The following is a 253,230-nucleotide window of genomic DNA, read 5'->3' as shown; positions in this document are numbered from 1 at the left end:
CTGCCAGATTCACCAACATCCGGAATGCATTGGCCCCTGCGGCTACCGCCGCCTAGAGATCGTCTCAGTTACGGCGGCGGCCATTCTGTACGACCATAGGGGTAATCAGAAGTGTGATAATCGACATATCTGCGTCAAATGTTGCCTCTTTATACACATTTGCTTGGATTTGCGAAGCCGCCGGTGGGCGTCTCAGTACAAATCCCGCGTCTGCGGCATTTGCATGTTTTCGCACATCCACTGCGTACAAATTGGCAATAGCGGTGGCCTTAGCGTCCAGCTCTACACCAGGCCCTGACAGTGTTAGTGAGGACAGTGGCCCTGATTCAGAGCCGCTCATAAGCGGCCGCTCGTTCGTTCTGACCGATGTTCGCACATCTGCGCATGCGTACGGATTTTAATACGCATGCGCGAACCAGTCAGTGCGGCCGAAAATCGTTTGTTCGCTATATAGCGAATGCCTGCTATTTTGAGTGACAGGAGGAGGCATATGTGGGTGGTAACAAGGGAAGGTGCTTGAAAACGGGGAGTGGAGATCAGAACGCAGGCGTGCTTAAAGGTCAAAACGGGCGTTTTACGGGTGTGCATAATTAATCCACCAGCGTCATTGACCACGTCACTTGGTTTTTTTTTACTCAGAACTGCTCGCAAAATAGCGGTTGAAAAAACCAGCCACAAGAATAGCGAGCAGTTCATACGCTGTTCGATGTACTCGATTAATCTAATAAATAGCGGACATGACGTATGATGCGAGCGGCCAGGGGGCGTATTTTTCAAAATTACAACCGCAAGTTTGGCTCGCTCGTTCAGACTTAGAGGCGTGAACAGACCGCAATTAGCGAACGGTTCATTTGAACAGCCACCCCTTGTTTTAGAATGAACGACCGCAAATAGCGAGCGGCTCTGAATGAGGGCCAGTGAGAGGTCGTGGCAGAGTGGGAGATAGGAGCAGGGTATGCGGTGAGCAGTAAGGAAGGAGGTTCAGGAGAGGGGAGAATAGACGGGGGGGGAGGATGTGGTAACACGTTAGAGTTACATCACAGTCACTTGCATCAGCCTAAAACCTCACAGCAGCTATAATTGTATCTCTATGGTTTGTAAGCTCTACTAGGACCCTGCTCTGACTGTCTAGATCCCTGGTGTATGGGAACCGTCCTGGCTTCCTCAGCAATGTCCTTAAGGTGCCTACACACTTGGCGATTTTTTTACACTATTTGCCCGATTCCGACTCATCGTGACGACAAATCGTGTAAAATATGCCCAAATCGTGAGTTTCCACTCACGATCACGATGCCGATGCGCGTCCCCGCAGGTCGCACCACGCATCTTCAGATCTGCCGTGCTGTAGGGCAGATCTGACAATCTCAGTCACGATGCACTGGAATAGTTAGGAGGCACGATGCACTGGAATAGTTAGGAGGCACGATGCACTGGAATAGTTAGGAGGCACGATGCACTGGAATAGTTAGGAGGCACGATGCACTGGAATAGTTAGGAGGCACGATAGATCGTTTGTCACATTGGACAGTTTTTTAACACAAAATCGTGCCCACGACTGCCGGGGAGCTGCTGGGGAGCATTCAAGGGGAAATCGGACACATCATCGGATCGTGAGCACATCGCCAAGTGTGTAGGCACCTTTAGTTTAAACTGATCCGCAACACCTCTCAGTGCTACCAGTCAGCAGCAGATTACCGGCCTGATTCTGAGTGTGACGCTATTCCGATATTCGCCCAATGTATCTTCGTCTGCGCATGCGTCTGAATCGCACCGAGCGGAAATTTATAGGCCCTAGAGCGTTCCTGGGCGGTGACTGGGAGGTAGCAGAGGAGTGGCTAAAAAGTTGCACGGAGATGTTGCGCCTTATGGGAGAGGGTCGGCGGTGTGTCGCTTGTAGGGGTGACGCAGGCATAGGAGGCCATACTCAGACAGAGAATCTGCTCCTACCATGGGTCAGTGCAAGTTTCGATGGAGCAGCCAGTGGTGTCTTGAAAAGACGCACCAGGCGCTAAATGCAGCGTCAGCGGGCATCTCAGTCCTTGCACATTCGGACGCTTTATAGCGGCATTAGCATAAAGTCGCAGACACGACTGCGGTAAAAGACAGAAGGACAGCCACACCTGCGTCCAACTCAGATCCAGGCCCAATATTGTGAGATGGAGACTGATCCGCCGGACAGAACTCTCCGCATAAAACGGGACAGGCATAGAAGCTTTGGGAGGAGGGTTAGCATGCACCCCTATAATAAAGGATCTCCCATCCGTCTTCTGCGGTCGGGTCCGGAGTACACTGATCTCCTAAGCATGTTGTTACATTTGCAATATTTCTCACACTTCTAAACTAAAGGAATGTTACTGTAAATAATTGTTTACAGGAACTTTGGTCCTGATTCAGACCCGCTCACTAAGATGCATACTCTCGCTGCTGCCCATGGTATGCAGTGTGTGTGCATTGTGCGTATACCTTAGCGAAAGTTCACAATGCGCATAGACAGCCCAGCAGAGTGAGTGACAGGAGAAGCCGTTTGTAGGTGGTAACAGGGGCTGGCCATTATAAACGGGGGAGTGGAGGTGCAAACGCAGATGTGCCTGAGCATCTCAATGGCGTTTTGAAGGTGTGAATAATTGTAAGACAGCGTCATAGTACACGGCACCTGGCTTGTTTTTACACTGCAGTGCTTGCGGCAGGGTATGGTCAACCTCAAGCGCTGCGATAGCATCCGATGTACCGATAGTTGCATACACTTCCTGGACATGACGTGCACAAGTGGGCGTCTTAAAACAGGCTGGTGGGTGTCTACATACACTATGTGATCGCGCTCTAAGAAATACTGGGCGTGCTAATGCATTGCTGTGCGGTAGCACTGACTATGCAATTTGCATACACATCGTGCGAGCGATCGCATCTAGCGAGCGGCTCTGAATCAGGCCCTTTGTTCCTGTCTATCCTTCTTTAATAGCCCTCTGCTGCTAACATGATAAGAGCCTATAATATAAGTTACTTTTAGTTTTATTGTATTAATGACCAAGCTCTCAGCCTTGTGTCTTTGTTACTGGGCTGGAAACACTCGTGCTGTGGTTACATGGATTGTGCAAACCATGGATACAAACATTCTGTCTCTGAGTTATTTCTTGTCAAAACTGGAATCACCCAGTGATCTCATGTGACCCTGCGGCAGCTGAGTGTAGGTGTTCTCAGCCAGGCAGCCGCACCTCAGGACTGTTATACTGTATACAGGAAAGGAGCCACGCCCCAGGACTGTTATACTGTATACAGGAAATGAGCCACGCCCCGAGACTGTTATACTGTATACAGGAAAGGAGCCACGCCCTAGTACTGTTATACTGTATACAGGAAAGGAGCCACGCTCCAGGACTGTTATACTGTATACAGGAAAGGAGCCACGCCCCAGGACTGTTATACTGTATACAGGAAAGGAGCCACGCCCCAAGGACTTCTATACTGTACACAGGAAAAGAGCCACGCCCCAAGGACTTCTATACTGTATACAGGAAAGGAGCCACGCTCCAGGACTGTTATACTGTATACAGGAAATGAGCCACGCCCCAAGGACTTCTATACTGTATACAGGAAAAGAGCCGCACCTCAGGACTGTTATACTGTATACAGGAAAGGAGCCACGCCCCAGGACTGTTATACTGTATACTGGAAAGGAGCCACGCCCCAAGGACTTCTATACTGTATACAGGAAAAGAGCCGTACCTCAGGACTGTTATACTGTATACAGGAAAGGAGCCACGCCCCAGGACTGTTATACTGTATACAGGAAATGAGCCACGCCCCAAGGACTTCTATACTGTATACAGGAAAAGAGCCGCACCTCAGGACTGTTATACTGTATACAGGAAAAGAGCCGCACCTCAGGACTGTTATACTGTATACAGGAAATGAGCCACGCCCCAAGGACTTCTATACTGTATACAGGAAAAGAGCCGCACCTCAGGACTGTTATACTGTATACAGGAAAGGAGCCACGCCCCAGGACTGTTATACTGTATACAGGAAAGGAGCCACGCCCCAGGACTGTTATACTGTATACAGGAAAATAGCCACGCCCCAAGGACTTTTATACTGTATACAGGAAAACAGCTGCACCTGAGGACTGTTATACTGTATACAGGAACGGAGCCATGTCCCAGGACTGTTATACTGTATACAGGAAAGGAGCCACTCCCAGGACTGTTATACTGTATACAGGAAAGGAGCCATGCTCCAGGACTGTTATACTGCATACAGGAAAGGAGCCACGCCCCAGGACTGTTATACTATATACAGGAAAGAAGCCACTCCCAGGACTGTTATACTGTATACAGGAAAGGGGCCACACATCAGGACTGTTATACTGTATACAGGAAAGGAGCCACGCCCCAAGGACTTCTATACTGTATACAGGAAAAGAGCCACACCTCAGGACTGTTATACTGTATACAGGAAAGGAGCCACACCGCAGGACTGTTATACTGTATACAGGAAATGAGCCACGCTTCAGGACTGTTATACTGTATACAGGAAAGGAGCCACGCTTCAGGACTGTTATACTGTATACAGGAAAGAAGCCACGCTCCAGGACTTATACTGTTTACAGGAAAGGAGCCTCGCCCCAGGACTGTTATACTGTATACAGGAAATGAGCCGCATCGCAGGACTGTTATAATGTATACAGGAAATGAGCCGCACTGCAGGACTGTTATACTGCATACAGGAAAGGAGCCGCACCTCAGGACTGTTATACTGTATACAGGAAAGGAGCCACACCCAAGGACTGTTATACTGTATACAGGAAAGGAGCCACACCCAAGGACTGTTATACTGTATACAGGAAAGGAGCCACGCCCCAAGGACTTCTATACTGTATACAGGAAAAGAGCCGCACCTCAGGACTGTTATACTGTATACAGGAAAGGAGCCACACCGCAGGACTGTTATACTGTATACAGGAATAGAGCCACGCTTCAGGACTGTTATACTGTATACAGGAAAGGAGCCACGCTTCAGGACTGTTATACTGTATACAGGAAAGAAGCCACGCTCCAGGACTTATACTGTTTACAGGAAAGGAGCCTCGCCCCAGGACTGTTATACTGTATACAGGAAATGAGCCGCATCGCAGGACTGTTATAATGTATACAGGAAATGAGCCGCACTGCAGGACTGTTATACTGTATACAGGAAAGGAGCCGCACCTCAGGACTGTTATACTGTATACAGGAAAGGAGCCACACCCAAGGACTGTTATACTGTATACAGGAAAGGAGCCACACCCAAGGACTGTTATACTGTATACAGGAAAGGAGCCACGCCCAAGGATTGTTATACTGTGAGACTGCCACCAATAAAGCACTCAGTGCAGCAATAGTGAACCACTCTCATCGCCCCTAAAACGTCCCACAGGCACATCACTTTGGGATGCACAATGGGTGTATTTTCTCTCTGGTGTATATACACATTTTGGGATTACTGGATGATGAGACACCATGTTGAGGTCCATCCCTGTTGAATGTGGACTTTTGTCAATCATTGGATGGGAAGACATCATGTTGGGGTCTAACCCTGGTTTATGTAGAGGTTTGGTGATCATTGGATGGTGACATATCATGTTGAGGGACTATCACTGGTGTATATAGACATTTTGGGATCACTGGATTGTGAGACACCATGGTAAGGTCCATTCCTGGTTTATGTTGAGTTTTGGTGAAAATTGGATGGTGACATATCATACTTGTGGTCCATACTTAGTGTATGTGGCATTTTGGTGGTCACTGAATGGTGAGATATAATGTTGGGAGTCCATATATGATTTATATAGACTTGTGTAAATAACTGGATTCTGAGATCCTATGTTGGAATGGTTGGATGGTGAGAGCCTATGTTCCAATCTATTCTATTTTATAAAGACTTTTGGGGATCAGTGTATGACATCATGAATAGATCCATCTTTTGTGTATGTAGACATGTTGGTGTTATTAAATAGTGAGACATAATGTGGGGGACCATACCTGGTGTATGTAATCTTTTTAGGGATCACTGGATGGTGAGACATAATGTTGGGACTTCACCCCTGGTGTATATGACATCGGGGTCCCGTGGTGGAAACATAATGCTGGGGGCCCATCCCTGGTATATATGACATTTGGGGGTTCCTGGGTGGAGACATAATGCTGGGGGCTCATCCCTGGTGTATATGACATTTGGGGGTCCCTGGGTGGTGAGACATAATATTGGGGACCCATTCTTGGTGTATGTGACATATGGGGGTCCCTGGGTGGTGAGACATGTTACAGGCCCATTCATGGTGTATATGACATTTGGGGGGCCCTGGGTGGAGACATAATGTTGGGGGCCCATCCCTGGTGTATATGACATTTTGGGGTCCCTGGGTGGAGACATAATGTTAGGGGACCATTCCTGGTGTTTGACATTTGAGGGTCCCTGGGTGGAGACATATGTTGGGGGTCCATCTCTGGTGTATATAACATTTCGGGGTACCTGGATGGAGACATAATGTTGGGGGCCCATCCCTGGTGTATATGATATTTCGGGGGCCCCTGGGTTGACATAATGTTGGGGGCCCATCCCTGCTGTACATGGCATTTGGGGGTTCCTGGGTGGTGAGACATAAAATTGGGGGCCCATCCATGGTATATATGACATTTGGGGGTCTCTGGGTGGAGACATGATGGTGGGGGCCCATCTATGGTATATATGACATTTGGGGGTCTCTGGGTGGAGACAATGTTGGGGGCCCATCCCTGGTATATATAACATTTGGGGGTCCCTGGGTGGTGAGACATAAAGTTGGGGGCCCATCCATGGTATATATGACATTTGGGGGTCTCTGGGTGGAGACATGATGGTGGGGGCCCATCCCTGGTATATATGACATTTGGGGGTCTCTGGGTGGAGACATGATGGTGGGGGCCCATCTCTGGTATGTATGACATTTGGGGGTCTCTGGGTGGACACATGATGGTGTGGGCCCATCTCTGGTATATATGACATTTGGAGGTCTCTGGGTGGAGACATGATGGTGGGGGCCCATCCCTGGTATATATGACATTTGGGGGTCTCTGGGTGGAGACATGATGGTGGGGGCCCATCCCTGGTATATATGACATTTGGGGGTCTCTGGGTGGAGACATGATGGTGGGGGCCCATCCCTGGTATATATGACATTTGGGGGTCTCTGGGTGGAGACATGATGGTGGGGGCCCATCCCTGGTATATATGACATTTGGGGGTCTCTGGGTGGAGACATGATGGTGGGGGCCCATCCCTGGTATATATGACATTTGGGGGTCTCTGGGTGGAGACATGATGGTGGGGGCCCATCTCTGGTATGTATGACATTTGGGGGTCTCTGGGTGGACACATGATGGTGTGGGCCCATCTCTGGTATATATGACATTTGGAGGTCTCTGGGTGGAGACATGATGGTGGGGGCCCATCCCTGGTATATATGACATTTGGGGGTCTCTGGGTGGAGACATGATGGTGGGGGCCCATCCCTGGTATATATGACATTTGGGGGTCTCTGGGTGGAGACATGATGGTGGGGGCCCATCCCTGGTATATATGACATTTGGGGGTCTCTGGGTGGAGACATGATGGTGGGGGCCCATCCCTGGTATATATGACATTTGGGGGTCTCTGGGTGGAGACATGATGGTGGGGGCCCATCCCTGGTATATATGACATTTGGGGGTCTCTGGGTGGAGACATGATGGTGGGGGCCCATCCCTGGTATATATGACATTTGGGGGTCTCTGGGTGGAGACATGATGGTGGGGGCCCATCCCTGGTGTATGTGACATTTGGGGGTCTCTGGGTGGAGACAATGTTGGGGGCCCATCCCTGGTATATATAACATTTGGGGGTCCCTGGGTGGTGAGACATAAAATTGGGGGCCCATCCATGGTATATATGACATTTGGGGGTCTCTGGGTGGAGACATGATGGTGGGGGCCCATCTATGGTATATATGACATTTGGGGGTCTCTGGGTGGAGACAATGTTGGGGGCCCATCCCTGGTATATATAACATTTGGGGGTCCCTGGGTGGTGAGACATAAAGTTGGGGGCCCATCCATGGTATATATGACATTTGGGGGTCTCTGGGTGGAGACATGATGGTGGGGGCCCATCCCTGGTATATATGACATTTGGGGGTCTCTGGGTGGAGACATGATGGTGGGGGCCCATCTCTGGTATGTATGACATTTGGGGGTCTCTGGGTGGACACATGATGGTGTGGGCCCATCTCTGGTATATATGACATTTGGAGGTCTCTGGGTGGAGACATGATGGTGGGGGCCCATCCCTGGTATATATGACATTTGGGGGTCTCTGGGTGGAGACATGATGGTGGGGGCCCATCCCTGGTATATATGACATTTGGGGGTCTCTGGGTGGAGACATGATGGTGGGGGCCCATCCCTGGTATATATGACATTTGGGGGTCTCTGGGTGGAGACATGATGGTGGGGGCCCATCCCTGGTATATATGACATTTGGGGGTCTCTGTGTGGAGACATGATGGTGGGGGCCCATCTCTGGTATATATGACATTTGGGGGTCTCTGGGTGGAGACATGATGGTGGGGGCCCATCCCTGGTATATATGACATTTGGGGGTCTCTGGGTGGAGACATGATGGTGGGGGCCCATCTCTGGTATATATGACATTTGGGGGTCTCTGGGTGGAGACATGATGGTGGGGGCCCATCCCTGGTGTATGTGACATTTGGGGGTCTCTGGGTGGAGACAATGTTGGGGGCCCATCCCTGGTATATATAACATTTGGGGGTCCCTGGGTGGTGAGACATAAAATTGGGGGCCCATCCATGGTATATATGACATTTGGGGGTCTCTGGGTGGAGACATGATGGTGGGGGCCCATCTATGGTATATATGACATTTGGGGGTCTCTGGGTGGAGACAATGTTGGGGGCCCATCCCTGGTATATATAACATTTGGGGGTCCCTGGGTGGTGAGACATAAAGTTGGGGGCCCATCCATGGTATATATGACATTTGGGGGTCTCTGGGTGGAGACATGATGGTGGGGGCCCATCCCTGGTATATATGACATTTGGGGGTCTCTGGGTGGAGACATGATGGTGGGGGCCCATCTCTGGTATGTATGACATTTGGGGGTCTCTGGGTGGACACATGATGGTGTGGGCCCATCTCTGGTATATATGACATTTGGAGGTCTCTGGGTGGAGACATGATGGTGGGGGCCCATCCCTGGTATATATGACATTTGGGGGTCTCTGGGTGGAGACATGATGGTGGGGGCCCATCCCTGGTATATATGACATTTGGGGGTCTCTGGGTGGAGACATGATGGTGGGGGCCCATCCCTGGTATATATGACATTTGGGGGTCTCTGGGTGGAGACATGATGGTGGGGGCCCATCTCTGGTATATATGACATTTGGGGGTCTCTGGGTGGAGACATGATGGTGGGGGCCCATCCCTGGTATATATGACATTTGGGGGTCTCTGGGTGGAGACATGATGGTGGGGGCCCATCTCTGGTATATATGACATTTGGGGGTCTCTGGGTGGAGACATGATGGTGGGGGCCCATCCCTGGTGTATGTGACATTTGGGGGTCTCTGGGTGGAGACAATGTTGGGGGCCCATCCCTGGTATATATAACATTTGGGGGTCCCTGGGTGGTGAGACATAAAATTGGGGGCCCATCCATGGTATATATGACATTTGGGGGTCTCTGGGTGGAGACATGATGGTGGGGGCCCATCTATGGTATATATGACATTTGGGGGTCTCTGGGTGGAGACAATGTTGGGGGCCCATCCCTGGTATATATAACATTTGGGGGTCCCTGGGTGGTGAGACATAAAGTTGGGGGCCCATCCATGGTATATATGACATTTGGGGGTCTCTGGGTGGAGACATGATGGTGGGGGCCCATCCCTGGTATATATGACATTTGGGGGTCTCTGGGTGGAGACATGATGGTGGGGGCCCATCTCTGGTATGTATGACATTTGGGGGTCTCTGGGTGGACACATGATGGTGTGGGCCCATCTCTGGTATATATGACATTTGGAGGTCTCTGGGTGGAGACATGATGGTGGGGGCCCATCCCTGGTATATATGACATTTGGGGGTCTCTGGGTGGAGACATGATGGTGGGGGCCCATCCCTGGTATATATGACATTTGGGGGTCTCTGGGTGGAGACATGATGGTGGGGGCCCATCCCTGGTATATATGACATTTGGGGGTCTCTGGGTGGAGACATGATGGTGGGGGCCCATCCCTGGTATATATGACATTTGGGGGTCTCTGGGTGGAGACATGATGGTGGGGGCCCATCTCTGGTATATATGACATTTGGGGGTCTCTGGGTGGAGACATGATGGTGGGGGCCCATCCCTGGTATATATGACATTTGGGGGTCTCTGGGTGGAGACATGATGGTGGGGGCCCATCTCTGGTATATATGACATTTGGGGGTCTCTGGGTGGAGACATGATGGTGGGGGCCCATCCCTGGTGTATGTGACATTTGGGGGTCTCTGGGTGGAGACAATGTTGGGGGCCCATCCCTGGTATATATAACATTTGGGGGTCCCTGGGTGGTGAGACATAAAATTGGGGGCCCATCCATGGTATATATGACATTTGGGGGTCTCTGGGTGGAGACATGATGGTGGGGGCCCATCTATGGTATATATGACATTTGGGGGTCTCTGGGTGGAGACAATGTTGGGGGCCCATCCCTGGTATATATAACATTTGGGGGTCCCTGGGTGGTGAGACATAAAGTTGGGGGCCCATCCATGGTATATATGACATTTGGGGGTCTCTGGGTGGAGACATGATGGTGGGGGCCCATCCCTGGTATATATGACATTTGGGGGTCTCTGGGTGGAGACATGATGGTGGGGGCCCATCTCTGGTATGTATGACATTTGGGGGTCTCTGGGTGGACACATGATGGTGTGGGCCCATCTCTGGTATATATGACATTTGGAGGTCTCTGGGTGGAGACATGATGGTGGGGGCCCATCCCTGGTATATATGACATTTGGGGGTCTCTGGGTGGAGACATGATGGTGGGGGCCCATCCCTGGTATATATGACATTTGGGGGTCTCTGGGTGGAGACATGATGGTGGGGGCCCATCCCTGGTATATATGACATTTGGGGGTCTCTGGGTGGAGACATGATGGTGGGGGCCCATCCCTGGTATATATGACATTTGGGGGTCTCTGGGTGGAGACATGATGGTGGGGGCCCATCTCTGGTATATATGACATTTGGGGGTCTCTGGGTGGAGACATGATGGTGGGGGCCCATCCCTGGTATATATGACATTTGGGGGTCTCTGGGTGGAGACATGATGGTGGGGGCCCATCTCTGGTATATATGACATTTGGGGGTCTCTGGGTGGAGACATGATGGTGGGGGCCCATCTCTGGTATATATGACATTTGGGGGTCTCTGGGTGGAGACATGATGGTGGGGGCCCATCCCTGGTATATATGACATTTGGGGGTCTCTGGGTGGAGACATGATGGTGGGGGCCCATCTCTGGTATATATGACATTTGGGGGTCTCTGGGTGGAGACATGATGGTGGGGGCCCATCCCTGGTATATATGACATTTGGGGGTCTCTGGGTGGAGACATGATGGTGGGGGCCCATCCCTGGTATATATGACATTTGGGGGTCTCTGGGTGGAGACATGATGGTGGGGGCCCATCCCTGGTATATATGACATTTGGGGGTCTCTGGGTGGAGACATGATGGTGGGGGCCCATCCCTGGTGTATGTGAAGTCTGTGATATGAATATTTGAAGATAAAAACACAGGACACACCCCGCACTCTGATTGGACACGTAACGCTGAGTCCCGCCTTCAAAACAATTCAGCCAATGAGAGGTCAGCGGGTAGAATTGTCACCTGACAGATAGCCGGGCAGTGGCAGCAGGAGCAGCGGGCACAGGGCGCAGCATTAGCCGGGCACAGCACAATCCGGGCACAGCAACGGGGACAGCGCGCAGCATCTCCCAGTCACAGCTGCGGGCACAGGGGGCAGCACCATCCGGGCACAGGGCACCGCAGCAGCACACCGCGGGCACACATACGGGCACAGTGCCAGCACCACCCGACCACAGCACAGACATACACCTGGCATAGGGCGCAGCAGCGGGTACATAGACTCGGGCACAGCACACACCCTAGCACAAGCACCCGGGACAGTCCCTGGCAATGTCGCCGCTCAGGGTGAGCATTATTGGCTCCGGCAACTGGTGAGTGACCCCAATATACACTGTATAGTAATTATATAGTATATATCCCAGTGTACTGTACTGCACCTACACATCTCTGTGCATTATACCCCAGTATACACTGACTGTATAGTACATTATATATATATATATATATCCCAATGTAATGTACTGCACCTACACATCTCTGTGCATTATACCCCAGTATACACTGACTGTATAGTACATTATATATATATATATATATATATATATATATATATCCCAATGTAATGTACTGCACCTACACATCTCTGTGCATTATACCCCAGTATACACTGACTGTATACTACATTATATATATATATATATATATATATATATATATATATATATATCCCAATGTAATGTACTGCACCTACACATCTCTGTGCATTATACCCCAGTATACACTGACTGCATAGTACATTATATATATATATATATATATATCTATATCCCAGTGTAATGTACTGCACCTACATATCTCTGGGCATTATACCCCAGTATACACTGACTGTATAGTACAATGTGTGTGTGTGTGTGTGTGTGTATGTGTATATATATATATATATATATATATATATATATATATATATATATATATATACACACCAGTGTAATATACTGCACCTTTCACTGTGCATTATACCCCAGTCATATTATATGGAATAGGTATGATTTACTGCCGTGCCCCTGGCCGGCGGTTCAAATCCCGACAGCGGCAGCCCGACAAGGATGAAAATCCCAATCGTCCCTAGGTAAGTATTCACTAACCTAATTCTACCCCCTAACCCTCCCTTAGGGGTGCCTAACCCTAAGTCCCCCCCGGGAGCCCTAAACCTAACCCTCCCCCCATCCCCACGGCTGTCCGCGCTCGGCGCCCGGCATCACTTCGATCGGGATGTCGGGCGCCGGTCTCCCGGCGTCGGTAAAATGACATGCGTCTAGATTTAGACGCCTGTCATTTAACCCTCGCCGGGATTAAGCAGTCGGGAAGCCGGCTGTTGGGATTAGGTCCGCCAGCTTCCTGACTGCATACCTATTATATATATTATATCCCTGTCCTGTCTAATGACTCGTTAGTGGTAGATTACCATTATATTATATCTCATTACTAGAGAAGTAATGTGATGATAGAGAAAAGAGCTGTGGGCTCGATTCAGACCCGTTTGCTAGATGCGTCGCACACAGCCGTCAGCTGCTAAAGTATGCAAATCCCGCGATCGCACGGCAAGACATTAGTACGCCCACTATGTCTTAGCGTGTGATCGTGGTATGTAGTTAAGACGCCCACCAGCCAGTCATAAGACGCCCACTATCCCTTAGTAACACACGTCGTCTCCAGGAAGTGTATGTAACAATCGTTAACATCGAGTGCCATCGGAAGCATAGGCAATTCTTGTGGTTGACCATTCCCTACCGCAAGCCCTGCGTGTGCTGCAGTGTGTAACACAGCCAGGTGACGTGTAGTAGGATGCTGCGTCTTAATTATTTACGCCCTTGAAACACCGTTTTGAACACCACACCCCCGTTTTCATCGATCTTCCCCTGTCACCACCCACAAACGGCTCGTCCTGTCACTTATTCTAGCGAGGAGTCTATGTCCGGCGAGTGAACGCTTTCCGATCGCAAGGACTAGACATGCGCAGATAGCGAAAATCGGCCAGCAGAGGGCGAACGCACCCTAGCGAACGGGTCTGAATCGGGCCCTGTGTTCCTACTTCTCTAGCAATGAGCTATAATATAAAGAGTTAAACCACTTCCCTGACAATTTTTATTTTTATTTTTTTACAAAAAACACTGAGAAATTGTTGTTTTTCTTTTTCATTGCATTTAATAAAGTTTTATATGTATCTTAAATAATAATAATAATAATTATAAAATAATAAAATAAAAATAAATACATTAATCACTTCCCACCTGCATAGCTAACCCAGTGAAAAAAACATCATAACTTTCCACCCCCCCAGTGGTAATAGATTCCTGCGGCAGAGCCTCCACCCTTACACCGCGTGACAATGGGCCTCCGCTGCTTGAGGATAAACGAGTTTGTCGATGGTGATGTAGGTGGCTTTTTTCGGATGATTTTAAAACAAGCTTGAGTGAGTTATCTCACCTGAGATTGCAGTGATTTCTTTCTGCACAACTCTCCCTAGCAAGCAGCCTTCGCATATCAGTGAGATATGTGTAAGCTGCTTGTGTTGTACATGTAAAAAACAGGTTAATGTTATTAAAAAAAAATGACGTGAGGGCCCCCCCCAAAAGGCTAACCAGCCCCAGACTTGCCAGCCAGTCCTGGTTCTTAATATTACAGGGGAAAAAATGTGTAGGGTTCCACTGTAATTTAAGAACCAGCACCAGGCGTCCGGGGCCCTATTTGGAATACTGCTGAGAACATCGTGGGACAAAAGGTGAGTATTGGATCTTTTTTTACAGGTACTTCCATTGGATACTTTACTTTGAGAAGGGGACGTGAACATCTGGCAGCAGGTAAGTATGTGTGAGTGTGTATGGATGTAATAAATCTTTATTTTCACGGTGTGTGTGTCTTTTGACACATTTCTTTACAGGTGAACTACACGTACCAGCGGAGGCTTAATGCCCCGCATGCTGGTACTTGTGGTTCTCTAAGTACCAGTATGCGGGGGAGGCTTGCTGAGACCTGCAGTTGTACTGTAAATACAATGTGGTTAATTCTATTCTTAACACTACACCTACACTATCAACCCGCCACCCACCGCCCAGGGGTGGTGGGGATAGCCCCGGGCTATTAACCGAGGCCAGGGGTGCTCTGGAGAGGGGGACCCCTTTATTGGGGGGGGGGGTCCCAACTCCCCAGGGATCCCTGGCCTGAGCTAAATAGCGGTCAGGACTGATGCTGTGACTGGTGGGCCCGATGAAAGGGCTCCCCTGGCTGTGGCATCAGCCCCCCGCTAGAAAGGGTCAGGAGCTGGTTTTAAATATAGGGGGTACCTCACGCAATTCCCCCCCCCCTATATTTAAAACCAGGTCTGGCCCTGCTGCCTGGTGCTGGTTCTTAAATTACGGTGGAACCCTACTCGTTTTGTTCCCTATAATTTTATGTACCAGGACAGGCTGGCATGTCCGGGGCTGGTTAGTCTTTTAGGGGGGACCTCACGTCATTTTTTTAAACCATTAACCTGTTTTTAACCATTTACAGAAAGAAACATACACAAATCACAATGCTTTGAGTATGTTTCTGACCATCTCTCAGCTCAGGGGTTGAGAGTATGAAAAGTGATTTGGACAGAGAGTTTGCTCCTATCTCACCCGAGGTTGTCATCCCGATTCTTGGTAAATTTGAGAGATGTATGTTTTAGGTGAAAAGTACTTCCGATTTGGCCCGATGGTGATTTAATTTGAGATTACCATCTCACCCGAGTTTTACAAGTGAGATGAGAGAAATCTCTCTCTAATTCACCCAACTTTTGCCTTTAGTAAATTTGCAAGCAGGAAAAAAATGATTAAATTACCCGAGATGGTCATCTCGACCTATCTCGAATCTTAGTAAATTTACCCCCTGGATGGAAGGTTGCTGTGTGCAGGAGTGAATAGTGTCATATGTCCAAACCCTTCGTTTACAGCACTTTCATTGAAATGCGGGCTAGGAAGGCTCCGCTGTGTCTCTAGCTACAATAGTAAGCAAATTTGCGTGTAAGAAGCGATTGGATTGAGCTTCCTAAGAAATGTAGGTGTTACAGACTGGGAAAGCCAAACTGGTTTTATGCATTGTTCCTGGTATGTGAAAGAATGAATGTAATTTATCAGTTCCTGTGAAATGTTATATTTACCGTCTGAGAGACAGTCTATGCTAAGTTTGTGTGTTATAGGAATGTGTTTATTTATGTTTTGTGAGATAGCATGATTGGCTCAGAGGAACCCAGGGCGGACTTACCCCCTGTGGTAATGTGTATTGGAGTAGCATAAAAGAAGTTCGGGCCTGGTAACATTTGTACAACCCTGTAAATTCTTTGTGGAGAAGAACTGCTGATTGATAAGATATCTGTATGCTGATGTACCCCTTCATCCAGAAGGACGGGTCTTTTTGAAGACCATTGAGCAATAAACATCTTGCCTTTACTACGATTGTATCTAAATCCTGCGACCAACAGAATTGCGCCAAACGCTATTCTGTTCTCTGGCTGTTCTGGGTGGAGCTCCGTGTCTCCAAGTTCAAGCCCTCTCCCAAGTTACCATACAGAGCCTGGTCCATTGCGAGGGTTCAGGAGGAATCAGCTGACACCAATCAGGGGGTGTGGCCGCAGCTAGTCAATGCATACGTCAGCAGAAGCGGTTCCAGGTGCCGAGGTAGGAGCCTGGGTGTTCGTAAGCAGATCCGAGTGCCGACAGGAGGAGCTCGGTGGTGGCAGCATGGTTATACGCCCACGGCACAGTGGATAGAGTCAGTGACAGGCGGTCACTGACGGTAAACGGGAATCCCTGATACCATAAGGTCAAGTGGGGATCGAAACCCCAACCTGTGATCGGGAGTCCGGGCTGGAAGCCATCCGGTCACATGGGGCATAACCCACTGCCTAAAGATGACCACCCGTATTACCCCCCCCCTCGGGCACAGTGGAGCGTGGGGCAAGTGGGACTGATTATCAGCCCCCCCTGCTGCAGCTGATCTCTGTACATGCATGGCATTCCAGGGTGCGATTTTGGGAGTGGTGTTGGCAGTCACAGACTGAGGAGGAGGAGGAGGAGGAGGAGGAAATCCTTCTACACACGTGCAGAATGAATTTCCTTCATTACACAACAGGGATCCGGAGAAACAGCACTAACGCATGAGATGCAACCTGATCAGGTAACGCACTTCTGGCTGCGACATCTCATGCGTTTTGCATGCCCCTCACCACCGGCCACTGCCCGAGTGAAGTGGGCAGTCCACCATGCAACGCAGAACTTTACAGTTCTGGGAATAGCTGCTTTGTATAGTGGGAGATGGAGGCATAATGATGCAATCACTGTGCCAAGCCCCCCACACCTCCCACCTGGCTTCACTGCACCTCCCACCTGGAGGACGGGATGCGGTCATAATGCTGATTGTCGGGATGTCATTGCTTAGAATGCTGGTGCAGGAATCCTGACACCTGTCAGAATCCCGGCATCCCGACAGTGAGTACTGGGTTTAGGGGGAGGGTTAGGGGTTAAGGTTAGGCACTAGGGGAAGGGTTTGTTATTAAGGGGGGAGGGTTTGGTTTAGGGTGTGGGGGGTTAGGTTAAGGCACTAAGGGGGAGGTTAGGTTTAGGCAGTGGGGAGGGAGGGTTAGGGGTAGGGAGAGGGGGAGAGTTAGGAGACTAACTGACCGGTGTGGTATCCTAACCCTGTCGGGATGCCGGTACATTTGGACTGCAGGTAGTAGAATTACATTTTAGTACATGTCGGCTCTATAACCAATGATAGCTGGACAGAAGTATTTAATGTGCCCCTCCAGATTTTGCTGCAATGTAGAGCTCCGTCCATGCCTTATTTAATATAATAATGGGTGAATTAAATAAACTGGCAGAAAGCGGTGTAGAAAAACGGATTCAGTTCCTGAATTGAATTCCGTGGCCTATCTATGTGTATGACATGAAAGGGAAGACCTTTCATTCTAAAGGCGCGTACACACGGTGCGATGTGTACCCACCGATGCGACGGACCACCCGATGGCCGACATATCAGGCAAGCCCCACACAGGGAGCGATCCGGGGTCCCCAACCGCCCGATATGCCGCCCCCCCCAGCATAGACCCGCATGGGATCGTCCGCTGCTTCTCCTAATCTTTTGAACAAACAGAAAGATCAGGAGAAGTGAAGGACGACCCCACGGGAGTACGCAGTGCACAATAGTGTGCGTACACACAGAACAATATAGCTGCTATATCGCTCCAATTCGTCGGATCGGCAGCTCTATCGCACCGTGTGTGTATGCACCTTGGGTACACACTACACAGATATATCTGTAGATGATGGTCATTCATACACACTGAACAACCATCATCTTCCAGGCAGCAACGCGTCCCGCTGGCCGGGGGTACGGGTCTGTCCCCCTCTCCGCAGCTGCCGCTGTATGTGTACGGGCGGCCACACTTGCCAATAGACAGATATACAGATATATCTGTCCCATCGGCTGTGCAGCACAGCCAATGCGAAATAGGCGCCGTTCAGACATATCGCTCGCACACACTGGCTGACAGGCAGCAGATATATTGGCTGATCAATTGAACGGCCAATATATCTGAGTGTGTACCCAGCATAAGAGACAATTTCAAATACATTTTGAACAAGGTACGTTAGATATTCTTCCTCAATGAATCTCTGGGATTGCTGCATAAAAGTACAATGGCCCTCATTCAGACCCACTCGCGAGCCGCTGTCCGCTCGCAAGTGGGTCGATGGTCCGCACTGCGCATGCGCGAGACCCGACGAGCGAAGGACTTTCCTTCGCTCGGAGTGTCTCATCAAAGGGGGCGTGCTGTCGATGTTGACTGACAGCACGCGCCCTTTGGTGGGCGTGCCGGGGGCGTGCCTGCCAGACGGAGGCGTTCCCAAGGGAACACCTACCGTCTGAAGCCGGCCCCACTGACATCACTAGTGATGTCAGTGGGAGTGATTTTGGCTCTGATAGAGCCAAAATCACTCCTGGCCTTGCGGTTGAAAAACTCAACCGCAGGCTTTTGCTCGCAGTTTCGATGGTCGCGATGGTCAAGACCATCGCGACCATCATCCTGCACGCTCGTATATGCTGTGGGTGGTGACCCACAGCTATACGAGCATCCAGGAGGACGCTCCATATTAATGGAGGTGGGCCCTGATTCAGAGCGAGCGCTCTGGTCAGAGCGTCCGGCTCTGAATCAGGGCCATTGTTCCTTATAAAGCAGACAAAGTGAGAATAAGGGGCATACTTTAATATCTTAATAGGTGGCTGCTAGACCACTATATAAAGTTATTGGAAGATGCCTGATTATTTTTATATATATATATATATATATATATATATATATATTATACAGCAAAAATGTATAAACCACAAATACTGCTGCAGCTCCTCACAGCGGAACCCCTGTTAGTGGGAACCCCTCACATAACATACAATAACAAACCAGAGGGCACTGAACACTTTGTGGAAACACTTTGAACGTTTTAAACGTTAAGAGTCCATGGCCCTCATTCAGAGGCGGTCGCTCGAAGCAGCCGCTCGTTCTGAATGAGGGCGGCCGCTTCATTATACAAGTGCGGCCTCCTGGTCGTAAGCTAAGCTGTGGATTACCACCTAAATAGGATTAATCACCTAAAGCAGACGGCCAAATCCCCACATATTAGTATAATAAAGAATATTATAATTCTTTAAAATTAAACACAAATTAAAAAAAATGCTTATATCATATAAAATTGAACGTCAAACATCGACACCAATGAAGGATACAGCCTCCCCCGTCATACTCCTGAGATTTGATATAAAACTAATTAGAATAATACAAAGAAGATAATTATAACTTATAAACTTATTTTATTGTAATCATTTTTAAAGTTAACAATCACCAGCATTGTGGAGCACCCTGGGACTGCAGGGAGATGGAGATGAGACCGCAAGCTCAGTATAGTATAGTCAGACACTGCTTGCAGAGCTGGGGTGTGGGGCCACAGCATGGGCAGTAAGCTGCACAGAAAGAGTGCTAATAGAGGCATGCCTCTGAGTATGGGGGGGCGTGCCTTGAGCACTGATGAACACCTTGTATGTGTCATGTGACCTGGAAGTGCCCAGCAGTGTTTAGAGATCGGAGCTTAGTCAGCAGCAGCAGCAAGAGCAGACAGTGATACAGGTAGGAGAATAAAATGGACTCTGAACAGTGGCATAAGTTCATCCCAGACGCCTGGAGGCAAGTTATAATTTGGTGCCCCCCCCCCCCCCCCGTCACAGCCGCTGACACTGTAATGTAGCAATTTGCATGCAGACAGCCTATAGATAGACGAAGGCAGCAGCTGATGGTCTGACATGGAGCTCTCCACTAGTGTATGGTGGCTTCTCAGGTGCCGGGAAGGGGTGCCATGTATTGGGCGGCCGTGACGGTATACTCCGGGTATATAGTTACAGCCCTAAGTGGGGTGACTATGTTGTGGACAATGGAGGAGGTGCCCCTTCAGAGCTGGAGCCTGGCGGCAGGTGCCTCCATTGTCTCCCATAGTTCTGCCCCTGCCACTTCATCTCCCACTGTGAAATGTCACCCCTGGCATGTTACAGATGGAAGAGGTGCACCCCTATCCCTGCCTTCTCTAAATCCTCGGAGTCCTTCTCCTTTTGGTTTGAATGAGCTCCCACAGGCGGCACCAAAATACTTCTTTATTATTTATGGTTTTAAGTTTTTGTCTAATGTCTATGGATGTACTGTAACCCCACCCCCACTTTATAATGTTTTATATGTTTGCTTTCCCTTTTCTATTTTTTTTAACCCCAAAAATATTTTGCAATATATTCAATAATGTATTGATGGAAAAAAAAGAACAGAAACAAGTGCAGAGACATAACAATCACATTTACTCACACAATGCACTTACAGTATAAAGACGTTTTGTACAGTATAAAATACTCCTTAGTGGTAACACAGGAGCATGTCAGTCCCCATCTTACAGTCCCGCAGCTAATAATAGGGAATGGTGGTAACACAGGAGCATGTCAGTCCCCATCTTACAGTCCCGCAGCTGATAATAGGGAATGGTGGTAACACAGGAGCACGTCAGTCCCCATCTTGCAGTCCCGCAGCTGATAATAGGGAATGGTGGTAATACAGGAGCACGTCAGTCCCCATCTTACAGTCCCGCAGCTGATAATAGGGAATGGTGGTAACACAGGAGCACGTCAGTCCCCATCTTACAGTCCCGCAGCTGATAATAGGGAATGGTGGTGAGGGTGCAGTTCCGGACTCTGTCCCTGCCATTTGCGATGATGAGCGGTACCAGCAATAAGCCAGGTTTAAGGCGTTTCAGACCACACCGGATCCTTTGTCAGACGGATTGTTGGAGGAGTGGGGCCCCAAATCGGTGTGTTGCTTAGGGCCTCATGATGTCTAAATCCACCTCTGCTCGCCAGTGTGGTCCTCTATGCGCAGCGGCAGCCTCCACTCCATCTCCTCTGTGGCACCTCGGCAAGGCGGACGCTGGCAGCTGGGCTTCCCTCTGCTCTCACAGGGGGTGGTCCTGTGACAGTATTCCTGGGGACCTCAGCTGCCATTTGGCGGGCAGGTATGGCGTTACGGGGCAGATAGTGCCTTATGGCCCCTCCTAGGTGGACATTTCTCTCTCTTCTCCACGCCCAGTGATCGTCCCCTCTCATCACCTAGTTAAAAACATAAAAAAATTAAAATATAGTTCAACTTGTCAGGGACATAGGGGTTTAGTCATCATTACATAATTATCAATGGTGATAATATCGGGAAATTGAGGCTGAGATTTTCGTTCTTGACCGACAGATCGGATAATGGAAGAAATGCGTTTCTGGATGTTCTCTAACCGATTTATCTGTAAAACGCTAAAACGATCATTCATACACACTATAACATAAATCAGGCCGATCACCCGATTATTGACAAATCGCCCCAATAATTATATAGTATGTAGGTAACATTACTCCCAGTGTGGTCCATGACATTCTCACCCATGAACTTAATCTACTCACCTCTTCCAGCTCTTCTGGAGACACGTATGTGCGGCGCTGGATCCTGGCCCAAAATGCATCTTTTTTCTTCCGGAAGAACCATAATGGATACACCCAAGAAATGTCATCGTACATTCTTATATAGAACAGTTCATCTTCTTCCATTTGATTGGCCAGAAAGCTACAGAAACAGAAGAACACAGTAATAATAAGCATCACATCTGCAAACATGTCTAAATTACCAGTATTACAGAGGACCTACCATGTTTTCCACAGCTCCTTGTATGCCAAGAACAAGGCTATGGATAGACTGTGGTGTGGAAGGGTACAGCCCTTCTCTGGGCATAATGGTGTAATGGGCCTCTCTTTACTGAACACAATTTAGTAATGAGATTTCCATAGATCATTTCCTCTCCAGCTATTGTATCATTTATCAACTATTCAAAACGATTCCTATTTTGTTAGCGCCATCTCAGGATGGCAGTAACAGAAAGAATCACCTTGATATTTTTAAAAGAATGGGCGTATCGTTCCTCCCCCAGAAATAAATAGTATTTTGGGGGATAATGTTGTATTATTATATTATACTGTCAGGTATACTGATGACCTGGCCACGTACATACTCAGAGGAGAACGGAGGTCTCTAGAGTGATAACTAACTTTTATAGCTCTGGATTTTTGTCTCCATGGCAGCTGGGTATTGGTGCTCACCTGCCATGGTGATAAATCACTGTTGAATCACTGTGATACGTACACTTATATTGCCATTATAATCAGTGATAAAAGATTAGACTGGCCAGTACATTGCTGTGTCCTGATGTTACACAGCTACGGTATAATTTGTGAAGTTTAGTTTGAACTCAGGAAACTTTATTGTCTGGAAGTGCAGTAAATTATATTTAGATGAGTAAATAACCCCTGACTTGGTTAGTTAGTTCTTCTGGAACATTTTGCATTCTGGTCTCATCTGATGAGTCAATGAGGTAAAATACTTACAGTGCGCAGTAAAAGTTGCCAACGGTGTATTCATCCTCAGTGAGACCGGCCCTCTTGAAATAGATGAGAGCCATCGCCAGTAAGTACTAGAATAGAAATACCAGATACATTATTAGATGGAGAAATGTGTGTATACATACACCAGCAGTACTATTGTCCAATGTTGGGAATAAAATTGGTAACATGGTTATGAGATTTGGGAGCGTAGTTTTGGAGGATATACATGTGGTCTAGTAGTGTCCACTATTGGATTTGTTTGGCAGGGTGCTGACCACCGAGGAGGGAACATTATAATTTTGAAGGGCAAAATTTTGGGCACGATGCATTGCTAAATCTGAAACATAGTTATTGAGATGCATTTAAATATGTACATAGAACCACTGCTTATTATATAAACCCTTTTGAATTCAATTCAGTAATTCATAATATGCCACACAATAGTGCCCCCACCAATTCATAATATGCCACACAATAGTGCCCCCACCAATTCATAATATGTCACACAATAGTGCCCCCACCAATTCACAATATGCCACACAATATTGCCCCACACCAATTCATAATATGCCACACAATAGTACCCTCACCAATTCATAATATGCCACACAATAGTACCCTCACCAATTCATAATATGCCACACAATAGTGCCCCCACCAATTCATAATATGGGGCATTTTTATCACAATCCGCATTTATTAATGCTCACAAGTAATGTAGATAAGTAAGTGTATGAGTACGATGCAGATAAATCGGTAGCGGTTCTATAATGGTTCTATCTTTCCGGCAAGGTATTGGGAAAGATGGAGCCTCCACAACAGATAGCAAAGACTCGGTCACTGTGCCAGATACATTGCTGGAAAGATGGCCGTACAGCCGGGAGCAAGTATGGGGAGGGGCATTACATGGGCACAACCACAGTCAGCACTGGTATGGGGGGTGTTTTACTATGAGAGCCCCCTCATCTCTTAGCATGCCTCTGAGATAACCTTACACACAATGATCCTTATGTCAGAAGAGACAGTCATTGGTATATGTTGGGAAGTACATTACTGGGAGCGACATGGGGAACTTCCATAATGAGAGATGCAGCAAACACTAAAACATATGAAGTTGGAATCCCCTATAAAGTGCTGTATAGTGAGAGAAGTACTGGCTAATAATAATAAGGAAATACCTTGTCAGACATCCTCATTTTCTTATCCCTCCTGAGAAAACGCTGGATTGTAGGTAATTCTGAAATGAAAAGCATGAAATGTAATAATGTTACAGGATATAGTGGGGAAAATGACAGAATTTCATTGGTTGATAGGTAACTGCCTCTCTACATAGCTACACTGGCGTCAGAAGGGTGGTGCGGGCCGCACTGGGTGACACCATCCGAAGGGGGTGATACCAAAATAGCAGAGCTGCTCTGCTATTTTGGTGTCACCCCGTCGGATGGTGTCACCGTGACGCCAGGACGCGGAGAGAGGCAGGGAGAGACTGGGCTGCCCCAGCAGCTGCAGGAGCACTGGGGAAGCCCACTGTGTGCCTAGAACGGGAGGCGGTAATGCCCCCTAGATCAGCACACATAAGGGGTGTGGCTTCATGGGTGAGAGCACGCACCCTTTCGGGAGTGCGCGCCTACGGTGCGCAGAAGGACACAGACCGCCCGCACCAGGTGTCACCAAGGTAAGTGACGCCTCTGCATAGCTACCCATATACAGGTTGAGTCTCCCATATCCAAAATGCTTGGGACCAGGGGTATTTTGGTTAACGGAATATTCCGTAGTTTGGAAAATTTGCATATCATAATGAGATATTTTAGGAATGGGACCCCAATATACACACAGAATGCATTTATGTGTTATATGCACCTTATACACTGAGCCTGAAGGTCATTTTATACAATATTTTTAATAATTTGTGCTTTAGACTAAATTTGTTTACATTGAACCATCAAAAAGCAAAGGTTTCATTTTCTCAGTCATGATAAAATAATTCCGTATTTCGGAATATTCCGTAATTCGTAATATTTGGATATGGGAGACTCAACCTGTAATAGTATTCATTATGCTATACATGTCATACATAAAGTAATGTAGCATATAAACAAAACTTTGCAAGTGAATCTTCTCTTATTACAGTTAAAATCTTCTTGTGCTGGGAGGAGCTTACTCTGCCACCATGCTTTATAGGGGTTTTACCGAATGCTTTGTACCCATTGTGCTGGGAGGAGCTTACTCTGCCACCATGCTTTATAGGGGTTTGCTGAATGCTTTATACCCATTGTGCTGGGATGAGATTACTCTGCCACCATGCTTTATAGGGGTTTGCTGAATGCTTTATACCCATTGTGCTGGGAGGAGCTTACTCTGCCACCATGCTTTATAGGGGTTTGCTGAATGCTTTGTGCCCATTGTGCTGGGATGAGATTACTCTGCCACCATGCTTTATAGGGGTTTGCTGAATGCTTTGTACCCATTGTGCTAGGAGGAGCTTACTCTGCCACCATGCTTTATAGGGGTTTGCTGAATGCTTTATACCCATTGTGCTGGGAGGAGCTTACTCTGCCACCATGCTTTATAGGGGTTTGCTGAATGCTTTGTGCCCATTGTGCTGGGATGAGATTACTCTGCCACCATGCTTTATAGGGGTTTGCTGAATGCTTTGTACCCATTGTGCTGAGAGGAGCTTACTCTGCCACCATGCTTTATAGGGGTTTGCTGAATGCTTTGTGCCCATTGTGCTGGGATGAGATTACTCTGCCACCATGCTTTATAGGGGTTTGCTGAATGCTTTGTGCCCATTGTGCTGGGATGAGATTACTCTGCCACCATGCTTTATAGGGGTTTGCTGAATGCTTTGTACCCATTGTGCTGGGAGGAGCTTACTCTGCCACCATGCTTTATAGGGGTTTGCTGAATGCTTTGTACCCATTGTGCTGGGATGAGATTACTCTGCCACCATGCTTTATAGGGGTTTGCTGAATGCTTTGTACCCATTGTGCTGGGAGGAGCTTACTCTGCCACCATGCTTTATAGGGGTTTGCTGAATGCTTTGTACCCATTGTGCTGGGATGAGATTACTCTGCCACCATGCTTTATAGGGGTTTGCTGAATGCTTTGTGCCCATTGTGCTGGGATGAGATTACTCTGCCACCATGCTTTATAGGGGTTTGCTGAATGCTTTGTACCCATTGTGCTGAGAGGAGCTTACTCTGCCACCATGCTTTATAGGGGTTTGCTGAATGCTTTGTGCCCATTGTGCTGGGATGAGATTACTCTGCCACCATGCTTTATAGGGGTTTGCTGAATGCTTTGTGCCCATTGTGCTGGGATGAGATTACTCTGCCACCATGCTTTATAGGGGTTTGCTGAATGCTTTGTACCCATTGTGCTGGGATGAGATTACTCTGCCACCATGCTTTATAGGGGTTTGCTGAATGCTTTGTACCCATTGTGCTGGGAGGAGATTACTCTGCCACCATGCTTTATAGGGGTTTGCTGAATGCTTTGTACCCATTGTGCTGGGAGGAGCTTACTCTGCCACCATGCTTTATAGGGGTTTGCTGAATGCTTTGTACCCATTGTGCTGGGATGAGATTACTCTGCCACCATGCTTTATAGGGGTTTGCTGAATGCTTTGTGCCCATTGTGCTGGGATGAGCTTACTCTGCCACCATGCTTTATAGGGGTTTGCTGAATGCTTTGCACCCATTGTGATGGGATGAGGTTACTCTGCCACCATGCTTTATAGGGGTTTTACCGAATGCTTTGTACCCATTGTGCTGGGAGGAGCTTACTCTGCCACCATGCTTTATAGGGGTTTGCTGAATGCTTTGTACCCATTGTGCTGGGATGAGCTTACTCTGCCACCTTGCTTTATAGGGGTTTTACCGAATGCTTTGTATCCATTGTGCTGGGAGGAGCTTACTCTGCCACCATGCTTTATAGGGGTTTGCTGAATGCTTTGTATCCATTGTGCTGGGAGGAGCTTACTCTGCCACCATGCTTTATAGGGGTTTTACTGAATGCTTTGTACCCATTGTGCTGGGAGGAGCTTACTCTGCCACCATGCTTTATAGGGGTTTGCTGAATGCTTTGTACCCATTGTGCTGGGATGAGCTTACTCTGCCACCATGCTTTATAGGGGTTTGCTGAATGCTTTGTACCCATTGAGCTGGGAGGAGCTTACTCTGCCACCATGCTTTATAGGGGTTTGCTGAATGCTTTGTACCCATTGTGCTGGGATGAGATTACTCTGCCACCATGCTTTATAGGGGTTTGCTGAATGCTTTGTGCCCATTGTGCTGGGATGAGCTTACTCTGCCACCATGCTTTATAGGGGTTTGCTGAATGCTTTGCACCCATTGTGATGGGATGAGGTTACTCTGCCACCATGCTTTATAGGGGTTTTACCGAATGCTTTGTACCCATTGTGCTGGGAGGAGCTTACTCTGCCACCATGCTTTATAGGGGTTTGCTGAATGCTTTGTACCCATTGTGCTGGGATGAGCTTACTCTGCCACCTTGCTTTATAGGGGTTTTACCGAATGCTTTGTATCCATTGTGCTGGGAGGAGCTTACTCTGCCACCATGCTTTATAGGGGTTTGCTGAATGCTTTGTATCCATTGTGCTGGGAGGAGCTTACTCTGCCACCATGCTTTATAGGGGTTTTACTGAATGCTTTGTACCCATTGTGCTGGGAGGAGCTTACTCTGCCACCATGCTTTATAGGGGTTTGCTGAATGCTTTGTACCCATTGTGCTGGGATGAGCTTACTCTGCCACCATGCTTTATAGGGGTTTGCTGAATGCTTTGTACCCATTGAGCTGGGAGGAGCTTACTCTGCCACCATGCTTTATAGGGGTTTGCTGAATGCTTTGTACCCATTGTGCTGGGATGAGATTACTCTGCCACCATGCTTTATAGGGGTTTGCTGAATGCTTTATACCCATTGTGCTGGGAGGAGCTTACTCTGCCACCATGCTTTATAGGGGTTTGCTGAATGCTTTGTGCCCATTGTGCTGGGATGAGATTACTCTGCCACCATGCTTTATAGGGGTTTGCTGAATGCTTTGTACCCATTGTGCTAGGAGGAGCTTACTCTGCCACCATGCTTTATAGGGGTTTGCTGAATGCTTTATACCCATTGTGCTGGGAGGAGCTTACTCTGCCACCATGCTTTATAGGGGTTTGCTGAATGCTTTGTGCCCATTGTGCTGGGATGAGATTACTCTGCCACCATGCTTTATAGGGGTTTGCTGAATGCTTTGTACCCATTGTGCTGAGAGGAGCTTACTCTGCCACCATGCTTTATAGGGGTTTGCTGAATGCTTTGTGCCCATTGTGCTGGGATGAGATTACTCTGCCACCATGCTTTATAGGGGTTTGCTGAATGCTTTGTGCCCATTGTGCTGGGATGAGATTACTCTGCCACCATGCTTTATAGGGGTTTGCTGAATGCTTTGTACCCATTGTGCTGGGAGGAGCTTACTCTGCCACCATGCTTTATAGGGGTTTGCTGAATGCTTTGTACCCATTGTGCTGGGATGAGATTACTCTGCCACCATGCTTTATAGGGGTTTGCTGAATGCTTTGTACCCATTGTGCTGGGAGGAGCTTACTCTGCCACCATGCTTTATAGGGGTTTGCTGAATGCTTTGTACCCATTGTGCTGGGATGAGATTACTCTGCCACCATGCTTTATAGGGGTTTGCTGAATGCTTTGTGCCCATTGTGCTGGGATGAGATTACTCTGCCACCATGCTTTATAGGGGTTTGCTGAATGCTTTGTACCCATTGTGCTGAGAGGAGCTTACTCTGCCACCATGCTTTATAGGGGTTTGCTGAATGCTTTGTGCCCATTGTGCTGGGATGAGATTACTCTGCCACCATGCTTTATAGGGGTTTGCTGAATGCTTTGTGCCCATTGTGCTGGGATGAGATTACTCTGCCACCATGCTTTATAGGGGTTTGCTGAATGCTTTGTACCCATTGTGCTGGGATGAGATTACTCTGCCACCATGCTTTATAGGGGTTTGCTGAATGCTTTGTACCCATTGTGCTGGGAGGAGATTACTCTGCCACCATGCTTTATAGGGGTTTGCTGAATGCTTTGTGCCCATTGTGCTGGGATGAGATTACTCTTCCACCATGCTTTATAGGGGTTTGCTGAATGCTTTGTACCCATTGTGCTGGGAGGAGCTTACTCTGCCACCATGCTTTATAGGGGTTTGCTGAATGCTTTGTACCCATTGTGCTGGGATGAGATTACTCTGCCACCATGCTTTATAGGGGTTTGCTGAATGCTTTGTGCCCATTGTGCTGGGATGAGCTTACTCTGCCACCATGCTTTATAGGGGTTTGCTGAATGCTTTGCACCCATTGTGATGGGATGAGGTTACTCTGCCACCATGCTTTATAGGGGATTGCTGAATGCTTTGCGCCCATTGTGCTGGGATGAGCTTACTCTGCCACCATGCTTTATAGGGGTTTGCTGAATGCTTTATACCCATTGTGCTGGGAGGAGCTTACTCTGCCACCATGCTTTATAGGGGTTTGCTGAATGCTTTGTGCCCATTGTGCTGGGATGAGCTTACTCTGCCACCATGCTTTATAGGGGTTTGCTGAATGCTTTGTGCCCATTGTGCTGGGATGAGATTACTCTGCCACCATGCTTTATAGGGGTTTGCTGAATGCTTTGTGCCCATTGTGCTGGGATGAGATTACTCTGCCACCATGCTTTATAGGGGTTTGCTGAATGCTTTGTACCCATTGTGCTGGGATGAGATTACTCTGCCACCATGCTTTATAGGGGTTTGCTGAATGCTTTGTACCCATTGTGCTGGGAGGAGCTTACTCTGCCACCATGCTTTATAGGGGTTTGCTGAATGCTTTGTACCCATTGTGCTGGGATGAGATTACTCTGCCACCATGCTTTATAGGGGTTTGCTGAATGCTTTGTGCCCATTGTGCTGGGATGAGCTTACTCTGCCACCATGCTTTATAGGGGTTTGCTGAATGCTTTGCACCCATTGTGCTGGGAGGAACTTACTCTGCCACCATGCTTTATAGGGGTTTGCTGAATGCTTTGTACCCATTGTGCTGGGAGGTACTTACTCTGCCACCATGCTTTATAGGGGTTTGCTGAATGCTTTGTACCCATTGTGCTGGGAGGTACTTACTCTGCCACCATGCTTTATAGGGGTTTGCTGAATGCTTTGTACCCATTGTGATGGGATGAGGTTACTCTGCCACCATGCTTTATAGGGGATTGCTGAATGCTTTGCGCCCATTGTGCTGGGATGAGCTTACTCTGCCACCATGCTTTATAGGGGTTTGCTGAATGCTTTATACCCATTGTGCTGGGAGGAGCTTACTCTGCCACCATGCTTTATAGGGGTTTGCTGAATGCTTTATACCCATTGTGCTGGGATGAGATTACTCTGCCACCATGCTTTATAGGGGTTTGCTGAATGCTTTGTGCCCATTGTGCTGGGAGGAGCTTACTCTGCCACCATGCTTTATAGGGGTTTGCTGAATGCTTTGCGCCCATTGTGCTCGGATCGCAGATGCAGCCAGGAGGTGCCTGATACATGTATCAGAGATGGAGGGATGAGCACAGCCGCTTGTGTCCCGCTCTGTACATCTGTCCTTCCCTGTATCAGGCCCAGTAATCACTGATAAACTCCACTTGGAAGAACCAATAGTTGGTAAAATTCATCCATCACCAGAAAATGGGAAGAGAGGATTCTACAAACTATTGGTTCTTCTAAGTAGAGTCTCTCAGTAAATACTGATTATTAAGCATTAATATTGAAGTGCACCCTGAGACATTATGTGTAAGTGATAATAAATAATAAGAGAATAAGCCTTACCCAGCAATTCACAGAAAGCCTCTCTCTCCTTCTGTCCGAGGAAAGTAGACAGGGAATCTTGGCTGCTGTCTACTCTCCTCCTCTTAGCAGGATGTAACTCGGCTGGCGTCCTGTGATTAGAAAGTTTTCTCTATTATATATGATAATAATGATCAGTTACAGTATTTTCAAATGAAAGATAATGGATACTATGTAGCATCCTTACATGCCCCTCTGCAATTCATTGGTTGCTGTATTATGTGTGCGTCCAGCACAGGAGGGTAACATACCGCTTTTGGGAAATGCCATCATAAAATGGGGGTGCAGCTACTTTTGCAGGATTGTAGTTCTGGCTAATATGCTCATAGTGATAACAGTTATAATGTGAGGTTATAATGTCATCCTACTGAGAGCATAACAGCAATCCCCAATTAGTGGCCTCTCCTAAGTGCTAATAGTAATACAAATAGTTTTGCAGGTAGAAACTCTGCAGCCACCCACAGATCAGGTCATTCCTCTGTAAATGTGCTTTAATCTTATTTATATACTTTGTCCCAGAAAATGACGATTTGCATGTGGAATCATTGTGAGGGTCATATTGGCTCTATGACTTAATACATTCTGTTATATTTATTTTTTCAAAGAGAATATTAGATCTAAAACTATAACACAGTTAGGGTGTATTTACTAAGCCTTGGATGGAGATAAAGTGGACGAAGATAAAGTACCAGCAATCAGCTCCTAACTGCCATGCCACAAAAAATGACAGGAGCTGGTTGGCTGGTACTTTATCTCCATACACTTTATCTCCATCCAAGGCTTAGTAAGCAGACCCTTAGTTACAAATCTGTACCCTCTATACTGGCCGGCAGAAATCAGTGGTATTGTATGTCCGCATAATATCTGACTCTACTATGTGCACAGTCACCTATACACTATTTATATCCCATTACCAGCGTGACCTCCATTACTACTCACCCTATAGCTTACTATTGTAGTGACTGACTTATGGTACTTACCCACTGTCCATAGCTCTGATGTCACTCACAGCCAGCAAAGACTGAGGAGTATAAGTCCTAAATAAACTAAATAAAACTAAAATCTATCTAAAAAGTAAAAAAATATAGAAAATATAATAAAATACTAACTAATTCTAAGTAGAAAATAATAATATAAATAGAAAAATATAAAATATAACAAACTATAAATAAAACTTATCCTACTGCCTATATCTAATTCTAAGTATAATATAATAAAATAAATGAAATATAAATATAAAAAACTTATAAAATATAACTTATCCTACTGCCTATATCTAATTCTAAGTATAATATAATAAATGAAATGAAATATATATAAATATAAAGAAATATAAAATATAAGTACAACTTATCCTAATGCCTATATCTAATGCTAAGTATAATATAATAAAATAAATGAAATAAATATATAACTATCTAACTAATTAAATCAATAAAGAAGAAATGCAACTAAAGTCTTATGCTCGTCAGTGGTCTGGCTGTTATGTCATAAGACTCCAGAGCTCTCAGCCAGGTTGAACAATCACAAGTGATGTCACAATGACAACCTTTGATGACTAATGTTTTAGTGCTGTTGTCATGGATACAACATGACTTAAAGGGCCACTGAGGCTAAAATGCTGCATTACATAAAGGAACTAATAGTAACATTTACAATTACATATTACGTCAATCTCAGTAACCTGTCAGCAATGAATATATGTGACATGAGGCAGTAATTGTGGTGGAAGACTTAGTCATATGCATATCGGCTTTCCAGTTTTTAGGTCTACTGAGAAAACTTGCAGTTATCCTGTCTTAGGCCTCTGACACATCAGCTAATGGTTTGGCTGCTATGGGGCCCAGAGGTGAGAGGCCCAGGCAATGCTAAAGGAGTAGAGCAATGGGTCCAATGCATTCCCAGTGATGTCCCAATTGGCATCTATAGGGAAGGAGGTATAAGCGAATACTGTCTACAGATGTTGTTATAGGCACAATGATACAATGTTACACAGAGGTGTATTAGTGATAGTGACCCGGATCTCTGTGATTACATTGTCTGCTATATTATGGAAAGATAAAGGGGCTTATTTATCAATGAGTTTTATCATTCACAACGAGTGACAAACCTCGCTGCGTATGATAATGGTGCCACTGGGGAGGCAGCGAGGAGGTGGCAGAGGGATCCGCTGGGATCCCTCTTTGCATCCCTGGATCTCCTCCCCATATGAAGATGGCGCTTTTTCCTACAAGCAAACTCTGGTACCTGGCCCAGTAACCTAAATATGCGGAATAATAGTATTTCCTCATGGTTACCGGCCATTTATTGTGTGATGAATAGGCCCCATAGTCCTCATGCATTTATGAATAGTCTAATTGCACATACCTGAATTTGTGGTTACTTATATCAGCTACTGACTATTGGGCCTGATCCAGCATGGAGCGCAAATGTAACCGCGTACGCATATCGGTCTATGGTGTGTACTTTGTATGTGTATACACCACAGTGCGCATGATAGTATTACGGTCACATTGCGATCACGCACACAGAAAGAACGCCATCGCAGAGTGAGTGACTGGATGTCAGCATTTCAGGGTGGTGATGGGGGAGTGGTCGGAGAAACGCAGGCGCGCCAGTCTGTATGAACGCCGTTACATGGCCGTGCATAAATTATCCACTGCGACGGCATACGCAGTTTGTGTACTTACCGAGACTTGTAATTTCTTGGTCAGAGCTGCTGTAATTGTGAGTGAGGGGCCGATGTTACGCGATGTTACTGATGTGTGCGCAGGACTGCGAGGTATTCTAGATGTGAGAAAGCGGTAGTGGGAGTCTCTATGCCGGCTGTGTGATTACAAACATTAGCATATTATTGCAGCAGCTCTGCGTGTGATTACGGAGCTGCGATCGCAACAGCAATTCGTACTGAATCTATGTTACACATACACTTTTTCTCTTTTGACCTGGGGCAAACCCCCCCCCCTCCTTTCCTCACCCCTTCCCTTCCTTATTTACTTTAGCATTTTTCATCTATATCTTTGTATTAATTTTCTGTTATTTCTATGCTTATGTACTGCTACATTTAAAAAGGCAAATAAAATTAAAATTAAAAAAAAAAAAAAGCATCAAGATAGAATGTCACTGAGCCAGTGGTGTAAGCTCATCCCAGACGCCCGGAGACCAGTTATAATTTGGTGACCCCTCCTAAAAAAGGGAAAATAAATATGGTATCTATCTATCATATAGTATGTGGATGGAGACGCACTTGCACATCCGCGATCGCGGGACTGCGTCTCCATAGGATTGAATGGAGACGCTATTGCACATTCCCAATCGCGTGAGGGCGTCTCACGCCATGCATGGCGCAAGACGCTGCGATACAAACAACAAACCAGCTGGGCACATCTGTATACATTACTCACAGATAAGATAGTGACCTGTATAGTGCAATTAGTATGAGGCTCATAGTCCTCCTGATAGAGTCGAGAGCCACCTGGTACCACTGATGGAGGGGAAAGCCACCTGGTACCACTGATGGAGGGGAAAGCCACCTGGTACCACTGATGGAGGGGAAAGCCACCTGATACCACTGATGGAGGGGAAAGCCACCTGATACCACTGATGGAGGGGAAAACCACCTGATACCACTGATGGAGGGGAAAACCACCTGATACCACTGATGGAGGGGAAAACCACCTGATACCACTGATGGAGGGGAAACCACCTGAGTATATGGTATACCTCCACTAGTATATGGTTATGGTGGCTTCTCAGGTGCCGGGAAGAGGTGCCATGTATTGGGCGGCAGTTACGGTACACTCCGGGTACATATTTACAGCCCTAAGTGGGCAGAATATATTGTGGGCAATGGAGAAGGTGCCCCTTCAGTGCTGGCGTCCGGCGCCTCCATTGTCTCCCATAGTTCTGCCCCTGACTCTGAAGGTTAGTGTAGTGAGGGGAGATTTGCAGTGAGTAGGGGGTGAGGCTCTCGGCACTCAGACCCATCTCAATGTGTGCCTTGCCAGCCATATATATGTTACTTTGAGACTCCCACAAAACTATTGGCATACACAGGTTCAAATGTAGTGCCCATCGCCATGCCACAATTTTCAAGATTACATTTATTAACAAATATAAAATAATTGTGTTTTAATATAAAATTGATCCCATCTAGTAAAAATTCTAAATCAGAATGAAGTGTGTATATGTGTGTACATGTGGTAGGGAATATAGAGTGTAAGCTCCACTGGGGCAGGGACTGATGGGAATGGACAAATATTCTCTGTAATGCGCTGCGCTGTATATATAAATGAATGAAGAAATAGTTATTATTAAAGAGTTTACATTTACAAATGTCTGTTACTATTGGAGGCGAATTTGGGTACAGGTTGGACATCGCCGGGATCATGTTGTAAATCACGGATTACAAAAGTTGGTTTTCTAGGACATATTGCTATAAACTGACTGTGGCTGGCATCACAGATGGTGCTGCCAGCTTCTTGCAGCCCACATGTAACGCCCGCCCACATACACAGCCGGAAGCTCCAGCATTGGACCAGGAATAATGTAATGTTGGGAGGGGAGTTATATAAAGACTCGGGCGGCCAAGTGATGTTGTGGGGTTCATCTTTCCTCACCCAGAACGCTGATGATATAACAGACTGGGATACATATAAATGTAATGCTGACCACTGGTTATTGGCAGAGAGAAATGCAGAAAGTGTCTATGGTGTAGTTCTGACAAATACAGGGGAGTTGTACAGGGACATAATACATAGAATATAAATATTTTCCTACAAATGCAGAAATGATATATACGCTGAAGCAGCTGAATTCATCTTATTTTCAGGAAACGGCAGACATTCAACTACAATATCATTCATATTAAACCGACCACATGTGCCTGAGCTCCCCAGGGGCCTGATCCAGAGGTGGCCGCAGTAGTGCCCGCAGCAGCGTCCATTGGCGGTGGTCTATCTCGCGGAATTTATGCAAATGCCGCTGCAAAGCGTCCGGATGTGCAAGGACTGCGACGCCCTCTGTCAGCAGCCGTACACGCAGTAATATCGATTGGTGCGTCTTTATACGCCGGCATCGAAACTTGTACCAGCCTTATGGCAGTTTCTCTGTCAGACCACGGCCTCCTATACCTGCGTCTGTGTGTCTGAGAACGCAGCCGCTTGCACTGACACGCCGGCGACACTCCAATAACACGCCCACTGAACGGCCCATTCTTGCAATCACTATTAGCCACCTCCCATCACTTTCCACAAGATTTCTGCTTCCGTGCGCCTGGATCGCCACAGCGCCCTTTTTTCTCTCACACTGTGTGTAACGCCTGCGCAGCTTTTAGGGATTTTTGCATATGCGCAGTTGCAAAAAAAAACCTCTCAGATACGTGAACATAAGCATTGCGCGCGGCTCTGCGTCACGTCCAAAGTGTCATAGCACAGGGTACCCATAATGCACTGCTGTTACTGGTTTTGTTTACTTTATGGGTCCAGCAGTCAGGGGTGAAGGGGTTAATCGTTAATTAAAAATAGATGACGACTTCTGCACATTAATGTGTTACAGGGGATCCGCCATCTCTAAAATCATTGGTAATAACACCAAAAGGTCCAACCGCTTTCACCCGATGGTGAACATGTGGGTGTACGAGGAGATGGTCCAGGGCCGGAAGCTGACGGAAATTATCAATCAGGATCACGAGAACGTCAAGTACCTACCGGGTCACCGATTGCCCCGCAACGTGGTAAGTGCTCCTTCATTATACTCTGTGTAATTCCGCACTGCACCGGGCTGCGGAAATTGTGGTGTTCTAATTATTAATAATAATACCTAATTATATTGTATTATTATTAGTATTATTGTGGACGCCAATGCTATCATAGCTGCGATCCGTTACGCAGGTACTGTGCGAAAATACGTTAATGCATGTAGTCGCCTGGAAATGTACTGTAGACACCCACCGGCGGCTTCGCAGATCCTAGGAAGTGTCGCACAAACACGCAGCAGTGGTCATGCAGAGCCGAGACGCTGGCACCATATTTCCTGCGTACGGGATCGCAGATATAGGCAGATACGCGCCCCAAAAAACGGTCACAACAAGCCCGCGTTTTTGCCGCCATTCCCTGTAACGGTCCCTGAATGTAAAGAAAGCGGCATCGCTAAGGTATCTTGGCACGTGCGCAGTGCGACCGTGACGCATGTGCAGCGGGCCATTAATCGCTTAGCTGCATAAATATCAGCATTGCGGCCACATCTGAATCAGTCCTATAGGGCGTAGCGCGCTCGGGGGAGATGCCTATAAGCTGCCTATACAAGAGAAGATCATTACAGATTGCGCAGATCCAGAAATTTGGTGCTGAGCCTATTTAAGACACCGGTCACCCCCACAACGATATCCAGCATGAACCCCCCCCAGCTGAATACAGATGCCCCCCCCCCCCAGCTGAATACAGATGACCCCCTCCCCCCCAGCTGAGTACAGATGACACCCCCCCCCAGCAGGATTAGATTTTTCCCTGCTGGTTTTGTTCGGCTCCTGTATGCAGTCGGCTTATAAAGAGAAGGAACATTTTATCTAACTTATCTTTTTATTATTGAATAAAAAAATCATTGTGTATAATATGAGGGTCATAGTAATTTAAGAGCATTTAACTTATTTCATGTTTTTCCTCTTTAAATTACCTTATTACGTTCAATTTATATCCCTTACTATACAGCTCTGCAGCATAGGCGCTCTGGCCCTGATTCAGAGCCAGACGCTCTGACCATAGCGCTCGCTCTGAATCAGGGCCGTCCTTCCTAATATTGGAGCGGCCTCCCGGCTGCTCGCATAGCTGTGGGTGACCACCCACAGCTTATGCGAGCAGCCAAAAGATGGTCGCGATGGTCAAGACCATCGCGACCATCGGGCTTGCGACGAGACCCTTGCGGTAGGGTCTCGTGGTCGCAAGCCCTGGAGTGCTTTTGGCTCTATCAGAGCCGAGAGCACTCCCACTGACATCGCTAGTGATGTCAGTGGGGCCGGCCCCAGACGGTAGGCGTTCCCATGTGACTCACCATCGACAGCACGCCCCCTTTGGTGCGAGACCCATAGCGACAGCTTGGCCGTCGCTATTCGGGTCTCGCGCATGCGCACTGGGCTAACATCGACTCGCTTGCGAGCGCTCAGCGCTCGCGAGCGGGTATGAATTAGGCCCTCTGTACGTAATGTGTAATAGCAGTGTAAAGTAGAGTGTAAGCTCCTATGGGCAGGACTATGTTTGCATCTGCACACGTGTGATTTTCAGGCTAGCAGCATGAACCGGCATACACATATGCAGCACATCGCTAGCGCTGCAGATTGCACTGACATATTGGTAATCAATGGAGAAAATGGTTGAGAATGCGTTTTGCTCTGTATAATATATAATGTAGAAGGTGATTAAATTGCGCTGTGTAGACAGTGGCGGTTCTAGGCGCGGGCTAGCATGGCCGTCGCCCGGACAAGAGCAGCTCTCCCTGAACTCCCCATCGCACGGCCGGTGGAAAATTCCGTCACCCATCCTCCCGCTGGCGTAATAGGGTAAACGCTCAGGGGGCGGGAAGAGGCACGGCAGCGCAGCACAGGACGGCACTGGGCGCAGGGAAGCCTAGCACCGGCCCTATGTGTAGAGGCAAAGGCTCCGGGGTTACTAAATAAAATAAACACCTCCCACACACATGACATCACAAAAGAGCATTTTCCATGGAGGGGCCGCGATGTTGCATCTCATGTCTTATGTTCTACTAATGACTATTATTTTTAAACATAATTCTATATTTTCTTTCTTTCCTGCATTACGGTATCAGGTGGCCGTGCCGGAACTGGTGGATGCCGTAGCCGGCACAGATATCCTGATTTTTGTGGTGCCCCATCAGTTTATCACTAGGATCTGCGACCAGCTGGTTGGCCACCTGAAGTGTGGAGCATTCGGGATCTCTCTGATCAAGGTGAGGGTGATGATGGTGGGTTTATGGGTGATGAACAGATACAAATCAGAGTCCATTCTACAGCCATGGCCAAAAGATGTTGAGAATGACACAAGTATTGGTAATCACAAAGTTTGCTGCTTCAGTGTTTTTAGACCTGTTTGTCAGATGTTACTATGGTATACTGAGGTAACATTACAGCATTACATAAGTGTCAGATGTTACTATGGTATACTGAGGCAACATTACAGCATTACATAAGTGTCAGATGTTACTATGGTATACTGAGGTAACATTACAGCATTACGTAAGTGTCAGATGTTACTATGGTATACTGAGGTAACATTACAGCATTACATAAGTGTCAGATGTTACTATGATATAGTGAGGTAACATTACAGCATTACATAAGCGTCAGATGTTACTATGGTATACTGAGGTAACATTACAGCATTACATAAGTGTCACAGGCTTTTATTGACAATTACATTAAGTTTATGCAGAGAGTCAATATTTGCAGTGCTGACCCTTCTTTTTAAAGTCCTCTGCAATCCGCCCTGGCATGCTGTCACTCAACTTCTGGGCCACATACTGACTGATGGCTGCCCATTCTTGCCTAATCAGTGCCTGGAGTTTGTCAGAGTTTGTGGGTGTTTGTTTGTGCACCCGCCTCTGGGGATTGACCACAAGTTCTCAATGGGATTAAGGTCTGGGGAGTTTCCTGGCCATATACTCAACATTTCAATGTTTTGTTCCCTGAATCACTTAGTTATCACTTTTGCCTTATGGCAAGGTGCTCCATCATGCTGGAAAAGGCATTGTTCATCACCAAACTGTTCTTGGATGGTTGGGAGAAGTTGCTCTTGGAGGATGTTTGGTACCATTCTTTATTCATGGCTGTGTTCTTAGGCAAAATTGTGAGTTAGCCCACTCCCTTGGCTGAGAAGCAACTACACACATGAATGGGCTCAGGATGCTTTACTGCCCCTCCAGCAAGCCCGGGCCCGGGTAATAAGTACCCGCTCCCCGCCCCCCTCTCGGCACCCCTGGGCATGACAGCTGACATATCACTTTCTTGGCCAATTCTAATAGGATTCAGAAACAGTTATTTACTAACATTGGCTAATGGTATAATTCTGCACTAAAACCACAGCAGCCAATCAGACATTTGCTTTATTTGTCTAACAAGTACCAGAAATATAAACGCTAATCGCTGATGTTTTGTGTTATCGCACATTTGCAACTGTGAGCAAAGGGGGAGATTCAGACTAAGGGCCGTATGCAATTAGGTGCTGAGAGCACTTTTCGCCATCATCGCTGGTTTTACCTGCGGAAAAGTTTTGCATGTGTCACCGCTTATCCCTGTATTCAACTCCAAAGGACGCGAAAACGGCACACTGTGAAACGCAAACAAGCGAAAAGTGTTGTCAGATTTGGGGGAATCAGCCTGACACCCCCCAAAAGATGCACTAACATTGGGGATCATGGTAGATGCCCCCGAGTGGCTCTGCCGAAGGTATTTGGGGTACTTGAATGCTCTCAGTAGCTGTGAATTAGCGTCTTTGCACAAGTGGTGAAGAATAACATTTAGCAGTATTTTTGATGAAAATAACTAGTCCCAGCAAATTTGGGGTACACAAAAATGGGGGCTAGCATGGTTTAAAATCGCAAAAGTGTGTTTTTTAAAAAACTTGAAAAACGCACCCAACCAAAGTCTATTTCGCTACTTTTTAAGTTTGAACCCCAACTTTGAACTTTTTTGCCCCTTTTTTCAAACTCAGTTTTAGGGGTGTTATTTAAAAAATGTATGATTTTTTTTTTACTCAGTTTACCTTTGGGGACCTGTCCTAATAGTGCAGGGTGGTTTCCCCACCTTTGCACCCCAAAAACCCCAATTCTGCACTTTTTTACGCCTGCTTTCATAGGCGAATCTTTTTTGCCTATACCAATGCATTGACTTTCCGCACCAGCGAAAAGTCGTTGGAATTGAATACGGGGATACGTTTTTGCCGGCCGAAATGATGTCACCGGCGAGACTTTTCCGCAGAAACCGACTATTCGCACCTAATTGAATACGGGCCTAAGACGGAGATGCTATGACAGCTGGTAACATGGTAGCACATATTATGGCGATGCAGCAGGAGGCACCACGCCTCCTGCATACATTATTAATCCGAGCTGTGGCCATGGACGCAGCGTCGGATCATCTGCGGGATCCTCGGGCCGGCTGAGTGACCATAGGCTCACTCTAGCTGACCAACGCAGATGCACAAAAGAGGGCAGGAAATCTCTGTCAGCTCTGGCCTCTTCCCTCCCCCCATAGGCGGTTACACGCCCCCGTTTGGGAAAACAAAGGCTGTCGTCGCTCCCTCCCCACCCAGAAACGGCAGCAGACTGTCAATCACTGAGAGGCTGCTGCCGGGCTCTGTGCGGGATCCCAGACCCGTACTCTACATGCGCAGAGGAGGCACAATCGGAGATGTGCACTAACCATCGGGTTAGCGCGCATCTCTGAATCATCCCCATTGTTATTAAACAGTCCTCATAGAGGGGACCTGACAGGAGAATCTACGTCTAATTTTCTGACCGCCAAATCTATTTAAAGCAAATGTAGCTATAAATCATCAATTTACAATGGTGGAAATCACTCGGAGGGGCCTATTTATCAGTTAATATTAACAGGCTTTTTCCAGGGGTACCTGCAAATATTTAGTATCCCCCAAATGTACCTACGAGGGACCACATTTTCAAACACAAAAGCAGCGTTATTAATACACGCCGGCAACCTTTAATTTGCTGTCTCCGTGAATGAGAAATGACAATTGTCGGGTCTGGAGCCGGAACATTTATAATTTGCCCCAAAATGTTTTGGCTACTCTGAGACGCTGAGGTTGCTTTCAAATGTGTAGAATAAATGCAACGGGGAAGGGGAGGGGGGACCTTTGTGCATAAACAGAGTATCCCCATTATTTCCAGAGGGGTTTCTAAATTTTTTTTGGGGGGGGGTCTAATTGTGATCACTTTAAGAAAGGTGGAAATATTGATTATTCCGTTTTTTTCCCATTAATCACGTTGTGAATGCAATCTGTGTGCGATATTAGCGCCCATGAACACATTGCAGGATGCAATAATAGCGCCCAAATGTATTAAATAGTACACGCAGAGACAGGCGCTGCGATAGGAACCCGTCCCTGCAATGTGCTCGGAGTGAGTGACCACATCAGTGACCTCTTAACTCCTCTCACTGGACTATGGCGGAAGCGCCGTCTACTGACCACACATGTGCAGTGACTGACGCGGCTAGCCAGCCACCGGAGTATTAGTAGACTCCGGGCACTAGAGTGTGCCCAGAGTCTACTGCGCATGCGCACAACACCGGAAAATGGCAGCGGCAGCCATTTCCAGTGTTCTGAGCAGCGCTGACATCCGACGCAGGACCACGGACAGGTGAGTTTAAAATAATATGGGTGCAGGGTGTGTGGTGCAGGGCCCCCCTGGACCCGGGGGCCCGTGTGTCCCGCACACACTGCACCCATTATAATACGCCCCTGGCGGCGACCATTGCCGGGGAGGGTGCTGGCGGAATCCTCTCCCGCAGCTAATGACATCTTCAGACTGCAGCAGATATCTCTAAGATAGTCCCTCTTCATACATTGGGGTGATACTATACTGTATATTTGCGGCTGTTTTCGGAGAATATACAGCAAAAGTTTAATGATACATAGGCCCCATAGACGTAAATAGAATAGCACCCCCTGGTGGCCAAATAAATGGTTGAAACGTGTGAAAGTTGTTAGTGGACCTTTCGATGTGCAGAATAAATAATGTTTGAGCTTCAGATCTCTTCACATATAACGCAAGCCAGGCTGACCAGCAGGTGTAATCCTCCAGCTATTCTGAGAACCTCTAGGACTGTTGTGTGGCATCATTATTCTAATGTGGTCTTCGATGACCATGCGTTAGGCTGTAGAGAATTAGTACTGGGAGCAGGGTGACAGCGCCACCTCCTGGGGACTTGCCAGTATACAATATTTCCAGTCACCTAATCTTATTTGATTGACAAGATGGCCTTGTTCTGTGCAGGGAGTGGACGAAGGGCCAGACGGACTCAAGCTGATCTCAGACATTGTACGGGAGAAACTGGGCATAGAAGTCAGCGTCCTGATGGGTGCAAACATCGCCAGCGAGGTGGCCGATGAGAAATTCTGTGAGACCACCATTGGTAATAATAATATGACTATATCATTTATACAGATGTCATTGTACGCGGCGGGTACTTCAGTCTCCTCCTACTGCGGACAGTAATATTGACCAGATAAAGTTCTATTTTCTTCTTTGTACAGTGGCAGATTTAACATGTATCAACATTTCACACCTGAGCCTAGAACGTGGACACAGGTCCTTAAATAGACACATAATAATATTGTATAACTTTAGGGTAGACAAAGAGATACAAATAGGAGGAAACAGAGTTCAGGGATGAAATTATTTACAGGAAGGGAGTTATCTTAAGAACAGATGTTTGACAAGAAAGGAGTCCTTGGCCTAGATTTACTAAGCAGCGGCTTCTGCCAGCCGCATATTCTCTGTAACACGCTGTAATGTAAATGGCAATATTACATTCAAATAACTGACGCGTTTCGCATTCATGGACATTTTACATTTTGTGTCCAACTTGTTGAGAATCGCAAAACCCGCCGCTTAGTAAACCTACTCCCAGGTGTCTAAGTTTAAGGTGCTCTGCAGAATATGACACCACGCACTGGTTGTTTAGTTTGCAATGCTCTGCAGATCTCTAGTGCGCTCTGTAAGATAATGATCTGCCAAATATTCATACAAAAACATATATACCATGATGCTCTACTAGCCAAAAGGATCATGGGAGTTGCAGAGCTGAAAGCTGCCTATCTCTGACATATAGTACCTGCCATTCTTCTTACACAGGCTAACTAGTAGAGAACACAGTGTAACATGGGATCAGCGGAACCTGGTTATTGTAATACAGATTTACCATTGTTAAATCTCAGTCCCTGGGGGCTTATTACATATGCCGGTACAGCGTGTTCTCTCCCAGGTACTCAGGACAGAACAGGTATCACAAGGACAGAGCTCAGTACTAACGTTCTGCTAAACTCTCCGCACTGGCAGCTCCATTTTCCAGCCGTGTCCTGAATAAAGTGGAATAATGTTTCGTTTTTGCTGACTCGCTGATAAACAGGTAGAAACAGCGACGGATGTATTTCTGATGGCGGCGGCGACGCCACGCTGACTGCTCCTGTCTCTCTACAGGATGTAAAAACCTGCGGCACGGGCAAATCTTTAAAGAGCTGATGCAGACACCAAACTTTCGGATCACGGTGGTGGAGGACTGCGACACGGTGGAAATCTGCGGGGCCCTGAAGGTAAATTCTGCCCCCCTCGGAGGCGTGATAAGTGACCCAGCGCAGAGATAAGCTGGAGGACGCGCAGCAGCACATTGGAATGAAATATCAGGCGGAGGTGACCAATGTGGTCTGTGCAATGCAGCTGACAATGTGATTGTACAATGTGATGTCATCCTCAGACACTGTTCTCATCCCGTATATATGGATAGCTACACATTGTATATGGCATCGTTGTTGTTGTTAGTCTTTGGTGACGTAGGATGGTGCAAAGGTGGCGTGGTATGGTGAGGGGGAGGCGTGGTATGGTGAGGGGGAGGCGTGGTATGGGGAAGAGGGGGCGTGGTATGGGGAAGAGGGGGCGGGGCTTGAAACGTTGCAAGAGGCTACCAAATTAAAAAAGCCTGGAAGGAAAATATTTCCCAAGTACTCGCCAATAAGGGCGAATGTGTCAGACGATGGATGCTTCCGTCATATCGTGGCTGTCCCGCTGACATCGGGATGGTTGGGAGGCATGGGTAGAGAAAGTGAATGTTACTAGGGTATATTTACTAAAGTACAGGTTTTTTAGAAGTGGAGATGTTGCCCATAGCAACCAATCAGATTCTACTTAACATTTATCTAGCACCTTCTAGAAGATAACAGCTAGAATCTGATTGGTTACTATGGGCAACATCTCCACTTCTAAAAACCTGCACTTTAGTAAATATACCCCTAAGTTTCCCCATCTCCAGTGCACCAGCATGGCATCAGTGTGCCCCGGGCCGACCCCACTGCCCCTAGCACATCACGGAAGAGGGGCCTGGGACCAGGAAGCGGAGCAATACGTATGTACAGGGTACAGGCAGCTCTCCGTGCTGCACGGTGCCATTCCAGGTGCCCCTGTGGCAGCAACAGTGCCACACCCCTTGCGCCAGCTGTACAGGTCTAGTTGCGGCCCTGCTTATATCTCCCAACATTCGGAGATTAGTAATCGGGACACACTCTGGTGTTGCCACATCATGACGGGGTTGTGCTTGGCGCTTTTAAAGTGCAAGGCCAGCCCTAGCCCCCTCTCCTAAAATGGTGAGCAGGAAACAGCTCCCTACAACGATGACAGTCCCTTAGAATCGTGACGGTTTAGTATTATTACTCAGTGGTGTAACCAGGGGAGGTGGAACGGGGCTCGTGCCGCCGGCCGCCTTCCAGCATAGTGTGATCCAGAGTAGCACAGTGCACTGTATTTTATCCATTGTACCGCGGTACACTGGTAGTTATCAAGTGTGCCGCCAGAGATGTCCGCAGATCGACGCAATATCGGACTTGGGCGGCTCTGGGAATTTCTAGGGTGGCCCAGACGCGACCTGACCCATGAATCATAGATCACGCACGCCAAGTCGCCTTCCCACCCGCCCAGTGCTGCGCCCTGTTCAGTGACAGAGAGAGAAAGGCTCTGGTACTCCATCTACATAAACTCACACCGCTGAGGGAGGGAGAGGAAAACTGAGGCTCTGAATCAGGGCCGGGCTATTTTTTTTTTTGGAGCGGCCTCTTGACCGCTCGCATAGCTGTGGGTGACCCACAGCTATAGCGAGCAGCCAGGAAGATGGTCGCGATGGTCAAGACCATCGCGACCATTGGGCTTGCGACGAGACCCTTGTGGTAGGGTCTCGTTGCCGCAAGCCCCAGAGAGATTTCGGCTCTCACAGAGCCGAAATCTCTCCCACTGACATCACTCGTGAACGCCTCCGTTTGGGCAGCCACTCCCCCGGCCCGCTCACCAAAGGGGACGTGCTGTCACTCAACATCGACAGCACGCCCCCTTTGGTACGAGACCCGGAGCGACGGATTGCCCGTCGCTATCCGGGTCATGCGCATGCGCTCTGGGCCACCATCGACCCGGTTGCGAGCGGTCAACGCTTGCGACCTGGTCTGAATCAGGCCCTGAGCTCCTTCACAGTGGGGGGCCAGTGTATTTTTGTTTATTTATTACTCTGGGGGCCAATTTTTTATTACGGTGGGGGCCATTTTTATATTTTTTGCTGTTGGGGGGGGGGGGGGGGGATTTTGTGTGTTTTTTTTTTTTCTGTGGGAGCCAATGTCTGATTTTTTATTTTGTTTCATGTTGACAATCCCCCATATTTCAGCGGCTGCGCCTGTTTTTTTTTTTTTTTTCTAAACGCTTGGAATCTTTCGTTTTGCTCTGGGCGCCAAAGACCCTAGTTACACCACTATACTCAGTACCAGGACATGCCAGATATAGGGCACGGAAATGTGGTTTCATCAGCAAAGTGCGTTTCAGTTTTGCAAATATTTGCAAATATTTGGTAAAATATAGGACTATATACAGTCAGGTGCATAAATATTGGGACATTGACAGAATTTTCATATTTTGGCCTCTATTCACCACCACAATGGCTTTGAAATGAAACAAACAACATGTGCTTTAGCTGCAGACTTTCAGATTTAATTTGAGGGTAATTACATCCAAATCAGGTGAACGGTGTAGGAATTACAACGGTTTCTATATGTGCAACGGTTTTAAGGGGCCAAAAGTAATGGGACAAACTAAACAATCCTAAATCTAACTTTCACTTTTTAATACTTTGTTGCAAATCCTTTGCAGGCAATTACAGCCTGAAGTCTGGAACGCATAGACATCACCAGACGCTGGGTTTCATCCCTGGTGATGCTCTGCCAGGCCTCTACTGCAAATGTCTTCAGTTACTGCTTGTTCTTAGGGCATTTTCCCTTCAGTTTTGTCTTCATCAAGTGAAATGCATGCTCAATCAGATTCAGGTCAGGGGATTGACTTGGCCATTGCATAACATTCCACTTTTTAGCCTTAAAAAACTCTTTGGTTGCTTTTGCAGTATGCTTCGGGTCATTGTCCATCTGCACTGTGAAGCGCCGTCCAATGAGTTTTGAAGCATTTGACTGAATATGAGCATATAATATTGCCAGAAACACTTCAGAATTCATTCTGCTGCTTTTGTCAGCAGTCACATCTTCAATAAATACAAGGGAACCAGTTCCATTGGCAGCCATACATGCCCACGCCATGACACTACCACCACCATGCTTCACTGATGAGGTAGTATGTTTTGGATCATGAGCAGTTCCTTTCCTTCTCCATACTCTTCTCTTCCCATCACTCTGGTACAAGTTGATCTGTTTCATCTGTCCATAGGATGTTGTTCCAGAATGTAATGGCTTTTTTAGATGTTGTTTGGCAAACTAATCTGGTCATCCTATTTTTGTGGCTCACCAATGGTTTACATCTTGTGGTGAACCCTCTATATTCACTCTTGTGAAGTCTTCTCTTGATTGTTGACTTTGACACATATACACCTACCTCCTGGAGAGTGTTCTTGATTTGACCAACTGTTGTGAAGGGGTTTTTCTTCACAAGGGAAATAATTCTTCTGTCATCCACCACAGTTGTTTTCCTTGGTCTTCCGGGTCTTTTGGTGTTGCTGAGCTCTCCGGTGCGTTCTTTCTTTTTAAGAATGTTCCAAACAGTTGATTTGGCCACACCTAATGTTTTTGCTATCTCTCTGATGGGTTTGTTTTGATTTTTCAGCCTAATGATGGCTTGCTTCATTGATAGTGACAGCTCTTTGGATCTCATATTGAGAGTCGACAGCAACTGATTCCAAATGCAAATTTCACACCTAGAATCAACTCCAGACCTTTACCTGCTTAATTGATAATGAAATAATGAGGGAATAGCCCACACCTGTCCATGAAATAGCTTTTGAGTTGATAGTCCCATTACTTTTGGCCCCTTAAAAAGTGGGAGGCACATATAGAAACCGTTGTAATTCCTACACCGTTCACCTGATTTGGATGCAATTACCCTCAAATTAAATCTGAAAGTCTGCAGTTAAAGCACATCTTGTTTGTTTCATTTCAAAGCCATAGTGGTGGTGAATAGAGGCCAAAATATGAAAATTTTGTCAATGTCCCAATATTTATGCATCTGACTGTATGTACTATATATGACTCACGTTTTATCACATGTACTGTTTATGATCCATGTCTTTATTACACGTGCTTTGTACGACCCACGCATTTATTACATGTAATTAATCCCCCTTTACCAGAACATCGTGGCTGTGGGAGCCGGCTTCTGCGATGGTCTAGACTTCGGCGATAACACGAAGGCCGCGGTGATCCGGCTGGGGCTCATGGAGATGATCGCTTTTGCCCGGCTCTTCTGTAAAGGCTCCGTTGCCACCAGCACCTTCCTGGAGAGCTGTGGCGTTGCTGACCTCATCACCACCTGCTACGGGGGCCGGAACCGCAAGGTGGCAGAAGCCTTTGTCAAGTCCGGGAAAGTGAGTGTCAGCAAGAGGGCAGCTACCCCTTGTAGTATTAGGGAGGTTGAGCTAGATCCGGGTCATTACACCCAATCCCATACTGACCTGTGTGATAAGTGTCCCATGATATTCCAGCTGTGACCCTGAAACCACTTCTCATCTGTGGGTAATGTGCATGCTGGAAAATACATTTACTTCTGCAATATTATTCCAGTCCATCGAGGAGCTGGAGAAAGAGATGCTGAATGGGCAGAAGCTGCAGGGGCCCCAGGCCTCAGCCGAGGTCTACAAGATCCTCAAACAAAAGGACATGATTGACAAGTAAGATCACCCTCATCCGCTGTAACCATGATCTATTGCTCTGTAATCTAAGCTCCCCCCTCTTCCAATTTCTTTTCTTGCCTTTCAGTTACACAGCACAGTTTACTCATCATACACGGAGAACAGATTTTACTAGAAACATTTCACAAAAAGCCCAAGGTGTTAGGGGTATTTTCTTAAAACACAATATAACCCCCAAATAAGATACTACATATACTGTAGCTATGCCTAGATCATATCATGCTGCATTTGCTTGTATGCTAGAATAGCTCTGGTTAAAATATTGTGCAAGAGTTTCTCACTGATGGCTACCATATTTCAGGGAAAGTCCTCTTCACAGTCATGGCCACTGACTTTAATCAACAAATAAGTTGTCTGTTAGCAGAAGTCTATCCTGCAGGAGTCCTTTACCGGATTACACAGAGAATAGTAACTTATCAGAGAACACTATGTACATTCTCTTACTCTTTCTTTGCACTCAGTGTATATCCTATTATTATATATATTATTTTATATATAATCACAGCTCAAGCCCCATTCAGGGATTATTTTTGTGGCTAGATCCTTTGTTTTACCATCTAGTTACCGGTAATTTCTGCCATTGAGAATAATGTGAAAGCACTGTGTATACTGGTTCATCAATGATTACAATTACCTTAACCCATTTTTTTTTACTGGGAATACAATAAACCTATTACAAATGTTATTATATATATATATATATATATATATATATATATATATATATATATATATATATATAATATGTCGTTGAATGAGCTAATTATTATTGTTAGCACTATGGAGACAAATGGTCCACTCTCTGTTTGCAGATTCCCCCTGTTCGTGGCTGTGTATAGGATCTGCTACGAGGGTCGCCCAGTCCAGGAATTTATCTCCTGTCTGCAGAACCACCCCGAGCATTATTAGCACAGAGGGAACCGTATCCTCCATTGTCTGACGCTTAGCTACCAGAAAACGCGCCTATATACTGCAGCGCCGCCAGGAGGGGCCGCTTCTTCCAGCTTATGATTTGCTGCCTGGAAACTGCTCTTCTTTTTTTCACTTTATTCTGCTGCAGCTGAGGACGACTGTACGAGATATTATATGATCTATATTCACTCTGTAATAACAGGCTGTGCTTTACCTCATCCATAATGAGGAAGGGGATTGTTATTGCTACCAGCAACAGATTGTTTGGTTCAGGGCAGGGGCAGAACACTACATCATTGGATCTATAGCGGAATTTGGGGGGGGGGTGGGGGGGTACGGGTACGGTCATGCGGTCTGCTTTCCCAATGCCCCTGCTTTGTCCTTCAGAGCATTTGCTGGGAACTGTGCGGGCCGTGATGCCTGTATGGCTGTAACAGGAGATGGCCGGAGATTGCAGAGATTGGCGAGTGCAGGGAGTACCGCCCCCCTGCCATGGCTGTAGCCCTGACACTGGCTCAGGGGTCTGAAACTTCTTAATGGCTCAGTAACTGGAAACTAAAGTCCAGTAATAGATCGCACATTCCCAGTTTGTGTTATCGGCCCAGTTACCTCTGAGGTGACCAGGCTCTTATAATACACATAGGGCCTGATTAGGAGATGCAACTGCGATCGCTCACAGGTGGAAATTGCAAAAATATACTAATGAATCACCTGCCGCTTAGTGCTTAGAGACACCCAGCGAAAGCATCTCGCATCTGTCGCTCACGCACAAAACTGGAAACACCGAATGCAGATCCATCAGCCAGTTAAGGGGCCTATCCATTAGGCGACCTGAAAGTCTGAACGTCTAGCGTTCAGACCTTCAGGTCACCGAGGTGCAGTGCCCGCACTGAACGCCGTTCACGGAAATGTCATTCAGTGCAGGAGCCCGACCTCCTATCTCTAAACATGCCAAACCAGACTAGCGTCGTCAGTTTGACGGGCATGTTCAGTAGATAGTCGGAGACGGCAAGGACCCAGGGTGCACGCGCTTCGCTGGTCCTTGCCGGCTATCCATTACCCGACTTTGTGAACAATGCGACCAAAACCTCCCCGTTTTGGTCGGATTGTTCACAAAGTCGGGTAATGGATAGGCCCCTTTAGTCTAAGATGCCGCAGACACAGCGGTCTCCAGCCACACAGAGGGCTCTCCCGCTGCCACAGTCACAGCCGGTCCCAGGCCACACAGAGGCCTCTCCTGCTGCCACAGTCACAGCCGATCCCCAGACACACAGAGGCCTCTCCTGTTGCCACAGTCACAGCCGGTCCCCAGACACACAGAGGACTCTCCCGCTGCCGCAGTCACAGCTGGCCCCCAGACACACAGAGGACTCTCCCGCTGCCGCAGTCACAGCTGGTCCCCAGACACACAGAGGCCTCTCCTGCTGCCACAGTCGGTCCCCAGAAACACAGAGGCCTCTCCTGCAGACATAGCGCTCTCCAGCCACACAGAGGCCTCTCCTGCTGCCGCATTCACAGCCGGTCCCCAGACACACAGAGGCCTCTCCTGCTGCCGCAGTCACAGCCGGTCCCCAGACACACAGAGGCCTCTCCTGCTGCCGCATTCACAGCTGGTCTCCAGACACACAGAGGCCTCTCCTGCTGCCACAGTCACAGCCGGTCCCCAGACACACAGAGGCCTCTCCCGCTGCCGCATTCACAGCTGGTCTCCAGACACAGAGGCCTCTCCCGCTGCCACAGTCACAGCCGATCCCCAGACACACAGAGGACTCTCCCGCTGCCGCAGTCACAGCCGGTCCCCAGACACACAGAGGACTCTCCCGCTGCCGCAGTCACAGCTGGTCCCCAGACACACAGAGGCCTCTCCTGCTGCCACAGTCACAGCCGGTCCCCAGACACACAGAGGCCTCTCCTGCAGACATAGCGCTCTCCAGCCACACAGAGGCCTCTCCTGCTGCCGCATTCACAGCCGGTCCCCAGACACACAGAGGCCTCTCCTGCTGCCGCAGTCACAGCCGGTCCCCAGACACACAGAGGCCTCTCCTGCTGCCGCATTCACAGCCGGTCTCCAGACACACAGAGGCCTCTCCTGCTGCCGCAGTCACAGCCGGTCCCCAGACACACAGAGGCCTCTCCTGCTGCCACAGTCACAGCCGGTCCCCAGACACACAGAGGCCTCTCCTGCTGCCACAGTCACAGCCGGTCCCCAGACACACAGAGGCCTCTCCTGCAGACATAGCGCTCTCCCGCTGCCGCAGTCACAGCCGGTCCCAGGCCACACAGAGGCCTCTCCTGCAGACATAGTGGGTCTCCAGCCACACAGAGGGCTCTCCTGCTGCCACAGTCACAGCCGGTCCCAGGCCACACAGAGGGCTCTCCTGCTGCCACAGTCACAGCCAGTCCCCAGACACACAGAGGCCTCTCCTGCAGACACAGCCGGTCCCAGACACACAGAGGCCTCTCCTGCTGCCACAGTCACAGCCGGTCCCCAGACACACAGAGGCCTCTCCTGAAGACATAGCGCTCTCCCGCTGCCGCAGTCACAGCCGGTCTCCAGACACACAGAGGCCTCTCCTGCAGTCACAGCGGTCTCCAGACACACAGAGGCCTCTCCTGCTGCCAGCAAGAAGGCAGCGGCTAATTTATGCACACCCAGAAATCAGTGTTTAAACGCAACTGAAACGTCTGTGTTTCTCTAGCCATCCCCCATTACCTCCCCCCCCTCCCTACATACCCCCCCTCCAAACGCTGACTACCTGTCACTCACTTTGCAAGTGAATCCTCTGTGCAAATGTAGTCGCAATTCAATGGCTGCACCTTGGCAGTGCGGCTTACACACATGCGTAACGGCAAACAACCGCGCAAAGTACGTAACTAGCGATATTGCATCCGTCTCAGGCCCATAGTCCAGGAACAGATCGTACATTGCCGGTTTGTATTAACGGTCCAGTTACCAGTGACCAAAGTCTAATAATACACAGAGGGACCCATTTATCATTAAATATTGTCTGGTTTATTCCCCAAAAACACCCATTTTTGGGGGTAGCTGCAAATATTTAGTATTCCCCGAATGTATGGAGAAGCCACAGCAGATATCTCCGATACTTGCTGCGATCCCTCCTATAGGTCTCTATGGGGGATGCGATGCTGTCAGATTTACCAACATCCGCCATGCAATGCATTCCTGATATAGGCCCCCCGCAGCGAACGCCATCTGAAGATGGGCTATACAGCGCAAAACCATAGGAACCCTCCCCCGGCAATGGTCGTCGCGCAAGTGCAGTCAGCGGTAGCCCCGACAGCACTCGCGGCACATCGCAGGGGCGGGCTCCTTTCAAAGCCCCTGGTAATACCATGCCCAGATCACATTGCGATCATTAATAATTGGGCCTCATAGTCTAGTGACAGATCGCACATCCTCAGTCTCTATTCTCTGCTTCCGTATCTCTGGGGTGACCAGATTCTAATAATGTTCTTCTACTGGAATTCTCCTGGCAAGTGTTTGTTATTCCAAAGCGGTTACTGCTTAAAGACAAAGATTACACTGGAGTATAATTATATATATATCCTCAATGCTGAGAGTGTATGAATGAAATGCTGGCACACGCACATTAGGTTATACGCCATTCCCTTGCCGGTAATCCGGACACTGCGCACAGTATGACCGTGGGGCCTTACAGCAGGTGTATAACCACATAAAACCAGTTACTGAAGCTTTTCTGCTGTGATAAGCTGCAGGTATTATGGCCAATCCATGTCACATGGAGAGATTGCTGGCTAATTGCTGCTAATTCTCCCTGACAAAGGGCTTTGTTGTATTTGGTGGATTAACCAATGATTTATCAAAGGGAATATATCGAACAATGATCCGCCGCAAATTTTTTTTTTTAAAAAAACACCTGCAAATTTTAGCCATATTTAAAAAAACAAATGATCGGAAAAAAAAATTAGAGAAACGGTTGTATTTTTGGTCATACAAAGGTATTACATGACTTAGGCAGATGGGCAAACAATGAGGACTTCCCCAAAGAATGTATTCTCAATATATCAGTCTAGATGCTTTGATGCAGAGGGAAGTGGTGGAGTTTATATTTATATCTTATATTAGTATCGCACTCTTTTTTTTTTCCTTTTATAAAATTTTATTTGCCAGTTCAAAACATGTCTGAGTTATTATTTATCTGGGTGTGTTTGATCATCTGTATTGCGTAGGGTATTTCATGTAAAATGGAGATTTTTCTCCTTCCCGTTAAATCCCTTTTCGCTGTCGGCCTAGGCAGTCACGGTGTAATACCTGGGTCTACCAGTTGGTGTCCACAGTAGGGAGGGAGGGACTGAAGAACTGAAGCTCCTCCCTCTATAAATAATGACCCATCTCCAGCCTGTGGATTTCCTTATCAGAGCGGTACAGGAGGGATATAGATGGAATATAGAGGAAATCACAAGAGGACGTCATTATAATGTGCTGGAGAATCAGGAAGGGACAACGTGCACCAACAGCACAAGCTGAAATTAAAATGCTTTAATAAGAGGAATACATTCCCACTTACTGACCTCACCAGTCAGTGCAACGTGTGGGAATATACTGAGGCCTAAACTGCAAATCAATGGGAGTCAGTCAGAGCGTCCGCCTCTGAATCAGGGACTAAGTTATTATTTCAAAGGAGAGGCGGGGGGATGCTATATGTCCCGGATTTACTGGGAACCCCCTGGAATCCGGACGTGCACACCAGCTTCCTAAACATTGGAGCCCATGACCCCCCGGTAATTCTGACTGGTAATACCCGCACTAAGTGTGGGGAAAATTAAGGAAACTCGGCGCTTTGCCACGTGGTGAATGGAGTCTGCCCTTTTGTCATCCGACGTAGGTCTGGCCACAGACTGCCTTCATGATCTTAGTAACGTTACTTATAACCACTATACCCACCAATTGTACGTCACCCATTCTATTGCCACCTGCTCACCAGCATGGCGCTGGCTGATGGTATGGAGGAACGGGTCCCTGCAGCTGGAGTGTAAGGAGAGAACCGATACAAGAGACCACACACAGATTCATTGCAGTCACCCATAAGTCTTTATTGACATATTGGTACCAATTATAAAAATCTCTGAATATCTTCAGGTCTTAATGGAATAATCACACTGATAAACATTCTGTGAATAACAATAGTCCTCGATGCCCGCTGTCACCTATAGGACGTTACATGGCAGAGAGATCAGCACGTGTGTGGTTGTAGTTTGCAGGATCAGCAGTAGGGACACGCGTGTACAGATCTGCACTAATTCTCATTACATGGCAGAGAGATCACCACGTGTGTGGTTGTAGCTTGCAGGATCAGCAGTAGGGACACGCGTGTACAGATCTGCTCTAATTCTCATTACATGGCAGAGAGATCACCACGTGTGTGGTTGTAGTTTGCAGGATCAGCAGTAGGGACACGCGTGTACAGATCTGCTCTAATTCTCATTACATGGCAGAGAGATCACCACGTGTGTGGTTGGTGGTTGTAGCTTGCAGGATCAGCAGTAGGGACACGCGTGTACAGATCTGCACTAATTCTCATTACACGGCAGAGAGATCAGCACGTGTGTGGTTGTAGCTTGCAGGATCAGCAGTAGGGACACGCGTGTACAGATCTGCTCTAATTCTCATTACATGGCAGAGAGATCACCACGTGTGTGGTTGTAGTTTGCAGGATCAGCAGTAGGGACACGCGTGTACAGATCTGCTCTAATTCTCATTACATGGCAGAGAGATCACCACGTGTGTGGTTGGTGGTTGTAGCTTGCAGGATCAGCAGTAGGGACACGCGTGTACAGATCTGCACTAATTCTCATTACACGGCAGAGAGATCAGCACGTGTGTGGTTGTAGTTTGCAGGACCAGCAGTAGGGACACGAGTGTACAGATCTGCACTAATTCTCATTACACGGCAGAGAGATCAGCACGTGTGTGGTTGTAGCTTGCAGGATCAGCAGTAGGGACACGCGTGTACAGATCTGCACTAATTCTCATTACATGGCAGAGAGATCACCACGTGTGTGGTTGTAGCTTGCAGGATCAGCGGTAGGTACACGCGTGTACAGATCTGCACTAATTCTCATTACATGGCAGAGAGATCACCACGTGTGTGGTTGTAGTATGCAGGATCAGCAGTAGGGACACACGTGTACAGATCTGCACTAATTCTCATTACATGGCAGAGAGATCACTACGTGTGTGGTTGTAGCTTGCAGGATCAGCAGTAGGGACACGCGTGTACAGATCTGCTCTAATTCTCATTACATGGCAGAGAGATCACCACGTGTGTGGTTGGTGGTTGTAGCTTGCAGGATCAGCAGTAGGGACACGCGTGTACAGATCTGCACTAATTCTCATTACACGGCAGAGAGATCAGCACGTGTGTGGTTGTAGTTTGCAGGACCAGCAGTAGGGACACGCGTGTACAGATCTGCACTAATTCTCATTACATGGCAGAGAGATCACCACGTGTGTGGTTGTAGTTTGCAGGATCAGCAGTAGGGACACGCGTGTACAGATCTGCTCTAATTCTCATTACACGGCAGAGAGATCACCACGTGTGTGGTTGTAGCTTGCAGGATCAGCAGTAGGGACACGCGTGTACAGATCTGCACTAATTCTCACTACAAAATACAATTTTTATTATCCAAAACTGGCAGAATAAGAGCATTTCCCGCGCCAATTCCGAACTGCGGAACCAGCGCAGGGAGAGAGACGTCTGGGTGATCTGTGTTGTTGAAGAACAAAGGAGGAGGAGGAGGACGGACCCTAACACCACTACAAGATATCCGGACTCTGCTACACTTTAAATGTAACTCCCATCAGAACAAGCACTTTGGCACATCACGGCTTCCCCATATTTTATGGGTCAAAAACAAGACCGGTTACGTTTCATTTGCAAAAATTAATCAGAGCCCTCTCACAGGTGCACATACAGAAGGAAATCCAATGACATGTACAGAGGAACAGGTCAGCAATCTCACGTGATAATGTGCATCTGTTACTCCAATGTAAAACGCGTGGTCTTCCATACAGACCTCTGTAAGATTGACATCTGAGACTTGGCATTTTGGGGGTTAAAAAACAGAGCATATGACTTTCCATATGAGGGTTATCATCATCCTGGACATGTGACAGCGCTCTAATTTTCCTCATCACAGGGTAAATAAAAGAGTTACAGTACAAAAAAAAGAAACAAGTCAATCCTTAACACTGGGACCTCACACCACAAAATCCCCCAGAAACTAGACCCGTATCCCAGTCTCGCCCAGTACACAGGACTCTGCGGCCTCTACAGCGTCTGTATGCAGCCAATCCGCAGCCCCGTCCTTGTGCTTAAGGGACCGGTCATTACAATAAATAAATCTTTCTACCTTCATTGGGAACACCTGCTTGTTAATGCAAATATCTAATCATGCAGCATGGCAAGAGGTTCAGTTGTTGTTAAGCATGGGGAACAAATCTGAGCCGAGTGCCTCTGACCATGAAATGATTGTTGGTGCCAGGCACATTATTTCAGTATCTAAGATGATGCTGATCGCCTAGGATTGTCACTCACAACAGTCTCTAGGGTTTACAGAGAAAGTTGCAGAAAACAAAAAAAAATCCAGTAAGCGTCAGCTCTGTGGGCAAAAATGCCTTTTAATGAGAGGTCAGAGGAGAATGGCCAGACTGGTCTAAGTTTGCAGGAATTCAACAGTAACTGAAATAATAGTGTGTTGAAGTGTATGGCTACAGCAGCAGGAGACAGAGGGGGAGATGTACGAATGCCCGATATAGGGGAAGGAGTGGTATCAGCGCACGTTATGTGCGCTGATACCGCTTCCACCCCATGTATTATTGCGGGGTTGAGTGAGAAATTATCAGCACTGCTATCTACAAGATATCACCGCCGACCGTTCCAAAAGCTGCGGTTCTCACATCTCATCTGTAGTGCTTCCTGCTTGGCCTCGGTAATGAGAATACTTTATCGGCACACATTAGTCTCCCAAGTATTGTTCCTGACCATCTTCTAATGCAGGGGTTCCCAACCACGGTCCCTCAAGGCACACTAACAGTCCAGGTTTTAAGGATAGCCATACTTGAGCACAGGCAACTTAATTAGTACCTCAGTTATTTTGATTAAACCATCTGCGCTTTAGCACGGACATCACCAAAACCAGGACGGTTAGTGTGCCTTGAGGACAGAGGTTGGGTATCACGGCTCTAATGGATGCGCCTAACCGCATAAGGCGCCAAGACACACAGCACGTGTCACCTCAAGCTGGTTCCCTGACCAATGAGTTCTGGCTACTCCAATACCCTGACAGTCCCCAGATCTTCGTACAATACAGCAACTTTGTGATGGAACGGGAGACTCATAGATTAAATGTGCAGCAGCTGCGTAACGCTACGATGTCACCGGGGACTAGAAACTCTAAGGAAGGTTTCCGGAACTTTGTGAGAATCATGCGGCAAAGAATCAGGCTGTTTGGGTTGGTCCTTCCCAGTAGTACAGAGACGCACCCAGTAAGCGGCCAGTGAATGTATATTATACCAGTGCTCTACAGATTTAGCACGTGTTCTAGGAGTTTGAAAAATGTCTGTTGTCTGAGCTGTTGATGGAGGGGAAAAAATATATATCTGCTTGTAGAACACAGCCAGCAGCACAGACGTACTAAGTCTTGTGGAGAGATAAAGTACCAACCAACCAGCTCCTATCATTTTTCCAACACAGCTTGTAACATGACAGAAGCCAATGGGTTGGTACTTTCTCTCTCTCCACGGCTTTAGTACATCTCCTTCAAAACCTGATGTTAGGAATTGGTTTGTATGAGGAGGAGACATTGCAGAGAACTTGGAACGTGATTAGCACCGCAGACTTCAGCATTCTGCTAAACGTATAACATTGTGCATCATCTAAAACATAAATTAATGAAGTAAAAACATAATTAGCTTCAAGTTTCACCTGTGAACTTTAAATCAATCTAAAACATTCTGGGGAAGATGTATTATTGTATAACATTGAGCTGTATTAACATCTCGGGCGCTGGAGCACAGGAGAGAACCCCCCCCCCCCGGCGATCCCTGCAAGTCCCGCTGTGCATCAACCTACTGCTGATGTACTGTGTCTTGCCTCCTGGCCGGCCCTAAAGAACATATGAGAGATCTCGCAAGTAAAGGTGAGATCTTAGGCACAATTTGCACAGACGGACGCAGCCGCCCGTTAGTACACATAGCGGCAGACAATAACGCAGATAGATATATATATATATATATACAAAAAACGAAGAACCACAATAATGAGCTTTTCTTCCTCTCCCTTCCATAGGGGACACAGGGACTACACTGGGGCATAGGCTGGCAGATGAAGTCTGGGCACCAAACAGTTATTGTTTTGTGCAGGCAGTGCCGGGCGTCCCAATCAGTGCAGGGTTTAGCACAGGTGTCCACTTCCTTTCAGCAGATACTGTATAAGGACTGTACTTCTGAATGCAGACCGTCCAGGCATGATAGCTCTTGTCCCTTAAACAGCTGAGGTTTTGGATTTGGAAATCTCCTCAGACCAGGAGGAGGATTTCTCCAGTGCCTCTGAGGATGAGACCTCGTCTGTTCAGGAGAAGACTCTCCCTCAAGTGGACGTCGTTGCCTTAGGGCAGTTAGATCAGTCCTTTCTGTTGAGGACACGGCTCCTTGACCTAAAGCGCCGGTTTTCAAGCGTCAGAAGAAGGTTTCAGTGGAGTTTCCCCAAGTCTGAACAACTTGAGGAAATACCAGCAGCGGCTTGGGCCGCTCCTAACAGGCGGTTTCAGGTCCCCAAGCGCATTGTGTCCTTTTACGCGCTCCCTGCCGAGGAGCAAAGCAAATGGGAGTCTCCTCATCCTGTTGACTTGCATATTGACAGTCTTATAAAAAAGTCTACCCTTCCTATATTGAATACGGCGTCCCTTAAGGAACTGACGGATAGGAAGTTGGAAAATTTCCTTAAGGTAATCTATGCTCATGCAGGTGCTATTGCCTGTCCGGCCCTCGCATCTGCCTGGGTGGCAAAGGCGATTGGCGCTTGGGAGGATGCTCTAGAGGAGATGACTACCAGCTATTATCTCTGGTGGCGCATATTATGCATGCCACTTCTTATCTTGATAAAGCGGCTCTTGACGCCGGTATCTTAACCTCCAAGGTGTCAACTTCTTCTGTGTCGGCCAGAAAGGCTCTTTGGCTGCGCTACAGGCGCGCGGATTCGGACTCTAAGAAGGCCCTTCCTTATTCAGCGATGTTCTCTTTGGGCCAGAATTAGATAAAATAGTAGGAACTATGGCGGCTTCCAAGAAAACGTCTGCCTTCGGCAGCAGCCCCTCGGGCTCGGGAGTCTTCCTTTCGCCCCTCAGGGGAAGGCAAAGGGACAGTCCTTTTCTAGGTCCCAAAATTCTTCTGCTAAGACCTCCAAGCCAAGAAGCAAGCAGTCCTGGCCTGCCAAAGGCCGGCTGCCAAACCTGCCGACAAGCCTACCGATTGACGGCGTCCACGTCGGCCGCCTGGGTTTGCAGCGTAGTCTCAAAGGGCTACGCTCTGACTTTCAGGAGGCGTCCGTCGGCACGTTTTTTTTTTTTTTTACCACTGACCTTCCGGGGAATCCGGGAAAAGCAAAAGCTCCGCGGGAGTAAATTCACGCTCTACTAGAGTTCAAGGTAATAGTTCCTGTCTCACCGGCTCAAAGGGGCTCTGGCTTCTACACCAATCACTTCTTGGTTCAGAAGCCAAACAGTTCCTTCCGCCCAATCCTCAACCTCAAGGTCACTCAACAAGTAAGTGCGGGTTCCCAAGTTCCGTATGGAGTCTTTGCTCTCCGAGATTTCATGGCCTCCTTGGACATCCAGGATGCTTAATTACATGTGCCTATCCGACTCACCAGCGCTTCCCCGGTTTGCAGTCAGGGAGGAGTACTACCAGTTTCAGGCCTTGCCCTTTGCTCTTTCCACGGCTCCTCGTGTGTTCACGTAGGTCATGGCAGCTCACTTGCAACGCAAGGGTATCAGAATTCTCCCTTACCTGAATGATCTACTTATCCTGGCCAGATCTCCGGACATGCTCAAGGAACACCTTCGTCTGACAATAGATCTTCTTCAAGCACACGGATTGGTCTTCAATTGGAAGAAGTCCTCTCTGACTCCGTACCAGGAGATGTTCCATCTGGGGACCCTGATGGATTCAAGGGTTCAGAGAGTGTTCCTCCCAGCAGACAAGATTTGGGATCTGCAGGACAGAGTTAGAAGATTCTTACTCCATCGCCGGATGTCAATTCACGCCTGCATGCGGATACTGGGATCTCTGGTCTCGTCCTTCGACATGGTGGAGTACGCCCAGTTGCACTCCCGAATTCTCCAGGCGGAGATTCTGGCTCGCTGGAAAAGGATCCCATCTCCAGATCAAGCTGCAGACAATCGTCCTCGCTCGGGAAGTTAGTCTCCCCTTTGCGTGGTGGCTCCATAGTTCCCATTTGGACAAGGGTCGCCCCTTCTGGATTCACAGATGCCACTCTTCGCGGTTGGGGAGCGGTGACCTGCCAGCGGTCCTTCCAGGTTCGATGGACTGCTCAGGAGAGTCGCCTCCCGATCAATGTCCTGGAACTTCGAGCTGTTTTCAGGGCTCCCTGTCAGGCTCAGCAATTCCTTCAGCATCGCCCAGTCCAGATACTGTCAGACAACACAATGGCAGTCGATTAGATAAATCATTAGAGCGGCACTCACGGTGCCATGAAAGAGGTGAGTCGCATTCTCAGTTGGGCAGATCTTTATGTTCCGGCTCGGTCGGTGGTTTTCATTCCGGGGTCCAAAATTGGCAAGCGGACTTTCCAAGTCACCAGGACATCCACTCAGGTGAGTGGGCCCTGCATCCGCACTTCTTTCAGCTTCTAGTTCATCGTTGGGGCCTGCTGGACGTGGACTTGATGGCGTCTCGGTACAACCACAAGGTGCCAAAGTACGGATCTCGCACGAGAGAGCCGGGGGGTTCTTCTGATGGACGCCTTGGCATTCCGATGGACTTTCAATCTCATGTACATATTTCCTCCGATCTCTCTACTGTCGAGGGTTCTCCGCAAGTTTAAGTTAGAAGGCGGCACAGTGATTCTGGTAGCTCCTGATTGGCCATGGAGGGCGTGGTGCGCAGATCTTGTGACTCCACTGCCGGATCTTCTGTCTCTGGGCCCGTGCTTCCACCCAGACCTGACTCGCATCGTTTTGACAGGGGGGGGGGGGGGGGGCTCTCGAGACATCCGTCTTGAGAGCTAAGAGATTTTCGCGGTCTGTCCTTCGCACCATGCTGAATGCACGGAAGCACTCATCCGCTAGAGATTATCAATCGGATATGGCATGCATATTTCTCCTGGTGTTCTTCCAGAAGTCTTAATCCCAGATCCTTCCGGCTTTCCCCGAGTCCTCTTGTTTCTACAGGTGGGGGTCTGGATTTGGGTCTTCGTCTGTCTTCCTTAAAAGGTGCAGGTCTCGGCACTTTCGGTTGATGCCAGATGTTCATACTTTCTTTTAGGGAGTTCTCCACGTGCAGTCTCCGTTTGTTCCTCCAGTGGTTTCATGGGACTTGTCCCTGGTGCTTCGGGCTCTTCAGTCATCTCCCTTCGAGCCTTTGGACTCTGTGGGCCTTCGTTGGCTCACGTGGAAGAATATTTTCCTTCTGGTGATTGCTTCGGCTCGGAGTGTGTCAGACTTGAGTGCACTTTTGTGTAGCGCGCCTTTTCTGGTCTTTCATTCAGACCGGGCCGTTCTCAGGACTCGGCTAGGCTACCTTCCCAAGGTCTCCAGATTCAACCTGAATCAGGAGATTGTGGCCCCAGTTTTTTCGTCTCCAGAGGATTCGGTTGTGAGGGCCCTTTGCATCTATGTAGAACGTACCAGGGATATCCGGGAGTCAGATTCCCTTTTCGTCCTCTATGGTTACAAGTGCAGCTGGTCGGCTACAAAACAGACCTTGGCCAGATGGCTCCATTTAACCATCCGCCACGCGTAAGTGGCGGCTGACCTTTCTGCCTCGCACATGGTGGCTGTTCATTCCACCAGGTCAATTGGTACCTCATGGGCGTGTCGTTGTGGCGTCACTGCGGAGCAGCTTTGTAGGGCAGCCACGTGGTCTTCTGCTTTTATGCTTTTGTTACCTTCGTCTCTGCGGATGCAGCCATTGGGTGACGGGTACTCAGTGCAGCTCGGGAGTGTACCCTCCCTTAAAGGAATTGCTTTGGGACGTCCCCAGCGTAGTTCCTGTGTCCCCTATGGAAGGGGGAAGAAAAGGAAGCTTCTGTCTTACCTGGTTATGTCCATTCTTCGAACTCCATAGGGGACACAGGGCACCCACCCTGACGCACCTGACTGGGGGACATTTTTTCCTTGTTTTCTGGTATTCCTGTCACTTCGTGTGTTTGTGTCTGTGTGTGCGCGGTCTTCTTTCGCCTCCTTCCCGCTCCTGCCTTGGGCTTGCTAATTTGACTGGCCTGTGTGGGCTGGGGGCGGGGAGGAGCCTGGGCTGCACAACTCTGAAGAAGTTAACTCTTTTGTGCCCAGACGCCATCTGCCAGCGTAGTCCTTGTGTCCCCCTATGGAGTTCAAAGAAAAGGACTTAACAGGTAAGACATAAGTCTCCTTCTCGTTTTTCTGACAATAGCTGCAGCAATACCGTCGCCATACAAATGTATGTCCACGCTGACATTCACAGAAATGCGCAGAGACCGTAGCGGTAAGTGACTCTCTCTAGGATTCCTGCATTAATACATCTTGGAGAGCGATACCAGTGCTATATTGTGCTAGATTTAGCGCATTTGACACATCAACCAATAATACATTTACACCTCTGTCATTTTGACACATTCATTAATATTTTATATTTTGTAGAACATAAAGGAGCAAGATCACCAAATTAAATTATCACTATTCACATATAGAAAACACTTTACTAAATCTATGCTGTAGCCCTTCTGTTATAATCAGAATCTACAGCAGCAAAAAATATCTACAATTAATTTAATTGAAGGTAGAGAAGATTTACAGTAATAAATAAAACCTGTGTAACATTGTTTCCGGCAATCGGCCGCCTTTCGTGCGTCAGATTCGGTTCCCCATACGACATATTATACAGCAGTTTCTGCGCACACAAAAAATAAATACCGCATACAAAACAAAAGACGTCCGTCCACGTCGCAATACAGAGGAATGCGGTTTAACCACACATGGTACAGTAAGTTATTCATCGGAAACCGGTCTTCTGCCTTCCTCGTCAGCGGGCAAGAAATATACCTCAAAAGTGTTGGCCCTTGGGTGAGCTAGTTACTAAGCTCAGCTTGTGCTATGTGGAACGGAGAAGAGCAGCACGTCTACGGAAGGGGAACACTGAGCGGCTGGCACTGCCGCCCGCGGCCTCTGGGCGCCCTCAGTCGTGTAAACCGCCTGCTAGATTCCAGAAGGCAGAAATTCAAGTAAACCAGGGCAGTGCGTACAGCATCGGGATCCATGATTACCTGTACTGTCATCTCCGGTCAGACCGGCAACGCCTGAGCCTACGTCATGTGTGCGCGCACGGTCTGTACACATAAAGTGCAGGTTGGGTCACCGGGACACGGTGAGGCACTCTGATCCAGAGCGAGTGGGACTGCAGCAGCGTTACGTAGCGTCTACGTCATTTATACACGCAGAGAAAGAACCCGGCCAGCAGGGGGAGTAAGTTCAGCATTAGAAGCCATAGAGTGACTACCAGGTTTGAAGACCGAGAACAGACATCTGAAATAAAGGTGGACACATGAAGTTACATGACGGGGGGATTACAGACTGAAGTCTTCAATGCAGCAGTCCCAACTAATCCCCTTTAAAAATGAATGGATCCCACCTTCTGTACCCAGGCAAACTGCATTTCAGTCTTGAGCTATCCCATAAATACTCTCTCTCTTCTTACAGGTCTTCCAGCATTCCCACTAAGCCGTTTTAGCGGGGCGCCATGCCCTGCCTGATTTCTAAAGAGCAGAATACGCCCTGCCCCTCTTGGCGGCGCCCTGCTAAAAGACCCTGCGGGTGTCGTCCCCAGCCAAGGGCCGCAGTGTCCAGCAGGTGGGGAAAATAGCGGTGCGAAGGTCACTAAGACAGGAGTGCCTGGGGGCAGCCTGAAATGTCCGTAAGTGCCGGGCACGCCCCAAGAATGACAAAAAAGGGGGCGCATCTTAAAGACATGCCCCCCTTAACTCGTGGTCTCGCACCGTTTTCGGGCGCGCGCAGGAGTGCCCCTTTCTATCTTGTATTGCAGAATAAGTGTAACCATTTATCATACAGGCCTGTTGTTATAATAAAGGGCATACGGAATATGCTGGCACTATAGAATTATATGTTAAGAATATAAATATAAAAAAACTAAGTGGTGTACAAACAGCCTGTATATTCCGTATGCCCTTTATTATAACAACAGGCCTGTATATTCCGTATGCCCTTTATTATAACAACAGGCCTGTATATTCACCTGCTAACATTTGCCACATATACACACACAGAACAGCTCACCTAAAGGGGTAGATCTGGTCCTGTTGTCTACAGGTGGCTCTCGCTCTGGTGGGCAGAATTCACAGAAGTCCGTGCATGATGGGCATATTAGGTTCCCCTCATAAACCCACCCATTGATCTGGGCGCTGACTGTAAGTACCTGCCCTGCCCGGGTGCACAGGTAGGGGTACTCTTCCACCCAGACCTGCAAGCCGTCCTGGATACAGCTGACCTGTAGGAGGGAACATGGAGCGAATAACGTAATTAGTGACAGCACCACTAACACACTGCTCCTGTCTCTCACTGTATATGGGGGGTGTAGTGTCCCTGATACACAGAGAGGATAATGTAATTACTGACAGCACCGCTCACATCACACACTGTATATGGGAGGTGTAGTGTCCCTGATACACAGAGAGGATAATGTAATTAGTGACAGCACCGCTCACATCACACACTGCTCCTGTCTCTCACTGTATATGGGGGGTGTAGTGTCCCTGATACACAGAGAGGATAATGTAATTACTGACAGCACCGCTCACATCACACACTGCTCCTGTCTCTCACTGTATATGGGGGGTGTAGTGTCCCTGATACACAGAGAGGATAATGTAATTACTGACAGCACCGCTCACATCACACACTGTATATGGGGTGGGGGGGGGTAGTGTCCCTGATACACAGAGAGGATAATGTAATTACTGACAGCACCGCTCACATCACACACTGTATATGGGGGTGTAGTGTTCCTGATACACAGAGAGGATAAAGTAATTAGTGACAGCACCACTCACATCACACATACTGCTCCTGTCTCTCACTGTATATGGAGGTGTAGTGTCCCTGATACACAGAGAGGATAATGTAATTACTGACAGCACCGCACACATCACACACTGCTCCTGTCTCTCACTGTATATGGGGGGTGTAATGTCCCTGATACACAGAGAGGATAATGTAATTACTGACAGCACCGCTCACATCACACACTGTATATGGAGGTGTAGTGTCCCTGATACACAGAGAGGATAATGTAATTACTGACAGCACCGCTCACATCACACACTTCCTGTCTCTCACTGTATATGGGGGGTGTAGTGTCCCTGATACACAGAGAGGATAATGTAATTACTGACCGCACCGCTCACATCAAACACTGCTCCTGTCTCTCACTGTATATGGGGGGTGTAGTGTCCCTGATACACAGAGAGGATAATGTAATTACTGACAGCACTGCTCACATCAAACACTGCTCCTGTCTCTCACTGTATATGGGGGTGTAGTGTCCCTGATACATAGAGAGGATAATGTAATTACTGACAGCACCGCTCACATCACACACTGCTCCAGTCTCTCACTGTATATGGGGGGTGTAGTGTCCCTGATACACAGAGAGGATAATGTAATTACTGACCGCACCGCTCACATCAAACACTGCTCCTGTCTCTCACTGTATATGGGGGTGTAGTGTCCCTGATACATAGAGAGGATAATGTAATTACTGACAGCACCGCTCACATCACACACACTGCTCCTGTCTCTCACTGTATATGGGGGTGTAGTGTCCCTGCTACACAGAGAGGATAATGTAATTACTGACAGCACCACTCACATCACACACACTGCTCCTGTCTCTCACTGTATATGGGGGTGTAGTGTCCCTGATACACAGAGAGGATAATGTAATTACTGACAGCACCGCACACATCACACACACTGCTCCTGTCTCTCACTGTATATGGGGGGTGTAGTGTCCCTGATACACAGAGAGGATAATGTAATTACTGACAGCACCGCTCACATCACACACTGCTCCTGTCTCTCACTGTATATGGGGGGTGTAGTGTCCCTGATACACAGAGAGGATAATGTAATTACTGACAGCACCGCTCACATCACACACACTGCTCCTGTCTCTCACTGTATATGGGGGTGTAGTGTCCCTGATACATAGAGAGGATAATGTAATTACTGACAGCACCGCTCACATCACACACTGTATATGGAGGTGTAGTGTCCCTGATACACAGAGAGGATAATGTAATTACTGACAGCACCGCTCACATCACACACTGTATATGGGGGTGTAGTGTCCCTGATACATAGAGAGGATAATGTAATTACTGACAGCACCGCTCACATCACACACTGTTCCTGTCTCTCAATGTATATGGGGGTGTAGTGTCCCTGATACACAGAGAGGATAATGTAATTACTGACAGCACCGCTCACATCACACACTGCTCCCGTCTCTCACTGTATATGGGGGTGTAGTGTCCCTGATACATAGAGAGGATAATGTAATTAGTGACAGCACCGCTCACATCACACAGACTGCTCCCGTCTCTCACTGTATATGGGGGGGTGTAGTGTCCCTGATACACAGAGAGGATAATGTAATTACTGACAGCACCGCTCACATCACACACTGCTCCCGTCTCTCACTGTATATGGGGGGTGTAGTTTCCCTGATACACAGAGAGGATAATGTAATTACTGACAGCACCGCTCACATCGCACACTGTATATGGGGGGGAGGGGGGGGGAGTGTCCCTGATACACAGAGAGGATAATGTAATTACTGACAGCACCGCTCACATCACACACTGTATATGGGGGTGTAGTGTTCCTGATACACAGAGAGGAAAAAGTAATTAGTGACAGCACCACTCACATCACACATACTGCTCCTGTCTCTCACTGTATATGGAGGTGTAGTGTCCCTGATACACAGAGGATAATGTAATTACTGACAGCACCGCACACATCACACATCACACACTGCTCCTGTCTCTCACTGTATATGGGGGGTGTAGTGTCCCTGATACACAGAGAGGATAATGTAATTACTGACAGCACCGCTCACATCACACACTGCTCCTGTCTCTGACTGTATATGGGGGGTGTAGTGTCCCTGATACACAGAGAGGATAATGTAATTACTGACAGCACCGCTCACATCACACACTGTATATGGGAGGTGTAGTGTCCCTGATACACAGAGAGGATAATGTAATTACTGACAGCACCGCTCACATCACACACTGCTCCTGTCTCTCACTGTATATGGGGGTGTAGTGTCCCTGATACACAGAGAGGATAATGTAATTACTGACAGCACCGCTCACATCACACACTGTATATGGGAGGTGTAGTGTCCCTGATACACAGAGAGGATAATGTAATTACTGACAGCACCGCTCACATCACACACTGTTCCTGTCTCTCACTGTATATGGGGGTGTAGTGTCCCTGATACACAGAGAGGATAATGTAATTACTGACAGCACCGCTCACATCACACACTGCTCCTGTCTCACTGTATATGGGGGTGTAGTGTCCCTGATACACAGAGAGGATAATGTAATTAGTGACAGCACCGCTCACATCACACACACTGCTCCCGTCTCTCACTGTATATGGGGGGGTGTAGTGTCCCTGATACACAGAGAGGATAATGTAATTACTGACAGCACCGCTCACATCACACACACACTGCTCCTGTCTATCACTGTATATGGGGGTGTAGTGTCCCTGATACACAGAGAGGATAATGTAATTACTGACAGCACCGCACACATCACACACTGCTCCTGTCTCTCACTGTATATGGGGGTGTAGTGTCCCTGATACACAGAGAGGATAATGTAATTACTGACAGCACCGCTCACATCACACACTGTATATGGGGTGGGGGGGGTAGTGTCCCTGATACACAGAGAGGATAATGTAATTACTGACAGCACCGCTCACATCACACACTGCTCCTGTCTCTCACTGTATATGGGGGGTGTAGTGTCCCTGATACACAGAGAGGATAATGTAATTACTGACCGCACCGCTCACATCAAACACTGCTCCTGTCTCTCACTGTATATGGGGGTGTAGTGTCCCTGATACATAGAGAGGATAATGTAATTACTGACAGCACCGCTCACATCACACACTGCTCCAGTCTCTCACTGTATATGGGGGGTGTAGTGTCCCTGATACACAGAGAGGATAATGTAATTACTGACAGCACCGCTCACATATCACACTGCTCCTGTCTCTCACTGTATATAGGGGTGTAGTGTCCCTGCTACACAGAGAGGATAATGTAATTACTGACAGCACCACTCACATCACACACACTGCTCCTGTCTCTCACTGTATATGGGGGTGTAGTGTCCCTGATACACAGAGAGGATAATGTAATTACTGACAGCACCGCACACATCACACACTGCTCCTGTCTCTCACTGTATATGGGGGGTGTAGTGTCCCTGATACACAGAGAGGATAATGTAATTACTGACAGCACCGCTCACATCACACACTGCTCCTGTCTCTCACTGTATATGGGGGGTGTAGTGTCCCTGATACACAGAGAGGATAATGTAATTACTGACAGCACCGCTCACATCACACACACTGCTCCTGTCTCTCACTGTATATGGGGGGGTGTAGTGTCCCTGATACATAGAGAGGATAATGTAATTACTGACAGCACCGCTCACATCACACACTGTATATGGAGGTGTAGTGTCCCTGATACACAGAGAGGATAATGTAATTACTGACAGCACCGCTCACATCACACACTATATATGGGGGTGTAGTGTCCCTGATACATAGAGAGGATAATGTAATTACTGACAGCACCGCTCACATCACACACTGTTCCTGTCTCTCAATGTATATGGGGGTGTAGTGTCCCTGATACACAGAGAGGATAATTTAATTACTGACAGCACCGCTCACATCACACACTGCTCCCGTCTCTCACTGTATATGGGGGTGTAGTGTCCCTGATACATAGAGAGGATAATGTAATTAGTGACAGCACCGCTCACATCACACAGACTGCTCCCGTCTCTCACTGTATATGGGGGGGTGTAGTGTCCCTGATACACAGAGAGGATAATGTAATTACTGACAGCACCGCTCACATCACACACTGCTCCCGTCTCTCACTGTATATGGGGGGTGTAGTGTCCCTGATACACAGAGAGGATAATGTAATTACTGACAGCACCGCTCACATCGCACACTGTATATGGGGGGGGGGGGGGGTAGTGTCCCTGATACACAGAGAGGATAATGTAATTACTGACAGCACCGCTCACATCACACACTGTATATGGGGGTGTAGTGTTCCTGATACACAGAGAGGATAAAGTAATTAGTGACAGCACCACTCACATCACACATACTGCTCCTGTCTCTCACTGTATATGGAGGTGTAGTGTCCCTGATACACAGAGGATAATGTAATTACTGACAGCACCGCACACATCACACACTGCTCCTGTCTCTCACTGTATATGGGGGGTGTAGTGTCCCTGATACACAGAGAGGATAATGTAATTACTGACAGCACCGCTCACATCACACACTGTATATGGGAGGTGTAGTGTCCCTGATACACAGAGAGGATAATGTAATTACTGACAGCACCGCTCACATCACACACTGTATATGGGAGGTGTAGTGTCCCTGATACACAGAGAGGATAATGTAATTACTGACAGCACCGCTCACATCACACACTGCTCCTGTCTCTCACTGTATATGGGGGTGTAGTGTCCCTGATACACAGAGAGGATAATGTAATTACTGACAGCACCGCTCACATCACACACTGTATATGGGAGGTGTAGTGTCCCTGATACACAGAGAGGATAATGTAATTACTGACAGCACCGCTCACATCACACACTGTTCCTGTCTCTCACTGTATATGGGGGGGTGTAGTGTCCCTGATACACAGAGAGGATAATGTAATTACTGACAGCACCGCTCACATCACACACTGCTCCTGTCTCTCACTGTATATGGGGGGTGTAGTGTCCCTGATACACAGAGAGGATAATGTAATTACTGACAGCACCGCTCACATCACACACACTGCTCCTGTCTCTCACTGTATATGGGGGTGTAGTGTCCCTGCTACACAGAGAGGATAATGTAATTACTGACAGCACCGCTCACATTACACACACTGCTCCTGTCTCTCACTGTATATGGGGGGTGTAGTGTCCCTGATACACAGAGAGGATAATGTAATTACTGACAGCACCGCTCACATTACATACTGCTCCTGTCTCTCACTGTATATGGGGGGTGTAGTGTCCCTGATACACAGAGAGGATAATGTAATTACTGACAGCACCGCTCACATCACACACACTGCTCCTGTCTCTCACTGTATATGGGGGGTGTAGTGTCCCTGATACACAGAGAGGATAATGTAATTACTGACAGCACCGCTCACATCACACACTGTATATGGGGGGTGTAGTGTCCCTGATACACAGAGAGGATAATGTAATTACCGTGTGCTCTGTAATCTACGGGCGTCAGAATGACTTGATAGAAATTAAACCTATACTTGTTACACATATATACTAGATACAGTAACAAGTATGTAAACATGTAAATATTAATGGGAAAAGGACACTTTCAGTCTACGAGTTCTGTCATTTCTGCGGATACACAGACTAGTCTAAAATATACACAATAAGATTACGCGCAACATTTACCCATTAACTGATGCCCCAGAATAAAAATTAAACCCGTCCATTTCTGTCTGCTCATCCCGTTTCCATTCATCGCCCCCAGCGCTTTGTACTGCGGTTTGTTGGACATTGCCGGCTTCATTTCAACTCATTTAAAGCCCTGTCCTTGTATGTGATAGAGTCCATTCACCACTATGGGATTGCATTGTGTAGATACCAACAAGGGGTTAACATGCGCGCTTATATAAGGGCTATTCTGTATTTTCCCATTCATGTCAATGGTCCATTCATTCCAATAGAGGCGTGCATCACATATAGCACTGGGTAACTTCCTTTCCCCTCCACTTATTAATCCCAATAAATTGGACGGGCTACTGAAATGAATGGGGAAGTCTCCATGCCATCTGTTCTTATCTTTTCGTAAAAATTTTGGGGTATAATGTAGTACCTCTAGGACACCCCTCTAATGAATAATAAAAAGGTGCTTAAATAGTAAAATGTCAAATAAAGACAATTTCATGTAATTTTCACTTAAAAGCAGAGAAGTCCGTGTAAATGATGTGGGACAGGTCTGTAGTCATGTTGATGTGTAAATGATGTGGGACAGGTCTGTAGTTATGTTGATGTGTAAATGACATGTAAATGATGTGGGACAGGTCTGTAGTTATGTTGATGTGTAAATGACATGTAAATGATGTGGGACAGGTCTGTAGTTATGTTGATGTGTAAATGATGTGGGACAGGTCTGTAGTTATGTTGATGTGTAAATGATGTGGGACAGGTCTGTAGTTATGTTGATGTGTAAATGATGTGGGACAGGTCTGTAGTTATGTTGATGTGTAAATGATGTGGGACAGGTCTGTAGTTATGTTGATGTGTAAATGATGTGGGACAGGTCTGTAGTTATGTTGATGTGTAAATGATGTGGGACAGGTCTGTAGTTATGTTGATGTGTAAGTGATGTGTAAATGATGTGTAAATGATGTGGGACAGGTCTGTAGTTATGTTGATGTGTAAATAATGTGTAAATGATGTGGGACAGGTCTGTAGTTATGTTGATGTGTAAGTGATGTGTAAATGATGTGTAAATGATGTGTGAAAGGTCTGTAGTTATGTTGATGTGTAAATAATGTGTAAATGATGTGGGACAGGTCTGTAGTTATGTTGATGTGTAAATGATGTGTAAATGATGTGGGACAGGTCTGTAGTTATGTTGATGTGTAAATAATGTGTAAATGATGTGGGACACGTCTGTAGTTATGTTGATGTGTAAATGACATGTAAATGATGTGGGACAGGTCTGTAGTTATGTTGATGTGTAAATGACATGTAAATGATGTGGGACAGGTCTGTAGTTATGTTGATGTGTAAATAATGTGTAAATGATGTGGGACAGGTCTGTAGTTATGTTGATGTGTAAATGACATGTAAATGATGTGGGACAGGTCTGTAGTTATGTTGATGTGTAAATGATGTGGGACAGGTCTGTAGTCATGTTGATGTGTAAATGATGTGGGACAGGTCTGTAGTTATGTTGATGTGTAAATGATGTGGGACAGGTCTGTAGTTATGTTGATGTGTAAATGATGTGGGACAGGTCTGTAGTTATGTTGATGTGTAAATGATGTGGGACAGGTCTGTAGTTATGTTGATGTGTAAATGATGTGGGACAGGTCTGTAGTCATGTTGATGTGTAAGTGATGTGTAAATGATGTGGGACAGGTCTGTAGTTATGTTGATGTGTAAATGATGTGGGACAGGTCTGTAGTTATGTTGATGTGTAAATGATGTGGGACAGGTCTGTAGTTATGTTGATGTGTAAATGATGTGGGACAGGTCTGTAGTTATGTTGATGTGCAAATGATGTGGGACAGGTCTGTAGTTATGTTGATGTGTAAATAATGTGTAAATTATGTGTAAATTATGTGGGACACGTCTGTAGTTATGTTGATGTGTAAATAATGTGTCAATTATGTGTAAATGATGTGGGACAGGTCTGTAGTTATGTTGATGTGTAAATAATGTGTAAATTATGTGTAAGTGATGTGGGACAGGTCTGTAGTTATGTTGATGTGTAAATAATGTGTAAATTATGTGTAAATGATGTGTAAATGATGTGGGACACGTCTGTAGTTATGTTGATGTGTAAATAATGTGTAAATTATGTGTAAATGATGTGGGACACGTCTGTAGTTATGTTGATGTGTAAATAATGTGTAAATTATGTGTAAGTGATGTGGGACAGGTCTGTAGTTATGTTGATGTGTAAATAATGTGTAAATTATGTGTAAGTGATGTGGGACAGGTCTGTAGTTATGTTGATGTGTAAATAATGTGTAAATTATGTGTAAATGATGTGGGACAGGTCTGTAGTTATGTTGATGTGTAAATGTGGGACAGATCTGTAGTTATGTTAATGTGTAAATGATATGGGACAGGCCTGTAGTTATGTTGATGTGTAAATAATGTGTAAATGATGTGGGACCGGTCTGTAGTTATGTTGATGTGTAAATAATGTGTAAATTATGTGTAAGTGATGTGGGACAGGTCTGTAGTTATGTTGATGTGTAAATGATGTGGGACAGGTCTGTAGTCATGTTGATGTGTAAGTGATGTGTAAATGATGTGGGACAGGTCTGTAGTTATGTTGATGTGTAAATGATGTGGGACAGGTCTGTAGTTATGTTGATGTGTAAATGATGTGGGACAGGTCTGTAGTTATGTTGATGTGTAAATGATGTGGGACAGGTCTGTAGTCATGTTGATGTGTAAGTGATGTGTAAATGATGTGGGACAGGTCTGTAGTTATGTTGATATGTAAATGATGTGGGACAGGTCTGTAGTTATGTTGATGTGTAAATGTGGGACAGATCTGTAGTTATGTTAATGTGTAAATGATATGGGACAGGCCTGTAGTTATGTTGATGTGTAAATAATGTGTAAATGATGTGGGACAGGTCTGTAGTTATGTTGATGTGTAAATAATGTGTAAATTATGTGTAAATTATGTGTAAGTGATGTGGGACAGGTCTGTAGTTATGTTGATGTGTAAATGACATGTAAATGATGTGGGACAGGTCTGTAGTTATGTTGATGTGTAAATGATGTGGGACAGGTCTGTAGTCATGTTGATGTGTAAGTGATGTGTAAATGATGTGGGACAGGTCTGTAGTTATGTTGATATGTAAATGATGTGGGACAGGTCTGTAGTTATGTTGATGTGTAAATGTGGGACAGATCTGTAGTTATGTTAATGTGTAAATGATATGGGACAGGCCTGTAGTTATGTTGATGTGTAAATAATGTGTAAATGATGTGGGACAGGTCTGTAGTTATGTTGATGTGTAAATGATGTGGGACAGGTCTGTAGTTATGTTGATGTGTAAATGACATGTAAATGATGTGGGACAGGTCTGTAGTTATGTTGATGTGTAAATGATGTGGGACAGGTCTGTAGTTATGTTGATGTGTAAATGATGTGGGACAGGTCTGTAGTTATGTTGATGTGTAAATGATGTGGGACAGGTCTGTAGTTATGTTGATGTGTAAATAATGTGTAAATTATGTGTAAATGATGTGGGACACGTCTGTAGTTATGTTGATGTGTAAATAATGTGTAAATTATGTGTAAATGATGTGGGACAGGTCTGTAGTTATGTTGATGTGTAAATAATGTGTAAATTATGTGGGACAGGTCTGTAGTCATGTTGATGTGTAGTTGGGATGGATTTTTTGTAAGTGGCAGATGGGAGCTGCAAGTAGTTTTCCCAAACTTTGTATATAAACACTCATTAAAATGTACCACAAGTACTCTGAAATACATTTATTTACTGAAATAGATTTGCATGTGTCATTCCTAAATAAAAGTTGCAATATTCAAGCCAGTGAGACCTTGCAAAGGCCTATGGCCACCAACAGAATCCTACATTGTCCTTATGGCCACCAACAGAATCCTACATTGTCCTTATGGCCACCAACAGAATCCTACATTGTCCTTATGGCCACTAACACAATCCTACATTGTCCTTATGGCCACTAAAAGAATCCTACATTGTCCTTATGGCCACCAACAGAATCCTACATTGTCCTTATGGCCACCAACAGAATCCTACATTGTCCTTATGGCCACTAACACAATCCTACATTGTCCTTATGGCCACTAACACAATCCTACATTGTCCTTATGGACACTAACAGAATCCTACACTGTCCTTATGGCCACTAACAGCCTCGCACACTAACCTTATGGCCACTAACAGCCTCCTACACTGTCCTTATGGCCTCTAACAGCCTTATGCACTGTCCTTATGGCCACTAACAGCCTCGCACACTAACTTATGGCAACTAACAGCGTCGCACACTAACCTTATGGCCACTCACAGTCTCGCACACTAACCTTATGGCCACTAACAGCCTCGCACACTAACCTTATGGCCACTAACAGCCTCCTACGCTGTCCTTATGGCCACTAACAGCCTCCTACGCTAACTTATGGCAACTAACAGCCTCACACACTAACCTTATGGCCACTAACAGCCTCGCACACTAATGGTGCATACACACTGTCAGATTTTCTGTCAGATCTGAACGATAACGATTTAAAAAATCGATCAATCGTTCATATCTGATAGAAAATCTGACATGTGAGCCTGCAACGATATCTGACATCTGATGTGTTTGCAGTCAGATTTGGACAATTCCATTCATTTTAATACAGTCTAAAATCGTTCATCTGACATATCTGACTGTGTGTATGCACCATAACCTTATGGCCACTAACAGCCTCCTACACTGTCCTTATGACCACTAACAGCCCCATACACTGTCCTTATGGCCACTAACAGCCTCCTACACTGTCCTTATGGCCACTAACAGCCTCCTACACTGTCCTTATGGCCACTAACAGCCCCATACACTGTCCTTATGGCCACTAACAGCCTCCTACACTGTCCTTATGGCCACTAACAGCCTCCTACACTGTCCTTATGGCCACTAACAGCCCCATACACTGTCCTTATGGCCACTAACAGCCTCCTACACTGTCCTTATGGCCACTAACAGCCTCCTACACTGTCCTTATGGCCACTAACAGCCCCATACACTGTCCTTATGGCCACTAACAGCCTCCTACACTGTCCTTATGGCCACTAACAGCCTCCTACACTGTCCTTATGGCCACTAACAGCCTCCTACACTGTCCTTATGGCCACTAACAGCCTCCTACACTGTCTATATAACACAGACTCTCTTAGTAACTACTTTCTGGGGGTTCAGGATGGTTTCTCCACTCTCTCATGCACTTTGCATGAATGCAGAATTAATGCACCACACCCCCGAGATGGCAGAGACTTGTTTGATATTTTCGGTAAAGTTAAAATGCGGCTTAATAACGCAGCAGCGCACATCATGGAATCTGCGGCTACTGAATCCGGCCCTAAGAAACAACAATAGAACCTAAGCCTGGACAACGACAGTAAAATACCTGGTAACAGCCGCTGCCCCAGTCAGGATAACTCATTCGCTTCGTACACTTGTCCATAACAAACGGCGACTGCTGCGTCAGGCAGGCAGAGTCCGGCCCGTATTTCTCTGCACCATAGTTCTTAGAAGATGCTGAAAAATACAATTCTGGCGTCTCAGGGATCCAAACTAAGAGAACTGCATTTTATTTGCAATAGATAAAGAACATTTCATTATAGTATATTTATGGAAAAAGTGACCTTTGCAATTAATAACTGTACAAGTTATTTTTATCCTGCGCAGGACTATTCACTTATTGGTGTAATAGGTAAGGCCAACCGACATAAATTAATGTAGAGCTCAAAAACATGCGCTGGGTTTATTATAATTGGCTGGTGGTGCTTCTCTGGGCTGAGGAGTTTACGCAATACCAAAGAAAAAGAAGAAAAACCCTTTTTGGGGGCAGACAGACACACATACGTTCTCGCTTAGAGATATACACTATTATAACATGTGTATGTGCCACTCTGTGTAACTGCTTTGGGGCTCGTTTACATTTGGATGTAAGTCAGTATTATGACACGCCTCTCAGCTGTAGCAGTACACGCCCATCACATGTATGACACGCCTCTCAGCTGTAGCAGTACACGCCCATCACATGTATGACACGCCTCTCAGCTGTAGCAGTACACGCCCATCACATGTATAACATGCCTCTCAGCTGTAGCAGTACACGCCCATCACATGTATGACACGCCTCTCAGCTGTAGCAGTACACGCCCATCACAGGTATGACACGCCTCTCAGCTGTAGCAGTACACGCCCATCACAGGTATAACACGCCTCTCAGATGTAGCAGTACACGCCCATCACATGTATGACACGCCTCTCAGATGTAACAGTACAAGCCCATCAGAGGTATAACACGCCTCTCATGTGTAGCAGTACACGCCCATCACAGGTATAACACGCCTCTCAGATGTAGCAGTACACGCCCATCACAGGTATAACACGCCTCTCAGATGTAGCAGTACATGCCCACTTTACCGCCGCGCTCATAGGTGATGCTATCACAGTCTCCGTGAAATGCCGTTTCAAAAGTAGGCAATTATGGCCATTAACAACATAGCATCCAAATGAACATAGTATGGGACACAAGTTTACAATATGTCCTAGTGTGAGAGAGACGTCTTTGTTCTCTCGTGAGATATAATGACAAATGAAATATAAGTAAGAAGTAAAATAGGTAAAGCAAGTCAATTCTGAGAACCTCCTCTGTATCACTGCTGTGCGCCCGTGCAGTGATCGGCCTGTGCAGTGATCGGCCTGTGCAGTGATCGGCCTGTGCAGTGATCGGCCTGTGCGCCTCTGCAGTGATCGGCCTGTGCGCCTCTGCAGTGATCGGCCTGTGCGCCTCTGCAGTGATCGGCCTGTGCAGTGGTCGGCCTGTGCGCCTGTGCAGTGGTCGGCCTGTGCGCCTGTGCAGTGGTCGGCCTGTGCGCCTGTGCAGTGGTCGGCCTGTGCGCCTATGCAGTGGTCGGCCTGTGCGCCTGTGCAGTGGTCGGCCTGTGCGCCTGTGCAGTGGTCGGCCTGTGCGCCTGTGCAGTGGTCGGCCTGTGCGCCTGTGCAGTGGTCGGCCTGTGCAGTGGTCGGCCTGTGCGCCTGTGCAGTGGTCGGCCTGTGCGCCTGTGCAGTGGTCGGCTGTGTGGATCAGAGCTAGGTCCAGGAGATGCAGAAAGCAGACCACCTCTGCTGTTCGCTGGTGTGATAACCGGGTGTTCCCTGTTGCTCATTACATAGCAGGGATACAGCAGTGCAGTAGGGAACATATAAAAACAAGCTGCCCCCAGGAAAAAAAAACGAGCATTAAAAAGAATAAAGTTAATAATTAAAAAGAGCACAATACATCTGCATTGTCTGTTCCCTATAATGGTGACAAAGGTTTCCCTTCACACATTGGTTTATATATTATTTACAACAGAAGGTCACATGTCCTCCTGCCCCACCCTATACCCATGGTCTCTGCCTGTGTCCCCTATGGAACGTGAAGAAGAAATTATGAATTGTGCCCATGTGCCCGGATCCCCACATTAATGCAAAGTGTAATAACTTAGGCATAAACACACCGTATTGTTATTTGCAGTCACTTCATCACTAACATGTATTTATGGGCACAGATGATTAGTTTTTGTAGTTTGTTAGAAGTTGTATTTTATAGCATTATCTCACTTGAATACACATGGTGTTTTCTTGCCAATTGTTACCGTATGATGTATTTTGTATGGTTTTAATATGTTGCTGAATTAGTGTAAATGGAAACGTGTTTGCGCCTAATCTCATGTAGCCATCCCCTATTCCCCCGTAGACTGTTAGCTGGTGAGTAGCGCCCTGTCTCTCTATGCTAGTACCCAGCCTTCTCTTAATAGAGCGCTCGTTTCTAATGTTAGAGTGCTATGTTTTATGCTGCCGCCAAGGGCCGGTGGGACAGACCTGGCTGGTTCTGGGACATGGTGCAGTCCGAGCTTCTCTGGTACTCGCCACTCAGATACCAACTGAACTCCTGCGTGAAAGGACAAAAGTCAGCGATCTCCACTGCGCCGCCGTAGTAAGGAAGGTCCTCCGCCGGGACCCCGGGGATGTCATCAAAATACTGGAAGATACGCAGAACAAAAACACGACATTATGCAGAACAAAAGCACACACACAAAAGTGATACACAACAGTCACAGCAACTAATATAAAACGCTGTCATAGGGCGGAATTCAATTCTTTCCTGCCCCCATCGCGCCCGACGGAGCTATTCAATTCTTGCTCCTGTTGGGCACGATGAGCTGCCAGCGCTACATTTCAGCTCGCAGCCCCTGGGGGATGAGAGCTGAAATGTGCGAAAAGTGACGTTTGGGCGCCCAAATATCACTTTTCGCGATCGCGCCCAGCACTTTGGTCGGGTTTAGCTGCTTTACGCGGCTAAACCGGACCTCTATTGGCGCGATCAGCATGAAAATCTTGAACAATTGCATAGCGGCCCGCGATCTCGTGTCACTTTAGACGGGAGATGCGGGCCGCAAAAACAATTGAATTCCACCCATAGAGCTCATTTGTCTGCACATTTTTGTCATTTCATATTGCAGCTGTTGCCGTACCTCTGTCTGTAAAAAGTATTTAGGGAGTCACCTTGGAACCTGTTGCATTACCCCCCCCCCTACCCCCCAAGAGTGAAGAGATCATCAAGATATTGGAAATACTGTCTTTTGATGTTTATATAAGTGTGTGCTGTAGGCACCAAAGTTATGGACGCTTACACTTTGTTACATACAGAGAGATGCCACTGATACCCCGGATCTTCCCGCATCTGTGCGACAGAATCCCGACTTTATAACCCTGTGCTGTCGGTAACTTCCGACATTCTGATTGGCTGCATCATGGCCTAGCCCCTCCCACACGTGGTTGCCAGGAGTTGGCTGAATCTAATCTGCTCTGCTGGCAACATCCTAATGCAGTGATTGGTTAGAAGCTTGTTCTAACCCCAACCACTTCATGTCTATCACTTACAGGTCTCCACTTTTATGGAAAGAAACCTAAAATGACTTATTCAGTAAAAGCAGCAGCACAGTACCTGATACTCCGGAGGAAGGCTCTTGGGGAACTTCTGTAAGTTACATATAGCCACCGCCCGCTGGTCCTGCCGGCAGGTCAGTTTTAAAGGGCTGCTCTTCAGCGTGGCACAGAACGGGCTGACACTCTGGTTCCTACAAACAAGAGGACGATTCACACCTTGTCTTAAACACACGGCAATGGCACAAAACACGCGTGTGCGCCCCGTTGCAGTCTTACACCGTGGTCTGCTGCTTAATCCAGGACTTGCAGCTTTTCATCACAAAGTCGCAGCCCTGTCCCCGGCCCCAGTCCAGTCTCTGGGCCATGCTGTAGTTGGCTCTGTACCAGCTGGAAAAACAAATCCAATGTCAGTTCCCATCGCACCCCTGTCACTGTAATAGTGCAAATATAATACAACAATCATCGGTATTACCCATCAAATATTCCAAAGACAACATAACTGGTTACGTCATGGATGTTTGGGAGTGATCCTATATTATATGCACCTAGTATAAAGTGTATTGGATATTGAGGACTATTGAATGCATCCAATTACACAGATAATCTCAGGTAATACATACAAGCCTGAGGGGGTTGTGGGTCCTGATGTCACCAATGAGTATGCCGGGATGCTGATACGGGAGTAATGCTACTTAGAGCACTATACCCGTGCGGGGGTTATAACTTTAAACATGTCTGTAAGCGCCAGCAAGTTACTGGCACAGGTAATTTGCACTAAGTAGCATTACACCAGATCATGGTGGCGGCATAGTGAGGGCAGCATTCTACCTGGTGACATTGGGAGCACCCACCTTCCTGACCGCATAACGTATGAGGTCCAGGCTTATTTGAAAATTTTTGAGCAGTTTTCTAAAGTATTTACTGTTGTACTTTTATTAGGTCATATATTTTAAATGGTTGAAGTTATAGGAAATCTTTCAGTATCAGTAAGCATGCGTGCAGCGTCTATTTCCTGTATTCCCCATAGGGTCCAGTTGCCTTATAATACCAACTGCAGACCCTCACTTTTTCTTAGCAGGGATAGAGAGCGCCCCCTGGTGTGTGTCGCATCAAATGCAGAGCTGTAAGCATAAAAATACCAACCTCAGGATCCCACCAAAATAAAGCCTGGTTTATTCTGACTAATCCACTTATGGGCAGGGAATATGGTATCATCACGAAGCCTGAGTTAGGGCCGGGTATAGATAGACCTTCCTCTAGCAGATCTATCGGTCAGTACTCACCCTGTATCCTCCATCAGCGCCAAAGTGATCCTGGAGAAGACTCTGTTCTGTGTGTGCGAGCCGGTCATCGCTTCATTCTGCGGAGATGGGAACACTGAGTATAGGAAGGGACAGACCACGTGGCCGGGAAATGAGACCACAGCCAGATGATGAGCAATAACAGACCTCCAGCAGCCTCTTCTCCCAGTGGTTCAGCTCCGTTCCCATCCCACCCTGGTTCTCTAGCTCCATCCCCTCCAGAATTGGGCAGTTGAAATGTTTCCGCACCTCCGCCTGAGCCCGGCATGTAAAATAAAGACAAGGATGTATTACACTACTAAGGTGACCTGTGTGCGTGGAAGGAGGATGGGGGGGCTGCCACACTATGAAAGGGACTCCCAGAAACGGAACAAGATATTACTATACAGATGCGTCCTCATACATCTATCCTCAAGACAACACGCAGCGCGACATGCCTGGCGAGAGTGAGCCGCCGGGCCCTGCGCTACTCTGCTAGCGTTGGCCTTTTTTTTTTAATTCCAAAAATGCTTCTAATTCGCAATGCGATGCAACTCAGACGCACCAGCAGACTGCGCTAATTTGCTATACGACACTTGTATATCTGTGTGTGACAGAGTTTAAACAGAACTTGGCGTGGAAAAAATCTGCGGCCGCTTAATCGTAGCCTTTTCGGATGCTGATTCAGAGAATTAGTCAGACACAGACACACAAGTGTTGCATAACAAATCTCCTGGTGTGTCTGAGTTGTGGTGCATTGTGACTTGGAAGCATTTTCAGTAAACAGAGATGCGAAAAAGATGCCCGGCCCTGGCAGTATCTCATGGTACCTGGCACGCAGAGAGGGGCTGTTTGGCGCGACTGCAGCAAAGATGTGCGAGGACAAATCTGTAAGTCTATAGAACACAAGTAAGTCCTCAGAGGTACACACAAGTCCTGAGCGCAGTTACAATGTAAGGTTGTCACTTACTGCACCTCAGGACATTGTTATATTAGACGTATACTGTCAGTTATACTACACGGTGCTACTTGCATGTATACTGTCAGTCATATTACACAGTGTAATACTGCATGTATACTGTCATACACTGTGTAATACTGCATGTATACTGTCAGTCATACTACACAGTGTAATACTGCATGTATACTGTCATACATTGTGTAATATTACATGTATACCGTTAGTCATACATTGTGTAATATTACATGTATACTGTCAGTCATACTACACTGTGTAATACTGCATGTATACTGTCATACATTGTGTAATATTACATGTATACTGTCAGTCATACTACACTGTGTAATACTGCACATGTATACCATTAGTCATACATTGTGTAATATTACATGTATACTGTCAGTCATACTACACTGTGTAATACTGCATGTATACTGTCAAACATTGCGTAATATCCAATATACTACGTAGTATTATCATGCATATATACAGCCCTTCATAGTAAACTGTGTTCTAGTAGACATATACTACCCATTACTGTGTTATATTACATTACAGGTATTCTGTGCGATATTCCTGACTGTATTATATGTACCCTGTCCGTGGTGCTATGGAAACTCACTGTGACTCTGGGAGTAACCAGCAGGAAAACGTTATGTTGGACCATTCTGGGGCCTCTGACATCCCAGCTCCTGGATACAGTGCGAACAACTCTATCGCTCCACTGATAGACGCCGAGGCTGTAATGAGAGAGATCGTAATGCGGTGTCTTGTGTCGCTCTGTGATGCATTAACGGGAACAAGGTGGAAACTCACCTCTCATTGAAGACTGGGAGACCGTTCATGTACCGTGGTGTAAGGGGCTCGCCATTATCATCATAATATAATGCAAAAAGACCAGCAGAAAATCCCTAGAACGGCAAACAATAAAATTCCTCAACAAAATACAATAAACTGTCAAACCACAATAAATGTTCATTAAACAGCAAGAAATCGCAACCAAAGCCTTACGGTATCTTATACAATGTTATAACGCTCCCATTCTCATACATTATAGGGCAGATTCAATTACCGCAAGGTTTACTCGCTATTCGAGTGCTGACAGCCCACGCATTAGGCCCCAGAGAGAACCTAACAAGGATTTTTCCTCAGAGCCTCAGGAGCTGCGAGGTAAAATCCGTGTTAAATACGCCCTCTGGGGCTTAATGTGCGAGGTGACCCATGGGGCCCAGCACTTAACGTAGAATTTATAGGTTAACGCGCTTTAGCTGCGGCATTACAGCGCAGGGAAATGCATAATAATTGAACAGCACCAGGCGTTAAACCTGGAGCTTTATCTGTGTGATAATAACCGCAGCTAATTTAATCTGCCCCTATATCTTGTGCCATATATCTATCCTGTGTCCTCCTCTATCATATACAATGTTATAGATCACTCACATTCTCATACATTGTATCCTGTGTCCTCCTCTATCATATACAATGTTATAGATCACTCCCATTCTCATACATTGTATCCTGTGTCCTCCTGTATCATATACAATGTTATAGATCACTCCCATTCTCACCCATTCTCATACATTGTATCCTGTGTCCTCCTGTATCATATACAATGTTATAGATCACTCCTATTCTCATACATTATATCCTGTGTCCTCCTGTATCATATACAATGTTATAGATCACTCCCATTCTCATACATTGTATCCTGTGTCCTCCTGTATTATATACAATGTTATACATCACTCCCATTCTCATACATTGTATCCTGTGTCCTCCTGTATTATATACAATGTTATAGATCACTCTTATTCTCATACATTGTATCCTGTGTCCTCCTGTATCATATACAAGGTTATAGATCACTCTTATTCTCATACATTATATCCTGTGTCCTCCTGCATCATATGTTATAGATCACTCCCATTCTCATACATTGTATCTTGTGTCCTCCTGTATCATATACAATGTTATAGATCACTCCTATTCTCATACATTATATCCTGTGTCCTCCTGTATTATATACAATGTTATAGATCACTCCCATTCTCATACATTGTATCCTGTGTCCTCCTCTATCATATACAATGTTATACATCACTCCCATTCTCATACATTGTATCCTGTGTCCTCCTCTATCATATACAATGTTATAGATCACTCCCATTCTCATATATTGTATCCTGTGTCCTCCTGCATCATATACAATGTTATAGATCACTCTTATTCTCATACATTGTATCTTGTGTCCTCCTGTATCATTATATGTTATAGATCACTCTTATTCTCATACATTGTATCTTGTGTCCTCCTGTATCATATACAATGTTATAGATCACTCCCATTCTCATACATTGTATCTTGTGTCCTCCTGTATCATATACAATGTTATAGATCACTCCTATTCTCATACATTATATCCAGTGTCCTCCTGTATCATTATATAATGTTATAGATCACTCCCATTCTCATACATTATATCCTGTGTCCTCCTGCATCATATACAATGTTATAGATCACTCCCATTCTCATACATTATATCTTGTGTCCTCCTGTATCATATACAATGTTATAGATCACTCCCATTCTCATACATTATATCTTGTGTCCTCCTGTATCATTATACAATGTTATAGATCACTCCCATTCTCATACATTATATCTTGTGTCCTCCTGTATCATATACAATGTTATAGATCACTCCCATTCTCATACATTATATCCTGTGTCCTCCTGTATCATTATATGTTATAGATCACTCCCATTCTCATACATTATATCTTGTGTCCTCCTGTATCATTATATGTTATAGATCACTCTTATTCTCATACATTGTATCCTGTGTCCTCCTGCATCATATACAATGTTATAGATCACTCTTATTCTCATACATTGTATCCTGTGTCCTCCTGTATCATTATACAATGTTATACATCACTCCCATTCTCATACATTGTATCTTGTGTCCTCCTGTATTATATACAATGTTATAGATCACTCTTATTCTCATGCATTGTATCTTGTGTCCTCCTGTATTATATACAATGTTATAGATCACTCCTATTCTCATACATTATATCCTGTGTCCTCCTGTATCATATACAATGTTATACATCACTCCCATTCTCATACATTATATCCTGTGTCCACCTGCATCATATACAATGTTATAGATCACTCCCATTCTCATACATTATATCTTGTGTCCTCCTGTATCATTATATGTTATAGATCACTCTTATTCTCATACATTATATCTTGTGTCCTCCTGTATCATTATATGTTATAGATCACTCTTATTCTCATACATTGTATCCTGTGTCCTCCTGTATTATATACAATGTTATAGATCACTCTTATTCTCATACATTGTATCTTGTGTCTTCCTGTATCATTATATGTTATAGATCACTCTTATTCTCATACATTGTATCCTGTGTCCTCCTGTATTATATACAATGTTATAGATCACTCTTATTCTCATACATTGTATCCTGTGTCCTCCTGATTTATATACAATGTTATACATCACTCCTATTCTCATACATTGTATCCTGTGTCCTCCTGTATCATTATACAATGTTATAGATCATTCTCATACATTGTATATAATACAGGAGGACACAAGATATAATGTATGAGAATGATCTATAACATTGTATAATGATACAGGAGGACACAGGATACAATGTATGAGAATAGGAGTGATGTATAACATTGTATATAATACAGGAGGACACAAGATATAATGTTATACATCACTCCTATTCTCATACATTGTATCCTGTGTCCTCCTGTATCATTATACAATGTTATAGATCATTCTCATACATTATATCTTGTGTCCTCCTGTATTATATACAATGTTATACATCACTCCCATTCTCATACATTATATCTTGTGTCCTCCTGTATTATATACAATGTTATAGATCACTCCCATTCTCATACATTATATCCTGTGTCCTCCTGTATTATATACAATGTTATAGATCACTCCCATTCTCATACATTATATCCTGTGTCCTCCTGCATCATATACAATGTTATAGATCACTCACATTCTCATACATTGTATATAATACAGGAGGACACAGGATATAATATATGAGAATGGGAGTGATGTATAACATTGTATATAATACAGGAGGACACAGGATACAATGTTATAGATCACTCCCATTCTCATACATTATATCCTGTGTCCTCCTGTATAATATACAATGTTATAGATCACTCCCATTCTCATACATTATATCCTGTGTCCTCCTGTATTATATATAATGTTATAGATCACTCACATTCTCATACATTGTATCCTGTGTCCTCCTGTATCATATACAATGTTATAGATCACTCACATTCTCATACATTATATCTTACGTCCTCCTGTATCATACACAATGTTATAGATCACTCCTATTCATTGTATCTTGTGTCCTCCTGTATCATTATATAGGGGGGTATTCAATTAGGCTGCGAAAAGTCGAAATCGGCGATAACTTATCGCCGATGACGTCATTTTCGCATGTTTCAATTATCTCCATATTCAATTTCAGAGACTTTTCGCAGGTTCGAAAAAAACGGGGAAAAGTTTTCACCATGTTTTACATGGCGAAAAAAAGTGCAGAATTGAAAAAAAAAGAGCCTGCACCCCTGGGAATGTCATTAAAAAATTAACTGTGCCAGAAAAAGTAAAAAAAAAAAAAAAAATAGGGACACCCCAAAAAAAATACATGGTGTTTCCTAGAATAGGCTATTAGCGGCAGGTGCATTTTTGCAGAATAAAAAAACAAATGACTTTGGGGACTTAAAAATATGCTAGCACCCATTTTCATGTACCCCAAATTTGATGGGGATAAAGCGGGCACGCACCCTATACTTTATTCCAGGAAAATCTCCGATGTGGAGCGAAAAGTCCAGCACGGACTTTTCGCTCCCAAATTGAATACGGGCCATAATGTTATAGATCACTCCCATTCTCATACATTGTATCTTGTGTCCTCCTGTATCATACACAATGTTATAGATCACTCCCATTCGCATACATTGTATCCTGTGTCCTCCTGTATCATACAATGTTCTAGATCACTCCCATTCGCATACATTGTATCTTGTGTCCTCCTGTATTATATACAATGTTATAGATCACTCCTATTCTCATACATTGTATCCTGTGTCCTCCTGTATCATACAATGTTCTAGATCACTCCCATTCTCATACATTGTGTCTTGTGTCCTCCTGTATCATTATATAATGTTATAGATCACTCCTATTCTCATACATTATATCCTGTGTCCTCCTGTATCATATACAATGTTATAGATCACTCCCATTCTCATACATTGTATATGATACAGGAGGACACAGGATATAATGTTATAGATCACTCCCATTCTCATACATTATATCTTGTGTCCTCCTGTATCATTATATGTTATAGATCACTCTTATTCTCATACATTGTATCCTGTGTCCTCCTGTACTGTATATACAATGTTATAGATCACTCACATTCTCATACATTATATCCTGTGTCCTCCTGTATCATATACAATGTTATACATCACTCCCATTCTCATACATTGTATCCTGTGTCCTCCTGTATTATATACAATGTTATAGATCACTCACATTCTCATACATTGTATCCTGTGTCCTCCTGTATCATATACAATGTTATAGATCACTCACATTCTCATACATTGTATCCTGTGTCCTCCTGTACTGTATATAGCGCAATTTATAACTCCCAAAATCATATAATGTATAACGTGTCCTCCTGTATTATATACAATGTTATAGATCACTCCCATTCTCATACACTGTATCTCGTATCCTCCTGTACTATATACAGTGGGATATATAACTCCCAATATCATATAATGTATAACGTGTCCACCTGAATGGTACACAAGGTGGTACATTGCATCATACACAGCTCGGCTGACAGAAACTTTTATGTTTATGTAACTAATTGTTAGTCAATCGCCCTCTGACTGAGCAAACCGTAAAATATCTACCAAAGTAACAGGCTAAAAGATTACACGAAAATAACCTTATCACAGGAACAAGCCAGTGGCACCTGGTTACTGACACGCGGTTACTGACATGCGGTTAGTGCGTGGCTGATTTCCACAGTACTTACTGCTGAGTAACGCCAAACATTCCAGCATTGTTGGAGCTACAGATACAGACAATGCTGTGTACATGACCCACTTACCAAGGCATGAATGATCTCATGTTCCACGGTGGATAACATGCCAGCAAACTCCTGAGGTTGTGTAGAAATCATGTTTGGACACAAGTTGGCATATCCGGCTATTGGTCTAACAGAAGAAATAAGGTTGGTCATAAAGAAACTGTAAGTGAAGTACACAGGCAACATGTATGTACATTATTCATGCAACATGTATGTACATTATTCATGCAACATGTATGTACATTATTCATGCAACATGTATGTACATTATTCCTACACAAGAGAATCCTGCAATTCTACATCATTAGTGGCTGCAGATTTACTGTCAGTTGTGTAGTCTTACTGGTGAGATTCTGACAAAGCTTTGTGTGTGTGTGTGTGTGCGCGCATATGTGGGTGTGTAATTGTTTGTGTGTGTATATGTACGTGTGTGTGTGTGTGTGTAAAAATCACCAAAACAGTCTACTATAAGAAACCGTGTAGCAAGTTTATATTGTAATGTATTTAAATAACAAAGACATACAGAATGAAACAAACAGCAAATAGTATGTAATGTAATAACCAGAAGTGACTTTCCCAATGCACTGAGATACAGCTACAAAGGCAATATATAGTTGATAATTGGTCACCTATGTTCTAATTGAGAGAGTAAAAAAAACCCAGGAGTTAAATTGGTATAAAGATAACAGCTTTTACTCTAAAGTCATAATCAAAGCAAAAATAGAGATAAAGCAAAATATATTGTGGATTACCAAACTCTGTTTTATACCAGCTTCAGAAGGACAGTATTCAAAGAGATTGTAAGTTTCCATTAACAGTTGGAGGGGCACATTTGGGTTAATTAACCCCTGCAGAGACATATATTTAGCTTCCTCTTTGCTTGATTTTGACTTTAGAGCTAAAGCATTTATCTATACAGATTTATATCCTAGATTTTGTCCTCATATGTGAAAAACATTTTATCAACTTTATATGGTCTTTCCCCGTGCATCGGGAAGGGTATTTGTGGTTATTACATTACATACTATTTGCGTTTTGTTTCATACTATATGTCTACGTTTATTTTAATGCTTTATAAAATTAACTTACTACAAGTTTTCTTACATTAGTTACTGTTTTCATCATATTTACACAAACACACACTTCGGCCACTTTCATAGCGCTTTAGGACTAATCTACATGTGGTTTCCATTTATTTATAGGTTAGGATTTCCTCTTTGTATATCCCTTACAGCTGCTACATTTTACACAGTGTCGGGGGGAAACGTTTTAAAAAACAAAACAAAACGTTTAAAAAAAAAACCCAGTTTTTTTTTTTTGCATTAATGTTTAAATGAAAAAAATAAAAAATAAAAAATTGTTAATCTTGCTTGTTATATTAATAGTGAAACATTGTAACATTGAAACATTGTAGGTATTGGAAACCTTGATCGATCATGTTTTAATGTTTTCTAACATTAACAATCCAAAGTTATTAGGGTTTGATCCGATTTATTTGACAACTTTCCATAAAATCAATTTTAGACTAAAACCTGTAAAATCACTTCTCAGAGAAACACACAAACACAATAAAGGAGTTATGTATTAGAACTGGAAAGGTCACTGGCATTAAACATTTTGAATACAAACACTAGTTTAGAGGCCGTTTCAGTTCCCAGTCTGTTTCAAAGTGGGCCATATTCAATAAGGCAGCGAAAAGCCGTTTTTCGCCGATAACATCATTTTTGCCGATTCCACTTATTAGTGCAGAATTGGGGTTTTGGGGTGAAAACTTGCGGTAACCATTCTAAACCCTTTTTACATCCCCCTTGACGCTAACTGCGTCAAAAAACGTTTGAAAAAAAAAAAAAAAAGAAGGTCACCCCAAAAAAGCACTTTGAAAAAGTGGGCGTAAAAGTTCAAAGTGGAGGTACAAATTCAAAAACTAGCGAAATAACCTTTGGGGGGTGTCTGGCAGTATGGGGGAGGTGTTTTTTGGATTGCGGATGTTTGCTGAAGGTGCGTTTTTTGCGCTTTTTAATGCTAGACTTTAGCAACTTTAAAATATGCTTGCACCCATTTTCATGTACCCCAAAATTTGATGGGACTACTTATTTTCCCCCAAAAAATTTGCTAAATGCTATTCTTCACCACTGTCCCAAAGACGCTAAATAGCGCCTATTGAGACCATTCAAAGACCCCAAATAGCTTTTGCAGGGCTATTCGGGGGTACCCATAGTGAACCCCCCATGTCAGAGCATCTTTTGGGGGGTGTCAGGCTGATTTCCCCAAAAATGACAGGACTTTGACGATTTCGTTGATTTGGAATTGAATACAGGGGTAAGCGGGGACGCGCACATTAAGTTTTCGCCGGCAAAACCTCCTATGATGCCGAAAAGTCCGGCCTCTGACTTTTAGCTCCAAATTGAATACGGGCCTTACTTAGAATGAACTAAACCGAAAGAAGAAAAAAAATTCTTTCTACACCAGATGCTGAGCGGTCAGAAGTTGTTCAATAATGGGAAATACAATAGGGTTAACTTTTTCAATTGCGCTCTTTTGGGTCGTCCACCATTCATAAGAGGACACTTGTGACATCACAGGTCCTATGGGATGTTGGGGGAGGAGTCTTGGCTTGATGCTAGGCGGATATAACACCTCTCTTATCTTGTTCATACTCCCTATATCTTTGTAGTATGTGATTTGCTGCATTGATTAATCTTACACAGATAATGACCACAAGCAACAAGAATGTGGAATAATACAAGTTACGATGTTGTATCTGTAGTCACAGCGTAATAAAAAATCATTGGTTTAAACCAGCCAACCCTGATTTTCCATATTAATCTAGTAGGCGCGCAGGTGTCCCCGTTTTCCTTTCTAAGAGAACCTCCTAAAACAATACTTGTGTTTAAACAACTAGGAGGTAACCTATAGCAGTAACATAATGCAATGATCGGTGGTGAGTTTAGCGCGTTTTCCGTAGCAGTTGGGAACAGGACAATATTTATTGCCCGGCTAGGAATCTCCGCGGCAGCTGTTGTATCAGTGATAAAATATGGCGTATTCCATGCGGCTTTTGCTTACCTGTCCATTTCCGCCTCCAGCTGACAATAGGCTGCGTAAGCGACAATATTCTCCTGGCTGCATCTCTCCGTGGTGATGGCGCTGACATAGAGAACAAAGTCCGCATCACGTATCCCTCCGCTGTCCGGGGGCCCCGTAGGGCCACAATACTTCTCTGTGTCGCTGCACATCATGCATTGCTGAGTATGGAGAAGGAAAATACAGATATACACCCGCTTCAGCCAGAAGATATATACGCAGCAATAAATATGAGCTTCATATCCGGACGGAACGTTTTATGCCATTCCCATAAATTATACAGAAAGTCTGACAGGGTACACAGGGTACACAGTAATTTAGGAGCAGACATTTCCATAATAGTTAGTTATATATGGACTTTATATGGAATGCATGATGAGGCATATGATCCGATGGAGTCAGTATGGATATAGAGGATACATCGGTGAGACTCACAATGACTGGTCAGTACAAATGATAAGAGAATACATAGGGTAATCGGAGGTGATGCAGGAAGAGCAGGGTGTAGTGGAAAGTGAAGAGTAATGATACAGAACCATAGTTTGGGGAGAAGGTACCATGATGCAATATTTAGAAAACAAGATTTATGTATTTCTTATAGCAGACTGTGTGACTGCAAGACCACGGGCGGCAAAGGTCTCACGAGAACGTGGACGTTAAGAAGAGAAACTCTAACCATCAATTTACCCCCCCCCCCCCCACCACCCCCCCTGCTCGGGAGACAAAGTGGTGAGGGCGGAGGATAGACAGCAGGTGAACCAAAGAGGACAGAGAACCCGGCCATGATATTAGCGCCATGTAACAAGGAAGAAGGAGAGGACGGGGTAACAGAAGCTCAAACAACCGTCCAGTTACATTACAGCCAGACCCCAGGTCTGCCAGGGGAGCATTAGACAGCTAGGACAACGACTACAGAGGCAGCCAAATAAACCATAATGCAGAAGCCAAATTATATGCGAGTCGAATAATCCTAAGGTAGAACAAGTAAGATTTAATAGGTAGAGACAAACAAATGTAATCACCAATAGCAACCACGATCCCTGCTCTAACAAGAGACTAGAAGAGTAGGACTCCATGATTGGTGGGACAGGACTCCATGATTGGTGGGACAGGACTCCATGATTGGTGGGACAGGACTCCATGATTGGTGGGACAGAGCGTGTGAACGGTGACACAGGACTGCTTGATCGGAGGGACAACTCCAGGGAATGGACAAGAAGGTAGAATTGCATAATATACTAATGGATGAAGTGGTACAAGCCTATAAGACTAAATAAATGTGATAAATCAGAACAGGGGACAAATAAGAAACATCTAAACAGCAGAAGAGCAGATACCGTTAGAGGCCTGGAGACCAGTACATACATGCAGAGAGCGGAGTCAGACACTATTGGGCTGAAGAAAGGTCAGGTACCTGTAGGTGCTCCTCCGGGACTATGACAGGACCACATCTGGTGTGCGCAGCGCAGGATCTGTGGCAGTATCTGTGCAGGTCTAACTTCCTCCTCAGATACTGATTGTTTGCACATTGTCTTCACAACACAGAAAGAGAAGCACAACATGAAATTATTGGTGTGGAATATAAAGGCAAACGCCTTTAGCAGTCTGTAAGAAGTTACTACAATACAGCGATGTAGGTGCTAGGCCAGCGGGAGGAATAAGGATGAACGAGCGGCACTTACCTGCTCAGTAAAATAGAGCTACTAGGTTTGCGCACTTGAAAGGTCTTTTGTAAATAGGAGATTGCTTGTGGGAAAAGCTTGTCCTGTTAGGCAGAAAGCACACGGGGCAATGTGGTCATTTGTCAGGAGGGTTACATGGCTGTAACACACTTTACTCTCCTGTGAATTACAAGTAAGAGAAGCAATTCATCTGTATAATATGGAGTTACCCGTCAGTACCTATTCTTCCGTGACTGACTGCTTTCCTAATGACCCGGGCTTCCCCGTCACTTGGTGCTTTGACCTTGTGGGACCCTACATGTAAATATCCCATCACAGCCCAGAACGAACACAGAAGAGCAGTCACAGCTAGAATACAGACTGGACAACGGTAACACCAAATAAGTCCTAGTTAGTGTGGGGCTTTACTGTACATCAGTAGGGACTTATCATTCACATCTTCAGTAAAGTGGTCTTATCACTGAAAGCCCAAACCACTGCCCAACAAGCCTGTATTGCTGTAACGCCCCAACGCACCCTGTTCAGCCTGCGTCTCTCCAGATCTCTGTGTGGAGCCCCAGAAGCCTCCTGAAAGCATCAGACTCCTATAAACCCTGCAGGTGAACCCCTAAATCCACAACTCCCGCCCTGCAGCCCGCACCAAATGATATCACTTACTTGGACAAGTCTCCTCTTCGCCGGTACCAGGCTATAAAATAAAAGTACAGAGTCCTGTTACATCGCCATCAATCATTACATATATTTTCATCGTAGCCGACAACTGCAGATTAACTGTGGTCATTAAACTACAATTGCCGACATAATAAGCCGGCAGATAGCAATATGCCCACAAGGTAATATTTGTGCCGCACCCCTGCAGGTCCTATGACAATTGCTTCATCGGTTTATCTCCTGTGTATCCTGCGCTAAAACACAGCGGAGGCAGCCAAACGCCGAACACAGCTTATCAATTCATTAGGAGTTACTGACAACACTTTGTGCCTCATGCCTCACCGATGTCACTACTTCCTACTGAATAACTGGTAAGAAATGAATTCAGTAGGAATTCATAGGGCAGCACAGTCGGTGTAGTGGTTAGCGTTACTGCCTCGCAGCACTGAGGTCATGGGTTCGATTCCCACTACGGCCCTAACTGTGTGGAGTTTGTATATTCTCCCTGTGCTTGCGTGGGTTTCCTCTGGGTACTCCAGTTACCTCCCACACTCCAAAAATATACTGGTAGGTTAATTGGCTCCAAACAAAAATTAACGTACGAGTGTGTGTGTGTATATTCTCTCTGTAAAGCGCTGCGGAATATGTGTGCGCTATATAAATAACTGGTAAGAAAAAGAAGAAAATAAGAAAGTAGTGACATTGGTAAGGCATGAGGCACAAAGTGCCTCAGATGTCAGAAACGCCTAATGAATTGATAGGCCGAATATTGGTTTGGCTCACATAAATCGACCTATAGTATATACCCCTATGTCATTGACTTAGGGGGAGATATATCAGGCCTCCTTGCCCATAGCAACCAATCAGCTTTGAGGTAGTATTTATATACTGTATGATAGGCAGAAGCTTATTGGTTGCTGGGTAACTTCTCTACACTTTAGAAGTCTTGATACATTTCCTCTCACCATAAAGTGACTGTAAGACCTATGCTTGTCAGAAACCCAGAATTGTCCCTCAAACAACCCCCTGTATAGCAGCAGACGCCCCAAGTCAGACATCTGTGAATATTATTAGCAATTATAAACTGATAAATTGCTGGAAAACCTATATAATAACGCCCAAGTCAGACATAACCAGTGGGAGCCTGTCTGAATTAGGAAGGACTCAGGCCCTTAAATGTAACGGTTATGTAGTAGGATTGTTACATCTGACAATTGCCCAGCAAGCATGTACATACAATATATCCGATAGCTACACTATCACTAGAGGAATTAGTTTGAGGGCATATAGGGAACTATGGACAAAATGATTAGCGGAGACCTCACACGTGTCACGACCAGGGTTTCTCGGCATGGCGGTCGGCGGGTGATACCTGTGAGGACGCTATGGCAAGGGGCGTCTGGCGGGGTGCATTGGCTGTGCGTAGCCCTGTGCGGGCCTACTGTCACTCTGATCTGGTTAGGCCTGGTGGTGCTTCCCTTCCGCTCTGGCATGGGCGCCGCCATCTTGCCTCCGGTCATGTGACCTAGTCGCCCTATCCTGGTGTGTCACATGCTCCTCTCTGACCAGTCACGGCTGTGACCTGGGGATTTTAGAGAGTTCAGAGCTCCCTTACATTACCAGTGCAACGTGTTTCTCAGCGCGAGCTGAGAGAGAGTTCCTGAGCTTGTCCACCTGTCTGTTTAATCTCTGCCTAAGCCTGCTTCACCTGACCTGCTCCATACCCTGCTGGATTCCCCTGCCTCCTCCTATTACCTCTCCCATTGCCTGAGTACCTGTGTCAGCTGTTACCCTGCACCTTGCCTCCACTTGCATTTCCTCGGACATTATTTCTTCAGCCTGCAATTCATTTCAGCCTCACAAAACCTGCATACTGGACTGTTCCTGCCTGTCACTATCTGTACATTCTCCCATTAGCCTCACTACAGTTCCCAAGTGCACGTGAGTGCCTATGCCTGGACTTTTTCTTTTGCCATTTCCATGTCTACTAAGCCACTCATTAAAAGTTCCACATTTTCATTTAAATCTGCTTCTGTGTCTGCTCCTATCACCACCCAGGGTCCACAACAAAACCAGAACCTGACAACACGTAGCAGCCATTTCCCTCTGTGACAGAGAAGGGAGAACAGATCTATGGATGATGTAACATTAATGTACATTGTGCTGCTGAAGGAGACAGACGTCGCTTATTCAGCTCCCAGAAAGGCTAAAATAAACTACACAACGTGACCGAAGTCAATGAAAGAGACATCAGCCAGACTAGCAGTATAACTGGGCTTTATGCAGAGACCAGGAAGGAAATGACAGCGTCCAATGTTAGACTAAAGCCTGACTCTAATGAAAAGGACTCGACTGACGTGCTGCCGGCATCTGGCACAGAGGGGGAGGTTAGGGTTAGGCACACCTAAGGGAGGGTTAGGGTTAGGGGTAGAATTAGGTTAGCGATACTTACCTTTTGACGATCAGGATTTTCACCCTTGCCGGGCCAGCGGTAATAACTACTACACCCCTCAAGCACGCGGTCTTTAGGGTAAATGAGGGACTGCATTGTATTTGAGGCCGTATGTCCTGACAATCTGAATAGCCAATAGTAAAATGTATATAGAAACTCTTCCACACTGGTATGTGGATCTGTGTATGAGCAGGTATGGCTGCAGCATCTGGTGGATGTGTGGTCAATCCTCAAGAGGCAGGTGGACAAACAAAAACCCACAAATTCTGACAAACTCCAAGCATTGATTAGGCAAGAATGGGCGGCCATCAGTCAGTATGTGGCCCAGAAGGTGAGTGACAGCATGCCAGGGCGAATTGCAGAGGACTTTAAAAAGAAGGGTCAACACTGCAAATATTGACTCTTTGCATAAACTTAATGTAATTGTCAATAAACATCCTGTGACACTTATGAAATGCTGTAATATTACCTCAGTATACCATAGTAACATCTGACAAAAGGTCTAAAAACACTGAAGAAGCAAACTTTGTGAAAACCAATACTTGTGTCATTCTCAAAACTTATGGCCACAGCTGTAAATGACAGGCAGTCACAATGATCACATGACCACACCTACCACACAGATTGGTTCATGGTTGCTGCTATTTCCTATGTGGCTAAAGGACCTCTGTGACGTATCCACCACGTGACCGCTGCAGGAGGCTGGACCGCTCCTGCGTTACCATCCACTAGGGCATAGAGGGGGAATAAATATCTGTGGCGAGCTCAGCGAGCCACCGTGCCCGAAGCATGGCGAGCCCGCGAGGGGACACTTTTGGTCCCCCGTTAGTATCCCCGCACCTCCCCCTTTTAGGCCGAGTCACGTGGGTGTGACGTCACAGGTCCATCAGCCCTCTATAGTCTAGACCTAACCATTGGTTCATGTCTAATGCGATCTAATAGCAGCACGTTCACAAACACTGACAGTGTCACATTAATTTATAATAGTAGCCCCCTCAATGCAGATGAATGTACTATGGCTACTCCTGAGAACCCACAAAATATAACGATTTTGCTTTATTTCACAAACGCACAATATAAAGGGCAATAATATAAAATACTCACTCGTCAATGCTACCGTCATCCACAATCTTCACCCGAAGGTGCTGATCTGTTTGTCTTTTCAAAACATGGTTTGTTCGTTGGTGAACTTTGTAAATAACCTGACAAAACAGAAAGACAATCACGTGGGAAGGGGTACTGGGCATCACTGAGAAAAAAGGGTACCGGGCGCCCCTGAGGTCAATGAGCGTGTGTGGGTGAGTAATGGGTATCACTGAGTATGTGTGTGGGTATCACTGAGTATGTGTGTGGGTGAGTAATGGGTATCACTGAGTATGTGTGTGGGTGAGTAATGGGTATCACTGAGTATGTGTGTGGGTATCACTGAGTATGTGTGTGGGTATCACTGAGTATGTGTGTGGGTGAGTAATGGGTATCACTGAGTATGTGTGTGGGTATCACTGAGTATGTGTGTGGGTGAGTAATGGGTATCACTGAGTATGTGTGTGGGTATCACTGAGTATGTGTGTGGGTGAGTAATGGGTATCACTGAGTATGTGTGTGGGTATCACTGAGTATGTGTGTGGGTGAGTAATGGGTATCACTGAGTATGTGTGTGGGTATCACTGAGTATGTGTGTGGGTGAGTAATGGGTATCACTGAGTATGTGTGTGGGTATCACTGAGTATGTGTGTGGGTGAGTAATGGGTATCACTGAGTATGTGTGTGGGTATCACTGAGTATGTGTGTGGGTGAGTAATGGGTATCACTGAGTATGTGTGTGGGTATCACTGAGTATGTGTGTGGGTGAGTAATGGGTATCACTGAGTATGTGTGTGGGTATCACTGAGTATGTGTGTGGGTGAGTAATGGGTATCACTGAGTATGTGTGTGGGTATCACTGAGTATGTGTGTGGGTGAGTAATGGGTATCACTGAGTATGTGTGTGGGTATCACTGAGCGTGTGTGGGTGAGTAATGAGTATCACTGAGTAGAGTTCATTCTAGCACCCTGCACCTGTCACAGCCCGTACAGTTCCTCTTTCTTGCCTGGGATGTCGCTCTCTGCTCTGGTGCTTCTAGCACACTCTGGTCTGTATCTCAGTAGTTTAGTTTCATGCATTAGCTGAGTGTGCTAGAAGCACCAGAGCAGAGCGCAACACCCCATACAGGAGAGAGGAACTGCATGGGCTGTGCCAGGTGCAGGTTGCTAGATTGAACTCCAGTTGTGTGTGTGGGTGAGTGTAGTGGGTATCACTGAGCGTATGTGGGGGAGGGTACTAACTACTAAGTATTACTGGGGGAGGGGTGTATACTATGGGTCATTGGAGGGTGGCTGTGTGTCCCTGTCTGACAGGTGTGCCCCCCCCCCACACACACCCCCTTAATCCCCTGCGTCGCAGCCCTCTTACCTCCTCTGGCCCCGGAGCTCGGTGTCTGCATGTGCTAGAAGGATGAGAGCGACAAGACAGGATAAACAGGGCCCCCAGGGTGAGCAGGGAAGCCGAGACGCCCCAGGTCACCCCAGACCGGGCCCCTCTGGGTTTTGCAGCCATAATTACCCCATCCAATCAGTGATGTTACCGGGGTGACGTGACGTCACGCACACTAGAGGGCGCTTCCGGGATCACATGACCGGTTACCATCGGAGCCTGCCCGGCGCCGTCACTAGGCTATACCTCATGTATGCAGATGATATTCCTGAAGTGTCTCCTATCGGCCATTTTCTCGGAGTCCAGTTACAGACACATCTTCATCTGTGTGAGTTCTCTATGGGTTTCTTCCTGGAAAGGTGTTCTTTCTTTACACATAGGGCTGTTGTATAATGAGGTTTTAGTGTTTGGCCCCTGGGATATTCCTGTGTTTCAGTATTAGCCGTCTGCAAAGTAAAATTCAGCCTGTGACTGATATATAATGACAATTCCCAGCATCTGCTCTCTGGACCCTGATCAGAGCTGTATGTCTGTACAGGTAAGAGGAGCTAGCACTCTAAGCCACAGGTTCTCAAACTAGGTCCTCAGGACCCCAAACAGTGCATGTTTTCCAGGTCTCCTCATAGAATCACAGGTGAAATAATTAGCTCCATCTGTGGATCTTTTAAAATGTGTCAGTGAGTAATGACTACACCTGTGCTCCTGCTGGGTGACCTGGAAAATGTGACCTGTGTGGGGTTCCTGAGGACCGAGTTTGAGAACCACTGCTCTAAGCCCTGTCCTGGCTGCAGCTCTCCCAACCAGCGAAAGCGGTTCTCAGGTGCCATATTACATAAAGCATATTGGCTAGCTAACTCTCCCTCATTGTCAGGGAGTCTCCCTGACAGTAGCAATCTCCCTGAAGAGGCTGCCAATCTCCCTGATTGCTATATATATATATTAAAAAAAAAATCAGAGATATATATATATATATATACATTCAAATGGGACCATTAGTATCATTTCCCTGCATTGGTCATCAGGCACAATGGGCTTGATTCAATGCAACACAAATTGAATAGCGCCGTGAAGGAGCTGCCGGAGCTATTCAATTCAGCGTGCTGTTAAGCACGACTGAAGGATTTCTTCTCACACCCCTCCTGGGGTGTGAACAGAAATCAGACAAGACTACAGGCGCAATGCTGTTTTCTGCCCTTAGCGCCGCGGAAACATCATCGTGCTGGGCAGTTTAGTCGTGGGAATGCCGGTTCTCAGGACTAAACACCATGTTTAAAGCGTGAGAACGGGCATTCTCTGACATAAGAGCGCGCTGAAATGAATAGCTCCGGGAGCTCCTTCTCGGCGCTATTCAATTCGCATTGAATTGAATCGTCCCAATGATCCCTATGGCTACATGCATTTTCTGAAAAGTATCAGTGTGTTTTTTTTATCAACAAATAGATATTACTGACTGCTTTTGGGCTCATTTACATTTTCAAGTCAAAAATATGACACGCCTCTCAGATGTCGCAGTACACACCCATCACATGTATGACACACCTCTCAGATGTCGCAGTACACGTCCACTTTACATAGGTGCTGCTTTCACCATCTCCCTGAAATGCTTTTTCAAAAGTAGGCAAGTATGACATAACCACTAGTAGTCACATGGTACTGACACCTACCTGGCCAGGGGAGACGTGCACACTTCAGCCTCTTCCCGGCACTTGATGGCCTAAATGTCAGAATTAAGTGGTGGAAGATTTCTTTCAAAGTCACAGTCCCTGTAAATTATTATTAATTATAAAGTGCCGGCATATATGGTAATTAATTATAAAGTGCTGGCATATATGGTAATTAATTATAAAGTGCTGGCATATATGGTAATTAATTATAAAGTGCCGGCATATATGGTAATTAATTATAAAGTGCCGGCATATATGGTAATTAATTATAAAGTGCTGGCATATATGGTAATTAATTATAAAGTGCCGGCATATATGGTAATTAATTATAAAGTGCTGGCATATATGGTAATTAATTATAAAGTGCTGGCATATATGGTAATTAATTATAAAGTGCCGGCATATATGGTAATTATAAAGTGCCGGCATATATGGTAATTAATTATAAAGTGCCGGCATATATGGTAATTAATTATAAAGTGCCGGCATATATGGTAATTAATTATAAAGTGCTGGCATATATGGTAATTAATTATAAAGTGCTGGCATATTTGGTAGCACTTTGATGGGTTGAATTGCATCCCCCATATTTCATAATAACTGGCATAGCAAGTTTGCCTGCGCGCCTCTATGGGGATCTCTTCTATTGTGACATGGTAGGACGCAATGTTCAGGAACGGCACATCGCATCCATCATGTTGCATTGAATCCCCTCCCTATTTTCTCCCCCATTCTGTGCAGTATTATGCGGAGTAGCGTGGGGTACTTCTGTATATTTTATTATATTTGCATTGTAGCAGGTTTTCTGTGGAGATTTTAGTTTTGCGTTGCTGGTAGTTATTGTTGTCGACGTAACGTCTTGTTATATGATTTTGACGAGATTTGAAAAGTGAATTTCCTCAGCGTGGTTACTTTTGTCTTACTTAATATCTTTGTGCTATCTCTCCAGGGCTGTGGAGCAAATACGCCAAACCGTCGCCTCGGACTATTTTAGCACTTTTTGCTAACCTAGTAATCTGCAGAGATTGGGGATCCCCTGAAGGTGTATGTGTTTTGGTCAAAATGTGAACAAAATCCGACGGCAACAATTTGTTTTTCTGATTTTTATAAATTTTTGATATGAATATTGTCACACAGCTGGTACTGTGTATAATATGGGTAAAACCAAGCACAGGCATATTTCTTCCTCTATTTTACTACTGTCCGATTCCTACACCTTCATAAATGACAAAACCATATTTTACATTCATTCTGTCTAGACTGCAATTTGAACCTTAGGGTAATTAAAGGGGTTGGGTATGATATCCCGGCTGTCAGGATGCCGCTGTTCAGAATACCGACAGCAGCATCCTGACAGCCAGAATCCTGACACCCATAGGAATGGCTGGTAAGTATTTTCCCAACCCCTACCCTAACCCTCCCTCTCTGGTGCCTAAACCTAACCCCCCTCCTTCCTAGTACCTAACCCTAACTCCCCCCTCCCATTACCCTAAACCTAACACACCCCCCCTAGTGCCTAAACCTAACCTTCCCCTCCCCGCACCCTAATCCTAACACTCAGGCAGGGTTGCATAAAAATCATATTTTTTTTATAAAAATAAAAAAAAATCGTATTTATTTGATTTAAATCAGATTTTTTTGGATTTAAATAGAATTTTTTTTATTAAGTTTTTTTAAGTAAACTGTTTAATTTTAGATGTTTCAACCATGTTTTAGTAATAAATGAACAATTTTTGAAGTGAGAACAGTAACAAAAAGAACACAGTAATAGAATAAAGACACACTAAACAGTTGCATCAAGAAGTACAATTCTGCTCTGAATTTCACTCAATCAGTTGTTTGAGTCTGAGTCAAACATGTACATGTCTTTGTCCACGTCCTCACGTTTGTCCTCAACAGAAAAGGCTGTGTAGCATGCAACCAACTTAGATGGTTTTTCATTTCCCAGTCTGTTGCGTGATTTGGATTGTACAAAACCGTACGTTGAAAAAATCATTTCAATTCCTGCACTTGATGAAACTGCGGTGAACATCTGCTTCAGAAGATTCACTACAGAAGTGTCTAACTGACGTTGATCTGCGTAGGACATCCACCAGGCTGGAGGAGATACTTAGCGTAAAGTGTCCACTTCAAACATGTAAGGTGCAAATGGTTTCATGGATGCACGAAAGTTGATGATGACCGGCATAATTTGACGATTATTGGCATGAGCAAACTCTATAGCAGTCTCAATTTACGCAGGACTAAGCTTTTTTCCCCTGTACCGAGGATCAAGTAGATTAGCCAGCAAGTGGGCATCTGTGAGTGCAATTTTAGCTATTGCCTTTGCCATCTTTACTACATTGCTGTGGTGTCCAATCTCTTCAAGATCATCTAACAGCTTCTTCCACACTTGCACGACATCACTGATTGTGCAGTTGCGTCTTTGTGCACGATCCAGAGCTACAGCTACATCTTTTGATTTAAATCGTGCAACCTTGCACTCAGGCTCCCCGGTGCTTAACCCTCACCCTAATGCCTAACCCCACTAGCTAGCCTCCCCCTAACACCCCAATACTTACCTTCGGTATGCCAACGGTCAGGATACTGGTGCTGAATCCTGACCAGTTAGAATTTCGGCGCCGGAATTTTAGACCGTCGGCATCCCGCACGCCGGGATGCCGACTACATCCCAATTAAATCTGTGCAATAAATACATTTATTAAGGTTGAAAGCGTAGTTTAGGTCATGAGGTACAGTATGGGTTATATTGCAGCGTTATATGTGATGGCTTCATGTAGTAATTATTGCATTGTAATTGATGAAGGAAGCATGGCGAACTTATTGTAGTCTACCCGTGGGTGACGGCAGAGCATGAGGTAATTATAATGACATAATACATTATTTATATTCTTTGGACAGAAATAGTGCTTAAAATTATTTAATTTCTCCAAAATAATGTATAAATAAAAAAAAAAAAAGTGACCAAACTTGGTCCTCAAGGCGCCCTAAAGCCGCATACACACTAGACGATATGAACGGTAAAGATATTGTCCATCGCGTTCAATATCATCCAGTGTATATGCAAGACATCGTTAACGATGTGCGCTCCCGCGGATCGTTAATGTCTTTCATTACCCGTACTGGCAGAGCAACCTGACGATATAGTCAGGTTCTGCAAGTACGGGAATGAGTGAGGGTGCCGTCACTGGGGATTGGTGTGAATGACCGCCGGACCTATGCCCGGCGGTTCAAATCCCGACACCAGAAGACTGGCAGGCATCAAGATCCCGATTGGTAAGTAACCCTCCCTTAGGGGTGCCTAACCCTAACCTCCCCCCCCCCAAGTGCCTAACCCTAACCTCCCCGTAAGTGCCTAAACCTAACCCCCCCTTCCCCGCAGCCTAAACCTAACCCTCCCGGGGAGGGGGGGAGTGCCTAACCCTAAGTCCCCCCGGGACCCTTTAAACTTAACCCTCCCCCCCTGTGGCTGTCCTCACCCGCCGCCCGGCTTACCTTAGTTCGGCATGCCGGGCGTTGGGCTCCCGGCGTAGGGATAATGATAGGCGTTGGGATTTCGACACCTATCTTTAGTCCCCTGTCGAGATTACACAGTCGGGAAGTCGGCGGTCGGCATTTCGACTGTCGGCTTCCTGACTGCATCCCCGTCACTGAACGTCATAGGTGGCGATTCTTTACAACCGGCAGGATTTTAGCGAGATTGATGCTAAATTTAAAGCGAAAGTCAGTTAAAAGACTTATTCAGCCTTATAATTATTGCCTCTTTAAATTCAGCGAGAACCTTACACCAGGATTCTACGCCTATTACATAACCCCCTCAGTGTGTACTCTCAAGAGCAATGGCGTAACCTTTAATAACACAAATAGCCGGCTACACCATAGATGTTAGAGTTTATTCACGGCATTGCCAATATTTTTCATCATTTCAAGTTACTTTGTGTAAAACAGCATTTAGTTTGAAAATATAAAAACAGCATTTTGCAACATTTAGGATAGCTGAAGTAAGGATTCAACACAAGGTTTAAATTGGTGAATATATATATGAAATGTAAATAAAAAACATAACCAAGAAGGTAGATGATGATTCCTGCTAGTTACAGTAAATATAAAGAGAATGAATTATGCCCAGCGAGACTAGTTTATAACTTTTGGATAATTTGACCCATGATGGCGGCAGTGATTTAGTAAATCTCACAGGAGTAGAGTTGTCGGACTTGCACCATCCGTCGCCACGCTCAAATCAGCGTTCTATGGCCTGATTCATTTGGTCAGATATAATATAAAGGGAAGTTTTGTTTAAAGACGAATAAAAGGGGTTTGGACACAGAGCAAGTTCTATTTTATAAGTTCTCTGTGAGGTTTCTCATTTATCCGGAGGGAACAGGATTAGGGATTCCAGGGGCCATTTAGCACATTTTCTGAGGTTGGGTTAGATATGGTTTGCAGTACTCGGTGGAGAGAACAGATGTTTTGGTAGAAAGGGACTTGTCTCATTAATGTGTACAGTGATCAGTGATGGTCCCCCTGATCAGACACTGATTATATATACTTGTACATTGTTCCATTGTGCCTGGGTACGCAATTAGCGCAGAATGCTATACGGTACTTTCATCTTTAACTAATTTTGAGACAGAATGTTGGTTTATATTTAAATATTTTACATTCTTGACTAAATAAACTAGACTGTGGCCTTTCCACCATGAAAGCGGCCTGGTCTCTTCTCTGTGGGCCTATTTAGTATAATCAAGGGATGTACCCGGTCATCCTTATGGCAACAACACACTAAGGGCCTAATTCAGACTTGGGAATAGAGAGAGATCTCTCTCAACTGATCATCTTGGTGACACCATGCTGCACTGCATGTGGGGCAGATGTAAAATGTGCAGAGAAATTTAGATTTGGGAGGGAGGTGTCCAAACTGACATCTAAATTGTAGAGTAATAATAAAGCTGTGCAGTATTTGTGAGCTACATGAAAAATCAGCCAGTATTTACCCTACATGTAATTTTTTTTTATGTATTTACACCCCTTGCATTGCAATATGCAGGGCCGTAGAGAGCCGCGGCGGGCCCAGGTACAGAGGGGGCGTGACCTAATTGCAGGAGGCGTGGCCATGCCCCCTCGAGCCAAGAAAAAAAAAGTTTTGCAGCACCTTGGAGGGGGCGCTGTAAGCCCCTCAGCCCGGTGCAAAGCCAGGGGGGCGCGATCAGTGTGATCGCTCCCCCCCCCACAGGCAAAGGAGACTGCTGGGGCTGCTGCTCAGCATCCACGAGCAGTCTCCCATTGTATTAGGATCATGTCATTATGTGGGACTAGACCATCAATTAACCCACCAGTGATGTTATAGCATGTGTGACCAGGTGTAAGGATCAGGTCATTATGTAGGACTAGACCAGACTGTCAATGAAACCACCAGCGATGCTATAGTATGTGTGACCAGGTGTAAGGATCATGGCATTATGGGGGACTAGACCAGACTGTCAATGAAACCACCAGCGATGTTATAGTATGTATGACCAGGTGTAAGGATCATGGCATTATGTGGGACTAGACCATCAATTAACCCACCAGCGATGTTCTAGCATGTGTGACCAGGTGTAAGGATCAGGTCATTATGTAGGACTAGACCAGACTGTCAATGAAACCACCAGCGATGTTATAGTATGTATGACCAGGTGTAAGGATCATGGCATTATGGGGGACTAGACCAGCTGTCAATGAAACCACCAGCGATGTTATAGTATGTATGACCAGGTGTAAGGATCATGTCATTATGTGGGACTAGACCATCAATTAACCCACCAGCGATGTTATAGCATGTGTGACCAGGTGTAAGGATCAGGTCATTATGTGGGACTAGATTAGACCATCGATGAAACCACCAGCGATGTTATAGTATGTGTGACCAGGTGTAAGGATCATGGCATTATGTGGGACTAGACCAGCTGTCAATGAAACCACCAGCGATGTTATAGTATGTGTGACCAGGTGTAAGGATCATGGCATTATGGGGGACTAGACCAGTGGTCAATGAAACCACCAGCGATGTTATAGTATGTGTGACCAGGTGTAAGGATCATGTCATTATGTGGGACTAGACCATCAATTAACCCACCAGTGATGTTATAGCATGTGTGACCAGGTGTAAGGATCATGTCCTTGTCTGGGACTAGATTAGACCATCGATGAAACCACCAGCGCTGTTACAGCATGTGTGACCACGTGTAAGGATCATGGTATTATGTGGGACTAGACCATCAATGAACCCACCAGCGATGTTATAGTTTGTGTGACCAGGTGTAAGGATCAGGTCATTATGTGGGACTAGATTAGACCATCGATAAACCCACCAGCGATGTTATAGTATGTGTGACCAGGTGTAAGGATCATGGCATTATGTAGGACTAGACCAGCTGTCAATGAAACCACCAGCGATGCTATAGTATGTGTGACCAGGTGTAAGGATCATGGCATTATGGGGGACTAGACCAGCTGTCAATGAAACCACCAGCGATGTTATAGTATGTGTGACCAGGTGTAAGGATCATGGCATTATGGGGGACTAGACCAGCTGTCAATGAAACCACCAGCGATGCTATAGTATGTGTGACCAGGTGTAAGGATCATGGCATTATGGGGGACTAGACCAGCTGTCAATGAAACCACCAGCGATGTTATAGTATGTGTGACCAGGTGTAAGGATCATGGCATTATGGGGGACTAGACCAGCTGTCAATGAAACCACCAGCGATGTTATAGTATGTGTGACCAGGTGTAAGGATCATGGCATTATGGGGGACTAGACCAGACTGTCGATTAAACCACCTGCGATATCATGGTTCTTCAGATTGCTGTGGTCTAATGTCACTATATAGGACTGGGCTGTCGATGAGACCAGATATCATAATCGGGTCTGTTTCTTTTTTTTTATTCTTCTATATCTGAATGTTCAGCCTTCTCTTACACATGACATTGTGACCACTTTAATGTAAAGTCTCTGCTGCTTACGGAAAGGAAAATGTGTTTAACTATAGATGTAAAAACATGTATCAGACTCTTTACCATCAGGTGACAGGAATGTATCAGGAGAAGACTGGAGCATTATTTACTGAAGGTGATGAGATATTCGGGATAAGCCTGGATGTCATGGAATATCACATACATGGTAGGATTTGCTGGGTTATTATCAGTTACACTATCGTACAGGTCAGTGGGGTTCGCCGTATTTTTGGCGGGAGGCGCCACCATTCCACGTTGTCCAGCACATGACATCCCCGTGAGTACACGAGCCAGGTACATGTATTTTTGTTTATTGGCGTCTGGTTTGGAATATTGATCGTCTGCAGAATAAATGGCTTCTACTGCAAAGTAAGTTCCATTTCCATACACCGCCGCTGTATATTTACAGAGAGAAAGAGAAAATACACAATTACATATACTACAGTGTTTTTATATAGTCACAGCTGCTAGAAACTTTGATACTTCTCCAAACAATATATAAAATGGTAAATCATTTATTACACTAGTGTCTTCCTCCCTAATTATGAGACTGTGCACTCAGGGCCTGATTCAGACCCGCTCGCGAGCACTGAGCGCTCGCAAGCGGGTCGATGTTGCCCAAATGCGCATGCGCACGACGGAGGCGCCACCGTCGTGCGCATGCGCGAGACCCGAATAACGACGGGGAAGCCGTCGTTATGGGTCTCGCACCAAAGGGGGCGTGCTGTCGATGTTGAGTGACAGCACGCCCCCTTTGGTGGGCGTGCCGGGGGCGAGCCAAAATCACTCCAGGGCTTGCGGTTAACGAGACCCTACCGCCAGGGTCTAGTCGCAAGCCCGATGGTTGCGATGGTCTTGACCATCGCAACCATCATCATGGACGCTCGCATAAGCTGTGGGTGGTAACCCACAGCTATGCGAGCGTCCAAGAGGCCGCTTCGCAATAAAAAAAAAACGCCCTGATTCAGAGCGTCCGGCTCTGAATCAGGCCCTCAGTACTGATGTTTTCCTCCCTGACACTGGTGCTTCCCTCCCTGGTTACAGGACACTGGACCCCTGACACTGGTGCTTCCCTCCCTGGTTACAGGACACCGGCCCCTGACACTGGTGCTTCCCTCCCTGGTTACAGGACACCGAGCCCCTGACACTGGTCTTCCCTCCCTGGTTACAGGACACTGGACCCCTGACACTGGTGCTTCCCTCCCTGGTTACAGGACTCTGGGTCCCTGGTACTGGTCTTCCCTCCCTGGTTACAGGACACTGGGCCCCTGACACTGGTGCTTCCCTCCCTGGTTACAGGACACTTGGCACCTGACACTGGTGCTTCCCTCCCTGGTTACAGGACACTGGACCCCTGACACTGGTGCTTCCCTCCCTGGTTACAGGACACTTGGCCCCTGACACTGGTGCTTCCCTCCCTGGTTACAGGACACTGGACCCCTGACACTGGTCTTCCCTCCCTGGTTACAGGACAATGGGCCCCTGACACTGGTGCTCCCCCCCTGGTTACAGGACAATGGGCCCCTGACACTGGTCTTCCATCCCTGGTAACAGGACACTGGGCCCCTGACACTGGTCTTCCCTCCCTGGTTACAGGACACTGGACCGCTGCCACTGGTGCTTCCCTCCCTGGTTACAGGACACCGAGCCCCTGACACTGGTCTTCCCTCCCTGGTTACAGGACACCGGGCCCCTGACACTGGTCTTCCCTCCCTGGTTACAGGACACTGGACCCCTGACACTGGTCTTCCCTCCCTGGTTACAGGACACTGGACCCCTGACACTGGTGCTTCCCTCCCTGGTTACAGGACTCTGGGTCCCTGGTACTGGTCTTCCCTCCCTGGTTACAGGACACTTGGCCCCTGACACTGGTCTTCCCTCCCTGGTTACAGGACTCTGAGCCCCTGACACTGGTCTTCCATCCCTGGTTACAGGACAATGGGCCCCTGACACTGGTCTTCCCTCCCTGGTTACAGGACAATGGGCCCCTGACACTGGACTTCCCTCCCTGGTTACAGGACTCTGGACCCCTGACACTGGTGCTTCCCTCACTGGTTACAGGACACTGGGCCCCTGACACTGATGCTCTTCCCCCTGGTTACAGGACACCGAGCCCCTGACACTGGTGCTTTCCTCCCTGGTTACAGGACACCGGGCCCCTGACACTGGTGCTTTCCTCCCTGGTTACAGGACACCGGGCCCCTGACACTGGTGCTTTCCTCCCTGGTTACAGGACACTGGACCCCTGACACTGGTCTTCCCTTCCTGGTTACAGGACACTGGGCCCCTGACACTGGTGCTTCCCTCCCTGGTTACAGGACACCGAGCCCTTGACACTGGTGCTTCCCTCCCTGGTTACAGGACACCGGGCCCCTGACACTGGTGCCTTCCTTCCTGGTTACAGGACACTGGACCCCTGATACTGGTGCTCTTTCCCCTGGTTACAGGACTCTGGGCCCCTGACACTGGTCTTCCCTCCCTGGTTACAAGACTCTGGGCCCCTGACAGTGGTGCTTCCCTCCCTGGTTACAGGACACCGAGCCCCTGACACTGGTGCTTCCCTCCCTGGTTACAGGACACCGGGCCCCTGACACTGGTGCTTCCCTCCCTGGTTACAGGACACTGGACCCCTGACACTGGTGCTTCCCTCCCTGGTTACAGGACACCGGGCCCCTGACACTGGTGCTTCCCTCCCTGGTTACAGGACACTGGGTCCCTGGCACTGGTCTTCCCTCCCTGGTTACAGGACAATTGGCCCCTGACACTGGTCTTCCCTCCCTGGTTACAGGACTCTGAGCCCCTGACACTGGTGTTATCCTCCCTGGTTACAGGACACTGGGCCCCTGACACTGATGCTCTTTCCCCTGGTTACAGGACACTGGGCCCCTGACACTGGTGCTTCCCCCCTGGTTACAGGACACTGGGCCCCTGACACTGGTCTTCCCTCCATGGTTACAGGACACTGGGCCCCTGACACTGGTCTTCCCTCCCTGGTTACAGGACTCTGGGCCCCTGACATTGGTGCTTCTTTCCCCTGGTTACAGGACAATGGGACCCTGACAGTGGTGCTTCCCCCCTGGTTACAGGACTCTGGGCCCCTGACACTGGTGCTCTTCCCCCTGGTTACAGGACACTGGGCCCCTGACACTGATGCTCTTTCCCCTGGTTACAGGACAATGGGACCCTGACAGTGGTGCTTCCACCCTGGTTACAGGACTCTGGGCCCCTGACACTGGTGCTTCCCTCCCTGGTTACAGGACTCTGGGTCCCTGACAATGATGCTTCCCTCCCTGGTTACAGGACACTAGGCCCCTTACACTGGTCCTTCCCTCCCTGGTTACAGGGGACTGGGCCCCTGACACTGGTGCTTCCCTCGCTGGTTACAGGACACTGGGCCCCTGACACTGGTGCTTCCCTCCCTGGTTACAGGACACTGGACCCCTGACACTGGTCTTCCCTCCCTGGTTACAGGACACTGGGTCCCTGGCACTGGTCTTCCCTCCCTGGTTACAGGACACTGGACCCCTGACACTGGTGCTTCCCTCCCTGGTTACAGGACTCTGGGTCCCTGGTACTGGTCTTCCCTCCCTGGTTACAGGACAAGGATCAGGTCATTATGTAGGACTAGACCAGACTGTCAATGAAACCACCAGCGATGTTATAGTATGTATGACCAGGTGTAAGGATCATGGCATTATGGGGGACTAGACCAGCTGTCAATGAAACCACCAGCGATGTTATAGTATGTATGACCAGGTGTAAGGATCATGTCATTATGTGGGACTAGACCATCAATTAACCCACCAGCGATGTTATAGCATGTGTGACCAGGTGTAAGGATCAGGTCATTATGTGGGACTAGATTAGACCATCGATGAAACCACCAGCGATGTTATAGTATGTGTGACCAGGTGTAAGGATCATGGCATTATGTGGGACTAGAACAGCTGTCAATGAAACCACCAGCGATGTTATAGTATGTGTGACCAGGTGTAAGGATCATGGCATTATGGGGGACTAGACCAGCTGTCAATGAAACCACCAGCGATGTTATAGTATGTGTGACCAGGTGTAAGGATCATGTCATTATGTGGGACTAGACCATCAATTAACCCACCAGTGATGTTATAGCATGTGTGACCAGGTGTAAGGATCATGTCCTTGTCTGGGACTAGATTAGACCATCGATGAAACCACCAGCGCTGTTACAGCATGTGTGACCAGGTGTAAGGATCATGGTATTATGTGGGACTAGACCATCAATGAACCCACCAGCGATGTTATAGTTTGTGTGACCAGGTGTAAGGATCAGGTCATTATGTGGGACTAGATTAGACCATCGATAAACCCACCAGCGATGTTATAGTATGTGTGACCAGGTGTAAGGATCATGGCATTATGTAGGACTAGACCAGCTGTCAATGAAACCACCAGCGATGCTATAGTATGTGTGACCAGGTGTAAGGATCATGGCATTATGGGGGACTAGACCAGCTGTCAATGAAACCACCAGCGATGTTATAGTATGTGTGACCAGGTGTAAGGATCATGGCATTATGGGGGACTAGACCAGCTGTCAATGAAACCACCAGCGATGCTATAGTATGTGTGACCAGGTGTAAGGATCATGGCATTATGGGGGACTAGACCAGCTGTCAATGAAACCACCAGCGATGTTATAGTATGTGTGACCAGGTGTAAGGATCATGGCATTATGGGGGACTAGACCAGCTGTCAATGAAACCACCAGCGATGTTATAGTATGTGTGACCAGGTGTAAGGATCATGGCATTATGGGGGACTAGACCAGACTGTCGATTAAACCACCTGCGATATCATGGTTCTTCAGATTGCTGTGGTCTAATGTCACTATATAGGACTGGGCTGTCGATGAGACCAGATATCATAATCGGGTCTGTTTCTTTTTTTTTTTATTCTTCTATATCTGAATGTTCAGCCTTCTCTTACACATGACATTGTGACCACTTTAATGTAAAGTCTCTGCTGCTTACGGAAAGGAAAATGTGTTTAACTATAGATGTAAAAACATGTATCAGACTCTTTACCATCAGGTGACAGGAATGTATCAGGAGAAGACTGGAGCATTATTTACTGAAGGTGATGAGATATTCGGGATAAGCCTGGATGGAATATCACATACATGGTAGGATTTGCTGGGTTATTATCAGTTACACTATCGTACAGGTCAGTGGGGTTCGCCTTTATTTTTGGCGGGAGGCGCCACCATTCCACGTTGTCCAGCACATGACATCCCCGTGAGTACACGAGCCAGGTACATGTATTTTTGTTTATTGGCGTCTGGTTTGGAATATTGATCGTCTGCAGAATAAATGGCTTCTACTGCAAAGTAAGTTCCATTTCCATACAACCAGGTCTTCCCTCCCTGGTTACAGGACAATGGGCCCCTGACACTGGTCTTCCCTCCCTGGTTACAGGACAATGGGCCCCTGACACTGGTGCTTCCCTCACTGGTTACAGGACACTGGGCCCCTGACACTGATGCTCTTCCCCCTGGTTACAGGACACCGAGCCCCTGACACTGGTGCTTTCCTCCCTGGTTACAGGACACCGGGCCCCTGACACTGGTGCTTTCCTCCCTGGTTACAGGACACCGGGCCCCTGACACTGGTGCTTTCCTCCCTGGTTACAGGACACTGGACCCCTGACACTGGTCTTCCCTTCCTGGTTACAGGACACTGGGCCCCTGACACTGGTGCTTCCCTCCCTGGTTACAGGACACCGGGCCCCTGACACTGGTGATTCCCTCCCTGGTTACAGGACACCGGGACCCTGGTACTGGTCTTCCCTCCCTGGTTACAGGACACTGGACCCCTGACACTGGTGCTTCCCTCCATGGTTACAGGACTCTGGGTCCCTGGTACTGGTCTTCCCTCCCTGGTTACAGGACAATGGGCCCCTGACACTGGTCTTCCCTCCCTGGTTACAGGACACTGGGCCCCTGACACTGGTGCTTCCCTCCCTGGTTACAGGACACTTGGCCCCTGACACTGGTGCTTCCCTCCCTGGTTACAGGACACTGGACCCCTGACACTGGTGCTTCCCTCCCTGGTTACAGGACACTTGGCCCCTGACACTGGTGCTTCCCTCCCTGGTTACAGGACACTGGACCCCTGACACTGGTCTTCCCTCCCTGGTTACAGGACAATGGGCCCCTGACACTGGTGCTCCCCCCCTGGTTACAGGACACTGGGCCCCTGACACTGGTCTTCCATCCCTGGTAACAGGACACTGGGCCCCTGACACTGGTCTTCTCTCCCTGGTTACAGGACACTGGTTCCCTGGCACTGGTCTTCCCTCCCTGGTTACAGGACACTGGACCCCTTGACACTGGTGCTTCCCTCCCTGGTTACAGGACTCTGGGTCCCTGGTACTGGTCTTCCCTCCCTGGTTACAGGACAATGGGCCCCTGACACTGGTCTTCCCTCCCTGGTTACAGGACAATGGGCCCCTGACACTGGTGCTTCCCTCACTGGTTACAGGACACTGGGCCCCTGACACTGATGCTCTTCCCCCTGGTTACAGGACACCGAGCCCCTGACACTGGTGCTTTCCTCCCTGGTTACAGGACACCGGGCCCCTGACACTGGTGCTTTCCTCCCTGGTTACAGGACACCGGGCCCCTGACACTGGTGCTTTCCTCCCTGGTTACAGGACACTGAACCCCTGACACTGGTCTTCCCTTCCTGGTTACAGGACACTGGGCCCCTGACACTGGTGCTTCCCTCCCTGGTTACAGGACACCGAGCCCCTGACACTGGTGCTTTCCTCCCTGTTTACAGGACACCGGGCCCCTGACACTGGTGCTTTCCTCCCTGGTTACAGGACACCGGGCCCCTGACACTGGTGCTTTCCTCCCTGGTTACAGGACACTGGACCCCTGACACTGGTCTTCCCTTCCTGGTTACAGGACAATGGGCCCCTGACACTTATGCTTCCCTCCCTGGTTACAGGACACTGGGCCCCTGATACTGGTGCTTCCCTCCCTGGTTACAGGACACTGGGCCCCTGATACTGGTGCTTCACTCCCTGGTTACAGGACACTGGGCCCCTGATACTGGTGCTTCCCTCCCTGGTTACAGGACACTGGGCCCCTGATACTGGTGCTTCCCTCCCTGGTTACAGGACACTGGGCCGCTGACACTGGTGCTTCGCCCCTGGTTACAGGACACTGGGCCCCTGACACTGGTGCTTTCCTCCCTGGTTACAGGACACTGGGCCCCTGACAGTAGTACTTCCCTCCCTGGTTACAGGACACTGGGTCCCTGGCACTGGTCTTCCCTCCCTGGTTACAGGACACTGGGCCCCTGACACTGGTCTTCCCTCCCTGGTTACAGGACAATTGGCCCCTGACACTGGTCTTCCCTCCCTGGTTACAGGACTCTGAGCCCCTGACACTGGTGCTATCCTCCCTGGTTACAGGACACTGGGCCCCTGACACTGATGCTCTTTCCCCTGGTTACAGGACACTGGGCCCCTGACACTGGTGCTTCCCCCCTGGTTACAGGACACTGGGCCCCTGACACTGGTCTTCCCTCCATGGTTACAGGACACCGGGCCCCTGACACTGGTCTTCCCTCCCTGGTTACAGGACTCTGGGCCCCTGACAGTGGTGCTTCCCTCCCTGGTTACAGGACACTGGACCCCTGACACTGGTGCTTCCCTCCCTGGTTACAGGACTCTGGGTCCCTGGTACTGGTCTTCCCTCCCTGGTTACAGGACAATGGGCCCCTGACACTGGTCTTCCCTTCCTGGTTACAGGACAATGGGCCCCTGACACTGATGCTCTTCCCCCTGGTTACAGGACACCGAGCCCCTGACACTGGTGCTTTCCTCCCTGGTTACAGGACACCGGGCCCCTGACACTGGTGCTTTCCTCCCTGGTTACAGGACACCGGGCCCCTGACACTGGTGCTTTCCTCCCTGGTTACAGGACACCGGGCCCCTGACACTGGTGCTTCCCTCCCTGGTTACAGGACACCGAGCCCCTGACACTGGTGCTTCCCTCCCTGGTTACAGGATAACGGGCCCCTGGCACTGGTCTTCCCTCCCTGGTTACAGGACACTGGGTCCCTGACACTGGTCTTCCCTCCCTGGTTACAGGACACTGGACCCCTGACACTGGTGCTTCCCTCCCTGGTTACAGGACTCTGGGTCCCTGGTACTGGTCTTCCCTCCCTGGTTACAGGACACTGGACCCCTGACACTGGTGCTTCCCTCCCTGGTTACAGGACTCTGGGTCCCTGGTACTGGTCTTCCCTCCCTGGTTACAGGACACTGGACCCCTGACACTGGTCTTCCCTCCCTGGTTACAGGACTCTGGGCCCCTGACAGTGGTGCTTCCCTCCCTGGTTACAGGACACTGGGCCCCTGACACTGGTGCTCTTTCCCCTGGTTACAGAACAATGGGACCCTGACAGTGGTGCTTCCCCCCTGGTTACAGGACTCTGGGTCCCTGACAATGATGCTTCCCTCCCTGGTTACAGGACACTTGGCCCCTGACACTGGTCCTTCCCTCCCTGGTTACAGGGGACTGGGCCCCTGACACTGGTGCTTCCCTCCCTGGTTACAGGACACTGGGCCCCTGACACTGGTGCTTCCCTCCCTGGTTACAGGACACTGGACCCCTGACACTGGTCTTCCCTCCCTGGTTACAGGACACTGGGTCCCTGGCACTGGTCTTCCCTCCCTGGTTACAGGACACTGGGTCCCTGGCACTGGTCTTCCCTCCCTGGTTACAGGACACTGGGTCCCTGGCACTGGTCTTCCCTCCCTGGTTACAGGACACTGGACCCCTGACACTGGTGCTTCCCTCCCTGGTTACAGGACAATGGGCCCCTGACACTGGTCTTCCCTCCCTGGTTACAGGACAATGGGCCCCTGACACTGGTGCTTCCCTCACTGGTTACAGGACACTGGGCCCCTGACACTGATGCCCTTCCCCCTGGTTACAGGACACCGAGCCCCTGACACTGGTGCTTTCCTCCCTGGTTACAGGACACTGGGCCCCTGACACCCTGACACTGGTGCTTTCCTCCCTGGTTACAGGACACTGGACCCCTGACACTGGTCTTCCCTTCCTGGTTACAGGACACTGGGCCCCTGACACTGGTGCTTCCCTCCCTGGTTACAGGACACCGGGCCCCTGACACTGGTGCTTTCCTCCCTGGTTACAGGACACTGGACCCCTGACACTGGTCTTCCCTTCCTGGTTACAGGACAATGGGCCCCTGACACTGGTGCTTCCCTCCCTGGTTACAGGACACTTGGCTCCTGATACTGGTGCTTCCCTCCCTGGTTACAGGACCCTGGGCCCCTGACAGTAGTGCTTCCCTCCCTGGTTACAGGAAACCGGGTCCCTGACCCGTGTATTCTAACCATATCCACTTACCGTTCTTTCCAGCGTAGCTCCTGTTGAATCCATTGTGGTTTACAGTGTTTATAGTGATGGGATCGGTCCCGTGGAACAGTTGCTTCTCGTTGCTTGTGGAACCATTTTTGGAGTCAATACTCTCCTTCTTTATCTGGTAGTTTTTCCAGAGATGCTGGTTCTGTATCCTCTCAATCTGTAAAGAAAGCAAACATGCTCATTATGTGTGTGATATTCATACAATGTGTACCACAATAAATATAGCTACCGTATAATACAAAATTATAATTTTCTTCTTCAGGGTCCATAGGGTCCACAGGGAGACAATGGGGTGTAGGTGGGACTTGGAGGACCGGACACCAATAGCAAAGCTTTTTCCTGTCCCCGGATGCTCAGGTCCTTCCCCCTATACCCCGCCCACAGCCTGAGGGCAACTCTGTTTCGTTGGTGTCCAGCAGGAGCTGGCCCACCGTTATAACAGTGGGGCTGCTATTGAGCAGCCCAAGCTTATTTTAATGATTTACTTTCATTTTCATTTATTTTACTACAGAGCTGCAGTGCTAGGCAGTCCTTTGGACGTCTGCACTGCTGCTCCATCACCCCTCCGGCTAGGTACTCCTGGCAGGGCTCTGAGGGGGATCTAGCTAGCAAAGCTCCCCCGACCCCAGACTGCACCCGGGACTCAAGGGGACCGCTAAGGCGGATCCCCGCTTGCGGGGACCCGCGTCTATGCACAGTCTTGCCTCCGGTCTCAGGAGACAGACCGGAGGCGCTGATGTGGACACCGGTTCGTCCGGTGTCCACCAGGGCCAGGTTATACAGCGCTATATTCTACCAGCCACTGCGGTCTGTGTAGTTGATTTTAGGGCCCACTGCAGCTATACTGTATGCTCTGCATTGTATGTGACTTGTGCTAACGCTGCTGTCGGTTTCCTTTTTTTCTATTACTGTCAGCTTATAAAACTTTCCCTTTATTTCAATATAACCCTGGCATAATAAGGTATAGGGGGTTCATTGTACCTCACATCTCCCTATATTTGTGAGGGCTAATACATACTATATAGCGGTGTTGCGCACTACATTGTGCCATATTGCACATGCATCTGGTTTGCTCACTGCACTGTGCCAGATCGTGTGTTACTTTTATTCTTGCAGCTGGCAAGGGCAAGGATAACAAGCAGCCTGCTGCTCCCACTCTGGTGTCTTGTAAGTCCTGCTTAGCTTCAGAGGACCCCATTCAGGATGGTCTTTGTGCATCTTGTTATACTGCCCCTGGCCCATCAGCCCCCGGGTCCTCCCCTCAGGACTCCCCCCGGCTACTTTTTCACAGGTGTTTGCCTGGGTGGCAAAAAACATTGAGAGGTGGGCAGAAGCCCTGGAAGATACATTTCCCTCTGATGCTTCGAGGGAACAGCTGCCCTGCATATTTCACATTAGAGATGCAGCCTCCTATTTAGGTGAAGCAGCTCTGGATGCTGATCTAGCTTCCAAGGCATCTGCTACTTCTGTGGTAGCCCGCTGTATTGTTTGGCTTCGCTCATGGAAGGCAGATTTGGACTCAAAAAAGGCATTGGAGTCTCTGCCTTATTCTGGTGAGCTCCTCTTTGGCCCAGAATTGGGCAACATTGTGACTACATAGCAGCTTCCAAGATGGCGTTCCTGCCCTCTGCATATACTGCGAAGCCTCAGATGTCATCCTTTTGCTTCTTTCGTCCTCAAGGAAAAGCTAAAAGGCAGTCCTTTCCAAGGCAATCGACATCCACTAAGACCTCCAAGCCTAGGACCAAATAGACCTGAGCTACTAGACGTCCACCTACCAAATCTGATGACAAGCCTTCAGCCTGACAGGGGCTCCAGGGTGGGAGGGCGACTTCTTCAATTCACCCAGTTCTGGCGTCAGACCACTACAGATGCCTGGGTAAGAGCAGTGGTCTCCCACGGGTATGCCCTCTCATTCCTGAGGCGGCCCCCCCAGCAGTGCTTTTGCATAGGACCTCCATCAGACCCAAGCAAAACCCTGCTGCTACTGAAGGCCATTCAGTCCTTACTGCTCTCAGGAGTAATAATTCTGGTCCCCTCCTCACAGCGAGGGAAGGGCTATTATTCTACCCTTTTCTTAGTTCAGAAGCCCTCAACCTCAAGTCTCTGAACAAGTTTATCAGAGTACCCAGGTTTCGTATGGAAACCCTACGCTCTATTGTCCTGGTTATGAAGCCTGGGGGACTTTATGGTGTCTCTGGACATTCAAGACACGTACCTATAGTGCCTTCTCATCAGCAGTATTTCCGTTTTGCTATACTACAGCAACATTACCAATTTCAGGCTCTGCCTTTTGGCTTTTCTATGGCTTTTCGGGTCTTTACCAAGATCATGGCAGTTATGGCGGCCTATCTTCATTGTCAAGGGATCAGACTGCTCCCATTCTTGGACGATCTCCTGCTGCTGGCCAGCTCCCCAGAAATTCTTCACCGACATCTACAGGTAACAATTGCCTTTCTACAATCGCACGGTTGGTTGATCAACTAGAAGAAGTCTTCCTTGACACCTTCTCAAAGAATGGTTCATCTTGAAGCCCTCCTGGACCGCCCTCCTGGACCCTAACAGCAGACAAAGGGGTAAATTTACTAAGTGAGAGATTTTAGAAGTGAGTTTTAAAAGTGATGTTGCCCATAGCAACCAATCAGATTGTCCTTAGCATTTAACTAGCACCTTCTAGAAGATAATAGCTAGAATCTGATTGGTTGCTATGGGCAACATCACTTTTAAAACTCACTTCTAAAAACTCTAACTTTAGTAAATTTACCCCAAATCTCTGTATTACAGGAACAGGTGTGCAGACTACTCCACAGTCGCCGAGTGTCAATTCACTCTGCAATGCAGACCCTGGAATCCATGGTGTCCACCTTTGACATGGTGGACTTCATTCGGGTTCACTCAAGGCTCCTACAACACCTGATCCTCTCCAGGTGGAATGGGCTGCACCACCTGCTCAGATCCCAGACGATGGGTCTCTCTTCGGAGGTTTGTCTGTCCCTAGCCTGGTGGCTACAGACGTCCCACTTAAATAAGGGATGCCCCTTTTGGGTCCTGGACTGGGTACTCCTCACCACGGAGGCAAGCCTCCGCGGGTGGGGCGCAGTGGCCGGCCACCACTCCTTCAAAGGACTCTGGACTCCAGCCGAGGCAATCTTGCCAATCAATGTCCTGGAACTCCGAGCCATCTACAGAGCTTTCGCGCTGGCTCAGGATAGTCTTCAAGGCAGGCCAGTATAAGTACAGTCCATCAACGCCACAGCAGTGGCTTACCTCAATCACAAGGAGGCACTCTAAGTCAGACAGCAATGGCAGAAGTGTCCCGCATTCTCACATGGGCCGAACGCCACCTCCCAGTCATCTCTGCAGTGTTCATACCAGGGATTCTCAATTGGGAAGCAGATTTTCTCAGCCATCACAACGTGCATGCAGGGGAGTGGTCTCTACATCCAGAAGTCTTTCAGCTCCTGGTGGACAAATGGGGTCTATTAGATGTGGACCTCATGGCCTCACGACAAAACCACAAACTTTGAGTGTATGGAGCCAGAACAAAGGACACACCTTTGAGGATGCATTATCTGTGAGGTGGACCTTCCATTTGCCCTACCTCTTCCCTCCAATCTCCCTTCTTCCTCGGGTTCTTCGAAAGTTCAAACAGGAAGGGGGCACAGTCCTGTTGGTAGCTCCGGCATGGCTCAGATGCCATTGGAACTGGTAATTTGGGGTTGAGCACCTGTATTTATTCTTTTTGCCATTGGTACTCCTATCTTCAAAGTCTCTCCATAGATGTTCCTCTTCAACTTCCTCTGTGACAAGACTTGTTGTCTCAGGGTCCCTGTCTACATCCGGACCTGACCCGCCTCTCTTTAACAGCTTGGCACTTGAGACATCCCTCTTAAGGTCTCAGGGATTTTCTAGCTCTGTGGTCCAGACCATGCTCAGAGCACATCAACCTGCCTCTGCCAGAATTTTTCACAGGAGATGGCATACATATTTCCAGTGGTGTGCTCCTAGAAACTATGACCCTCAAGTTTTTAAGGTTTCTAGAACACTTGCCTTTCTGCAGGCTGGATTGGATCTTGGACTCCACCTAGCATCTCTGAAAGTGCACGTCTCTGCTCTATCCATCTGGTTCAAGTGCAGAATTGCTCCTCTACCGGATGTTTACACCTTCCTGCAAGGTGTTCTATGTATACAACCTCCCTTTGTCTCTCCCATGGGTCTGTGGAATTTGTCAGTAGTTCTCCACGCACTTCAGGAACCTCCATTCGAACCCCTGGAATCAGTGGATGTCAAGTGGTTCACTGCGAAGACTGTTTCTTCTGGCTATAGCGTCTGCCCGTAGGGTATCGGATTTAGGGGCGCTTTCATGTCGATCCCCCTTTTTGATCTTTCATCAGGGCAGGGCTGTTCTTCGAAAGCGCCCTGACTTCCTTCCCAAGGTAGTTTCTCATTTCCACCTTAATGAGGAAAGTGTGGTTCAATCACCCGACCTCTCTTCAGGTGAGGCCTCTTTGGATGTGGTCCGTGCTCTGAAGATCTACGTGGACTGTACTAATTCCATCAGGAAATGAAGATGAACTAAAGTGTTTATTTTTTGGGGTTTAGTTGCTCTATAACTACTTCCTGGCCACAACTCGGTTATTTAAATTGTTTAGTGGGCATACAGCTGCTATTCTGCCTGCCCTGGATCCAGGATATTACTTCTGTGACCAGGGACCATTATTAATTCCTGGCTCTAAATCAGTCAGTCAAACGCACTGTGGTGTCGAGTTCCCCTTTCACATTGGATCAGAATGGCAAATGACTAGAGCCAAATCAAGGCTCGAGCTAAAGTAGTGTGTTGAGCAAAGCAAGTCATGAAGACCTTTAATTCCTTTTGTTTGTTTGTTTTGTATACATTTTTTATTTTTAGAACAAGTTCTGGAATCAGAAAGAAATCAGCGACATAATTTCAGTACAATAACCTTCTGCAGACCGGAGTGTGGAAGTCTTGTATCACGTTGTAACTTACAGTAAGTACTGGCAGCTTATTTTCTGCATTCTGGTTCCTTTATTACCATAGAAAACAAAAAGCACTGTAGGTCTGCGATACCGTACAAGTAAAATGTAAATGCAGCAGGAGGTGTCTGTAGGAAATAAAGACCCCCTGCATGCACCTGCGTTCCGAGTTCAGGGTCCGTAGGCGCTGCTTCAGTTCACCATCGGCGGCAATGGTCGCTGCCCTCGGACAGTCTGCGTAAGCTGCTGTTTACTCAGCCTGGCCGGTCGGAAACCCCTCTGCCAGGTCCAGGAAGTCTGCATCCGCTGACGCAGACCCTGGGGACTGCATACCTACAAAACTTGTTTTGCAAAAGCGGTCCTGGTCGCCGGTCCCCCAAAACACAGCTGCATGTCAATCATTCTGCGGCTAAGGGGGGGACTGCAAGCCTGCGCAGACCCGGAACCATCTGATTTGTACGTCAACCTCCGGGTTTGGGCACAAATCAGGATCAGGCCCTATGCACTGTAAGGCAGAGTAAAACCTGTTCTATAGGGGATGCGGTCAGAATGGCGACGCTGGAATTCCAACACTTGTCAGAATACTGGCGCCAGCATCCTGACCGCCGGAATCCTGGGGTTAGGGGGAAGAATACAGTAAGGGGTTAGGCACTAGGAGAGGAGGTTTAGGGTTAGGCTGCGGGAGGGGGGAGGTTAGGTTTTGGCTGCTTGGAGGAAGGGTCAGGGGGTTAGGTTAGGAGTACTTACCTGGGGGCGTCGGCATTCTAACCTGGTCAGGATGCTGGCATCAGGATTCTGACCGCCGAGATCCCGACCGCCGGCATCCCGTACTATAGCACTGTACCTAAATATTATTAAGAAATGACCACAGCCAGTCTACCAGTAAAGAAACAAGTCACATCTATCCAGCTAGCACAGACACCAGGCGATCACACTGACTCATCCACCGTCTACATGCTAGATAATGGGCCGTTACCAAATGCAGCAGAGAGACTCCTGTTCTGGCGCTAGGGAAGAACCACTTTAGCATGTACATTCATCGTCAAATCACAGAGGAAGCAGTAACACCGCTGAGGTATGAGGCACAAAGGCCCTGGATTCAGAGATTGATATTAGTGACAACTCTGTACGCAGCGGCTCTGCTAAAATATACAAAAAGCCTCAGGAGGCGTCTTATAAATATATATATATATATATATATATATATATATATATATATATGTGTATAAAGACACCTACTGCCGGCTTCTGTCATCCAATGGCTGCGTCGAAAGACGCAGCATCGGATCCCCTGTGTGAACATCGAACATCTGTGTAAACCCTCAGGTTGCTCAGGATGTCTGGTGAAATTACGCTGCCCGGGGCCAGTGACGCTGCATCCAAGGATGCAGCCAGTGTCTTTGGCACGCTGAGAAAACGTTTCCGACACGCCCCCATTTCGCCCCCCCCCAGATCCCAGTAGCAATGTTGGTTCATGCTGCGGCTTTTGAGGCTACTGCGCATATCATTAAACATTGGAGATTTGCGTAAGTATCCGGTTTACGAAAATCTCTGAAACAGCGCCCAAAGACACTGCTTCCTACTGTACCGATGTATTCTCATAACGGCTTATTCAAAATGGAACAGAGAGTCTGATTCAGAGATGGATTCGGTAGCACAGCCTCGGCGTGTCTTTGTGCGCAGCGACTGAGCTACAATATGCAAAAGCCGCAGAAGGCGTCTTAAGTGATGATACCCCCACTGCCGGCTTCTCTGCACCGATGCACCGTCCTAAGGCACAGCCATCGGTTCAACTGCGTGACCAGCATGTCAATGCGCAAATCTCAAAACATTGGAGATGGGCAACCATTGGGTTTGCGTACATTTCTGAATGAGGCCCAGACCTCATTACACTAAAGCTACGGATTATTAGTGATGACCATCGTTCAGTTCTGCCATTGATGAGTTTTTCACCATTGGTAATTAGCTATTTATGATTAAGCTGTGTACATGCACAATGCGGGGTCAGCGCTCAGCCAACAATGTTTTACCATCGGTGGCCTCCTATCGATGGTAAAATCACTCATCATCTCTGTCAGACCATAGATGGTTGCTAACCAACCATGGCCATCCCAACAGATAATCATTGGTCAGATAAAAGAGAGATTACCTTGATTATTCTCATCTGACACGTCTTTTGGAACAATGCCTCAACCTCCGTGTAATGCTTACTCCCAGGGTTTAAGGGAACCACTTTTACATTGTCAGTGTTCATCGGGTCCCAATCTCCTGGGATTGTAATTTTTTCTGTAATACAAAAAAAGTTACTCAGGATTGTTCCAGCAGTACAACACAATAAGGGCCCATGGCGACAGTGACCGTTACCATTTATCCTATTATTACCCCCCTTTATCTTTTATATAGCTCCACCATATCATGTAGCTCTGTACAGAGTATATTTAATCATTCACATCAGTGTCAGCCCCATTGGATATTGAAGACCTATTTATCAAACTTTCTAATCTTAAAAAAATGTGTAAATAGCTGTTTCTGCATGGTCAGGGTAACATTATGTAACGCGGGTAATTAGGAACACCGTAACTCAGGAGATAACTGCATTCAGAGAAAACCGATGCCATAAATCTCTACAGAGATGACGAGCGACTTAACAAATTTAGAAAATGTAGGTTTTCTGCGCTTGTCTCCAATAGCCAATGTCCTCTGAGAATAGCGTTAGCACATATAACCTACAGGCTGCAGCTTCGCTGGTAGGCTGACCGATACTCGCACATGCGCACTAAAGACACCGCGTCAAAACCCGGAAGTTTGTTCTTTTACTGCTGGTTTAAGCAAGCTGCGAAAGAGATACAGATGTACATCTTGCTCAAATAGCCCCGTTTGGCACGTCACGGATTTCCCAACTTAGCTGCGCCAAGCGTCCCGCAGGAGACATCTTCTTTAAATATGTATTTTATTTGCATCGCTAATGCAACAAAAGTACAATGCATGTGTACACTGTATACTGTCACTGGCATTTCATGCATTCTGTGTGCGACACTTATCTGGGTAAAAAGGCAAAAGACCTTTCCGGGAAGAGTGACCGGCGCCATGCCTCGCGACAGGCTTAATCTGCGGCTTTCTACCAGTTCCTTTGCAACAAAAGTTACTAATGTAGTGTGCCTGGCACACTGTGAGCGAATTTTTATGCAGCTGCGATGTGAAGAAGACATCAAACTTTGGAAAAGGTAGGAATCGCCCCCTGTGGTGCAGGGTCTAAATCACACCAAATATCTTGCGCAATATGGTGCATAAACGCTCGGTGAAAGAGGACATATCTGTATCATTGCCAGGACGGCCTCTTATTGGATGTTCTATCCCAGCATGACTTTAATGATAAATAAGTGCAGAAAATTATTTTAGTATTATTGCCTCAAAATGCGACGATAAGAGATGCTACATTACGGGGCAAAAAACAAGAGATATGGTAAGAACTTTCCTTTGTTATCTCTGTTTCTACGAAGTCCATAGGGTCCACAGGGTTGACCTTGGGGTATAGCTGGATCTGGATCCACGGGCACCACGCAGTTAAAGCTTTAGCTGCTCCCAGGATGCACTTGGGTCCGTCCTCCTCTATACCCCGTCCCCGAGCCACAGGCACCTCAGTTGGTAAGCAGCCAAGGCCGGAGGAGGAGACTAAACAGAGAGAAGGAAGACTGGAACACACAAGAAACCATACTCACAGAAATGGGAGACGGAAAACCGGTGACCAGCCACACAGCCAATTTGAAGCCAAGTGCGTCAGAGCGGGCGACCTGTGGACCCTATGGACTTCGTAGAAACAGAGATAACAAAGGTAAGTTCTTACCATATCTCTTGTTTTCTACTTCAGGGTCCATAGGGGGTCCACAGGGTTGACCTTGGGGATGTCCCAAAGCAGTTCAACTAAGGGCGGGGACGCTCCTGTGCAGAAAGGAGAATCCTGCGCCTAAAGGATGCATCCTGAGAGGCGAAGGTGTCAAACGCATAAAACCTCAAAAACGTCTGAATTGAAGACCAAGTGGCTGCCTTGCACAGCTGAACAGCGGAGGCACCACGTCTAGCAGCCCAAGAAGGACCCACAGACCGAGTGGAATGAGCCTTAATAGAGGCTGGGACAGGTAAACCTTCCTGCATATAAGCCTCACGAATAACAGAACAAAGCCAACGGGCAACAGTTTGTTTGTTGGCAGGCCAACCCCTCCTGTGAAAACCAAAGAGGACAAACAAAGAATTTGATTTTCTAACTGAAGCAGTCCGGTCCACGTAAATTCTGAGAGCACGGACAACGTCCAACGAAGCCTCACCAGCTGTAAGGTCAGGTGACTGAAAAGCTGGCACCACAAGTTCCTGATTGATGTGGAACTTAGAGACAACTTTAGGCAAAAACTCAGGACGAGTGTGAAGCACCGCTCTGTCCTGGTGAAAAATTAATAAGGGGGGACTACATTAAAGCGCCCCCAACTCAGATACCCTCCTGGCTGAAGCTATAGCCAGGCGAAAAACAGTCTTAAATGTTAACCACTTGAGGTCAACTGACTCAAGAGGCTCAAACGGAGGTCCCTGCAGGACCCGAAGAACCACCGCCAAGTCCCACGGAGCCACTGGAGGCACAAAGGGAGGCTGGATTCTAAGAACACCCTGAAAAAAGGTACACATCAGGCAGTGTAGCGATCCTACGTTGGAACCACACAGACAGAACTGACACATGAACCTTCAGGGAAGCCAGACGTAAGCCCAGGTCAAGACCTGACTGGAGAAATGCCAAATTCCTAGAAACCCTGAACACCTGAGGATCAAAGTTTCTGGACTCACACCACTGAAAGTAAGTGTGCCACACCCTGTGGTAAATCCGAGCGGAGGCAGGTTTACGCGCCCTGAGCTTGGTACTGATGACAGAGCTTGAAAATCCCCGGGACCTTAAGACGGCTGTCTCAGGAGCCACGCCGTCAAAGACAGTCGACCCAGATCCGGGTAAAGGCAGGGCCCCTGAGACAGCAGGTCCCAACGCTGAGGTAGAAGGTTCGGCACGTCGATGGACAAGCTCCTGAGATCGGAGTACCAAGGACGTCTGGGCCACGCTGGAGCCACCAGCAGAAACGTGCCTCCGTCCTGTTTGATTTTTCTTAGTACCCGAGGCAGCAGGGAGATCGGAGGAAACAGGTACGCTAGGTGAAATGTCCACTTCACCGACAGCGCGTCCACCAGACTTGCGCCTGCGTCCCTTGTCCTTGAGCCGTAAACGGGCAACTAGTAGTTGTGACGGGAGGCCATCAGGTCCAACTCCGGCAGTCCCCATTTGTCCAAGAGAAGTTGAAACACCTCTGGGTGAAGCGACCATTCCCCTGGGTGCACGTCGTGACGGCTGAGGAAGTCCGCCTCCCAGTTGAGGACTCCCGGGATGAAGACTGCCGAGATCGCAGGAAGGTGGCACTCCACCCAAGCCAGGATGCGAGACACATCTAACATCGCCGCTCGACTGCGAGTTCCTCCCTGGTGATTGATGTATGCCACCGTGGTGGCGTTGTCGGATTGCACCTGTACCGCCCTTCCGTGAAGAGTGGTGCCGGACGACAGCAGAGCCCTGTACACGGCCTGCAGCTCCAGAACGTTTATGGGAAGAACCGCTTCCTCCGCAGACCAACGGCCCTGAAGAGACAACGAGCCGGTCACTGCCCCCCAACCCCGGAGACTGGCATCTGTTGTGAGCAGCACCCAGTCCGGGAACCAAAAGGGGCGACCCTCGATGAGATGAGCTGTCTGAAGCCACCAAGCTAGAGACCGGCGCACTTCCGGGGACAAGACTAGCGTCTGGGATCGGATCCGGTGAGGTAACCCGTTCCATTCGGACAGAATCTGCCCCTGCAGGGGCCTGGAATGGAACTGGGCAAACTCCACCATGTCGAATGCCGACACCATGGACCCTAGGACTCTCATTGCAGAGTGGACCGACACCCTGCAACTGCTCAGGCAACTGTGTATCCTCAGTTGTAGGGAGGACACCTTTTCTGGAGTCAGGAAAATCCTCTGCTGATGAGAATCCAGAAGGGCTCCCAAATGGACCATCCGATCCGATGGGATCAGAGATGACTTGTTCCAATTTATCAACCACCCGTGTGCTTGAAGACAAGCAATGGTCAGGTGGAGATGTCGAAGAAGTACCTCCGGGGAGATCGCCAGCAGAAGAAGATCGTCCAGATACGGCAGCTGGCCCCGAAGGTGGGCGGCCATAATTGCCATCACCTTGGTGAACACCCTCGTGGAAAGGCCAAAAGGCAACGCCCGAAACTGGTAGTGATGTTGCAGGATAGCAAACCTCAGATACCGCTGGTGTGCAGGTGCTATGGGCATGTGGAGATAGGCGTCCTGGATATCCAGGGAGACCATGTATTCCCCGGGTTCCATCGCCAGAATGATGGAACGTAACGTTTCCATCCTGAACTTGGGAACTCTGAGGTATTTGTTCAGAGACTTCAAATTCAGGATAGGGCGATGAGAACCATTGGGCTTCTGTACCAGAAACAGAGTAGAATAGTACCCCGTCCCGCGTTGAGACTGCGGAACGGGAACAATGACCCCTGCTTGTAGCAAGGATTGTATAGCCACCTGAGTCTGGGAAGCTTTGGTCTTGTCCAGGGAAGGACTCGTGCAAAAAAACTGGTGGGGCGGCCTGAACCGAAAAGACAGGGCGTACCCCTGAGAGACTACTTCTCGAACCCAGGCATCCCTGGTGGTATTGTGCCAACATTGGGCGAATTGGAGAAGTCGGCCTCCCACTCTGAGGTCCCCCAGAGGGAGGCCCGTCCCATCAGGCAGCAGGTTTATCCTCCTGCTTGGAAGAAGGGCGCCAAGCACTCCAGGCTTGCTTCTTGGGTTTAGAGACAGTCTTAGTCGCCGACTTTCTCGGGAAGGACTGACCTTATGCCTTACCCTGAACCCGAAAGGAACGAAAGGCCAAGCTCCAGACCTTGGCAGGTGTTGCTGCTGAAGGGAGGAAAGCTGACTTGGATTTAGCCAGGGTATCCACTATTTTGTCCAAGTCCGGACCAAATAGCAATTCTCCATTGAAAGGTAAGGCCTCCAGACCTTTCTTTGAATCAGCGTCCGCTCTCCAGGACCTCAGCCATAAGGATCGGCGGGCAGACACTGCTGCAGCCGATACTCGAGAGGTCAGCAGACTAGCATCCAACGAGGCTTCTCCAATGTAGGAAGCAGCGTCTCTCATCTGTCCTAACAACGCCCTCTGGACAGCCGGAGCATCGTCCGGAAAGGTATGCGTTGGCCCAACCCTCAATGGCCTTGGCCACTCAGGAGATGGCCATGGACGGTCGGGCCACTGCTCCTTAGAGGGAGTAAATGGACTTTAAGCAAGTCTCAACTTTTCTGTCCGTGGGATCCTTCAGCGAGGATATAGACGGTAATGGCAGAGTAGCGCTCCTTATTAAACGGGTGACATGGGAATCCACCGCCGGTGGAGTTTCCCATTTTTTACAATGTGCCTCAGGAACAGGATAATTAGAAGCTAACCGCTTCTGTGGCAGGAATCTCTTACTGGGCGCCTGCCAAGCCACCGCCATATGATCAGTCAACTGATCAGACAGGGGCAACACCGCAGAAGCCACCTTAGTTTTTTTGAAACTAGGATACTTCGACTTAGGAGCTGGTGCCTCATCCTCTATTAGGAGAATGGCTCGCACCGCCCTAACCAGTGCTCGCACATTAATGGACGACTTGGTATCTACCTCCTGGACCGAGGTGTCGAGTCAGTGTCTTCATGAACCTCCCCATCATCTGAGGACCCCTCGGAGTCCGATAAATGCGCCGCCTGCGCCATTAGTGTGCGTTTTGACGCCCTTGAAGGCATGTCACACTGCAACATTGACTGAAAAGCCGAAGACGCGGCCACCAAATTTTGTACTGAGTTGGAGAGCACATCCACCCAGGGTGGAGGAGCTGCCATAGGGGCCTGGAAGGGCACCACAGACTGCTGCGTCACAGGGGAAGCCTGTATATACATAGGTAACCCAGCATAAGGACCAACAGACTGAGATCCGGGGGGGCTCCGCAATAATTGCGGGACACCCGGGGAATGGGGGATGGCAGGCTGGGGCAACGCCCTAGTAGGAACAGCAGTCGGGACCGACAGATGGTCCGCAGTAGACACCAGCACCTGAGAAAACATCGCCCATGGTGGTTCCTGCGTCATAGGGGGTTTTGATAGGCCAGGAACCACCTGGCACCGTCCGCACAGGCCATCCTGTGATAAATCCTCCCTATCCACTCCTGCAGAACAGCGTCCGCAGGAGACCAACACCGGAGCCACGGAGTACTCAATCTCCTCTTCTGACATGACAAAATATATTATATAAATAAATATATATGGCAACAGAGCAGAATCAAGCACACTCACCAGTGTGCTGAACAACAGCCCACAATATGGCACTGTGAAGCACACAACTATGTGACGGACCTCACAAATACGTGATTTATATAGGCGAGGTCTGTAGAAACACCCTTCCCCCACACACCTGCAGGGCTTCGGAGAAGGAAAGGGATAGGTATGAGCTGACAGTAAGTAGAAATAAGCACAGACAGGCAGCACTAGCAAAAGTCACATACCATGCAGGAAGATATACTCACTGCACCTTTCCACTACAATCAACCGCCCAGATTCAGTGTCTGGGAGGGCTATAGTGCTGTGTACGCTGTCCAAAAACAGGGGAGAGGTACACAGGGGGACCGGTCCGCGTTCTCCCTGAAGATCTGCGCTGCCACAGAGAAAATGGCCGCCAGAGACCTCAGAGGAGGAGTGGCCGAGGAATCTGCAACGCCAGACTTCGTGCTGAAAGGCGCGCTGAGCTGAGGGGAGGAGCCGCTAAACAGGGAAGGCTTCCTCCCCTGGCTAGCAATTAACCCCCGGTTGCTGGCTTCCCGCTAGCCGCAAATGGAACCCTGGTGGTCTAGTGGTCTGACGGGGTATGCCTCCGAGGAGAGGGAGCCCGCCGCCACAGCTAGCAACCCCCAGTCTGTCCCCACGAACCGGGGGCAAAGGACTGCATTTTAAAAAGGTACCCGCGAGCCGCCGCTAACCAGCGACACGCGGCTTACCTTTCACTCCCCGGCGTCTCCGGCAGCAGTCCAGGGAGGTCCCCAGAGTCCGGCTAGTACGGACTCTGGCCTCCCGCCGCGATCCCCAGTGCAATACTGGCGTCGCGGCGCCAGCGGGGAGTAGGAGCGGCAGCATGGACATCTATATAGACAGTCCATTGCTGCCGCTCTGAAGAGCCAAAAATGTAAAAAAAAAAAAAATGACTCAATAAATAAAAATAGCTTTCTGGGGGCTGCTCCTGCAGCCCCCCCGCAGAGTGACCCGACTCCGACCGGGCACCAACTTAAACTGGGGTGCCTGTGGCTCGGGGGCGGGGTATAGAGGAGGACGGACCCAAGTGCATCCTGGGAGCAGCTAAAGCTTTAACTGCGTGGTGCCCTGGGATCCAGATCCAGCTATACCCCCAAGGTCAACCCTGTGGACCCCCTATGGACCCTGAAGTAGAAATTATGCTGTTCCTAAATAGGCCACTAAGTTCTCTAACACTTAAGACATGAAAACGACTGCACGATTAGGACATTGTAATTGTGCAGTCGTTTGTCAGTCTGTGATCAGCCTGCACTGAACGAGCAGTCGTTCAGTGCAGGCTCATCAATCATCTGCAAACATGCTCAACCTGACGTTATGGTCAGGTTGACCAGCATGTTTGCACGATGATAGATGTCTAAACGACCAGCGGGAGCGCGCATCGCTGGTCGTTTTAGACATTTTTGCAAACGATTTATGAACGATCGTTATCGTTCAATCTCTCAACTTAATCGTCTAGTGGATGGGCACCTTTAAAAACACCATTGCCAAATTTCTTTCCTTACCGCCCTTCTCTAAATGATACAGGGCCTGATACAAAGGTGGACTCTTAACAACAGCCACGGCCTCTGTATGCTGCGTCTGTGCGAAATTATACTAATGCTGCAGGAGGCATCTGATGTTGAAAGATGCCTATTGCCAACAAAGAAGCAGCATCGGATCTACATCGCAACCATTGGTCGCAGAATCGGCCTTCTGCTCAAAATGGCCACCTTATCTCCGCTGCTGAGGCCAGTAAATCTGTGTCGCTGTCCTCTGCACTCCCACAAAAATGTAGGTTTTGGAAAACTGGGCCTAATTCAGACCCGCTCGCGAGCGCTGAGCGCTCGCTAGCGGGTCGATGTTAGCCTAGTGCGCATGCGCATGACGGAGGTGGCTCCGTCATGCGCATGCGCGAGACCCGAATAGCGACGGCCAAGCCGTCACTATGGGTCTCGCACCAAAGGGGGCGTGCTGTCGATGTTGAGTGACAGCACGCCCCCTTTGGTGGGCGTGCCGGGGGCATGGCTGGCCAGACGGAGGCGTTCCCATGGGAACGCCTACCGTCTGGGGCCTGCCCCACTGACATCACTAGTGATGTCAGTGGGAGTGCTCTCGGCTCTGATAGAGCCAAAAGCACTCCAGGGCTTGCGGACACGAGACCCATCGCGACCATCATCCTGGCCGCTCGCACTAGCTGTGGGTGGTCACCCACAGCTATGCGAGCGGCCAGGAGGCCGCTCTAAAAATACAATAGGTGGGCACTGATTCAGAGCGAGCGCTCTGAAAGAGCGTCCGGCTCTGAATCAGGCCCACTGTCCCTGGCTCCACCCTGGAATGCCTGCAGTCTATCAACCAGGCTGCAGCGTCCATGGGCACTGCAAGCGATGTCGTAGAATGAGATCTGCACACGTGAGAAGAATGTGAATATCAGAGTTCCGTACATGATCTCTGAATTAAGGTGGGTACACACGGTATGATGTAGTTAACGATGAAATCTCATTAACGATCCCCTTGAACTCTCCTCTGCAGCTCCAGTGGACGATGTGCAGCAAAAGCTGCATGATGTACACCAGATCTATCGTGCGAGATCTAATGATTTGCATATTCATTAGATCGTGTGCGATAGCAGACAGATGCATGCACGGATCAGTGAGATCCGTGATGCATGCATCTATGTGTAAAAAAATAACGTAGGGGTTCCTTGTATTTAGCGCAACCAGCACTGGGCTCTGATCCGGTCCTGGATATGGAAATACAGGGGACAAAAAGCGTAGGGGCCCCCGGTAAATTTCCATAACCAGCAACAAACGTGTTTTAGCGGGGGGTAATACCACCGCCAGGGGAACCCTTTCACCAGATCCCCAAACCAAAGCATTACCTCTGAAATGTATGTCAGTCCAAACCAGGGATCCCTGGTGAGTTGGGACCCCCCCCCTTCATTAAAGCTTTGCCCCTTTCCAGAACACCGCAGGCCTAAGCTGATAGCTCGGGGCTATCCCCGGGACTCCTGGAGCGGTGGGTGCCGGGTTGATTATGTAAAGTGTGGTGGCCTAACATGAAAGCAAACAAAAAATGCAGACTAAGGGGCGTGTTATGAGAGTGTCATGGGCGTTTCAATGGAAAGTTTGCAAACGGCTGCAGTGGCGCAGCCACAGAGGCCATGTTTAGCCGGAGTTGAGAAGGAGACACTGCGTCTGCCATAAGCTGGTGAAAGTGTCGATGGTGAAAGTGATGATGCGCAAATGGTGGAGTATTTACAACCGCTGGCGGATTTACACTGTCCATGGCTATTGAAAGTGGGCGTCTCTCAGGGCTTTCACATTCTGTCGCTTGCAAGAGGGGAGGCTGAAACTATAATTTGCATATTACCGCAACCGCAAATCCGGGAAAATATCGCAATAGCGAATGCAACTGCCTTCACCTCTGAATCAGGCAATATGTGGTTTAGTAGCAGAAGTGGCACAGAAGCAGAGGACCTTTGGAGACTGCTAGAGCAGACCCAGGTACGTAGAACTTTATATTTTAGAATTTGAAATATCAGTTTTTGGTCATAAACATGTAAAACAGGCTGCATACAGGGGGAGATGTATTAAACCGTCTAAAGAGTGGAGAAGTGGCCCATAGCGAGTAATCAGCTTTGAGCTAGCATTTAGTAAGTACATTCTATAAAATGATGGTTGCTATGGACCATTAATCCACCTTTCCACTCTTTAGAAGGTTTGATAAATCTCCCCCATAGTTCCTTATAATACTATTCCCTGAGTAGTCAGAGATAAGTAGAAAAGAATAATTACCATTTTTAGAAATTCGTTCGAGCTCCACTGTGTTCCCTTTGGGATCACTTGCAGATTTCAGCTCCATCACTACTGTGTACTTTACACCGTTGATATCAATGGCTAAGGATGGCCTGTTCTCGTTCTTGGCGTTCTCAAGCTCCATGTTTATCATTTTATCAAAGGGAACCGTTTTGTTGCCATCTTTGTACCTCCACTCCACCAGGTTACTGCACAGCTCGGCCTCCCGCTCCTTGGTTTTCTTCTCTCTCACCTCCTTTATGATTTCTTGGATTTTATTGGTCATTCCCAGAACGTCCCTGGTCAGACCGGATATTTTAATGGTGGTACCTGGGGCCTTAAAAGAAACAAAAACTTCCAATTTCTTCTGTAATTGAGCCAAGGTTTGGTGGTCTTTATCATCGAAATCCTGGATCCAGTCATCTGTGATGATGTTCTCATGCTGCTCCTTCAATATGAGGTCTCGGAGCCAGGATGAAGCCCCTCTCACATCCTCCGCTCTTTCCGCGCACAGGTGGAAGATCGCCGGCTCAATGTTCTCTTTTAACTCAAAATCTTTGATTTCTTCAGCTTCAGAGTTTGATGTGAAATAACTCATAACAGCTGCGTACAAGTAAAGATAAAGTTATCTGTAAGGAGCAATTAATCTGTATAAAATTCCAGGAAATGGGATTTAAATGGATGTGTTTTTTTTAGTTCCTCATATGTAATATAATGGGCATGCCAGGCAAAATTGATTATAAAAAAAAATAAAATTAATGAAAGACTATTAAAGATACTGGGCCTCAACCATTGCGCCGCGTGGGATTAATTTAAAATGTGTGGCCAGATTTAGAGATGGGTGCTGGGTGCATGTTCTGGCTGAACCCTAAACCTCAGTGTTAAACATAATGCTGCCCAGTATTAGGGTGCTACATTCTGATGTAGGTCATATTTTGGTGTGTCAACATGTTGATATCCACAATCTCGACATTGTGCTTGTCTACATTATGAACATATCTTGGTTATGGTTAGGCTAAGGGGTAGGCTGCAGTTAGGGTTAGGCTGCAGTGAGAGTTAGAGTTGGGGTTAGGCTGCAGTGAGGGTTAGAGTTGGGGTTAGGCTGCAGTGAGAGTTATAGTTGGGGTTAGGCTGCAGTGAGGGTTAGAGTTAGGGTTAGGCTGCAGTTAGGGTTAGAGTTGGGGTTAGGCTGCAGTGAGGGTTAGAGTTGGGGTTAGGCTGCAGTGAGGGTTAGGGTTAGGCTGCAGTGAGTTATAGTTGGGGTTAGGCTGCAGTGAGGGTTATAGTTGGGGTTAGGCTGCAGTGAGGGTTATAGTTGGGGTTAGGCTGCAGTGAGGGTTAGAGTTGGGGTTAGGCTGCAGTGAGGGTTAGAGTTGGGGTTAGGCTGCAGGGAGAGTTAGGGTTAGGCTGCAGTGAGAGTTAGAGTTGGAGTTAGGCTGCAGTGAGGGTTAGAGTTAGGGTTAGGCTGCAGTGAGGGTTAGAGTTAGGGTCAGGCTGCAGTTAGGGTTAGAGTTAGGGTTAGGCTGTGGTCAGGGTCAGGCTGCAGTTAGGGTTAGAGTTAGGGTTAGGCTGTGGTCAGGGGGATGGTGCATACACACGGTCAGATGTGTCAGATGACCGATTGAACGATTTGCAAATGATTGAACGATTGCGGCCTGTATTGAAATGAATGAAATTGACCAAATCTGACTGCAAACACATCAGATGTCAGATATCGTCATCTGACAAACAAGAACGCGCATCGTTCATTGTTGCCCACATGTCTGATTTTTCTTTCAGATATGAACGATTTTTAAAATCGTTATCGTTCAGATCTGAAAAAAATCTGACCGTGTGTATGCACCATTAGGCTGCAGTTAGGGTTAGAGTTATGGTGCATACACACGGTACAATTTTAATGAACGGTAACCATATCGATCAACGATAAATTATTCATATCGTTCATTTTTGTGCTGCCAACAATCGACCAACGATGCGCGTTCTCGCATGGACGATAACGATATCGTTAATCGTCCATGCATGCAGGCCAACTTGGACGATTTCAACACGATTTGCATGTTATGAGATGACTTCACTGAAATATCTATCATAGATATCCATCAGTGTGTACAACCAAAATCGTTTGCCCTGCACTACAGAAAGTTGAATGGAAGCATACCACAAACCCCGCAATGACAGGCCAGCGATTCTCGATCGCGGGTCCCTATGTAACCTGGTCGATATCAACCAAGTTGGCCTGCATGCACGGGTGATGGACGATATCGCTATCATCCATACGTGCCCATGCATCACAGGTCGATACGGGGAAGGGTCCAAAAAATGCACGATATGAACGATAACGATATGATCGATATCATTATCGTTCATAACGTGCATTTTAATCGTACAGTGTGTACACACCATTAGAGTTAGGGTTAAGCTGCAGCTGGGATTAGAGTTGGAGTTAGGCTGCCGTTAGGGTTAGGCTGCAGTGAGGATTAGAGTTGGAGTTAGAATTAGGCTGCAGTGAGGGTTAGAGTTGGAGTTAGGCTGCAGTTAGGGTTAGGCTGCAGTGAGGGTTAGAGTTGGAGTTAGGCTGCAGTTAGAATTAGGCTGCAGTGAGGGTTAGAGTTGGAGTTAGGGTTAGTCTGCAGTGAGGGTTAGAGTTGGGGTTAGGCTGCAGTGAGGGTTATAGTTGGGGTTAGGCTCCGGTTAGGGTTATAGTTGGGGTTAGGCTGCATTTAGAGTTAGAATTAGGCTGCAGTTAGGATTAGGGTTAGGGTTAGGCTGCAGTTAGGATTAGGGTTGGAGTTAGGCTGCAGTTAGGGTTATAGTTGGGGTTAGGCTGCATTTAGGGTTAGAATTAGGCTGCAATTAGGGTTATAGTTGGGGTTAGGCTGCATTTAGGGTTAGAATTAGGCTGCAGTTAGGGTTATATTTGGGGTTAGGCTGCAATTAGGGTTATAGTTGGAGTTAGGGTTAGTCTGCAGTGAGGGTTAGAGTTGGGGTTAGGCTGCAGTTAGGGTTAGAGTTGGGGTTAGGCTGCAGTTAGGGTTAGAATTAGGCTGCAATTAGGGTTATAGTTGGGGTTAGGCTGCATTTAGGGTTAGAATTAGGCTGCAGTTAGGGTTATAGTTGCGGTTAGGCTGCAGTTAGGGTTAGAATTAGGCTGCAGTTAGGGTTAGGCTGCAGTTAGGATTAGAGTTAGGGTTGGAGTTAGGCTGCAGTTAGGGTTATAGTTGGGGTTAGGCTGCAGTTAGGGTTATAGTTGGGGTTAGGCTGCAGTTAGGGTTATAGTTGGGGTTAGGCTGAAGTTCAGGTTATAGTTAGGGTTAGGTTGCAATTAGGATTAAGGTGCCCATACACGGTACGATTTTTTTACCCGATATATACAGTTTCAACAGGTTGTACAAACCAATCGTATGAAACTAGGTGTTTTTTGTGTGTTCTGCAACCCCGATGCGCGTCCCCGCCGTCCTCTAGTTGGATCGCAGATCAGATGGTTTTGCAGATAGATCTACAATCTTTTGAGTACAATGTGATACACTTCTATGCATCTTATCCTATGATCGTAACGATCAATCGTACACCATTTGGCCACATCGTATGAAGAATTTCAAGGGCAATCGTACAACACATATTACCAACTTTGAATCGCACCGTGTATGGGGGCCTTTAGTGTTCGAGTTAGGCTGCAGTTAGAGTTAAGATGGCCACACATCTAAAGATTATCTGTCCAACCAGCCAACTAGTTGATTGGTTGGAATGAAAATCTGGTAACGTATGGGAGTAACTGATGATCAGCAATTTGCTCCTATATGCCAGAAAACAGATGAAAATGGCGTCAGACAAGTTTGTTAAATGTTTGATCTAAACAATTTGTTCAAACAACAGTTTTTATCCATTTTCCGGTGTTTGGGAGCAAATTGCTGATTGTCATTTGCTTTCATACGTTACCAGATTTTCATTCCAACCAATCAACTAGTTGGTTGGTTGGACAGATAATCTTTAGATTTGTGGCCAGCTTCAGGCTGCAGTGAGGGTTAGAGTTGGAGTTAGGCTGCAGTTAGGGTTAGGCTTCAGTGAGGGTTATAGTTGGGGTTAGGCTGCAGTTAGGATTAGAGTTGGAGATAGGCTGCAGTTAGGATTAGGCTGCAGTGAGGGTTAGAGTTGGGGTTAGGCTGCAGTTAGGGTTATAGTTGGGGTTAGACTGCAGTCAGGGTTAGAATTAGGCTGCAGTGAGGATTAGAGTTGGAGTTAGGCTGCAGTGCGGGTTAGAGTTGGGGTTAGGCTGCAGTTAAGGCTAGGCTGCAGTGAGGATTAGAGTTGGGGTTAGGCTGCAGTGAGGGTTAGAGTTGGGGTTAGGCTGCAGTGAGGATTAGAATTGGGGTTAGGCTGCAGTGAGGATTAGAATTGGGGTTAGGCTGCAGTGAGGGTTAGAGTTGGGGTTAGGCTGCAGTCAGGGTTAGAATTAGGCTGCAGTGAGGATTAGAGTTGGAGTTAGGCTGCAGTGAGGGTTAGAGTTGGGGTTAGGCTGCAGTTAGGGTTAGGCTGCAGTTAGGGTTATAGTTGGGGTTAGACTGCAGTCAGGGTTAGAATTAGGCTGCAGTGAGGATTAGAGTTAGGGTTAGGCTGCAGTGAGGATTAGAGTTGGAGTTAGGCTGCAGTGAGGGTTAGAGTTGGGGTTAGGCTGCAGTTAGGGTTAGGCTGCAGTGAGGGTTATAGTTGGGGTTAGGTTGTGGTCAGGGTCAGGCTGCAGTTAGGGTTAGAATTAGGCTGCAGTGAGGATTAGAGTTGGAGTTAGGCTGCAGTGAGGGTTAGAGTTGGGGTTAGGCTGCAGTTAGGGTTAGGCTGCAGTGAGGGTTAGAGTTGGGGTTAGGCTGCAGTTAGGGTTATAGTTGGAGTTAGACTGCAGTCAGGGTTAGAATTAGGCTGCAGTGAGGATTAGAGTTGGAGTTAGGCTGCAGTGAGGATTAGAGTTGGGGTTAGGCTGCAGTGAGGATTAGAATTGGGGTTAGGCTGCAGTGAGGGTTAGAGTTAGGGTTAGGCTTCAGTGAGGGTTAGAGTTGGGGTTAGGCTGCAGTTAGGGTTACAGTTGGGGTTAGCCTGTGGTCAGGGTCAGGCTGCAGTGAGGGTTAGAGTTGGGGTTAGGCTGCAGTTAGGGTTATAGTTGGGGTTAGACTGCAGTCAGGGTTAGAATTAGGCTGCAGTGAGGATTAGAGTTGGGGTTAGGCTGCAGTGAGTATTAGAGTTGGGGTTAGGCTGCAGTGAGGATTAGAATTGGGGTTAGGCTGCAGTTAGGGTTAGGCTGCAGTGAGGGTTAGAGTTAGGGTTAGGCTGCAGTGAGGGTTAGAGTTGGGGTTAGGCTGCAGTGAGGATTAGAATTGGGGTTAGGCTGCAGTTAGGGTTAGAGTTTGGGTTAGGCTGCAGTGAGGGTTACAGTTGGGGTTATGCTGTGGTCAGGGTCAGGCTGCAGTTAGGGTTAGAATTAGGCTGCAGTGAGGATTAGAGTTGGAGTTAGGCTGCAGTGAGGGTTAGAGTTGGGGTTAGGCTGCAGTTAGGGTTAGGCTGCAGTGAGGGTTAGAGTTGGGGTTAGGCTGCAGTTAGGGTTAGGCTGCAGTGAGGGTTAGAGTTGGGGTTAGACTGCAGTGAGGGTTATAGTTGGGGTTAGGTTGTGGTCAGGGTCAGGCTGCAGTTAGGGTTAGAATTAGGCTGCAGTGAGGATTAGAGTTAGAGTTGGGGTTAGGCTGCAGTGAGGGTTAGAGTTGGGGTTAGGCCGCAGTGAGGGTTATAGTTGGGGTTAGGTTGTGGTCAGGGTCAGGCTGCAGTTAGGGTTAGAATTAGGCTGCAGTGAGGATTAGAGTTAGAGTTGGGGTTAGGTTGCAGTGAGGGTTAGAGTTGGGGTTAGGCCGCAGTGAGGGTTATAGTTGGGGTTAGGTTGTGGTCAGGGTCAGGCTGCAGTTAGAGTTATGGTGCGTACACACGGTACGATTTTAATGAACGATAACAATAGATCGTTAATATCATTAATTTTTATGCTGCCAATGCTGAGTGCAAGAGATCCGTCAAACACAGGCATCCCAACTGTGTCTGCACACCTAGCTAGAGCAAGTAAGTGGCGGTACACACCCATGACACTCCCAGCAGACGCAGCCGCTCCGTGCGTCTAAATACTACTTCGCCTCCCAGAAATGCCTATTACCCTTAAGCCTACGTTTGCAGAAGATGGGACAGGGATGCAGCTACTTGCTACTGTGGATGCAATGCCCGCACCATGTTCCCGGAGACTTCTCTACTGCACATGCGCCATTTTCCCAGTGATTTCTGCAGAACCGTCCGAAACAGGACTCCAGAAGGGTAAGCATAATAATATGGTTGCAGGTGTGCAGTGCGCCCTGCACCCATTATAGATACGCTAATGCGTAGGAATCAACCCCATTATATGCATTCTTCTCTTCTTTAGCAAATCATATGCGTTATTTACCAGCAACATAATATGCAGAGGTCGCGCAATGTGTCCGTCCGGGAACCTGCAGCTGGACGATGCGCAGGAGCCATGGCACTAAATAAAATGATCTGGTCTCTTGCTATATTTTCCATCCAACATACAGTATTTCCCAGTGGTCCTTTTTTATTCTGATAGCCAGACACGGAGGAAAGGAGAGTACTCACATGAGGCTATTTTGGAAAAAAATGACTTTTGCTTGGGCAGGTCGATTCCTTCCTTCTTCTTCATAATGGTATAAAAGTCATTTAACATTTGCTGCTGGAATATAACCACTTTCACCGTCTGAATACAACGCGCTGACTTGTTTTTGGCCAAGTCCGCCACAGCCTCTAACATGATATCAGCCACTGCGGAGGAGGAGACACCGGCCAGGCCTGAAACACCAACAGGAATATTATGGGATGAATTGCTGCAATCCTTTATCTCTATGTTACAGGAAAAGATTGATGTGGTGACAGTAATATAGTTATAGGATAGCATAGACTTAAAGCCACGTCAGTTACAGAGAAACATGTGAGACATTCGAGAGGATAAAGGGGAGCAGAGAGGACAGTGAGACGGTACTGATGGCAGTAACACAGCAGAGAGGACAGTGAGATGGTACTGATGACAGTAAGACAGCTGAGAGGACAGTGAGATGATACTGATGACAGTAACACAGCAGAGAGGACAATGAGACAATAGAGAGGACAGTAACACAGCAGAGAGGATAGTGAAATAGAGAGGACAGTGAGAAGGTACTGATGACAGTAACAGCAGAGAGGGCATTGAGACAGCAGATAGGACTGAGATGGTACTGATGACAGTAACACAGCAGAGAGGCCAGTAAGACAGCTGAGAGGACAGTGAGATGGTACTGATGACAGTAACACAACAGAGAGCATAGTGAGATGGTACTGATGACAGTAACACAGCAGAGAGGGCAGTGAGATGGTACTGATGACAGTAACACAGCAGAGAGCACAGTGAGATGGTACTGATGACAGTAACACAGCTGAGAGGACAGTGAGATGGTACTGATGACAGTAAAACAGCTGTGAGGACAGTGAGATGGTACTGATGACAGTAAAACAGCTGAGAGGACAGTGAGATGGTACTGATGACAGTAACACAGCAGAGAGGACAGTGAGATGGTACTGATGACAGTAACACAGCAGAGAGGACAGTGAGATGGTACTGATGACAGTAAAACAGCTGAGAGGACAGTGAGATGGTACTGATGACAGTAAAACAGCTGAGAGAACAGTGAGATGGTACTGATGACAGTAACACAGCAGAGAGGACAGTGAGATGGTACTGATGACAGTAAAACAGCTGAGAGGACAGTGAGATGGTACTAATGACAGCAACATAGCAGAGAGGACAGTGAGATGGTACTGATGACAGTAAAACAGCTGTGAGGACAGTGAGATGGTACTGATGACAGTAAAACAGCTGAGAGGACAGTGAGATGGTACTGATGACAGTAACACAGCAGAGAGGACAGTGAGATGGTACTGATGACAGTAACACAGCTGAGAGGACAGTGAGATGGTACTAATGACAGCAACATAGCAGAGAGGACAGTGAGATGGTACTGATGACAGTAACACAGCAGAGAGGACAGTGAGATGGTACTGATGACAGTAAAACAGCTGAGAGGACAGTGAGATGGTACTGATGACAGTAACACAGCTGAGAGGACAGTGAGATGGTACTGATGACAGTAACACAGCAGAGAGCACAGTGAGATGGTACTGATGACAGTAAAACAGCTGAGAGGACAGTGAGATGGTACTGATGACAGTAACACAGCTGAGAGGACAGTGAGATGGTACTGATGACAGTAATACAGCTGTGAGGACAGTGAGATGGTACTGATGACAGTAAAACAGCTGAGAGGACAGTGAGATGGTACTGATGACAGTAACACAGCAGAGAGGACAGTGAGATGGTACTGATGACAGTAACACAGCAGAGAGGACAGTGAGATGGTACTGATGACAGTAAAACAGCTGAGAGGACAGTGAGATGGTACTGATGACAGTAAAACAGCTGAGAGAACAGTGAGATGGTACTGATGACAGTAAAACAGCTGAGAGGACAGTGAGATGGTACTGATGACAGTAACACAGCAGAGAGGACAGTGAGATGGTACTGATGACAGTAAAACAGCTGAGAGGACAGTGAGATGGTACTAATGACAGCAACATAGCAGAGAGGACAGTGAGATGATACTGATGACAGTAACACAGCAGCGAGGACAGTGAGATGGTACTGATGACAGTAAGACAGCTGAGAGGACAGTGAGATGATACTGATGACAGTAACACAGCAGAGAGGACAGCGAGATAGCAGAGAGGACAATGAGACAATAGAGAGGACAGTAACACAGCAGAGAGGATAGTGAAATAGAGAGGAGAGTGAGAAGGTACGGATGACAGTAACAGTAGAGAGGCAGTGAGATGGTACTGATGACAGTAACAGCAGAGAGGGCATTGAGACAGCAGATAGGACTGAGATGGTACTGATGACAGTAACACAGCAGAGAGGACAGTGAGATGGTACTGATGACAGTAAGACAGCTGAGAGGACAGTGAGATGGTACTGATGACAGTAACACAGCAGAGAGCACAGTGAAATGGTACTGATGACAGTAAAACAGCTGAGAGGACAGTGAGATGGTACTGATGACAGTAACACAGCAGAGAGGACAGTGAGATGGTACTGATGACAGTAAAACAGCTGAGAGGACAGTGAGATGGTACTGATGACAGTAAAACAGCTGTGAGGACAGTGAGATGGTACTGATGACAATAAAACAGCTGAGAGGACAGTGAGATGGTACTGATGACAGTAACACAGCAGAGAGGACAGTGAGATGGTACTGATGACAGTAAAACAGCTGAGAGGACAGTGAGATGGTACTGATGACAGTAAAACAGCTGAGAGGACAGTGAGATGGTACTGATGACAGTAACACAGCAGAGAGGACAGTGAGATGGTACTGATGACAGTAAAACAGCTGAGAGGACAGTGAGATGGTACTGATGACAGCAACATAGCAGAGAGGACAGTGAGATGATACTGATGACAGTAACAGCAGCGAGGACAGTGAGATGGTACTGACAGTAACACAGCATAGAGGACAGTGAGATGGTACTGATGACAGTAAGACAGCTGAGAGGACAGTGAGATGATACTGATGACAGTAACACAGCAGAGAGGACAGCGAGATAGCAGAGAGGACAATGAGACAATAGAGAGGACAGTAACACAGCAGAGAGGATAGTGAAATAGAGAGGACAGTGAGAAGGTACGGATGACAGTAACAGTAGAGAGGCAGTGAGATGGTACTGATGACAGTAACAGCAGAGAGGGCATTGAGACAGCAGATAGGACTGAGATGGTACTGATGACAGTAACACAGCAGAGAGGACAGCGAGATGGTACTGATGACAGTAGCACAGCAGAGAGGACAGTGAGATGGTACTGATGACAGTAACACAGCAGAGAGCACCGTGAGATGGTACTGATGACAGTAACACAGCAGAGAGGGCAGTGAGATGGTACTGATGACAGTAACACAGCAGAGAGCACAGTGAGATGGTACTGATGACAGTAAAACAGCTGAGAGGACAGTGAGATGGTACTGATGACAGTAACACAGCATAGAGGACAGTGAGATGGTACTGATGACAGTAAAACAGCTGAGAGGACACTGAGATGGTACTGATGACAGTAAAACAGCTGAGAGGACAGTGAGATGGTACTGATGACAGTAAAACAGCTGAGAGGACAGTGAGATGGTACTGATGACAGTAAAACAGCTGAGAGGACAGTGAGATGGTACTGATGACAGTAAAACAGCTGAGAGGACAGTGAGATGGTACTGATGACAATAAAACAGCTGAGAGGACAGTGAGATGGTACTGATGACAGTAAAACAGCTGAGAGGACAGTGAGATGGTACTGATGACAGAAAAACAGCTGAGAGGACAGTGAGATGGTACTGATGACAGTAACACAGCAGAGAGGACAGTGAGATGGTACTGATGACAGTAAAACAGCTGAGAGGACAGTGAGATGGTACTGATGACAGTAAAACAGCTGAGAGGACAGTGAGATGGTACTGATGACAGTAACACAACAGAGAGCATAGTGAGATGGTACTGATGACAGTAACACAGCAGAGAGGGCAGTGAGATGGTACTGATGACAGTAACACAGCAGAGAGCACAGTGAGATGGTACTGATGACAGTAACACAGCTGAGAGGACAGTGAGATGGTACTGATGACAGTAAAACAGCTGTGAGGACAGTGAGATGGTACTGATGACAGTAAAACAGCTGAGAGGACAGTGAGATGGTACTGATGACAGTAACACAGCAGAGAGGACAGTGAGATGGTACTGATGACAGTAACACAGCAGAGAGGACAGTGAGATGGTACTGATGACAGTAAAACAGCTGAGAGGACAGTGAGATGGTACTGATGACAGTAAAACAGCTGAGAGAACAGTGAGATGGTACTGATGACAGTAACACAGCAGAGAGGACAGTGAGATGGTACTGATGACAGTAAAACAGCTGAGAGGACAGTGAGATGGTACTGATGACAGTAAAACAGCTGAGAGGACAGTGAGATGGTACTGATGACAGTAACACAGCAGAGAGGACAGTGAGATGGTACTGATGACAGTAAAACAGCTGAGAGGACAGTGAGATGGTACTAATGACAGCAACACAGCAGAGAGGACAGTGAGATGGTACTGATGACAGTAACACAGCAGAGAGCACAGTGAGATGGTACTGATGACAGTAACACAGCAGAGAGCACAGTGAGATGGTACTGATGACAGTAAAACAGCTGAGAGGACAGTGAGATGGTACTGATGACAGTAACACAGCTGAGAGGACAGTGAGATGGTACTGATGACAGTAAAACAGCTGTGAGGACAGTGAGATGGTACTGATGACAGTAAAACAGCTGAGAGGACAGTGAGATGGTACTGATGACAGTAACACAGCAGAGAGGACAGTGAGATGGTACTGATGACAGTAACACAGCAGAGAGGACAGTGAGATGGTACTGATGACAGTAAAACAGCTGAGAGGACAGTGAGATGGTACTGATGACAGTAAAACAGCTGAGAGAACAGTGAGATGGTACTGATGACAGTAAAACAGCTGAGAGGACAGTGAGATGGTACTGATGACAGTAACACAGCAGAGAGGACAGTGAGATGGTACTGATGACAGTAAAACAGCTGAGAGGACAGTGAGATGGTACTAATGACAGCAACATAGCAGAGAGGACAGTGAGATGATACTGATGACAGTAACACAGCAGCGAGGACAGTGAGATGGTACTGATGACAGTAAGACAGCTGAGAGGACAGTGAGATGATACTGATGACAGTAACACAGCAGAGAGGACAGCGAGATAGCAGAGAGGACAATGAGACAATAGAGAGGACAGTAACACAGCAGAGAGGATAGTGAAATAGAGAGGAGAGTGAGAAGGTACGGATGACAGTAACAGTAGAGAGGCAGTGAGATGGTACTGATGACAGTAACAGCAGAGAGGGCATTGAGACAGCAGATAGGACTGAGATGGTACTGATGACAGTAACACAGCAGAGAGGACAGTGAGATGGTACTGATGACAGTAAGACAGCTGAGAGGACAGTGAGATGGTACTGATGACAGTAACACAGCAGAGAGCACAGTGAGATGGTACTGATGACAGTAAAACAGCTGAGAGGACAGTGAGATGGTACTGATGACAGTAACACAGCAGAGAGGACAGTGAGATGGTACTGATGACAGTAAAACAGCTGAGAGGACAGTGAGATGGTACTGATGACAGTAAAACAGCTGTGAGGACAGTGAGATGGTACTGATGACAATAAAACAGCTGAGAGGACAGTGAGATGGTACTGATGACAGTAACACAGCAGAGAGGACAGTGAGATGGTACTGATGACAGTAAGACAGCTGAGAGGACAGTGAGATGGTACTGATGATAGTAACACAGCAGAGAGCACAGTGAGATGGTACTGATGACAGTAAAACAGCTGAGAGGACAGTGAGATGGTACTGATGACAGTAACACAGCAGAGAGGACAGTGAGATGGTACTGATGACAGTAAAACAGCTGAGAGGACAGTGAGATGGTACTGATGACAGTAAAACAGCTGTGAGGACAGTGAGATGGTACTGATGACAATAAAACAGCTGAGAGGACAGTGAGATGGTACTGATGACAGTAACACAGCAGAGAGGACAGTGAGATGGTACTGATGACAGTAAAACAGCTGAGAGGACAGTGAGATGGTACTGATGACAGTAAAACAGCTGAGAGGACAGTGAGATGGTACTGATGACAGTAACACAGCAGAGAGGACAGTGAGATGGTACTGATGACAGTAAAACAGCTGAGAGGACAGTGAGATGGTACTGATGACAGCAACATAGCAGAGAGGACAGTGAGATGATACTGATGACAGTAACAGCAGCGAGGACAGTGAGATGGTACTGACAGTAACACAGCATAGAGGACAGTGAGATGGTACTGATGACAGTAAGACAGCTGAGAGGACAGTGAGATGATACTGATGACAGTAACACAGCAGAGAGGACAGCGAGATAGCAGAGAGGACAATGAGACAACAGAGAGGACAGTAACACAGCAGAGAGGATAGTGAAATAGAGAGGACAGTGAGAAGGTACGGATGACAGTAACAGTAGAGAGGCAGTGAGATGGTACTGATGACAGTAACAGCAGAGAGGGCATTGAGACAGCAGATAGGACTGAGATGGTACTGATGACAGTAACACAGCAGAGAGGACAGCGAGATGGTACTGATGACAGTAGCACAGCAGAGAGGACAGTGAGATGGTACTGATGACAGTAACACAGCAGAGAGCACCGTGAGATGGTACTGATGACAGTAACACAGCAGAGAGGGCAGTGAGATGGTACTGATGACAGTAACACAGCAGAGAGCACAGTGAGATGGTACTGATGACAGTAACACAGCTGAGAGGTCAGTGAGATGGTACTGATGACAGTAACACAGCAGAGAGCATAGCGAGATGGTACTGATGACAGTAACACAGCAGAGAGGACAGCGAGATGGTACTGATGACAGTAGCACAGCAGAGAGGACAGCGAGATGGTACTGATGACAGTAACACAGCAGAGAGCACAGTGAGATGGTACTGATGACAGTAAAACAGCTGTGAGGACAGTGAGATGGTACTGATGACAGTAAAACAGCTGAGAGGACAGTGAGATGGTACTGATGACAGTAACACAGCATAGAGGACAGTGAGATGGTACTGATGACAGTAAAACAGCTGAGAGGACAGTGAGATGGTACTGATGACAGTAAAACAGGTGAGAGGACAGTGAGATGGTACTGATGACAGTAAAACAGCTGAGAGGACAGTGAGATGGTACTGATGACAGTAAAACAGCTGAGAGGACAGTGAGATGGTACTGATGACAGTAAAACAGCTGAGAGGACAGTGAGATGGTACTGATGACAATAAAACAGCTGAGAGGACAGTGAGATGGTACTGATGACAGTAAAACAGCTGAGAGGACAGTGAGATGGTACTGATGACAGTAAAACAGCTGAGAGGACAGTGAGATGGTACTGATGACAGTAACACAGCAGAGAGGACAGTGAGATGGTACTGATGACAGTAAAACAGCTGAGAGGACAGTGAGATGGTACTGATGACAGTAAAACAGCTGAGAGGACAGTGAGATGGTACTGATGACAATAAAACAGCTGAGAGGACAGTGAGATGGTACTGATGACAGTAACACAGCAGAGAGGACAGTGAGATGGTACTGATGACAGTAACACAGCAGAGAGGACAGTGAGATGGTACTGATGACAGTAACACAGCAGAGAGGACAGTGAGATGGTACTGATGACAGTAAAACAGCTGAGAGGATAGTGAGATGGTACTGATGACAGTAACACAGCAGAGAGGACAGTGAGATGGTACTGATGACAGTAACACAGCAGAGAGGACAGTGAGATGGTACTGATGACAGTAACACAGCAGAGAGGACAGTGAGATGGTACTGATGACAGCAACATAGCAGAGAGGACAGTGAGATGGTACTGATGACAGTAACACAGCAGAGAGGACAGCGAGATAGCAGAGAGGACAGTGAGACAATAGAGAGGACAGTAACACAGCAGAGAGGATAGTGAAATAGTAGAGAGGACAGTGACATGGTATTGAGAACTGTAATGGTGCGTACAGATGGTACGATAAAAATGCATGATATGAATGATAACGATATATATTTTTTGCAACCTTCCAACCCACCAACGACCTGCGAAGCATGGGCACGTATGGACGATAATGATATCGTTCATCGGCCGTGCATGCAGGCCAACCTGGACAATTTCGTCCATGTTACATAGGGATGATCCCAGGTCACTGTGGTGTGCTAGATGATCGATATTGATCACCCAGCACACTGGGAAGGTGCTGGGAGATCGTTCAGCGATATCGTTATCGCTGACGATCGTTCTGTGTGTATGCACCATAAAACAGCAGAGAGGACAGTGAGATAGTACTGATAGTAATACAGCAGAGAGGACAGTGAAATAGTACTGATAGTAATACAGCAGAGAGAACAGTGAGATAGTACTGATAGTAATACAGCAGAGAGGACAGTGAGATAGTACTGATAGTAATACAGCAGAGAGGACAGTGAGATAGTACTGATAGTAATACAGCAGAGAGGACAGTGAAATAGTACTGATAGTAACACAGCAGAGAGGACAGTGAAATAGTACTGATAGTAATACAGCAGAGAGGACAGTGAGATGGTACTGATAGTAATACAGCAGAGAGAACAGTGAGATAGTACTGATAGTAATACAGCAGAGAGAACAGTGAGACGGTACTGATAGTAATACAGCAGAGAGAACAGTGAGATGGTACTGATAGTAATACAGCAGAGAGGACAGTGAGATGGTACTGATAGTAATACAGCAGAGAGAACAGTGAGATGGTACTGATAGTAATACAGCAGAGAGAACAGTGAGATGGTACTGATAGTAATACAGCAGAGAGAACAGTGAGATGGTACTGATAGTAATACAGCAGAGAGAACAGTGAGATGGTACTGATAGTAATACAGCAGAGAGGACAGTGAGATAGTACTGATAGTAATACAGCAGAGAGGACAGTGAGATAGTACTGATAGTAATACAGCAGAGAGAACAGGGAGATAGTACTTATAGTAATACAGCAGAGTGGACAGTGAGATAGTACTGATAGTAATACAGCAGAGAGGACAGTGAGACAGTACTTATAGTAATACAGCAGAGAGAACAGTGAGATGGTACTGATAGTAATACAGGAGAGAGAACAGTGAGATAGTACTGATAGTAATACAGCAGAGAGGACAGTGAGATGGTACTGATAGTAATACAGCAGAGAGGACAGTGATATGGTACTGATAGTAATACAGCAGAGAGAACAGTGAGATGGTACTTATAGTAATACAGCAGAGAGAACAGTGAGATAGTACTGATAGTAATACAGCAGAGAGGACAGTGAGATGGTACTGATAGTAATACAGCAGAGAGGACAGTGAGATGGTACTGATAGTAATACAGCAGAGAGAACAGTGAGATGGTACTGATAGTAATACAGCAGAGAGGACAGTGAGATGGTACTGATAGTAATACAGGAGAGAGAACAGTGAGATAGTACTGATAGTAATACAGCAGAGAGGACAGTGAGATGGTACTGATAGTAATACAGCAGAGAGGACAGTGAGATGGTACTGATAGTACTACAGGAGAGAGAACAGTGAGATAGTACTGATAGTAATACAGCAGAGAGGACAGTGAGATGGTACTGATAGTAATACAGCAGAGAGGACAGTGAGATAGTACTGATAGTAATACAGCAGAGAGGACAGTGAGACGGTACTGATAGTAATACAGCAGAGAGGACAGTGAGATGGTACTGATAGTAATACAGCAGAGAGAACAGTGAGATAGTACTTATAGTAATACAGCAGAGAGAACAGTGAGATAGTACTGATAGTAATACAGCAGAGAGAACAGTGAGATAGTACTGATAGTAATACAGCAGAGAGGACAGTGAGACAGTACTTATAGTAATACAGCAGAGAGGACAGTGAGATAGTACTGATAGTAATACAGCAGAGAGGACAGTGAGATAGTACTGATAGTAATACAGCAGAGAGGACAGTGAGATGGTACTGATAGTAATACAGCAGAGAGAACAGTGAGACGGTACTGATAGTAATACAGCAGAGAGAACAGTGAGATGGTACTGATAGTAATACAGCAGAGAGGACAGTGAGATAGTACTGATAGTAATACAGCAGAGAGGACAGTGAGATAGTACTGATAGTAATACAGCAGAGAGAACAGTGAGATAGTACTGATAGTAATACAGCAGAGAGGACAGTGAGACGGTACTGATAGTAATACAGCAGAGAGGACAGTGAGATAGTACTGATAGTAATACAGCAGAGAGAACAGTGAGATAGTACTGATAGTAATACAGCAGAGAGAACAGTGAGATGGTACTGATAGTAATACAGCAGAGAGGACAGTGAGACGGTACTGATAGTAATACAGCAGAGAGGACAGTGAGATAGTACTGATAGTAATACAGCAGAGAGGACAGTGAGACGGTACTGATAGTAATACAGCAGAGAGGACAGTGAGATGGTACTGATAGTAATACAGCAGAGAGGACAGTGAGATGGTACTGATAGTAATACAGGAGAGAGAACAGTGAGATGGTACTGATAGTAATACAGCAGAGAGAACAGTGAGATAGTACTTATAGTAATACAGCAGAGAGGACAGTGAGATAGTACTGATAGTAATACAGCAGAGAGGACAGTGAGATGGTACTGATAGTAATACAGCAGAGAGGACAGTGAGATGGTACTGATAGTAATACAGCAGAGAGGACAGTGAGATGGTACTGATAGTAATACAGCAGAGAGAACAGTGAGATAGTACTGATAGTAATACAGCAGAGAGAACAGTGAGATAGTACTTATAGTAATACAGCAGAGAGGACAGTGAGATAGTACTGATAGTAATACAGCAGAGAGGACAGTGAGATGGTACTGATAGTAATACAGCAGAGAGGACAGTGAGATGGTACTGATAGTAATACAGCAGAGAGAACAGTGAGATAGTACTGATAGTAATACAGCAGAGAGAACAGTGAGATAGTACTTATAGTAATACAGCAGAGAGAACAGTGAGATAGTACTTATAGTAATACAGCAGAGAGAACAGTGAGATAGTACTGATAGTAATACAGCAGAGAGAACAGTGAGATAGTACTGATAGTAATACAGCAGAGAGGACAGTGAGATAGTACTGATAGTAATACAGCAGAGAGAACAGTGAGATGGTACTGATAGTAATACAGCAGAGAGGACAGTGAGATGGTACTGATAGTAATACAGCAGAGAGGACAGTGAGATGGTACTGATAGTAATACAGCAGAGAGAACAGTGAGATAGTACTGATAGTAATACAGCAGAGAGAACAGTGAGATAGTACTGATAGTAATACAGCAGGGAGGACAGTGAGATAGTACTGATAGTAATACAGCAGAGAGAACAGTGAGATAGTACTGATAGTAATACAGCAGAGAGGACAGTGAGATAGTACTGATAGTAATACAGCAGAGAGAACAGTGAAATAGTACTGATAGTAATACAGCAGAGAGAACAGTGAGATGGTACTGATAGTAATACAGCAGAGAGGACAGTGAGATGGTACTGATAGTAATACAGCAGAGAGGACAGTGAGATGGTACTGATAGTAATACAGCAGAGAGAACAGTGAGATAGTACTGATAGTAATACAGCAGAGAGAACAGTGAGATAGTACTGATAGTAATACAGCAGAGAGAACAGTGAGATAGTACTGATAGTAAAACAGCAGAGAGAACAGTGAGATGGTACTGATAGTAATACAGCAGAGAGAACAGTGAGATGGTACTGATAGTAATACAGCAGAGAGGACAGTGAGATAGTACTGATAGTAATACAGCAGAGAGGACAGTGAGATGGTACTGATAGTAATACAGCAGAGAGGACAGTGAGATGGTACTGATAGTAATACAGCAGAGAGGACAGTGAGATAGTACTGATAGTAATACAGCAGAGAGGACAGTGAGATGGTACTGATAGTAATACAGCAGAGAGAACAGTGAGATAGTACTGATAGTAATACAGCAGAGAGAACAGTGAGATGGTACTGATAGTAATACAGCAGAGAGAACAGTGAGATGGTACTGATAGTAATACAGCAGAGAGGACAGTGAGACGGTACTGATAGTAATACAGCAGAGAGAACAGTGAGACGGTACTGATAGTAATACAGCAGAGAGAACAGTGAGACAGTACTGATAGTAATACAGCAGAGAGAACAGTGAGACGGTACTGATAGTAATACAGCAGAGAGGACAGTGAGATAGTACTGATAGTAATACAGCAGAGAGGACAGTGAGATAGTACTGATAGTAATACAGCAGAGAGAACAGTGAGATAGTACTGATAGTAATACAGCAGAGAGGACAGTGAGACAGTACTGATAGTAATACAGCAGAGAGGACAGTGAGACGGTACTGATAGTAATACAGCAGAGAGGACAGTGAGACGGTACTGATAGTAATACAGCAGAGAGGACAGTGAGACGGTACTGATAGTAATACAGCAGAGAGGACAGTGAGACGGTACTGATAGTAATACAGCAGAGAGGACAGTGAGACGGTACTGATAGTAATACAGCAGAGAGGACAGTGAGACGGTACTGATAGTAATACAGCAGAGAGAACAGTGAGATGGTACTGATAGTAATACAGCAGAGAGGACAGTGAGACGGTACTGATAGTAATACAGCAGAGAGGACAGTGAGACGGTACTGATAGTAATACAGCAGAGAGGACAGTGAGACGGTACTGATAGTAATACAGCAGAGAGGACAGGGAGACGGTACTGATAGTAATACAGCAGAGAGGACAGTGAGACGGTACTGATAGTAATACAGCAGAGAGGACAGTGAGACGGTACTGATAGTAATACAGCAGAGAGGAGAGTGAGACGGTACTGATAGTAATACAGCAGAGAGGACAGTGAGACGGTACTGATAGTAATACAGCAGAGAGGACAGTGAGACGGTACTGATAGTAATACAGCAGAGAGGACAGTGAGATGGTACTGATAGTAATACAGCAGAGAGAACAGTGAGACGGTACTGATAGTAATACAGCAGAGAGAACAGTGAGATGGTACTGATAGTAATACAGCAGAGAGGACAGTGAGATGGTACTGATAGTAATACAGCAGAGAGGACAGTGAGATGGTACTGATAGTAATACAGCAGAGAGGACAGTGAGATAGTACTGATAGTAATAATACAGCAGAGAGAACAGTGAGATAGTACTGATAGTAATACAGCAGAGAGAACAGTGAGATAGTACTGATAGTAATACAGCAGAGAGAACAGTGAGATAGTACTTATAGTAATACAGCAGAGTGGACAGTGAGATAGTACTGATAGTAATACAGCAGAGAGGACAGTGAGACAGTACTTATAGTAATACAGCAGAGAGGACAGTGAGATGGTACTGATAGTAATACAGCAAAGAGGACAGTGAGATGGTACTGATAGTAATACAGCAGAGTGGACAGTGAGATAGTACTGATAGTAATACAGCAAAGAGGACAGTGAGATGGTACTGATAGTAATACAGCAGAGTGGACAGTGAGATAGTACTGATAGTAATACAGCAGAGAGGACAGTGAGATAGTACTGATAGTAATACAGCAGAGTGGACAGTGAGATAGTACTGATAGTAATACAGCAGAGAGAACAGTGAGATAGTACTGATAGTAATACAGCAGAGAGAACAGTGAGATAGTACTGATAGTAATACAGCAGAGAGGACAGTGAGATAGTACTGATAGTAATACAGCAAAGAGGACAGTGAGATGGTACTGATAGTAATACAGCAGAGAGAACAGTGAGATGGTACTGATAGTAATACAGCAAAGAGGACAGTGAGATGGTACTGATAGTAATACAGCAGAGAGGACAGTGAGATAGTACTGATAGTAATACAGCAGAGAGAACAGTGAGATAGTACTGATAGTAATACAGCAGAGAGAACAGTGAGATAGTACTGATAGTAATACAGCAGAGAGGACAGTGAGATAGTACTGATAGTAATACAGCAGAGAGGACAGTGAGATGGTACTGATAGTAATACAGCAGAGAGGACAGTGAGATAGTACTGATAGTAATACAGCAGAGAGAACAGTGAGATAGTACTGATAGTAATACAGCAGAGAGAACAGTGAGATAGTACTGATAGTAATACAGCAGAGAGAACAGTGAGATAGTACTGATAGTAATACAGCAGAGAGAACAGTGAGATAGTACTGATAGTAATACAGCAGAGAGGACAGTGAGATAGTACTGATAGTAATACAGCAGAGAGAACAGTGAGATAGTACTGATAGTAATACAGCAGAGAGGACAGTGAGATAGTACTGATAGTAATACAGCAGAGAGAACAGTGAGATAGTACTGATAGTAATACAGCAGAGAGGACAGTGAGATAGTACTGATAGTAATACAGCAGAGAGAACAGTGAGATAGTACTGATAGTAATACAGCAGAGAGAACAGTGAGATAGTACTGATAGTAATACAGCAGAGAGGACAGTGAGATAGTACTGATAGTAATAATACAGCAGAGAGGACAGTGAGATGGTACTGATAGTAATACAGCAGAGAGAACAGTGAGATGGTACTGATAGTAATACAGCAGAGAGGACAGTGAGATAGTACTGATAGTAATACAGCAGAGAGGACAGTGAGATAGTACTGATAGTAATACAGCAGAGAGAACAGTGAGATAGTACTGATAGAAATACAGCAGAGTGGACAGTGAGATAGTACTGATAGTAATACAGCAGAGAGGACAGTGAGATGGTACTGATAGTAATACAGCAGAGAGAACAGTGAGATGGTACTGATAGTAATACAGCAGAGAGAACAGTGAGATAGTACTGATAGTAATACAGCAGAGAGAACAGTGAGATGGTACTGATAGTAATACAGCAGAGAGGACAGTGAGATGGTACTGATAGTAATACAGCAGAGAGGACAGTGAGATGGTACTGATAGTAAAACAGCAGAGAGGACAGTGAGATGGTACTGATAGTAATACAGCAGAGAGAACAGTGAGATAGTACTGATAGTAATACAGCAGAGAGAACAGTGAGATAGTACTGATAGTAATACAGCAGAGAGGACAGTGAGACGGTACTGAGTACATTGAGATGGTCCTAAGGACAGTGAGACAGTAGAGAGGACAGTAAGAAAGTAGAGAGGATAATGGGATGGTACTGAGGACAGTAAGACAGCAGAGAGGACAGTAAGACAGCAGAGAAGATAGTGAGATGGTACTGAGGACAGCGAGACATCAGAGAGGATAGTGAGATGGTACTGAGGACAGCGAGACATCAGAGAGGATAGTGAGATGGTACTGAGGACAGTAAGACAGCAGAGAGAACAGTAAGACATCATAGAATATAATGAGACAATAGAGAGGACATCAGACCTGTTCCTATGGCCGGGAAAGCAACGGACGAGGCCTGCAGTCTAACACACTCATTGAGAGCTTCATTAACAAATTCTTTGATGCCTTCATTTGAATTCCTGCCAACAACATGAAGGATCTGCTTGCAGAGGAGATTTCCATTCTTGGTAGCAATATGAGACGTTTTAGCCTGAGATCCTGTGGTAAAATAAAAATCCCACAATCTGACAAAAAACAATTTGTATAAATGGAAACGGGCATCAACTGTCAATTTATATCGGCGTACATAATCTATCTGCTGGAGTAAGGGGACCCGGAAGCCCTTCACTTTACAAGATGGTTTATATAGAACATACTGGACTGTATTTATGCCATGCATCCGATGTGCAAGAGATATCTTCCTTTCTTTCGGTGTATCTAGTTGGTCTCCCATACACACATCTAGGTGCCGCCGCTCTCAGGAGACACCTCTGAAAGCTACAAGTGAGCAAGGAAGAACTGGAATTTTTGTGCTTACCTATATTGTTTTCTCCCATTCCCCATCATAAGAATGAGGAGCCACTTACTGCTTGGTTTCATACTTGTGGTCGGAACCTCCATGCCCCATTAACGTAAGCTCTACCGGAGCCTGCGGACTAACAACCTCTAATGGGAGACCTAATAGTATCTGCACCCGATAAACTTGACTGAATATAATGTCTAACCCCCACCGCAAAAAAAACAAAAAAACATAAGGAATTGAGCCAACAGAAGAAGCAGCTGGCAACTCCTGCTCTATATATACTGTGTGCAAGTATGTATAATATATATATATATATATATATATATATATATTTTTTTTTATACATACACACACCTATACACAGTACTGTCTAAAAGTTTTAGGCAGGTGTGGAAAAAATGCTGCAAAGTAAGAAAGCTTTAGAAAATAGAAGTGTGAATAGTTTATTTTTACCATTTAACAAAATGCAAAGTGACAGAGCAGGCGAGAATCTAAATCAAAACAATATTTGGTGTGACCACTCTTTGCCTTCAAAACAGCACCCAGCGATTCCAGGGTGGGAGCTAAGGAACAGTTGAATCGAAATACCCGGCAACACAGAGGACTTCAGAGCCGGCAGATGGTGATATACAGTACAGTGCCAGTTGTCTCTTTAACCTAAATGTATGTACAACTTATGTTGCTTATTAAATGTGTTGTAAACAGTGGTTCACTATTGTGCCCAAAACTTACAAATGGGTCTCATTTTGAAGCAAATCTGTCTCTCAATAAGCGCAAAATAAGAATTTGAATAAATGACTGTAAAAGTCATTTGAGAACACTAAAAAGAAGAACGTCAGTCACTGGTTAATCAATGTGTTTGGCTTATGTGGTGGAGGCTTGAGTTACCTAGAAACAGACCATAAATTGTTGCTCAATGTATCTGCATAAATAGATGCAAAAGGAGAGGGCGTGCAACGGGCATGTATATAAATACGCGACTCGCTTCAGTTTTTTCTTCAGTTGACCCCCTGTTTTTTCACATCTTTATTGTGAATAATAAAATTAATTATAATCTTTCAGCCCATTTTTTTATTATGAAAGATGCACATTTCATGGTGAATGTTTTTATGGAATTTTTATACTGATAATATAGAGCACTAGATTTCCTTCTCATTCGGTTCCCTGAGAAATCAGCCTAGCGGCACAAAGCGCTCGACGCTCAATCATGTCCTAGTGACCCCCTAGACAAGTGGTTGGGGAACAGGGGTAAATTACTGGGGGTAATGGACGGATAGCTGGGCATGCATATGAATCATTCTATAATATATATTTCCTGGGGGTAATGGACGGATAGCTGGGCATGCATATGAATCATTCTATAATATATAATGCATGCCCGGCTGTGCCGCAGGGAGGCTCTAAGCCAGACGCCCGCTGAGATGCTATTACCAGCGGGCGCCCGGCTCCTTCCCTGCAGCGCCGCGTTAGCCGGAGGCTGGAGTTTTCTACTGAACTCCAGCTTCCGGCTCTCTCCATTCGCACTATGGGAGAGACGTCGTTACGTCTCTCCCATAGTTCCGAGGAGCAGCCGGGCGGACAGGACGGCGGCGGATGCAGGAGCGGGGATTAAGGTAACTGTTTTTTTTGTACAAGCGGCACTACTACAGGGGCATTATATGGGGGCACTACTACAGGGGCATTATATGGGGGCACTACTACAGGGGCATTATATGGGGCACTGCTACAGGGGCACTATATGGGGACACTACTACATGGGCATTATATGGGGGCACTACTACAGGGACATAACTATGGGGGCACTACTACAGGGGTATAACTATGGTGGCACTACTACAGGGGCATTATATGGGGGCACTACTACAGTGGGAATTATATGGGGGCACTACTACAGGGGCATAACTATGGGGGCACTACTACAGGGGTATTATATGGGGCCACTACTATATGATTCCCTTCCTTTCAAATCAAGGGGGTAACGTTGACGTATCTAAATATATTTTCGGGTAAAAGGTAAAAAAGTTCCCTGACCCCTGCGCTAGACTGAATAATTGGCTCCGCCCATTAAATGGACACAAATGTGTTTAGTTGACGGCTTCGCAAGGGAATAATATCCGATTACCGTTCCCCTTTAGCAACTAGTCCCAGAAACCGATTCTTACCGAGTTGGAGGCATTCGTCTTGCACACTCTGCCCTGCGGCCTCCAGAATGGCTTTAGAGACACCTGAAATGTAACAGTGATATAAAAGCTGATCGTACATTATACAAGGGGGATTTAGTGTGATTTCTGAAATGCAAGAACACACACATTATACATCTGTATACAGTAGTCTCTATGTGTATTGGGGTGTCTGTAGGCTTAATCCCTGCCCCAGGTTTAGGCATTCATATTATTCCTGCCGACACCCTGCCCTCAGTGCCGTGTTGATGCCCACACAGTTGAGTTGTAATCCAGGACCTCAGCTCCAGCTTCTTCCATGTTTTTCGCAGTGGAAAGAGTGGGGCCTACCGTGAAAATGGCGTACAGAGGAGAGAACCCCCTCTGTGGAAGTACAGGGGGCTGTCTGCAGTATAGGACCTAGTGGGGCCTACCGTGAAAATGGCGTATAGAGGAGAGAACCCCCTCTATGGAAGTATAGGGGGCTGTCTGCAGTATAGGACCTAGTGGGGCCTACCGTGAAAATGGCGTACAGAGGAGAGAACCCCCTCTATGGAAGTACAGGGGGCTGTCTGCAGTATAGGACCTATGATATGTGATTTGGAAGCACAAGGGTAGTCTGCCAAGTGTGCTAGTGTGAAGATAACGTACCCCCGTCTCATGGCAGCGCCATCGACTATCTCATAGTAAAGAGGTGTGACCGTGACGTAAAGTGGTTTTTGTTTTTCTTCAACTCCGAAAATTGTAAAGTGTAACATGCATAGGAAATGAATACACATGTAATTAGCAGGGCTGGACTAGCCATCTCGCACTTTTGGCAAATGCCAGATAGGTGAAAGGTCTGATGGCAGGCGCGGTTAGCAGTCAGAGGCTGCAGTTCGGAGGCCTCGCCAACACTGAGGTGGGCCTGAGCGCAGAGCCGATAATTACTCCCAGTCTGGCGCTGATAATTAGTACACAGATAATGAATACTCCGTCCTCCAGCTGCAGAGAACTAGATTTGAGGTTCACAAATTCTTTGAGTTGATATATTCCCACTGTATGTGGGCCAGTCGCTTGCACAGTTTATAAATGATCCAAACAGAGGTCTATCTGACAGGCAGTGGCGGCTCAAGGCACAGGCTAGCAGGGCCGTGCCCGGGGCATCATAGCCTGAAGGGCGCAGTCCTGCCTGAACATTATTTTAGAGGCGCTCACCACCGCCTGGCTCCGGAAAAACTCGCCCTTCACCCACCCGCTGGCGTTATTGGTATACGCTCAGGGGGAAGGAAGGGGCGACAGTGCTGGGCACAGAGAAACCTAGCGCGGGCCTTCCTGCTGACATGTATAAATCGCAGCGATAGGCTTTCACAATAAAGGAGAAAGTCACCCCTGTCTCACACCGGCACTATGGCATAGAAGGCGCAGGAGATGGGGTAAATACCTGACTTGAGAGTGAATTTTTGGTCGGTGGAATTGACAATGATGTCCGTGTCTTCCTTGGTGATATCGCCAGTCTTCACCTGGTAAGTGATAGATCCGATCTTCATTTCATGGACTCCCAGTGTCAGGGTTTTCACTGCCCCAAAGAAAGCTGCAAGAAATGATGAATGCTGTTATAGACGTGTACCGAGAGCGACCGCCGGAAGCATTTTACAGCAAGAGGACTATTTTAAGGCTTAAATTTAATTCAGATATTTCACCGTCTATTATTATAATATTGGATCCTGATAAAAATGACGTCATCACTCGCGTTTGCGCGATGACCAAATCATGGCTGCGACACATTAGGCCTGACGTGTATGTATGCGTATAACTTGACAGCAGTGGGCGGGGACATGAGGGGGCGCAGCAGCTGAAGTGCGTCGGCAGGTGCTAGGTACTTTTATTTTACTCGTTTTAAACGCCTTTATGGGGTATATTTACAAATTTTTTTAGAAGTGGAGATGTTGCCTATAGCAACCAATTAGATTCTAGCTATTATCTACTATAAGGTGCTAGATACATGTTGGGTAGAATCTAATTGGTTGCTATGGGCAACATCTCCACTTCTAAAAACCTGCACTTTAGTAACTATACCCCTATTTCTTTACACATTTGCTAATATCAGGAGCAGCTATAGATTAAGTGGTTATTCTCCTTTATAGGCCCTAATATAAGGTATACGTTCAGGAAGCCCGCAGACGGAATGCCGACCGTCGGCTTCCAGACACTGTTATCCCGACTAGGGACGAATGACAGGCGTCTAAATGTAGACGCCTGTAATTTTCCAGACGTCGAGCGGATGCCAGGCGCCGCAGCGGACAGCCGCGCGGGGGGGAGAGGGTTAGGGCTCCCGGTGAGGACTTAGGGTTAGGCACCCCCCAGGGAGGTTAGGGTTAGGCTATGGGGAGGGTTAGGCACCCCCGGGGGGAGGTTAGGGTTAGGCGGCGGGGAAGGGGGGGTTAGGTTTAGGCACTTAGAGGGCGGATTAGGGTTAGGCACTGGGGGGGAAGGTTAGGGTTAGGCACCCTAAAGGAGGGTTAAGGGGTAGATTAGGTTAGTCAATACTTACCTACGGACGACCGGGATTTCTTCCTCTGTCGGCCACGCGCTGTCGGGATTTGAACCGCCGCCAAGGGGTCCAGCGGTAATTCATACCGATTCCTAATATAATAGTCTCCAATTTCCTGGTCCATACGATGTAACCGCTAAATTTAAAGTGCCCATTAGTTTTAAGGCAAAAGCAACTTGATTTGCTTAAACTAATTGCCACTTTAAATTTAGCGCCTACAGCATCGGAATTGCGCCTGGACCAGCAAATCGGGGCCTATTACCTTCCGGCTATAGTCTTATTTGATCTCGGATAGCTTGGAATTTGTGAAGAGATGTCCGGCCTGCCAAGTATAGCTGATACCCCGGAAAGAGGTCAAGTTACAGTATTTACCCATCTGGGCGCCGTCACTGCGAAACGTATTGTTAGGCCCCTCTAATGGTGGGCCAAGGGAAAATGCCATATTGGTCCTTTTATTAAATTGGCAGAGCATTCCGGACAGTCAGAAAATAAGAGATATGGTAAGAACTTACCCTTGTTATCTCTATTTCTACGAAGTCCATAGGGTTCCACAGGATACCTTGGGGTATAGGTGATGACGTCAGTCTTCAGGCACCACAGAGTTAAAGTTTTCAGCCTCCCAGGATGCATCTGGGTCCCTCTCCTATACCCCGCCCCCGGGCCAAGGCATCTCAGTTACGTCACAAGCCATAGGCCGGAGGAGGAGAAGAAAGAGAGAGAAGAAAGATCTGGACACTCACGAGAATCACATTCTCACCATAGGGAGACGGAAAAACCGGTGACCAGAATAAAGCCCATCTGCAGTACAGGTGCGACAGGGCAGGAGTCCTGTGGAACCCTATGGACTTCGTAGAAATAGAGATAACAAGGGTAAGTTCTTACCATATCTCTTATTTTCTACTGCAGGATCCATAGGGTATCCACAGGATACCTTGGGGATGTCCCAAAGCAGTATCCTTCAAGGGTGGGGACGCTCCTGTGCTGAGAGGAGAATCCGCCGCCCGAAGGAAGCATCCTGAGAGGCAAAGGTGTCAAAAGCGTAATACCTCACACAGGTATGGACAGAAGACCACGTATCAGCCTTGCAGTATCTGAACTGCAGAGGCACCACGTCTAGCTGCCCACGAAGGACCCACAGACCTAGTGGAATGAGCCCTCACAGAGGAGGGAACTGAAAGACCTTCATGAAGATAAGCTTCTGAAATTGCCATACGAATCCAGCCTGCCAAAGTCTGCTTTGAAGCAGGCCAACCCTTATTACGGAAGCCATAGAGGACAAACAAAGCGTCCGACTTCCTAAACGAAGAAGTGCGGGCCACAAAAATCTTTAAGGCCCGCACAACATCCAAAGTGGCTTCACCCACTGAAAGTCCAGGTGAATTGAAAGCCGGCACAACAATTTCTTCATTGATGTGAAAACTGGATACCACTTTGGGAAGGAATCCCGGACGAGTGTGAAGCACCGCCCTATTCCTATGAAAAATCATAAAAAAAGGGGGTCTACAAGAGAGAACCCCTAAATCCGAAACCCTTCTGGCCGAGGCAATGGCCAGAAGGAATATGGTTTTAGCTGTAAGCCATTTAAAGTCCACTGAGTCCAGTGGTTCAAACGGCGGTCCCTGGAAAACTCTCACGGCCACAGCCAAATTCCAAGGCGCCACCGGTGGACAAAAGGTGGCTGAATGCGAAGAACACCTCGCATAAAGGTGCGCACATCAGAGAGCGCAGCAATCCTACGATGAAACCAGACTGACAGGGCAGACACCCGCACTTTCAGAGAAGCCAGGCAAAGCCCATGATCCAGTCCAGCCTGAAGGACAGGCGGAACTCCCTAGGGGAATACCCTCTAGGTCTACACCACACGATGGTAGATTCTTGCCGAGGAAGGTTTATGAGCTCTTAGCATGGTTTGCACCACGGAGCCAGAAAACCCTCTGGACCTGAGCATGACCGTTTCAACAGCCACGCCGTCAAAGACAGCCGAGTCAGGTCTGGGTGAAGACAAGGACCCTGTGACAGCAGATCCGGTCGTAATGGTAACTTCAGAGGAACGTCTACTGACAGACACTGGAGGTCGGAGAACCAGTGCCGTCTGGGCCACTCGGGAGCTATCAACAGTAGCGTACCTCCTTCTTGTTTTGAATCTCCACATTACCCGCGGAAGAAGGAAAAAACGGAGGGAAAAGGTAGGCAACCTGGAACGTCTACTGGACGGACAGGGCATACACCAGAGACGCCTTCTCGTCTCTTGTTCGAGACCCATACACCGGCAACTTGTTGTTGTGCCGGGACGCCATGAGGTCTATCTCTGGAAGACCCCACTTGTCCACCAGACTCTGAAAGACGTCCTGGTGTAAAGACCACTCTCCCGGATGCACGTCCTGCCTGCTGAGAAAATCCGCTTCCCAGTTGAGGACTCCCGGGAAGAACACTGCTGATATTGCTGGGAGATTGCGCTCCGCCCAGACCAGAATACGGGACACTTCTGCGAGTGCTGCCTGACTACGGGTTCCTCCTCCCTGAAACAAGTGTGGACCCGTGACAGCTCCCCAGCCCCGGAGACTGGCGCCCGTTGTTAACAGGACCCAGTTCGCCACCCAGAGCGGGCGACCCTTGATGAGGTGGGTCGTCTGCAACCACCAGGTTAGAGACAGGCGAACGTCCGGAGTGAGCCCCATCTTCTGGGACTTGAGACACTGAGGCAATCCATTCCATCTGGACAGGATCAATAGCAGCAGAGGTCTGGAGTGAAATTGGGCGTACTCCACCATGTCGAATACCGACACCATTGAGCCCAATAACCTCATTGCCGAGTGTATCGACACTCGACGACACTGCAGACAACTGCGCACCCTCAACTACAAAGCAAGGATGTTTTCCTCCGTCACAAAGATCCGCTGCTGCCTGGAGTCCATTAAGGCCCCGAGGTGCAGGTTCCTCTGAGACGGGGTGAGAGTGGACCTCTGCCAGTTTATCAACCAGCCGTGACGTTGCAGTACCGCAATCGTCAGATCCAGATGGTGTAAAAGAAGCTCTGGAGACCCCGCTATCAACAGGAGCTCGTCCAGATAAGGCAACAGTCGGACTCCCTGCATCCGCAGGAGAGCCGCCATGACCTTGGTGAATACCCGTGGAGCAGTCACCAGGCCAAAAGGCAGCGCCCGGAACTAAGAATAGGGACATGCAGGTAAGCGTCCTGGATGTCCAATGACACCATGTAGCCCCCAGGTTCCAGTGCCAGAATAATGGACCGCAGGGTCTCCCTCCGAAACAGAGGTACCCTCAAGTACTTCTTGAGGGCCTTTAGGTTTAGTATTGGACGGTAAGACCCATTTGGTTTTCTGCACCAAAAAAAGATTGGAATAGAAACCCAGGCCCCTCTAGGAAATTGGAACATGCACTATAACTCCGGCCTGGAGCATAGTGTGCAAAACCTTCCGCAGTTCCGAGGCTTTGCTCCGGTCTAGCGGAAGGCCTGTGGTAAAGAACCGGGATGGAGGCCTGTGCCGAAAGGAGAGGGCATACCCGTGAGAGACCACCTCCTGAACCCAAGTGTCTGTCGTAGTCCTCGACCAGCACTGGGCGAACTGAAGCAGGCGGCCCCCCCACTTTGGGATCCCCCAAAGGGAGGCCCGGACCGTCAGGCCGCAGGTTTGTTATCTGACCTAGGAGCCAGACGTCTGGTACCCCAGACCTGTTTCTTGGACTTGGACAATTTCTTGGTCCCGGCCTGCCGTGGAAAGGACTGTGCTTTAGGCCTACCTATGGCCCTGTGAGGCCGAAAGGACTACCCACCAGCACTAGAAGGAATCGTAGCAGACGGAAGACATGCAGATTTTGCTGCTGCCAACGTAGCTACTATTTTGTCCAGATCTGGACCAAATAGTACCTGTCCATTGAAAGGCAGACCTTCTAATCTCTTTTTTGGAATCCGCATCCGCTTTCCAAGAACGCAACCATAAGGTGCGACGAGCAGCCACGGCTGCAGAGGAGATCCTAGAGGTGAGCATACAAATATCTAAGGCCGCTTCATTAATGTAAGTGGCCGAGTCTCGGAGATTGCCCACCAACTCGGTCTGTTCAGCCGAACAGTCAGAGTCCAAAGACGCCTCCAAATTATCCGCCCAGCGCTCCCTAGCTCTGGCTACCCAACACACGGCCATAGCCGGTCTGGATGCTTCCCTGCAAGGGAATAAACGGATTTGAGGCAGATCTCCACCTTGCGGTCAGTGACATCCTTCAAGGATGACATCGAAGGCATAGGCAACGTGGCACTTTTGACTAGGCATGTGACATGTGAATCCACTTGCGTAGGGGATTCCCACTTAGAAAAATAATTGACCGCAAACAGATAAGCCACGGCTAAGCGCCTCTGGGGCTGAAACCGTTTACCTGGATTTTTCCACGCCTCCTCTAAATGATCCACTAATTGATCAGAAAGAGGGAACACCGTAGCCTCACCCTTAATATCCTTAAAAAGGCATATTTGAATTTGGCCACCGAAAGGATCAATATTCTCAATAACTAAAGCCGTGCGGACCACTCGAATAAGACCAGGGATATACATTCTGGACTTAGCGTCCGGCTCTTTGGTACGGAGAGGTTCTTGGTCAGATAGATCCAGAAACTCCCCATCATCTGACGTCTCATCGTCATCTCCATAAGGAGCAGATAAAGACGCCACCGGCCGTTTATGAGGCCGCAACACAGACTCCCCCTGTAAATCATCGGACAAATGCTGAACCGATGTAGTTAGAGTATTAACCCACGCAGGCTCCGGAGAAACCTGGGAAGGGACAGGGAGACTGTGGAGTACCATCAATTGTCTCGGGAACTCCCGCATGGGTGACGACACCACTGACTGCTGGGACAAACCCGTCTGGGTAAACGCAGGTGGCGGAGCTAGCTGGCCCACAAGGGTTGTAAGCGCCTTAGCGAAACAAGCCCAGGGAGGTTCCTGTACCGGGACCATAATCGGCCGTGACAGTGCCAGGTACTGGAGACATAACCCCTCAGCGTTACCCTCCCCCTCCGCTATTGGTACCTTACATTTAGTACACATGAGCTGGAGAGGAAAGTCAGTCTCAGACATGATGGTAAGTATGTGACACTCACACCTATACGTATTGGTATAGTGTGAATAACACCCTGCACACCGCGCACCGCAAGGGCTTTGAGCAGAGCAAGATCAGGGACAGTAATAAAGCTGACAGTAGAAAGTGAAAGTACAGACAGCAGGGCTAGCAGATTAGTCACATACAATGCAGAAGAAACAAATCCCTGCACTATTAGCGCTGATTCTCAACTACTCAGACCCTCAGGCTGGTAGGACTCAGCGCTGCATACACTGACCTCTAGCAAACAGAGGAGAGGTATGCTGGGGGACCCAGACCGCAATGCCACCGCTCACAGGCTTCCAGCAGCGTTCACCATGCTTCAAAGATGGCCACCGAGGAGCAGAGGATGAAGGAGGCCGGCCTGGGGGAGGACAGCTGACACACTGTGGCCAATCGGGCAGAGCAGAGAGGCTGTGTGCAGCAGGGGAGGCGCCGGCTGTGAGACAGGGAAAGCGCGCTCCCCTGGCATGCATTTAAACCCCTGGGACGCCGCAGCGCATGCCAGGGCGTAGTGGAAGCGCAGGTTGGTCGCCTGGCTCCACGCTGCAGCCAGTCCCCAGGGAGCCCCCTGCCTGGGGACTCAGGACCATGTGACCAGCGGGGACCCACCGCGGGACCCCGCTGCTTACCTGATATCCCCTGGGATCCGGCCATGGTCCAAGACATCTGGGGGCACCGCTAGCCGTGACCCCAGATGTCTACCAGCATCCCCGGATCAGTACCGGCGTTCTGGTACCGGCGGGGTGTAGGGGAGACAGCATGGACGTCAGTACTGACTGTCCATGCTGTACTCCCAGATGTGCAGCCAGCGCTGCCTTTAAAACAAACTTCAGGGGCTCTTCATAGCCCCCCTCTGCACAGTGCCTCCGACTCCGAGCCAGGCACCGACAAAAACTGAGATGCCTTGGCCCGGGGGCGGGGTATAGGAGAGGGACCCAGATGCATCCTGGGTGGCTGAAAACTTTAACTCTGTGGTGCCTGAAGACTGACGCCATCATCTATACCCCAAGGTATCCTGTGGATACCCTATGGACCCTGCAGTAGAAATTATATTTGTTTTGTATTATCTCAAAATAAAAATGCAAACCTATAAAATAGCAGACTGGCGATACAGGCCAGCGTTTCCTAAACTCACTGCTCTCGTGTAATGAGACGAACACTCACCTGGGCCGGCCTGCGCGCTCTGGATGGTTCCTGGGACAGTTTTGGGCTTCTGAATGCTTTCTGTGGGCTGTCTGTCCTTTCTTTTAGTCAGTTCTCTAGAAAAGTCCTACATTTGTAATAATAATAATCGTCATCATCCGTTCTGCTCACATTACAGACTGAGAGAAACTATAAAAGGTGACTTGTAGATGGTTATACTACGAGGTAAAGAACTGTACATATAGAGGGAGCCAGTGTGCACTTAATAAGATTAGGATTAAAAGACTCACAAACTGTGACCGTATTTATGGACTTTTTTAATAGAATTAAAGTGATCTCATTCATAGGGGTAAATATAACAGCCTGTGATTGCAGACATCGGCGTGATCCCAGCGAGCCTGCCTAATGTTTTATAGTGCAGATCATTTATTCAGCAAAGCCAGCTTGGTTTAGCCTTTTGAATGATTGTCACTTAAAAACACCGGGAAGACTCACAGTAAACTTGCCGATGCCTGCATGTCTCAGGCTGTTACTTTACCCCATAGTCTTGCAGCTTCCACCCGCTTGCTGAAATAGCTGTTATCACTATCATTACAGGTACTTCTGTACCCTACAGTATCCAACCCCAGGTACCTCTGTACCCCACAGTATCCAAACCCAGGTACCTCTGTACCCAACCCCATGTACCTCTGTACCCCACTGTATCCAATCCCAGGTAGCTCTGTATCCAACCCCATGTACCTCTGTACCCCAAAGTATCCAACCCCAGGTACCTCTGTACCCTAATGTTTCCAACCCCAGGTACTTCTGTACATCATTGTATACAACCCCAGGTACTTCTGTACCTTACTGTATCCTACCCCAGGTACCACTGTACCTCACTATATCCAACCCTATATCCAACCCCAGATACCTCTGTACATCACTGTATACAACCCCAGATACCTCTGTACATCACTGTATACAACCACAGGTGCTTCTGTACATCACTGTATACAACCCCAGGTACTTCTGTACATCACTGTATACAACCCCAGGTACATCTGTACATCACTGTATCCAACCCCAGGTACTTCTGTACATCACTGTATCCAACCACAGGTACTTCTGTACATCACTGTATACAACCACAGGTACATCTGTACATCACTGTATACAACCACAGGTACATCTGTACATCACTGTATCCAACCACAGGTACATCTGTACATCACTGTATACAACCACAGGTGCTTCTGTACATCACTGTATACAACCCCAGGTACTTCTGTACATCACTGTATACAACCCCAGGTACATCTGTACATCACTGTATCCAACCCCAGGTACTTCTGTACATCACTGTATCCAACCACAGGTACATCTGTACATCACTGTATACAACCCCAGGTACATCTGTACATCACTGTATACAACCACAGGTACATCTGTACATCACTGTATACAACCAAAAGGTACATCTGTACATCACTGTATACAACCCCAGGTACATCTGTACATCACTGTATACAACCCCAGGTACATCTGTACATCACTGTATACAACCAAAAGGTACATCTGTACATCACTGTGTCCAACCACAGGTACATCTGTACATCACTGTATACAACCCCAGGTACATCTGTACATCACTGTATACAACCCCAGGTACATCTGTACATCACTGTATACAACCACAGGTACATCTGTACATCACTGATTACAACCAAAAGGTACATCTGTACATCACTGTGTCCAACCCCAGGTACATCTGTACATCACTGTATACAACCCCAGGTACATCTGTACATCACTGTATACAACCCCAGGTACATCTGTACATCACTGTATACAACCAAAAGGTACATCTGTACATCACTGTGTCCAACCCCAGATACCTCTGTACATCACTGTATACAACCCCAGGTACATCTGTACATCACTGTATACAACCAAAAGGTACATCTGTACATCACTGTATACAACCCCAGGTACATCTGTACATCACTGTATACAACCCCAGGTACATCTGTACATCACTGTATACAACCAAAAGGTACATCTGTACATCACTGTGTCCAACCCCAGATACCTCTGTACATCACTGTATACAACCCCAGGTACATCTGTACATCACTGTATACAACCCCAGGTACATCTGTACATCACTGTATACAACCCCAGGTACATCTGTACATCACTGTATACAACCCCAGGTACATCTGTACATCACTGTATACAACCCCAGGTACATCTGTACATCACTGTATACAACCACAGGTGCTTCTGTAACTAACTGTATCCAACCCCAGGTACCTCTGTAACCTACTGTATCCAACCACAGGTACATCTGTACATCACTGTATACAACCCCAGGTACATCTGTACATCACTGTATACAACCCCAGGTACATCTGTACATCACTGTATACAACCAAAAGGTACATCTGTACATCACTGTATACAACCCCAGGTACTTCTGTACATCACTGTATCCAACCCCAGGTACTTCTGTACGTCACTGTATCCAACCACAGGTACTTCTGTACATCACTGTATACAACCACAGGTACTTCTGTTCATCACTGTGTCCAACCACAGGTACATCTGTACATCACTGTATACAACCCCAGGTGCATCTGTACATCACTGTATACAACCAAAAGGTACATCTGTACATCACTATATACAACCAAAAGGTACATCTGTACATCACTGTATACAACCCCAGGTACATCTGTACATCACTGTATACAACCCCAGGTACATATGTACATCACTGTATACCACCAAAAGGTACATCTGTACATCACTGTATACAACCCCAGGTACATCTGTACATCACTGTATACAACCAAAAGGTACATCTGTACATCACTGTATACAACCCCAGGTACATCTGTACATCACTGTATACAACCAAAAGGTACATCTGTACATCACTGTATACAACCCCAGGTACATCTGTACATCACTGTATACAACCCCAGGTACATCTGTACATCACTGTATACAACCCCAGGTACATCTGTACATCACTGTATACAATCCCAGGTACATCTGTACATCACTGTATACAACCAAAAGGTACATCTGTACATCACTGTATACAACCCCAGGTACATCTGTACATCACTGTATCCAACCCCAGGTACATCTGTACATCACTGTATCCAACCCCAGGTACATCTGTACATCACTGTATCCAACCCCAGGTACTTCTGTACATCACTGTATCCAACCACAGGTACATCTGTACATCACTGTATACAACCACAGCTACTTCTGTACATCACTGTATACAACCACAGGTACATCTGTACATCACTGTATACAACCCCAGGTACTTCTGTACATCACTGTATACAACCACAGGTACATCTGTACATCACTGTATACAACCCCAGGTACTTCTGTACATCACTGTATACAACCACAGGTACATCTGTACATCACTGTATACAACCCCAGGTACTTCTGTACATCACTGTATACAACCACAGGTACATCTGTACATCACTGTATACAACCACAGCTACTTCTGTACATCACTGTATACAACCACAGGTACATCTGTACATCACTGTATACAACCCCAGGTACTTCTGTACATCACTGTATACAACCACAGGTACATCTGTACATCACTGTATACAACCCCAGGTACTTCTGTACATCACTGTATACAACCACAGGTACATCTGTACGTCACTGTATCCAACCACAGGTACTTCTGTACGTCACTGTATACAACCACAGGTACTTCTGTTCATCACTGTGTCCAACCACAGGTACATCTGTACATCACTGTATACAACCCCAGGTACATCTGTACATCACTGTATACAACCACAGGTACATCTGTACATCACTGTATACAACCACAGCTACTTCTGTACATCACTGTATACAACCACAGGTACATCTGTACATCACTGTATACAACCACAGGTACATCTGTACATCACTGTATACAACCACAGGTACTTCTGTACATCACTGTATACAACCACAGGTACTTCTGTTCATCACTGTGTCCAACCACAGGTACATCTGTACATCACTGTATACAACCACAGGTACATCTGTACATCACTGTATACAACCACAGGTACATCTGTACATCACTGTATACAACCACAGCTACTTCTGTACATCACTGTATACAACCACAGGTACATCTGTACATCACTGTATACAACCACAGGTACATCTGTACATCACTGTATCCAACCCCAGGTACATCTGTACATCACTGTATACAACCCCAGGTACATCTGTACATCACTGTATACAACCCCAGGTACATCTGTACATCACTGTATCCAACCCCAGGTACATCTGTACATCACTGTATACAACCCCAGGTACATCTGTACATCACTGTATACAACCCCAGGTACATCTGTACATCACTGTATACAACCACAGGTACATCTGTACATCACTGTATACAACCCCAGGTACATCTGTACATCACTGTATACAACCACAGGTACTTCTGTACATCACTGTATCCAACCACAGGTACATCTGTACATCACTGTATACAACCCCAGGTACATCTGTACATCACTGTATACAACCCCAGGTACATCTGTACATCACTGTATACAACCAAAAGGTACATCTGTACATCACTGTATACAACCCCAGGTACATCTGTACATCACTGTATACAACCACAGGTACCTCTGTACATCACTGTATCCAACCCCAGGTACTTCTGTACATCACTGTATACAACCACAGGTACATCTGTACATCACTGTATACAACCACAGGTACTTCTGTACATCACTGTATACAACCACAGGTACATCTGTACATCACTGTATACAACCACAGGTACATCTGTACATCACTGTATACAACCAAAAGGTACATCTGTACATCACTGTATACAACCCCAGGTACATCTGTACATCACTGTATCCAACCCCAGGTACATCTGTACATCACTGTATCCAACCCCAGGTACATCTGTACATCACTGTATCCAACCCCAGGTACTTCTGTACATCACTGTATCCAACCACAGGTACTTCTGTACATCACTGTATACAACCACAGGTACATCTGTACATCACTGTATACAACCCCAGGTACTTCTGTACATCACTGTATACAACCACAGCTACTTCTGTACATCACTGTATACAACCACAGGTACATCTGTACATCACTGTATACAACCCCAGGTACTTCTGTACATCACTGTATACAACCACAGGTACATCTGTACATCACTGTATACAACCCCAGGTACTTCTGTACATCACTGTATCCAACCACAGGTACTTCTGTACATCACTGTATACAACCACAGGTACTTCTGTACATCACTGTATACAACCCCAGGTACATCTGTACATCACTGTATACAACCCCAGGTACATCTGTACATCACTGTATACAACCACAGGTACTTCTGTACATCACTGTATACAACCACAGGTACATCTGTACATCACTGTATACAACCACAGGTACTTCTGTACATCACTGTATACAACCACAGGTACATCTGTACATCACTGTATACAACCCCAGGTACATCTGTACATCACTGTATACAACCCCAGGTACATCTGTACATCACTGTATCCAACCACAGGTACATCTGTACATCACTGTATACAACCCCAGGTACATCTGTACATCACTGTATACAACCCCAGGTACATCTGTACATCACTGTATACAACCACAGGTACTTCTGTACATCACTGTATACAACCCCAGGTACATCTGTACATCACTGTATACAACCCCAGGTACATCTGTACATCACTGTATACAACCCCAGGTACATCTGTACATCACTGTATCCAACCCCAGGTACATCTGTACATCACTGTATACAACCCCAGGTACATCTGTACATCACTGTATACAACCCCAGGTACATCTGTACATCACTGTATACAACCCCAGGTACATCTGTACATCACTGTATACAACCACAGGTACTTCTGTACATCACTGTATACAACCCCAGGTACATCTGTACATCACTGTATACAACCCCAGGTACATCTGTACATCACTGTATACAACCACAGGTACTTCTGTACATCACTGTATACAACCACAGGTACTTCTGTACATCACTGTATACAACCACAGGTACATCTGTACATCACTGTATACAACCACAGGTACATCTGTACATCACTGTATACAACCCCAGGTACATCTGTACATCACTGTATACAACCACAGGTACATCTGTACATCACTGTATACAACCCCAGGTACATCTGTACATCACTGTATACAACCCCAGGTACATCTGTACATCACTGTATACAACCAAAAGGTACATCTGTACATAACTGTATACAACCCCAGGTACATTTGTACATCACTGTATACAACCACAGGTACTTCTGTACATCACTGTATACAACCACAGCTACTTCTGTACATCACTGTATACAACCACAGGTACTTCTGTACATCACTGTATACAACCACAGGTACTTCTGTACATCACTGTATACAACCACATGTACATCTGTACATCACTGTATACAACCACAGGTACATCTGTACATCACTGTATCCAACCCCAGGTACATCTGTACATCACTGTATACAACCACAGGTACTTCTGTACATCACTGTATACAACCACAGGTACTTCTGTACATCACTGTATACAACCACAGGTACATCTGTACATCACTGTATACAACCCCAGGTACTTCTGTACATCACTGTATACAACCACAGGTACTTCTGTACATCACTGTATCCAACCACAGGTACTTCTGTACATCACTGTATACAACCACAGGTACATCTGTACATCACTGTATACAACCACAGGTACATCTGTACATCACTGTATACAACCACAGGTACATCTGTACATCACTGTATACAACCACAGGTACATCTGTACATCACTGTATACAACCACAGGTACTTCTGTTCATCACTGTGTCCAACCACAGGTACATCTGTACATCACTGTATACAACCCCAGGTACCTCTGTACATCACTGTATACAACCACAGGTACCTCTGTACATCACTGTATCCAACCACAGGTACTTCTGTACATCACTGTATACAACCACAGGTACATCTGTACATCACTGTATACAACCCCAGGTACCTCTGTACATCACTGTATACAACCACAGGTACCTCTGTACATCACTGTATCCAACCACAGGTACTTCTGTACATCACTGTATACAACCACAGGTACATCTGTACATCACTGTATCCAACCCCAGGTACTTCTGTACATCACTGTATACAACCACAGGTACTTCTGTACATCACTGTATACAACCCCAGGTACATCTGTACATCACTGTATACAACCACAGGTACCTCTGTACATCACTGTGTCCAACCACAGGTACTTCTGTACATCACTGTATACAACCACAGGTACTTCTGTACATCACTGTATACAACCCCAGGTACATCTGTACATCACTGTATACAACCACAGGTACCTCTGTACATCACTGTGTCCAACCACAGGTACATCTGTACATCACTGTATACAACCACAGGTACTTCTGTACATCACTGTATCCAACCCCAGGTACTTCTGTACATCACTGTATACAACCCCAGGTACATCTGTACATCACTGTATCCAACCCCAGGTACATCTGTACATCACTGTATACAACCACAGGTACATCTGTACATCACTGTATACAACCCCAGGTACTTCTGTACATCACTGTATACAACCACAGGTACCTCTGTACATCACTGTGTACAACCCCAGGTACATCTGTACATCACTGTATACAACCACAGGTACATCTGTACATCACTGTATACAACCACAGGTACCTCTGTACATCACTGTGTACAACCCCAGGTACCTCTGTACATCACTGTATACAACCACAGGTACCTCTGTACATCACTGTGTCCAACCACAGGTACCTCTGTACATCACTGTGTCCAACCACAGGTACCTTTTTACCATATTGTTTCCAACCACAGGTACCTTTTTACCATATTGTTTCCAACCCCAGGTACATCTGTACATCACTGTATACAACCCCAGGTACATCTGTACATCACTGTATACAACCACAGGTACATCTGTACATCACTGTATACAACCACAGGTACCTCTGTACATCACTGTATACAACCACAGGTACATCTGTACATCACTGTATACAACCACAGGTACCTCTGTACATCACTGTGTCCAACCACAGGTACTTCTGTACATAACTGTATACAACCACAGGTACATCTGTACATCACTGTATACAACCCCAGGTACATCTGTACATCACTGTATACAACCCCAGGTACCTCTGTACATCACTGTATACAACCACAGGTACCTCTGTACATCACTGTGTCCAACCACAGGTACCTCTGTACATCACTGTGTCCAACCACAGGTACCTTTTTACCATATTGTTTCCAACCACAGGTACCTTTTTACCATATTGTTTCCAACCCCAGGTACATCTGTACATCACTGTATACAACCCCAGGTACATCTGTACATCACTGTATACAACCACAGGTACATCTGTACATCACTGTATACAACCACAGGTACCTCTGTACATCACTGTATACAACCACAGGTACATCTGTACATCACTGTATACAACCACAGGTACCTCTGTACATCACTGTGTCCAACCACAGGTGCTGATGTACCTCACAGTATCCAACCACAGGTACCTTTTTACCATATTGTTTCCAACCACAGGTCCTGATGTACCTCTAAATACATATAAATAAAATGAGCAGCATAAATACAATTGTAAAGTGCAGACTATGCTGGCACCATATACTGTATGTGTCTGTAATAAATAATAATTACAATAAAAATAATAATACATATGAGAAAAGTGCCCTGCCCAATAGCTTGCAACCTAAATAAGAGATATCTCTGGGACAGGGGTACTCCCAGCACACTGAGTACAATTCTTTGGCAATTAGTTATTATGAACAGTCCTGAGAAATGTTTCTTACCTGAATAGTTTCGGTGTCATTCGGGTGCAGCATGAAAACCACTTCTTCCACACACTGGCTGCTACTATTACTGCTAAAGGTGAGAATCTCATCCAACAATAAAGAAGCAGCAGTATGTCTGGGAAATCCCAGAATTCCGGTCCCAATGGCCGGGAACGTTATGGATGTCAGTTCCCTCTTCTCTGTGGTCGTCAGGCAGGCGTTTATTATGGACCTAAAGATCTAATACAGGATAGATTGCATCGTAAATATAATGATGGATACCGGACGTGCGAACGCTGAGAACCGCGTAACATTGTGCCGGAATATCCCGGAATAGTTACCACCTGTTCTACAATATCTAACAATGTATTGGCTGCCATCATTTCTCTCCCTATTATATTGTTCATGCAATATGAAAATACATGTAAAATAATTATTAGGCAAAGATCATAGAAATAAAGACAGGAGCCAATAAAGAAACATCTTCCTCAGCCCCTGCTATGGGATCTTCTAGTAAGGTGTCCGCTCAATAGTCTTTACTTATTTATTGTCATTTATTTTTATTTATTTTCCTGCAGGAGCAAATGGAAATGACAAGTAACTGGATTAGACAGATACAATTTGAAACACCGCCATTTATCTGACCATCATAATTATCTGACCACTATGTACCTAAAGAATAGAGGACCTCATTCAGAGTCGGTCGAAGCGGCCGCACGGTCGATGTTCGCTATACTGCGCATGCGTAAAGTTCGCAATGCGTGTGCGCAAACTAGCCGCTACGATCAGAAATTTCTCTCTCCTTGAACACAGCCAGGTCGGTAGTTTGAGTGACAGGATGAGGCGTTTGTGGGTGGTAACAGGGGAAGGTGCTTGAAAACGGGGGAGTGGAGATCCGAACGCAGGCGTGCCTAATTATGCGAACGGCGTTTTATGGGAGTGCATAATTAACAAAGTAGCGTCATGGCACACGTGACATGGGAGGTTTTTACACTGACATGATCGTAGAGCTTAAGAGAGGGTACGACCAGTTCCGATGGTTCACGATGGTCTCGATTAATCCTTATATGCCCGGAGATGATGTGCAATGCTTACGAGAAGGGGGCGTATTTTTTTGTCTTCCGACCGCTTCCTCCCCTTGGTCGGCCAGCTAACGATCCAAACTTAGGGACGCAACTTGCGAGGGAATCATTTGCATATCCGGCCCCTTTTCCCGTACGACCGTGCGGCCGCTTCGACCGACTCTGAATGAGGTCCAGAGTGTGGAGACATACTGCCATATATCTGACCACTATGTACCTAGAGAATAGAGTGTGGAGACATACCGCCATATATCTGACCACTATGTACCTAGATAATAGAGTGTGGAGACATACTGCCATATATCTGACCACTATGTACCTAGATAATAGAGTGTGGAGACATACTGCCATATATCTGACCACTATATACCTAGAGAATAGAGTGTGGAGACATACTGCCATATATCTGACCACTATGTACCTAGATAATAGAGTGTGGAGACATACTGCCATATATCTGACCACTATATACCTAGAGAATAGAGTGTGGAGACATACTGCCATATATCTGACCACTATGTACCTAGAGAATAGAGTGTGGAGACATACTGCCATATATCTGACCACTATGTACCTAGAGAATAGAGTGTGGAGACATACCGCCATATATCTGACCACTATGTACCTAGATAATAGAGTGTGGAGACATACTGCCATATATCTGACCACTATGTACCTAGATAATAGAGTGTGGAGACATACTGCCATATATCTGACCACTATGTACCTAGAGAATAGAGTGTGGAGACATACTGCCATATATCTGACCACTATATACCTAGAGAATAGAGTGTGGAGACATACTGCCATATATCTGACCACTATGTACCTAGAGAATAGAGTGTGGAGACATACTGCCATATATCTGACCACTATGTACCTAGAGAATAAAGTGTGGAGACATACCGCCATATAAGTGACCACTATGTACCTAGAGAATAGAGTGTGGAGACATACCGCCATATATCTGACCACTACGTACCTAGAAAATAGAGTGTGGAGACATACCGCGATATATCTGACCACTATGTACCTAGAGAATAGAGTGTGGAGACATCCCGCCATATATCTGACCACTATGTACCTAGAGAATAGAGTGTGGAGACATACCGCCATATATCTGACCACTATGTACCTAGAGAATAGAGGGCCTCATTCAGACCCACTCGCAAGCGGCTGTCCGCTCGCAAGTGGGTCGATGGTGTGCACTGCGCATGCGCACGACGGAGGGAGCTCCGTCGTGCGCATGCGCCAGACGCGACGAGCGAAGGACTTTCCTTCGCTCGTTGGGTCTGATCAAAGGGGGCGTGCTGTCGATGTTGACTGACAGCACGCCCCCTTTGGTGGGCGTGCCGGGGGCGTGCCTCCCAGATGGAGGCGTTCCCAAGGGAACGCCTACCGTCAGAAGCCGGCCCCACTGACATCACTAGTGATGTCAGTGGGAGTGATTTTGGCTCTGATAGAGCCAAAATCACTCCAGGGCTTGTGGTCGAAAAACCCGACCACAGGCTTCTGGTCGCACTGGCGATGGTCGCGATGGTCAAGACCATCGCGACCATCATCCTGCACGCTCGTATGTGCTGTGGGTGGTGACCCACAGCTATACGAGCGTCCAGGAGGACGCTCCATTTTTATGGAGGACGGCCCTCATTCAGAGCGAGCGCTCTGCTCAGAGCGTCCGGCTCTGAATGAGGGCCAGAGTGTGGAGACATACCGCCATATATCTGACCACTATGTACCTAGAGAATAGAGTGTGGAGACATACCGCCATATATCTGACTACTATGTACCTAGAGAATAGAGTGTGGAGACATAACGCTATATATCTGACTACTATGTACCTAGAGAATAGAGGACCTCATTCAGAGGCGATCGCTTGCTGCAAGCGATCGCTCTGAATGAGGCCGGCCACTTACTTTTGTAAGTGCCGCCTCCTTGTCGATCGCTAAGCTGTGGGTTAACTCCCACAGCTCTAGCAACCGACATGGGTGATGGCCGCGATGGTCAAGACCATTGCGACCATCCGGGCTTACGACCAGACCCTAAGGTTGGGTCTGGGCTCTCGTAAGCCCCAGGGAGCTACCTGCTGTGATAGAGCAGGAAGCTCCCCACTGACATCACTGATGATGTCAGTGGGGCCGCCCCCAAACGGCAGGTGTTCCTTCGGGAACGCCTCTGTTTGGCCAGGCACGCCCCCTGCCCGCCCACCAAACGGGGCGAGCTGTCACTCACCATCGATAGCTCGCCCCGTTTGCTACGAGACCCGGAGTGATGGAGCGCCCGTCGCTAGCCGGGTCTCACGCATGCGCACAACGGAGCCGGCTCCGTCGTGCGCAATCCCAGTGGGGAACCATCGACCCGGTTGCGAGCGCTCAGCGCTTGCGACCGGGTCTGAATGAGCTCCTCTATTCTCTAGGTACATAGTGGTCAGATATATGGCGGTATGTCTCCACACTCTGGAAGTCATTCAGACTCGGTCGCAAGCACTGAGCGCTCGCAACCGGGTTGATGGTTCCCCACTGGGCATGCGCACGACGGAGCCGGCTCCGTTGTGCGCATGCGTGAGACCCGGCTAGCGGCGGGCACTCCATCACTCCGGGTCTCGTAGCAAACGGGGCGAGCTGTCGATGGTGAGTGACAGCTCGCCCCGTTTGGTGGGCGAGCAGGGGGCGTGCCTGGCCAAACGGAGGCGGTCCCGAAGGAACGCCTGCCGTTTGGGGGCGGCCCCACTGACATCATCAGTGATGTCAGTGGGGAGCTTCCTGCTCTATCAGACCGAGTCTGAATGACTTCCAGAGTGTGGAGACATACCGCCATATATCTGACCACTATGTACCTAGAGAATAGAGGAGCTCATTCAGACCCGGTCGCAAGCGCTGAGCGCTGGCAACCGGGTCGATGTTTGCCCACTGGGCATGCACACGTCGGAGCCGGCTCTGATGTGCGCATGCGCGAGACCCGGCTAGCGACAGGCGCTCCGTTGCTACGGGTCTCGCATCAAAGGGGGCGAGCTGTCGATGGAGATTGACAGCTCGCCCCATTTGGGAGGCGGGCCGGGGGGTGGTCGGCCAAACGGAGGTGTTCCCGACGGAACGCTTGTCGTTTGGAGGCGGCCCCACTGACATCAGCAATGATGTCAGTGGGGAGCTTCCTGCTCGATCAGAGCAGGAAGCTCCCTGGGGCTTGCAGTTGCTGAGACCCAACCTTAGGGTCTCGTTGCAAGCCCCGATGGCCGCGATGGTCTTGACCATCGCGACCATCAACCTGGTTGCTCGCTAAAGCTGTGGGTGGTAACCCACAGCTTAGCTAGCGACCAGGAGACCGCACTTAAAAACTTAAGCGGCCGCCCTCATTCAGAGAGAGCGATCGCTTTTTGCGACCGCCTCTGAATGAGGGCCAGAGTGTGGAGACATACCGCCATATATCTGACCACTATGTACCTAGAGAATAGAGTGTGAAGACATACCGCCATATATCTGACCACTATGTATCTAGAGAATAGAGTGTGGAGAGATACCGCCATATATCTGACCATGATGTACCTAGAGAATAGAGTGTGGAGACATACCGCCATATATCTGACCATGATGTACCTAGATAATAGAGTGTGGAGACATCCCGCCATATATATGACCACTATGTACCTAGAGAATAGAGTGTGGAGACATACCGCCATATATCTGACCATGATGTACGTAGAGAATAGAGTGTGGAGACATCCTGCCATATATCTGACCATGATGTACCTAGATAATAGAGTGTGGAGACATACCGCCATATATCTGACCATGATGAACCTAGATAATAGAGTGTGGAGACATCCCGCCATATATCTGACCACTATGTACCTAGAGAATAGAGTGTGGAGACATAGCGCCATATATCTGACCATGATGTACCTAGAGAATAGAGTGTGAAGACATACCGCCATATATCTGACCACTATGTATCTAGAGAATAGAGTGTGGAGAGATACCGCCATATATCTGACCATGATGTACCTAGAGAATAGAGTGTGGAGACATCCTGCCATATATCTGACCATGATGTACCTAGATAATAGAGTGTGGAGACATCCCGCCATATATCTGATCACTATGTACCTAGAGAATAGAGTGTGGAGACATACCGCCATATATCTGACCATGATGTACGTAGAGAATAGAGTGTGGAGACATCCTGCCATATATCTGACCATGATGTACCTAGATAATAGAGTGTGGAGACATACCGCCATATATCTGACCATGATGAACCTAGATAATAGAGTGTGGAGACATCCCGCCATATATCTGACCACTATGTACCTAGAGAATAGAGTGTGGAGACATAGCGCCATATATCTGACTACTATGTACCTAGAGAATAGAGTGTGGAGAGATACCGCCATATATCTGACCACTATGTACCTAGAGAATAGAGTGTGGAGACATACCGCCATATATCTGACCACTATGTACCTAGATAATAGAGTGTGGAGATATACCGCCATATATCTGACCATGATGTACCTAGAGAATAGAGTGTGGAGATATCCCGCCATATATCTGACCACTATGTACCTAGAGAATAGAGTGTGGAGACATACTGCCATATATCTGACCACTATGGCCCTCATTCAGAGCCGTACGCTCTGAGCAGAGCGCACGCTCTGAATGAGGGCCGGGCTCCATTTTCATGGAGCGTCCTCCTGGATGCTCGTATAGCTGTGGGTCACCACCCACAGGCTATACGAGCGTGCATTGTGATGGTCGCGATGGTCGAGACCATCGCGACCATCGAATTTGCGAGCCGGAGCCTGCGGTTGAGGTTTTCAACCGCAAGCTCCGGAGTGATTTTGGCTCTATCAGAGCCAAAATCACTCCCACTGACATCACTAGTGATGTCAGTGGGCCGGCTTCTGACGGGAGGCGTTCCCGTGGGAACGCCCCCGTCAGGGAGGCACGCCCCCGGCACGCCCACCAAAGGGGGCGTGCTGTCAATCAACATTGACAGCACGCCCCCTTTGATCGGACACAACGAGCGAAGGACTTTCCTTCGCTCGTCGCGTCTGGCGCATGCGCACGACGGAGCTCCCTCCGTCGTGCGCATGCTCAGTCCATAACATCGACCCACTTGCGAGCGGACAGCCGCTCGCGAGTGGGTCTGAATCAGGCCCTATGTACCTAGATAATAGAGTGTGGAGACATACCGCCATATATCTGACCACTATGTACCTAGAGAATAGAGTGTGGAGATATACCGCCATATATCTGACCATGATGTACCTAGAGAATAGAGTGTGGAGACATCCCGCCATATATCTGACCACTATGTACCTAGAGAATTGAGTGTGGAGACATCCTGCCATATATCTGACTACTATGTACCTAGAGAATAGAGTGTGGAGAGATACCGCCATATATCTGACCACTATGTACCTAGAAAATAGAGTGTGGAGACATCTTCAAACATTGGAGTTGTATGTAAACCATGGGGTTTGCGTACAACTCTGATTCCAGCCTGTTATTGATAATGCTCAATTTCTCTTATTCTTGTGATTTGAAAGTAAGAATGAATTTACAGGAGATCCTGATAATAATTAGCAGCACAGGGTGATACCACATCTCATATTTCCTGAACTGAAGTTGGTCTTGAATTAAATAATGTTACCTTCTCTGCTGGACCTTTCCCCTGGTCCCATCTCGGGACCACAACATGAATAACGATGTCACAGGACAAGTTGCAGCCCTCAGTTACAAACACAGATCCGTCTTCCACCTTGGCTCCAGAGCTCGCTATCGACAGGCGACTTTGCAGATTTTTCCCAGCCCTATCGGACAGAGCTTTCGATGCTCCTCCGTTGTCAAGGTCAAGATCTTTGCCCACACTGTTCACAATCACGCTTGTCTAATCAGAGAAAGATTAGTTACCCGCACAGTTATACAATAGGGAGATGTATTGTTATCTATTACACATTCCAAACTTATATTTTTAACCGAAGTTCTTAGCGTAAGTATCAAAAAGTATACATTTTACTTACATTTGTATTGCAAAAGTAATTTGTATCACATGCTTACGATCTAACCTTTCTCAGTACCTGTCACTCTCAAGGTAGGTATACACTGGAGCGATGTTGGGCCGATGTGCAGTTTCGTAACAATATATCGCCTACATCGCTCAATGTGTACGCATGATTGCGCGCACCCCCAGTCGCTAGCGACGGTCGCCAGGATTGTTGTGTTGCACATCAAACCTAGCGATATCTCTAGTGGCCAGTGCATTGTTAATGAGTGATGTTATGCTGATCGCTCCATCGTTCATTAAAGTCGTCTAGTGTGGACGCACAACCACTATTGACAGGCATTTGTTCCGTTGTCGGAACGAATGCCCGTCGCTCCAGTGTGTACCCAGCATCAGACTGAGCACTACAACTAGCAGGGAGCCAGGCGCAGACCGCGCATCTAGGCGGCTCAGGTAGCACATTTCACACAAAAGAAAACAGAGTTTACTTTTTTCTGTCTGAAAAATAATGTAGAGAAAAAAATCACAGCCCCAAACTGTCTAAGTACTTATACGGGCTGATTCTGAGTCGCAGGCAGTCCGCACGCAATGCCGATGGTTACGTAGTTGAGCGATTTTTTTGCAATTGAAAACTCCTCCGGCACATGCGATACAGAGAGTGTAGTTACAATGGTGCTGCTGCCATCGATTCAAAAGGTATCAGAGATGTTGTGGAAGAGTGATGGGCATCACAACGGGTGTTGACACCCGCTGCAGGACCTCTATACCCATCTCACATGCCAAGGATTGGCCAGATTTGTTCTGTTTCTGGGGCATGACCGCGTTTCATGTCCCCGTTGTTGTCATGCTGGAGGCTGGCCCAGTGCACTCTCTCCGGGCACAGGGGGGTACGCAACGGATGACGCGTCAGGGCCATCGTAACAATATTGTAGGCCTTGGGCAAAGCATTACACTGAGGCCCTACAGTCAGATACCCCCTCCCCCCTAATAAAATCAGACCCCAGATCGGATCCCCAAACATCACCCCCCCAATTAGAAAGAGCAGACCCAAGATCTGACAATCGTCCTCCACCACACACACAAATTACAAAAAATTAGACCACAATTAAACAAAATAAATCATAACTTAGCCCTCCTGCGATCCCGCGCCATCTCTCTACATGCTTCCATACGTTAATGGCTGTCAGCACCCTGATTGGTGGATAGCTCCAGCCATTCACCAATCCGCATACTGACAGCCATTCACTGTCTGGCTGCAGGCACGGAGGCAGGTCCAGAATCCTGCCCAGAAGCTCCGGAGGCACCAGCCCATCTCTGCTTGAGGGCCCCTAGCTGCCCAGTGTGCCCATACTTTAAGACTGTACTAACGAGCATTCCTGGGTGGTGACTGGGAGATGCTAGTAATAATAATAATAATAGTGAGTGTGTTATGGTATTTTCATGGGCGTGTCAATACAAGTGGCTGCATTCCAAGATGCACAGCTGACATACGGCTGGTGCAAGATTCGATGGTGCGACGGATGGTGGCATCTAAGGACGCACCAATTGGTATTACAGCGGCTGCACGGATGTACACAAGGGAAGGAGTCTATAGCATAAACTCGCAGATGGGCGACCGCCAATAGACGCTTCTGCGCTCACTTTGTACATAGGGGAAAGAGTCTATAGCATAAACTCGCAGATGGGCGACCGCCAATAGACGCTTCTGCGCTCATTTTGTACATAGGGGAAGGAGTCTATAGCATAAACTCGCAGATGGGCGACCGCCAATAGACGCTTCTGCGCTCACTTTGTACATAGGGGAAGGAGTCTATAGCATAAACTCACAGACGGGCGACCGCCAATAGCCTCTTCTGTGCTCACTTTGTACACAAGGGAAGGAGTTTATAGCATAAGCTCGCAGACGGGCGACCGCCAATAGACACTTCTGCGCTCACTTTGTACACAAGGGAAGGAGTTTATAGCATAAGCTCGCAGACGGGCGACCGCCAATAGACACTTCTGCGCTCACTTTGTACACAGGGGAAGGAGTTTATAGCATAAACACACAGACGGGCGACCGCCAATAGACACTTCTGCGCTCACTTTGTACACAAGGAAAGGAGTTTATAGCATAAACTCACAGACGGGCGACCGCCAATAGACACTTCTGCGCTCAGTTTGTACACAGGGGAAGGAGTCTATAGCATAAGCTCACAGACGGGCGACCACCAATAGACGCTTCTGCGCTCACTTTGTACACAAGGGAAGGAGTTTATAGCATAAGCTCGCAGACGCGCGACCGCCAATAGACACTTCTGCGCTAGCTTTTAGCAGGTTCTGAATTGTCCACAAACTATTTTGGGACATATGTATTAAAGTCATTCTGAGGGAAATCCCCCCCAAAAAATCTGTTATCCGCAAGAAGTAAGCATCCCCAGAATGTATTAAGGGGTGAACGCAGCATATATTCCAGATCTGCCCTCCACCATCCCATAACGGTAAATGCACAGACTGATTGCCATGTATGTGCATTTGTCTCGCCGGTCTGTACCTGGGAGTAAATTGACAGCGGGAACTCTTTGCTTCCATCTCTTTGTCAGGACACAAGCTCTGACCCGGCACTTGGAGTGAGATAAATTCTGGTGGTACATTTCATTACTGCAGTGCGATGAGGGGAGAAAATTTAACACAACAACTGCATTTTAAATGCAGATTGGGGTAAATATGCCCCTTTGTATGAGCCTTCAATGTATACCCTGCAAGCCAGCTAAAACCTTAGGAATTAACTTAAAAGTTGTTATAGAACCAGCAGCTGGTGATAATGGCTTTGAATTGTCTTTCTCTTTAATTATCACCATTGGTGATTTGTCTGGCGCCACCAAAACTGCAGCGTCGGAGTGTCTGATCAATGCTGATTATTGCTGATTATTCATCTAACAGGCCATTAATGCTTATACAGGTTGAGTCTCCCATATCCAAAATGCTTGGGACCAGGGGTATTTTGGATAACGGAATATTCCGTATTTTGGAATAATTGCATATCATAATGAAATATCTTGGGAATGGGACCCCAATATACACACAGAATGCATTTATGTGTTATATGCACCTTATACATACAGCCTGCAGCTCATTTTATACAATATTTTCAATAATTTTGTGGCTCAAGCAAAGTTTGTGTACATACATGAAATAAATTTATGTTTCATTTACACCCTATACACACAGCCTGAAGGTAATGTTATACAATATTTGTAATAATTTGTGCCTTAGACAAAGTTTGTGTACATTGAACCATCAAAAATCAAAGGTTTTATTATCTCAGTCATGCCAAAATTATTCCGTAATTCGGAATATTCCGTATTTTGGAATATTTGGATATGGGAGACTCAACCTGTAATAAAACTGGGCTCGTTGTTGTTTGTAATCTATAAAAGTTCTGTTACTTGGGAATATTCGGAATAGCACAAGACATTTATCAGTGTATCCACTAGGATCTGTCGCCTACGCATATCGGAAATTGCCACGTTGCTAATTGAATCTTTATTGTTTAAAATGTAGGACTAAGGCATGGGACACTAAATGCCTCATGCCTCAGTAGTGTCACTGGTTCACAATGAATTGGTAGGCTGAATATTGTTTCAGTCTACACAATGGCCCTCATTCAGAGGCGGTCGCAAAATGCGAGCAGTCACTCTGAATGAGGGCGGCCACTTGTATTTTGAAGTGCGGCCTCTGAACCACCCACAGCTTTAGCGACCGACCAGGTTGATGGCCGCGATGGTCAAGACCATCGCGACCATCGGGGCTTGCGACGAGACCCTAAGGTTGGGTCTCGGCAACCGCAAGCTCCAGGGAGCTTCCTGCTCTGATCGAGCAGGAAGCTCCCCACTGACATCACTGCTGATGTCAGAGCGGCTGCCCATCGACAGCCGCCCCTTTTGTAGTGAGCTCCGGAGCGAGAGAATTTCTCTCTCGCTCCGGAGCTTGCGCACGAGCAGTACGGCCGCTGCGCGTGCGCAGGGCCAAAACATCGACCCGCTTGCGAGCGCTCAGCGCTTGCAAGCGAGTCTGAATGAGGTCCAATGGCCGGGATGCAAAGCCTGGGAATTTGCAAAGGTTGGGGGTTCACATTAATTTTCCGAATCACTGCATATAATAGAATATGAGTAGCACCTAAATCGTCAGAAACTTGACACTTGCGCCTTGCAGAAAGTAGAATAGTTCCTCTGGTTGGCGATATAGTTATTATTTTGCCTGGTACAATGTTTAAAAAATAATATATACATACAAGTATCCACCCTCCAAAGTGTTACCAGATCTAGCATTGCCAGACTAGGCTGATAGTGGCAACATTGGGGGAACAAAGAGCATGAGATCTAGGCTTTGCCAGCCAGGGCGGGTGGCAACTATAGTGCCACACCAGTCCAGTGAGAATCCCGACGCATGCAGGTAAGTACCCTATCCCCTATCCAGGGCCGTAGCTAGGGTAGTGCGGCCGGTGCCATCGCACAGGGCACCACAGGTCAGGGGGCGCTGTTTGGGACTGTCACATTTCTGTTTATTATCATTCTTGCTTGTAGCTTCCTCCTATTTCATCCCCAGCATCTCCTGGCCTCCCCTATCTCTTCCCTGGCCTTCCCCATGAAGCCATGGCCCTTTTTAAGATGCATTATGTCCCTTTGAAAACTGAGGGGGGGCGCCATTGCTCTTTCTGGCACAGGGCACTAAAAAGTCTAGTTACGACTCTGCCCCTATCCTCACCCTAACCCACCATTCTCGCAGCCTAACCCTCCCCCTAGTGCCTAACCCTAAAAACTACCCTAACCCCATTTAGTGGACGCGGTGGTCCATCAATAGATGGATCAATGCATCAGCTCTTCATTTTTCCATCCATGTAAGTATACAAGTACAGTGCTTGCGCTTTGGGCGTTTCCCCCCATGTACCAGTATACAAGTACAGTGCTTGCGCTTTGGGCGTTGTCCCCCATGTACAAGCATACAAGTACAGTGCTTGCGCTTTGGGCGTTTCCCCCCATGTACAAGTATACAAGTACAGCGCTTACGCTTTGGGCGTTTCCCCCCATGTACAAGTATACAAGTACAGCGCTTACGCTTTGGGCGTTTCCCCCCATGTACCAGTATACAAGTACAGCGCTTACGCTTTGGGCGTTTCCCCCCATGTACCAGTATACAAGTACAGTGCTTGCGCTTTGGGCGTTTCCCCCCATGTACAAGTATACAAGTACAGTGCTTGCGCTTTGGGCGTTTCCCCCCATGTACAAGTATACAAGTACAGTGCTTGCGCTTTGGGCGTTTCCCCCCATGTACAAGCATACAAGTACAGTGCTTGCGCCTTGGGCATTTCCCCCCATGTACAAGCATACAAGTACAGTGCTTGCGCTTTGGGCGTTTCCCCCCATGTACAAGTATACAAGTACAGTGCTTGCGCTTTGGGCGTTTCCCCCCATGTACCAGTATACAAGTACAGTGCTTGCGCTTTGGGCGTTTCCCCCCATGTACCAGTATACAAGTACAGTGCTTGCGCTTTGGGCGATTCCCCCCATGTACCAGTATACAAGTACAGTGCTTGCGCTTTGGGCGTTTCCCCCCATGTACCAGTATACAAGTACAGTGCTTGCGCTTTGGGCGTTTCCCCCCATGTACAAGCATACAAGTACAGTGCTTGCGCTTTGGGCGTTTCCCCCCCATGTACCAGTATACAAGTACAGTGCTTGTGCTTTGGGCGTTTCCCCCCATGTACCAGTATACAAGTACAGTGCTTGCGCTTTGGGCGTTTCCCCCCATGTACCAGTATACAAGTACAGTGCTTGCGCTTTGGGCGTTTCCCCCCATGTACAAGTACAGTGCTTGCGCTTTGGGCGTTTCCCCCCATGTACAAGTATACAAGTACAGTGCTTGCACTGTGGGCGTTTCCCCCATGTACAAGTATACAAGTACAGTGCTTGCGCTTTGGGCGTTTCCCCCCACGTACAAGCATACAAGTACAGTGCTTGCGCTTTGGGCGTTTCCCCCCATGTACAAGTACAGTGCTTGCGCTTTGGGCGTTTCCCCCTATGTACAAGCATACAAGTACAGTGCTTGCGCTTTGGGCGTTTCCCCCCATGTACAAGTACAGTGCTTGCGCTTTGGGCGTTTCCCCCCATGTACAAGTACAGTGCTTGCGCTTTGGGCGTTTCCCCCCAATTACAAGTATACAAGTACAGTGCTTGCGCTTTGGGCATTTCCCCCCATGTACCAGTATACAAGTACAGTGCTTGCGCTTTGGGCGTTTCCCCCCATGTACAAGTATACAAGTACAGTGCTTGCGCTTTGGGCGTTTCCCCCCACGTACAAGCATACAAGTACAGTGCTTGCGCTTTGGGCGTTTCCCCCCATGTACAAGTACAGTGCTTGCGCTTTGGGCGTTTCCCCCCATGTACAAGTATACAAGTACAGTGCTTGCACTGTGGGCGTTTCTCCCCAATTACAAGTATACAAGTACAGTGCTTGCGCTTTGGGCGTTTCCCCCATGTACAAGTATACAAGTACAGTGCTTGCGCTTTGGGCGTTTCCCCCATGTACAAGTATACAAGTACAGTGCTTGCGCTTTGGGCGTTTCCCCCCATGTACAAGTATACAAGTACAGTGCTTGCGCTTTGGGCGTTTCCCCCATGTACAAGTACAGTGCTTGTGCTTTGGGCGTTTCCCCCCATGTACAAGTATACAAGTACAGTGCTTGCACTGTGGGCGTTTCTCCCCAATTACAAGTATACAAGTACAGTGCTTGCGCTTTGGGCGTTTCCCCCATGTACAAGTATACAAGTACAGTGCTTGCGCTTTGGGCGTTTCCCCCATGTACAAGTATACAAGTACAGTGCTTGCGCTTTGGGCGTTTCCCCCCATGTACAAGTATACAAGTACAGTGCTTGCGCTTTGGGCGTTTCCCCCATGTACAAGTACAGTGCTTGTGCTTTGGGCGTTTCCCCCCATGTACAAGTATACAAGTACAGTGCTTGCACTGTGGGCGTTTCCCCCCATGTACAAGTACAGTGCTTGCGCTGTGGGCGTTTCCCCCCATGTACAAGTACAGTGCTTGCACTTTGGGCGTTTCCCCCATGTACAAGTACAGTGCTTGCACTTTGGGCGTTTCCCCCCATGTACAAGTATACAAATACAGTGCTTACGCTTTGGGCGTTTCCCCCCATGTACAAGTATACAAGTACAGTGCTTACGCTTTGGGCATTTCCCCCCATGTACAAGTACAGTGCTTGCGCTTTGGGCGTTTCCCCCATGTACAAGTATACAAGTACAGTGCTTGCGCTTTGGGCTTTTCCCCCATGTACAAGTATACAAGTACAGTGCTTGCGCTTTGGGCGTTTCCCCCCATGTACAAGTATACAAGTACAGTGCTTGCGCTTTGGGCGTTTCCCCCCATGTACAAGTATACAAGTACAAAGCTTGCGCTTTGGGCGTTTCCCCCATGTACAAGTACAGTGCTTACGCTTTGGGCGTTTCCCCCCATGTACAAGTATACAAGTACAGTGCTTGCGCTTTGGGCGTTTCTCCCCATGTACAAGTACAGTGCTTGCGCTGTGGGCGTTTCCCCCCATGTACCAGTATACAAGTACAGTGCTTGCGCTTTGAGCGTTTCCCCCCATGTACAGGCATACAAGTACAGTGCGTGCACTTTGGGCGTTTCCCCCCATGTACCAGTATACAAGTACAGTGCTTGCGCTTTGGGCGTTTCCCCCCATGTACAAGTATACAAGTACAGTGCTTGTGCTTTGGGCGTTTCCCCCATGTACAAGTACAGTGCTTGCGCTGTGGGCGTTTCCCCCCATGTACAAGTACAGTGCTTGCACTTTGGGCGTTTCCCCCCATGTACAAGTGTACAAGTACAGTGCTTGCACTTTGGGCGTTTCCCCCCATGTACCAGTATACAAGTACAGTGCTTGCGCTTTGGGCGTTTCCCCCCATGTACAAGTACAGTGCTTGCGCTTTGGGCGTTTCCCCCCATGTACAAGTATACAAGTACAGTGCTTGCGCTTTGGGCGTTTCCCCCCACGTACAAGCATACAAGTACAGTGCTTGTGCTTTGGGCGTTTCCCCCCATGTACAAGTACAGTGCTTGCGCTTTGGGCGTTTCCCCCCATGTACAAGCATACAAGTACAGTGCTTGCGCTTTGGGCGTTTCCCCCCATGTACAAGTACAGTGCTTGCGCTTTGGGCGTTTCCCCCCATGTACAAGTACAGTGCTTGCGCTTTGGGCGTTTCCCCCCATGTACAAGTATACAAGTACAGTGCTTGCGCTTTGGGCGTTTCTCCCCAATTACAAGTATACAAGTACAGTGCTTGCGCTTTGGGCGTTTCCCCCATGTACAAGTATACAAGTACAGTGCTTGCGCTTTGGGCGTTTCCCCCATGTACAAGTATACAAGTACAGTGCTTGCGCTTTGGGCGTTTCCCCCCATGTACAAGTATACAAGTACAGTGCTTGCGCTTTGGGCGTTTCTCCCATGTACAAGTACAGTGCTTGTGTTTTGGGCGTTTCCCCCCATGTACAAGTATACAAGTACAGTGCTTGCGCTTTGGGCGTTTCCCCCCAATTACAAGTATACAAGTACAGTGCTTGCGCTTTGGGCATTTCCCCCATGTACAAGTATAAAAGTACAGTGCTTGTGCTTTGGGCGTTTCCCCCCATGTACCAGTATACAAGTACAGTGCTTGCGCTTTGGGCGTTTCCCCCCATGTACCAGTATACAAGTACAGTGCTTGCGCTTTGGGCGTTTCCCCCCATGTACAAGTATACAAGTACAGTGCTTGCGCTTTGGGCGTTTCCCTCCACGTACAAGCATACAAGTACAGTGCTTGCGCTTTGGGCGTTTCCCCCCATGTACAAGTACAGTGCTTGCGCTTTGGGCGTTTCCCCCCATGTACAAGTATACAAGTACAGTGCTTGCGCTTTGGGCGTTTCTCCCCAATTACAAGTATACAAGTACAGTGCTTGCGCTTTGGGCGTTTCCCCCATGTACAAGTATACAAGTACAGTGCTTGCGCTTTGGGCGTTTCCCCCATGTACAAGTATACAAGTACAGTGCTTGCGCTTTGGGCGTTTCCCCCCATGTACAAGTATACAAGTACAGTGCTTGCGCTTTGGGCGTTTCCCCCATGTACAAGTACAGTGCTTGTGTTTTGGGCGTTTCCCCCCATGTACAAGTATACAAGTACAGTGCTTGCACTGTGGGCGTTTCCCCCATGTACAAGTACAGTGCTTGCGCTGTGGGCGTTTCCCCCCATGTACAAGTACAGTGCTTGCACTTTGGGCGTTTCCCCCCATGTACAAGTGTACAAGTACAGTGCTTGCACTTTGGGCGTTTCCCCCCATGTACAAGTATACAAATACAGTGCTTACGCTTTGGGCGTTTCCCCCCATGTACAAGTATACAAGTACAGTGCTTACGCTTTGGGCATTTCCCCCCATGTACAAGTACAGTGCTTGCGCTTTGGGCGTTTCCCCCATGTACAAGTATACAAGTACAGTGCTTGCGCTTTGGGCGTTTCCCCCATGTACAAGTATACAAGTACAGTGCTTGCGCTTTGGGCGTTTCCCCCCATGTACAAGTATACAAGTACAGTGCTTGCGCTTTGGGCGTTTCACCCCATGTACAAGTATACAAGTACAGAGCTTGCGCTTTGGGTGTTTCCCCCCATGTACAAGTATACAAGTACAGAGCTTGCGCTTTGGGCGTTTCCCCCATGTACAAGTACAGTGCTTGCGCTTTGGGCGTTTCCCCCCATGTACAAGTATACAAGTACAGTGCTTGCGCTTTGGGCGTTTCCCCCCATGTACAAGTATACAAGTACAGAGCTTGCGCTTTGGGCGTTTCCCCCATGTACAAGTACAGTGCTTGCGCTTTGGGCGTTTCCACCCATGTACAAGTATACAAGTACAGTGCTTGCGCTTTGGGCGTTTCCCCCCATGTACAAGTACAGTGCTTGCGCTGTGGGCGTTTCCCCCCATGTACAAGTGTACAAGTACAGTGCTTGCACTTTGGGCATTTCCCCCCATGTACAAGTATACAAGTACAGTGCTTGCGCTTTGGGCGTTTCCCCCCATGTACAAGTACAGTGCTTGCGCTGTGGGCGTTTCCCCCATGTACAAGTACAGTGCTTGTGCTTTGGGCGTTTCCCCCCATGTACAAGTATACAAGTACAGTGCTTGCACTTCGGGTGTTTCCCCCATGTACAAGTATACAAGTACAGTGCTTGCGCTTTGGGCGTTTCCCCCCATGTACAGGCATACAAGTACAGTGCTTGCACTTTGGGCGTTTCCCCCCATGTACCAGTATACAAGTACAGTGCTTGCGCTTTGGGCGTTTCCCCCCATGTACAAGTATACAAGTACAGTGCTTGCGCTTTGGGCGTTTCCCCCCATGTACAAGTACAGTGCTTGCGCTGTGGGCGTTTCCCCCCATGTACAAGTACAGTCTTGCACTTTGGGCGTTTCCCCCCATGTACAAGTGTACAAGTACAGTGCTTGCACTTTGGGCGTTTCCCCCCATGTACCAGTATACAAGTACAGTGCTTGCGCTTTGGGCGTTTCCCCCCATGTACAGGCATACAAGTACAGTGCGTGCACTTTGGGCGTTTCCCCCCATGTACCAGTATACAAGTACAGTGCTTGCGCTTTGGGCGTTTCCCCCCATGTACAAGTATACAAGTACAGTGCTTGCGCTTTGGGCGTTTCCCTCATGTACAAGTACACTGCTTGCGCTGTGGGCGTTTCCCCCCATGTACAAGTACAGTGCTTGCGCTTTGGGCGTTTCCCCCCATGTACAAGCATACAAGTACAGTGCTTGCGCCTTGGGCATTTCCCCCCATGTACCAGTATACAAGTACAGTGCTTGCGCTTTGGGCGTTTCCCCCCATGTACAAGTTTACAAGTACAGTGCTTGCGCTTTGGGCGTTTCCCCCCATGTACAAGTACAGTGCTTGCGCTGTGGGCGTTTCCCCCCATGTACAAGTACAGTGCTTGCACTTTGGGCGTTTCCCCCCATGTACAAGTACAGTGGTTGCGCTTTGGGCGTTTCCCCCCATGTACAAGTATACAAGTACAGTGCTTGCGCTTTGGGCGTTTTGGGCGTTTGTATGGCACATGTGCAGTTTGCAAATATCCAGAAGATCTGTGCGCATTTGGACTTGCATGTGACTCAGAATCAGGGACAATGTATTGTTTCTGCCTTTTACGATGCTACCGACACTTTGTGGCACCATTTAAATAAAAGTTAATTATAATATCAATAATAAATATTAAATATGGCCAACATGTAGCTCAAAATCGTCCATCACACAATGACCGGTGTAAATAATACTTACCGTTGCAGCTTGGATAAATCCCTCTTTGACTTTGATGACCATGTTCCCAGTTGTCATTTGTAGGCGATTAGATGCACTCGGCCCAGAATCTCTCTTTTTGGGTGGACTCATCTCGGCTCTTTGCTTTCTTTGCTTTGGGGAGAAATCAAAGTTCTGACCTTCAAACTCTTCTTTCAAGCTCTTAGTTAAAGCTACAATTATCTCATCATTAAAGTCCACTAAACAAATGTTTTGAATGGAGTCTTTCCTCTCTTTGTACTCCACGTACTCTTTGATGGATTTTACAATATTTTGTGCACAAGTATGGATGGGGAAACCAAAAATACCGGAGCTGACAGCTGGTATTGCAATGGACGTATGACCGTTCTTTGCGGCCAGCTCTAAACTGCTCCTTATTGCTCTCTGTAGAAGGCTCTCACACTTTCTCGGTGAACTAGAGTTCCATCTTGGTCCGACTGTATGTATAACTTGCTTACAAGGCAAATTACCGGCATCCGTAATGACTGCATCACCAGTCAACAAACTACCCTCCTTACTTACAATAAGGTCACAATCATCTTGGAGTTTGTGACCCGCTGCTTTCAACATGGCCAGTGCCAGACCTCCGATGTGCTTTAAGTCCTCATTGGCTGCGTTAACGATAACGTCTACATTTTGAAGACACAGGTCATCTTTATATACCGAGATGGTCATGCCATTTGGCAGCTTTATTTGATATTGGGCCTCAACCAGACTGGTTTCATTAGATGCAATTTCCTCTTCTCCATCCTTCTGTAAATATATCAGACATTTGAATTTATTCTTTGCCATTGTAACATAGACCTCCTCATTTAACATACAGAACTTCTTAGATCCTGGTTTATCAATGTGCAAAATGTCGGAATAGAGAGAAGAAAGAACCTTTTCAATGAGCGTAGCTGCCTGCTGTACATACAGCTTTGTACCTGTCAATTGTATGGTTCTATTTCTTATGGCAATCTTCACATTAATTCTCTTTAAATCTTCCCAAATCTGTTTCTTTTCCTCCTTGATAAACTGCAAGACTGCCAGCGACTTAGCCTGGATGTTCTTCTGCATTGGAGAGTTTTTCTCCAGAAATTCATGGATCACTTTGTAGCTCTTTTGTACAGGTGTAGAGAGACCAGTGATAACTACGTCAGTCTCTGCATCGGCAGGGAATTCCTCTATGAGAACGGTGCATCTCTCAGCGTTAAATGACTCAGACAGGTCCGAGTGAAGTCTTTTCCACTGTGGAATTCGTAGGACGCTCTTGTCATCAATGGGAATTCGCTTACATATTAATTCTTGCTTAACTTGTTCTTCCGCCTCTGTCAAATCTTTCTTTGAGTAACCAATCAGTTTAACGGCACCATCTTCAATCTCAACCATAGCGTTGATATTGTGGCGTACAAAGAGCAGACAGGACAGTTCTTGATTATCAGCCCACATCAGGAACTGGAAGGCGTGTGGGTTCAACTCAATGGTTTTCGATTTCATTTGTTGCTTAATATTGAGTATCTCACATTTGGCACAAAGAACCTCCTCTCGCAGTCCAGTGAGCCTTAGATCCCCTGCCGACGTGTCATATTCCATCTTCAGCTCTGAGACACCCTCCAGTATCTTTTTCTCCAGACCACTGTTGCGTATAATCTGGTAGAGGGCCGGGGACATGTCTACAGTCATGGACGAGCTTTGTTTTTTTCTTTCAACCTGTCTTGCGGTTTCTTCTACCAGTTTTCTGAATGTCGTCTCAATCTTAGTAACGTCCTTCGATGAGCCGGCCAGGAAGACCTTCTCCCCGGTAGAGTCTTGTTTGATCAACACCCCTTCATAGGTGGATCTGGAGATATGCTCTTTGATGGCTTCCCAGACTGAGGGAATCATTTTACAGTCTATGACTTTGTACTTTGAAATAATAAGTGAATACTCAGCTGAGACCTCCTCATTCCAAGTCCGCATTACCTTGGCCAGGGTCCTGAGATGTTTGGCCAGGGTGCTAGAAAAACATAATGTGATTTCGGGGTTTGGGCAGCTTGGTTCTGGCCATGTGATCTTGCAGTTTTTAGCCACCATATTTGTCTCCATGCTTTGTTTTAATTTAGCATTGCTCAAGATAAATTCCACTATGTACGGACTTATAGGACGCTTGAGGGGCTGCGGTTTTTCTATACAAGGTCTCTGCTTCCCGTATAGGGCTGTTTCGTAGGCGGGATAATAGGGATAAACAGATATCGTCTTCTTGCCAAAGGTATGTTTCTGTGACAGCGTCACTTTAACGGCTGCAACACATAAGGCGCAAATATATTTAGCAAGAAGTATACAGTGAAGCCATCACATACGTCAGTATTGTGCATTTAGGGTTATTGATGAGAAAAAATATGGGGTACTGCACAAATCATATATTTAATTTATCAGGAGCTATTGCTTTAGATTTATATAAGGGTCTCTATAAGAAACAGTTATCATGTGCAGCAGTTACTGATTTGCTAGTAAATTGCTAATTTGAAGTTATTCCAGTACGTGTATTGGTTTCCATATAGAATAATATAGAATAGATGGTGATATAGTCATACTTGCTGACTTTGTGTCAGGTTGCAGCCTAGGATCGGCCGTTACTCACCACAGTGTCGGCTTCCTTAGGGTCAGGTGCGACGGCGAGAACCACGTGGACATCCATGAGTTGTGCTGTGGCTGGTTGCTGCAGTTGCCGTCATGGGCGCAGCCATGACAGTTTACATCACCTGACTAACCTTTACCCAATGGAAGCATGGTGGTGGTCAGCTGACGCTGTCCACCAATGATCTGCTACCTTAGGGTATAAAGCCAGTCTAAAGACGAAAGGAAGTTGCCTGTGCAACTTTGTCGCTACCTTGTGTATACTTGCTGTCTGCCCCGTTAAAGGTTCCCTACGTGATCTCATCGAGTATCTAGTACCAACTCCTTGTGCCACTGTGTGTCTGAACATCTTGCCTGTGTGCGATACAAGTACCACCATCTGACGTAATAGTGCGTCCCAATACTTCACCTGTGTGCAATACGGACACCACCATCTGATGCAACTGTGCGTCCGTATGCCTCACCAGTGTGCAATACAAGTACCTACTTCTGATGCAACTGGGCGTCCAACTACCTCGCTGGTGGACGACACTAGTACCACCATCTGACGCACCTGTGTGTCTTATACTCTGTCATCAGGACACAGTGATAAGGGCTACTCCTCAGCTCTACAGTGCCTCAAGCACTTGCCTTCCGACCCGTGTTAGTATCCAGGTACCTCTGGTAGAAGTACATCCTTTGGGCCATCGCTTATTTGGTCTCTATTCCCACAGTTTCAGACACCTGTCCAAAGGGCCACGACCTGCCAGCTGGGTGCAGTTACATACCCATATCCCGCTTGGGGGGGTCACTGGTGAACACCTCCCAGTTGGTTAGATTCTGCGCCCTTTGGACAGGTCTTGTCAACGTCTGATATTGTGGATGAGGAGATCCTATATTCAGGGCCCACGCCCCTGGCTTCCCTCTCCTCCAGGGACCTCAGCTTCCATCCCCTCTGTAGGGGATTCTGTTAAGCCAAGCGTGACGCTTTGATTATTGGGACAGTCCTGTAAAGCTGATATTACCACTTTTAGGATTTTTTTACTAACTAGACCACACAGACTGAATGGGAGTATTTTGCTGCATCATTTGATGCTGGAAGCCTGAATGATGCAGAATCCCGACAGGCACAGGTAAGTACCCTAACTCTCCCCTCCCCCCCCCCTAACCCTCCCTTAGTGGTGCCTATCCCTAACCTCCCTGGGAGGTGCCTAATCCTAACCCTCCCTTCCCACACCCTAAACCTAACCATCTCGGGGGGAGCCTAATCCTAACCTCCCCCCCGGTGGTGCCTAACCCTAACCCCCCCTTCCCCTAGCCTAACCCTCCCTGGTGGGTACCTAATCTCTCCAAGGGGTGCCTAATCTTACCCCCCCCCAGCTACCCCCGCGCATACTTACTGCCGTCCGGGCATTTGGTATTCAGGCGGTCGGGGTATCAACACCGGTATCCTGATGTCCTTTGGGATATCGGCGTCGGCATTATGCCGGGTGGTGGGATTTCGGCGACGGTATTTCGACTGCCGGCATCCCGTCTACCGGCAAATAAACTGCATCCCTTGTTGTACACTTGGGCCGGTGGGGGTCTGAGGGCTTACAGAGCATTTTATGAGTGCATATGGGGCCCTTCTCACTAAGTGGCGGTCTGAAGGGATTTGGGGTTATTTTGTAGCAAGTGAAAGTTCAGAGTTGCATGTGGTCAAATTTGGAGCAGGTGAAGGGCATGGTGAGGGGCATGACGTGCGATCACGCCACCAAAATGGCATACAACAGGCGGCCCCTTGAGCGAGCGCCTTCAACGCGTGCAAGAAATCGAGCACTGGGGGTGAGTAGGCGCACCTTAGTGACGCCACTGTAGGGGTAAAGTGCAGATTGTGCATAACTGATTATATAATGTAACTGGCCTATGTAATATAAGACTGATTCTTTATCACCCGGTTTCCAGTATACAGCAATGGTAACGCCATGTCACTCACTTTGTACATCATGAAATGTAACCAACGCTGCGTCTTCCTCGGGTAACATCTCCGTCTTTTCTACACTGCCCCCTCCATGCTTTGGGCTCTCAAAATAAATGATGAGGTGGTCCTCGGATGTGTTGGGGGGCAGCCCCTCGGCCCTGATGGCTCTGGTATCCTCTAGAGGCTTCGCCGTCCATTTGAACTGCTTCGCTCTGGGGTTCTTGGACAAACTTTGGATAAAGCTGCAGATATCTGGTTGAAGAAAAGAAAAGATTACTGTGAACTTTGAGCATTATGGACCAAAATGTCACTAAACAAATGATCATGAAAGCACATATAAAATTAGACATATGGGAGCCCATTTATCATTTAATATTTGAGGTTTACTCCCCGAAAACATCTGCTTCCGGGGGATACCCGCAAATATGAAGTATCCCCCCATATGTATTATGGACGGATCGCAGCAGATATTGCTGCTGTTCCACCACTTCCGCCAGCATCGGTACCCCCAAAGTTTTCTATATGGGATGCAATACTATTCTGGAAGTTTGGGGCTTTATTTACTAAGACTTGGCTGGAGATAAAGTGAAGGAAGATGAAGTACCAGCCAATCAGCTCCTAACTGCCATGTCACAGGCTGTGTTTGAAAAATGACAGTTAGGAGCTGGTTGGTTGGTACTTTATCTCCGTCTACTTTATCTCCATCCAAGGTTGGGTCCCTGCAGCTTAAGCTGTCTGGCAATGGCTGCTGTGCATGTGTGGTCTGTAGACTACGCATTCGCAGGAGTCCCGGCACAGGAGTTAAAAGAGCGCTAACGAGGTCACTTCACTCCCAGTACATGGCAGGGATGGGCTCTTTAAGGGGTCCATTTACTAAGCAGTGTTAGGAGACAGAGTGAAAAGTGATAAGTAAGTGATAAGGTGCCAGCCAATCAGCTCCCAACTGTCATTTTTCTAACACAGCCTGTGAGCTGGCAGGTGGGAGCTGATTGGCTGGCACCTTATCACTTCCTTATCACTTTTCACTCTGTCTTCTAAAACTGGGCCTGATTCAGACCCGGTCGCAAGCGCTGTGCGCTCGCAACCGGGTCAATGGTGGGCCAGTGCGCATGTGCACGATGGAGCCGGCTCCTTCGTGCACATGCGCGAGACATGGATAGCGACGGGCACTCCGTCGCTCCGGGTCTCGCAAAAAAGGGGGCGTGCTGCCAATGTTGAGTGACAGCACGCCCCCTTTGGTGGGCGGGCCGGGGGAGTGGCTGCCAAACTGAGGCGTTCCCATGTGAACGCCTCCGTTTGGGGGCGGCCCCACTGACATCACAAGTCAGTGGAGAGATTCCGGCTCTGTTAGAGCCGAACTCTCTCTGGGGCTTGCGGCCACGAGACCCTACCACAAGAGTCTCGTTGCAAGCCCGATGGTCGCGATGGTCTTGACCATCGCGACCATCTTCCTGGCTGCTCGCTATAGCTGTGGGTGGTCACCCACAGCTATGCGAGCGGCCAGGAGGCCGTTCTAAAAAAAATAAAAATAGCCCGGCCCTGATTCAGAGCGAGCACTCTGTCAGAGCGAGCGGCTCTGAATCAGGGCCACTGTTTAGTAAATAGACCCCTTAGCCTTTTAGGAACCCCTGTCCCTGCGGGTCCCTTTTAGAACAATTGGGCGCTATTATCGTATCCTGCAATGAGACCATGGGCGCTAGTACCGTGTCCAGATCGCACTGCAGTAGCGATCATTGATAAATGGGCCTCTTGGTCTACCTGCAGAAACCAAGAATGTGGTCATTATGGGGCGTGATTTGCACCTAAATCACAAGTGTTACATGCGACTACATTTTGCGGAGCTGTCCATATGTTCCTAGTCCTAAAATGTAACACATTATCCGGTCCGAATGCTGCATACTGTATGTATATTTAATTGCATAGGGCTCCAATGGATAGTGAATACTTTGCCGACAGTCAGGCTTTCTGCAGATCACGATGTCAAATTGAACGCCGTTTACTTAGCATGTCCCTGGCTTTATTGGGACGATCGGCTTGTGCCTCACAATCTGTAGTAGTGCGCTTTAACATACAGTATATTAACTTTACTGGAAGTGTATATTAAACAAATGTATTCTTTACTGCAATTTGCCTTTTCTGGTTTTATAAAACGATTTAGGCCTCACCGATGTCGCAGGTGAAGGTAATGGCGGCGGAGCTGATCTCGGGAATCCTCTCCACGTAGAAGTCTCCGTCCTCGCTCTTCTCACTGATGTTCTCCACCAAGAGGTTTAACATCTCAGCTGAGAAGTTTTCCTGGATGTTCTGGATCAGAACCACATTGGAAGGGGGGCCCTGTGTTACACATCTAATTTCCTTATGTGCTTCATGTGGAGCTGTTAAATTAAAAACCGATGCAGTTAAAACCCACATATCGATCACCAACCAAGACATATGACATGAAGGGGCCCATTTATTATAAACTATTTGTGGCATATTCCCTGGCGAAAACGTGTGTTTTCTGGAAATGACCGCAAATAATTAGTATCCCCCAGATGTATTATGGAGGGGGGCACGCCGCAGGAGAGATCTCCGATATCGGCAGCTGTCCATCCAATTCCGACAGCAGCCACTGTGATGCTGTCGGATTTACCAAGCTCCGGAATGCGATGACCGCGCATGCACAGGAGTCCCGGCACAGGAGAGAAGACATCGCTGACACGGTCACTTCACTCCAAGCACATCGCAGGGACGGAGCCGCTGTCCTTGTGGGTGAAATTTAATACATTCGGGCGGTATGACCGCGTCCTGAAATGCCATCATGGGTGCTTATATCACGACCAGATCGCATTGCAAAAGTGATCACTGATAAATGGGCCCTGAAATCACATTGACAAAACACTATTACTGACCAGCAGATGATACAGCCTTGTTGACCAGTATACTACAGGATCAACTCTAATTATCCCTTGCTGCAGCCAAACTAATATAATCATAGATCAAGCAACTGTGAAGTTAACACTGTGTAACCCCTGTTTTTCTGCCCCTCCCCTTTAGAATGTAAGCTCCTACGAGCAGGGCCCTCTACCCTCTTGTGCTTCTCCTTACTCTACCTTCATCTACTTCTTACTCCCCACTAGGGCACCTAACACCTGGTTGCTTATGCTCTGTTGCTTATCTGGGTGTTATGGTCGCTACTGTAGCATTGTATATTATCCATGTCCTTGTCCTGTATTGTACTGTACTGTAAGTCACTGGTCAACCTATTTGCATACCTGCCGACTTTGTGGCTGCTCCTTCCGGGAGGGAGCAGCCAGGTCGGCAGGACAGGGGGGGCGTGGCCAGAACAAGGGGGAGTTGCCGGGTGGGTGACATCACTTGAAGGCGTGGTGGGGTCACACGATCGCGTCAGTTTGGCCCCGCCCCCGCTATGTAATGCCGATAAAATAGGCATTGTGTAGCAGGGGGCGGGGCCAAAATGACGCGAAACGCGTCACCGGCCCCCTCCGCTGCGGGGGTTGCAGGGGTCATTGCGGGGGGGATAGGAGGGTTGGGCGGCAGCCGGGAGAATTGCCTGCCTTTCCAGGAGGTTGGGAGCGGCACACGATTTTCGGGAGGCTCCCGACCAAATCTGGAGGGTAGGCAAGTATGCCTATTTGTTTATGTACTTTGTAAGGCGCTGCGGAACACTTGTGGCGCCATATAAATAAATGATAATAATAATAATAGCCATGCATAAATGTACTTTGTATCCAATGCAAATTGTCCAAGCAACCTTCTTAGCAGACATGCTGGAGCCACACACGGCAGGATGCCTGCAAGCGAGCGGATGACTGGGTAAGGATCTCCTGATAAGCGAGAATGAGAGTGGTGCGTAAAAGACATAAGGCCTGATTCAGATCCGCATACAAATGCTGTTGTTTACGGAGCTTGATCGATTGTTAGCCACGGCGCTTGTGCAACATCAATTTATTTGCGATTACGCTCGATAGAGGATTCACTCGCAAAGTGACAGGTAGTCAGCGTTTGGGGGAGGTAAAGGGGGGTGGCTGTTTTCTGGGAGTGCATAAATTAGCCACTGCGTCCTTGCTTGCAGCAGATGAGCCCTCCGCGTGTCTGGAGACCCGCTTTGTCAGCGAGAACTTAGACTTACTGATGGCTGCCTGATTTGCATTCGATGTTGCAGCGGATGTGAGATGCTGTCAGTGGGCGTCTCTAAGCACTGTACGGCGAGTGAGTCATTAGCATATTTTTGCAATTGCGATCCATGAGAGATTGCAGCTGCAATGGCGTTTGCATGCAAATCTGAACCAGGCCCATAGAGCAGAGCAGAAACATAGGAACATAGAATTTGATGGCAGATAAGAACCACTTGGCCCATCTAGCAGAGAGAGGGTGCTGACTAGAGTCACTACTGTCAGCTCCTCCATGCATGCTCCATTCAACAGTGAAGTGGAAACAGACCAGAGGTTCCCAAACTCGGACTTCAAGATACCCTAACAGTCCAAGTTTTAAGGATATCCAGGCTTGTGCACAGATGGTATATTCACACTGACTGAGGTACTATTTAAATCGCCTGTGCTTAATCATGGACATCCTTAAACCTGGACCGTTAGGGTGCCTTGAGCCAAAGGTGACTACTACCCTCCCTGCCTAAACAGGTGGCGGTGAAGGAGCACCTTGGTTCTGTCTCTCACCCAGGGCACTATAATGTCGCATTCCGGCTAAATCTGAGTTTTCCATAAATTAATTATACTGTGTGCAATGGAGTAGTGAAGTTGTACTGTAACCAGCGGAGTTGTATGCTGATAAGCTGTACCATGGGGATGCAGTCACCATGTTGACATTCAAAATGTCGTAACCACAATGTCGACCGCTGTGATGTTGACATTGTTAAAATGTTGACATGGAAAATGTCAACATCGGCAGAATGTTGACATGTTCACAATGTCAACATGTGAAACATCTACATTCTGCAGGGAGTGGAAGCTTAGGGGTAGGATGCAGGAGGGGAGGGTTAGGGTAAGGCACTAGGGGGAGGGTTAGGCACTAGGGGGAGGGTTAGGCACTAGGGGGAGGGTTAGAGGTAGGATGCAGGAGGGGAAGGTTAGGGTTAGGCACTAGGGGGAGGGTTAGGGTTAGGCACTGGGGGGGGTTAGAGGTAAGATGCAGGAGGGGAAGGTTAGGGGTAGGCACTAGGGGGAGGGTTAGAGGTAGGATGCAGGAGGGGGAGGTTAGGGGTAGGCACTAGGGGGAGGGTTAGGCAGCAGGAGGTTAGGGTTAAGCACTAGGGGGAGGATTAGGGGTAGTATGCAGGAGGGGAAGGTTAGGGGTAGGCACTAGGGGGAGGGTTAGGCACTAGGGGGGATAGGGGTAGGATGCAGGAGGGGAAGGTTAGGCACTAGGAGGAAGGGTTAAGCAGCAGGAGGGGAGGGTTAGGCACTAGGGGGAAAGTTAGGCAGCAGGAGGGGATGGTTAGGGTTAGGCACTAGGGGTAGGGATAGGCTACATGAGGAGAGGTTATGGTTATATACTAGGTGAAGGGTAAGGGTTAGGCTTCAGGAAGGAAACATTAGGCTACAGGAGGGGAGGTTATGCACTAGGAGAGGGTAGGCTACAGGAGGGGAGGGTTAGGCACTAGGGGGAGAGAGAGAGACTGCGGAAGGTAAGGGTTAGGTACTAGGGGAAAGGGTTGGGCTACAGGAGGGGAGGGTTAGGCACTAGGGGTGGGTTAGGTTTAGGCAGAGGGTTAGGCTACAGGAAGGGAGGGTTAGGATTAGGCACTGGGTAAGGGTTAGGCTACAGGAGGGGAGGGTTAGGCTACAGGATGGGAGGTTAGTGTTAGGCACTAGGAGGAGGGTTAGGCTACAGGAGGGGAGGGTTAGGATTAGGCACTAGGGGAGGGTTAGGCTACAGAAGGGGAGGGTTAGACACTAGGCGGAGGGTTAGGCTACAGGAGGGGAGGGTTAGGATGAAGGACTAGGGGAAGGATTAGGCTACAGGAGGGGAGGGTTGGGGTTAGGCACTAGGGGAAGAGTTTGGCTACAGGAGGGGAGGGTTAGGATTAGGCACTAGGGGGAGGGTTAGAAGCATTACACACTGCCGGAACTGCTGCAGGATGAGGCGGAAATAATCATGATGTCACTACCAGACCTGGAAGACACCGCTGGAGTTGCCAAACAAGGTAAGTCACCACTGGACCACCAGAAACTTTTTGTCAACATTCTAATCCTGTTGACATGATGAATGTGTGACAACATATAACACACCCGCATTATGTACAGTGACATTATACTCAGTGAAGTGTATTGTTCAGACTTTCTTTGTACTCAGAGAAAATGTACTATGTGCAGTGAAGATATACTCAGTGACGAGTGCTGTGTATTCTGTAAAGTTGTAGAGGGAAGCTGTACTATGTGCAGTGAAGATATACTCCATGAAGTCATACTATGTCCAGTAAAGTTGTAGACAGTAAAGTTGCACTGTACACAGTACATTCATAGTGAAGTTGTACTGTGCACAATGATGATGTACTTGAAAGTCATACTGTGTATAGGAGTATGTATTATATAGGTATTATTATGGGGAAAGAACGCTTTGGGAATGATCTTTGGAAAGATCTGTAGTGAGTAGCTTGCTGTCCTGCATTGTAGTGTACAGTATTTATATTATTAGTGGTAATGGTTAATGTTCCTACACATAGATATTGTTGTAACTCAAAGGTGATAGTGTGGATGCTGACCCGTGCTAGTGGGACCGACTAATACCAAGAACAGAGGCGCGGAGTCTAATGTGCCGGGGTTTTCACCAGGGACCCCCACAAGGTAGTTTGGGCTTCACGGCTCCCGACACGCAGGTTGCGGCCCTCTGTCCGGGATCCCTAGTATGGGGCTGGTACACAGTGGGTAGGAGGCAGAACAAAGAACAGGAGATGTGCTGGAGCGTAGCAAAACTTCACGGTAACAGACAGACTGACTCGCTGAAGTCAGGAACAGGTTAGTAGAACTAATAATAGCAAAGCTAGAAGCAGGAACACTGGAGCTAAGGATGAGACCTAATACTCAGGCACTTGTCAGCCTCCCTTTTACAGTGAGGAAATTCAAATGTATCCCACATTCCCCTTTAAATTTCATACAGATCAGCGCATGCTCCTATGGGAGTGGCACCCGCCTGTACCACAGTGAGGAGAAGTGCCAGCCGCCATCACAACACCTGCCCACAGCCAACTCTATAGCCCGAAGTGGCATTGAGACGCCCAGACAGACGGAGCTATGGCCCTTTACTACCAGTACCAACTCTTCAGTGGCATACAATACGAAAGAAGTACGTATGACTGTGGGGTTCCTGACTATAGATAGACAGTAATTAGTTAGACAATGTCTACACAGGGTGTGGTATAAAAGATAGACAGTAATTAGATAGACAATGTCTAGATAGACACCAGATGTTAGACAGTCAATAGTTAGACAAGGAAAAAAGTTTGACAGAGACAAAAGTCAGACACACTAAAGTTCGACAGGAAAATGGTCAACACAACAATGGTCGATACATTTTTTTTTTAGGGTTAGATTTAGAGTTACGCATTTACTGGAAGGTTAGGCACTTACCCAGACAGTTAGGATTAGGCACCAAGGGCAGGGTTAGGGTGAAGATTAGGGATAAATAAAATTATAAATGGCAACCATTTCTGTATCGACCATTTCCATGTCGAACTTTTGACCCTGTAGACCTTTTGTACCTGTCGACCTTGTCAAACTTTAGTGTGTCTGAATTTTGTCCCTGTCTAACTATTGACTGTCTAACATCTGGTGTCTATCTAGACATTGTCTATCTAATTACTGTCTATCTCTTATACCCTGACTGTGCATCGCTCGTACTTGCGCACACTTGCTTCTGGAGCACGCACAGTGCGAAAACACAAGATGCGCTCTGCAAACAGGCTTACATGCAAACCTGCATCAGGCCCATTGTATCATCTGTGTTGCACTATTATATGCTCAGTACGTAATATTGTGTTACTGAATATAGTATAACATTATTGTGTAAGTAAAGATACTATTTCATACATATACATCTGCATTGTGTTTATAGGTTTTATACTGCCCTGATACAGTCACTATACATTGAGGTAATTTAAAGTATTGGAAAGGGCGGGAAGGGGCGTGGCTTAGAAGGAAAAGTGTGAAAACCAGATGGGTGATTAACGCGACTATCCAGGAACAGTTCTGTGTAATAATGTATTATCCCACTACACCAATTTACCAGAGAGATCCTTCACACCAGTATAAATTCAAACTAACCCTACCCTTACCCGCAGCCTAACCCAAAATCTGTAATGCTGACATAATTACTACACCCCGCTTAAAGGCCTATTATCTGTTTCTTACACATAATGAGTCTGAGTTGGAAAGTGCCGACATATGCAAATTTCCACGACTGGCATTACTGCTTAATGGTATCCGTTCATTCATGTGAATACTTAGCTCCGCCCATTTATTTTCCGGACGCAGCTGTCACCATTAGTGTGCACCATGCTGGGTGCAAAGATCCAGGCGTCCCATCTCCCCACTCACACCTCAGAAGTCTGGCTACACCCCCATGGCACTCCCATGACACTCTCACAAGGCGGATCTGTGCCTAACGTCCACATGGTAACCGTCCAGTTATCACCCACATGTAACAATAAAATAATAGGTATTTCAATAAAATTACCTGGGGACAACATCACGTCACTCACTCTGGACTCCTGCAAAAATGAGCAATAGCTAGTGAGACAAGTAGTATAGTATAGTATAGATTAATAGATTATATTTAATGCGCATATTTTATGCAATTAACTCAGAACATGAGTGTTCCCCTCTGGTCCCCTTTGCAAAGACACTTAGGGCCATATTCAATATGGGGCGAAAAGTCAGAGGTCGGACTTTTTGCCATCATCGCCGTTTTTTCAGGGATAAAGTATCAGGCGCGTATCCGCTTTATCCCCGTATTCAATTAGGATCCGGCGAAAACGGGAGACAGCGGAAAGGTAAGTATCGAAAAATCCTGGGAATTTTCGGGAAATCATCCTGGCATCCCCCTAAAGATGTCCTGACATGGGGGATCACTATGGGTATCCCCGATTTGGCCTGCGGAAGGTAGTCGGGGTTTTAAATAAGAATAGCACTTAGGCATAGTTTTTTTTTTGCTTTTTTTTAAAAGCTAAATAGGTATCAAATTTGGGGTACAGGAAAATGGGTGCAAGCATATTTTTAAGTCCCTAAAGTAATTTTTTTAAATTCTTCAAAAATGCACCTTCCGCTGCCATCCGCATTCTAGAAAACACCTGCCGCATACCTGGGAACCCCCCTGGAGTCGATTTCGCTAGTTTTGAAGTTTGTCCCACAATATTATTTTTTTCACAAAAAAATGTAAGTACATTTTTTGGGGTGTCCTAAGGAACTTTTTTAATTTTTTTTTACAGACAATACTTTTAGAGGACACTTCCAGGGCTGCAGGCTATTTTTTTTAAGCCTATACCCCTAAACCCCAATACTGCACTTTTTTCCGCCATTACATGGTGAAAACTTATCCCCGTTTTTTAACAAAGACTTTTGTTGTGAGGCTTCGGTTCTATCAGTGATGTGATGCACAGTGTTGTTGTGAGGCTTCGGTTCTATCAGTAATGTGATGTACAGTGTTGTAGTGAGGCTTCGGTTCTATCAGTAATGTGATGCACAGTGTTGTAGTGAGGCTTCGGTCCTATCAGTAATGTGATGCACAGTGTTGTAGTGAGGCTTCGGTTCTATCAGTGATGTGATGCACAGTGTTGTAGTGAGGCTTCGGTTCTATCAGTGATGTGATGCACAGTGTTGTTGTGAGGCTTCGGTTCTATCAGTAATGTGATGTACAGTGTTGTAGTGAGGCTTCGGTTCTATCAGTAATGTGATGCACAGTGTTGTAGTGAGGCTTCGGTCCTATCAGTAATGTGATGCACAGTGTTGTAGTGAGGCTTCGGTTCTATCAGTGATGTGATGCACAGTGTTGTAGTGAGGCTTCGGTTCTATCAGTAATGTGATGCACAGTGTTGTAGTGAGGCTTCGGTTCTATCAGTAATGTGATGCACAGTGTTGTTATGAGGCTTCGGTTCTATCAGTGATGTGATGCACAGTGTTGTTATGAGGCTTCGGTTCTATCAGTGATGTGATGCACAGTGTTGTAGTGAGGCTTCGGTTCTATCAGTGATGTGATGCACAGTGTTGTTATGAGGCTTCGGTTCTATCAGTAATGTGATGCACAGTGTTGTAGTGAGGCTTCGGTTCTATCAGTAATGTGATGCACATTGTTGTTATGAGGCTTCGGTTCTATCAGTAATGTGATGCACAGTGTTGTAGTGAGGCTTCGGTTCTATCAGTAATGTGATGCACAGTGTTGTAGTGAGGCTTCGGTTCTATCAGTAATGTGATGCACAGTGTTGTAGTGAGGCTTCGGTTCTATCAGTAATGTGATGCACAGTGTTGTTATGAGGCTTCGGTTCTATCAGTAATGTGATGCACAGTGTTGTAGTGAGGCTTCGGTTCTATCAGTGATGTGATGCACAGTGTTGTTATGAGGCTTCGGTTCTATCAGTAATGTGATGCACAGTGTTGTAGTGAGGCTTCGGTTCTATCAGTAATGTGATGCACAGTGTTGTAGTGAGGCTTCGGTTCTATCAGTAATGTGATGCACAGTGTTGTAGTGAGGCTTCGGTTCTATCAGTAATGTGATGCACAGTGTTGTAGTGAGGCTTCGGTTCTATCAGTAATGTGATGCACAGTGTTGTAGTGAGGCTTCGGTTCTATCAGTAATGTGATGCACAGTGTTGTTATGAGGCTTCGGTTCTATCAGTAATGTGATGCACAGTGTTGTAGTGAGGCTTCGGTTCTATCAGTGATGTGATGCACAGTGTTGTAGTGAGGCTTCGGTTCTATCAGTGATGTGATGCACAGTGTTGTAGTGAGGCTTCGGTTCTATCAGTAATGTGATGCACAGTGTTGTAGTGAGGCTTCGGTTCTATCAGTAATGTGATGCACAGTGTTGTAGTGAGGCTTCGGTTCTATCAGTAATGTGATGCACAGTGTTGTTGTGAGGCTTCGGTTCTATCAGTGATGTGATGCACAGTGTTGTAGTGAGGCTTCGGTTCTATCAGTGATGTGATGCACAGTGCTGTAGTGAGGCTTCGGTTCTATCAGTAATGTGATGCACAGTGTTGTAGTGAGGCTTCGGTTCTATCAGTGATGTGATGCACAGTGTTGTTATGAGGCTTCGGTTCTATCAGTGATGTGATGCACAGTGTTGTAGTGAGGCTTCGGTTCTATCAGTAATGTGATGCACAGTGTTGTAGTGAGGCTTCGGTTCTATCAGTGATGTGATGCACAGTGTTGTAGTGAGGCTTCGGTTCTATCAGTAATGTGATGCACAGTGTTGTAGTGAGGCTTCGGTTCTATCAGTAATGTGATGCACAGTGTTGTAGTGAGGCTTCGGTTCTATCAGTGATGTGATGCACAGTGTTGTAGTGAGGCTTCGGTTCTATCAGTGATGTGATGCACAGTGTTGTTATGAGGCTTCGGTTCTATCAGTAATGTGATGCACAGTGTTGTTATGAGGCTTCGGTTCTATCAGTGATGTGATGCACAGTGTTGTTATGAGGCTTCGGTTCTATCAGTGATGTGATGCACAGTGTTGTAGTGAGGCTTCGGTTCTATCAGTGATGTGATGCACAGTGTTGTTATGAGGCTTCGGTTCTATCAGTAATGTGATGCACAGTGTTGTAGTGAGGCTTCGGTTCTATCAGTAATGTGATGCACAGTGTTGTTATGAGGCTTCGGTTCTATCAGTAATGTGATGCACAGTGTTGTAGTGAGGCTTCGGTTCTATCAGTAATGTGATGCACAGTGTTGTAGTGAGGCTTCGGTTCTATCAGTAATGTGATGCACAGTGTTGTAGTGAGGCTTCGGTTCTATCAGTAATGTGATGCACAGTGTTGTTATGAGGCTTCGGTTCTATCAGTAATGTGATGCACAGTGTTGTAGTGAGGCTTCGGTTCTATCAGTAATGTGATGCACAGTGTTGTAGTGAGGCTTCGGTTCTATCAGTGATGTGATGCACAGTGTTGTAGTGAGGCTTCGGTTCTATCAGTAATGTGATGCACAGTGTTGTAGTGAGGCTTCGATTCTATCAGTAATGTGATGCACAGTGTTGTTATGAGGCTTCGGTTCTATCAGTAATGTGATGCACAGTGTTGTAGTGAGGCTTCGGTTCTATCAGTAATGTGATGCACAGTGTTGTAGTGAGGCTTCGGTTCTATCAGTGATGTGATGCACAGTGTTGTAGTGAGGCTTCGTTCTATGTACATGATGGTGGAAATGTAACAATCAGTGATTTGTCAAAACCGCCAGTTTTCTGGCATTTCCGTCAGCAAGACTGAAAGCTGCATTTTTTTCATGGGTAAAGCCAACCACTTTAAATCCCCTGGCAAAAATTAAGAGAGTTTTACGAAACACTGGGCCTGATTCAGACCCGCTCGCGAGCGCTATGCGCTCGCAAGCGGGTCGATGGTGGCTCCGTCGTGCGCATGCGCGAGACCCGGATAGCGACAGGCAAACCGTCGCTCCGGATCTAGTATCAAAGGGGGCGTGCTGTCGATGTTGAGTGACAACACGCCCCCTTTGGTGGGCGGGCCGAGGGAGTCGCTGCCCAGACGGAGGCGTTCCCATGGGAACGCCTACCGTCTGGGGCCGGGCATAATGACATCACAAGTGATGTCAGTGGGAGTGCTTTCGGCTCTGGTAGAGCCGAAAGCACTCTAGGGCTTGCGGCTACGAGACCCTACCACAAGGGTCTCGTCACAAGCCCGATGGTAACCCACAGCTATGCGAGCGGCCAGGAGGCCGCTCTGAAAAACAAGGATGGCCCTGATTCAGAGCTCTGTCAGAGCGTCCGGCTCTGAATCAGACCCACTGTTCTTTACATACCCCCAATGCCTTTTCTTTTGCTTTGTAGCTATATACACCCCACCTTGGGTAGCACCTCTGTTGTTGTCCTTGTACCGCTTCCCACATTATCTGCATCTGCCGATCTCACTTCCAGCTTCATCGTCTTTCCCCCCGGCAGCGCCAGCTCGTGAGTCTCTTTCTGAAGAACCTGGTCCCGGACTGAAACATAGGAGATATAAACCTGTGAGAAAAGCTCTTTATCTCCTGTTACTAGGATAATACATAACTTACATTTACAATCCCCCGATGGCTTCCTCTTTTGTCCCTGTTACATGTGGCATTGCGCCATGACAAAGGCACACAGGGAACTACTCCCATTATACAGAAGACGGAACTGCAACTATATTAGGGGAATTTTAGAGTTACTAATCATCTGTCAAAAACAGGAGTAACCCGGCTAAGCCAAACAAAGTAGCCGGGAACTTCATTGTTTCAAACAAAAAGACACAAATCTTTCAGACCCTATGCCGAGACTGGCTCTAACGCTAAGCAGTGTCTGCCCCACTGACTGCACCTTTCTTAGAGTAAGAAGCCATGACAGACCCACCAACATGTTGAGAATGACTGTGTACCTCGAGCGCATTGGGCAGTCCACCAACAGCACATGTGCCCCCCTCTGTATTTATCCTTTTAAGAACGCAGGACAACGTCGCCGCTGGCAAGAACAGGTAAATCAGATGAAAATCTCATGGCCCGGTCATGTCATCTACTCAGAATGCCTGTGGATCTCATGTACTTGAGAAGACGTTATCCAATTTGTGGCTCACACAATATACCATCAATGGGAATGCCTGGCAGAGCCCATCTGACCACTATACATATGAGCCCAAGTTCACTGTGGCTGATCGCACCACAAACATGTGGACGCATCGCGCTATGTGACACGATATGCTATGGCGCTTCCCCAATCACGGGTGTGCGTCTCCATTCAATCGTATGGAGACGCTAATGCACGTCTCCGATCGCGGGAGTGCACCTCCCATTCATTCCTATGGAGACGCAAATGCGCATCTCCGAACACGGGAGTCCGTCACGCGCCACGCATGGCGAGATCGCTGCGCTAGTCATTGGTGTAGCTGGCCATATCTGTACAGGTATGTGCTCATGGAGGGACAACTCTCCTGGGTGCAGGGTGTGGAGATAATCAGCCTCCATTTTTTTCACCCCTACTATGAAAGCTGCTGGTATAGCCAGAACATTCTGCTCTGCTCATTACATGATTCTGCTGGACTCCACCACTAAACAATAAAGAGTAACTTGTAGGCGGTTCTGGCTGCAGGATTTAAAAGGACAATGATAAAAGCAAATCACCCCTAATCGTGGATATTATATTATTGCCCTTTTAAAACCCGTGGCTAGAACCGCCGGCAAGGGGAAGCTCTGCAAAGCCAGGGCCGAAACTAGGATATCTGTCACCCGGGGCAAGCTAGCAATTTTGTGACCCCCTCCTTTCCCGTACCTGGATTTTGTCCTTGCTCCTCCATAAGGCAGTGCACTAGTCAAACGTTCCTGGTATAGTGACTTATATTATTCCACACACCATAATGCCCATTACACATTATGCCACACACTGTAATGCCTATTACCAAAGTGCCACTTACATATTTGCACGACACCATTTTATGCCCCAGAGTAAGGCTTCTAACTACTTTAAAATTACCTGCTCATTGTCAGGCATTTTATGCTCGTTGCCAGGGGATTTCATGCTCGTTGCCATGGGGTTACATGCTCGTTGCCAGGGGGTTACATGATCGTTGCCAGGGGGTTTCATGCTCGTTACTATGGGGTTTATGCTCGTTGCCAGGGGGTTTCACGGGAGAAGATGCAGCTTTCAGCATCTTCTCCCAGCACTTGCACTGGCTTAACAGACACAAGAGGTCCAGTAGGACCTCTAGCATCTGTCTCCTCTTTGTCGGTGGCCATTTTTGGATGGCCATTTTCTGACTCTCCAGCCCCCATGCCACCGTGAGTCATCCCTTTTTCACCCCCTGCATTCCGGCACCCGCTGCACGTGCACCTCTAGCCCCCCCCTAGTTGCGGCCCTGGCAAAGCTGCCGCTTAGTGAATAAACAGCAAAGAGCCTATGTTGTCCCCTAAAGGAAACACTCTCTGCTGTTGAATTTCAAACTACAAGCCTAGAAACACTCACCCCGGGAACTGCGGCCTCCTAAATCTGAGCCACCTCTCACGTGTTTCTGAGGCAGAGGGACAAATATAGGGTCGGAGGAATTTTGTGCCAAAGATATAAATTGTGCCTGAATTACTCCCTTGTGGAAAGGGAAACTAGAAGACAGATACAGGTATAGAATATTCTATAGTAGCACCACGGCCCAGTCTTCTCCATAGGATGAAAGAGAAAAATCCCAGTCCCAGGGTTGCGCTGTCATTGCTTTGGGAAGCATTTCAGATGTATTATTTACATGGACCAATATTTTAATTTAGCAAGTCCCAATGTTGCCCTCTGTTTTATTGCAGCCCTATGTCTGGGAATTTGGGCCTTCTACTAGGATATCCTGAAGACCTAGGACATCATCTTTACTAAAATAGTGATATATGTATTTCCAAACGCAGTATATGGAACTATTTCTGCCTTTAGTACTATTTTAGAAGAAGGTTTCAACTCAAGTGCACTTTTTTTTGCTGGCTGGTGGCTGTGCAGGGAGTCGTGATACCAATCTGCCATTAGGAGTATGTTGTTGTGGTGGAAGTAGATCCGGTAGGGCGAGGCAGACTGTGTCCTGGCTGTGCCATACCAATTTCTTCTACAGCAGAAGGGTAGGCAACGTGCAGCACTACAGCTGCTGTGGAACTACAAATCCCAGCATGCCCTGACACAGTTTGAGCATACCCAAACAGAAAATATGTGTCAGAGCATGCTGGGATGTGTAGTCCCACAGCAGGTGGAGTGTCACATTTTGCCTCCCCCTGTCCTGCAGCTTTCCATTTCTGAGTGACCTTTGTTGATGCACATTTCAGTTCTCATTCACGATGGATAAACGATTCTATCCGCCTTAGGATGGTATACAATTAGCAGTGTTAAAGTAGCGCTGCTAATTGATCACGGCGGGGCTTTCCTAATATCCCTGAAGTGCTGCCTGACGCTGGCACTTATCGTGGATATTTTTCGGGACCTGATGTGTCCCGAAAAAGAATCCACGATAAGTGCCGTTTGTTCACCCCCAAAAAAGCGAAAACACATAAGTCTGCGAGCAATTCACGGATCCTATGTGTTTTCGTGAGATATATCCCATTATTTTGTTCGAAATAATATGATAGGGTGAAAAAAAATATTGTCGAAAAACGGGGATAATCTAAAAAAAAACAACCCTTTTTTTCGCCGATCGTGGGGATCAATTAGCGCCCGAACAATGTTTGGGGCTAATTGGATATTGCTAATCACTTAACTGACTTTTTTTTTTTGGCAAAACCGCACAGAAATTGTCGTTTTTCTTTAAAGTTTAAATAGTATTTTTAAAACTATATTTAAATATTTTATTTAAAAATAAATATACCTCCTGGATGTTATGCACCCCCCCCCCAACATATGTGTCCATATGCCCCCATTGAAATGTAATTTCCCATCCCCCATCAAAAATAGCCCCCCTTAGTGTAAAAAAATCCCCAGCAATATTTACCCCCACCCCCTAGTGGTAATATGTGTCCCTGTGGAAGAGCCCCCACCCTCATCCCCAGGGACAATGGCTCCACAATTTAGCCACACCCCCCTCCCCATGTGTCATATAGTAACCCTCCCCTCCCAGTGCCTAACCCCACCCCCTCGCCTCTTGTAGAGCGCAGTGGAACGTGATGCAGGGCCAACTGGTCATCAGTCCTCCCTGTTGCAGCTGATCTCTACACACGCACGTTTGCACGGCATTCTGGGAGGTGATACTGGGTGTGATGTCGGTGGTCACAGACCGACGCATCACTCCCAGGGGGCCTGAGGAGGTGGAGTAGATCCGTTCTGCACGTGTTCCTCCATTACACAAGGGTGGTCCGGAGAAGCAGCACTAACGCATGAGATGCGACCTGGTCATGTAACGCACTCCTGGCTGCGGTCCCATCACATGCGTTAGTGCCTGGCAAGGGGTTAAAGCAATTCCCCCAGCTCCTGAAGTGTGTACCCATGGTGGATCCTGATTGCTACACTCTCTGGACAATCTATGCCTCTGTGTGGTAACGTCACGCTGGCGGTGTGGCAGCATCATGTATTACCACAATAGCTGGGACAGGAGAAATGTACCAATAAACAAAAAAGAAACTGCAATAGATGTCACCGTAAGCTAGATGTATGTAGCTGCCGCACAGGGGCGCCGAGTGAGGAGGGGGGGGCAGGTTCAAATTACCCGGACTTGTTGGCGGGGCCCGTGGAGGCCTGGGTCTGGCGTTGCCACCCCCCCCCTCTTATCTCATGTGCTGGGCAGCAGTGGGTGATTGCTCGCGGCAGCGGTTTCCTATGCCTGTCCGGGGAAGCGATCTCACTGATCCCCGCGGCAGTGGTCTATAGGAAGTTCAATTACCGTGCCTGGGGGTGGTCTCCCTTCGAAAAGATGATATAGAAGGCACAAGTGTTTAATAAACGAATGGTGATGGTCCCGTGCTATTGTCCAGCATGTTATTGATATTTTATGATTGTATTGTTTAATACACATCTATATCTGGTTTTAATATACTACCTTGATATTCTATTGGTATTTTGGCTGATGTGTGCATTGCCACCTACTACCTCTTTGTCTGACAATAGCTGGGACCATATTAGCCACTCCGGTATTTTTTTTTTTTTTTACAAATATCATTGCCCATAGCACACACTACCCAAAGGGCATACTTGTTGACTTGCCCGAGGGGAGGTCCACGTAGGTAGAGCAGAGGGCATGCCAAAAGTATTCACACCACCATGGCAACCTCCTCCTGTGGTGTAATGAAGCAAATTGTATCACCATGAGGGGCGGGGCCATTATAATGCGATTCACATGATCTAATCCCCGCCCACTTCACTGAGGATGCGAGAAAGTTTTGGGAGGGTTCCATCTATGGGCCATATTCAATTTGAGGCGAAAAGTCCGTTTTCGAGTGTTTTTGGCGGAAACTTTTCGCCGATTACGTCATTTTCGCCTGTTTGACTTTTACCTTGTATTCAATTTGAAAGACTTTCCGCCTAGGCGGAAAGTCAATTCAATATAATAGGCGGAAAAGTTTCGCCTATGAATGGGAGGCGGAAAAAAAGTGCAGAATTGGGGTTTTGGGGTGCAACGTTGCGGGAACCCCCCTGCAACCTTCAGATAGTCCCCCAAAGGTAAAGTGTGTCAAAAAAAAAAAAATAAACACTTAAGGACACCCCAAAAAATTACTTTGAAAAAGGGGGCAAAAAAAAAAAGTTGGTGTACAAAGTTAAAAACTAGCGAACTTGACTCTGGGGGGGGGTCCCCAAGTATGCCCCAAGTGTTTTTTTGATTGCAGGTGCTTGCGGCAGGTGGATTTTTCACGATTTTTTCAACTTCACTTTAGCAAATTTTAAATATGCTGACCCCCATTTCAAGTACCCCAAATTTGCTGGGATAAGTTATTTTCTGGAAAAAATACTCCAGAATACTATTCTGCATCACGTATAGAAAAATGCTATTTAGCAGCTATTGAGCCCGTTTAAAAATACCAAATACCTTCAGCAAGCCAAATTGGGGGGTACCATAGGGAACCCCAATGTCAGGGCATCATTTGGGGGATGTCAGGCTGATTTCCCCATAACTTACAGTACTTTCCGCCTGTTCAAGTTTCGATGGGTCCCGTTTTCGCCTACTTCCATATTGAATACGGGGTAATATTGGTAGTCAGGGAAAACTCCCCGAAATGTGGAGACATTCCAGGACAGTAGGTAAGTTCATTACCCCTCTCCGTGGATGAATCGCATCACTGTACGTTTGTAAGATGAGCACAATTCATAGAAGCACAGAAAGTTTTGCATAATCCATTCGCCAATCTCAGGATGGCGAATTTATGCTTTTTAGGGGAGAAGAGCGGTGAAGACAGCTGTCTAAGGGCCTGATTCAGACCCACTCGCGAGCGGCTGTCCGCTCGCAAGAGGGTCGATGTTATGGACTGAGCATGCGCACGACGGAGGGAGCTCCGTCGTGCGCATGCGCCAGACGCGACGAGCGAAGGAAAGTCCTTCGCTCGTTGTGTCCGATCAAAGGGGGCGTGCTGTCAGTGTTGATTGACAGCACGCCCCCTTTGGTGGGCGTGCCGGGGGCGTGCCTCCCTGACGGGGGCGTTCCCACGGGAACGCCTCCCGTCAGAAGCCGGCCCACTGACATCACTAGTGATGTCAGTGGGAGTGATTTTGGCTCTGATAGAGCCAAAATCACTCCGGAGCTTGCGGTTGAAAACCTCAACCGCAGGCTCCGGCTCGCAAATTTGATGGTCGCGATGGTCTCGACCATCGCGACCATCACAATGCACGCTCGTATAGCCTGTGGGTGGTGACCCACAGCTATACGAGCGTCCAGGAGGACGCTCCATGAAAATGGAGCCCAGCCCTCATTCAGAGCGTGCGCTCTGCTCAGAGCGTACGGCTCTGAATGAGGGCCTAAGTTAGTTCAGGTGCTGTCAGACACCACAATTTAATTATATAAAAAAACTGTCAAATCTTACATAGTAATTACATCAACATAAAATATATAATTCAATGGAAAGCCGTAGTATGTCATAATCGTGCAGTCGTTTTCAGATCTTGTAGTGGATAGCAGCGCCGACGGCAGGGCCATGTACGAACGGTCATGTACGAACGGCCGTTCGGCCGGCTGTAGCTGTCGTTATCGACAGCTACAGCCTGGCGCTAGCCTATCCCCACAGCAGGGACAGCGCTGTCCCTGCTGCGGCGGCTGCCGGCTCCAGGGCTCCACGCGGGGATCTCGCGATACTTGCGAGATCCAGCGCATGCTCAGTGGAGCCGGCTGGGACAGAGACACAGCGCATCAGCACTAGGCTGATGCGCTGCTGTCTCTAGCGGGTAGCGCCGGAGGGGAGAGTTAACGCTCCCCCTCTCCGGCCGATGAGATGTTTATACATCTCATCAGTAGTGCTTCCTGCTTCACCTTGGTAAAGAGGCGAAGCGGGAAACGTTATAGCGGCACGTTAAGTGCCGCTATAATACATCTACCCCAATGATCCCTATGGCTACATGCATTTTCTGAAATGTATCAGTGTGTTTTCATTAACAAACAGATCATACTAACTGCTTTGGGGCTTGTGTACATTTGGATGTAAATCAATTACATGACACGCCTCTCAGATGTAGCAGTACACGCCCATCACATGTATGACACGCCTCTCAGATGTAGCAGTACACGCCCATCACATGTATGACACGCCTCTCAGATGTAGCAGTACACGCCCATCACATGTATGACACGCCTCTCAGATGTAGCAGTACATGCCCATCACATGTATGACACGCCTCTCAGATGTAGCAGGTACACGCCCACTTTACTGCCGCGGTCATAGGTGCTGCTTTCACACACTCTCCCTGACATGCTTTTTCAAAAGTAGGCAAGTATGCATTTACCCCTGAATAGGCCGCAATTTCGTCTGCACGCCCACCGCAAAGTTCTGCTAAGTGTAAATGATCAGTTGCCGCAGGTGGAGATCCAGCTGACTTCCATCCTGCCCTGAATCTACCGGCAGATCCGCCGGGCATGCGCAATCAGCGAAATCGCAGATGCGGCCACTTTGCACGCGACCGAATCAGGCGCCACAGTAACGTGTTATTCAGGGATGAATTCTGAGGGGAAATAGAGCCGGGAATCTTCATAAACAGCTACAATCCTGAATTACAATGTTCATCTCTTTTTGCTGCATGTTTGTTATAAACGCTGCCCCCCCCCCCATTATTCATGTACGAGGGGACCTCAGTCTTCTGCACTTACTCACCCTCCCTCTCCTCCTATATCTGGGTGTTATTATAACATTTATTTATATACCACCAGCATATTCCATGGCGATAGTCTGCCCCCTCCCCAATCCCCCTTCCCCAGTCTTTAGTACTTACCCGTCTCCTGCCTGAAGTGTATCAGGACGTACCCCTGGCAGCCCCCCGTGTCCCTGATCTCACACTCGCCTCCATTCGACTTTCTCCTACTCTGGAAATACAGAAGAAGTTTGTTCCTCAGCTGTCTCAGTCTCTCTGGCCCCTCGTCCCACCTGAGGGCCACAGGGAACTGGTAGTTGCTGTCCCCCATGCTGAGGGCCGGAGTGTGAGTGGGGCTGCTGTGAGCCCTTGTGGTGTGTGCCTGTGGAGTGTGAGGAAATAATGGAGGCTGTGCAGTCTTTGTTGCTTGTGCTGTCTGTCTGTCTGTGGAGTGTCACTGTCAGGAAATACTAGAATAACTTCTGCAGAGACTTTCACTTTCATTTCTCACAGACTGATGTGTTTTCTGATCACCAGGCTCCTCCTAACATTCCACAGTGCAAGGGATTGTCCTCCTTCCTCACTGCTAAATGTACAGGGTTGTGTATAAGTCCCCTTCAGTATTTGTACTTGGAAGTGTCGTGGAGTGAGGGAGTAAGCGCAGTTCCATGCTCATGAAGTCCACCAAAAGCAGAAACTTGTCCCCTTGCGGTCTCGCTTCGCTCGCCACAGGTTTATATTGCCCCTCTAGGTGCACGTGCATGGTAGGGAATGACGGTGGACAGCAACTGATGACATCAGGGTACATCTACGGAAGGGGATCTATCCACAACCAAATGAACAGGGCCAGCACTCACCCTGAGTCTAAGGGGGGGTATTCAATTTGGGAGCGAAAAGTCCGTGCTGGACTTTTCGCTCCACATCGGAGGTTAGAGTGGGGATAAAGTATCGGGCGCGTGCCGCTTATCACCGTATTCAATTTAAAAGGAGCAAAAACGGGACCCGGCGAAATTGGATCTACAAAAAAAAAAGGGAATTTTCGGGAAATGTGCCTGGGACCCCCCTAAAGATGTCCAGACATGGGGGATCGGGTTTGTAATAGCTGCGGCAGGTGCATATTTGCTGCTATGAAGTGGTGAAGAATAGCACTTAGATTTCTTTTTGTGAAAAATAACTATTCCTATCAAATTTGGGGTACATTAAAATGGGGGTAAGCATATTTTTAAGTCCCTAAAGTGCATTTTGAAATTAAATACATTTTTTTGGGGTGTCCCTATATATATATATTTTTTACTTTTTTGACACAGTTGATTTTTAAATGACATTCCCAGGGGTGGAGGCTATTTTTTTTAAGCCTGCACCCCTAAACCCTAATTCTTGACCATCGCGACTATCATCATGGATGCTCGCATAAGCTATGGGTGGTAACCCACAGCTATGCGAGCGTCCAAGAGGCCGCTCCATTTTTAGGTAGGAGGGTCCTGATTCAGAGCGAGCGCTCTGGTCAGAGCGTCTGGCTCTGAATCAGGCCCTAAGTGCAGTGGCGGGCTGGGCCGGGGGGCAGGGTGCCATGTGCCCCCCGCAGCGTCATGCGGGCCGCGGGCAGTCTGTGTCACTGTGACACAGACTGCACCGCGTGTGCAGCGCTGACCAGACGGAGTTCGGTCAGCGCTACACAAGTGACAAACACACAGCCGCCAGCACCGGCAGCTGTGTGTTTGTTTTGATCAGCAGCCAATGAGAGTCTGTCAGACTCTCATTAGCTGCTGCTGCGCCCACTGCGGGAGCCGCTCCATCTTCCGGCTCCCGCAGTGGGCAATCGGAGAGGCGTCATGATGTCATGACGTCTCTCCCATAATGCAGAGCGGCCCGGCCCGGGATGGACAGACGGAGGAGCGGATGGCGCCGGAGGGAGCGGGGATTCAGGTAAGTGTTTTTTTAATTTTTTTATTACGTGTGTCTACTGGGGGAGGGGCGGGCACTACAAGGGGGGGACTACTACTACTACTACTGGGGGCACTACAAGGGGGGGTACTACTACTACTGGGGGCACTACAAGGGAGGAACCACTACTGGAGGCACTGCAAGGGGGGGACTACTACTACTGGGAGCACTACAAGGGGGGGACTACTACTACTGGGGGCAATACAAGGGGGGGACTACTACTACTGAGGGCACTACAAGGGGGGGACTACTACTACTGGGGGCACTACAAGGGGGGGACTACTACTACTGAGGGCACTACAAGGGGGGGACTACTACTACTGGGGGCACTACAAGGGGGGACTACTACTACTGAGGGCACTACAAGGGGGGGACTACTACTACTGGGGGCACTACAAGGGGGGGACTACTACTACTGAGGGCACTACAAGGGGGGTACTACTACTACTGGGGGCACTACAAGGGGGGGACTACTACTACTGGGCGCAATACAAAGGGGGAACCACTACTGGTGGCACTACAAGAGGGAGACCACTACTGGGGGCACTGTAAGGTGGAGACCACTACTGGGGATTATTACTGGGGGCACTTCAAGGGGGGGACTACTACTGGGTGCACTACAAGGGGGGGGACTACTACTACTAGGGGCACTACAAGGGGGGACTACTACCACTAGGGGCACTACAAGGGGAGGGGACAACTACTATGGGCACTGCATAGGGGGGAGGGGACTACGACTAGGGGCACTACATTTGGGGGAGGGGACTACCACTGGGGGCACTGCATCGAGGGACCACTGCTGTGGGCTCTATAAAAAGGGCAATACTGGGGGCACTGCATAAGGGTTATCACTATTGGGGGTACTGCATGGGGGGTGGACTGCTACTGGGGGCACTATATAAGGGGCACTACATAGGGGGTACCACTACTGGGGGCACTGTATAAGGGGCACTGCACAGGGGGGACCACTACTGGGGGCACTATATAAGGGGCTTACTACTGGGGGCACAAGGGGCATTGCACAGGGGAGACCACTACTGGGGGCACTGTATAAGGGGCATTGCACAGGGGGGATCACTACTGGGGGCACTACTGGAGGCCTGCATAAGGGGGTCCTCTCCTGGGGCACAGCGGGGCACTGCATATGGGCACCACGACGGGGCTGTTCCTAATCTTTATTTTTACTTTACATTAATCCCATATGGACCCGCCTCCTCCCTGGAACACTTGAGGGGGGGAGGGGGCGCCGTAGCACGCACGTTCTTCGGGCACCTCGGCTACACGCCAGGGCCGCCTCCATGCATTTGGCCCCCAGGCTAAAAGTTGCCAGCCAGCCCCTGTCTAAGTGTACAGGGCCAACACTCACCCTAGGACTAAAGGTCGTAACGACCAATCGTGTAAAAAGTAGGGGTGAGCGGGTTCGGTTTTACTCGGTTTTACTCGGTTCTTATCGCCACTTTACCGCAATTTCGGCTCGATTTCATTCGCTATCCAAAACACGTGTTCGGCGATAGCCAATAAAAAGATCCGAGTAAAACCGAGTAAAACCGAACCCGCTCACCCCTAGTAAAAAGTAGTGTTTTCATACACGATTATGATGCCGTTGCGCGCCCCCAGCGTCGTGTATCGGTATCTTAGATCAGATGGTTTTGCAGAAAGATTGCGACCTATCGTGTATAATTTTACACACATCGTACACACTTTTGCTGCTGTACGATGCGATATACGATGTCCCTGGACACTCCCTTCCTCCATTTTGTGACAGACTATTGACATTCCAGCAGATGCATCGTGTTTGTATTTGCTACATATGATTTATCGTAAACAATTTGCAATCGTTTAAGATACATCGGATCGTATGGTCGTTTGTACAATCGCAACTTTTCGAAATACAAATCGTACAGACTGTCAAGGGAAGATTTTTCAAGGTAATCGTATGAGAGCTCGGATCTGATACAAATCGCCCCATGTATGGGGGCCTTAAATGTACAGGGCCAGCACTCACCCTGGGCCTAAATATACAGAGCCAGCACTCACCCTGGGCCTGAGGACTTCATTCAGACCCAGTCGCAAGCGCTGAGCGCTCGCAACCAGGTCGATGTTAAGGCCCTGCGCACGCACAGTGGCCGCGCTGCGCGTGTGCAAGCCCCGAAGCGAGAGAGAATTTCTCTCGCTGCGGAGCTCACTACAAAAGGGGCGGCTGTCGATGTTGGTCGACAGCTCGCTCCGTTTTGTAGGTGGGCCGGGGGGGGGGTGGCTACACAAACGGAGGCGTTCCAAAGCGAACGCCTGCCGTTTTGCGGGCTGCCGCACTGACATCAGCAGTGATGTCAGTGGGGAGCTTCCTGCTCGATCAGAGCAGGAAGCTCCCTGGGGCTTGCGGTTGTCGAGACCCAACCTTAGGGTCTCCTCGCAAGCCCCGATGGTTGTGATGGTCTTGACCATCGCGACCATCAACCTGGTCGGTTGCTAAGCTGTGGGTGGTAACCCACAGCTTAGCTAGCGACCAGGAGGCCGCACTAAAAAAAAGAAGCGGCCGCCCTCATTCAGAGCCAGCACTCACCCTGGGCCTAAATGTACAGAGCCAGCACTCACCCTGGGCCATACTTGCCAACTCTCCCTGATTGTCAGGGAGACTCCCTGATATAGTAGTAATCCCACTGACTCCATAAATATCTAGTGATCTCCCTGATTGCACCTTACCCCCATTATGAAGCTGTTATATAAACCTCCCCAGAGATTTATACATTCAAATGTGAACATTAGTATAATTTCCCTGCATTATTTATAAGGCCCAATGATCCCTATAGCTAAATGCATTTTCTGAAAAGTATCAGTGTGTTTTCATTGACAAATAGATCTTACTACCTGCATTGGGGCTCATTTACATTTGGATGTAAGTCAGTATTATGACACGCCTCTCAGATGTAGCAGTACACACCCATCACATGTATGACACGCCTCTCAGATGTAGCAGTACACGCCCATCACATGTATGACACGCCTCTCAGATGTAGCAGTACACACCCATCACATGTATGACACGCCTCTCAGATGTAGCAGTACACACCCATCACATGTATGACACGCCTCTCAGATGTAGCACTACACGCCCACTTTACCGCCGCGCTCATAGGTGCTGCTTTCACAATCTCCCTGAAACAGTACCAGCACTCACCCTGGGCCAAGCTTACAGTAAGGAGTCAGACCCTGATCCAGCCAGAGATCGCAGCTTTGTACATAGGCAAAGCCATTCCGATATACGCAGGTGGAAAGATTGAGAGAATCCCAGATCATGGGGAATAGAATAATACAGCATATTTCAAACAGGGGCGTTTCTAGAGAGGAGGGGGCCCGTGTGCAGTCTCCGACACGGGCCCCCTCCTCTCCGCCCGGCAGCTGGCAGCGCACTGAGCTGTGGGCGGCCAGCACCGGAGTTATAGACTCTGGGCACTAGAGTGTGCCCAAAGTCTATAGTGTATGCACAGGTCACCGGGAAAATGGCCACGGCTGCCATTTTCCCTGCACTGCGAATGCATGCACAAACGACGGGAAAATGGCTGCCGCGGCCATTTTCTAGTCGTTTTATAGCGCCGGACCCCCGCGCCGACATGGGACTCCGGAGAGGTAAGTAATATTATGGGTGCAGGGTGTGTGGTGCGGGGCCCCCCTGGACCCAGGGGCCCGTGTTCCCAGCACACCCTGCACCCATTATAGATACGCTCCTGGTTACAAATGACATTAACTAAAGCTTTTGGTACAAAGGCAGACGGAGATAGAATATCAAACATTTATGGGGCGGGGGCATCAGACAAACCCAGAAAGTTATATTCCTTGTTTTGATATGTGGTATATACAGTGAGGGCAGGACCTATAGATATATAATGTCATCAGATGACCTGACCAATCAGCTGCTAGCTCCCCAGGAGAGATATAGTAGATTGTTTGAAGCTGGATATCAAATGATGGATGAGCTTCCGCCATTGAAACTTTCGATGCCATGGTAACTAACCATTTCATCAAAAAAATGTCGGTGCAGAAGAGAGGGTGAGGGCGGATTAAGGGCCTGATTCAGACCCCCTCGCAAGCGGGTCGATGGTGGCCCAGTGCACGCGCGAGCCCCGGAGCGAGCACAAAAAGCTCTCGCTCCGTGGCTCACTACAAAAGGGGCGGCTGTCGATGTTGATCGGCAGCTCGCCCCGTTTTGTAGGCGTGGCGTGGGGGTGGCTTCACAAACGGAGGCGTTCCCAAGCGAACACCTGCCGTTTGTGGGCGGCCCCACTGACATCACCAGTGACTGACATCACCAGTGATGTCAGTGAGAGAGCTTCCGGCTCTATTAGAGCCAGAAGATCTCTGGGGCTTGCGGACACGAGACCCTACCACAAGGGTCTCGTCGCAAGCCCGATGGTCGCGATGGTCTTGACCATCGCGACCATCATCCTGGCCGCTCGCAATAGCTGTGGGTGGTCACCCACAGCTATACGAGCGGCCAGGAGGCCGCTCCAAAAAAAACCAAAAAAAACGCCCAGATTCACAGCGAGCTCTCTTTCAGAGCGTCCGTCTCTGAATTAGGCCCTAAGTGGGCAGAGCGGGGACGTGGTATAGACCAAGAAAAAAAAGAAAAGTGAAAACACTGGTTGTCCCAATGCTTAAGAGGTAATCACGCGCAGGATATAGTACCGGTTAGTCATTGTGGAGGCTGTAAGGGTTTTACACCTTTTAAAAATTGTCTTTTTTTTTTGTAAATCTCTTTATTTTAGCATAGGATAACGTGTCGCTGTTCAGTATATGGAAATACCATTGAACACAAACAATATACATACAGTATACATACAGGTGCGAAACATTGAAAATAGAACACATGTAACAGAGAGACAGCATGTGAGCGAATGGTAAACATCAACACGTATCCATAGGCCAAGACTTACTGTATGTGTCCATGTGTAATTAGGGGGTGTGCTATTTATAAGGACATGAACATGGACTGAACATACACATACGTGTTCCCAGTCTGCCTCTCCACACGCAAGGAACTGCGACTGCATTTTACATGATAGCTGCACATTTTTTTCCACACAAACTGTGAAAAAGAGCATAATTAATGTCCATCCCTGAATTAGTCCCTTTGTCTCTAAAGGGTGATTCCTGCTCACGTGACCTGGGCCTATGTTCTAGTCCCGACATGTCTCCTTGCACACAGGTGAAATATTACACATTATACTATATTATATTCTCTTTTGGACTAAAATATTTGTCAGATGTCTCCATAATAATATGCAGGATTACTGTACGTCATCATTTAGAGATATGTTACATATATTTTATGTGTTTTTATTCTATAAGGAGCTCACTGGAGCCAGGAGTCTGCTGTATGGTGCCAGCCTGATCCTGCCGGAACTTCTTCCGACACGAGCATGCACTGGCATGGCGGACTGATATCATGGCACAAGAGGCTTGTCTGTGTTGCTTACTTTCACTTTTAGTGACCCCCGGCCACTCCTCATACCAGCACCAGGTTATACACTGACTGAGCAATGTGCCTTTTCCTATTGAAAGAACTGAACTATATGATCTGCAGCATTTACTAGTTCGCCGTTAGGGTTATATGCTGCCTATTGGTACAGGATTTACACATATTACCATATCACAAGTCGCACGCACTACGGACGTTAGCGAGGGCAACCATCATCGCTAGTTAGCGTGCATATGCACTAGCCCTAACCTGGGTGCAAGAGATCCGCCTGAAATCGCCAGATCTTTGCCTACGTTTATCCCTGAATAGGCCGCAATTCCGTCTGCACGCCAACGGCAAGGTTGTGCTAAGTGTAAATGCCCAGTTGCCGCAGGCGGAGATCCGTCTGACTTCCGTCCTGCCCTGAATCTACCGGCAGATCTGCCGGGCATGTGCAATCAGCGAAATCGCAGATGCGGCCACTTTGCGTGTGACTCCAAATTGGGCGCCACAGTAACGTGTTATTCAGGGATGAATTCTGACAGGAAATAGAGCCGGGAATCTTCATAAACAGCTAAAATCCTAAATTACAATGTTCATCTCTTTCTGTTGATTATTTGTTATAAACGTTTCCCAACATAATCCCCCTCCCCCCATTATTCATGTACGAGGGGACCTCAGTCTTCTGCGCTTACTCACCCTCCCTCTCCTCCTATATCTGGGTGTTATTATAACATTTATTTATATACCACCAGCATATTCCATGGCGATAGTCTGCCCCCTCCCCAATCCCCCTTCCCCAGTCCTTAGTACTTACCCGTCTTCTGCTTGAAGTGTATCAGGACGTACCCCTGGCTGCACCCCGTGTCCCTGATCTCACACTCGCCTCCATTCGACTTTCTCTTACTCTGGAAATACAGAAGAAGTTTGTTCCTCAGCTCTTTCAGTCTCTCTGGCCCCTCGTCCCACCTGAGGGCCACAGGGAACTTGTAGTTACTATCCCCCATGCTGAGGGCTGGAGTGTGAGTGGGGCCGCTGTGAGGACAGACAGGATTGTGGCGTCTGCCTGTGGAGTGTGAGGAAATAATAGAGCCTGTGCAGTTTTTGCTGCTGTAATAAGTTATTCAGAAACTTTCAGTTTTATTTCCCATAGACAGAGATGTTTTCTGATAAGGCTCCTCCTAACGTTCCAAAGTGCAAGGGATTGTTCTCCTCACTGCTAACTGTACAGGGCCAGCACTCACCCTGGCCTTAAATGTACAGGGACAGCACTGTCTCACTCTGGGCCTAAATGTACAGGGACAGCACTGTCTCACTCTGGGCCTAAATGTACAGGGACAGCACTGTCTCACTCTGGGCCTAAATGTACAGGGACAGCACTGTCTCACTCTGGGCCTAAAATGTATAGGGCATACTTGCCTACTTTTGAAAACTAGTTTCAGGGAGATTAAAGTCAGTGCTGTCGACGGGGTGTACCATGCTCCGCCCAAAGGGCGTGTCTAGCTTCACCCATTGGTGCGTCCTGCAGTGGCAGTCCACTGGCACTAGCCCTATGCGCGCGGTTCTGCGTCTGAGTCCGAAACTACCCCTGCGAGACTCCCACTACACTCCAATAACATGTGAACCAAGCGTTCACCTATGGTAACTAAATATTGGTGGTGGCTGGAGAATGTATGTTGAGGTACAGAAATAAAGATGATAAACGGTACCATATACATAACTATAGGACATGAGTATGAGACAGCACATATATGAGTATAGGAAAGCACATACATGACTATATAGGACATGACTATGAAACAGCACATATGACTATAGGACAGCATATACATGACTATGGAAAAGTACTAACATGACTACAGGACAATACATACACGAGTATAGGATAGTCCATTCATGACTATAGACCACTACATACATGACTGAGGACATGACTATACCACAGTACATGCATGCCTATAGGACAGTACAGACATGACTAGAGCACAGCATATAAATGACTAAAGGACAGTACATATTTAGTCCTCTATATTATAGAACACACACATAGTACATATTTAGTCCTCTATATTATAGAACACACACATAGTACATATTTAGTCCTCTATATTATAGAACACACACATAGTACATATTTAGTCCTCTATATTATAGAACACACACATAGTACATATTTAGGCCCTGATTCAGAGCCAGTCGCTATTTGCGCTCGCTCGTCCAGAAAATAGGGGTGGCTATTCAAATGAACCGTTCGCTGTTTGCGGTCTGTTCACGCCTCTAGGTCTGAACCAGCGAACAAAACTTGCGGTCGTTTCTTGGGAAACGACGCCCCCTGGCCGCTCGCATCCGACGTCATGTCCGCTATTTATTAGATTAATCGAGTACATCGAACAGGGTATGAGCTGCTCGCTATTCTTGTGGTTGGTTTTTGCTACCACAATTTTGCGAGCAGTTCTGGCTAAAAAAAAAACCCAGTGACGTGGTTAATGACGCTGCTGTTTTAAATATGCACACCCATAAAACGCCCGTTTTGACCTTTAAGCACGCCTGTGTTCTGATTTCCACTCCCCGTTTTCAAGCACCTTTCCCTGTTACCACCCACATACGCCTCATCCTGTCACTCAAATTAGCAGGCATTCGCTATTTTGCGAGCACATGATTTCGGCCGCACTGACTGGTTCGCGCATGCGTATAACGATCCGTACGCATGCGCAGTTTGGCAAACATCGCTTGGAGCGAACGAGCTGCCGCTTACGAGTGGCTCTGAATGAGGGCCTTAGTCCTCTATATTATAGAACACACACATAGGACGTTTCCCCACACCACTTCCCACTGACCACACCCTCACCAACTTGTGCAGTCCATTCCTGGCTAGCAGCCGAAGCCCAGACTTCCCGACCATAGACTGAATGACCGCCGAGGCAGCCAATGAGAGAAGGACCAGCTGTCACACCACGCACCCTGCTCTCATGGACCCCGGGAACTGCGGAGCGCTGGGAGCTGGCTCACCCACCTGCTGGAAGTGCGGCCACCTTAACATTAATGGAGGGTCATCTGCCACGTCCGCCTCCGCCGCGGGTGGGGGAAGAGGCCGATGTGACCAGAGCTGCAGACCTTGCAGGGAGTCCCCGACTGCCTGCCCCATTCCCCGGCTACTGCTCCCTTGTGACTGGAGGAGGAGCCGCACGGGCAGAACTGCTGCCTGCAGTGCAGTGTGGGGGATTATCAGACGCAGCCCCGTGGGCTGACGGAAGATGTAGTCCCGAAGCCCTTTTTTTTTTTTTTTAAGGAACCTATCCCTCTGCCCGCGGCACTGCTGTTGATTGAAGTGGCCACCTCCTCTCATGCAGACCCGCCCCCATCATATCCGGACTCGCGCATGTGCAGTCCGGATTCCGATAGAGAAATGAGGAATCCGGGGGATTTATTTCATTTTTCGGGGTAGCGGGAGACTCTACAATGAACCGGGAGTCTCCCGCAGGAAGCGGGAGGGTAGGCAACTATGGTATAGGGCCAGCCAGGGCCGGTGCTAGACTTCTAGGCACCCTAGGCAAAACTTCAAGCCCTTCAGGTGAAAATGACTTTGCACAGGTGGAGTGGCGGATAAGTTTTGTGTAAAAAAAAAAAAAAGTATATATATATATATATATATATATATTTACACACATAAAACACAAAACTTATCCGCCACTCCACCTGTGCAAAGTCATTTTCAACTGAGGGGCTAGATGAGTACGAAGAGGGGGGCACAGGCAGAAGTATGTATATATATATATATACACACACACACTATCAGGGGCGTAACTAGAACTTTTTGGGCCCCATAGCAACATTTTTAAGGGGCCCCCCCTAACTTAGGTCTTACACAATACCCACAGTAGTAGTTCCCCTAAAACACTAAATGCCCACTGTAATGGTGCCCCTTATGCAATGCCCACTGTAATGGTGCCCCTTACGCAGTGACCCCAGTAGTAATAATGCCCTTAAAAGTAATGTCCCCTGCAGTGCCCCCAGTAGTAAAGGCCCCTGTAGTGCCCCCAGTTGTAATGCCCTTGTAGTGCCCCCAGTAGTAATGCTCCCTGCAGTGCCCCAGTAGTAATGCCCCTTGAAGTGCCCCCAGTAGTAAAGGCCTCTGTAGTGCCCCCAGTTGTAATGCCCTTGTAGCGCTCCCAGTAGTAATGCTCCCTGCAGTGCCCCAGTAGTAATGCCCCTTGAAGTGCCCCCAGTAGTAATGCTCCCTGCAGTGCCCCAGTAGTAATGCCCCTTGAAGTGCCCCCAGTAGTAATAATGCCCTTAAAAGTAATGCCCCCTGTAGTAGTGCCCCCAGTAGTAATGTCCCCTGCAGTGCCCACAGTAGTAAAGGCCCCTGTAGTGCCCCCAGTTGTAATGCCCTTGTAGTGCCCCCAGTAGTAATGCCCCTTGAAGTGCCCCCAGTAGTAAAGGCCCCTGTAGTTCCCCCAGTTGTAATGCCCTTGTAGTGCCCCCAGTAGTAATGCTCCCTGCAGTGCCCCAGTAGTAATGTCCCTTGAAGTGCCCCAAGTAGTAAGGTCCCCTGTAGTGCCCCCAGTTGTAATGCCCTTGTAGTGCCCCCAGTAGTAAAGGCCCCTGTAGTGCCCCCAGTTGTAATGCCCTTGTAGTGCCCCCAGTAGTAATGCTCCCTGCAGTGCTACAGTAGTAAGGCCCCTGTAGTGCCTCCCAGTAGTGCCCTCCCATAGTAAGGCCCCTGTAGTGCCCCCATATGATGCCCCCAGTAGTAAGGCCCCTGCAGTGCCCCCAGTAGTAAGGCCCCTGTAGTGCTCTCAGTGGTGCCCCCAATAGTAAGGCCCCTGTAGTGCTCCCAATAGTGCCCCCAGTAGTGCCCCCAGTAGTAAGGCCCCTGTAGTGCCCCCAGTAGTAAGGCCCTTGTAGTGCCCCCAGTAGTAATGCTCCCTGCAGTGCCCCAGTAGTAAGGCCCCTGTAGTGCCCCCAGTAGTAAGACCCCTGTAGTGCCTCCCAGTAGTGCCTTCCCGTAGTAAGGCCCCTGTAGTGCCCCCAGTAGTAAGACTCCTGTAGTGCCTCCCAGTAGTGCCCTCCCGTAGTAAGGCCCCTGTAGTGCCCCCATATGATGCCCCCAGTAGTAAGGCCCCTGCAGTGCCCCCAGTAGTAAGGCCCCTGTAGTGCTCTCAGTGGTGCCCCCAATAGTAAGGCCCCTGTAGTGCCCCCAATAGTAAGGCCCCTGTAGTGCCCCCAGTAGTGCGGCCCCTGTAATGCCCCCAGTAGTAAGCCCCCCACCCGCCGCACACACATAAATAAAACAATACTTACCTTAGGGCCCTCAGTAGTAAGGGCCCCTGTAGTGCCCCCAGTAGTGAGGGCCCCTGTAGTGCCCCCAGTTGTAGTGCTCCCAATAGTGCCCCCAGTAGTAAGGCCCCTGCAGTGCCCCCAATAGTAAGGCCCCTGTAGTGCCCCCAGTAGTAAGGGACCCTGTAGTGCCCCCAGTTGTAGTGCTCCCAATAGTGCCCCCTGTAGTGCCCCCAGTAGTAAGGCCCCTGTAGTGCCCCCGGTAGTAAGGCCCCTATAATTCCCCCAGTAGTAAGGCCCTTGTAGTAAGGGACCCTGTAGTGCCCCCAGTTGTAGTGCTCCCAATAGTGCCCCCAGTAGTAAGGCCCCTGTAGTGCCCCCAGTAGTAAGGCCCCTGTAGTGCCTCCAGTAGTAAGGCCCCTGTAGTGCCCCCCCGTAGTAAGGCCCCTGTAGTGCCCCCATATGATGCTCCCAGTAGTAAGGCCCCTGCAGTGCCCCCAGTAGTAAAGCCCCTGTAGTGCCCCCAATAGTAAGGGCCCCTGTAGTGCCCCCAGTTGTAGTGCTCCCAATAGTGCCCCCAGTAGTAATGCCCCTGTAGTGCCCCCAGTAGTAAGGGCACCTGTAGTGCCCCCAGTTGTAGTGCTCCCAATAGTGCCCCCAGTAGTAAGGCCCCTGTAGTGCCCCCAGTAGTAAGGCCCCTGTAGTGCCCCCAGTAGTAAGGCCCCTGTAGTGCCTCCAGTAGTAAGGCCCCTGTAGTGCCCCCCCGTAGTAAGGCCCCTGTAGTGCCCCCGTATGATGCTCCCAGTAGTAAGGCCCCTGCAGTGCCCCCAGTAGTAAAGCCCCTGTAGTGCCCCCAATAGTAAGGGCCCCTGTAGTGCCCCCAGTTGTAGTGCTCCCAATAGTGCCCCCAGTAGTAATGCCCCTGTAGTGCCCCCAGTAGTAAGGGCACCTGTAGTGCCCCCAGTTGTAGTGCTCCCAATAGTGCCCCCAGTAGTAAGCCCCCTGTAGTGCCCCCAGTAGTAAGGCCCCATGTAGTACCCCCAATAGTAAGGGCCCTGTAGTGCCCCCCCAGTAGTAAGGCCCCTGTAGTGCCCCCAGTAGTAAGGCCCCTGTAGTGCCCCCCCAGTAGTGCCCCCCCAGTAGTAAGGCCCCTGTAGTGCCCCCAGTAGTAAGGCCCAGTAGTAAGCTGCAAAAACAAACCCCGCTTTTGCTGAATGCGCCGCACAGGTAATTATTCTGTTTTATTCCTGCACAGTACATGAAGGAGATGACATTTCAGGATCTGCGCCCTCTAGTGGCTGCTTTTGGGAAATAGGAGTACACTGCGTTACCAGGCCTGTATTGATGTACAGTACATACCTCCCAACACGCATACCTCCCAACTGTCCCGATTTTCGTGGGACAGTTAAGTTTTTTGGGAGCTGTCCCGCCCGCGGGCTGCAGTGTCCCATGGGCGGGGGGTAGTTGGGAGGGAGATCTACTCACCGCTGCTGTGCTTATCTGCGCACACAGCGGTGAGCTTGCCGCGCTGTGCGCACACCACACCCGGCTAAAGATCCATGCTGTGGGCGGTCTGCCAGCTCCGACAGGGCTGGGCAGGCCCATCAGCGTGATGACGCCGGGACATTCCGGCCGGCCACGCCCACCCTCCCGACTACTGACCACAAGCTGCAGAGAGCTGTAGGGGACCTAGCAATACTAAAGACGCTCGGCCACGCCCCCCAAACGTTGCCTGACTGCAAGTGGCAGAGTTTTATTCTCTGCTTTCCCGGGGCTGGCTGTAACCATGCGGTATACTTGGGTGACCTACCTGGCATTTAGGATTTTAGATTGAGATTGCAGGTAATAACTATTGGTGTAAAAGGGTCAACCATGTATTTAAAAGGAACAAGGTATTGAAAATTTAAAAAAAATGTAGATGAAGGTTGATCATGTTTTTAATATAAACATGATCAACCTTCATCTATTAATTTTTTTAATTTTCAATACCTTGTTCCTTTTAAATACATGAGTGTATATATAGATATAGATTATTTTATATAGATATATATATATAGATATAGATCAGTGGGTGTAACAAGACACGCCTACTGGGTCCATAAGACACTCCCACAAACAGTAAGCCATGCCCCTGCCGTGTGGGTAAGGGGGGAGGGGGTTGGGAGGCCCCCTCTCACCCTCTGCTCTGCTTAGCAGTGCAAGCAATAGATGCTCTGTGTGGCTCGGGGGTGACTCATTGCTCGCAGATAAGGCATGTGAGACCACGCCCCTAACGTGAGTCCACACCCCCTTTTGGCGCACACATATATCACAATCTACAGTGCCAAACAGTTGGGAGGTATGACGGTATGTGAAACTATTTGAAGCAATGGCCCCCGTTTACCAACGAAGCATAACCCCTTTAGTGCTCGCTAAAGGGGTTATGTCTTCTTCTCTGCCTTTAACAAACAGCGGTAATCTAAGATTACCACTGCTTGTCACAGCATCATCGCTCTCGCCATCTTTTAGATGGCGAGATCGATGCGGTCCCCATTGCCGGTAATGGCGGTGCCTCTCCGGCTTCCAGTCACTGATGTGTCCCCATGTCATGCACATACGCAGACGGTCCGTCACGCATGCGCATAACACGGGATACCCGTCGCTGGTGTTAGGTTGCCAGCAACCCAGCGGAGGACCTCGCAGATGAGGAGGACTTTGCGGGACCTCGCCGGGGGGGTAAGTATTGGTAAATACCAGTGAATTTTTCGTTAGTATCGCAGTGATACTAAACGAAAACATTCCGCTGGTATTTGCCTCCGTTGGTAAATGGGGACCGATGTTTTATACTGAGCAAGCGGGTGATGCAGAGAGCATGAGGAAGTAAGGGAAGTAAGGAAGACTGATTCCCTAACACAGTAGTTCCCAAGCCGGGCACCGTGGTACCCTTAAGCTGGCCACACACTAGACCAACTTACATCCAACTAGCCAACTTGTTGATTGGTTGGAATGAAAATGTGGTAACGTATGGGAGTAAATAATGATCAGCAATTTGCTCCTAAATGCCAGAAAACAGATGAAAATGGTCATTCAAACAAGTTTGTTAAATGTTTGATCTAAACTATTTGTTCAAACAACAGTTTTGGTCCATTTTCCAGTGTTTGGGAGCAAATTGCTGATTGTATTCCTTACCAGATTTTCATTCCAACCAATCAACTAGTTGGCTGGTTGGACAGATAATCTTTAGATGTGTGGCCAGCTTTAGATGCCACAGGGCACTTGCAGGTGTGCAACAAATTGGTGGTCCAATACCAGATACATTATTTATAGTCAGTGTGACAGGCAAACCCAGTGCTGGTGGCTTGGGGGGGAGGGGAGGGATAGGCGCAGGGCTGATTTAACAGCAGTGTGGGCCCTGGGCAAAGCAATGCACTGGGGCCCCTAGCCGTACCCACGAACCACACCCCATTTTTGTCACACTGGATGCACCCTCCGCACCCCCCTTGTGACGCCAGTGCTCATGGGGAAGGGCCAGGGAAGAGATAGGAGAGGCCAGGAGATGCTGCGGATAAAAGAAGAAGAGGAAGCTACAAGTGAGAATGATAACAAACAGGAAAATTGACAGCAACCCCTGCCCTGCGGTGCCCTGTGCCATGGCACTGGTCGCACCACCCTAGTTACGGCCCTGCAGAGAACATCACAATGACTGCCATAGAATACTGAGAGCTGCAGTGACTGCCATATAATACAAAGAGCATCGCAGTGACTGCCTTATCATAAAGAGAGCATCGCAGTGACTGCCATATAATACAGAGAGCATCGCAGTGACTGCCATATAATACAGAGAGCATCGCAGTGACTGCTATATAATACAGAGAGCATCGCAGTGATTGCCTTATCATAAAGAGAGCATTGCAGTGACCCCCAATGAACCGCCAAATACAGAAAGCATTGCAGTGATCGCTATATAATGCAGAGAAGATACAGTGACCACCATATAATATAGAGAAAGTTAGTGGCCGCCATATAATACTTAGACCATCAGATAACCTAAAATATAGTCCAAACCAAAACAAGATTTTCTCTAACTTTCTGAAGCGCATCTGTGGAGAAGGTGGCAAGTTACAAATTACAGGGGGCACGCCGAAAAAGCAAGAAAACTTCCCAGGTAGGGTAATAGAATAAAGAGTAAAAAAACAGTACATTTGGAAAATGAACAACATAGTTGAATTAACCAAATGAACAAAGCAGACTGAAGCTTATAATAAAACACACCAGTTACCCTTGTAAATGAATTAACTTTAGTTTTAGTTTATCTAACTCTTCTTGATCAGAGCTATTCAAACCCTTTTCCCGCTCCCCCACCACTTTCACAGATCTTATGCACAGTGTAGAGGGATCACCTAAAAGTATATAGTAAGAAGGTGGGAATAAACTTTCTATCGTCAGATGATAGATGTGACCCATAAACTTAAACTTAACTAAAATAAACACACGAGACCAAGTTATGACGTTTAAATTAACTGGTCAGCTTTATTTAGTTACATGGTAGGTATGGTGGCAGGAGAAAGAACGGCAAATAACCAGCGTCCCCTTGTCTTAGGCCAAAAGTAAATCACAACTTGTGAGGGCCAACTATCCCAGACAAGGGTAGGGTGATCTTAAAACTTGCAAGGGCAAACTATCCCTTTCAGAGCAAGTGATGCGACCCCAACACCCATGCCAATGCACCATTCAGCCTGCTCGGTCGAGAGGTGCCGCTGACCCCAATAGGGTGAAATCAGCCTATCAGTGCACCCTCTCACATGACATGCCCCCTAACCTCTCATCCTATTACCACACCCTCTCACATAACACGCCCCCTAACCTCTCATCCTATCACCACACCCTCTCACATAACACGCCCCCTAACCTCTCATCCTATTACCACACCCTCTCACATAACATGCCCCCTAACCTCTCATCCTATCACCACACCCTCTCACATAACACGCCCCCTAACCTCTCATCCTATTACCACACCCTCTCACATAACACGCCCCCTAACCTCTCATCCTATCACCACACCCTCTCACATAACACGCCCCTTAACCTCTCATCCTATCACCACACCCTCTCACATAACACGCCCCCTAACCTCTCATCCTATTACCACACCCTCTCACATAACACGCCCCCTAACCTCTCATTCTATTACCACACCCTCTCACATAACACGCCCCCTAACCTCTCATCCTATCACCACACCCTCTCACATAACACGCCCCCTAACCTCTCGCCCTATCACATCTGCCTACTTACTGTAAACGAAAATCTTTAACTTTATTAACCCCCTCTGTCCCTGACCAGAAGTTTATGTGCCCTCGGTTCTAGCCCAAAGCTCCGTTATATGTATAACAGCTTGACTCCCATAGCAAAATATTCTAAGGAGTTGTCATATGGAACCAGCAAAGGGTAATATTTTTCTTTACATAAAGCAAACACTCTTATTAATAGCATAAAACATTGCATTATACACCCCTGATGATGGTACAGTCTATACTACACTAAAAACACACCTTTTCACATAACAGCGGATTTTGGAAATGACAGGACACTCATACCATTACCCACACTACTTTTAATCTGGCTGACAGGGCAGTTTCAAATATTAAGGGGTCTATGTACTAAGCAGTGATAAGAGACATAGTGAAATGAGATAAGGTGCCAGCCAATCAGCTCCTAACTGCCATCTTACAGGCTGTGTTTGAAAAATGACAGTTGGGAGCTGATTGGCTGGCACCTTATCACTTTTCACTCTGTCTCTTATCACTGCTTAGTAACTAGACCCCTAAGACACAGATGACAGAATAATTAAAATATCTCTCCCGTATAATGAACAGCACCATTTTCTGCTACAGCGATTGGCTCTGCCTCCTTCTGCCCGCCCTTTCCTTCCTCTGCTTTGGCTTCTCTTGCCCACCCAGCACTGACAGTGTCCCGGTGGAAGAGAGCGGAGCTGCAAGCTCCGGGGATCAGTCACACCCCCACACTGCTGTCATATCGCAGCTGCGGCTCCCCCGCTGCTCCCCTTCGCCCCGGTGGTAGAGGACAGAGCTAAAGGGGCCAGGGAGCGGAGCTGTCAGATGCTACTTTCATAATGCAGCCACGGCTCCCCCTCTGCCACTGCCCTTTCCTGCTAGCTGAGTGCATGCTTTGATTCCGACGGCCACTGTCAGGGAAGGCTGCTGTAGCAGTGATTTTCTATACTGTCTACAGCAGTGCCTGTGCGCCCCATTGTTAATACGGCCCTGGGAATACAGTGCTTTAAAATAAAAATTTTACCAACTGGATGCGGCTGCACTGTGTAGGGGACTGACGGGCCCCTCGAAGCTTCGGGCCCTTGGGGCACCTGCCCAAAAAGCCCAATGGAAGAGACGGTCCTGGATAGGTGGGGGGGGGGGTTTAGGCACTAGGGGGAGGGTTAGATGCTAGGAGGGAGGGTTAGGTTTAGGGAGGGGAGCAGGGCAGGAGGGAGTTGTAGTGGGAGGGTTAGGGTACTGACTGACAGCTGTCGGTATCCTAACCCTGTCGGGATGCCGGTGTTGGGATTCTGACTGCCGAGATCCCGAGCCATGCCTCCTGCATGCATTACTGATCCAAGCTGCGTCCTTGGAATCAGCTGCGTGTCCCTTGGCTGGCTGAGTGAGCATGGGGTCACGCAAGCTAGCCATCACAGATTTCCGAAAGAGGATCTGCCGATGGACATCCTAGCCTCTTACCTTCTCCCTAACGGCGGCGACACGCAGTCACTGACAGTCTGCCGCCAGCCCGCCGCCGCTCTGCGTGCATTCACACAGGACCCGTTCTGCACGTGCGCAAAAAACAGGTCCTGCACACGTACAGATTCCCGATATTCAGGAATCTGCGCTCAGCACTGCACGTAACAATCCGGCCCAAAGCTATTTAAGAAAAACATTTTCTGAATTTTTTAAGGGGCATTCACACTTGCGCATTTTAATCCTGTTTTGCACGATGTATTCTGAGCACCTGAAATCATGAAAAACATTTGAAAACAAAACGCACTGCAGACTTTATTTATAAGAAAATATAAAAAAAATAGGTGCAAAATAAGGGCATAACATGAATGCAACAATGATACACCTTGGTGCGGCTATAATGATAGAAGGTGAGTCCAGACAAGGGGGGCAGTGGCGCAGCCTAAGAGGGTGCAGGGGGGGTGACAAGTCAGGCCATTTCAAGAAAACGTTCCGGGGACTATTCATCATAACTTAAAACTCTCTGGAGGTAATTAGGTTTAGAACTCGCATGGAGTTCTACCTAATTACCGTAGGAATTCATCATTCCTCCTCCCCATAACTATATATTTCAAAAAGCTGTCATTTTTGCGTTGACAGCTTTTCGGGAAATAGATAGTTATCTCTCTCTGCACTACCTTACTGCAGCTGGAATCCGTGTTGCGCATGCGCTGTTACATTCGTAAAACCAGAGCATGTGCAGCACTGCCTACAGCTGCTGTAATTTTGTGTGTCCCCCCCCAACCCCCCTTCCGCTCTCCTCCCCCCTGTCCCGCACTTACCTGCCCGCTGCAGCGCCTCCGGCTCCAGTGGCTGGTCTGACACATGTTCTCCCAACTGACCACAGTACAGTTTAGGAAAAAAAAAAAGTTTAATGTGTTCTGTTGGGAAAACACAGTGTCCGAGCAGCCTCCGGAGCCAGAGGAGGGACCAAAGTGCCGGAGGAAGACGCCGGGGACCTGCACACGCTGACACAGGTGAGTGTCACCTGCTATTCGCCACCTCACAGTGGCGTATAGTACAGTGACGTATAGTACAGTGACGTATAGTACAGTGACGTATAGTAACTCCATCAAATTCCGAAAATACATAATTTTCGGAATATGATGAATAGCATAATTTCTACATCCCCATACTAATGTACTAATGTACTAATGTATGGGGAGTGTGGAAATTAACGCAGGGGGACATAACCAGGAGATATCAGTGATATCTCCTGTGTTAAGTCTCTCCATGAATACTAAAATAACGGTAATTAAGGAAAATGTCCTTAAAAACTTTATATTAGTGTTGATGAATAGGCCCCAATGTATACAATATATAAATGTATTAATTAATGGACTGGGGGAAGGGGGGGGGTATTTATTTCAATATTATCATGAGTGAGTGATTGAGTGTGTGTGTGTGGAACGTTTATTAGCTTCATGTACAACGAGCCACTCAGGAGTGTAGAGCAATAGCAAGCGCTGGTGGATGGAGAATGCGGCGACCACATACATCACGTGACCCTCAGTGCTGTGACACCCCCACGCTAGGTGTACCTCAGTGCTGTGACACCCCCATACTAGGTGTACCACCAGCACTGTGGCACCCCACATTATATAACCAATACAGGGAAACTATACTAATGATCCCATTAAAATGTATATATGTTTTTTGTTTGTTTGTTTTTTGAAATATAACAGCTACATAACGGGAGGAAGGTGCAATCAGGGAGACTACTAGACTCTTCAGGGAGTCAGGGAGATTGCTGCTATTTCAGGGAGTCTCCCTCACAATCAGGGAGAGTTTGCAAGCGTGCAGTCCATACTAATTGTACCCTGAGTGCTGTGCCACACCACGCTATGTATTCCCTCAGTGCTGTGACACTCCCACGCTAGGTATTCCCTCAGTGCTGTGACACGCCCACGCTAGGTATTCCCTCAGTGCTGTGACACTCCCACGCTAGGCATTCCCTCAGTGCTGTGACACTCCCACGCTAGGTATTCCCTCAATGCTGTGACACTCCCACGCTAGGTGTTCCCTCAGTGCTGTGACACTCCCACGCTAGGTATTCCCTCAGTGCTGTGACACTCCCACGCTAGGCATTCCCTCAGTGCTGTGACACCCCACGCTAGGTATTCCCTCAGTGCTGTGACACCCCCATGCTATGTGCTCCCTCAGTGCTGTGACACTCCCACGCTAGGTATTCCCTCAGTGCTGTGACACTCCCACGCTAGGTATTCCCTCAGTGCTGTGACACCACCACGCTAGGCGTTCCCTCAGTGCTGTGACACCACCACGCTAGGTGTTCCCTCAGTGCTGTGACACTCCCACGCTAGGTGTTCCCTCAGTGCTGTAACACTCCCACGCTAGGTGTTCCCTCAGTGCTGTGACACTCCCACGCTAGGCATTCCCTCAGTGCTGTGACACTCCCACGCTAGGCGTTCCCTCAGTGCTGTGACACTCCCACGCTAGGCATTCCCTCAGTGCTGTGACACTCCCACGCTAGGCATTCCCTCAGTGCTGTGACACTCCCACGCTAGGTATTCCCTGTCACGGCTTGGCGTGCGCTTGGACCCGGAGTGGAGTCGGATGAGGAATGAGGACTTGTTTGCTGGTACTTGAAGGCAGCCGACCTTAGGGGAGTATGACTCATGAAGCAGTGGCACGCGACGGGATCAGAACCAGGCTGCGAGACACTGGCGGAACTTAGAGACCCGGGGTAGGCTGGGTATAGCAGGTAGACGGGATCAGGAGACAGGTAGTAACAGGAGCAAACTGCACCAAGGCTGAGAGGGGAGTCTGCAGAAACACACTGGTACTGACACTTTAAATGAGCAAAGGAGCACAGAGAACTAGCTCACAGCATACGCTGTGATAGACGTTGCACTGGCAACTAAAGAGCCTCTGGACAGCCCTTTAGTACCCTCAGGTAGTGCAGGATTGGTTGCTAGCCTCCCCAGCCCAGACTGAACCTGATTGGCCAGAAAAGACATGTGACCCAAATCCAAGATGGCCGCACCCAGTGGTCACAGCATGGAAGCTCTGCCAGTCTCAGCCCCTCTCACCTGCCTCCAGATGGAAGCCCTTGGTCTGCGGAGACTCACAGCACCCAGCGCTATTCTCCAGGAACCTGCACCTCTGCTGGAAACACCATGCCACAGCGCCCGGAGCGGTAAGCACCGCGATCTCAGCAGCCTGTCACCCCTGGTCGTGACAGTACCCCCTCCTTTAGGAGTGGCCTCTGGACACTTCTTGGGTTTACCAGGATTCTCAGAGTGAAATTTAAGCACTAGGCGAGGAGCGTAGACATCCTCAGCTTTCACCCAGCAACGTTCTTTGGGACCGTAACCTTTCCAATCCAGTAGATATTGGAGTTGCCCATAACGAAAACGAGAGTCCAGGACCTGTTTGATCTCGAACTCTACACCCCGCTCAGTCAAGACTTTGGGGGAGCGTGGCAGAGTCTTGCGAAAGCGATTCAGGATGAGAGGTTTCAGCAGGGAAATATGAAAGGAATTTGGTATTTTGAGGTAGGACGGAAGTTTTAATTTATAGGCTACTGGATTGATCACTTGAACGATGGGAAAAGGACCGATGAAACGAGGAGCAAATTTCATAGACGGCACTTTAAGGCGAAGATTCCGAGTGGATAGCCATACTAAGTCACCTGTTTTTAGGTTGGGCACCGCTCTCCTTTTTTTGTCCGCTGTTAATTTATATCGAAGAGAGGCTTTTTGTAAGGAGGAATGGACCTGAGTCCAAATCTGAGACAATTTCTGTAGGGTGGAGGTCACTGCTGGTACATCGAAGACTGGCAATTCTTGAAACTCTGGTACTCTGGGATACAGTCCAAAAACTACAAAGAATGGGGTTTGCCCCGTAGATGAATGATAGGAGCTGTTATGGGCAAATTCGGCCCAGGGTAAGGTGTCCGCCCAGTTGTCTTGTGATGAAGACATGTGAATTCTTAAGAAAGTCTCAAGGTCTTGATTGACCCTCTCTGTAGACCCGTTAGACTGAGGATGGTAAGCTGTTGAAAAATTCAGTTTGATTTGAAAGATAGAACATATAGCTCTCCAAAATCTGGCTACGAACTGTACCCCTTTATCAGAAACAATCTCAGTTGGAAGTCCATGGAGACGGAAGATGTTGTCGACGAATAACTGAGCCAACTCTGGAGCAGACGGCAACTTCTTGAGGGGAACGAAATGAACCATTTTGGAGAAACGATCCACTACTACCCAGATGGTGGTAAACCCATTAGAAACAGGTAGATCCGTTACAAAGTCCATGGAAAGGTGTGTCCAAGGATGGGTTGGTACTGACAGAGGTAGGAGTGTGCCGGCAGGAACCTGTCTGGATGTTTTATGTTGAGCACACTGTGGACAGGAGGCGATAAAAGCTTCAATTTCCGACTTCATAGCAGGCCACCAGTATGATCGTTGCAGGAATTCCAATGTCTTGCGTATGCCCGGGTGTCCGGCAAAACGAGAGGTATGAGCCCACTTCAAAAGCTGCTTGCGCATATCTGAGGCCACAAATGTCTTCCAGGGAGGAGGTTGAATGCAAGTGGTAGTGAATACTCTGGAGTCTAGAACTGGAGTTTCCTTATGACTTTTGGAAGATGCGCCGGAGGAGAGTGATCGAGAGAGGGCATCTGCTTTTTGATTTAGTGAGCCTGGGCGAAAAGTTAAAGTAAAATTGAAACGAGAAAAAAATATTGACCATCGAGCCAGGCGGGAACTCAGGCACTGAATTTTTTTAGGTATAGGAGATTCCGATGATCTGTATAAACGGTGATGGGATACATCGCGCCCTCAAGAAGATAACGCCACTCTTCAAAAGCTAGTTTCACAGCCAATAATTCCTGCTCTGCAATGGGATAATTCTTTTCTGCTTGGGAAAATTTCTTTGAGAAGAAGCCACAGGGATGAAACTTGCTATCCTCGAGTTTCTGGGATAGTACTGCCCCTACCGCTTCAGAAGAGGCGTCTACCTCAAGAAAGAATGGGTAGTTAATGTTGGGTTGTCTCAGCACGGGGGCGGAAATGAAGGCTTGCTTTAAGAGTTGAAAGGCAGTTTCAGCCTCTGGAGGCCATCGGGATGGATTTGCCCCCTTGCAAGTTAGGGCGGAAATGGGTGCCATGAGAGTGGAAAATCCTTTAATAAACCTTCGATAATAATTTGCGAAGCCCAAAAATCTTTGTACTGCCTTCAAAGAATTCGGACGAGACCAATCCAATATTGCCTGAACTTTCTGGGGATCCATTTCAAGGCCGGCACCTGAAATGATGTAACCTAAAAAGGGAACTGAGGGAACTTCAAATACGCATTTTTCAGCTTTGCAGTACAGGTGGTTCCTTCGTAGACGAGTTAACACCTCCTTGACTTGGGATCGATGTCTGACAATGTTGGAGGAGAATATCAGAATATCGTCGAGGTATACTACCACAGAGATATATAATAAGTCCCGAAAGATCTCATTCACAAAGTTTTGGAACACAGCAGGAGCGTTACAGAGACCAAAAGGCATTACCAGGTATTCAAAATGCCCGTCTCGAGTATTGAATGCTGTTTTCCATTCGTCCCTGGCTCGTATCCTAATGAGATTGTAGGCCCCTCTTAAATCCAGCTTGGTAAAAATAGTAGCACCTTTTACTCGATCGAAAAGTTCAGTAATGAGGGGTATCGGGTAGCGATTTTTGATGGTTATATCGTTTAAGCCCCTGTAATCGATGCATGAACGCAGGCCTCCATCCTTCTTAGACACAAAAAAGAATCCTGCCCCTGCCGGTGAGGAGGATGGTCGAATGAACCCCTTTTGCAGGTTCTCCTGGATGTATGCTGACATGGCTTCAGTCTCGGGTAGGGAGAGTGGGTAAGTACGACCTCGCGGAGGAGTTTTGCCAGGAATCAACTCAATAGGACAGTCCCACTCCCGATGAGGAGGCAGAATATCGGCTCTGGTCTTACAGAAGACATCGGAGAAGGAGCGATACTGGTAGGGAATTGGAGTAGTGGTTGCAATGTAACTACCTTTGACGGGTTTGATTTGAGGAAGGCAGGATACTTGACAAGTCTCTCCCCAGGACAAGATCTGCATGGTGCCCCAGTCAATATTGGGGGAGTGCTTGCGTAACCAGGGGTATCCAAGGATGACCTCATGGGAGGCTTTGGGAATTACTAGGAATCGGATAGTTTCAGTGTGGAGAGCTCCGATACGAACTGGCACAGGAAGGGTACGTTGAGAGACGATTCCGTTGGTAATCTGAGTGCCATCTACAGCAGATAGAGTGATGGTGCGATCGAGAGAGGAGACAGGAAGCCGGAGCCTCTGGACAAGTTCAGCGGTGATAAAATTGAATCGAGGAGAGAAAGAACAGTTTTAGAACCAGTGGAGATCTCAAAAGTAATGGAGAGGGTAGATTCATTTTTTGACGGAGACGGAGACATCACTCCTAACCTGGTGTCTCCGGCACAGATTAGGATCGGGAGTTTCCCGGACGACGTGGGCAGGCTGCAACCATATGACCGGTCTCCCCGCAGTACATGCATAGATTTTCTCGTCGGCGTCTTTGCCGTTCTTCTACCGTGAGGCGGGCCCAGTTAATCTGCATGGGTTCGTCACCCGCAGGTTCAGACGGAGGGAGGGTTGGAGTAGTGGTCGGCCGGAACCTAAAGCGATCTCCCCTAGTGTTTTCACTCTGGCGTTCTCTGTACCGCAAATCCACTTTATTGCAAAGGGAGATAAGCTCATTGAGGGTAGCCGGCGGATCACGAGTGGCGAGGTCATCTTTTATGCGATCTATCAATCCATTCCAAAAGGTGGAAGTCAGGGCTTCTTCATTCCATTTTAGTTCCGAAGCCAGCGTTTGAAATTGAATGATATACTGACTGACTGGCCGGTTCCCTTGGCGAAGTCGCAGGATTTCCGTCGCCGTGGAGGTTGTTCTGCCGGGCTCGTCGAAAATCCTCCGGAAGGACATGAGGAATCCAGAGTAGTTGTCTAGTAACGGGTCGGACCTCTCCCAGAGAGGCGAAACCCAGTCCAGGGCAGAACCGGTCAGTAGAGACACTATATATGCCACTTTGGATTTTGGAGATGGAAAGTTCGCAGGCTGTAGTGTGAAGTGGACGTCACACTGGTTGAGAAACCCTCGGCACAACTTGGGGTTCCCGTCAAACTTATTGGGAGTCGGAAGGTGCAAATGAGATGGTGCAGGTGGAACAGGGACAGCTGGAGCTGCTGGCTGGTTGGTGGCGGCAGGCAAATTAACAGTAACCAGGGAAGCTTGCAGCGTATCCTGACGAAGAGACATTTCCTGCAGGAACTGAGCCATTTGGCGCTGAGACGCCTCTAGTCCCTCTAGGCGACTGGCTATACCCTGGAGCAAGTCGGCCCTCAGATCCTGTCCACTGGCCGAATCCATCTGGCCAGTGCAAACTGTCACGGCTTGGCGTGCGCTTGGACCCGGAGTGGAGTCGGATGAGGAATGAGGACTTGTTTGCTGGTACTTGAAGGCAGCCGGCCTTAGGGGAGTATGACTCATGAAGCAGTGGCACGCGACGGGATCAGAACCAGGCTGCGAGACACTGGCGGAACTTAGAGACCCGGGGTAGGCTGGGTATAGCAGGTAGACGGGATCAGGAGACAGGTAGTAACAGGAGCAAACTGCACCAAGGCTGAGAGGGGAGTCTGCAGAAACACACTGGTACTGACACTTTAAATGAGCAAAGGAGCACAGAGAACTAGCTCACAGCATACGCTGTGATAGACGTTGCACTGGCAACTAAAGAGCCTCTGGACAGCCCTTTAGTACCCTCAAGAAGTGCAGGATTGGTTGTTAGCCTCCCCAGCCCAGACTGAACCTGATTGGCCAGAAAAGACATGTGACCCAAATCCAAGATGGCCGCACCCAGTGGTCACAGCATGGAAGCTCTGCCAGTCTCAGCCCCTCTCACCTGCCTCCAGATGGAAGCCCTTGGTCTGCGGAGACTCACAGCACCCAGCGCTATTCTCCAGGAACCTGCACCTCTGCTGGAAACACCATGCCACAGCGCCCGGAGCGGTAAGCACCGCGATCTCAGCAGCCTGTCACCCCTGGTCGTGACATTCCCTCAGTGCTGTGACACTCCCACGCTAGGTATTCCCTCAGTGCTGTGACACCACCACACTAGGCATTCCCTCAGTGCTGTGACACCATCACGCTAGGTATTCCCTCAGTGCTGTGACACTCCCACGCTGGGCATTCCCTCAGTGCTGTGACACCCCCATGCTAGGTGTTCCCTCAGTGCTGTGACACTACTACGCTAGGTATTCCCTCAGTGCTGTGACACTCCCACGCTAGGCGTTCCCTCAGTGCTGTGACAGTCCCACGCTAGGCGTTCCCTCAGTGCTGTGACACTCCCACGCTAGGCGTTCCCTCAGTGCTGTGACACTCCCACGCTAGGCGTTCCCTCAGTGCTGTGAAACTCCCACGCTAGGCGTTCCCTCAGTGCTGTGACACTCCCACGCAAGGTGTTCCCTCAGTGCTGTGACACCCCCACGCTAGGTATTCCCTCAGTGCTGTGACACTCCCACGCTAGGTATTCCCTCAGTCCTGTGACACCACCACGCTAGGCATTCCCTCAGTGCTGTGACACTCCCATGCTAGGTATTCCCTCAGTGCAGTGACACTCCCACGCTAGGTATTCCCTCAGTGCTGTGACACCACCACGCTAGGCATTCCCTCAGTGCTGTGACACCACCACGCTAGGTGTTCCCTCAGTGCTGTGACACTCCCACGCTAGGCGTTCCCTCAGTGCTGTGACACTCCCACGCTAGATAGTCCCTCAGTGCTGTGACACTCCCACGCTAGGCATTCCCTCAGTGCTGTGACACCCCCATGCTATGTGCTCCCTCAGTGCTGTGACACTCCCACGCTAGGTGTTCCCTCAGTGCTGTGACACTCCCACGCTAGATATTCCCTCAGTGCTGTGACACTCCCACGTTAGGCATTCCCTCATTGCTGTGACACCCCCATGCTAAGTGTACCCTCAGTGCTGTGACACTCCCACGCTAGGTATTCCCTCAGTGCTGTGACACTCCCACGCTAGGTATTCCCTCAGTGCTGTGACACCACCACGCTAGGCATTCCCTCAGTGCTGTGACACCACCACGCTAGGTGTTCCCTCAGTGCTGTGACACTCCCACGCTAGGCGTTGCCTCAGTGCTGTGACACTCCCACGCTAGATGTTCCCTCAGTGCTGTGACACTCCCACGCTAGGCATTCCCTCAGTGCTGTGACACCCCCATGCTATGTGCTCCCTCAGTGCTGTGACACTCCCACGCTAGGCGTTCCCTCAGTGCTGTGACACTCCCACGCAAGGTGTTCCCTCAGTGCTGTGACACCCCCACGCTAGGTATTCCCTCAGTGCTGTGACACTCCCACGCTAGGTATTCCCTCAGTCCTGTGACACCACCACGCTAGGCATTCCCTCAGTGCTGTGAAACTCCCACGCTAGGTATTCCCTCAGTCCTGTGACACCACCACGCTAGGCATTCCCTCAGTGCTGGGACACCAACACGCTAGGTGTTCCCTCAGTGCTGTGACACTCCCACGCTAGGTATTCCCTCAGTCCTGTGACACCACCACGCTAGGCATTCCCTCAGTGCTGTGACACCCCCACGCTAGGCGTTCCCTCAGTGCTGTGACACTCCCACGCTAGATGTTCCCTCAGTGCTGTGACACTCCCACGCTAGATGTTCCCTCAGTGCTGTGACACTCCCACGCTAGGTATTCCCTCAGTGCTGTGACACCACCATGCTAGGTATTCCCTCAGTGCTGTGACACTCCCACGCTAGGTATTCCCTCAGTGCTGTGACACTCCCACGCTAGGTATTCCCTCAGTGCTGTGACACTCCCACGCTAGGTATTCCCTCAGTGCTGTGACACTCCCACGCTAGGTATTCCCTCAGTGCTGTGACACTCCCACGCTAGGTATTCCCTCAGTGCTGTGACACTCCCACGCTAGGTATTCCCTCAGTGCTGTCACACTCCCACTTCTAGGTATTCCCTCAGTGCTGTGACACCACGACGCTAGGCATTCCCTCAGTGCTGTGACACTCCCACGCTATGTGTACCATCAGTGCTGTGACACTCCCACACTATGTGTACCCTCAGTGCTGTGACACTCCCACGCTAGGTGTTCCCTCAGTGCTGTGACACTCCCACGCTAGGTTTTCCCTCAGTGCTGTGACACCACCACGCTAGGTATTCCCTCAGTGCTGTGACACCCCCACGCTAGGTGTTCCCTCAGTGCTGTGACACTCCCACGCTAGGTGTTCCCTCAGTGCTGTGACACCACCGCGCTAGGCATTCCCTCAGTGCTGTGACACTCCCACGCTATGTGTACTCTCAGTGCTGTGACACCCCCATGCAAGTTGTACCTTTAGTGCTTCGACTCTTCATGCAATATGTTCCCTCAGTGCTGCGACACCCCCACACTAGGTGTACTGTGACACCCCCGCTAGGTGTACCCCCCAGTGCTGTGACACCACCATGCTATGTGTACCCTCAGTGCTGTGACACCACCACGTTATGTGTAATCTCAGTGCTGTGACACTCCCACGCTATGTGTACCCTCAGTGCTGTGACACCCCCATGCTAAGTGTACCCTCAGTGCTGTGACACCCCCATGCTAAGTGTACCCTCAGTGCTGTGACACCCCCATGCTAAGTGTACCCTCAGTTCTGTGACACCCCCACGCTAAGTGTACCCTCAGTGCTGTGACACCCCCACGCTAAGTGTACCCTCAGTTCTGTGACACCCCCACGCTAAGTGTACCCTCAGTGCTGTGACACTCCCACGCTAGGTATTCCCTCAGTGCTGTGACACTCCCACGCTAGGTATTCCCTCAGTGCTGTGACACCACCACGCTAGGCATTCCCTCAGTGCTGTGACACCACCACGCTAGGTGTTCCCTCAGTGCTGTGACACTCCCACGCTAGGCGTTGCCTCAGTGCTGTGACACTCCCACGCTAGATGTTCCCTCAGTGCTGTGACACTCCCACGCTAGGCGTTCCCTCAGTGCTGTGACACCCCCATGCTATGTGCTCCCTCAGTGCTGTGACACTCCCACGCTAGGCGTTCCCTCAGTGCTGTGACACTCCCACGCAAGGTGTTACCTCAGTGCTGTGACACCCCCACGCTAGGTATTCCCTCAGTGCTGTGACACTCCCACGCTAGGTATTCCCTCAGTCCTGTGACACCACCACGCTAGGCATTCCCTCAGTGCTGTGAAACTCCCACGCTAGGTATTCCCTCAGTCCTGTGACACCACCGCGCTAGGCATTCCCTCAGTGCTGGGACACCAACACGCTAGGTGTTCCCTCAGTGCTGTGACACTCCCACGCTAGGTATTCCCTCAGTCCTGTGACACCACCACGCTAGGCATTCCCTCAGTGCTGTGACACCCCCACGCTAGGCGTTCCCTCAGTGCTGTGACACTCCCACGCTAGATGTTCCCTCAGTGCTGTGACACTCCCACGCTAGATATTCCCTCAGTGCTGTGACACTCCCACGCTAGGTATTCCCTCAGTGCTGTGACACCACCATGCTAGGTATTCCCTCAGTGCTGTGACACTCCCACGCTAGGTATTCCCTCAGTGCTGTGACACTCCCACGCTAGGTATTCCCTCAGTGCTGTGACACTCCCACGCTAGGTATTCCCTCAGTGCTGTGACACTCCCACGCTAGGTATTCCCTCAGTGCTGTGACACTCCCACGCTAGGTATTCCCTCAGTGCTGTGACACTCCCACGCTAGGTGTTCCCTCAGTGCTGTGACACTCCCTCGCTAGGTATTCCCTCAGTGCTGTCACACTCCCACTTCTAGGTATTCCCTCAGTGCTGTGACACCACGACGCTAGGCATTCCCTCATTGCTGTGACACTCCCACGCTATGTGTACCATCAGTGCTGTGACACTCCCACACTATGTGTACCCTCAGTGCTGTGACACTCCCACGCTAGGTATTCCCTCAGTGCTGTGACACCCCCACGCTAGGTGTTCCCTCAGTGCTGTGACACTCCCACGCTAGGTGTTCCCTCAGTGCTGTGACACCACCGCGCTAGGCATTCCCTCAGTGCTGTGACACTCCCACGCTATGTGTACTCTCAGTGCTGTGACACCCCCATGCAAGTTGTACCTTTAGTGCTTCGACTCTTCATGCAATATGTTCCCTCAGTGCTGCGACACCCCCACACTAGGTGTACTGTGACACCCCCGCTAGGTGTACCCCCCAGTGCTGTGACACCACCATGCTATGTGTACCCTCAGTGCTATGACACCACCACGTTATGTGTAATCTCAGTGCTGTGACACTCCCACGCTATGTGTACCCTCAGTGCTGTGACACCCCCATGCTAAGTGTACCCTCAGTGCTGTGACACCCCATGCTAAGTGTACCCTCAGTTCTGTGACACCCCCATGCTAAGTGTACCCTCAGTGCTGTGACACCCCCAT

General features: G+C 47.7%; 4 protein-coding genes across 5 annotated transcripts; 1 reads left to right on the top strand and 3 right to left on the bottom strand.

The window, feature by feature from the left end:
• Nucleotides 1-11,958: 11,958 nt before the first annotated feature.
• LOC148475087 (glycerol-3-phosphate dehydrogenase 1-like protein) lies at nucleotides 11,959-53,877 on the top strand. Its single transcript, XM_088457752.1, has 8 exons — nucleotides 11,959-12,308; nucleotides 36,400-36,577; nucleotides 38,662-38,802; nucleotides 42,865-43,003; nucleotides 44,071-44,183; nucleotides 48,248-48,481; nucleotides 48,678-48,784; nucleotides 49,618-53,877. Exons 1-8 carry the CDS (start codon nucleotides 12,268-12,270, stop codon nucleotides 49,712-49,714), a joined length of 1,050 nt encoding a protein of 349 aa, XP_088313878.1. The 5' UTR covers nucleotides 11,959-12,267; the 3' UTR covers nucleotides 49,715-53,877.
• LOC148475088 (speedy protein 1-A-like) lies at nucleotides 21,412-24,155 on the bottom strand. The gene is made up of 4 exons (XM_088457746.1): nucleotides 24,138-24,155; nucleotides 22,963-23,048; nucleotides 21,988-22,147; nucleotides 21,412-21,648 (listed from the first exon to the last, which is right to left on the bottom strand). The coding sequence occupies exons 1-4, from the start codon at nucleotides 24,153-24,155 to the stop codon at nucleotides 21,412-21,414; spliced, it is 501 nt and encodes a 166-aa protein (XP_088313872.1).
• A 9,851-nt stretch (nucleotides 53,878-63,728) lies between the features above and the next one.
• LMLN (leishmanolysin like peptidase) lies at nucleotides 63,729-99,765 on the bottom strand. 2 transcript variants are annotated; one of them, XM_088457748.1, is made up of 17 exons: nucleotides 99,529-99,765; nucleotides 98,181-98,278; nucleotides 94,631-94,661; nucleotides 93,974-94,056; nucleotides 93,706-93,823; nucleotides 92,274-92,452; nucleotides 89,229-89,334; nucleotides 83,821-83,915; nucleotides 83,627-83,744; nucleotides 82,212-82,319; nucleotides 82,047-82,123; nucleotides 81,040-81,150; nucleotides 80,822-80,954; nucleotides 79,696-79,855; nucleotides 77,228-77,358; nucleotides 65,267-65,477; nucleotides 63,729-64,498 (listed from the first exon to the last, which is right to left on the bottom strand). In XM_088457748.1, exons 1-17 carry the CDS (start codon nucleotides 99,670-99,672, stop codon nucleotides 64,398-64,400), a joined length of 2,004 nt encoding a protein of 667 aa, XP_088313874.1. In that variant the 5' UTR covers nucleotides 99,673-99,765; the 3' UTR covers nucleotides 63,729-64,397. The 2 variants fall into 2 exon arrangements, with proteins under 2 accessions (XP_088313874.1, XP_088313875.1); XM_088457749.1 differs by lacking the exon at nucleotides 82,212-82,319.
• A 7,540-nt stretch (nucleotides 99,766-107,305) lies between these two features.
• On the bottom strand, nucleotides 107,306-221,757 carry LOC148475085 (protein mono-ADP-ribosyltransferase PARP14-like). The gene is made up of 17 exons (XM_088457744.1): nucleotides 221,431-221,757; nucleotides 213,409-213,545; nucleotides 209,086-209,119; nucleotides 202,560-202,769; nucleotides 200,410-200,646; nucleotides 195,840-198,118; nucleotides 184,128-184,364; nucleotides 177,412-177,633; nucleotides 168,466-168,571; nucleotides 161,075-161,224; nucleotides 159,655-159,717; nucleotides 157,012-157,188; nucleotides 141,514-141,723; nucleotides 134,863-135,465; nucleotides 124,805-124,941; nucleotides 117,643-117,817; nucleotides 107,306-108,607 (listed from the first exon to the last, which is right to left on the bottom strand). Exons 1-17 carry the CDS (start codon nucleotides 221,618-221,620, stop codon nucleotides 108,315-108,317), a joined length of 5,460 nt encoding a protein of 1,819 aa, XP_088313870.1. The 5' UTR covers nucleotides 221,621-221,757; the 3' UTR covers nucleotides 107,306-108,314.
• Between the last annotated feature and the right edge of the window lie 31,473 nt (nucleotides 221,758-253,230).

The sequence above is a fragment of the Taudactylus pleione genome, unplaced genomic scaffold (assembly GCF_031769625.1).
Source record: "Taudactylus pleione unplaced genomic scaffold, aTauple2 ptg000781l, whole genome shotgun sequence".
Lineage (NCBI taxonomy): Eukaryota > Metazoa > Chordata > Amphibia > Anura > Myobatrachidae > Taudactylus > Taudactylus pleione.
The sequence above is the reverse complement of the archived record's forward strand: the minus strand, read 5'-3'. Positions and strand labels throughout refer to the sequence as shown.

What these genes read in the sequence shown, in the direction of transcription:
- LMLN (XM_088457748.1), bottom strand. Translation starts at nt 99,672, where the DNA reads ATGGCTGCAAAACCCAGAGGGGCCCGGTCTGGGGTGACCTGGGGCGTC. An exon ending in GATGACGGTAGCATTGACGA is followed by an intron (nt 94,662 to 98,180) that starts GTGAGTATTTTA and finishes TTTATTTTATAG; the next exon opens with CCTGGTACCGGCGAAGAGGA. An exon ending in CTGGAGGCGGAAATGGACAG is followed by an intron (nt 89,335 to 92,273) that starts GTAAGCAAAAGC and finishes TTCTTCTGTTAG; the next exon opens with ACCAATAGCCGGATATGCCA.
- LOC148475087 (XM_088457752.1), top strand. Translation starts at nt 12,268, where the DNA reads ATGTCGCCGCTCAGGGTGAGCATTATTGGCTCCGGCAACTG. An exon ending in TCGGGATCTCTCTGATCAAG is followed by an intron (nt 38,803 to 42,864) that starts GTGAGGGTGATG and finishes TGTTCTGTGCAG; the next exon opens with GGAGTGGACGAAGGGCCAGA. An exon ending in AAATCTGCGGGGCCCTGAAG is followed by an intron (nt 44,184 to 48,247) that starts GTAAATTCTGCC and finishes CCCCTTTACCAG; the next exon opens with AACATCGTGGCTGTGGGAGC.
- LOC148475085 (XM_088457744.1), bottom strand. Translation starts at nt 221,620, where the DNA reads ATGGGGGACAGCAACTACCAGTTCCCTGTGGCCCTCAGGTGGGACGAG. An exon ending in GATTTATCCAAGCTGCAACG is followed by an intron (nt 184,365 to 195,839) that starts GTAAGTATTATT and finishes TTCTCTGATTAG; the next exon opens with ACAAGCGTGATTGTGAACAG. An exon ending in AAAATTCACTCTCAAGTCAG is followed by an intron (nt 159,718 to 161,074) that starts GTATTTACCCCA and finishes GTTACATTTCAG; the next exon opens with GTGTCTCTAAAGCCATTCTG.
- LOC148475088 (XM_088457746.1), bottom strand. An exon ending in GGCAACTTTTACTGCGCACT is followed by an intron (nt 22,148 to 22,962) that starts GTAAGTATTTTA and finishes CTGTTTCTGTAG; the next exon opens with CTTTCTGGCCAATCAAATGG. An exon ending in CTCCAGAAGAGCTGGAAGAG is followed by an intron (nt 21,649 to 21,987) that starts GTGAGTAGATTA and finishes GTTTTTAACTAG; the next exon opens with GTGATGAGAGGGGACGATCA.